A 288,358-nucleotide genomic window follows, 5' to 3' on the forward strand; every position below is an offset into this window, starting at 1 on the left:
TAAATGTCTGAGTGAAAGTGATGAAGAATTAAATACTATTGTGTGGAATTTCCTAATCAAAAAATCAACACGTGATCAAATATTAAAACATTATCTAAAGATTCATGTGAAATATATAGATGTAAACATTATTCCCCATCTTATAAACAAATTTAATTATTCATATCAAGAAATCACGTTTAATGATTATCATATTTCTGACTTAAGCATATCTTGAGCACGATAAATATGTGTATCAACAATCCAGACTGTGAGTACCAATGTCGTTTCCTAAAAACATATGACAATTGCGAATATCAATGTTCTTCTTTTTCTATAAAAGAACAATGTGTATTAATGTGTATTGATCGTTGGAAACCACCACGAGAACTTTTGTGTTATGGGTGTTTTCAAAATAAAAGCAAAATAGAAGAACACGATTGTATTACTTCGGACTATAATATGTTATGTTATAATGCATGGCGTACAATGGTAAGCGGACAAACTTTTGATGATTTATATGAAGAATTTGCAAGAGTGCATTGTGATACTGAAATTGATGATTGGGAATTTACATGGACATTATATAACATTTTATTAGACAAAGATAACATTCAGTTAATTACAGAGTTATTCTTAGTAAAAGATTTACATTATAATATGCATAAGAAATAGTAATAATGGAAAATAAAAACTCTTCTGGTAATCAATTACAAAATAATAATAATAAAAACAATGTGTATAAATTAACAAAAGCAAGTGATAAAAGACTTTCAGCAATAAATTGGCCAGTATGTAATTGTGTATATACCAATATAAATATAAATTGTATTAAACAATATATCAAGGAATGTATCTGTATGTAAACTATATATATATATATATATATATATATATATATATATATATATATATATATATATATATATTATTGAAATTTGTAAATAAAATTTTTTCTCATTTTATATTACATGTTTTATTTATTTCCTTACACATCTTATATATTTTACTTCAACGCGAAAATTTTTTTCAATACACTTACAGTGTAAAAGTAAACTATGTTTCAAATATGACTTACAATTTATACGTAGGGAAAAAACTTTCTGCATGTTAGGATTCGCGTTTGTAAGTATATAAATCATACTATAATATTACTGAGTTTCTGTTTTATATTCTCCTATGCCATTGCAAAGTCGGTTAATTTTAATAATGGATCGCTTTTTATTAATTTAACCTCTCGTAATAAATTACTCGAACACTTACAGTGTGATTATTTTATTCGTTCGTGTTATTTAAAATAACACTCGTTTTTAAAATTAGAAAGTCGTAATTTTAATAATGGTTCGCTTCCATAAGAAGCTCAGAGGAATTACATTCCGAAATATTAAAAAAGCTCCTAATAAATTACTCGAACACTTCGTGTGATTATTTTATTCGTTCGTGTTATTTTATTTTATTGGTTCATTTGCTTTTTTTTTTGTTCAATCACTTCATTAGAAGTTCCGTGTTAATTTATTTTATTGGTTCGATTTCTATGAAATCTCAGAACACTTGTAGTTTGAACCTACAAATAATTTCGAAAATACTAACTAAGTTCGTTTTTAAAATTAGAAAGTCGTAAGAGCAGATACGCTGCGAAACTTGTAAATAATTCGTCTGTTACACAAACTCGTTTCTACGAAAACTCTCAAGAATAAAATCTCATAAAGAGAAACTTGTTTCGAAAATACTAAAAAAATTGAGAACTTGTAAATTAGTTGAACACTTCGTGTGAACATACTAAAGATGTTCCGAAATATTAATTATTTATTCGTTCATTTTTTAAAATTAGAAAGTCTTAAAAGCAGCTACCCTGCAAAACTGTAAATAAATCGTTTGTTACACAAACTTGTAAATACTCATCAAACTTTTTAAATACTTCAAAGTATTAGTAAAAATCAAGAAAAATATAAACTTTTCTTATTCCACCTATATTTGTTACACAAACTTTGAGGAACTGTTTTCAAAAATCGCAAGCTTGTCAATGTAAAATACTCATCAAACTTTTAAATACTTCAAAGTATTAGTAAAAATCAAATACTAATTTAAACGATTTTCCAAAAAGTACACGATAGAAAGCATAAATGAGTTTCACCTTGTAAAATGTCAATAATACCTTTTATTTAGGACAGTTTTAATATTAAATAAAAATCAAGAAATGAAATTCGTATAAATTTATTTGGATATAAAGATATATACAAACAATCAAACAAACAAACAAGAATAGAAAATAATAATATATATATACAAACATAATAATAATAACACACACAGCTATGAAAATAATATATATATATATATATATATATATATATATATATATATATATATATATATATACAAATTATATTATATACAAAAAAAAAGAAATCAGTTTGTACTGTTTCTATCTTTTTCTAATAAGATGTTTACTAGTCCCTCAATATATTTCGGGTTCTTTAATAAGTTGTCATAATTTTCATTAAATAAATGTTCATTTCTTTTGTTAGCAGGATGTGACTTCATATATTTTTTATACACTTTGTGTCGCACATTTTTGTTGCTCATAATTTTCCATGCTTCTGCTTCAAGAGTCAATATATCTGCTAGAAGGCACCGATGCCCCAACTGATTGAAATAATTTAGGTTGCAAGCCATGCAAAGTAAAACTGTATTTGGCTCCCACTTTAAAATACTATCCTTAACACATGTTTCACTTATAAAGTCATCACTACATTTGCACTGACACTGTTTCCTCTGCACACGCAAATCCAGTGGTTCCTTTTGTGGTGAAAATGGATAGTCCAACTGTGAAACACTTGGTGATGGCGTATTGGGTTTGCACTCTTCTATCTCACTCAATAACATACAAATTTCTTCCTCCTCTTCCTCATTAAATAAATCGGGAGATGTTGGTCTTCCTTCTTCTTCTTCTTCTTCTTCTGCAAGTGTCCACTTTATGGATGGAACTTGAAACTTCTGGTTTGTTGTTTCTGCTACTGGTACAGGTAAGGTTATTCTTGATCCAACAGGGGATGTTGGGATTAATACTGGATCTTCTCTTAAATCGATGATTTCTTCCTCTATAATAACATCAGGGGAAGCTGGAGAAAAATAGCACGTTTCTTCCTCTATAAACAAATCCGGAGATTCTCTATTGGATTTGAACTTTTTCCTTGGAGATTCTACATAGTCAAATGTAGAATCCCAATCTACTTCGTTGCAAAGTTGAATTTCTCGTTGTACTATACTGGTAGACGAATCCATGATGATACTATGCTAGTCTTCTCATCATACCCAGTATATAAAGAAAAACTTTATCGATAACATCATATCACGTGGTACTTTAAACATTTTTCAAACAGTCCTACCACACCAATTAAAATATTTTCACATATACTTTTTCCAATTCTCTATGGAATTTTTATAAATATAGAAATAGCAAACATGTTCTCATATAATCTTTTAAAATATCAACATTTGGTATTTTCACTTTGGTAAAATCATTCCCCACATTTTACAACGGTATTCATAAGGCGTACTATTTAATCATCTGTCATCTATGTGCAGATTTAGATACATCACGTGTAAATAAATAGTTTACATGCTTTTAAAATAAAATCTGTTATTTACAACTTCTATTATTATTCATGTAAACAAGACATTGACCCTACATACACCGGCATATTGTCCACGTAAAATAACGGATGCCACAAACTATCTTTGTATTTGCATTCATTCATTCATTAATATAACAATCTTCTATTGCAATCGTATTTAACATCCCTTCAACATAATCATCATTCAATAGGTGAATGTTCTTTTGCATTCGCGTTCAATAACCTCATATGTTCTACCATTAATAATGTAAAACTTTCTTTGTATTCATTATTAACAAACTATCATAAAACTTGTTTTTTTATTAGTCTGTCTCCAACCTGTGATGTTTATCTTCCTAGTCACCAATTTTTCTTTTATGTTTTCACCGACATCGCCAAAGTTATTGCTATTAGTTTGTCCCCAATTTCTAATGTTCTACGTGTGCAATCTTTCTTTTATGTTTTCACCAACAATGTCTTTTGTTCATCTACCACGACACCAAAGTTATTTCTATTGGTCTGTCTGTCTCCAACCTGTGATGCTTATCTCCTACGTCCGCAATCTTCCTTTTGTTCACCTACCGCGGCGCCAAAGTTATTTCTATTAGTTTGTCCCCAATTTCTAATGTTCTACGTGTGCAATCTTTCTTTTATGTTTTCACCAACAATGTCTTTTGTTCATCTACCACGACACCAAAGTTATTTCTATTGGTCTGTCTGTCTCCAACCTGTGATGCTTATCTCCCACGTCCGCAATCTTCCTTTTGTTCACCTACCGCGGCGCCAAAGTTATTTCTATTAGTCTGGCGGTATTCTGTAATGGTTACCAAACGTGTCAACGGTCTTCCTTTGTATTAAAATTCAAGTTTTAGCAAGCACACATCATCACTCTTACCCAACCGGGTTTCCAAAAGCGCGGGAAAAGTTCAGTTCATGTCTTAAGTTCATCAGCAACAGACGTACGAAAACCACGCTCTGTATATGTACCGGCATTACATATCATACCAAAGTATACATATTTTATACACGACGTCTTTCAGACGGAGAATCCACAATGTGTCCCGCATGAATAAATATTTCCCTCCCTTCATACAACGTTCATTTTCTGGTGTTAAGGGTCCCATATTCAATCCCCGTGCAATACAACATTCATCTCTGTTGCTAAAAGTTCCATATTCAATCCCCGTGCAATGCAACGTTCATCTCTGTTGCTAAAAGTCCCATATTCAATCCCCGTACAATGCAACGCTCATCTCTGTTGCTAAAGGTCCCATATTCAATCCCCGTGCAATACAACATTCATCTCTTGTGTTAAGGGTACCAGGCTCATTTTCAGTACAATACGTTGTTCACCAATAGTGGTAAGGGTCCCGGGTTCAATTCCAGTGCGTATCACACATTATAAGTGTTCTCACCTTCTTATTTTTAACAATCACCATCTCCTTTAGCCTAACAGGTGGGACTCAAATATTTCATTTTCTTTTTTATTCTATCACATATTGTTCAACATGTTATACATGTGAACGAATAAAATATTCTCTCAAAATGACGTATCAACAGATTTAATTCAAATTTCCATTATTATTATTATTTTTAAAAATACCCAGTATAAAGTCTCTAAAAAGAGGACACGACCTTTTACATGTCACCACAACTAAAAACAGAAATATAACAACTTTCCAAATCCATGTCATCAACCCATAATGACCTACCAAACCGTTTGACAACATCCATTAAAGAAACATGTTAGAACATCATTATTACGTAAAGTACCGCTAACATTCCAGCTTTCGGGTGTAGAAGTTCGTCAATCACTACTAATCTCTGCCCTGAAGAAGGCTGTTTCATTCAGTATGTTGGTGACAACGCAGATCATAATGTTGCAACAATTGATGGCATGAATACATTTCATTCAATGGGAATCATCCGAATTGTTGCTCTCCATGATAAGGTTAATGATTCTCTAGATAATGTACCAAGATTGAAAGAGATCCCAAGTGCCTCAGAAATAACTAAAACAACACAAATACCAATCAAGGTTTACGAAAACCGGGGTGTTCGAAGACTTGAAAACATTATTGTGGAACAGCTTGATTGTAGCCCAACACTTATCTCTAGTCTTCGAAATGCGGATGTCTTGTGGTTTTATGCTAAATATAAGGAAGTACTGCGCATTTTTGGGTGGAGTGGAGACATGGAGTTGTTGACACAACAGGAAGACCACTACAAATCACGTGTCATGTTTTTGCCATTTGTAAACAGTCCTGCAAGCGACTACAACACAATTTACAGCACTTTACAATATGTTCTCGAAGATAGTCTCAAGTATGGGCACAATACTTGTGTAATAACCTTTGACCAGCCCCTTTATATTAAAGCAAGAGAAATCGTTGCTTCATCCGGTAAAAATTCTGGGATATCCAAAATAGTGGTCAGACTAGATTTTTATATGTGCATGTCCTTTCTTGGATCAATTGGTTTCATCATGGCTGGCAGTGGACTCAAAGAAGTGTTGAGTACTATTTACGCTTCTCATTCTATTGACAAAATGTTGATGGGCCATGCTTACTCTCGAGCTGTCAGAGGTCATACAATTCTGCTAATAGCTCTGTCTAAAATAATTTTCAATGAACTGTCATCCAGTGAGGAACAACAATTTATGGAAGCCTACCTACAAGACCTATATGAAACAACATCTTCATTTTCAACAGTAGAAGAGCTACGATTCCTCAGTGATATTAATAGTAAGTATTAAGATAAGTGTTTCCAACTAAAAGAGAGAGGTCCAACTGCACAATTATGGGTCCAGTATTTAGATATGGTGTTAATCCTCAAAGAGTTCATTAGGGCAGAGAGGATGGGTGATTGGAAGGCATATTTGTCTGCAGTGAAGAGGATGATTCCGTATTTCCACCCCGCAGGACATTTTTTGTACAAGACATGGTAAAGTTGGAGAACTTAATGAATGGAGACACCTATAGAAAATTTACTGCAGACTTTTTCACTGTTAAGCAATCAGACAAATTTTTTTAGTGGAACTCCAACAGATATGGTAATTGAACAGTCACTCATGATATCTTTAAAGATGCGAGGAGACTTTGTGCATGGAAGAAGTACAAAAGAGAGTGTTTTAACTAAGTTTGTTGTTGGTTTGTTAAGTGCGAGAGTTTTCTGAAGGACTAGAAAACTTTTGTGGGATTTCGTTTGCAAGTGAACAACAGCATGTAGATGCAGGAGAATCTCGAATCAAACGGGACCAAGAAGATGTTAGGAAAGTATCAGAGTGGTTCAGTGCCCACAACCCTTTCCCAAATGTACAAGTGGTCATTTCTGTAGCAACAGGGGTTACAGGTAATGTGGAGAAGATAAACTGCTACGATGCACTGAACATTGGAGCAACCATGATGGAAAGAAAAGCTGGTAACAATTTTCATGACATAAAATATTCTCGTACTGATAGAGTTTTTTCTCTTCAAACAGTGAACAGTCACCTTACGCTACATGATGTTACTGTGCCTGTCGATCCACTGCTGTTCTTTTAACGATTCAGCATAATCAAAAGATCAGATGATGACCTTCGAGCATGTTTAAATTTCGAACTGGCTCCTTACCCAATGGCTCTTTTTGATGCAACTGGAATGAGAAAAACGAAGAAAGCATCCTTATTCAACATCTTCAACCCGATCGATGTTCATCCTGATCTCGGAAACGCAAACTACGTCGTTGATGGAGGGTTCCTTCTTCACCGAGTGGTGTGGCGTCAAAACGATTCTTTCATAGATATTTGTGATAAATATGTGGCATATGTGGAAAAACACTCCGGTCAAAACAGTCATCGTATTTGATGGATATGGTAATCCTCAGAAAAATGTAAAAGGCGTGAAGCAATTTTGACGGTGCTCGAAAGCAGCATCAACTACAATTATATTTGGTGGAAACATGGTTGCGACTACGAGCCAAGAAAACTCTTGCCAATGCAAACAACAAAAGTAGGTTGATTGGTTTGCTCACTGATAAATTCAAGGCTGCCAATGTTGATGTCAAACAAGCAGAGAATGATGCTGATGTCCTCATTGTAGAAACCGCACTCACGATATCAAAAGTTAATTCTAATTCTATAGTTATTGTTGGTGAGGATATTGATTTGTTAGTAATCATGACAGCTCGAACTCCGCTGAATTTAGAAATTTTTCTCTTGAAGCCAGGAAAAGGAAAGACAGAGCGGAAGATTTACTCATCAAGGAGTTTAGAAGGTGTATGCAAAAATCACATTTTATTTCTACATGCTTTTTCAGGCTGTGATGGAACATCTGTCATTTTTCAGAAGGGGAAATCAGCTTGTTTGAAATTATTACAAAATCATCAAGATTTAAAACATGTCGTAGAAATTTTTAATCGAAGTAATGTTTCCCATGCAGAAATAACTGAAAATGACATACAGTTGTTTCGGGTTTATACGGTGCATCTGCAAATGACATTTCACTAAATGATTACCGTTATCATTATATCACCAAATCAGTGAAGAGAAATAAGTCTGTCGATTTAAAAGCCCTACCACCGACTTCAGCTGCAGCACAACAAGATTTGTTTCGGGTTTATTACCACGTACAAACATGGCTCGGAAATCAACTAAATCCTGAAGAGTGGGGTTGGGTTAAGAAAGACAATTTGTTAGTACCAATTCGATTAACGCAGCCACGTGCTCCACCGTAACTTTTAAAAATGATTTTCTGTTTATGTTCTAAAGGATGCGGCAGTGGATGTCGAAAGCTGGGTCTATTCTGCTCTCTTGCTTGTGCAAATTGTCACGGACAATCCTGCTTGAATGTCACTCCAACGGAAGGAATCTCTGAACGTGAAATATTCATGGACGCCGAAGAAATAGAGGTGACAAACGAGATGGACCTGCTATAATTACAATTATTATTTATCAATCAGCAAAGGGACTCAACAAGTAAACCATTTCAGGTAAGTTGAATAGTTTCCATTTCTTATTCATTATTACTCTGAATTTTACATTTCTCATTCTACAGACGATAAGAATCTATCGCCGAACGTTGTAAATCCTCATTTTTATATCTCTATCTGGGGTGTGTATGACTTACGGATTCTAATGCGATATTGAATCTTATATCCAATTTTTTTTTTAAATTAAAAAAGAATAGAATTATATTGTCTTTATAAGACTCGGTCTATTAAATAAAACAACATACCTTCCTTACATTTCAAAACACACAAAAAAATGCAGCTACAGGTACCGTTGGAAAGTTTTATAATGCTCTACAACCATTGTTTGAAGATATATTTTGAAATATTTTATAATTACTGAGTTATTTGCATTTACACTTAAAACCAGATACTCAAAAACTAGTTTTTTTGTTATTGTATCTCGAAAGAAATTAACGATACAGACAGCACGTTTCATTCCGTACATTTGGTAATTAATTATCTTCAATCTGAAACAAAAACGACGGTTTTACCACTATTCTGCGGGAAGTTATAACCATTCCCACAAAACACTACAAATTCTGGTGTCGGCCATTTTGATGACGTCATATTTCCGAAACTTGACCCGATATTCTTTGGGACTTCCTGTGAAACATTTATGAGCGAATGTGCTAAGCGTTCCCGGTAAATTTTGTTTTTTTAATCAGAATATTTAGGTTAACATGCAAATAAGCTGAATTTGATTGTATTTTAAATTGCGTTTTCCTCCCCCACTTCCACCCCCCGAAAAAAGGGGAAGCGTACAGCAGAAAGTCGGGGACTTTTGATATATCATTTAGAATGACCTAATGAACGTTTTTGTGAAGAAAAACCTTGGCTTCTAATTTTTCCGAAGAAAAATGCTAAAATTCCTGGACTAATGGCAGTCAAAGCAGAATGTAATCTATAGGCTATATACAAAATAAAAGTGACTACTTTTGTGACTTAATAACTCTTGAACCACCCAATCGATCACAATCAAATTTTCAACATAGATGAGTTCCAACCTGGGATTGTTTTTATTATTTCATTTTAACGGTACAATGTAAGGAATGGTGAGGGGGATTAATTTAAAAATGATCGAAAATTACCGATATTAATGTCGAATCCATAGTTTTAAGTGTCGTTGAGATGAACAGTGACTCTTCCGATGTCGTTTAAATCCAAATTCAGCTCTGCAAATTGGAGGAAGGAATGGGTATATATATTATCTACTTTTTTGTTCTTCATTTCGCTGTATGTTTTTGAACTTCTCCAATGAACCATCCTCGTTTACTTCATTTTCCGTTTTAATGTCTAAAATGTACTGTTTATTCTTGGTGTCATCCGACTCCTCAATGTATTCTTTCCACCTTCTTCAAACCCAATTCACTCATTAAACACTCATTTCTATCTTTAGTTTATATGTTGTCATAGTAGTTGTCCCTTGCTGCCCTTCTACAGTATTCGCATGAAATTTACTCTCATATATAATATTCAAATTTCTCTATCTTTTAAAATTCTTTTTGGTCACCTTCGTTTCTAGTGTATATTTCCGTCCTTGTAGATTCCCCTTCTTAATTCGCAGATAAATTTCTATACATCCCCTTATCCAGTCTCATGGAAACCAATTGTTGCTGGTTAAGCTATGAAAAACTTATGTTCCTGCAGCAGATACTACTTTGACTAACCAAGAAGCGTAACTTTAAAAATAAATAAATAAATAAATAAAATCCTTCTTTCAAAGTGACATACGTCAGGCGGACATTCTATTCACGTTAACCTAATGTTTAAGAACAGGCATAACTTTAATTTGTTCTGTCTATATTTTTACTTCTTCCACATAGATCTAAATACTTTCAGCATTGATGCATTTATCTCGTACTCAGAATATTTGGGGGACGCGTCCCCTCTTTAGACCGCCAGAGACGCCCGTGAAGTCAATAGACGTTGATACTAGCACCAATTATTATCTTAACAATCGATATAACTGTTTGATGGATTTGTAGAGCGATGCTAATGTTCCAAATTAATATGCGATGTTGCCACATAGTGAAATGTTAATTCCCCATACCAGCTGAGGGAGGCCCCGGAGAGCATTCCATCATATAAGATTTTCCCTTTATTTTGACCTGCAGAATAGTGTTCTGTAGTTTGTAAGCGCCATTTTTAGGACATACGATATACTATATATAAAAATAACCGATAGTAGTGTTGAATCCATAATTTTCGAGGTCGCTGAGACAAACAGTGACACCTCCGATGCTGTTTAAATCTTCTAAGTCCAGCTCCCATTAGTGCTCTTAAAGGGGATGGTGACTTAAAAATAATTGAAAATGATCGATATTAGTGTCGAATTCATAGTTGATTGGTGACAGTATTTTTGCCCTATATGTCCAAAATGAAACTTATTCTCCTTGTGCAAAGAACGGGCTTTCTGGTAGCGAACAATAAATGAGAAATTGTAAAATTTAAATTTCCTATAATTCAAATACATTCTTGCGTCTACTGTGTTATCTAGTAGGATATTGAATAACTCTGATTCAGCAGGAAGGAAATTAACTATAGTATTGAACAGGGTGGATTGATTTAAATCATTCTGATTTAAATCACGATTTTAATCAAGATTTAAATCACTTGATTTTTTAAATAAAAATCGTTGATTTAAATCAAATTCCGAAATGAATTAATTTAAAGTGAAAGTAATAAAATCCCGTTTCTCTTCTGTTGTTTCGATTATGGAAGATAATAATCATAATACAATGAGACTCAATGTATGTAAGCACAGTATGAAAACGAGTATCATGTAGAAAAATCTATCAAGGAAAATCCCGTTTAATCGGGTTACGGGTGAACCCTGCTTCCTTCTCTTTGTAACACAGGGTTTTAAAATTTCTATTCCAACGGGGAAATCACCATGGACATTTAAGATGAAGACTCTTTTGTGTCCACGTCTATTTGTTTGTTTCCAGATAATAGGGGTGTATTTAGAGGGGTCCGATCCTCTCTCCGAAACAAACAAACAAACAAACAAAAAAAAGATTTTAAAATTTTGGGCGAAATTTATGTACTAAATACATAGTAGTTCCTCGGGATCGTAATACCAGAAATTTTGGATGCGTTAAAATATGGAATAATACTTATGATAAAATGGATACTTGACCCCATTGCAGAACATGCCGCGATCTGCGATGTGATCGCAGAAAATTTGCCGCGCCTGTGCAGGAAAAATTGTGAGAGGAAATAAAATAGCCAACAGAAGAATATAAAAACGTGCCTGCTATGTATAGATGTCTTAAATGCACGGACAACTAGCATTTGAACTGTTTTTCACGTCACATAAAGCATATTTTTAACAATCACAAGTGTTGTTTCTTCTGGAACTGATCATCTTGATTTTTTGATTTTGGAATTCCTGCAGGAAATTCATGTTATTATTCAGTTCAAAATCTCTTATCGTCGCGAATTGTGTCGAGGAATTTGAAGCTTTAAAATATATAAAACGATAATTATGCCTGTTGTGCTGTATGGTTATGAAACATGGTCGCTTACGCTGAGGAAAGAATGCAGATTGAAAGTGTTTGAGAATAAAATCCTGAAACGAATATTCGGAACCAAAAGGAACGGAAATGAGGAATGGCGAAAACTTCACGATGAGGAACTGCATAATTTATACCATTCACCAAACATTGTTAGGGTCATCAAATCTTGGAGGCTCAGGTGGGCAGGACATGTAGCGAGAATGGAAGAAAGTAGGAACACTTTCAAAGTTTTAACTGGAAGTCCAATCGGAAAACGACCATTAGGAAGACCTAGGCACAAATGGGAGGGCAATATTAAGATGGATCTCGCAGAAATAAAAATACAAAATAGAAACTGGATTCAGTTAACTAAGGATAGAAGTCAGGAGAGATTTTGTTAAGGCATTGAACCTCCGGGTTCCATAGGTCATAGAGTGAGTTAGTTAATTTTAGGCGAAATTTATGTACTTTATATGTATTTCGTGCTGCTAGCTAGTTCCAATTGTTTAAAAATATGCCCCTGCCAAATATCAGTAACTTTCGTGAAAAGAAAAATGTCATGTTGATATACATTGCTGTACTTTTTCCTTAATGCTTAAGAAACATTGCTTGGGATTGAAATAGGTTAACGATTGGGAATTAATTCAAAGTTAAAACCCAATACTTTCACTTAAATGACATAATTAACATTTAATACTAATTCTTAATGTTTTTACTTCAGTTCGCGACTTGTATTATACAAAGAAAAAGATTTGATTTAAATCAAAAAAATCGATTTAAATCAAAAAAAATCAACAAAAATGATTTTTTTGAAAAAAATCATGATTTTTTTCCACCCTGGTATTGAAGTTGACTGTGAAGAGTTTCTCTGCATAGCAAGTACTGAGGTTATATGATAAGATCTGTTGTTTAAAGTGAAATGTGGATCACTATTCGAGTTTTATCCAATGCTTGATATACACCCTAATGATTGAACCCGCGAACACGCATAAAAAGCACGAGTGTTGGCCACCTAGCTACGAATGGATATGCCACACAACAATTCAAATTGAATAATAAAAGCAAAAAAATGATACTACTTACACATTTTGTTTATTTTATACTATTTATTTTGAGACGAGATCGGGACTGAGACCACTTTTGTCAAACGAGACGAAACCGGAACTGCAGCCTCGTGTGTATACCATCCCTACCCGAACTCCTTCAAATTCAACGATTCTTTAAAAGAGCTTTAGACTTAAAAAAAAAAAAAAAATAAAAAAATAATAATAATAATAATAATAATAATAATAATAATTTAGAAAGTTTTAATGATTTTTAATGATCAATTTTATATCAATTTGCGATCATTATTAGCGAATCATTCATATAGGTAATGAGAGTAATCAATAAATCACCATAAATCATCACCAGGGCTGTTGTTCACACAGGCGGTGTCAGATACAACTATATGTAAAATTTGAATGGCTGATGCCATGAATGATAAGAATGGTACCATGTTTTATTAAGCTTATTTCTACTGTATCTGCCAGATAAAAAGGAAAGACAGCCATATCTTTGAAGTTTTCTAGGGTACACAGGCAGTAGAGCCTACAAACAATGAAAGCAAATATTATCTACTTTAAATGCACTAGCTCATTCGTAACACTTGAGCAAGTGACAAAAGAGCGTTGCTTTTTTATAATAAGAAAAAAGAATGAAAAACCAACTGACATAGTTTTCTTGAATCATTCATCGTAAAGGGAAATTCAAAGGATTTAAGAACACAAAAGAAACCTTTAACTTGATGATAGAACATCTATTTCACTCCCGTCAGTAACAAAAATGCTGCAGGCGTGTAAAATTTTTCTTCTATTTTCATGTATTGAAGCAACAACTTGCCACATGGAAGGAGTTCCCCACCCCTTCCGCATTATGAAACCTTTTGCTGTGATTTAGCTTTTTCCGTTTCCCGACTATCCACTACCGATTTCTTCACACAACTGGATACTTGAGATGCAGTTTACAGAGGTCACATGGATCACAAGCACTTTGGAAAGAGACACCTGTGAAAAAGGGGGAAAGGGTAATCGGGTTAATGATCCCTAAAGGATACCGCAGTGACTAAGTGCTAAAGGTATAACATCTGGTGATATTCGTCCTTTGTTCAATGGCAGAAAATTTCATGTGAATTTTATAGTGTACAACGCGGTGTTTGAGCTTTATTCTACCTTTCTTTTGCGTTTTCATTACATGGGTTCCTCCATTATAATTCACTGTACAACATTGTTGTTATTCATCTCAATGGGAGTAAAACGAAGATGTTGAGGACTCATGCTTGGTTTAGAGGTTAGACGCTTGCCTTCGGCGCGCGTAGCCCTAGGTTCGATTCCCACGTGATACGTAAAAAAGCGGTTCTGATTCCACAATAATAAGTAGGTTCACGTCTCCTTCAGCCACCACGGCGTAAGAGTGGGACGTTAAACTCAAACAAACCAAAAACAAAAATAGGTTAAGCTTTCATTTCATGTCGAGTTTTCTTCAATTATGAGTTTTATTTTTAAAAGTAGTGTACTTAACCCTAGTTTTAAACACAACTTACGAGTAACGAGTAAGTTCTATGTTTAATTCTATGTCTAAAATCCGTCGATCGAGTTTTTCATTGTTGCAATGTTTTGAAATATTTTCCATAAAACTTATTCTACCCGTGCGAATAGCGGGCATCATAGGCGCCGACTTCGGGGGAAGGGGGCAGGACACTTTTGCCCCCACCAAAAAATTAAAGGTGGGTCCTCGCCCCCCAATATAATCCAGTTTAGGAAAAAGTAACAAAGAGGAGAAAGAATTTCTGTCGTGAACTTCGTCGTACCTTTAATTCAATATTAGGAACAGGCTTCTTATTCGATACAAAACGCCACTTCCAAAGTTGTGTTTAATAGAGCACTAAAGCTTCAACTAACACTATCGCAGCACTAATGTGACAAGGGACGATCAATGTGGTGCGCAAACTTGCAGTGAAGTTCCCAAATTTTGAACTTGAATTTGTTTTAGGCAAATTTGATTTAGGTCTTGAAATTCGCAGCGGAACGGATGGAGCGGACCGAGATCCTGTGGGGGAAGGGCTTTCATCTAGCATCTGATAGAAAACGTCTGAATATGATGATATATTTATTCATTGTTTGCCCCCCCGATCGGTGCAAATCCGTCTTCAACATTGAGCAGGACGGGTAATATATATATATATATATATATATATATATATATATATATATATATATATATATATATATATATATATATATATATATATATATATACAGGGTGGGCCATTTTAATCAATCCACGGAAATATCTGAAAAATTATAAAACATAGAAGAAATGTTTGAAGTACACGTTATATATTGCTAAGGGGGAAAACCAATTCCGCCAAAAGTACCCCTCCCCGCCCCCCGTAAATGGGGGTAACGGGGGGTAACTTTGAAATGTCAAATAGGAACATGGGTCGAGTAATACCTCATTCGAAAGGTCTTGGAAAACTAAGTAACATTGTACCAAAAGATGTTTCATATGGAGCACCAGTTTCAAAATGGCCGCCATGATATGGTTCCGAAACTCCAGTACCCGTAGTATGAAAACCATGAAAGGTAAATGAATGGAACAAAATTGAGATACGTTAATATTATAGGGCATATCGAATGATGTGGTCCCTGTGATCCCAGTGGCCTCTCTGAAGAGATCTTGGGGGCTAACTTCAAAATTTCAAATAGTAACATGAATCGAGTGATACCTCGTTCGATAACTCTTGCAAAATCAAACACCTTGCAGGAGAAAACGATTGAGGTGAAATGGCAGTGTTCTCAAAAGGCCGCCGAAACATAGTACCGTGCCAGAGAAAAGGTTTAGTACCCGTAGTATGAAAGGGATTGGAGATAAATCAACAGAAGAAAAACTGGAGTAGGTAACTGACGTAAGGCACATCGAGAGGTGTTGTCGGGGTGACTCCAAGGGTCAACTGAAAGGTATCCGGGGCCAACTTCAAAATTTCAAATAGCAACTTGAAGTGAGTAACATCACGTTACATAGACAAATGAATATTAAACAGCTTCTGTAAGAATATTTTCGACATGAGACACCGTTTTCAAAATGATCGCCAAGACATGGTGACTGTGTCTAAGAAAACGTCTAGTGCCCATAGTATGAATACGGTTAGAGTAGAGATGCAAAAAATCCGGGTTTTTTGAATCGATGGTTTTTTGCACATAAAAAGCCGGCTTTTTTGGGAAAAAAAACGAGAATTTTGGAAATTTTGGCTTTTTTCATTTTCATGATTTTTCTGTTTAAATAGCTTTCTTACAGTATAGTCTAAAGTTAAATGACCTAAATGCCATATTTCCATGACCTAAATGCCATATTTCGCTCTGGAATTCACCATCATGGTGGATGGAGCACATGGTTTATGAATTAAAGTAAACATAAAGTACGTAGTACTTGAGAGCAATTTTAGAAGTTATTTAACTTTTGAATTATCAACATTTTTTTCTTCTCTAGATCATTTCTTTTTAGTCATCCGTGTTTCATTTCTTAGGGCTTAGTACTCTAGCTTCTAGCACATAATTAAACTTATGTTTTTCAATATATATCTGTCAGAGCGTACTTCCACATTTCCGTTCTACTGTAGCTGTGCAATGATTTAACAATAATTTTCCGGACACAACTTTGAATACCATTTGATAGAAATAAATCAGTATCGAATTTAGAAAAATATTTGGGAGGTTTTTTTCTGAATAATGTTTTTTTTTTTTCAAAAAATTCCTAACTTTTATTTAAGAGGAACTTAAATTTATGAGTACAGGAATAACAAATATTTCATTTCGTTTCTATATTCAGCTATAATCTTCCAGATACAACCTTGAAGACCATTTTATACTGATAATCAGTGGCGGATTTAGAAAAGTATTTTGGGAGGGGCTTTTCTTATTAATGCTTAGCTTTTCTAAAAATTCCTAATATTTTATTTGAGGACAGCTTGAAGTTTATGAGTAAAGGCAAAACTAATATTTAGTTTGTTTTAGAAATTTCGGGGTAGAGGCTTCAATCCGAAAGACATCCCTACCCTAACCCTCTTCGCAAATCCATCACTGCTGGTAATTAGTAATAACAAAGATTTAAAAGCGATTAGAAAGGAAGTCGGCCAGGACTCACAGTACACGCACTATCTCTACATTCACAGATGGAATTAAGAAAAAACTTTTGTCAAAATGGTTGAATGCGGGGTTGAATCCCGGACTTCACGATAGAAGCGCGAAAGCTAATCACTCACTCATGTTTGTTGTGCAGTCGTGCTTAATTTAAATGTATTCTCTCTCTCTTTCTCTATGGCTACGAAAGCTCTCCATTGACTTCCGTCCTTATCCAATTCAATCCAGTTTCTACTCTGTATTCCTATTTCTGCTAGATCCATCTTAATATTGTCCTCCCATCTGGGCTTAGGTTTTCCTAATGGACGTTTCCCGATTGGATTTCCAGTTAAAACTTTGAAAGCGTTCCTACTTTCTTCCATTCTGGCTACATGACCTGCCCACCTGAGCCTCCTAGACTTGATGACTCTAACGATGTTTGGTAAACCGTATAAATTATGTAGTTCCTCCTTATGAAGTTTCCCCATTCCCGTTCCTCTTGGGTCCAAATATTCGTCTCAGAATTTTATTCTCAAATAATTTCAGTCTGCGTTCTTCCCACACCGTAAGCGACCATATTTCACAACCATAAAGCATAAAAGGCATGATTATAATTTTATATATTTTAATCTTTAAATTCCTTGACAGAATTCGCGACGACAAAATATTTTGAACTGAATAATAACACGAATTTCCTGATTTTAGTCGACATTTAAATTCTTTTGTGTATATGATTTTGGTCTGGTAATACTGATTCAAGATATTTGAAAGTACCCACTGTGTCGAAAGTATTAATTGATATTTTAACGCATTCATATTTTTTGCCGTATTACGATCCTTGTGAACTTCCTTGTATTTAGATTTCTCTGCATTTACTCATGTCCTTGCTAGCGTTTAATAAGGCCTCTGCATTTCTTTCGATTGTTCTCCTATCAGATTTACATCATCAGCATACACAATAACCTGGTGAATACCATTCAACTCTAGGCCCTGGTTCCTATCTTTGATTTTTCTTATAGCGTACTCCGGAACAAAGCTAAATAATAACGGCGATAACGCATATTTTTGTTTTAGGTCAATCTCGACGTGGAAGCTCGCATTTTTCTACTCGGACTTTACTCTGGGATTCTTTTAAACAATTAATAAATCTAGTTTTTTCGGTATTCCAAATTCTGTAAGAATGTTGTACAATGTTTCTCTCCTAACCGAGTTGTAAGCCTTTCTAAAATCAATAGACAGTTGATGTACTGGGTAATATATTCCCATTTCTTTTCGAGTATTTGTCGAATGGTAAATATCTGGTCGATTTCGACTAAATGAAATGAAAAAAATGAAATCTTTGAGTTTTACGTCCCACGGTTATGCCGGTTAGGTTAAAGGAGACGGTGATGATGAGTAATGAATGAAATGAAGAAAGTGGAGGAAACGGAAGAACCCCGAGGAAACCCACGCACACGGTGTTTGTCCACCACAAAGTTCACTTGGCGGGAGCTGGGATCGAACCCGGGACCCCAAGCACTAGATGTGACCGCTCTACCACTGAGCCACCGCGGCCCCGATTTCGATTAAATCCACACTGATAATCTCCAATAATTGTATCTGCGTATGGGGTCAGTCTTATTAATAGAATGTTAAGAGAAATGCCTCGATAATTATTACAATCAATTTTGTCGTCTTTCTTGTGAATTGGAACAGTGATTGATTCTCCCACTCTTTTTTAATGTATTCCATAGTTTTTCTTTTTTGTAAAAAAAAAAAAAAAAGTTTCGTAACGATATGTTGAATTTTCTTGTTAAAAATTCAGAAACCTTAAGGACTGGGTAAACCGTGATAGTGGTTATATATTCTAAAGCCTAGGAAACCATATGCTCATACTTTCCCGATTTTGAAGAAGCTTAGGGAACAGTCAGTGCATTACAGAATTTGGAGCTTTACCGATTTTGTAGATCCGAAGCACCTGATAGGTGGTAACAGATTATTACGTATGTGATCAATCAGTGAAAAATTTGTTCGAAATATTCATACAATGTATATGAAAGTTAAAACTTAACTGAACAATTTTAAGAATGTACAGAACCACCCGAAACGAGGCTCTTGATGAGCATATTTCTCTCATGTTTTTCTTTATTTTGCTTCAAAAAGAGGGTGTGTGATATTTTGAAGTAAAAATACTACATACAATTTTGGTAGTTATTTGTGTATTATTTTTTTAAAGTACTTATTGTATATAAGAGGTTAAAATACTATTACATATATTGGTTAATCCTTTGGAATGTAAATATGTTAAGAATTTAAAAAAAAATCTTTTTGAAATTCATGGTTTATTTTCGAGGTTTCATATTATTATCTGCATCAGCCACTAATTAAATGATTTTTTTTTTTTTTTTTGTAGAGAAGCGAAACAAAGTCTGCTTTATCAGTTTAAAGCAAAATTTTCAAAAAAGCCCAAAATTTCCCAAGCAAAAAAGCGAAGCAGAAAAAACCAAGTTTTTTTTTTTCAAAAAAGCCGGTTTTTTTCCGAGCTCTTGCATCTCTAGGTTAGAGATAAATGAAAATAACGAAAATTAAATAGGAAAACCACGGAGGCGTTCCATGGCTCGAGAATGATACAACACAGATAAAAATGGTTGAGTAAAGTTGCCATAATGTATAGAGGGAAATCCAAGTACTGCAAAATAATCTCTCCCTGCGCTCTGTATGTGAGTGGGGTGGAAAGTAACTGTGAAAGTTCAAATGAGAACTCTACTTTAATTCGCAAATTAAGGCTACGCCACAAATAGGTATGATGTGGTTGAAACATTTGTTTGTAAGGATGACGCTGTAGTGACTAAAAAAAGGTGAAATTTTATTTGAATGGTAACGCATATCTGTATGGCTGAGTATGATTTGATGCGAAAACAGAAGGAATGGTATACGAAAGAAGTTGTCGAATAATGCAGTTGCTAACACTTACAAACGTGTGAATTTGCTAATCTCCGTCGCCACAGAAACTTTTATGCAATGCCTGCTGGTTATTCGGAAAGCATTTCGGGGATATACGTACACACCGTTTCGTCCGTCAAGCTCACAATATGACATGAGTGCTAATAGTTAATCAAAATGTAACTGTGGCCATCCGCATTAACTCAGTGCACCAATTCTCTATCCATGAAGTCTGCCTTCCAATCAGCATTGGGTAGGTCAAGCGTACGCCCGAACCGTTGTCCGGTCGGACATTGAAATTTTGAAGTTAGCCCACAAGACCTTTCACGCAGGCCACTGGGATCACAGGGATCACATCATTCGATATGCCCTGTGATATTTACGTATTTCAATTTTGTTCCATTCATTTACCTTCCATGGTTTTCATACTACGGGTACTGGAGTTTCGGAACCACATCATGGCGGCCATTTTGAAACTGGTGCTCCATATGAAACATCTTTTGGTACAGCGTTACTTAGTTTTCCAAGACCTTTCGAACGAGGTATTACTCGACCCGTGTTCCCATTTGACATTTCAAAATTACCCCCTGTTACCCCTATTTGCGGGAGGGAGGGGAGGGGTACTTTTGGCGGAATTGGTTTACCCCCTTAGCAATATATAACGTGTACTTCAAACATTTCTTCTATGTTTTATAATTTTTCAGATATTTCCGTGGATTGATTAAAATGGCCCACCCTATATATATATATATATATATATATATATATATATATATATATAAGCAATGTTCAAAATATTTATGAAATTCAAAAACAATGTTGTGGAGGATCAGGGGAGCAGAGTTGTCTTCAGTGGCGTATAGGGTGCTATCGGGCTCAAGATCACCCCGTAATAAATATGTTGGTTTTTCGCATTCCACTTAGAACAATAATCAATAATCCTTCTTAGCATTTCTAAGAATTTCATTGACTTTCCATTTTTTTATGCTCTTTGTTCAGAAATAATACTGTATTTGCCAAATTTCATATAATGTAAGAATTACGTCCTCTGTTTCTTTCTTTGTTCCTTTCTAATTTTCTGTTTCTTTTTCTTGATGTTACTATCTTTAGTTTCGCCTATCATACTTTATCGACCGTTGTTTCAAGTCGGCCGTCATCAGTAACACCTAAACTAAGAGGAGTTGATAAGCGAAACTGGTGTTCCATACCAACTTGAGTGGATATCAACATGACGGAACTTTAGTTATTATAACAAAGGAAAAATTATATCGTTTTGTTGTTTTAAAAAGAAGGAAATGTTTGAATTAAAGAAAATCAAAACGGGAGAATAATTAACCTGGAAAATTAGGTGGGCCAAGAATATACTTCCTTTTTCTTCTATGGATAGAATAAAAGGTGAGATTCACTCCTAAGTTTTTGTATTATAGCATATAGGATTTATCGGTCTGCAATTCTTGCCATTGAAATTTCAATTCATGCATAAATTAAAATACATTTAATTCTCAAACTCAGGTGGGCAATTGCCACTTCCTTCCCTGTGTTGGGCGTAGCCCTTCGAAACAAAATCCTAAAGGCCCCACTGGTTGTCTGCAACATTGCGAGGTGGGCAGATTTGAGACTTATTCTAGGGAAGGGAGATGAAATCCATATTACGGTAAAGGGCCGCAGTGGCTCAGTGGTAGAGCGTTCACCTCTGATGCATCGGGTCCCGGGTTCAAACCCTGCTCCCGCGACGTGCACTTTGTATGGACAAACACCATGTGCGTGGGTTTATTCGTTGTTCTCCCGTTTCCTCCCACTTTCTTCGTTCCAAAATTTCATTCATTTCTCATTATCACAGTCTCCTTTAGCACAGCCAGCATAACCATGGTACATAAAACTCAAAGATTTTCATATTACGGTAGATGAATCTCATTTCTGAGATGAACACGTTGTAGAGTATATTATATATTAGGCGATGTAGATGAAGTAGTAGAAGTACACATCCGTATTACAAATCACTGCCGTGAACGCATTCTGAAATATTAATACATGAATATTTATAATTGGTATGTTTCCAATTAGGCATCAACAATGATCCACGTTAAAATTTTGGACACTTGTTTTATAATAATATAAATAATGACTTCCCCAAAACTATGAAGAAAGAAAATTATGTATGACGCAACAATACTCTTATTTGAGCAAAATGATGATAATCTCAACATCATTACAGGAACCGTTACAGAAATCTGACACGTGTCATATACACTTTAGTTAACAGATGTAACCTTAAGATTACGGAGAAAAATATTCCAGCAATTAAATTATTTTCTTTACTTACGAAGAATGAGTAGATGCCTAGGCTGATACTACAAATAGATGAAATGCGCGTTTACTGAAAAGATGGGTTCTACTGACGTAGGGTAGTCTATATACTCTTCGTGTGCTAGGGCCTAGGAGAGAGGAGGAGATAAGATTTCACATCAGGTTACGTCACGCACAGTCGCACACCCTCATTTTCATTAAGAATGGGAAAGCCAAAAGAAATCAATTTCATCTCACTTTCCTTTGAGGGAGTCGGACACAAATCATCACACTTATCTGCAAAAAGCACTTTTCAAAACGGATTATTGGGGGAGCCTCCAGTTCCAATGTTGGGGGACATGTCTCCCAATTTCCCCGGGATTTTTGCCCGTACCTACAGCTGAGACAATTTTACAGAATGAGGAGAGGGGCATATTTTCCTCTGGCATTTATTGCAATTTGTGCCCAAGTAGCGGATGTGGAATTAATACATATTGATGAAACTACTAAACGCACTACAGCACCAAGTTCAGTTTGAAATACTACAGAATACGATTCTTTCTAATATATATATATATATATATATATATATATATATATATATATATATATATATATATATATATATATATATATATATATATATATATATATATATATATATATATATATATACCGGTAAAGGCTAAGAGAAATAAATTCCATCATACATTCCTTTATGGCAGACGGACACAAATCATAACACTTATCCCAAAAAGCACTTTTCACGTCAGATTATTGGGGGGACTGTCCCCCAGGTCCAAGATTGGGGGACATGTCCCTCTCATCCTCCCGGGATTTCCGCCAGTGGCTCCCCAATATTTTCTTCAAGTCGGCGCCTATGAGTGTTACATTCCGTTATTTTCATCTTTTTATTAAGTCATCTGGGGCATGATGTGTGTATGTTTGTTATAAGTTATTATTAATGTCTGTATAACATGAATTATGATATATTCTTATTAACACTCCTAAAGGCAATATTTAGATGCATGTAGCAAATTCCTTAGTGTGTCGAATTTTCAACAGCTTCTCTCTCCTTACTATGTTCTAAGAAATATGGGTATATTTTATAGGTTTTAAAATATATCACCAATAAAAGCGTCAACCAGAATAGCTATAGCGAGAATTCCATTGCAATCAGTACAATAATTTCCAACTTACAAAGGTGTATACACAATTTTAAATCAACCTTTTATCTTATCGGTGTCATTATGAGGTTTCACTGTATATTATTATTTTATGTTATTCTTTTTTTCACGACGTAGCATTCATATATCACATAGCTAGAAAATTGGGATTATAATTCTCTAGTTGATTAGACCACGTAATACATTCGTTTAATTTATCTTTTAATGTCTTTATTACTGATATTGAACAATAAAGCACATTTTACTTATTTTTGCATAAAGCGTGATATTTGATATGCTTCTTAGTAGATGTAGCAAATGTGTTCCCCAGGGATATTGTTATTTCAAGAATTTCAAACCAAAGTATTTTAAAATCAATATTTTGCATATTTCTGTAAACTTAAAGTATGCAACTGAATTAAATTATGTACCGCTGTATTTTCTAGTTTTCTTGTATTGCTGATAAAACATTCTAGTCTTGGATTTGTGTGTCGTAATATGCATCTCTATTACAGTACACAAATGGCATGTCTGTTACAGCATAAATATTCATGAGCCAAGTGAGTTTATATCATAAGTTTTGTAAAAGGAGCTTCAATTCTTCCCAGATTCTGTATGAAATAAATAAACTCTTTCTTGTAATCTTTGGTGACTTTGCCATTGCACCCTCGGTATTCATATCTCCCTCACGTAAGAAATCCGTCTGGCTATTCGAGGCCGCGGTGGCTCAGTGCTAGAGTGTTTGGTTTAGTGTATGGGGTCCCGGGTTCAAACCCTGCTCCCACTAAGTGAAATTTGTGGTGGACAAACACCGTATGCGTGGGTTTCCTCGTGAATCTCCCATTTCCTTCTACTTTCTTCAGTTTGCCATTTCATTTATTTCTCATCATCACCCTCTCCTTTAGCCTAGCCGAAATAACCTTAGGACGTAAGATTTCATTTCATTTTTCCGGCTGGCTATTGGCCCTCTAATCCCCCTTTTCCTCGCTAATAATACTTCTGTGTAATTGGCAATCGCAGAAAATAAACTTCCACAGATTCTAAACATTTCATCTCAGTCTCTACTGCGAAGGCACGGAAAATTCTGGAGTGCTAGATGTTAATAGAACGACGTCATAATTCTATCTTTTTAATCGATTAAATTTGGAAGTGGTAAAAACAAAGTAATATAGAAATCAAAGAATCGGAACAAAACTCTCCCAAAAGACAGAATCTACTGCCATGATGGCTTGTAGTTAGGGATGGAAATGGTGAGTCCGAGCGAGTTTTCTTTCAATTCCACTCGAGAGCTCGGCTTGGAAAATTTATCCAACTCGACTCGAGTTAAATCCTGTGTAGTTTGAAGTACACTGGATGGGCGGATATATGAAGGGGAAAAGGATCACACGCGTGCATTTTCTTTGTTCAAGGGAAGGATACAAGGAGGAGTTCGGACCTTCAGCACCGAGGTCACATTCGACCTTTAGGTTGGGCAAGGATTAAGAAAGAAAGTGGCTCTAGCCTAAAAGAGTAACTATCATCCCAGCATTCACCTGGAGGGACTGAATAAATCAGGAACCCCCTCAGTCAGGATGTCCTACCGGAGCATGGGTTCTTGCCAACCTCGACCTACTAAATAACGCGTGGCAGGCAGAGTGATCTCTACTCCACTGGCTGAGTGATTACACACGACTTCAATATTCATGGCAGTACCGTTACTACTCACAAACAAGAGGAAGGGGCAAATACAAAACAAAATTAAATTAAAACAGGGTGAATTTTACTATACATATGTTTATTAAAACGTTGATATTTAGTTATGATTAATAACCGAAAATATAAAAAAAGAAATATCTGTCTACTGAGCAATGAGCATTACTATCTAAACAGAGGTGACCTAATAGATTAAAGAATTTGTCTTCAGAACAACAACTGGTAGTTAAATGTTAACTCGTACTGTTTTCCAGCGTTGGATAAAGGGAAAATGTCTGCCTATTAAACGGTTTATTCGTTTCACAATAAATGAAATTTCAACGTTGAATCAACGTATGTATTACTAAGGTTGGTGGTGGCGCCAGTGCCGTGAACATTGAAGTGGGACGTGATCCTTCATCTTTCATATGCCCGTCCATAGGCGCCGATTGAAGAAAATATTGGGGGGACCAAAACAATGAATAAATATATAATCATATTCAGCCGTTTTCTACCAACTGCTGGATAAAGGCCCCCTTCCCTCCAGATCTTGGTCTGCTGCATCCGCTCCACTGCTAAATTCATGACCTAAGTCAAATTTGTGTAAACACATTAAAACAAATTCAAGTTCAAATTCTGAGAACTTCATTACACCACATTGATCTTCACTTCTCATATCAGTATTACCATAGTGTTGGTTGAAGCTTCAGTGCTCTATTAACTGTTTTAGGATTTTTGGTAACTTTTGTTACCATGGCGTACTATGGTCTTTGACCTCTTATTTAGGTTCTATAACAGGTACTTGAGTCGTTTTCTATTAGTCAAGTCAAGGATAGACCAAAGAATACCCCAGATGCGTTTTGGAACCGGATGGTCAACTTGGCTGCGCCAAGTGGGGGCGGAAGGGCGTGACTTTTTACTTTTTCTTAAAGCAAATTTCAACAATTTTTCACGCCTGTAGTTTTCACGATATCAGATTGGAATTGTATGTACCATTGGATATTTCTCAAAATTTTCTGAGATCTCTACGTAAAGCCGAGTCCGGGCACGAGGGGCACGAATGTTCCGAGGGGCTGAGTTTTTTCAGAAAAAAAAATCAGTTTTCCCGATTTTTCCGGTTCAGGAATACCATACGTACATGTGTTCGCACCGTTGGAAAGGGTTTGTTATACTAAAGAAAATAACGCTTAAGCCATGACTCTAGGCTAAATAGTAATGACGCAGTAAATTTTTATAATAAATTTATACGTATGTGTGTGTATAAAGAGAGAGCCTAAATTCAGACTTTCAACAATTTTTCTGCCCTTTGTTTTTAAGATACAATATTGGAATTTTGCACACGTATTATGTGCATAACAATTTATTTTTTTAAAAAAAAATTCAGATCCCTACGTCAACCCAGGCCTAGGCCACAGGGGCAAAATCTTTGGGTTGAATTTGCAAAAATACTTCCGAGTTTTTCCCTAATTATCTGGTTTAGGTGTATGATACGGACATGTGAGTGACACCGTTGGAAAGGGCTTATTATACTGAAGAAAATGGCGTTTGAACCATGACTCTAGGCTAAATAGGAATGACGCAGTACATTTTTAAAATATTTTATACCTAGGTATATATGGAGGAAGTTCGGGTATTATGGAATACCATTTTTGTTTCGCTTGTAACTCAGTTAATAATTGCACATTGAAACAAAAAGGAAAACAAGTATACGCCTTACATATTTGGCTTTATTTATGCATATCTTGATAAAGAAGTTTCGTTACAGGGGTGGGTAAAATTTATAATTTGTAAAGAAACCACTTTGGAGGGTAATATGAAATAGTCGAGCATGGAATACAAATACTATACAGAAAAGAAATGTGTTTTCTGTTGAACATATAATGAATACAGTGACAATATATGAAAATTCTGAATGCCAAGCCATAACTGATTGTGATTACTTGCAAAAGTCATAAATATGATACTCTGCTTCAGTATCGGCACAGTCATTGTGTGCTCACATTAAACATGATGAACGCTGGAACCAAGCTCACCCCTTGTATCATCAGAAAATCTGCAGTAACAAAAATACAAATGAAAATCTTTGAGTTTTACGTCCGACGCTTATGCCGGTTAGGCTAAAGGAGACGGTGATGATGTGAGATGAATGAAATGGTGGAATGAAGAAAGTGGGAGGAAACGGGAGAACCCCGAAAAAACCCACGCACACGGTGTTTGTCTACCACAAAGTTCACTTGGCGGGGGCTGGGATCGAACCCGGGATCCCAAGCATCAGAGGTGAACGCTCTACCACTGAGCCATCGTGGCCCCAATAAAAAAATACAGTTAGCATTGTTGTCATCATAAATGTATGTTTAATTGCCCAATACCGATAGATATTTTAGTACTCAGAATACGATACGGAATACGGAATACCATGCTTTTCTTGCGGGTATTCCATATTGCCCTCCACGCCACCTTGGAAACGAAAGAGCTGTTAAACGCATTCGAAGGCGTATAGGATAATGGCGCTTATCAAACTACATCTGTATATCCAACGTCATAGTAAATAAAGAATTGTTGTTCTATTACATTCAATAAAAAATACAGGTTGTAAACCACTCATCTGTAAAAGTATTCCTAAATAAGAAAGCAGATTTTCACGTCTACCAATACAACGAATGTCACAATCACATGGAGACTGACTGTAGAGCATCATGGGGACGTGAGGTAGTAGTTTCTTTCCTCTCCGCTTGGAAGCAATACATCACAGGCGAGATAATGAGGTATTCCATATTATCCGACTATTCCATAATACCCGAACTTCCTCTATTTATATACATATATGAAAAGATGGGTCACCTTCAGACTTTCAAAAATTTCTCCCGACCTCAGTTTTTAAGATACAACAACGAAATTTTGCGCACGTATTATGTATATAACAAGATTTTTTAAAAAAGATTCAGGTCTCTACGTGAACCCAAGCCCGGGCCAGAGAGGCACAAAAATTTCGATTTTTTCGGAAAATCTCATGTTTTTGTTTTAATTTTCTTATTTCTGGTGTATAATACGGACAAGAGAGTGGTACCGTTGGAAAGTATGGGCTATCCTGTGAAAAACGAGGTATAAATCACGATCCTACGATAAATAGTAAGGATGCAGTAGCTGTTTGAGTGAAAGTCTAAAATTTACCTCAAAAAGTGGACATCCTAAAAGAGTTACACGCCGATTTGAAAACGGTGCTTTTTATCGAATAAGAAGGCTGTTCCTAATATTGAATTAAAGGAACGACGTAATTTACGACAGAAATTCTTGCTCCTCTTTGGTAATTCTTCCTCAACTGGATTATATTGGGGGCGGGGCGAGGACCCCACCTTTAAATATTGGGGGGCCAAAAGTGTTCTGCCTCCCCAAAGTCGGCGCCTATGTGCCCGTCTCTTCCATCTTTCATCTTTCGTGGTTCAGAACACTTCAAACTACCCCGTCTTTCATTCACTTTGTCTACTAATGGCGTGGTGTGGTAACGCTACGTTAACCCTATTCTTTAATTGAGCGCTATACCACTGTAGAGCTCAGATGTTTGGTCCAATTTGAAATATTGAAACATTTTAGACCGAAAGCCTATACTTTCCAGTAACATTGCTCTCTTATGTCTCATCACTTTTTCATATCTTTAATCGCTATCTAGATGGCCTGTGCAACCAGACTTATGGGACACCGTTTATTTATACAGTACACTCACATCCTATATAATATACTGTATATACGGGGATAATCTGTTCAGATGGACGTTTGTTGCTCATGAAAGTAATCATACTTCAGATGTTTTTAATAATATTGAAAACAAATCTTTCACAAAACCTGTAACACATTGTTGGAAATCCCTGAGAAATTGAATCGTTGCAGAATGTTAAGCAGCAAGCAGGAGTGCAGCTGCACTGCAACAGAAAAAAAAAAATTCCTTGTCCACTTTGTTGAAATGATCTGAATATTTTTTTACAGAAACGTAGCGTTCAGAAAACAATGCTTTGAATAAGTAAATTTCTCCACCAAAAAAACGGGAACAGTAACTAAAAAATTGAAGTTGGGGTACACATGCATTCAATTGGTGCTATTAGGTTTAAAATGAATGAAAATAAAAGTTTTATATAATTTCAAACTTAGTTTTAAATTCTATATAAGAAGTGCTCTCAAGGTACTCGTATTAGTAACCCCTGAATCAAAAGACCAGCCTAAAAAATAACTATATGCATGTGAGGGAAATGGATGACAATAAAGTGTAACAGTTTCAAAAGTTTCAATTCTGTAAAAATTCTCCAAAGAACCCTGTTATAGTGTTTCTGAGGTCAACTTGAAAATTTTAAGTGATAACTGTTACAAAAAGTAGTGTTTTCTAATTCTCGAAGTTAAAAAAGTTACTTCGGAGTCTGAGGGAGAAGCCCCGAGAGGAGCTTTGGGGACGCAACCCACATGCGTAGAAACATGGAATATGAGGGCCTATACCTACGCTTGGTTCGTCGGTGTCCGGGTCAGAGCTCCTTGCGGCGGATTATCAGGGTTCTACGGTAATAGATTTTCACACTATTCTTCCGAGTTCATCCGCAGGTTAGTAAGCACTGTGTTAGCTATTTCTCGAATTACTGTTAAAGAATCCTATTTACAAAATTTTAGCTTGATTTTGCTACATGCAGCAATGTTCATGAGACGATATTTGAGATTGTCTCGTGTTGTCTCAGGGTAATGTAGTCTCGTCTCGTTTTCGGGATGTGACGAGATGTGAGAATTGCCCTTTCTCGGGAGCAACACTAAAATTATTCTACATTACTGCTTATTTTTTCATAGCTTTCATTTTCGAAACAAAGAAATCTATGATCTCTAAATGAGCTAAAAGGAGCCGCACGGGTGAACGAAGTATCAAACTCGATTCAACTCGAAAATCGACCTAAAAACTGTGACTAGAATACAGAAAATTTCTCTGCCTCGGCTGAAAAGTCGACTCGTGCCCATTCCTACTTGTAGTAATCTGACAGTTTTCTAAGGCTATTCGTGGTATTTCTTGTGCCTTAACCGGCCTCTGAGGCCGCGATTGTGCACCATTTTGTGTAAAAGTAAACAAATCACTATTTTGGCAGGATATTCTTAAATATTCACGAATATAACCAGAACTAGGAATTCAGAATACATGTGTGTGTGGTTTTGTTCGGAAAGTACGTCCGTGCTGAGGATAATGACGTATAATACACAACCCACATGACTACACCAGCAAATCAATTTGTAGTTGTAACTATATTTTCGGAATGTGCATTTTCAGTTCCCCGAAAAGTATTGAAACCCTTGCAAAATAGTCCAAATTGTTTGAAATTTCAGTTTTCCTGAAATTATTTGTCTTTCCTCAAGAGAGTAACACATAAATAGGTGATTATATTACGATAATTATCGAACGATCCATGGACCCTCGGAAACGGACACTTTTCTTGTAAATATACGCTGATAGAAGAATTCTTAAGGGAATATTACACATGGCTTTACGCTTCTCTTTAAGTCCAATTCCACTTTGGAACTCTTAAGTAACAAGAGAATTTGGCCGTAGAAATAACAATGGAAATGAAGATAGTTTCGAAAGTAAACTGTGTAATTGAATTTCCTTATCTTGTGTTCCATTCTATTATTTTTATATCTGCTCCTTTAAAGAATTATAAATGGATGACGATAAAACTCTATATTATGAGAATTCAACTAGACAATTATACATTATGATTCATTTTAGAAACAAAGTCAATCTCAAAAGTCGAGATGTGACTACGTGAGATAGCTTAGTGCCGCAACGTAGAATAGTGGTAAAAGTAATTGTTCCGGTCTCTATTCTCGGTAGCATACTAAGCCATGAATGAAGAACAGACAAAACGGACCATATCTTTACAGAAACATTATATTATGTAGCTTCGTTTATGAACAAGAACGTCAGATTGCACCTAATAAAATAATCGAAAACTTATTTGTTATACTTTGCGCAATTTTATCACTGCAAGACGCTATATACCCAGGAATACTTCCTTTTATTTGCCACCTAAGCAAAAATCTACGGTACTCACCAGCTCGTTTCATTGATTGGCATATTATTTGCATAGCCTGTTGTAATGGCAGACAAAAGGAGTTGTAAAGCAATAAATCACCTCTAGTTTTCACGTGTCAGTACCTCACTAATATTCTTTCCCTCTTGGGAATTCACTTTACCTGTAGTTTCAACTTATACACGATATACCATAACAAGTAAGTGGAAATGATGTGTTTGTTATGATTTTCAGTAATATTTTTGTTATTTTTTTATTTTCAAAATTTAATACCTACCATGTTCCATATTTAGTCAGTTATAAACACGCAATAATCTCTGAGTTGCATCATGTAAATAGATAGAAGGCATACTAGCTGAGAGTAAGCGAAAACTTGCATTGACGCACTGTAGTGTCCATAAATCATGTCTATTTACTGTATAATTGAAGTATCTTTTCTTCTTCACAGAGAGAATGAAAATACTGTAAAGCATATCGAGAATGTAGATTACACTTTATAACTAGCGCGAGCCAGAAAACATATTTGTAACAAGTTGGCTATTTTTGTCTCATGGTAGCTAGCTACCTCAGCCTTTTAAAACGGGAGTAATAACAGTGTATAGAAAAATAGTCGGAAACGATGTTTCATTTAGTCGTCCGTTTTAGACCCCTTGCATATTTTAGTTCATTCCAAGATGGGTCTAAACGCGCCGGAAACGATCCGAATAGACCACTTGGATATGAAGCGTTTCTATCTATCTGAACTTACAACAAATGGCTACAGCGAATCAAATGGCATACTTTGACTCAATAGTGTGTGGGCAGCGCGTTGACTTCCAATAGTATTTATTGTTTTTTTTTTTTTTTTTTTTTTTCGAAACAAAGATTTGATAACTCATAATGTAAGGGTTTCCCAATTGCCTTAAAACACGAGAGCAACACCGTAATAGTCATAATAAATTAAACTGTGAAGGAAAGAAATCTCGAAGAATCAATTACGAGAAGATAACTTACAACTTAGAAGCTGAAACAGAACAATCTTATATAGAAAAATGGTCACGTGATGAAAAAGCAGTTGGAGACAGAAATAGTTTGTACTGTTAATATATTAAAGTATTAGCAGAGAGTGGTGGGTCTGGTGTAACCAAACATACTAAACCTAAGAACATCAACATATTGTAATATAGTAATCAAAAATAGAAAATTTTCATCATGAGTTTAAAATACTTTTGTATCTGTATGTACATAAAACCATTTGCTAACTTTTATTTTGAACAGAATGATTGGTTACAGGATTTTCCGATTGCAAATCAGTAAACAATGCTCGACCAGTAAATACACATCCTGCTTTGACCTCTACTGATACACAAATTTGTGTGCAAGTAAACCTCAGTATGATGAAGCCGTAGTTACTCTGTTATTGTATACGTAAAATCTCTAATTCTATAGCTTTATACTCTGCAGTTTTTACATACATTTTTGAACAAGTTAAAATTGCTCTTTCTAATTGTGTACTGTTAGTCTACTAATCTCGACTGTGTCCAGCAGAATACGTCCTTACAAGTACACATGCATGCACAAAGGCATCACTTTCTAGTAGCAGAACCCTGGCAGGACTGGACTAAATCATCTGGAAACCCGGGGCTAGAAAAAAATAGTGAGCCCTGTAGACTTTGCTTAATACATTTCTGTGAAAGTGCAATAGGAAAGTTAAGAGAATAATATTTTTGGTCATATTTTATCTTATGATGATTGTATCTTGTATGATTCGTTTTAGACAGCCAGTTGAGACTTTGATCAAATTGGGGGGCCCCATCCGCCTTTAGGCTCAGGGCTACAGCCCCCTAAGCCCTCCTTAATCCGGCCTTGATCCGTGGGTAGAAAATGAAATGAAATCCTTGAGTTTTATGTCCCACGGTTATGCCGGATAGGCTAAAGGAGACGGTGATGGTGAGAAATGAATGAAATGGTAAAATGAAGAAATTGGGAGGAAATAGGAAAATCCTTAGGAAACCCACGTACACGGTGTATGTCCACCACAAAGTTCATTTGGCGCGAGCTGGGATCGACCAGGAACCCCAAGCACCAGAGGTGAACGCTCTACCACTAAGCCAAGCGGCCACTAATCCCTGGGTAGGTTTAACAATATTTTTATTTAATTATGCTATATCAATTCCTGTTGTTCATAGAACTTTCGTGTGGCCTTAAACTTAAAGTAATTTGACAATAATTGAATTTTAAAAAAAACGCAAAATAACTATAGAAGAATATACTCTAAACACAAACTGCACAAAACATAAATTTAGATGAGAAATTAGAGTAAATACTGGCATATTAAGAAACATTAGAAATTTTTAAAGTTGGAAAATTAAGTGCATTAAAAATGTTTACTTTGCATTGGAATGATCATATTTTTTTAATAATATAAACAATAACACACAGTGGCGTATTTAGGAGGGTCTTCCGGGCTTAAACCCTCGGAAATCTTACTTACTATAGTAAAGTAAATTAAATATCTTGCAAAATTTTCACATTTACAGGCAAATCCCCCCCGAAAGTTAGCAAAGCCCCTCCCGAAACGAAATCTTAAATACGCCACTGTAAACACATATTGCAATTCTCCACTCATTCAATCTAATGATTGTAATCCTTCTCTCTTTGAATTATAGAATCTGTAAATCCGAGAATGTTAACACAAATAAAGAGCTAGTTGTTATTAATGATCCTATTAGCTATGGTGATTACTGAGGGAGTAATCAAAATTCGTATTACAAAATTGTCAATTAAACAAACACTCATTTTGGAACAGGTTGGCCCATTTTGTAAGTGCGCATTCATGGTATGGCTTCCACATATAAGGGCACGGGTTCAATGAGATGACATATATCTTTTATGTTTAACTTGAACCAAACATACTAGTGCCCCTTCGTTATTTGATATACATTTAGACTTTATGCCTAACTTACCATCCATCCAACTGGAAGCTTCCAAATATCTAATTCATAATTGGGTTGTAGCCAGGGAAGTGTAGGGTAAATGACAAAGTATAAATAAATCATTATGTGTACCTCTAAGAAGCCTGCGGTGATTGGAGCGCGGTGACTAGAAACTGTTTGCTACTAGATGGATTTAAAATACTTTTTCCCAAGTTAAATTTTTTCCTTACCAAAAGCGTAAGAGTAGTGAACTTTGAATGCATTCTACAGGTATCTCTTTACTGTTCCATAAGTTAAGACTAATCTAATTCGCTTCCGTGTATCCCGACTTTATTTTTTTTATTTTTTTATTTTTTTTTAGTTCTTGTGAAAGCTGGTAGATCAATTTTCAAGATGTAATATATACACTTTCAATTTTTCCCCAAACTTTTCGCTGGTCTAGTAATTAACACACGTCCTTGGTTCATTAGATCATGGGTTCGATTCGTGATGAAAGAGTACCTACATTTTAAAGTATTATGGTCGTTCACATTCCATATTTCACTGTACATCTACGTCTTATATAGCCTTGGTGCATAAAAGAGATGCTAAACTTCAATAATCATCATAGTCTTTCCCCCACATACTTATAACCGGTTTGAGTTTTATGAAAGTTGAACCACATTTAGTTTGCAACATCATACTTGAAAAAGGACTTTGACCATATTTCGTGAAAATAGTGGAACTTCCAAAATGATTTTTTCTACGGAGGCTACTGAATCCTTCCACACTTGATAATAGATGAAACGGGAGAATCCAGAGAAAACCGATGCACACGGTGTATTTATATCCCAAATCTGACTTGGCACTAGCCACCATCGAACCAGGAAACGCCACCATAAACGGTCTACAACTTTATCAATAAGATATTTATAAACTATACCGAAAATATGTCCCAAATTGTAAGTGCTACATCAAGTGTTTAATGTTTTACGTTTCTATTTTAATGTTTTTGTGTATTTATATTTTTATTTATTAAGTATTCCGAATTACTTGGAATTAAGATGTGTTTTATTTACTTGGATGACTGTACTTTTAGTGATCTTGGTATAATGGTAGAGTTGGAAACCAGTATAATATTTCTCATTAAAAAAAAAATCCCAAATGAGATGGAAGAAATATAATGGATATATGTAGTTTGATACTATAATGCTACCACAAGCTCTTATGTCATGATTATTGCTATTCTCGTTGCTATAGTGGCTAGCACTCACGACTTTGGTACGTGGGGTCCCGAGTTTGATTCCCGGTTGAAAAAGAACAGAAATTGTAGTTCGGATTCCACCTCAAACTTTAGATTCAAGTGTCTAATAGCCTTACTGCTGAAAAGAAACACTAAACTTCAAATCACCATCAGATGAGCATAATTTATAAAGTTTCAGTAAACACTTTAATAAAAGTATGTTGGTAGCACTGATCGTCCTACTTAGACCCCTCCGTCCCATTTAAACCCCTATCGTCCGGCTTAGACCCATTTTTGGTCCTCAATAGACCCATTCGTCCCGTATAGACCCCTTGTGTATTTTCGTGCATTGCAAAAGGGGTCTAAACTGAACGAAAACGTCCGGAATAGACCCATTGCAGCTACCTATCTATCTATCTATCTATCTATCTATCTATCTATCTATCTATCTATCTATCTATCTATCTATCTATCTATCTATCTATCTATCTATCTATCTGTGTGTGTGTGTGTGTGTGTGTGTCTTGATATTTTTCTATTTTCGCCAATTTGTGTGTATAAGTTATGCATGGTTAAATAACAATACTACTCGCATTCATATTATGTATGTACGATATATTCTTGTTGTTTATGTTGATATCAAATTTTATATCTGGTGTAATTATCTCCCAATCTCATTTATGATTAGAAATGATTAGAAGCCAGGCACAGGCTTACTTAGTTTCTTTAGGTCATTCTCTTTTTCTCTCAAATTTCTCACTAGACCTTAAATCAAATTCATGACTTATTTCAACTTATTTCGACTTATTTCAACTTATTTCACTTTATCCACGGTTTCTAGATTATTCCACATATTATTTTTTTTACGCAACCTTAATCGTAGATATTTAAATTCAGATCAAATCAAACTATATAAATCTTAAATGTAATACTTTTGGAAATGTCATTAGTTATAAAATATCAGCTGATCAACGTTAATCGTATGTTTATTATCCAATGTCACGTAACTAAGTATTTTCAAACGTAAGGTTGTAAATTAACCAATTTTGTGTGGTGCATAATTATAAGAGTTCATTATGTAAGGATAAACAATCATAAATTTCATGTAGGACTGGTTATGGATATCGGTTTCATTAGTTCGTTCATGTGTGTTAGTTTACTTATAATAACTCATTCAAGGTATAGGTCAAGAAAGAAAACAGAAATGTAATTTACTTAACTTAAATTGATGTTGGTGCTAAGGCCTTATGCCTTATTCATATCTGTTATCATAAAATTCCAGATTCAGTGTTAGTTTTCGTCATATTTTTTTTTATTTAAACATATTTTTTGTTTGGTTTTACTCATTAAAGCTTTTGTTATATTGTTAACTAAAATTCGTGAACTTTTTCTTTCATGAACAAATTGTATCCCTAACCTCAGGAATAATATTGGTTTTCAAGGGTTTGTTAGGCTAAACTAATACGCAATGTAGGCAATTTTCCAATTCTATCTACCATGGACTGAATTGAATTGATTTTCATGACTTTCAATCAAAATTTTAAATTCAATGTGCTTATTTCTTTCAACATTATTATTATTATTATTATTATTATTATTATTATTATTATTATTATTATTATTATTATTATTATTATTATTATTATTATTATTATTATTATTATTCTCTAATTGTCATTGGAAAGTGAAAATCAGTCTTCATCGAGTCATAAAACCATCTTAGTTTAAAGAATGGAGACTTCAACGGTGGGGCACGTGAAGAACTGTGGGACCCGGAATACGAACACAACACCACACTCATTTTTCTTAAGTTCTGCAAAACTTGGCGGCCTGAACAGAAAAACCTCTCTTTATATTTTTAAATTTTCACAGAGCTATAGAACAGTCTGGTTTGTCAAGGCTTCTTAATCAAAATATAAGCTCCTTCAGTGGCTCTCTTCTGAGTAGTGGTCATGTTTCTTCTAACTAAACTATTGAAAATCGTACAGATCGACGCATTCAAAAATGCTTTTAATGCAATAGAAAACTATTGGTGATCACAAAACTGTGAACATTTGAGTATAACTATACTACTACTACTACTACTACTACTACTACTACTACTACTACTACTACTAATAATAATAATAATAATAATAATAATAATAATAATAATAATAATAATAATAATAATAATAATAATAATAATATAACCTGACGAGCGAACTAGTGCAGACGGCCAGATGTAAAACTACAATGTAAAGAGAATATTATCAACCGATTCGCATCTAAATAATCCATCATAGCTCTTACTGCACTATTTGTAATAAAGGATTCCACGCATATGTTCAAATTGTTCAAGGTACCACATGTTGCGTTGGGAGAAGTATTAAAGCTTCAAGTGGGGAGTCTGAAAATAGAAGGTTCCTTTTAATTGCAGTGAAATTCAGCTAATTTTCTCTGAATTACGTATTAAAAGAAAAGCTACAAAAATATATTCTTAGGACATAATGAGACTCTTACTGATATTATGTTGTTATAAAATTAATCCTACTTTTAAACTGGTTGATGCGAGCGTATATTTGAAGAAAAAAATGGACCCCTTCCAATGTTCTACTGTTAACCTATTGCTCGAAGATAGCAATGATACAAGGTGACAATTGATCGGAAATTACACTGTCGCTTCTTACACCAATTTATGAAGAAAATAGCTGCAAATATTAAATACAGTGTGCAGCAAAACAAACAGTACTGAAATTTACGTACGGAATGCGCGCAAGTGCAGTGTGGTATGAGCTGTGACAACCCCACCTAGATTTGAGAGATCTCAAATCTAGGTGGTGTTGGTAGTGTGCAGTTGGTGCGAATACAATGTTGCTCACAACAGAAGAGAAGGTGTTTATTGTCGAGCATCATTTCCACTTATACGGTGTGGGGCAGCATCTCACTGCAGGAAACGTGCGCGCACGTCTATTTTGCTCTGGAGCTATGGCATATGAAGATAAAGATTTCATCAGCAACATAATGGTTCAGTGATGAAAGCCACGTGTATCTTGATCACTGCGTCAATCGACAGTTGATTATTGAACCATTCTTGCATGATGTTTTTTTTTTTTCGCAACAAAAATCTATCGGTAAAACAAGGTAAAATAACAATGGATGCAGGAAGACGGAGCTACTGTCCACCACTTGTCCTTCTGCCCACGAGAGTTTAGATATAGTTTGATTTCCCGTGAAACGGATTTTCCATATCCTTCCTACTTTCCTGACTTCAAGCTCCAGATGCCTAGATATGGTGTATGCTGAAGGAAGCAATTTTCCGAACAGATAACCCCCTGCCACAATACTAGAGTTAAGAGAGAAGATTTGGTCATTTGATTTGTCGTTCCAGCAACGCGTGTTCATTAACATGTTCGTCGATCTGCAGGACCGCTATGAAAAATGTGTGTGACATAAAGGTCTTAAATTTACAATGTGTTGAGTAACATTTAGTTGACATCCATTTGACATTTCTTGAGTTTCATTATGCTGTACAACAAATAAATACATAAATAAGTAAATAAATAAATAAATGTCAACGGTGTGAGTTCAGTACTGTTTGCTTTGCCGCATACTGTAGTACGGAAGTTGAATTGTGTTACTACTACTACTACTACTACTACTACTACTACTACTACTACTACTACTACTACTACTACTACTAATAATAATAATAATAATAATAATAATAATAATAATAATAATAATATATTGTTGTAAATAGAGAATGTAATGTTCGTTATAAAACCATATTCCTTTATTTATACTATATACAGCATGTGTAGAAATTTGGTGACCAAATTCCAGGAAGTAATATGCTATATGAAATGAAAGAAAAATATAATAAACATCGGTCGGAAAATGCCTCCTTTCAGAGTTGGAAATCGCTGGAAATGGGAACATATGCTTTAAAACGCCCTATCTTCCAAACTATGTGACCTGTTGCAAACGATTCATAAAATTAAACACAAATAATGTTATTCTCTTCCAAATATTCATGTTTCGGAGTCATCCGGACCGTAATTGGTGTAACTCCAGTCCGTAATTGGTGTAACTCAACTTCATTTATACAATTCTTTTCAGTGTCTCCGCACGATTGTCAGGCATTAATACATGTTTTTTCAAAAGTCCCCAACTATCCCTTTTAAAATCTGTACGGATGTATTTATATTGAATTCGACGTAGGAAATATAGAATAGGGCTAGGAGTAATTTTTTTGGGTGATGGTTCGCAGAATGCTGCCATCTTGAATTTCATTTTTTTTTAAAATTCAAACAATAGGTGGGTCATGTGATATGTAGGCTTAGGCTAGAATTTGTTCAGGATGTCAAATCTGAAATCGCATTGCATGCATCTTTATTTGTTGAGAAACTATGGACAACAATTGATGTTTACCTGATACACAATGTGCAAATTTGAACAGTGTGTTAACGGATAAGATGGAATATATTCTTGGAATGCTGAATTGATTAAAAATATCCCTTTCCCTATTATTTATTTGTTCGATAAAAAAGTCACTATATATTGTCATTTTTGCTCTACGGGGAACAATATTAGAACTAAAAGTAGTAGTAGTAGTAATTACGATTTCGATACACATATGCAAGTGAAGATAGTGTTCTATTTTGAGATGGGAAATTGATTTCAGAAAATAGTTTTTCATTATATGTTACTGTTTTGTTGTATGGCGATCAACGTTGAAACCAGAAGTCTTAAATTTCTACCACTTCTAGTTTGTAGAAAGAGATAACGTATGAAACGGAAATACTATTGAGACGCAGATTCGATTCCAAGAAACAGCTTCTCGATATTGCTTACAATTTTTGATCTGATACTCGTTGACAGACGGACATCATCGTGCTCAGCATAGTTTGAAAGAGTAACAATTCCAATAACAATTGAAATGAAGGTTTCCAAACAATGAAATGAAATCTTTCAATTTCCGTCTCACAGTTATGCCAGCTAGGATAAAGGAGACGTTGATGATGAAGAATGAATTCAATGGTGGAATGAATATAGTGAGAGGAGACGGGAAAACCCCGAGAAAACCCGCTAACACGGTGTTGGCACACCACAAAACCCAATTGGCGCGATCTGGGATCAAACCACGAACCCCACACACCAGAGGTGAACGTTCTGCCCCTGAGCCGCCATGCTCCGATGAAGGCTTTCATTGTAACGTCCCACGATTATAGCCTTTATACTAAGAAGAAGGGTGATTAAAGTAAGGAAATGATGATGGAATAATTAGTGGAATGAGAGTGTGGAAAGGAACAGGACTGCCCTGAAAAATCTACGAATACAATGTTGTTCATCACAAGCTTACATGGCCGTGATCAAACCAGGAACCTCACAGTCCACCTCTAAGCAACAATGCCCCCAGCAGCAATTCAAATACAAATGCATTTTATGCGGTAGAGGTTTTAATGTTAAAGTTAAGATTTATAATGTAAGCAAGCACAACATAAGTAGTTTTGTTTGTGAGTCATCTTTTAGTTATTAACTGCGCAGAACAAACTATGAGTGCTTTCAAGAAAACCCACTTTCTGCGGTTAATATACTTCTATTGTATAATTCGAAACTAATACTTGCGCGCGCGCACACACACACACACATAAAATCGAATGAATGGTTCATTTTATTTCCATGTTGCTTCCAATGTTCTTTTCAAAGTTGACGTACACTCCATGTCAAAGTGCGTATGCTGTATGCCACATGGGAGTCACTCAATGATGAATTACACGTCACGGGATGCATGACTGATGATCACTATGAAGTTAAATATTCTTGCATACATGAGATGGAAAGTTCCTTTAAAGCAGCTGTATGACGAGTAAGTTTATTTTACTGTTTTTCGTTGTACACTCTGTCACTCATTATTACCAACAAGTGACCTACTAGACAGTTGTTGTTCTGATGTTACCTGCAGTCAACACAACACCTAACACTAAACACGTCGGAGGGTCTGCATTCTTACGATGCGTGAATGACAACCTATTCATCCATCATAAATCACTGGATGGATATCTATGTGCAAATAAAAGTGCTTTAAGTGTCACTGGAACTTACAGAAACATTCATAAAAAGAATTGCATGTAAAATAATAGAAAAAAAAATCGAGTGCGATTTATTACACCTCAAACATGACAAATAGTCTTTCTGCAGATTAAAATATAGTGATGTAACAGAAAAGAAAAGTGGTGTTAATTCAGACTACAGTACATGCATTTCTTTGATAGTACGTAATTTTTACATGACTATATACTGTATGTTCTCTCACTTTATCTTCTTTTTCCCTTTCATTTTTTTTGTGCTTTTGAAGAAAAAAAAGAAACACAAGTGCCACGTTAGCATTCCTCTGCCTGACGGATTTGCAAATGAATGATCGAGGGAAAAAATAATGGAATAAGAATGTGGACGAAAAAGGACAATTCTGATACAAGCACCTGTCCGATTGTGCAATAAAAGCTCACTTGGCCTGGAATGGAACCAGGTCTATTTCCATCCAGGAAAAGGAAACTAATACAGCAGATATAACCACAAACACACATATGTCCTTTATGGTGCGAGCGTTCCCGGGTTCAATTCCTGGTGGGAGCACTCGGTCGAAGAAGTAAAAAGCTTTTTCAGACCAGCCATCTTGTATGAGGCTTTTCTGTGTTTTCCTTATTCACACCAGGCAAATGCCGTAGTTGAACCTAACTTATAGGTCCTAGGTCTCTTCCTTCCTTCCCTTTCCCCAGATAGTTTGCTCGCCAAGGGACGTCATCCCTCATACGTGAGGGGCTAAATGGCCACAGATGTCGAAGGCCCACAAATCTAAATCCTAAATCCCCCCCGTACATATGGCATATATGCATCCTGGTGGCAGCTCACGTGGTTAGGATTCCACGATAAACTATTCGTCGAAGTTTCATGTAGTCTCGCTGCTGAAAGAAACGCTAAACTCTATTATTTAAAAAATGGTTCGATGACAGAGTGGTCACTTTTTGCATATGGAGTCCCTGGATCGATCCCAGCTCCCGTCAAATGTTCTCTGTGGTGGACAAAAGTGTGCATGGGTTTCCTCGTTTCCTCCCACTTTCGTTATTCTATCATTATCATCAATCTCATCATCACCGTCTCTAGTAACCTTGGTGCATAATCGTGGGATGTTAGATTTTAAAACAAAAGAACAGATCAGCGTGTTCATCATATTTTGGCATCTAACTCTGTACGAAGCTTTTTCTTTTCCTTCTTTTTTTTTTTAATTTTCGACTCGGTTGGTCGAATTTGAAGAGTGACAATATATGCGAAAATGTAGTAAGTACTTCTAGCTGATTGTAAGAATTATTGTATGTTTGCAACCTGCATTACATCATGGTTGCGCAGGTTTGCATAACATCTAAGGATAAACACCGGGGAATGAAGTAAAAACATCTTCCGTCTCTTTCCATAGATGCTCTGAATTAAGTGTAGGTACCTTCAGCTGGTTACTATTTCGTTCAGGTTCTGAACTATGACTCGACAGTTACGAGTTATACGATAGTTTACAGCTAGTATGTCAGAAATAAATATTTTATTAATGTAGGAAAATGTACGAATTGATGTAAATAGCAGAATCAGCAGCGGTTGGGCAAAATGGAGAGGAGCATCAGGAGTATTAAGTGACCGTAGAGTATCAATACGCTTAAAGAAAAAAAAGTTTATGAAATAGTAGTGATCCCTGTTATACTACACGGAGCTGAATGTTCGATTACGAAGAAGAGTAAGAAACAGAAGTTGTGTGTTGCAGAAATGAAGATGTTACGGTGGATATGTAGAGTGACGCGGAAGGTTAGAATTAAAAATTAAGTGATCCGGGAAACAGTAAAGGTGAGACCACTAGTAGAACAACTGCAAGAAAGTAGACTGAGATTGTGTGGGCATGTAAGAAAAGACTTTCTGAATACGTAGTTTACTGAGTGAATGATGTGAAACAGAATAGGAAGCGAGCGTGCGGCTGACTAAAGAAGAAGTGGAAATTGTATAAAGAACGCTATGGTGCAGCGTGGTGTCACAGTGGACATGACAGAAGATAGAAACAGGTGGAGGACAGCGATCCAAAAAGCAGAACCCAGCAAACTGAAATAAAAGTGTAGAAGAATATAAAGATTAATTATAGAAGAAAATGAGGTTGGAGTGCTTACATAAGATGTCTATACAATATTATTTATTTATTTATTTATTTTGGAAAATTCAGACGAACGTCGAATTCAGACAAATTCTATAATTTCTTCCAAAACCCAAAACGTTGTCCACAGTAACACTTGTGCGCATTTGGTAGTTAGGCATAGTTATAATTGCCACAGTTGTGGATTGCCACACTTAAATGTTGATGTCAGGAAGAGCAAGTCGAAACATCATTAAACGAACTTACTTTGCTTTACAAGTTTCATCAGGGAACAAATACTATTGAAACACACACACAAATACATATGTCAGTCAGGCATTGGACGAATTACTTATTCAATTGTAGTAAAGAAAAAAAAACATATGTGTTATGATGGATCTCACATTATTTGACTATAGCTAAGAAAGCGACAGGAGCGAATGTTTAAGATTCTATGTTGTTTTGTTAGGGCAATGATCGGTTTCCGGACAGAATGTTAACATGCGTATGCAGATTAATGATATCCCATGTTGCAGTTGTTTTAGGTTGGCCGTACAAGAACACAATCCTAACCAACCCAAACCACCATTGCATCAGAAGAAGGTTATACTATGTGATTGCTGGACTTCTCACGATGTCGTGTAATTAGAACTGTTGCCACGATAAGGCAATTGCATACTCTTGAACTATATGGAGAAACATTGGAAATCGTCAAGCCACTCATTGTGAATCGTGGATGTATTATCCTGATTCAGAACAACACGGTTGTAAGACAACCGTGGCACCATTCCCTCTTGGTTAGAAAACGCTAATACATCCCCCATATTCCAAGACATTTTATTCGTTAGACAAGGGTGATAAAGATTCTGAACCCTCGACAAGGTTGTACACTGAATGGACGACTCCTATGTTTCACGTTCCGAAGTTCTAGTGTCGTAAGGTGCCGAGTCTGTTCGAGCATTAGAGACAAATTGTTACTGTTAATGGAGTCAATTTCCGATTTCCTATGCATCTCTTACCTCGCAATTGTTTCACTCCCTGTGATGTATATTTTATTTTCGGTAGGAATTTCTAGCTAATTCCTTGGAATGACATAACCTATTTGATGTGCTACCATAAAGCCAATGCATAAACTACCTTTAGACTGGTCTAAAAAGCATGAGCCAATTTGGGTATATATGTGTATAGGGTAATGCTGTGACAATGTATATGCTTTTGAAGTGACGGAAAAAAAGCTTTCTTGCAGGAACAAGTATAACTTGCAAGTTGTTTACACGTAGAATCCACATATTTGGTGAGGAAATGGTTCCTTACATGGTATGATTATGGACACTATGACGTGAACTTCTGCAGTATCATTCGATGTACCTGGTTTCGTTTCTTGATACCAATAGATTCCTTTGAATTTCGACTATTTTTTTTCTTAATGGTACTGTCAGAATTTAACCCAGTCTGAGTTGAGGTGGTTCAACTAAACACATATAGATCTTGTATTCTTTCCACCAACCATCAGTACAATCTAAGCGCGTTGTTACTTTGTTAATTAGGTTGCTTGCCGCTCATGAATGAAAGGAAAACAACTGATTTGAAATTTGACAGGAATAAACAGACTACTTATTGTTAAATACAGGACAAAAATAAAGAGCTTAAAACTCGTTAGCGCTCAGAAACATTTTCTAAAACATATTGTTGTAATAAGCTAATATGTGTTTCACAGATATGGGAATGAGCACAAATGAGTAGATGTTTACCTGCCAACAAATGTGAGAAAAATGCAAATATGTGTTAATGTTTAGCTGTTACAAATATTGGTAATGGACAGAGAATTGTGCTATATCGAATATATTGTAAATTTGTTTTTTAGTTTATGTAAGGTAGAAAAATACTGTACATGGGAATTTGGACTTTTCTTTACCTTTTATTATAAAAATATTTACTTAAATATAAATGCATATAACAATTAGTTTGTTTAATACTTTGGGTAAGATTATGGAAAGGAATCTAATGATTAAGTGTTTTAGGGCTTTTGTAGGTGACTTTTTTTAGTGACTGGGTGTTGTGAGAGGAGTGAAATTTGTGTTAGTAGTTTTTTTTTGTGTGTGTGTGTGTGTGTGACCGGGCGTTGTGAGAGAGGAAAGAAACTCAATTACTCTGTGTTTTAAGGTTTAAGGATAGGTACTTTTTAATTGACTAAACGTTGTGACAGGGTAAGGTAAACCCAATGGCCGGGTTCCTTAGGGCTTTTGGATGGTTTGATTAACCTGGATAGATTGATGCTTAATGATGCGTGCCTTTTTCTTTTATTTTGGAGTGTTGGCTATCCAACCCCGCCATGACCGGTCCCAAGCCCGTGCTGAGAAAGGGGGAGGGACACCCGTGTTTATCCGATCTCGCATCTGGTTCCGGGAGCGGTAGGCTCACGGGGGAGACAGTGTGGCCCTGTTGCCTATGCCCGCTATAGGTACCTTAACTGCCATATGGCAACGGGTGCATTGCAGGGCCAACAACTTACCGTTGGAGGTGAGCCCTAGGGTATCCTCCGAAAAGGGCCACTAACTCGTGCCATTGGATCTGGGATAGTACGTGTGACCCCATCACGTCCTCAGTGGGGTAGGTAGTCCTTGGTTGCCGTACCTACCGGCGGGGGTGAGCCTTCGGTTATCCCCGAAATGGGCAACTAGGCCGTGCCCTTGGGTCCGGGAGATAAGGCTGCGTGGTACCCCAACACACTAAAAAGAGTGGGTAGCTGGTGTGTCCAAGAGTCTGGGCGGATCCAGCGCCCTACCGGGAGGATCATGTAGGTACTGCCCTCAAAGACAGTGTAATGCATTCTCTTGGGTCCCAGAGGGAAAACTTAGTATCCTAACGCATACTCGTACCTCAGGAGCGCTGAGGAAATGGGTCACTTCTTCGTCCCAGTTGTGTGGGCTGGGTGCAGGAGCCACGATCCTACCAGGGGAGCCGCTTCACCCAAATGGTCATTGCCTTTAAAGCTAGAGAGTCTACATCAACCATTGGGTCTGGTAATGTACGGTTGACCTCTCACGTAAGAAGAGGTAGTTCTGTATTGTTTGAACGACCCTACCGAAGGAAGGGTGTGGGTGTCTCTTCTAATGGCGGCTTACACGTACCATTGGGATTCGGACAAGTAGCTTAGCTACAACGTGTACGTGGTACCTAAACACGTTAAAGATATGTAGTCTCGTATTGCTTGGCGGACCCACCAGGGGAGACATGGCTCCCAAATGACAATGTCTGCCTTGAGCAAACGGTCTACATCAGTCATTGGCTCCGGGAACGTACGGTGTACCTCTACCGTAACTAGAGGAAGTCGCTTGGATGATCCTACCGGGGGGAGGAGTGTCGGATTCCTGCCTGCTGGGGTACCAAACGGAGCTGGGGGACGGGCCAATCCCGGGAATCTGGGTAACGGTTCTTATCCCGCCAAAGGGAGGAAACTCTGTATAACATGGGCCGGCACCAAACTCAAATGGTGACTTAACATGTACCATTGGGTCCGGATGAGATACGGGAGTATCTCGACGTGGGGGTGGTACCTCTACACGGCAAGACAGTTGCCAGTTGAACGATACAGGTAGGCAGGGCCGGGATTGAACAAGCCCCCTCGGGCATTACCTGGGGCTCCGGATTTGGGTTGGACTCTGGCGGGCTGTGGTCATACCTTGGGATTCGGTAGCTTGTAGGAGCCAATCCCAGGAATCTGGGTAACGGTGAACACGAGCGGGAGGTGAGCTTGCCTTATAACACTCGGGCGCCATGCCTGCAAAGCATGGTAGGACTGACTCGCTAGCAGTCTGCCTCAACCAGTAGGTCAACTGGTAGGCACTCAGGACTTGGTCCGGCCGCGCAGTGGGCGTATCCCACTCCCTCAGAGAATGGGGGTTACATCGCTTCGGCGAGTCAGAATTAGGGGACAAATTCTGACTGTGCACTACGTGCACGTGGAACAATAGCGTATGAACTATGGGCGGAGTGCGGCACATTTTCGCGGAACCCGTCCATCAAATAGACCGAACGGTCGCCGGCATGCTATCAATGCATGCAACTAAGCGTGGCACTAGTAGTCAACTAGCACCAACGTGTTGGCTATCCTTGGTGATCTTTGTTTGCCGATTGCTGGCGAATGTGGGCGACTCCTCTTTGGGTTTGTTGTCTGCGTTGTTTTTGTTTACTATTAACACGTGTAATACACACATGGTTATCGCATGTTATGAAGCACATGCAGAACCTTACAATATTTACGTAAGAATCATATACACAAAAAAATAAAACAAAAAGAGAGAATACATAATAATGTAAATTATATCCAATATAGGAAAATTTAAACAAAGTCAAATCAATATTATGAAGTAGAAACATTCAGACAAACGACTTGCCCTTAGTTTGTGCAGTTATAATGAATCTTATAATAAACTAGCTGAACCTTCGCCATATACATAGCATATCATTCACATATGACCATGGATTTCCTTGTCATTCCTCATAACATTTGTACATGTTCCTTTACAGACAGGTGAAAGACGATTTGATAAAAATCGGCAAGATATACCATAAAAGGGAGATTTTTTTTTTCGATTATATTTTCAATATCTCGCACCGTTTTCAAGATTTGAGCCTACTTCCGGTTATAGTTTCTAATTCACGTATGATAAATGTTTTCTTCCATCTTGCATGCAGTATGTAATAAGCAAACACAATATATACGCAATTAATTATAATGTCAATGAAATGTGGTGTTTATTGAAAAAAAAAAACACTTAAAACAGTAAAGATTAAACTTAGATTGGAGAAATAGTGATCATTCATTTTTCATTAGATATGCAACCCACATATATTATTTTATGTTGTTGGGATGTATAACTAGTAGGATGTGATGCTTTTTTAATTCAACATTTCTGGTGTACCCCTAAAAAATGTAATAAAGAAATAACGGTCACGTTTTCTAAATATTTCATTAGAACTAGACAATCTACACAGAATTTGGAATCGGCCAGTGAAAACGGCACGTTTCTAGACCTTGCGGTTTTTGAGATCTTGTTGTTGAAAGGATTTGGGACAAATATATAAACCTAACATTTTAATATACTGTACTAGCTGAACCTGCGCTCTCTACACACCGCATCATTCACATATAAGCACGAATCTCCTTGTTATTTCTCACATCTGTACATGTCCCTTTGCAGACACAAGTGAAAGACGTCTTGATAAAAATCGGCAAGATATACCATAAAGGGGAGATATTTTTCGATCACTTTTTCACTATCTCGCACCGTTTGCAAGTTTTGAGCCTACTTCCGGTTGGAGTTTTTAATTCATATATGATCAGTATTTTCTTTCTTCTTGCGTGCAGTATGTAATAAGCAAATACATAAACTAACTTACTCTATGGCCTATGGAACCCGGAGGTTTAGTGTCGCGTTCACAAAAGCTTTCCACTGACTTCTATCCTTAGCCAATTGGATCCAGTTTCTACTTTGTATTCCTATTTCTGCGAGATCCATCTTAATATTGTCCTCCCATCTGTGCCAAGGTCTGCCTAATGGTCGTTTTCCGGCTGGTCTTCCAGTTAAGATTTTGAAAGCGTTCCTTCTTTCTTCCATTCTGGTTACATGACCTGTCCACCTGAGCCTCCTAGATTTGTTGACTCTAACAATGTTGGGTAAACTGTATAAATTATGTAGTTCCTCGTTGTGAAGTTTCCGCCATTCCCTATTCCCCTTTCTCTTGAGTCCGAATATTCGTCTCAGGATCTTGTTCTCAAACACTTTCAATCTATGTTCTCCCTTTTGAGTAAGCGACCATATTTCGCAACCGTACAGAACAACAGGCATGATTATGGTTATATATATTTTAAAATAAGCTAATACATTACACATAAATTCAGTTATAATATCAGTGATATATAGTGTTCATTGGGCAAAATACTCCAAAAATAGAGATTCAACTTCGACTGGAGAAATGAATATCCTTCGTTTTCCATTACAATTTGGACATGAAACAAACGCCTGAGAGATATGCAACTCATATACACAATTATGTGGTGTTGTAATGTATAATGGGTAGGATATGATGCTTATTTTTGTTTTAATTTCAACGCTTCCAGTGTACCCCTAAATATGTAATAAAGAAATATTGTCATGTTTTATTTATTTATTTATTTATTTATTTTTTAATATTCCGTTAGAACTGGACAATCTACGCAAAATTTGCAATGGATCAGTGAAAACGTCATATTTCTAGAACCTGTAGTTTCCGAGATCTCACTGTCGAAAGGATTGGCCATAAACATAAATGTCCGCAAACGTATAATTAAAAAAAAAAAAAAAAAAAAAACTCCAAAGATTGCAGCACAATTCATTGCATTTATTTTGGAGAAGGCTTATTAAAATGCAAAGGCTTTGAACAATTTTGGAGAAGGCGTGCTGAGCATGTTTACTTTTAATATAAGCCATACAGCACATGAAATTTGGCTGCACACTTTCAATAATAAATGAATAATATCTCGAAGGATTTTCTTTCATCTAGCCATTTGTGCCTACTGCCATCAAATGCGAACAATGGAAAATAAGCGAATGCTAAAAAATTACTATTGATATGAAATATGTTATGTTTATACAAAAATAGACACTCGTTGTGTTGGAATTAAAAAAAATCATGTGATACAAGTGCAATAAAAATGCAAGATTACAATATATTAACTTACTTCTTTCTCAACTGTCCATTGTTCATTGCTCATAGAATTTGACATGTGCTAACAAGCAAGCAATTGAAACTCACGCGACGAAAGCAACACATTACGATGAATGTGACGAGATCCTATCTGTGTGCTGTAAAATAAAAAAAATGTCTTTCAATAATTTCGTATCTAATTTAGAGCATGAATAACAACTACTAACAAATGAGGACACTGATGGGTAAGATCATAATTTTAGTGATGATGTTGGTCCTGTATTTTTTGTTATTTGCTTTACCATCGTATTTTGTTAAACATCTTATGGTAAAGTTTAATGCACCATACGCCTATGTTTCTAAAGAAAAATGCTGAATTGCATTTCAGGATGACTGTCATTTTTGCAAAGTAGTTGAAATTTTCCTTGGTCTCAAAAAACATATACGCGGCTGTAACGTTACCATATATGTGTAAACTTACAATTTTTAAAGCAAGTTCCACACCCTTAGATTAATACTTTGCTATAGCTGGCTTTATAGATTTGGATCACTGGAAAATACTTCAGCGGAAAATCTTGAAAAAAAAAAAAAAAAAATCTTGCATTTTGTTGTAATAATGTTATAGTTCTTTAAGTAATGTGTTATTCCTAAATTCCTAATCATATAATGAACTGTTTTGGAAGCTGCTTACAATATCGCAAGTTAAAAAAAAAATAATCAGAAGAAAAATGAAATTTCACCAACAAGCGATGAACTTAATATTTCTCAGTATTGTTTTCTCATTTCTTAAAGGAAGTGCAGAGAGCAATACAAGCAACGTTGATGTTGTATCTTCATAATTCTCTCGCTCATAAAACTGTTCCAGAGAACGCGAAAGTACCCCATAAATACCGAAAGCACAGAAGTTCACGGGAAATTTCTCCAGCCTAAATTTAAGGTCTAGAAAAAAAAACTCAATTTTGCTTCATTTCCGTAGCATATTTTCTTATCGTGTCTACTTTATATATATTTACTACGTTGTAAGTTTAATACTTTCATAATTGTAGTAGTAAGTTTAATACTTCGACAATCCTATGGGAAAAACATAGAGAGGAAAACAAGATTTACCAAAAGGAATTATCTCACCTGTTAACACTATGTCAGAGTAATAAAAGAACAGCCGCAAATTACCCAAATTAAGTACATAATTCTCCGCAAAAATGTAATTCGTACACGCAAGAGTTTGTATTGAATAACAAAATAGAAAAACAAAGATGGTTGAATTATTTGCTCAATGTGTTTAGTTTGAACACCTCGATATTGTCTTATTTAAAAAAAAAATGCAACTAACTAAAATATACTAGAAAAAACGTTTCATCGATTCTTTGATGCCAAAACCGAAAGAAAGATAATTTAGTAAATCAGTTCTATGTCTGTTAAATATCTACTCAACTATTGCATATCAATCTCGGCGTTCAGTAAAAACTACTGTACATTTTATTGATGACAATAATAATAATAATAATAATAATAATAATAATAATAATAATAATAATAATAATAATAATAATAATAATAACAATTATAATAAATTGTTGTTAGAGTTTAAAATTAATTGTGCTTATCATATTAGACTAACATGTACTTTAATAATGCTGTTTAGATATTATCTTTACCAGCGATTTGTTTTAATGCGACTGAAAAGTCATTAGTTGCAAAATAGATAGTATGTTTCATCTGTGTGTTAACTATACAAACATACATAGATAACTTCGACCTTACAACATGTATTTACTAAAGAAAAAATGCTTCCCGTATTTTACTGTTGATGATATTTTACATCTCCTTCCTCTGTGTTCCTCATTCATGAAATGAGTGAGATTTCCGTATGTTCTGAACTAATTCACTCTCCATTTACAAATTCATGAAAATGAGTGATATCTCCATATGTTCTGAACTAAAAATACATAATTTATCTCAATAGGTTTAACATGTGATATTGAAAATTTTCCCTCATCTTACCTTCAAGATACAATATCGAAACAAAAATAAATATGAACAGGTTTCCCGTTTGATGATCTGAAAGGTCACCAAAAGTCATTGCGATCCAGAAAATAGGTTTTGTCTGAAGATGTAGTTTTCAAAAGCATTTTTGACCTCCTCATCTCCATATTGATTAACACTTTATTATTATTATTATTATTATTATTATTATTATTATTATTATTATTATTATTATTATTATTATTATTATTATTATTATTATTAGTAGTAGTAGTAGTAGTAGTAGTAGTAGTAGTAGAAGTAGTAGTATTGTAAACTTTAGCCTTATAAGAACCCTTATGCCTTGGCAGATACATTCACTTTCTCAACATAGTCTCCATTAAGAACTACACACTTGCGCCACCGATGATGCAACTTCTCTATGCCCACTGCGAACCACTTTTTTTGGGATTCGGTTGCTCCCACGTCCGGGCAACGTCTTGTAGTTTCTGGAAGTCGAGAAAGGATGTCTACGCAGAGGTTTCTTCAATGTATTGAATAGATACTAAACAGAAAGGGTCAAGTTAGGAGAATCAGGTGAATGTGGCAGCCTGAAACCCAAGCTCACAAAAGGCAATCGTGGTCGCCCGACTCGTGTGGGGACAAGCATTTTTCGTGTTGCAGGAGCAAACATTTTGCCCATTTTTCGTGTAGTTTTCTCTTAACTGCACGGCGCAAGTTCCGAAGCGCTGTAAATGGTGGTCCTGGGTTCCAGCCAGTCAATGAGGATGATTCCATCCTTGCAACAGAAGACTGTGTCCATGCGTTTCCCTACGGAGGGCTGTGTACGAAACTTCTTTGGCGTGGGGCTGCCTTTATACTTCTACGGCATTGATTGGCTTTGGTCTCTGGCTCATGGTAGTGCAGCCAAGTCTCGTCGCCAGTAACGAGTTTGGACATGAAACCTTCTGGATCCTGATTGTAACGTCGCAGAAGAATACTGCCCGCGTCCTTGCGTTGTTGTCTTTCTGGTGTATTCAGGGATTTGGGAACCCACCTGGCAGACAGACACCTTACCCATCTTAAAGTATTCGTGCACTATGCGATGCAGAATGATTCTGGCAAGTCCCATGGTTGTCTCCAGTTCCGTGAGTGCGAAGAACCTGTTATCATCAATAAGCGGTTCCACTCTTAAAATGTTCAGTGGTGTTGTCACAATCACTTTCCTTTCAGAACTGGTTCCCTTCTCCGTTGATGTGTGACCACATTTCAGCCATCCACTCAGTTGTATACGGTTTGCGTGAAAATGCACACTTTCCACATACTACCACCAATCACCTGTAAATTTACACAGTTTGTACACCTTCTTTCCACGGAGACGACGATGTCTAGCACTCTCCTTGTTGATCAGCTTCCATATTGTCCGCTCACGTACTTACAACTCTTGGTGAAATATGTCGCAGCTTCCAGGAATTACACTTCTTTGTATTGTTCTTCCATCTGAAGGCAGACCTAAGTACTACTTCCTCTCAACAGTAATGACGAGCTCAATAGTGGGTCCTGAAAGAAGAAGAAAAATAATAAAGTGTAAATCAATATGGGACGCCCTCGTATTAGAAACATTGAAGTCATGCAGGTGAAAAACATTCGTTCCATGAACCAAGAACCTCCATGTATCAAAAGTAATTGTTTTGTGCCTCGCAATTGAAAACAAGCATGCGATCACAGTGACGTTTCTCACCACTCTTTCCATCAACATTAAACAATAATAATAATAATAATAACAATATTTAATGATAAAAACAAGTGTCACAGTCTAGGGTTACGCTTTAGATGAAAGGAAACAGTTTGCTTGATTAGATTCGAGACGAGACAGAGCCACCAATTACATTTAGTTATAAATCAATTCACAAGAGCTACTATATGTTAAGGCAAGTGAATGATGGTGGAAAAAATGGTGGATTGAGAAAGTGGGAGGAAACAGGAGTACCCCGAGAAAACCCTCAGACACGATGTTATCCACCACAAATTCACTTTGCCGGAGATCAGACCAGAGACCCCACGCAACAGAAATAAGCGCTTTACCACTGATTCACCATGTCCTCCAAGGCTTCAATATTAATCTCGATAAGTCAAAAGCGGTAAGGTAAAGCAAGAGAAGGATTTCTGATATGGATTATGCGTGCCGAGAAAAAAGATTCGAGTTTTATCATTCTATTCAAAATGATTGATGACAACTTACGATTTACGATTGCAGTACTGATTGTCAAAGTGAAATGACGGTAATAGGTAGCGAGAAGCTGTGTTTTGATATTGATATAGTACAACAAGAGTAAGTCCCACCTACGATTTCATTGCTCTATTGTAGCCGGATGTGGTAAAACTCTACTACCACTTCTGGTTCGAATATTGATCTGTATGGTTAAAGATAGCAAAAAAGGCTTTCGATATGTATTTATCGTCTCAAGAATAAGTTTAATCTTAATTTTTATTCATCTGTTGCAACAACAAATTATAGATCTACTACTTGTAGTTTCAATATTGAATTCGTGTAATTTGGAAGCCCACCGTAGTTAAACATATTTCACAAAACTGACTTGTTTAAATTGGTTGATAATGTTTAGTAAATTGAGTGAATTTATTTATGTATTTTGTTTAAACTCAAGGACATTATACACTTACGACCTACATAAGAGAAAATTAAACAATGTAATATCGGAAAAAGTGTGGGAAAACACAGTTTCAAGGCGTAACCATCTAAGATAGCAAATATTATAAAGTAAGATAAATGCATTGATTTGGAGTGATTAAAAAAAAAAAAAAAAAATCAAACTACGTTTCAGAAACTTTAGATTTAAGGTAAATTTCGGAAAACCCAATTCCGAAACTCCATTGGTTTCGTGTTTACGTAAACATGTTTTGTAAGCCAGAAGATAAGAGGGAGAGAATTTTGTGTGTACCAATTATGTTGCCTTCAGTCTCAGTATTATTAGGTGAAGAATGGGCATTTCGGCTAGTGTGCGATTTGGCTCATTCACTAGGTAGTTTGAAAGAAACAGAAACGGAGAAATATGTGGATACAAACATTATATATATATATATATATATATATATATATATATATATATATATATATATATATATATATATATATATATATATATATATATACTGTTTTTGCTATGGAATCAAGATGTAATAGTCACTGCAGAATGAGATAAAAATTGTATATATTTCTCAAGGAATTTGAACCTCAGAGAGACATTGTTGCCTGAATTTCAAACACAACATCTAATGAGAGTTTATGGCTGTTGGATTGTAAGGACGAACCCGGCAAAATCCCTCGGACGATACGTGCTCAGCAGAGTAGATTCGGGAGGAGAGTACAGAAGCTTCGGAGAGAACCAGGCCACACCTTTGGTGACTGAAACCTTTCTGAAGTCTCGGTCTGCTTGGAAACACCGTGATGAGAACCGAGCGCCCATACACACACACACACATATATATACATATATACACAAACGCACCGCCCTACACACACACACGCACTCTATTTCTCTCCCTACACACTACTCCCCAAGTAACAATAGGCCAAACCCCTGGTATTGATCGTATAGTGTAGGGGTGGAAAAGTAGGGAGGAAGTAGCAAGAGGGTTGGTAGGATGTTGAGTGGAGCAAAGGGGTGGTCGGAAGAAGGGCTGCTACCATGGGAATTAGAGTAGTGAAGTAGAGTCAGGTGTTTCCAGCAAGAAACTTTGAGTTGAGATGTGAACAGAGATGCTCGTGAACAACGAACAGAAATAGATAGAACTCACCATTTCTTCTGGGGTCGGCAATGGTACAGCAACACGGGAGTACTTTTTCGTCTTTCATTTCCTTCTCTTTTTTTTCTATCTAATAATATCCACAGTCCATTTTTTGGTTGCTACTTGTAGAGCAGGTAACAGCGTAGGTAAGCCACTTGACTCATTACGTCAAATGGCCTTAAGCAAATAAAGGTGTTTCATTAAAAAAAGAAACGTTGCGAAGCAACATCAAATGAACATTCATATTGCAAAAACAATAAAGTAATTAATTAGTTTTTTTATATGTATAGAGAACAGATACGAGTGACACGTTAATTTGTACATTTTTTTTAGCAGACGACCTTCCAAAATCACACAAAATTACATTTAATTAGCCATGACTATTCTGACTTTATCATCCAATATTATTTGCTGTCATTTTGTTAGTACATATCATTCAGTGTTCGATTGATTGATGCACATACATATTTCGCTTAAGCATGTTTCAATTCGGCACAATTTTGATTAGAAATAGAGAGAGTTGAATAGTAAATATTTTAACTAGAAAATAACATCTTTGTTTCATATTTGAAAATTTTTGTGTCAAATTTATAATCATGTTCTGATCATATCGTTGTTTCATTTTAATACTAGGATTATTTGGAAAAAAATCGAATTTTTGGACATTAGAATTGATAATTGTATGGTATATCTAAATATTAATTGAACAGAAATAAATTGGAAAAAGATAAGTACATTGAACGAGAGAAAGGACCAATCCATAAATCGGTTCATCATACGAGGTGTGTTCAAAAAATCGAACTTTTACTGGTCTTGCTTTACTGCTCTTCTACGAACTTTCAACTACTGTCCTCTTCACAGTACTCCCTGTATTGTTAATACGCCTCCAATTGGCCATTGGAATGCTTGCTGATTTTTCTTTCCTCTAAGCTGCCCTATATTATTGTCATCGTATTTTTCTGAATTTACTGTATGAACTTAGTACAGAGTTCTTTCAAAGTGGTTTTGAGACTGGGAAATACGAAAATACCTGCTGGGGCCAAGTCCGCATAATAGGCTGTATGGGGCACAACGGGAGTGCGATGTTTCGCCAGGTAGAAACTTGCAGCTTTTTTCACCCAGGATTTGATGGAAAGGTTCTACATTTATACCAACGTCTTTACTAACCTCACAAACAATTACATTACTTTTTTTTTTACTAATTACAGCGCGCACAATCGTAACACTTCGTCATCTGTTGACGTGAAAAATCGTTCAGTCCTTAGGACATTCCACAACCGAAGTTCTGTTCTCGAAAACATTTTAAACTAATCAATGATAGAATTGCAGTTACTTCAAGCAGACATCGTTTTTTTGCTTGGTTAAGAGTTTGTGTGAAGGTTTTCCCCAGTTTGATGCAAAATTTCACACAGACGTGGTGTTCTTCTAATTCCTTCATTTATACTTTTCCAGTAATCTGGCGAGCAGCTTACCCGCGACGTCACTCAATCGGTTGCTACTCGACAAATAACATACAAATTGGATCCTAGTAAAATACGATCTTTTATCAAGATATGGCGTTATGTGTGCATGGTAGCAAAAGCACGCCAGATTCTGTCTTTGGCCTGTTGTTTAATGTTTTGTCTTCTTTTTAACATACCTTGTATCTTATGTTTTCTTTTTCTTGTTATTGTTGTTGTCGTTTTTTTGAAATTTGTTATTCCTTATTAGCACTGAAGCTGTACGAAATACAGACCTATAGTTTAAGGTGGAATTCAAATCACTATAATGCGATCAACGCTTTTTAAGCGGGAATCGTACGCAGGATCGCATGAACCAAAAGGAGGTGCGATACCTACTAGATCAGCTAGGAGGGCATAACTTATATGGTATCTTTAATTAACTTTCCAGCTAGTCGAAGTATTTTTACAAATGATATATAGCCCTAGCTTAATACTTGGGTAACAAAATGTTTTTAGAAACTAGCCAGCATAAATAATTGAATGGCATGCATAACCATACAGACGTCAATTAATACATACATTTTTGGCAAGAATACACAAATATATCGGGGAAATATGTTCGGGGAGAAATAAATACAAGATAGTTATACTATACGTTCACCGTGGTTATGGACTAATAATAATAATAATAATAATAATAATAATAATAATAATAATAATAATAATAATAATAATAATAATAATAATAATAATAAAAATTTACAATGACAGACCATTTAGTGTAAGAGTAAGTAATGCGATCTGATGATATTTGTACACAGGTCTCATGTACGTACATACGAGGTTACAAGCATGTCTGGGTTTAAGCCACACGTCACATTTTGACATTCCAAGGTTGCGCCTAGCGCCATTTCATAAATCACCAGCCGTCAACCCAGTAAAACATTTAGAAGCGTTAAACTCATCCATTTAGTGTTAAAAATAAACAGAAGAAGGAATAAAAAAAAGTATTTTTGAAAAACAGACATGGAAAATTGTTCTATTGTGTTTATAAAACTAAAGTATTTTTCAAAGTAGAGACGAGGCTGTAGAATTAATACGAAACGCATGATTAATCAGCACTTCAGTGTCGTGTTCTTGTTCCGGGTAATTGACATTGATTTGGCAACGGTTCCAATCCATACGGTAGAGCACACGAACGCTTCCCCCTTGCCCCCAGCTTCACATCATGTGTGGTTTTGTATCGTCGAACAGCTTTTAGTTCGTCTATGAATGATTCATGCCCTGTGTGAGAAGCACCAGAATACACTTGTTAATCTGGATAATAATGCTAATCGCTTCACGCAAAGAGCAAAGACTTTCCTGTTAGAATGAAACAAAAATACTTCAAAGATTTTTTTTTTTTTTTGTAATTTTGTTACAACTTACTATTATATTCACCTTTCATTAAAGAAGACAATAGCATCAGACACTTGACGACGTTTTGTACTTAAAGGAGTGATTCAATATGATATATATAATTAATGAACCATACCGACAAATTTTAAAATGCAATTCCTTGCATTAAAAAATGCAGGAGAAAAACACATAGTTTCAGGGCTAGGGTAGTCTAAAAACGTGGATAAACGAATTCCAACACTCTTTATTTCGAGCATAGGGAACTGTGGATTGGCGGTCCATACTGACGTAAAAGAGAGTTACATATATGCTATCAAAAAATGCATAGTTCAGTGATGTGCAATGGATTCTCCACTGAACATAATTCCTAGAGATTCTGCAATAAAACTCCCAGATATGCACAGACTTGAAGGTGAGTCAGTGGAGATTGTTGACATAACTAAATATGTTCATTTGGTAAAAGATTTCTCCATGACATTACTCTTAAAGCATAGCCTGTCTTTCTGACATTTATTTTCTCAAATAATATTCGAAAGTTCAACGTGCATCTTTTAAGTCATTTTTAGAGTATAGTATTCGCACAATATGTTTCTGCTTTCCTAGTGACGGCATTGTCACTCTATAACAAAAAATTTTGGAAAAAAAAAAAAAACTGGAATTTTTGAGCTTTTAAATCCAGATCTCTTGCTACTTTCCTTACTTCTGCCTTAGTGATATAATCCATACACCATCCGAAAGCCTACACTATAACTCTTCAAACTATTTTTTTTTTTAAGATATGCGTCCCACGGTTAGGTCGGCTAGGCTAAAGGAGGCGGTGATCATGAGAAGTGAATGAAATAATGAAATGAAGAAAGTGGGAGGAAACGTAATAACCCCGAGAAAGTCCTCTTACATGGTGTTTGTCCACTACTAAGCTCACTTGTTTCAAACTGGGATCGAACCAAGGATCCCATTCACCGGAGGTGAACGCTCTACCACTGAACCACTGCGGCCCATAACTCTTCGAACGATGTATTATTTATTATCGATACATCAACTACAAGTTGTATTCCGATTTTTGAAGGGTAGGTACCCCTGAATCTCGGAAACCAAGGTGAATAAACAATATACTCATATGCACTTTTCTACTTAGACTGACCTCTCCTATCACTTTCCAAAATAACTACACTTTCTCATCGGGCACTGACTATATATACATAGGTACTATAATAGGAAAGAGTAGAAATCTTCGCCTAGGTCATAACATTGTAGCTATTAACGTGAAACTTTTTCACGATACTTACTCTTTAATTACAAAAGCAAAAATATAAGAACATATTTGTAAAAGAAAAAGAAAGAAAAACAGCATAAGGGTGGTAAAGAGGAATTCATTTCTTCCCTAAGAACAGTGTATCTCACGGATCTCTGAAGCTAGGGAAATGGAATTGGGCATATAAACTCTCGATTAAAAATAACTTCACATTTGTTTCAGCATTTTTTTAAGATTCCACTCTTAAGGTTGAAACTAGGACAAATCTAATATACTTGAATTCCCTCTTGTTTAAACAGAAAGTTCCGTACGTGGGGATACACTTAGTTTTTCATTTTAATTTTAATTATAGTAATTTAAATTTATATGATATCAAGAAGGAAATATTGTGTAAATATCGTTGTTAATGCTATGTTACAGTTCGCTTTTATGTTGATTTTTTTTTTTTTTTTTGTATGATGATATGAAGATTTGTACATCCAATATTTATTTTTACCTTAGTTGTAATGCGGGTTAATTAGCTTTAATTGTATTTAACTGTGTGTGTACTGATGGACGATTAGTCACAAATCTATTGCTCTTGGTAGAGAAAAATATATGAAATGAAATGAAATATTTTCGTTTTACGTCCCACGATTATGTCGGCTAGGTTGAAGGAGACAGTAATGATAACTGATGGAATGAAGAAAGTGAGAAGAAACAGGAGAAGCCCGAGAAAACTCTCAAAGACGATCTTCGTCCACCACGCATTTCACTTGGTCAGCTGGGATCGAACCAAGTAAGACTTGCACCAGAAGTGAACGCTCTTCCACTGTGCCACTGTAGCCCTGTTGGTAGAGAAAGTATATGGTGTATGGTGTACGTAATTTGTGTATACTGACAAGTAAAGGTTCCAAATGGATGAATCGAGTTGAGGGATGAGACATAGTGCCTCTGATAGAGGATTGAAAGTATGTGTATGTGCAAAGTTATAGCGGTTGAGCACCATAAGATACGGAGGAGGGGGAGTCAAAGTTGGTGGGAGAAGTGCTATGCTATGTTATAGAAATACATCAAATAAGCTGTTAAATCGTAAAAAAAATGAAAGATAGACAATATAAACGGTAGTAGTTTCACATATTGGCAAAAGAAGAATTAGCAAAGTAGATCACAAACCTCCGCCGCCATCTTGAAATACGCCATTTTGAAATATGTGACATTTAAAAAAATAGAAAGGTAGTCATTCAATATATCAATTAGGGCCAAAATGTTCTCAAAATGTCAATTATGAACTTCAATTATTATTATTATCTGTACTTATTTGGAAGATTTAACATCATCTTTATATTTATTTACGAAAATCTAGGAGACTGATACTTGTAAGTCGAAAGTTTGGTTCGTAATTGATTCGCCTTCTATTATTGTGACAATGTTAGTTCGCGAATTCAGAACTTGCAATGATGATTCATCCTCGGACACAATAATCGTACCCTGTGCTAGCATTGTCACAATAATCGAAGGCTTCATATTTCAAACAAACCAATCAAATAAAATGCGACAGGGTAGACACTCGAGGAAGCCACCTCACCGATAACTCATTTTTCGATACAACTTCATTGCCGTATTCGACTGCAGTAGTCCACTTTTCATTTAGATATCACATGCTACGCTCGTTCCAAGTTGTTATTATTGCTTATGAAGGTGGACAAACAAAGTTGAGTGAAAAATATAGCAAGTGGTTAAAAATATTGTCGTTTACGTACAGTACGTAATAATTGCATTCTAATCTATCAGATTTTATTGTGTTATGGTCTATATTAGTAAGTATGCCATTTAACAAAATTCAACATATAAATTCAACATTGTTTTCGACCAAAAGCATAAGAACAAAACAAAACAAAAACAAAAAGTCAAGCGGAAGCGGTTCTTCCAGATCGGAACAGTTCTCTTCGGCACTATAAGAAGCAAATGGGAAGTAATGTCATAAATAATATTGCAATAATATACAACGTGGATATCAAATTTCACTTTTAGTTTTATTGGCTTTTATGTATGTTTAACTTACTTATGTTTTCATGATAATCCAAACTTTCAACATACGAGAATCAGTCTCCTAGGTTTTCGTAAATAACTATAAAGCTTATCTTAAATCTTCCAAATAAGTACAGATAATAATCATTAAAGTTCATAATTGATTTTCTGAGAACATTCTGGCCCTAATTGATATATCACATGTCTACCTTTATGTTTCGAAAGATATCACATATTTCAAAATGGCAGATTTCAAGATGGCGGCGGCAGTTCACGATTTACTCCGCCAATTCTTCTTTTGATAATATGTGAAACTACCACCGTTTGCATTGTATATCTTTCATTATTTTTACGATTTAACAGTTTACTTGATGAATTTCTATAAGATAGCATTGTCCTTCTCCCACCAACTTTGACCCCCTCCCCCTCCGTTTCTTATGGCGCTCAGCCACTATAACTTTGCACATACACATATTTTCGCACCCTCTATCCGGTGCACTGTGTCTCATCTCACAACTCGATTCATTCATTTGGACCCTTTACTTGTGAGTAATGATTTCTGAAAAGTGATAGGTTAAGATAAGGTAACATGATATATACAATGTATATACCATATACTTTTGTTCGTATGGGGAATGACAAGGATATTTAGCTGGATATCTGAAATTTAGTATATATAATTTTAATTAAAAATAAGGGAACTCACATTTCAGCACTTCTCAAAATTCCCCTCTTAAGGAAAAAAAGGGGACAACTTTAATAATATTAAAATTTCCCTTTCACAGTGTCCAATGTAGGGAATCGCTTCAGTTGTAGAGGTGAAATTTGGCATATAAACAACTAAATAAAAATAATGGTGCACGAGTTTCAGTTTTTTTTTTTTTTTTTTAATGCATGTCCTATGGAGATAAAAAAGGGTTGTATCTATAATACAAATTTCACTTTATTTGATGAAAACGTGCCTGATTTGAGGATTTGCTTAAGTTAAAATTGTCTGTAGATAATTTCTTACATAAAGCGGAACAATACACATTTCAGCGTCTGCGAAAATTCCGTTTCTAAAGGGGGGAAAGAGGGACAACTTATAATATATGCACATTTAACTTCGAGAATTTGCTTAATTGGAATTGTGAGGATCGGCACAAAAAATATTAAATAACAATAAGGAAGTTTGCTTTTGAGTGTTTTGGAGAATTTCCCTCCTGATTAGAAAGACGAAAGAATATGTGGTGGTGTACAAAAGAATGAAAGCGACCCATTCGTGGACGTCCATAACATACTAATATATCTACGAAAATGAAATTTCGATAAAAGAAAAAAAAAATAAAACTATTTTGTTATGAGAACAATGAATAAGGATGCTAAATTTTGAAATACCTAAGATAAGGAAGTTAAAGGGGAATCATAATGTTTTGCCCACATGATTCCCTGAAGCTAAGGAAATACAACGCGACATATGCATTTCTCATTAAAAGTAAGCGGATACTTTTTTTTTTTTAATTCATGTTTTAAGGGAGTATATATATATGAAGTTATGATGTCGCAGAGCATCCACAGTGGAAACAACACTCGGCGCCCCCATACAAAGTAAGCATATACTTTTCTCCAGCTGCAGCAATCAAAGGTTTAGATTCATTAGGGGCTGCAAATACGCATACACACTCTCGCAGATCTTTTCCGCTCTGCGAAGTTTTGAAAGATTTATCCTTTCCTTGCCAATAGTGTGATGAACTGGTATCGCAACCACTTATGGTATACATAAGAAAATGTTCTTTCATTTCACCTGGACTGGACTGTAATACTGCTGCTACAGTTTTAGTGCTCAACTTTTGCAATGGCTTGTTTCATGAATGAAATATCCACATGTTGACCTGCTAATGTCAGGAGAAGAACAAGTAAGTGAACATCCTGCCCAATAACAAATAAATGTTCAGTTCTGGAAACGGACAATTCAACAGCAGTCTTTACTATAAACGTATCTGCGTCAGCTGGTGCTGTGAGTACAGAGAATCCAGATGTGGAAACATGGCGAGAAAACTGGACAATGAAGTGACTCTTATTGCAATTGCTAACAAGGAACTTTTCTTGAGGCGTTACCAGTGGTGTTGAAGCTGTGAATGTGATATCTGCTGATCGAGTGGATCGCGATCATCGTTTTTCTTAACTTTTCTGGTGGTTTGCTGGCTATAACCGTCGAATATAATAATTGTTTGCCACCCATAATGTCGATTAAGGTAAGCCTGCAAAAATATTACGAAACATTCCTTCATGAGGACATATAACTCGATGCAAAATATATCCACCATCTTTGACAGCAACACCTTGTTCGGGATGATTGTCACTTCCTGGATTTGCCTCATCGATGGAATCAAAAACTTCCAACATTACCGACTTCTTCGTTTTATATATATATATATATATAATCAAACATACACATGATCTTAATGCCAATTCGCAGGAGAAGTAATCTTCCAAATCGTCACATTTAACGACTCCAACTATTCGATGAATCAGTATGTAGTGTTTACAGGTACAGTCACGTCATGTATCCCCACACACTTGTCACTTCTGCGAAGAGACTTACCCTACCGCGTCGCTTTAGTTTTGCATCTTTGAAATTGCTTCCAATATTACTTCGTACTGCTATTATCCCAATCTGGAAAGCCGCATCACAGCTGATTGTATCATCACTTGTAATGCTGGTAGCGATCGACACAAGTTCATTGCGTTCAGGTAAAGGATTATAGCTTCAAAGCCAGTAGACTAACTTCTTAATATCGGCATCATCACGAGTTTTCCTTCAATGTTTAAGTTTTACGTGCTGCTTATCCGATTTGTATTTGACATCACAAAAGTTTTCGACGCTGTCGCTAATTCCAGTTGTAGCTGGGATACTCAAAATCCATTTAGTCACATTCTCTGACATTCTGCGACCGTGAGGCAGAATTCCAATATTCTTAACTGACTGCATGAGACATTGCTCTAAAGTCAAGTCAGACCATAATACCACTCCAGAACATATCGGTTCTTCTGATGGTCAAATACCCACTATCACAGTATTTCCCGTACTTACCAGTGGACATTTTGCTTCGGAGAGCACACATTTCTGAAGGTACAAGTGGCATGACTTTGCATAATTTAAATATCCTGTAGCGTGGAAGTAGACAAGCATGCCATTAACACACTGAAGATGTAACGCCCACTTTCCACTTTTTCATCATGTATGAATGCTCGCTAAAGTTGAATTCGACGAAAATACTGAATCCATAAGTAGGCCGTTCGCATGACCTTCTGTACTGAATCTAGAAAATGAATGAATCTCTCGTACAACATCATCAGGTGAGGTTCATTCTCAATATTCTCGCCTTTTATGCTGACCCTGAGTAGTTCGTCTTGAAGTTTTCTAATCGCTGAGTCCGAGTCCGGGTCCAACAGCGTGAACTGGCTTTGAGTTTTAAAACGTTAATGGATAATGGTAGATTTGTCAGCAAATGAGCCCACACTGCTCGTGAATACATGGATAGTAAAAAGACGAAAGTTGTAATTTAAATATATCAATGAGATAGGTCCATTTATCATTTTTAGGCAGACAAAATCACAAACCGTTTCCAAATTTCTGTACTAACATTTTCAAATTCAGTAAATAATTATATGTTATAAAATCGTTGTTCCTTTCAATACCTTGCTGCTAGTTCACAACTTTGTAGAGTAAAAGTGTACATGGTGTAATAACTGACGTCTGTTAAGGTTAATTGAATAAGTTTTTATTACGTGCGCTGGAATAAAATCTACCATACTGGAATCTACCATATTCGTTTCGAAGAGCCGTTTCACGTTTCTGGCGGCTGTCATTTTCGAAGATGGTGCCCGAAGCTCCACTCGGATTCTCCAGGACTTTTAATATGTTGATTGGACTGACTACTATTACCCACACCACTTCCTATTTTTATCTCTTTCTGACGATTTTCTAGAGATTTGTGAACGGAATAATGGAAACGTCGTTTTACGGCATCAGCGGCGGACATTTGCTAGCATGGTGGATGAAGTTCCACTAGAATTTACCAGGACTTTTAGTATGTTGAGTGGACCACTATTCCACACATTCGTACCAAGTTTTTATCTATGTATGACGATTTTCTGTATTGAATGCGAAAGTAGTTTTACAGCATCGGCGGTGACCATTTTTCAATATGGCGGCTGAAGCTCCACTCGGGTTTCTCGGGACTTTTACTATATTGGTTGGACCACTATTCTAAACATCTCTGCCAAGTTTTGTCTCTTTATGAATTCTTTCCACATTTTTGTCTAATTTGCCTACACTAGAATGGTGGAAACTTTGATATGAATTTTGCTACACACTTAGTATACCTATCTCAACTTAGTGCATACGTTTTCCCCTATTTTGCAGTGGATTGTGCTGACAATTCATTGCTGTTTTTATTACAAATATTGAACAACAGCTTTCTATTGTCAATATAAATCACTAGCAAAATGAATCTACAGTATTATTGCACGTAGGATGATGAGATTTACCTGTGGTTATTATGCAAGCCAAGTTTTAAAATTCTTTTTCCCTGAGGTTTTGAATTATAATTTTACCTAGGAGCTGTAACGTATATCCTGTTTCTAAATATATATTTATATTAGTACTACAATTATTTTGGAAGGATATTAACACGTTACACGCGCACCTGCCTCCGCAAAGACAACTTAAACGTGCACGCTGGAAGGAAGGAGAATTTAATTCCCCCACTAAAAAATAAATTATGGTTATGTTGGTATAGTTCAAGTAACTGAACAAAAGTGGGAACTTATTAAATCCAATAGCTACTAGTAAAAATACTCTCATAGCACGCCAGGTAAACTAAGCTCTACATTAGTCAAATAATAGAGTTAAATCGGATATTATCAACTTTATATCTGTAAACTCGAACAATATAATTAATTGCCAAATTTTGAGAATACAAAAAATAACACAAAATGAATTTAATTTAGATCACAAAATTGAGAACTCAACTATAAAACTCATTATCATTCAAATATCGACCAGCGATAGCAGGATAGAAACAACCACAATGTTAAATGGCGTACTAACTTGCCAAGAGAAATTCTAGAAAATAATTTACTTACAGTAGGTATTCCAGTTATAAACCAAAGCTTTTTCAGCAATAAACTCACATATTCACAATTTATCAAATACACTATCAACACTTAATTTAATTTAGAAGCCGATTAGGTTGAAACATATTCAATTTTGACACCAAATATAATCGTTTTCCTTCCTATTTGATAGCTGCCTGTGATCTGACGATCCCAGGTAGCGCTGCACTTGAACAAAATTATCATTCCAAAAAGTACCACCAGAGGTCATTGAGAACCATAGCTTTTCTTGAAATGATTTAAATCTCAGTTAGGATACTATGATTATTACAAATCGGTGGAAAACTTGCTAACTTCGTTTTAATAACAGAAAAATCGAGGATAATTACAATTTACGATTATTATTTTAGAAAATTCAAAACCTTGACTATAAATGACATATTATAGAGCATAATCAGAAATGAACACCTACTTCTAGAGAGAAACACATGTTGGGTGTACTCATAAAACGTTTGTTATCGGTTCACATTCTAAACGGAATCACGATAATTGTGTTGTCTCGACTCGCCTCTCTGCACACACAAAACACTTGGCTCACGGAATCTTAATCTCAAACTACGTACTTATGTCTGATATAAACTTTTACCCAGGGCAACATGAACGTTAAAACTGTTGGGTTGCTTACCTGGAGGTTCAACCATGTATCTATATCGCCAGAGAGGCACAATAATCAGCATTAGAAGTTTATGCTTATGACGGACAAACTATACTGTGAATTATAAAATGAATAAAAACATTGTTTTATTCAATATTTCATTAGAAATATGCCATTTGATGTTTATCCACGAGTCTGAATGGAAGGATTTGTGAAGAACATATAATAGTTAGTTGTTTATATATATATATATATATATATATATATATATATATATATATATATATATATATATATATATATAGATAGATAGATAGATAGATAGATAGATATAGATAGATATAGATATAGATATAGATATATAGATATATTATGAATGTTCATTATTTTCTTCGAAACGTAACTCAGCATTTTGTTTTGTGTACTTAAAATAATATGTAGTCACTCCACTGTCGGGCATGCAACCTTTGCAGTACTATTAATTTGATATTAATTTCTTACGATATGTAGGAAGCTAATGTACTACATTTACATAAATAAACGACTGTCACAATGCTGCCAGCTTTATTCTTGTTTCTACACAATAAATCACTCTAACTGCCTAAAATCCATTGAATAACTGTATATATGGTATTGCGTTATGTAGTGGTAGCAATATATTTCTAAAGCTAGCCTTTTCAGACTCCATTTCGCGTCTGACAATATTAAGGCAGTATCTTTCAAGGTGACCATCCCATCCTCCACCTCCCTACATCAATTCCCGAACTTCCTCTACAACTTTCCAGCAGAAGATCTATAGGGAAGATGTCACATCAACAAATAGCATATATAGCGATGATATCAGCTGCAGTTTAGGCAGGACGCAATAGAGAAACAGCCTCTTCATCGAGGGTGGCAACTCGCAACCACAATCGTGGAACGGTGACATTTTATGAGTAGAGGGAATACCAATCAAAAGCATGGTTGTAGGTTTGAAAAGCATGCTCAAACAAGCTCATTACATGAAGCTGAGGCCGCATTCCTCTCTGTATACTCCCCCCATGGTCCATTAAGCTCTCTTGGGATGGATTTATTGCAGATTTGATGTAACTTGAAAAAAAAAAGTCATGAGGGAAGCAATTTGCTCAGCGTTTTACGAATAATTTATTAATATAAGGTTTGGTTAAGTAGACTATGGTATATGATATTACCACTTTGGTAATGTCGATTTACCTAGTAGCAGGAAAGAAGGGAGAAACAATTGTTAGTGGCTCACCACAAATCAGAAGTGACCTAAAATGAACCACAGGGAGTTGAGATGAAAATGGTCATATAATATATCGCCATCGCAGGTTTCCAGTTACTTTTTGATGGGCGTTTTATTGACCTCGTAACGGATGACATGAACGTACCCAGCGTTATAAAATCACAACCGTTAAATTTAGCGAAAACAATTATAATTGTTCAGTTATTTCGTTACTTGAACAATTCTAAATGAATTTAGATTGCGAAGAAACATGTTTACCAATACTTCTCGTGCCGTTATGCTACTGAGAATTCCGTAATAAATTTAATTTAAAATTGATTGTTCAACTCAAAGACTAATAATAACATTTATAAAACATAATTGTATCTTTGTATAATCTTAAAGTTTCGTATATAGTAAAGATAAACTATCAATGCATCAAATGAGGAAAATATTAATACCGCAATTGGTAGGCAGTATGAAAACTTATAACTTCAGCAATAAGAAAAGCTTATTTCGGGTTGTAGAGACGTAAGTTTCTCGATTTACGACCCTGCCAATGCTACTAGATCACTTAAATGATAAATGAGGAGTAGAGAGTTTGATTAATTGAACATATAGTACAATTACAAACTAAACCAACTTTAGTTTTCAACAACAAACCTGTAAAAAGGACCACGTGTGGATTATGATAGTGTCAAATGTCATCACTGTCGCAAAGAATTAGCCACTTGTCGTTGCTACCAGGATATATACAGGAAGATTGGTTAGTTCTTTCTTCGAGTATTGCCATTCGTAAGTCTTGGTCTTCGAGAGTGAAGAATATGGTTTTGTTTATGTTCAAACTATATGGGATTAGCAATGTACACTTAGTTCTGCAAAACTTGCTGCTGTCTGTCTTTCTTTCTTTAAAGGAAGTTATGGATTTTCATAAATGTGGTTATAGATTTTCATAAATGTGGATCTGATTGATTCAAGTGACAACATATTTGCCTCTCATTTGGTGTTTATCTTTTGTTTATCTACCTAACCATCCAGATTAGAATTTTAGTGGGAGACAAGTCGAATTAAGTCAAATATACTTCCTGGATGTACGAAAAAAAATAACAGGTTAGTTTTAAAACATGATTATGAGTAATATACTATGAACGTATCTAATATATAACATTACTTTTTGTTTCACAGAACCTAAATTTGTAGCACCTGCGTGTACAGCGGGGGACACTTCTAAATGGTACAGCCATATGGAGATTTACGACTAAGGTGTACCATTTAGAAGTGTCCCCCGCTGTACAATTAGCATGGAAATGCATTGTAACATTACTAGTATAGTTGCACAACTCAGATTAAATTCCAACATCAATATAACAAGGGAGGATAATTATATTTTAATGAAACATTTCTGACAACTTATTTGCAGACTTTGTAAGGCATTATTCTTTAATACTTATTGCATTACAATTCCCTTTAGCTAGTGTAATTACGTCTAATTAGTTGAGGATAACAATCAGTGAAATGCAACAACAAATTATCACATTCTTTTTCTGAAGTTTCAATGCATATACATCACATTTGCAAAAGTATGAAAATCGACAAGTATATTTTATTATTATTATTATTATTATTATTATTATTATTATTATTATTATTATTATTATTATTATTATTATTATTTGCAGAATATCTTGTCATTTACTTGCTTTCCAAGTGTTGTCCGGTGATTGTAAAATGATTTGAAGAACTAGACTTAACATTCCCATGTTAACGTTACATGCTAAGTAAAAATAAATTAACAATATCGAGAGATGCAACATCCATGTCTTCTATCTAAGAGGCGTAGGTTAGCACTTTGCTTCTTTATAAAGGTACAAAAATAGCCAAAGCTTTGTTGAAAATTTACACAAGTGCTTAGACTTTAAAACCTCTGTTGATGCAATTGTTGAGGGGTCCTCCCGTTTCCTTAGCTTTGATTAGAAGCTAGTTTCTTTTTTGAGTGGGTTCTATGTCTCTGAAATGCGGTTAGCTAATTAAAGTTTTCTCCGTTCGTGGAGAGGAACTGAAAGAACTTCGTCCCCAGGCTCCTGAAAGAAAATAACAAGAGAGCAAGATATAAAGTAAGTGTTGGTGAGGGTGTGTGTACGTGTATGCATGTGTGTGTGAGTGGAAGTCCGACCATTGGACTTCTTCTGCACCACTCATCTTTTGGAGCCATCACTCTCAAACTAAAGGAAAGAGCGTCCTGTCAGTCCCTCCTTCTTCCCAAGACCTTAAGAGTTACTTTTCTCTCTTGAAGCCTGGGATGCCCGGAATGTCTCAGGAATTCAAGAAAAAGGGAATGTGCCTTTCTTCTCCTGTTTCCTTAGTTTCCTTTACTTTTCCCTTCAACCATTCTTCTTCTCTTGTCTTCCTTTACCTTCTTCTGATCTTTCTTTGGCGCTATTTACTCTTTTTCTTTCTTTTCATTTCTGTTTGGTTTCATTCTCTATGTGTTATTAACTGCAACCCAAAGAAATTCAATTTTCATTCATTGAAAGCCGTAAGCAAAGTTGTGTTGAACGCTATTTTATTTATAAACACTCACACACACACACACACACATGTACGAAATAAACCCACTCTTCTCTGATCAAAACTATGGGAATTCCTTGCCATTGTTTAGCGATCTAGCTTTACTCAACCATCTTAGCAGAGTATCTTAGTTTACTAAGCTTACAAAGACTTATTTTTTGTTTGTTTTGAATGGAGCATATACCGCTACAAGGTACAGGGAGAAAAATCCTTTGATAATATGAAGTTGCGATAAGTAAGCTAATATAATCACACTGCATTCCACACAAATTGTTTTACAGAAGCGTTGCAGAAATTAATTCTTTACCTGCTTTCCTGCAAGTTTTCATCAAAATAAGGCTTCTTCAAGTTACGAAACAACACACAAGAGTAAAACAAAATTCATAAAAAAAAAAAAAATCAAGTTTCTCTTTTCCAATAAAGGACAAAATAATTTTGTAAAGGAATCGCAATTGACAATACGTATACAGACAATTATATCGGGTCATTAAAGTTTGAAAATATTTCAGTCATAAATTTTATTTTCTTAAACATATCGTTATTACTAATTTATCTTTCAGAGATAAAGCTACTTTCTGAAATTTGAGAGTACGAGGTAACTAAATATTCAGAGAACGACGTCTGCATTTTTATGATGAAATTACAATTACACGGCAGGGTTTCCAGCTGTAGAAGAAGGAAATATATATCTATCGTCCAACGCTATTTCCATGACATGTGCGGGTACACTACTAGTGGATTTAGGATAACGTACAGTCCCGACATATGGATATTTTATTTTCCCGCCTTATACGCTTCCCTAATTTGCTCATTCTGTTTCCCTGCTTTTCACTGATTGTAGAAACGCACTTCTACGTCATGCATCGCCTAATCAGATACACCTATATACAGGGTGTTTCAGAACAACACCGACAAGGTTTGGGACGTGGTTCCTGATACCAAAATAAGACGAAAAGTATAGACCAACCTGGGTGCACAAATGCTTCCTTTCAGAGATATAGACTTCCGGGAACATGAAAAAATGAACTTTAAAGGTCCATAGCTCCAAAACTATGACACACACCGTAGTCGGGTCAAGACTTTACTTAGGAACTAATATGTGCTCTATCTAAAAATACTTGTTTCAGAATCCTAAGGTTCTCACGCAACAATTGTTGACAGGCAGTTTGGTTACGGGCATTTAATCTGAAATATTCACTAACTACATCTACAAAAAAAAAAAAAAAAAAAAAAAATGTTCCAGAAGTACTGCAATATTCTGATGCATGCACTTTCGGATAGAGCTTATATTAGCTCCTTAGTGAAGTCTTGACCCGACTACGGTAGGCCCCATAGTTTTGGAGCTATGGACTTTTAAAGTTATTTTTTCACGTTTTCGGCAACCTATAACTCCGAAAGGAAGCATTTGTGCACCCAGGTTGGTCTATATATTTTGTCTTATATTCGTGTCAGGAATCACCTTCCAAACGTTGTCGGTATTGTTTCGGAACACCCTGTATACAATACACCTTCTACACTGGATTCTCGAAAGTTAGAGACAATTCAAATAAACATAGATAATCCTTGAAAGAGTGTGTGCTGGAAATTGCGCCTGGTATATCTCTTTCATTATTATTTTCAGACCTTCCCTATAGCGCAACAGTGAAATGATGAAGAGGGGCAATGGGTCGTGGGTCAAATGGGTTCATATTTATAAGTAGATCAGTCGGTCGTGGATCAACAGGACGTCACCCACTGTGACATAACACCAAACACAATCCAGTCTGACTCACCGACCCACTCTGACAACCGACTCACTACGACCAACCGGCCTACTGTGTTCAGTACATTGTAAAGAGGACATTCTGAACACGGGATTGTTCTACGTTTTTTTTTTTTTTTCCAAGATTTCCAGTTTTCTTCCTTTTTTCATTTGTCTCTATTTACTTACCAAGATGAGTATGCCTAAGTGCAAAACAGAACTGTAGACACTTTTGGATATTAATATTTGTAATTGCAGTAATAGCAGTATGACTTACTACTTGGTTCAGTGGTGGAGCGTTCACCTCTGGTGCACGGGGCTCTTGGTTCAATCCCAGCTCGCGAAAAGTGAACCTTGTAATGGACAAACACCATGTGCATTTGCTTTCTTGGGATACTCCCGTTTCTTTCTTCTACTATTGCATTCATTTATCATCATCGCCCTCTCCTTTTATCCTAGTCAGCATTACCGTGGGACGTAAAACTCAATGGTTTCATTTCATTTTTATTACTAACTACTTCGAACATAAACGTACCGAATATGCAAATATAAACCAGATGAGAATGCTCCAAGAGCATTGCCAGAACGAACTTAAAAAGAATGGAAAGATGGAGCGGGGAGGATAACTGTCATTGTTTCTAGATGTAAAAGTAAATCTCTTACCCTCACCTTCTTCTCTTTCTCGAAAAAAAAATCATCTCTCTATGACTGACAGTTCTCGAGATATGGCTGGTTAAATATATAGAAATTCGAACTTTTTGGCCAATATGTGGGGAACGATGGCCAGTTGGCCAGTAGACAGTTAATCAGTGGTCACCGGTTACTATTTGGTATTAAAATGTAACCATCCTCTCAGGTATTGATCAACATCAATATCATCTCTCTACGACTTATGGTTCCCGAGCTGTTTCTCGTTACATATCTAGAAATTGTCCATTTTTGGCCAATATAATTAGAACGGTAAATCTTATTGAGATGTTATTGGTGTTAATCAATGCCTAAGAGTATGGTAAACATTTTGAGATGGTGGCCACTTCCAACTGGCCATTAACCAAACCAGTGGCCAGTTGGACAGTGGCTATGGGTTATTATTTGGTACCAACATATTCACCATCCTTTTAGATATGAATCAACAACAATATGATCTTTCTATGCCTTACGGTTCCCGAGATATGGCTACTTAAATCTCGGGAAGTCGGCAATTTTTGGCTAATATCTCGAGAACGGTAAGAGTAAAAATTTGATCACTTTATCTGATAGTTGTTGATGCTCTATCGAATCCAGGGTTCAAAATTGAAAAAAAAATCGCAAATAACAGACAGGCGGACAGACAGACACACAGACATAGAGAATTCATTAACGAAATTTTTAAGTTCGTTGATAACAGCTAATGTGTCTGTGACATTTCTCGGGTATTCCCATTTTCTCCCAAATTCTCATTCCACCTATTCTACCATTGCCATTCACTTGCTCTAATCATCTGCTTCAAGTAGTCTAACAGGCGTAATCATGGGACGTTAAATTGAAAGGTCTAAAGAGTGCCCCTTTCAACAAATGCATTATATCAGACATAAACCTTCAGCTTAATGTGGAATTCAAAACAGCAAAACTTGCTTAAATTTCATTTTTTCAGCAGGAATTGATCCCAAAACCCCGTACACCGAAGGCAAGCACGTAATGAATAAACAGCAGGTAAGTGAGGCCCTCTTGAGTTTAGCAACATCCATTAGATGTAAATGAACTGTTCATGAGCAATTTATCTTTCAAGAACATCCACCATAACGGACAAATCAAAAGAGAGAGAAAAGCAAAACTTTCCAAGAAGCAACCACAATGAGGGGGACATATTTGTATGCATTAAACAGAAAGACCCAACAAACAGTGGTGGCAACCCTATACATTTATTTTTTTCAAATGGCACTACGTCAGTAGGGATGCGCACGAGACGAGTCGAGACAGGATTTTCTTGACAAAATTCGAGTCGAGACACGCCTCTTCCAATAGAAAAATATACGTTTTTCGAGTCGAGACATCAGTTTTACAGCACATTTTCGAGACGAGACAGCCATAAATCTTGTCTCGTGCGCATCCCTATACGTCAGTTTATTAAATATTTCAAATCAACATGTCAAACGTAAACTAAAAATATCACTTTTATTATTCAGTGTTGCAAACTAAGGAAGTTACAGTATCACAAACATCCAAAATTCGTAAACCTCTAACGTACACCCAGCCACAAAAGTATCTCCCCCTAAGTGATCTAATTCCATTACTTGGGGTCCAGGTAATTTGCAGTTGTGAGAACGCCTAGACAGATGGAACCCAACCTGCACGTAACTTTTCGCGGCACTGACAACAGTTGGTAGACCTGATCCAGGTGTTTATTCAGGTAAAATTGTAAAGTAGGTTACTAACGAAACAGTCCTCGATTCTAAGACGAATCTGTATGGTTCCGAACGTGTTTTCCAAAGAACACAATATTTTAATCTCAATATTGCTGTGTATGTAATGTATTATTTCTTTATATACTGTATGTTTGCAACAATATAAATACTGACCATGCATTTATCAGGAAATGCTTGAAAGTAGCTGAAAATATCAAATATAGAACAACTGCTGGAAATAAGTTTGTAAATGATTGCCTCCATTGAGAGACCTTCTCCAATTCTCCCCATTCCAACATCATTTTCTTTCTGGAGAAGAGAAGATATTTCTTGTCACACTGAATATGTATTGAAATTGAAATTAAAACATTTGAAAAAGTTTTAACCTGGTAGGGGTTCGAGCCCGGGTTCGCCGAACAGAAGTTCGATACTCTAGCCACTCACCTACCTCGTTACTGCACCTTTTAGCTATACTTTTAGCTAGTTAAAATCGTTGCATGTAAGACTATACAAATATTATAATAAGAAGACGTTCCTTATGAATGCCACAATGACTTGCTCGAGATGTCCTTCTTTAACTCAAAAAACAAGTTATATAGACCTTCGTCAATGAGCAAAATATCACGAAACGTTCTTCAAGTTGAAACTGCCTCATTGATTTTAACTGCTTTCGATTTATATTACTACTATTCTTCTTCATCCTAACTTCTAATTTTCAAAGAGGAAAAGCCGGCAGCATTTACGCCGATGCCAAGAGTTTCAGTATTCGCGCGCTAACCTAGCCAGCTGTTTGAAGTTGGTCATGCAAAATGTACAGAAATATTTGAGCAAGAGAACATAACCTAACCAACCTCTGCGCGGCTTCTAGCCAGTTCTTACTACTACTACTATTGCTATTATTATTATTATTATTATTATTATTATTATTATTATTATTATTATTATTATTATTATTATTAGTTTTACTATGGATACGTATAGTAAAGCTGCAAACTTATTTTAAAGGAAAAAAGTGTTATGGACATTCAAAAAAAATCCTTGGGCAGGGTTCGAACCCACGAAAAAAACTATTTTCATTACTAGATTGTTGCCCTAGTACACTCGGCCATTAAGGCTAACATCAATTTGCCTTAATCCCGCTATATGTAGGTCATGACTCTTGATGCCCTATCTGTATCGGCCAATAAGATCGGAGGATATCTGATTTTTTTGGAATCCGCGAAAATGCAAGCCGGCAGACAGGCACGTAGTCAGGATTTCGTAATAGCGGTTATCTGTGATGAAATATTGAGGTTATCACACCAGGGGCTGAGTCATTCTAAACTATTTTACTGGTAAAATATTTTGGTTCGTGTAGCCAGGATTTTGTAATGAGAGGGCGTGATATGAAATATTGTGGTTACCCACAAAAGGCTCGATCAATCTAAACTATTTTACTGACAACGTACTCATGTTTGTTTGTTAGGACAATAAAATGAGGATATGTTAGTAAGTATTTTAGTAACAAACTATGAAGAAATCTCGAGTAAAAGGATATGAAACATTTGAAAAAGATATAGTCTTCTGAGGTCTTTCGAACTCGGTTCTTCTTGTATTTTCTTTTTTTTTCTTGTCTTCGTTTAATGCCGTAAAGGATAGTAACGAGTTATCTTTTGGCAGTGAAAACATCCTGTTGCGAAATGGATTAGTGCCGCCACGATACTGAAAATTTCTTTAACAAGTGTCACTGGAACCTATGTTGCCAGGCTCATATTATTGGGGATTATTGCTATTTCTTAAGTTCTACCTAAGACTCTATCTGATCGTCATTTGAAGTCCATAGGATTAACATGGAGCTAGATGCAATTCAGAATGCGCCGTTACAATAATATCCATTTTTAACTTGACTCCCCCTTGTTTCCCCCACACAAAGCTCCCCATAAGAAAGAGTAACCAAACGCTTGCTCTAGCTTTATATTTTTAACACTGTTTCTTTTTTTCTCGTTTCTTTTTTCATCTTTCCTTAATGTTTTTTTTTTCATTTCTGGTCTCGAAGGGGGCTACGGACCCCCGAACTCACCCCTTGGCTACGTGCCTGCGGCAGACAATATTTTCGCATTCTTTGAATTGCATCAACACGTGTAGAAAAAGGAAGTTCTATTTTTCGCTTGTGGTAGATTGGCAAATTATGAAACTCGTATGGCAGAGACACGGGTTCGAATCCTGTCGTGGCAGCGCCGTAACATAGATTTTTTTTTTCTGGAGAGGAGGCACGCATTAATACACGTATTTGCGCAAACCTAGAAAAGATCGTTTTCCTAATTATTGGGCTCCCTCTTTCCACACTTATCTTACTCTTTATGGGTCCCCGGAGGTCTGAGGGGTCGTTAGTTATGCCTTTCGACCGGTTCCATACACTACAAATTAATTAAGGGGACAATATTGACAAATCTGACAATAATATGCGAATATATATTATTTCTAGGGCCCCTAATAGTAGACATTTTTTACTCAAATGGGCCCACGAGTCATTTTTGTTTTATTCACCTTTTCTTTGCTGTTCTGTTTATGCAATGTAGTGAACCTGTTTGATGCTTCACTTATTGTATTGTATTAATTTTCATCCTTTTTTCATACAAATTGTTCACAACGTGAAGGTATGAGTTGGACACGTCATAAGAACACTGAATGTGTACATGTGTATACATTTAAATCTACATGCAATATTAGAATAGTGCGAATTTATGTAAAAAAAAGTACAATTTTTCATTATTCTAATTTACATACATCGATATAAAACAACATAACAGTTAATAAAATCTTACATTATAGATATACAATATATATATATATATATATATTAGGGATGGCCAATTCCGGAATTTTTAGTTTCCGGAATCCGGAAAAAAATCGGAAAATTCCGGAATTCGGAAAAAAATCCGGAATTCAGAAAAAAATCCGGAATTCGGAAAAAATCCGGATTTCGGAAAAATTTCGGATTTCGGAAAAAAATCCGGAATTCAGAAAAATTCCGGAATTCGGAAAAAATCCGGAATTCGGAAAAAGATCCGGAATTCGGAAAAAAATCCGGATTTCGGAAAAATTCCGGAATTCGGAAAAAAATATTTTTTCTTTTTGTAATCCTAAGAATTTTGTTCAAATGCAAACGAATAAATTTCCGTTTTGTAATCCTAAGAATGTATGATGCAAGTTAAGCTGAAACTTACATCCTAAAGTATACACTACTCAATCTTCCCATGGTTAATGAGATGTAGTCCAAAAGTACAATGTACTCCTAATATTTAATTTTTGTTTTACTGTGATATTGTCCAGAGGTAAGACATATATCACACTGAGATAAACAACTTGACATAATGAAGATGTTATCATACGTAGTTTTCCAGAAAATAGTGAGAAACGATTTTTTATGAAGTTAAAATATGCGTCGCTTGTTGCCAGTGTGATGCAATTGATAACTTTTATGCTGGAATAGTCTTATTATTATTATTATTATTATTATTATTATTATTATTATTATTATTATTATTAATAATAATAATAATAATAATAATAATAATAATAATAATAATAATAATAATAATAATAATAATAATCGTTTATGGACTGTAAAAGAAAAATATGAACCGTTAAGTAGTAGATTTTATCTGTTGTTTTTTGATATCTTCTAACAGTAATAACAAATTGCTTGTAAATACGCAATGATTATCAAGGACAATGGCATATTAATGTAAGGACTACTCTGCAGACTAGAAATAAACAATAAACAATAACAGATACACAATAGTCCCCCCCCAAAAACAAGTAACTAACTTGGGCACGTCAGAATGTTCGCGAGAATATAGGGACGCATTGAGACTAGCAAAAAACGTGGTGTTATTATTACTCAAAGTGTCGTACGATGGAGGCTTTGACGTTAATGTTAATGGCACCAATGAGCACTTACTTGCTCTAACGGTTAACCTCATTTTTGAGATGATTCTTAGAAGTGGGCGTGTTGCCATGCAGTTGGAGTACTAACGATTTGTGTCACTATCGAACACTAACGTAGCACTAGCGACGTTTAAAGTCGAAATTGGAGTCTGACATAAGTGGCTTGTCAACTTCACGGATATTATATTTTCCTTGAATGCGATAATTTTGCGCCCAGGAAATTTGCGCCCTACCACAAAAATAGGAAAAAATGCGCTCGCAATATATTTGCACTGGGATGTTTGCGCCCTGCCCCAAAAAGAGGGGAAAATGCGCCGGCTATATATTTACACTGGGATGTTAGCGCCCTACAATTCAACTTATTATTGTATTGTGTAAAGTAACTTCCACTCGCACTTGAACTAGGCTTGCCTCTCATCGTCTCAGTGAGTTACTCCATCCGTCATAATATTCCGAACAAATGAAAAAAATACAATTTTAGTTCACTAAAGGGCAATCCATACAAATACAATTTTTCATTATACTACAAAATTTACAATAAAAGTATAAATGACTGATATTAATTTAAGTATAATTTAATCTACAAAAGGATGTTTGGCTCTACCCAGATATCTCTGTTCACAATCCTTGCGAGTTGTTTGGCTTTTCAGGACACAAAATATAGAAAAGAAAATGTAAAGTGAATGTAAAATCAGTTCAGTAATATTATCAAGAAAACTATGTACAGTGTGTTTACTTGCTGGAATTACACTTCAAACACACAATTGCGTTCAGTCGTTCTTTCAGGAAAAATGTTCCGGGGGGCACATTTAGTATTCCGGAGGGGGGTCACTGCTGGTACTATTCTATTTATTATTATAGTATAGACGTATTATTTTGGTCTCCTCCGAGGGGGCACTCTGAGAGCTCTGGGGAGGCCAGTGTTCCCCCAAAATCATCTCTGGAAGAAGCAGTGATTGCGTTGATCCGTTGTGTTCTTTTGTCTTATATTGAAGTTTATTCTCCCCTTATATAGCTACAATGAAAATAAATCACAAATGGCATGGTTGTGGGGGGAGGATTGTTTATGCTGTAATGTCAGCCCCTCCGAGGAAATGCGTAAGCTCCAATAGGTTCTTTTATTTCGCAGGGCTCAAACTTCCCGGTGGAGGTACATCGCAGGCGCAATTTTCCCTGTTCTTGAGGTAGGGCGCAAATTTCCCAGACGCAAAATTCTCGACACCGTTCGAATGACCTCGGAAGACGATATATTTTTCAATACTTTTTTTTATATTCTTTTACTCGAGATTTCTTCATAGCTTCTTATTAAAATACTTACTAATATATCCTCATTTTATTGTCCTAACCAATCAATATGGGTATGGTGTCAGTAAAATATTTAGATTGATCGAGCCTCTGGTGTGTAACCACAGTATTTCATATCATGCCCCCATTAGAAATCTTGGCTAAACGAACCAATATATGTTGCCAATAAAATAGTTTAGAATGATTGAGCCCCTGGTAAATAACCACAGTATTTCGTGACAGACCCCCCCCCCCTTCCTATTACCATATTCTAGCTACGTGCCTGACTCAGCTAATTCTCTACATTCTTTACCAAGCACACATTTTCTAAAGCGGAAAATGCTCTCTAAATACCTAAGCTCATTATTTTCAGCAGATGCACAAACTGGGTAACATTCTATCTACATGAATGTTATATATGTCGATTACTGGAAACCGCTTCTCGCTATCTATTACCATATTTACTATATAATGACTAACGTTAAAACCGAAAATGGTTGGTTTGTACCGCTTCCGGTTTGAATATTACATTCATCAGGGAACTCGATTCTTAACTATTGACTCTGTACATCATGGCCAAAATTGATTGGTAATCCATCAGATAGTTCTTGAGACTGTTTGTTTCACTGACGGACAGAATGAATATATGGCTATAGAGTTTTGATAAACTAAATTCGTTAATGAGTGATGATGGAACAAATATAACAAAGGGAACCAAGAGTACCACCGGGAAAATTTTCGAACACAAAATTAGCCATCGAAAACCCACATGTCCTGGGTTAGAATACCATAGATGAAAACTCTACGACTGAGTCATCAATCACCCGCTTATTAGTTTTGTTAACTATTATATTAATATAAATTAATGAATGCCTGCTTATGTTAATTATTGAACAATTACATTGTATACTTCGTAAAGTCAAAAATTATAAATTTGTATTTACTGTACATACAGTGAGCGCAGAAAGTGTTCGGACACCTATGCTATTGAAACGAGAATGCCTGCGAAAAAGAAACAGAAAATTTAAGAAGTGTAATAACACACACAATATGAATAATGAAAACTAAGCTTTATGAATATATCAATAAAGAACCACAAAGACAAGTTTAATGGTCAGAAAGTAAATAAATTCCGTAGAAAATGTATAGAGTAGACGCAAAAAGTGATCGTACACCTGACGTACGAATACGAAACAAAGATACCACAACTGGGGTTCACTAGTATTCACCTGAGTATACACCTCTGTATAGCATGACGAGTAACAGAATGAGTTTAGTTGTGAATAGGAGTGAAAAAACTGCACGGTGGGCTGTCGAAATGGGAAGCAACCGAACAGAAACAAATGAGGAGACAAGAAAAGTAATTATTAAATTGCATAAGAAGGGTAAGTCTTTGAGAAAGATAGCAAACCTCAGGGGCAGATCCAGAGGGGGGCGATCGGGGCCATGGCCCCCCTCCACAAGAGGAAACTTTCTTATTGTATATATAAATAAACCCATCCATAACAAGTTTGGAGCTCTTAAAAGTAGCAGTATTACTGCCGACCGCCCCTTCCCCAGAAGTCCGTCCTGGATCCGCCCCTGTATAGAGTAGCCACAATCGAGTATTTTCCGCTGTATGTTTGGAGTCGTTGTCTTGCTGAACAATACATTGTTTTCAAGAACCATCTTCTGCGCACTAGTATGGAGATATTCCTTTAATATGTTAATATACACTTTCTGGATCATCACTCCATCGATAAGGTGGAGACGACCCACTCCTGAGGCACTCATACAACCCCAGACGAGCATGGACCCTCCTCCGTGTCTTACTTTAGGGACGAGATTTTGAGGATTCATCTCTGTATTCACCTTGCTCCATACCATACGCCTCCCATTGGACTCGATAAAATTAAATTTACTTTCGTCCGAAAATATGACCCTATTCCAGAAAGAAGCCTGATCCCTTATCTTTATACTCTTTTTCAAACTTTAGTCTCTTTATACGATTTGTCTTGTTCACCCAGAACATTTTCCTGGCTATCCGACCATGATACCCTGCAAATATTCCGCACTGTACTGGTTGATACCGCGTGTTTCCAGATCCGTTGCCAATTGCACAGCACTACTTTTTGGAACCTTTTTTCTTTCCCTAATAATGTAACGTTTAACTTGTTCACTCAACACTCTTGGTCTTCCAGTTCTTTTTATTATTATTATTTTTTTAGTATTTTTTTATGGTTTCGCACAGTGATAGAAACATTATACATCGCAATTATTGTTTGTACTGTTGAACGAGGCCTGTCTGCAAGGTTTGCCAGGGGCGGATCCAGGACGGACTTCTGGGAGGGGGGACGGTCGGCGGTAATACTGCTACTTTTAAGAGCTCCAAACTTGTTATGGATGGGTTTATTCATATATAAAATAAGAGTTTCCTCTTGTGGGGGGGGGATCGCCCCGATCGCCCCCTCTGGATAAGCCCCTGACTCTATAAAACCTTGAAACAGCTTCGCACACCTCCCCAATCCCCAGACATGAACCCCATAGAACATCTATGATCTGTTCTGGAGACAAGAATCAGAAGGCACAGCTTGTCTACTAAAGAAGGCCTACGAAAAGCTATTCAAGAAGAATGGGACATAATCAGTCCCGAAGCTACAGAACTACGAACTACTACAGGTGAAATCAATGCCACGAAGACTACAGACAATCATTAACGCACAGGGTAATCCCACAAAATATTAAATAACGTAATATACTTTACAAGCATTAATTCAAGCATAAGTGTACGGTGACTTTTTGCGTTTACAAAAAAGGAATTCTCTCTTTTCTTCTGAACAAAACAGTGATTGTGTTTGTTTGGCCTTTCTCTTGTATATAGAAATAAAATGTATGAATGTGTAGTCTTAATTCTGGTTATAGTATATATATATTTTCCACCTCCCGTTCTCATGCTAGCTGTTTTCAATATAAAGTATGCACGGTGTACGAACACTTTCTGCGCTCACTGTAGGTATGTTGACAATAAGCGAATGTTATTAGAATATTTGTTGAGATTTCTTTTCCTTCACTGCCTTTCGCCTGGTTAAAAAGTAGTTTGCAGTGCTTTGGAGCAGCTGCAGGTGGGAACGCGATAATGTTTGAGACATACCGGCGACTTTTTTGTGTGTGAAAATAAGACCTTTCTCATAAAGTAGTAAATAACTGCAGTAGCAATTGTCTACGTAAATGATAAATACATATCCAACTACAAGAAATTAGTACAGTATATATAGCCTATTCATTATTGTGTTTCTCTTTTAACAGCTACTAGCTAAGGATGGCCAATTCCAGAATTTTTACTTTCCGGAATCCGGAAAGTAAAATCGGAAAAATTCCGGATCTCGGAAAAAATCCGATTTTTTTTAAATTCCGGATTTTTTCCGAATGTCGGAATTTTTCCGAAATCCGGATTTTTTCTGAATTCCGGAATTTTTCCCAATTCCAGAATTTTTCCGAATTCCGGAAAGTAAATTTTCCGATTCCGGAAAACAAAATTTCCGGAATCCGGATTCCGGAAAATTTTGGCCATCCCTAATATATATATATATATATATATATATATATATATATATATATATATATATATATATTGTTACACAGTTGTGCCTCGAAGTCCTAGGCCGGACTCCAAATTATAGGGCGAGACGCCCGCGCGTTTCAAATTGTGTATGCAGTAAGGGAAAGAGAAATAGGGAGAACGGAGTCAGGTGAGGTCCAGATTGAATTATCAACCTGATGCCTCATTGACACCAAACCACACGCATGTAATAGTGGTATGACCCTGGCTTTGATTTTACTCAGGTCACAGAGCCGGGTCCTAGATGTAATATTTAGGGAATACCACGCAAGTGATAAATACATGCAATCTATTGTGTAGTTAGAGTTAGGTATAAAATAAAACTATAAAAATAAATGTAAAATAGGAATTTCAATCCCGGCGTGATAGAGAAAAATCATAGAAAAACCTAGAAGTCTTAACCACTATTGAGCATGCGCGTGAAGAAGTCTCTCCCATGCTCGATGAGGCTCGTGACGTCGCCTTCGAGCTACGTCAGAAAAGGCAGAAATGCGTGGGACGAAGCGCCTTTATAAACGAGGCTTGTCTGCCGCACCGGTTGATTCTACGGACGGACGACTAACAGTGAACTTCGCTCTCGTTCGGGACACTCTTCATAAAAATCAGGTATGTGCTAATTTTTTCTAAGTTCCCCCTCCACACGGGATGAGCACTTTGAGATTGTTTAGTGATCAATATGAGTTTCATTTTCAAGTCCCATCAATCTGAGACCACATTCCCTCTTCGAGACTTAACATTTCTTCCTTTCGGGCCAATGCAAGTTGCGATGTACAAAGTTCACACTTTACTATTTTCGATAACTCGCGGTTTAGCATAAAAAACTTCTAGCACCCATTGAGTATTATGGGGTTGTGCTCCCACTTGAATAATGTAGAAAAACTTCCAAGTTGTAACTCCAAGTAACCGATTTTGTTAAATTCATCTGTATTCTTATTTTATTTTTTTTAATAAAAAGTAAAGTGAAATGGTCTCTTTGATTCAGTCAAGCTATCCCACCTAGTTAGATTCAACTCACAGTCTTCAAGTGTTACCTGGGTTTCGATTCCTAGTACCAAGCTCTACCACTGTTAGTGCACTTTCTCATCATCTTCGAACCAGTAGGCTAAAGACGTTTTCGAAACCGAGGCTATTAGGGAGTTGGACTCCGAACCAACTTCCTCGTACTGGGTGGAGAGTGAAGAAGTAATCTCAATTACGATTTCACAAAGGAAAGTGTACACAATTGCTACGCCAATCTCAGAACAACAAAAACATCATCATAACATTTTATGGTGTTCGGTGTTCGCCGGGTAACCAACTGTGTGTTCTTGAATCTCTAAACAACTCTCTGGTGCTCATTCACTTTATAGGGGAACCAACTATCTCAGTTGTCCAAAAACGCGATTTTTGCAAATCGGGAGTGATTTTTTTTTATCGAAAGAGTTTTCAATAGATAAAAGTGAAACGTATACGCGAAGTTTTCTTTTGACTAGTCAAGTGGTGAATCGGTACTATGTAAAGTCAGTAAAAGTTCGGTGGCGTACTTGACCTAGGCGGTGTTCAGCCTTTGGCTCTGATATACAAATATTTTTTGTCGCTCTAAATAGTGCATTTCACTTGTAGTGAAGTGGCGACGAAAATTTTTTATTCTCAACTTCTCTCGCTTTAAGTTGTCATAAGTCAGCAGAAAAAGTTGCTAGGTTCAGCAGAACAAGACTCGGTTTACCTCACGACGTTTTCTTGTGTAGTAAGGGAAATGGAAAAATCGGGACGCGAGTGTTAAAAAATGAATTCAGCTCTTGTCTCATGTACTTGCAAAACTTTAAGTCTGCTTATGCTTCTGCTCGCTTTGGTGAGGTCACAGTCAGTTTTATCTCTGGTCAACAGAACCTCCCGTTTTACGGGATGAAAGTTCGACTAGTTTGTCCGGCGATAAGTGGCTAATACCTTTACCACTTATTTGGGGAGGATCACAGGCAGTTTATCTCTAGACAGTAGAACCGCCCGTATTACGGGATGAAAGTTCGACTAGTCTGTCCGGCGATAAGTGTCTAAAATCCTTTCCCATGCAAAGCTTGGGGGTCACAGGTATCTTATTCTCTAGGTCCAGCAGGGCCCCTCTGTAATAGGGGTGCAAGCCCGACGGCTGCCTGGGAATAACTGCCTAAAACTCACCTTTATGCAAATGCAATATTGGAAATGAAAATGCAGGTACATGATCGAATGGTTGGATGATCGTAATTCCCCTTGTGAATTTAAATAATAATAATAATAATAATAATAATAATAATAATAATAATAATAATAATAATAATAATAATAATAATAATAATAATAATAACAATAAAACATTGGAAGCGAATCAGTACGTGTACATCATTTCATAATTAGGTTCGATGCTATTCAAAATAAAACTTATGATTATACCCGTCACAAGATTTAAAACTATAAGTCGGGAGACTTTCAAAATTTGGTGGCCCCCTTCATAAGCGGCCCTGTCTAATAGGTGGAAAAAGCACTGCTCCACAACAGCGTATGGCGCACAAGAACTTTAGGATATAATATATGAACGTGACAGTAGTTAAAATTTTAAGTGAAATAAATTGTGAAAATAAACAAACATAAGGGTAATCTTTAAAAATTAAAAGTTAATCGAATAGCATTTTGTTTGGGTGCACATATTTATAATGTTCACAGATACTTCCTCAACACTCGTCTTTCATTCTGCCTTAAAAACTAAAAGCAAATCACCTCTTATCGGGTGACGGAAGTGAGTCCAGCTGTTAACAAGGACTCAGGATGTTGTTGCGTGTAGATTCTATACACACCAACATTTATAACGGGAAAATAGATAAGTAAGAAACTAGGGAAATGACGTCACAACGAAATGAATACTAATAATAAGGTTGCCTCATAAATCATTACGATTGGGATAAACCATAGTCTCAGATAAACAATTGATTCTTAGCGATCCCTGGTTCGAGCCCCTAATGGATCATTCCTTTTATCCTATATCTAAATTATCGCTCCTCACGAGCGCAAGTTTGTATTTGAATTGGTTGTGTAAAAGTAGGTTAGAATCTAATACTTTCAATGGACACTTAGTGGATCACATATCATCACTACCTACACTAGAGGTCCTGAGTTCGGGCCCCGAAATATTTAATTCAAACTTAATATCGTTGTAAACATGGTCTCAATTACCGGAAATTATTGGCAGTTACGCAACTGTATCTTACGTTGAAAGGAAACAGATAAGTCGGAGATCGAGTCCCGACTCACGCACTTTTTGTATGAGTGACACACACTAAGCAACGATTTTGTTTCTCCTTAGGGAATCACTTACAAAAATCACAGGTAATGCAAGCCGCACTTCGTATAATCACTGTTACCTTGTAACTTAGGTCACTCTCGTTCATTATGATCTCTTGTTTTTCTCAATTAATTCAGTAGTAATAAAATCAGTATGGGATACTCCCAGGATATGAACTGTGATTTCGTTGCACTCGAGTTAGCACTCAACTATGTAACACTCACTAGTAAAACCAATTGGTAGCCTGACGGGAAGAAATTGAAATGCATGCTTCCAAAATAACACACTAACCAGTCAAGGAGTTAGTACTTACCCTGTACCAAGAAACCTCCCCTATTGTCTCTGGAGACGTGAGTCTTCCCTTCTCCTTCTTTTACGTTCTCCGAGCAACAGATGATACGAATACTCCAACAAGCTGAAAAAATATGAACCACAAAGTTAAGATCTTATTTAAACTCGTTGATTATCATACTTAATAAATTAACACAGTGCAATACTCAGCATCATACTTAATATTTAGAAATTAAATAAAGGTACCTTTTCTCTAAATCCAGTCATGCCTTAACTACCAAGTTCGTCAAAATTCGACTAATACGTACCCGGGATACTACACTCAACTTCAGGTTCCCGCGTCCAGCCTATAATACTATGTGTGTGTGGGAGAATTTTTCGTTTCAGGTTTTTCCTTACAGAAGTCGAAGTAGCAGAACCTGCCCAGAAATAAGTGGTAAGGGTGAAAGCAGTGAAAGGACCTACTCCTTGGAAATAACTGAGTATTCATTTTCCTTTTTATATTTTTGTTAAAAGATAGTTATTTTTAATCACTTGATTGTCAATTCACTTTGACAAGGGAATTTGACATTTTTCTTTATTATTCTTACTAAGCTACCTACAAAGGGTTGCAAATATAATGAACAAATCACAATGTGCCCAAGATAAGACGGCCTCCTCTGAGGGACTCATTTCTCTTAATTAACCTTATAGAATTAAAAACCTTACAGTATTATTTTAAGAAACCTATAACGATTGAGACAACAAATTATTAGAGATTTAGCGAGACACTACAATTGTGAAAAAATACTATGCACGTTAACTGAGCATTTCTCAAGTGCTGGATTGCCCTATTGTGAGATACGTCTTGTCTTGAACACTATGAGTACATAGGGTGTAATAAAGTGTAAAACTAGAAATGCAGTCCCCTTATGAAATCTTGCATGTTTAACGTTATATCAGTTCTCCTTGATTGTGTTTTAGTTCAATTAGTTGCCAGAAACTTTTATTAGTCTGCTTTAGATAAGTTGCAATTATTGTTTTTAGTTAAATTCATTAACAAATTTTGATGATACTCTCGAACTAATTTTCTTAACTAGCATATTTGCAATGGTATAATTAAATTTACTTAAATCTTGTTGAATCTAAACTCTGATCATTAGTTCTGTGGTTTACGCAGTAACCTAGAATAAAATCTCACCATAAAGAAAAGGTAGATAATATTAACATTCCAAGGTATAAAAGATTGTATACAATAGACTTCTTGTACTCATGCATGAAAATCTGAACGACTGACCACTTCTTGTCTTCTAAATCAGAAAAACAATGCAAATATACTTATCTGACAATGCTGAGATGTCACTGGTCTGAAGCTGGCTTCTGTAACAGTATACTAGATGAATTCTCTCAGATGCGATGCAAACCCCCTTTTTTCCCCTCTCTCCCTCCAAACATGCGTCAGCTGAGCTGATAATTTACCAAGCCACTTGTCAGTATACCAAGCTGTATAATTAGCTCACTTCCGCCACGCTGGCTAAATTCAAACTTCCTTTTAATACTCTAGTTCTCAACCTGACTACAGCTGAAACAAAAGATACGGCAAATGTATGTCAATATGGCCATTACGTCCTGACGTGTCATAACACACTAGGTATTGACCCATCTTGTAAAGTACCTTGGATTTACTCACCATATGATTCATCACCCATTAATCATAACAGTAAGTGGAAAGAATATTTAACAATGCAGTTTCCTCCATCATTATCATTCCACTCACAACGAAACAAGCCGAGTTAGGTACATCAATCAATTTGAGAAGAACTTGTCTTACCGTGACATTGTTCGATCTTCATCCACAGTCACAGCTTGAACACAAGAGGCATCCTAACAATAATGTGTGGTCAGCGCACATACACTCAATTCTAGACTTCTGGTTTATTTGTTCAATGATACAAAATTGATTCTTGTAATATTACTACAATCACATAAAATAGTTAAACAGGTTCTATACCTAGATGCTGACGATGTGTGGTCAGCACCTTCAGGACATCTGGAGGAAAAACATTCTGTATTCGAATCTCATCTTCGAATAGCCTCATTTTTGGGTAACCCCTGCAGGTTCCATTGATTACTATATCTTTCTTAGATTTGATGTGTGGTCAGCCCCGTTGAATAAATATATATAATAAACAATAAAAAAAAAGGAATTCGGTGGACTTCCTATGTAAACAAGTACTTCGCATAAGACAAGGATATTATGTAACGCATTAATGATTATGTAGTCTAATAGTCTCTCTGATTGCAGAGCCATATCCATTGCCTACCCAGTGTGATGTCTAGAGTAAGCCCCCCCCCCTGGTATCTGGAGGTACCCAAGGATCCAGATTGCAGCCTGTCAGCCCCCTCCAGGGCTGATCCAGAGGGATGATATGGTAACCGATTACTGTTATTGATCGATCCATCACTGTTTAGTAATGGGCAACAGTGATCCAAAATCTGAATTTCCATCCGGATCCAGAACTTTCTTTGTGCTACAAAATTTTATAAAATCCTGCAGTGACAAGGAAATCTCGTTTATCTATGGACAGACTTCCATTGACTTACCTCAGTTCTTTGCTTACAGGTGAAAAAACTCTTCTCGTAGCAGTACAAACACAAAATTTGGACAAGTGATAAGACTCAAAAAAAAAAAAACTCCTTTCACATCAGCGTTGTGAAAAATCACAAGAAGATTGTAAACATTATCAAGAGACTTTAAATATTTTTCAAGATATGAAACAACTCAATTTCCTTGTATTAACCACGATCCAACGTACCAAAAACCATGGACAGTTATTGTCTGAATGTAAAAACGAAACAAAAATTGAATGTCTATTGTTTGGTCAAGTAAAAGCATAAGTTTGTTTTTAAACATGTAACGAAGTATATATGTGAGTATGGTAATCGAGTTTACACATTTTCATTCCACCATGTTACAGACCGTAAGTTGTGGAACCATCTGTATAGCTATCTTTTGGCAAACATCGAAGCGAAAAAGACAAGGAAGTACTTTATTAAATTATCCATTGCACGTTGAATTTAACTGTTGCTCAACAACAGGTCCCCGTGACGTCATCATGTAGAATTACTCTCCGTATAATTAAATCACTTACACTAGGCATTTAAGATTTAAAAAACAGAAAAGTTCACCACAACGGAAACCGAGGCCGGTTATCAGTCAAGGCTAGTAGAATTAAAAGAAAGAACGGGACACACTTCCGGTGTGTTTTAAAAATATATCAACCATAGCTTATGTTGTGGTTAACTTTTGCGTTTACAATCTATCCTATAAATCAACAAGATCCACTAACATGATGAAACATGATGTAACTTGACTTCGTAAAATTCCCTTTATAACCGCAAAGAAACCCCTTTCGATTTCGGTGTGTATATTAAAAAGGAAAAGGAGACATAAAATATGTTAATATTAGCAATAATAATAAGAATAGGAATACTAACAATACTAACCTATAAACCCCCCCTAACATTCCCCCATTATAATAAAGACATGTTATGTAGTCCCCTGTAAAAACATGTACTCTGGTATAGCAAATGTAACTGCATCCCTGATTATTAGACTTTGTACCTGTTATTACCATAGGCCATTAGGGCATAAGCTAACACACGAACCATAGGGTCAGTATGTTAACCATTCCGTTTCCCCCCTTTGCTAACACAACCTCTCATGGATTCATGAAAGGAAGTCTAGAGTTGTTATATGTAATCCTTAGGTGTGCTGAAATGCGCTAATCGATTGTAATGTCTGTACGTTACCAGTATACGTAAATATCATTGTGTCTAGCGTAATGCATACCACACAGGATGAGAGAAACCAAATCGAGGTCAAAATAGCAATCAAGCTGAGTAGAAGTTTAGAAAAACACATGTACATACTATGATTACCCTGTATAGAACAGCGCTATACAGTAAGTTTGAAATATATTACATTTTTATTGCATTATCAATAAAAAGAGCAATAACTAATAATGTGAGATGCATTTTTGATAACAATAGGATGAGTTTCATATAAAATGCGTATAGACGCATTTCTAACATTTATTAAGCATTCAGCAACTGTTGTAATCGCTAGTCGTTAATTACTCAAGTTATTTTACATATGCGATTTAATCATTTAGTATGCAATCGCTGCTATGTTACAAGTAAATATATTACCAGATATGTAATGGAGTATTCAAATATCTTCAAAGGTTTACTCAAGGGAGTACTCCAATACTTTCAATACATTACAGGTTATAAAATCTTCATTTGATTCTGGAAAGTAGAGTTTAGCCTATGATTTATAAAGTATAACTGGTATATAGAAACAACATAAGAAATGTTGTTCACAAACTGTAAAGCACAACCCCGCAATAATTAAAAAAAAAAAAAGGAAAATTCAGGCAACACAATTGAGTATACTAGTCTACGTCATTACATGTTATCCCATTTGGCTTATACTATAAACAATGAGAACTACTCTTGTAATTTTGTCGTTCATCACAGTCAAACTTTAAAGCGCTTCACGCTATTTTTTTTTTGTTTGAGTGTATTTAATGTTGAATTTCTTCAGTTATAATTGAGTACAAGTTAGTAGCCTGAGACAAGCACATTTAACACGCATAACTCAAATCGTACTCAGTACAGTAAAATACAATTGTAATTAGCAAATCAGTGGACTCACAAAATCTTAAGTTTCTTTATAATACTAGAAGTTGTACTCATAATCGGTTCGAAGTCATGCTTAATAATATGGGTAGGAATTGGTTTAACAAAACAGAGATACTATTGTGAGTTCACACGAAACCTTTTGATAATTATCAGCTAGAAGGCTTCCCAGATTGTAAGGTTTCATCCTACATATTTTAATCTACTAGTTTATTAATGGAATTGAGTAACATTTATACGTACTATAGTCAGTTATGACACATGAAATCTTACAATCACGCTCTCTTGCAGTTAGTCGTGCATAATCTCCAAATCCCTCAAGAAAATTTGGTTTTTAGTTTCCTAGCGCCTGACGTAAGGCCAGTTCTATATTAACCCTTTAACTCCCAGCAACTTGCCTTGGACAACCGTTTCTGTAACCGAATAAAAATGCCAGAAAGATAACTTTTGACATTTTTTTTTTGTTTATTTTTTTTTTACCGAGGTCGGCGGATAACTGTTACACAGTTGTGCCTCGAAGTCCTAAGCCGGACTCAAATTATAGGGCGAGATGCCCGCGCTTTTCAAATTGTGTGTGCAGTAAAGCAAAAGAGAGATAGGGAGACCGGAGTCAGTTGAGGGTCAGATTGAATTAGTGACCTGATGCCTCATTGACACCAATCCACACGCATGTATTAGTGGTATGACCCTAGCTATGATTTACTCAGATCACAGAGCTGGGTCCTAGATGTAATATTTAGGGAATACCACGCAAGTGATAAATACATGCAAACTATTGTGTAGTTAGAGTTAGGTATAAAATAAAACTATAAAAATAAATGTAAAATAGGAATTTCAATCCCGGCGTGATAGAGAAAAATCATAGAAAAAAAAACCTAGAAGTCTTAACCACTATTGAGCATGCGCGTGAAGAAGTCTCTCCCATGCTCGATGAGGCTCGTGACGTAGCGTTCGAGCTACGTCAGAAAAGGCAGAAATGCGTGGGACGAAGCGCCTTTATAAACGAGGCTTGTCTGCCGCACCGGTTGATTCTACGGACGGACGGCTAACAGTGAACTTCGCTCTGGTTAGGGACGGTCTTCAAAAAAAATCAGGTATGTGCTAATTTCTTCTAAGTTCCCCCTCCACACTGGAAGAGCACTTTGAGATTGTTTAGTGATCAATATGAGTTTTATTTTCAAGTCCCATCAATCTGAGACCACATTCCCTCTTCGGGACTTAACATTTCTTCCTTTCGGGCCAATGCAAGTTGCGATGTACAAAGTTCACACTTTACTATTTTCAATAACTCGCGGTTTAGCATAAAAACCTTCTAGCACCCATTGAGTTTTATAGGGTTGTGCTCCCACTTGAATAATGTAGAAAAACTTCCAAGTTGTAACTCCAAGTAACCGATTTTGTTAAATTGATCTGTATTCTTATTTTATTTTTTTTAATAAAAAGTAAAGTGAAACGGTCTCTTTGATTCAGTCAAGCTATCCCACCTAGTTAGATTCAACTCACAGTCTTCAAGTGTTACCTGGGTTTCGATTTCTAGTACCAAGCTCTACCACTGTTAGTGCACTTTCTCATCATCTTCGAACCAGTAGGCTAAAGACGTTTTCAAAACCGAGGCTATTAGGGAGTTGGACTCCGAACCAACTTCGTCGTACTGGGTGGAGAGTGAAGAAGTGATCTCAATTACGATTTCACAAAGGAAAGTGTACACAATTGCTACGCCAATCTCTGAACAAAAACAAAAACAAAACATCATCATAACATTTTATGGTGGAGGCGCCGGGAGCGCCCCCTCCAGGGAATTTGACATTTTTCTTTATTATTCTTACTAAGCTATCTACAAAGGGTTGCAAATATAATGGATAAATCACCATGTGCCCAAGATAAGACGGCCTCCTCTGAGGGACTCATTTATCTTAATTAACCTTATAGAATTAAAAACCCTACAGTATTATTTTAATAAACCTATAACGATTGAGACAACAAATTATTAGAGATTTAGCGAGACACTACAATTGTGAAAAAATAATATGCACGTTAACTGAGCATTTCTCAAGTGCTGGATTGCCCTATTGTGAGATACGTCTTGTCTTGAACACTATGAGTACATAAGGTGTAATAAAGTGTAAAGCTAGAAATGCAGTTCAATTATGAAATTTTGCATGTTTAAAGTTATATCAGTTCTCCTTGATTGTGTTTTAGTTCAATTAGTTGCCAGAAAACTTTTATTAGTCTGCTTTAGATAAGTTACAATTATTGTTTTTAGTTAAATTCATTAACAAAATTTTGATGTTACTCTGGAACTAATTTTCTTAACTAGCATATTTGCAATGGTATAATTAAATTTATTTAAATCTTGTTGAATCTAAACTCTGATCATTAGTTCTGTGGTTTACGCAGTAACCTAGAATAAAATCTCACCATAAAGAAAAGGTAGATAATATTAACATTCCAAGGTATAAAAGATTGTATACAATAGACTTCTTGTACTCATGCATGAAAATCTGAACGACTGACCACTTCTTGTCTTCTAAATCAGAAAAACAATGCAAATATACTTATCTGACAATGCTGAGATGTCACTGGTCTGAAGCTGGCTTCTGTAACAGTATACTAGATGAATTCTCTCAGTTGCGATGCAAAACCCCCTTTTTCCCCTCTCTCCCTCCAAACATTCGTCAGCTGAGCTGATAATTTACCAAGCTCTACCACTGTTAGTGCACTTTCTCATCATCTTCAAACCAGTAGGCTAAAGACGTTTTTTCAAAACCGAGGCTATTAGGGAGTTGGACTCCGAACCAACTTCGTCGTACTGGGTGGAGAGTGAAGAAGTAATCTCAATTACAATTTCACAAAGGAAAGTGTACACAATTGCTACGCCAATCTCTGAACCAAAACATCATCATAACATTTTATGGTGTTCGGTGTTCGCCGGGTAACCAACTGTGTGTTCTTGAATCACTAAACAAGTCTCTGGTGCTCATTCACTTTATAGGGGAACCTACTATCTCGGTTGTCCTAAAACGCGATTTTAGCAAATCGGGAGTGATTTTTTTTTACCGAAGAGCTTTCAATAGATAAAAGTGAAAAGTGTACGCGAAAGTTTTCTTTTGACTAGTCAAGTGGTGTATCAGTAACATGTAGAGTCAGTAAAGTTCAGTGGCGTACTTAGCCTGGGCGGCGTTCAGCCTTTGACTCTGATATACAAATATAATTTTTTGCCGCTCTAAACAGTGCATTTCACATGTAGTGAAGTGGCGACGAAAATTTTTTATTCTCAACTTCTCTCGCTTTAAGTTGTTATAAGTCAGCGGAATAGTTGCTAGGTTCCGCAGAGCAAGACTCAGTTCACCTCACGACGTTTCTTGTGTAGTAAGGGAAATGGAAATCGGGACGCGAGTGTTAATACAGAATTCAGCTCTTGTCTCATGTACTTGCAAAACTTTAAGTCTGCTTATGCTTCTGCTCGCTTTGGTAAGGTCACAGTCAGTTTATCCCTGGTCAACAGAGCCTCCCGTTTTACGGGATGAAAGTTCGACTAGTTTGTCCGGCGATAAGTGGCTAATACCTTTACCACTTATTTGGGGAGGATCACAGGCAGTTTATCTCTAAGACAGCAGAACCGCCCGTATTACGGGATGAAAGTTCGACTAGTCTGTCTGGCGATAAGTGTCTAAAATCCTTTCCCATGCAAAGCTTGGGGGTCACAGGTATCTTATTCTCCAGGTCCAGCAGGGCCCCTCTGTACTAGGGGTGCAAGCCCGACGGCTGCCTGGGAATAACTGCCTAAAACTCACCTTTATGCAAATGCAATACCTAAAATTAAAATGCAAGTACATGAACCAATGGTTGGATGATCGAAGTCCCCCTTGTGAATTTAAAAGCAAAAGGTTTTGTAGTTAAAAAAAAAAGAGGTTTAAAAAAAAAAGTTAAAGAATAGAAGTAAAAAGTAAAACTTCTCATAAGTGAACAAATAGGTATTATCTGTTAAAAACAGCTGTCTAGTCACTTTCCGTTTCCCGTTATAAAAAAAAAGTAAAGCAAAATTTATAAAGAAAGGGAAGTTGAGTATATCAAGTTCAAAGGAAGTTAAATAAAGATATTGAACTAATAATAAGTCGCAAAATACGTAAGAAATTTTGCCGTAGCATTTCCGAGGGAAGTAGCTATCAGTGATTAAATTCTTACCATATCAGAGGAAATAGGTTGATTACCCACTGCCCTGGTTTGAGAGGCCACTGACTTGCGAAAAACAGATTTATTGTCAAAATGAGTTTCGCACAGAAAATAAAAGAAAAGCTATTAGATTTAGGGCAATCCCATTGTCCTAAGACGCCCACGGGCAAGCACCGTTATATTTTAGATCGGTGGAATAATTACTATTGTATTGAGTGCAATAAAATAAAAGTACACGGGCATTCTCCTCCTGAATTTGGCCGTTGGAAAAAGAATCCATTACCGAGATACTTGGATACGTGGAGTCAGCCAAGATATCGTGAACCAACGACCGCTAGTCCGCAAACCCCAGACGCACCAGCGAGTGGCTGCGATCTAACGCCGCTGGCCGCGTCTAGCCCTATCCCGACTAGAAATGATATAGCAATACAAAGTGCTGGTTCAAGTGAAAAACCAATGCCAGCTCCTAGGACGATATATGTAAATTCAGATACGGACGAGACCCCACCTGGGGTAGATCCGAAAACTCTAGTGAATGATGTAAATTTAAAAGATGAACTAGAGATAGCCGAACTAATAACTGCAGGTCAGGAATGGCCTCAGGCAACAATTGAGATAGAAACAACAGCAGGTGTACTACCTGATGTCCCCTCGAACCAAAGTCCTTTAGATAATAATAAGTTAGCTGATAAGGAAAATAGAATAAGTGACTTAGTGTTAAGTTCAGAAAATAAAGACATTGGTGTATCAAAAAGACCAGATAGCCCAGTAGCGCTATATTTTCCTATAAAATACGAACCGTCAGAGCCTAGAACGCCATTAGAAATGCAAAGACCCACCTTTCAATCTTTTTATGCTGGTAGTAGTGATGAAACGGTTTATGCCGAGATCGGTCCTAGAACCATGTATGCTAATCTAGATACTGAATCACGAATTTCAGCGAGTAAAGAGCCAATTTATGAAAATATTGGTCACGAACCCAAGGCTTCCACGAATAAAGAGCCAATTTATGCAAATATAGGAACCGAACCTAGGGAAACAAAAATTGAGAACCCTGACGAAAATAATGAGAATGAATCGCGCTCTCTGACACAATCTAACGATAAAGCGTTAATAGATCAGATTAAGCATTCATTACAACCAGAACTGTCCCCAGCAGTAGGAAACTTAATTCGACCTTTAACTAAACAACTTCGGAACAAGAAAGTACAGGTCACAGTTGTTCGTCGCCAAGGTGACGAAGAAGAGAAATTAGGTATTTTATTTCAAGCGGACCCCTCAGTCCCCTTTGAAGATTTACTACCTGAGGAAAATGTAGTTGGAAATTTTGATATGGAAATACAGACTGACGATTTTCAAAAGAAAGATGTTAGTGTTCAGACCGAATATAAGTTTCCTAAAATGATCCGAATTGATACAGACCGTGAACTTAAGGTTCTTCGGACAACAGCTACCCAAACCAATCCTGTCATGTTTGAAGATAACCTTACTCTCCAAGAGAAACTGCAATATTTGGACAGTATAGATAACGTACTCAGTGTAGTCAGTAAAGTTAGGTGGTCAAACGGAGATGTTAGTAGTGCAGATTCAGATGGGGGCGAATCGTTGAAAGACGATTGGTTAGGTTACGAACTAGAAAAATTACAAAACGAAGAAATAGCGAAATTACAAGACGACAACCCGGAGTCTTCTCCTGCGTCATCCCTGGAGGCTGAGTCAAAACCTTCGTGGAACTCCGAAGAAGAACTCCGATATGACCATTGGGATCCTCCCACGGTCTCTACTCCCCGATCAACGAACCAAGACCCTCCCAAAGAGGACGCTGACCAGAGAAATGACCTCGTCGCCCCTGCTCCAGTTGAGAGGAGGTTAGGCGAAGAGACGAAAAGTGGTGATGCTTTTCCCTCAGTTTGCTCCGACCACCAGAAGCAAATTGAGAAAGAAGAAAAAGAAAATAGCGATTCCTGGTCTGAGAGTAGAATAAACGAAAACGTTGGCAAAATCTTTGATTACGCGGAATTTGGTGCGTCTGTAATTTGTTTAGATGAAGTAGAAAATAGAGACGATCCCTCAACCTCTCCAACCCAAAGAGAGTCTAACAAACTAACTGATACTGTTAAGAATAGTGGTTTACAACCTTCAGCTAGTACTAGTTCTAAATTTAGCTCCTATAATGAACCTAGTGCATCACCTGCGACTAAAGAAATGAAAAAGTACCAACAAGAGGAAAAGTTAAATCCCTTACAGATAGTGTTCATTTCGCCACCTAGTAGTGTATTTACACCCATGGCCCCCATGGAGAAATTAGAGTTTAGCGAAGGGGAAAAGACAGAAAAATCAGCATTTAGCGAACAAGATAGATCTTATACCTCAGAATTTAGTTCAGAACAAACCTCCGAGTTAGAAAATAGAAGCGTAACTAATACCGACTATAGGTCCGTCTCTGAAAATTTCAACACCTCGGTTTCTTTAGACAGGTCCTTAGATCTGAAAGATGAGCCCGTTGCACATTCATCCAGTGAAAATAAGACCTCTGATAAGCAAAAATCAAGTTTTTCGCCTTTTTTAAAAGTAGATCCTGAGGATAAGCCTCGTATAAATTTAAAACCTGAGCAAGAAATTAAAACTAGTCCGGTTACCGAGCCAGTTATGCCATATAGTTTTGAAAAACCTAAATTTACGGCTACAGTAATAACAGGCAAAGTTAGCAACCCTCCTCCCGAGGGTGACAATCAAAATTCTACTATTGGTGCTAAACCACAAGCCTTTAAGATTTATCCAAATGTTGAAATTCCCTCCTTCTCTGGTAATAGACACGAGTGTGTGGAACTTTTCCTGCAAGAATATGAATTAGTGGCTAGCATATACGAATGGTCAACCCTAGAAATAGTAAATTATCTTCCTTACTGTCTGAAAGGGGAAGCTTTCTCTTTTTATTTAGTAGACCTAGCAAACATTTTGCCTTTAAACTATAGCGAGATGAAGGAAAAACTTAAAAGGGCTTTCCCTAGTATTGAGTATACTGCAAGATTAGAATATGACGTTGATACAAGGAAACAACAACCCAATGAAAGTACTTTAGCGTTCATTTATAAGTTAATAAAGGATTTGAAATTCTTGCGAGGTTGGGTTAATGAAAGTGAATTGATGAGTAAACTTAGAATGAGTTTGTTGCCAGACGTCCTAAATAAGCTGATGCTTGAAGTGGATGATTGCGATAATCTCGAACAGTGCCTACAATATCTTAGAAAATTTCACACAGCGCAAAGATTAGTTAGTCAAAGGAATGGTTATGACATAATATGGGAAAATGACCGCTTGGACTGGTCTAGCATTAAAGAACAGCACCAACCAGGATTTGTACAGATTAGTTCTTGTTACACAGACGAAGTAGTAGCAGAACCGGGTTACAAATTGTATAGGAACAATCACCAAAATACCTATGGCCTTGGCCATGGGCAGGCACAGCTTTGTACAGTTAAGATAAAAATAGGAGACCGCTGGGCGCAAGCTCTTATCGATTCTGGCTCTGAAATTTCGATAGCTTCAAAAACCCTCTTACCTCCAAAATTTCCACTAACGGAAAGACTGAAGGGTTATGTGAAGCTTCGCGGCGTCGGTGCCCACCCCACAGATTACATTCCTGTGGTGAGAATAGCGTGTTGTTTCAAGGATCACTTGAAAACAACCAAACGAAGATTCCTAGACGTAGCTATAGTTGACCCACAGTTTTGCGCCTATGACGTTATTTTGGGGATAGATTTTCTGCACAAGTATGTCACCACCATTCATTCCAAATACATGGAATTAGCAGATAAAGACGGGAATCATGTTGAAGACCTATGGTTCACAGTCCCAAAAAGTACATATGGAAATCGTCATGGTGTGATTCATACCTTAGATTTAAAACATGTTAAACGATACCCACCATCAGTAGGAAAAAGATCGTTTAATGATTCCCAATCAAGACAGAACGGTAATGCTGGACAAACGGCTTACCCTGTCCCCCCTCATGGAAACAAACCAATTTATAGGAAACGGAACCTCTCATATAAGAGAAAGGATCCGTCTCCAGAATTGGTCACCGGAAATCACATAAATCCTGTTGTTAGCGTACCCGATAAGAGACAAAAACTTCATACTGAAGAAATTACGTCCCGCGTATTCGTGTGTTCCAGGGAAACTACAAAATTTCCCTCGGAGCCTACGAATAAAACGAATGGGAAAGTCAATAGACGTAGGAATGCAAGACGTAAACGAACTAAGAAAAGCAAGGTATCTTCCAGTGCTCCTGAGCTGGAACTTACCAATTCGCCTGACTTAGAGACAGAGGAAAAGAACCTATCCAACTTTGACCCTCAGCCAGGCCCTAGTGGAACTTCTGCAGTTAGTTCCACAGATAGTTCGGATACAGAGATTATACCGAGAAAGAAAGAGAATGCGTCTTATGCGACAAGATATAACACAAAGAACCAACACTCTGTAAAGCCACCCCTGGCCTCCCAGGCGCCTCGTGAGCCTGTAGAGGAAAAATCAGACAGTGGTCAGTTAGAGTCATTAGAAAAACAATTGATAACGCAAGGAAGTGAAAATAATCCAGCAACTCTCCCTGACCTAGAGAGTTCTGCCCAGGATCATAGTCCGAAAAAGGTTGTGCCAAACCCCTTGGGGTTAGGCGACGAACTTTTTGATATCTATCCGTACACTACCTACAAAGTATACCTTCCAGCAAATGTCCGAGTGCCGTCCAAGGCTTCATATGACATAGAAATTACCGCCCCAACCGGAAACGTGCAGATTTGGGAATTTTTACCGTCCAAAGGTATTCGATATTGGCACTCCTGTTTAATCCCGAGAGGTCCAGTTTTTACTGAGAATGAAAATATTACTCTGACTATTTTTAATAGTTCAGATCGAACCAGATCTTTGTCTAAAAATCTTTATTTAGGGAAACTTGTACCCCAGGCCGAGTCCTTAAATGATGAAACGGAGACTAACGTACAGGCCGTTAATCAGATCATACACCTTACTAACAAAGATGAAACAGATGACGTGGAAGTCCCTGAACAACCCCAGAAAGTCCCCCAAACCAAGGAAGAATTAGCTCAAGTACTAAATATTGGCCCAAACTTAAACCCCGAAGAAAGAAACCAATTACCTGACTTATTGATGGAATTTAGGGACGTTGTAGCCTGGGACAAGTCTCGTCTGACTGCGGCTACCGATAAATTTATGTGTCCCCTAGAGGTCATTACAGATATACCTGTTTCTCATCCACCCTATAGAGAAACACCAAAACAGAGAGAGATAGTCGCGGCAGAGATTCAGAGAATGTTAGATAGCAATATTATCCGAGAAAGTCAAAGCCCATATTCTGCACCAATTGTGATAGTAACTAAAAAAGATGGCTCCCCGCGTATATGTGTCGACCTCAGAAAACTGAACTTAATATTAAGGCCCAATTATACGCCAGTGCCGCGTATAGATGATATATTAGCATTTCTGAATGGTACCAAATACATAAATACGCTCGATTTGCAAAATGGTTATAACCAATTATTAATCCGTCCGTGTGATATAGAGAAGACTGCATTCATCTGCAGCCGTGGAAAATTCGAATTTTTGAGACTACCATTCGGACTAAGCACGGCCCCGGCTCTTTTTCAAAATATGATGAACGTTATCTTTGGTGACATTATGTGGAAGTATGTAATTTGTTATTTAGATGATTTGGTTTGTCCTAGTCCTTCTTTCTCAGATTTAATAGAAAGAACGAGAATTATTTTATCTCGACTCCGGGAGGCCAACCTAAAACTCAACCCTAAGAAATGTTACTTTGGTTACGAAGAAGCCTCTGTGCTTGGTCACATCGTCGGTAGACGAGGAATTTGTGTAGATCCCGCAAAAACGGAAGCTATAGCAAAGGTACCATACCCTACTACAGTCAAAGAAATACGTAGTTTTATTGGACTTTGTTCATTCTACAGAGCTTTTGTCCAAGGGTTTTCTACTATTGCCAAACCACTCATTTCATTGACTAAAAAGAATGCCAAATTCGAGTTTGGAGAAACTGAGAAACAAGCCTGGGATACTTTGAAATCTTGTCTTATATCTGCTCCGGTCCTTGCCCACTTTGACCCGAATCAGGACGCCATAGTCTATTCGGATGCCTGTCGAGACGGAATAGGCGGATACGTTGCACAAATTAAAGAAGATAACAAAGAACACCCAATAGCCTATTTTTCAAAATCTTTGTCCCCAGCGGAGCTCAACTACTCTACGGTTGAGCTTGAAGCGCTAGGAGTTACTAAGACAATTTTGCATTTCCACTTCCTATTGGCTGACCGTCCCTTTATTGTGCGAACAGATGCTCATGGTATATGTTACCTAAGAAACAATAAGATGCTAAATTCTCGCTTTATGCGTTGGGCAATTCGTTTACAACCCTATCTATTCACAATCGAACACATCAAGGGCCGCAATAACGTGACCGCCGACTTTTTGTCAAGATGTCCGCTAAAGGATGAGTTACCCTCCAAATTTGGTCAAGAAGAAGATTGTGCAGAAGTGTGCAACCTAGTATTATGTCCCAAAATAGATATCAAAACGATGCAAAAAGAGGACGATAAAATTAGAGAATTAATACAAAAGAAAAAAGATAACCCTACTGATCGTGCTCTAAAACCCTATGTTGTGGTTGACGATGTGTTATATCGAGTCATGAACAAAGATAAGAAACTAGTGATACCAGAAAAGGCGATCCCCGACATTTTACAAGAGGCCCATTCGTCTCCGCTGTGTGGAGGCCATACGGGATTTTCTCGCACTTACTCTAAAGTGAACGAACGTTACTATTTTCCGAACATGGGGAAAATAGTTAAGGACTACGTACGCTCTTGTGACGAATGTCAGAGGGTGAACATCCCTAGAGAAAAGAAACAAGGTTTTCTTCACCCTTTGCCGGTAGAAGAGGAATTGTTTTCCCGCTGGAGTTTAGATATTTTTGGCCCGCTACATAGTAGCGCAGGCTACAGCTATATCCTGGTTATGATAGAATATCTCAGCCATTTCGCAATATTAGTACCGCTACGGAATATTAAAGCCCCGACGGTGGCTAGGGCCATGTTGGACGAGTTAATCACGCGTTTTGGCCCTCCTAAAGAGGTACTGACGGATAGAGGAAGTAATTTTTTATCAACGATAATGGCCGAATTGAATGACTTATTTGACATTAAACATGTTCGAACCGCAGCATTTAAACCGTCAACGAACGGGCTGTGTGAGCAATTCAACTCTGTCATTGCAAGTTTCCTTACTAAGTACACGGCTAAACAGCCTACTAAGTGGGCGGAATACGTCCGCTTGTGTGCGTATACTTATAATATATCAACCTCCCCTATTAGGAAATATTCCCCATATGAGATTGTCTTTGGTCAAAAGGCCAGATTTCCCACTCAATTGGACACCCCGTATCAATTCACGAAAATACAGGAACATCAGAAACAACTAAAGTTAATCCGTAAACTAGCCCAGAAGGCTATGACACATGCACAGCAGCAGACTAAATTACGCGTTGATCGCACTAGACAACCTATTAAATTAAAGGTTGGTGACTTAGTATTATGTAGAGATTATTTGCCTAAGAAGGATATTTCTCCAAAGTTAACACCCAAGTATATGGGACCGTATTACTTAAGGAGTATCTCTCCCACAAATGCTTGTAAAATTGAACTCGTAGCAAATCCTAACCACACTCAGATTGTAACTATTGAAAGATTAAAGAAGTATTTTCCCCGAGACAACTTACGCGAGCCGGAAGACTCTAGCGATAGTGAGGACGATGAATGTTAAGCGTAATATATAGGTCGCTCAGGAGACCTGGTCGCCTCAATTGAGACGGATTTAAAAAAACAAAAAAAAAGAAGAAGAAAAAGAAAGACTAGACGTATAATAACTAGTGCGTGTATAGAATGTCTCATATAGCAGAGCTTGTCTCATAAGGCTTATAAACCTCTAAAAAGTGGAGTACATGTAGTCACACATGACCTCTGGCATACCGGAACACTTGCGTACAGGGCTATAGATAGAGCCAATCTACGTTGTGAAATTAAAAAAAAAAAAAAAAAACTATTGTCGTAAACTCTTCATCAGGCAGAAACTAAGGGTTACTTCCTGGGATCCATTTCCCCTTTCCTCTTCCATGTTGTAACAGGCATTAGATACCCATGGCCTACTATGGGGATAGGCACTCATCTTAGTCGGCGGCGCTAAACTTGAATAGAGGAGCAAATAAGTCATTTTTGGAATCAGGGCCCTATCATAGCTACTATACCGCGGTAAAAGTTTGACGCGTCACAAGAAAGGTTATGTCGAGTTGATACTTAAAAGAATCCTTCGCCAACATATTGGGGCAATTATGGTATTTTTTTCTCTCTTTGTGTGAATGTTGCCGGCAACGAATGAGTTACCCTTCTTTCTCTTCTATACGACTCCCAATATGCTGTCGAACACGGGAAAATATAAGAGACACCGGTGTCGTCGTAGCTGAAAGAGAAAATGTTGTCAGTGATCACAAACAGTTGTATGCACAAGTGTACCTGAATGGTCTACTAAACTCCTCATTCACCTTATCGGATTCCATCCGCTGCCGCCGCCTGATTATTTTACTTCCTTGTTGTTTCGAAAAGTGAAACTAGCCGCTCTCCCTCCTCGTGTCTAGGAATGCGTTAACCTGGAAAATGAAAGCAATGTCAATATCGCTTGTTTTTGTAGCAAACTTATTCTTAATTATGATACACGCGTTAAGGTCACGTGTCACTTGTTTTAAAAAAAAAAGGAACTTTGATTCTCCCCACTAGTAAGCTATATAGGCGTTTTAATTATGCCCGTTGTTCCTTTCCAGGATCTCATCTGACTACTGTGAGTAACGATGGCAATGGCACAAGGGCACCCTGACGAACATCACTTACCCCTTGGTAATGTGAACTCTGTTGCCACCGCTTATTTCCTCTCTGTCGCTGGGTTCACTCTGGACCCCAATCTGTTTATTCCTACTGAAGTTTCTTTTCTCATAACCAACGAAGCCCCCATGGACGGCCCTGTCGTCCATGATATGGATAACTATCTCCTTGCTTCCCCTTTCTCTTCTGTCACTGATCTATCCTATGCTAACCAACTTCGTGTTGCTATACACGAAGCAGCCACCCAAACCCCCTTTAACGCTGGACATCATCATTTGGAAGACGTCCTGGGGAGATGGATGACTCATGTCCCTTATGGGACAGTCATTTTTACATTCGGGAAGACCGCCACCGAGCTTCTCCAAGTCAAGCTCCCAAGGCGCCCATTTGTGGACCTGGCGGTGGTGTGTCCCAACCCGTGGCATCATTGGCTTGCCCATCCGGCGTTGGGGCTCGAATTCTCCTGCCCAGTGGCGACTCACCATGGGATTGATCGAACCCGGTGTAGCCACGGCATTTTGGAGAGTATGTATAACAGTTATCTGAATTGGAATCTGCCCTCCCCGAATCCCAGTAACTGGGACCCGGACTCGGGGGCTTCTGATGTCTAATCCTCCCCAGTCTGACGTATCATCCGCACCCGGAACCATTTGCACACCAGATGGGTACAACCCCACTGTTTGATAACAGCTCGGAGGCAGGGCGCCATAGCAGCCCCTTTGTTACGCGGCCCCGTGGAAAACTCAGTACATGACCCAGAGGGAATGTACCACATGGACGCAGGTGTTAACCCCGGAGTCTTGTCCGTGGAGGGGTGGACGTACCCACTGGTACTCCGATGGGGATGGCCAGCCTCCTTCCGCCCCTTTCTTCTCCCCACATGGCTGTTCCCCTCTCCCTCTCCCTCTCCCTCTTTCCTCCTGTCTTCAAATTTTTGTTTTTGTTTACGTTACGGCCCTCCGCTTTGCCAGAGGCACTCTTCCATCTCTCTTTTGACATACGCTTCTGTTTAGCTCCCATCTTTGCGTACTCCACACGTGCCTGCCCTGTTTTGATGGCTTCGAGCTTCGTTCTCCATTCTCTCTTTTTATATAGCCTATATATATATATATTTTTTTTTCCCGTAGTTGCGGCGGAAAGTGTAGTGACTAAAATTAAAAAAAAAAAAATATATATATATATATATATAAAACAAAAAAAAAATTATCAAAAAAAATGGAGAAATACGCCTTCATCTCCGTTATGCTTGCTGCTGCTGTGAACCTCGAAATCATATAGGTGTTTTGTTTTGTTTTCTGCGACCCTTTTTGGGTGAACACAAGTGACATTATGCTGCTGTAAAATTGCAAATTTCTTAGCGATGGCCACTCTCTGACCAACTACTGCAATGTACTAGCATACTGCGCATATTGTACATAATGCGCTTACAATTATACGTGTACCGATCATTTTTTTTTTAATAGTGTAAATAGCTACCTGTGTACTATATTTCGCTACCTTTAGCAGTAAGATTACATTACCTTTAATTAGGTTAAGTCATGTTGAATTATGGTAAAGTATTAACAGTGTTGTTTATTTGAGTATAACGTTTTCAATTATAAGAACAAACAAAGGAGGATTTATATATTTTAAGAACGATTAATTATTTATCGTCACATTGTTATCAGATAGCAGTAGCTATGAGTCAGCAGAAAGATTAATTCATTGTCAAATGAATTGGTAATCATACTATCATTAAACATAAGAATACTTAGCATTAAGGTTACTATATGTATCTCATAAGGACGTTGGGAGTAGTTTAAGTCCCCCCAATGCACACCACAGACTTATCACCATGCGGTTATTACCCATATAGGGACCATATTACGAACGCAAGCTAATCAACTCTAATTTTCTATTGTGCAACAGTCCCTGGAGTTGGGTTCTCACTATTGAAAACACTTATGCACTTAAAGCAGACTTACCACCACACCTCACCTTTAGATGGGAATACTCGGTACCTAGTACCTCGAATAGTGCTTCGGTTTCCCTCAAACGAAATTTGAGTAGTGTTTCTGCTCTCATTCAAGGAAACTGCCTTCTCTTTGGATTAACCTCACTTTGGGGTTGAATCACAAACCCTCGTGCACATATGTACCCTGTCTGAAACTCTGGGATACCAACTACAAATCGTCCCTTACTGGTAGCGTTATGCAATCATCTGCAACCGTTCCTGGTGTTGGGTTTTCACCACTGGATGAGGATGTTCCCCTCCGGAGTACCTCGAATAGTGCTTCGTTTTCCCTCAAAGGAAATTTGCAATCATCTGCAACAGTTCCTGGTTGTGGGTTTTCCCCCATGGAACGCAAATAAACCGGGTGTTTATTCGTTTTAGCCGCAATGATAGACGTCACTCTTACGTCGCCGTCTCCACCATAGCTCTGGGACGGGCTTTGCTTCAACATTTTAACCTCATGAGCAAGCACGCATCTACTCTGATTGTCACTGCCACCATCTCGCGAAATGATAATTCCTTAAGGAAGAGATCCATTCATTTCATGGTACTTGCGCACGGCCCTCAATAAATTAACCGGCAGTTGATTCGATAATTCTTCTCCATTGGTGTGAGAAGATACGGCAGAGACGTAACGACTACATTTCTAGCGAAGCAACAAGGGCACGGTACGATCTCTCTTTAGATGAGGTTTCATGGCACACATCGAATCCAACCACCACCAGACCCCCTAAAGGAAACTCTCCGGCCCCAAGAGCTCCGCCGATTTTACAGTCCGTTTGAAGGACAACCTTGGTCGTGATAGTATCACTCCTTTGACAATTAAATTGCGAGCAAGTAGAACTTGGGTAGGCCCTGAAAAAATTCACACAACATTGCTCTTGATTGATCGGTATCGATCGAGCTTATTATTTCTAACGACTCTAAAGGTGAGTTGTGCATTTGTTGCGGTTATGACCGTTTCTCAAATCCTTCCCATAAGTCCAGGTCTGTGCCCTTAACAGACACATAACGCGGTTAATATCCCGCAGAATATTATAAGTTACTATATATAAATCACGCTAGCACTCGTATAAAAATATTATTAACAATAATAATAACAATCATGATAATAATAACTCCCGGATGGAAAATCGATGAAGGACAACCATTACTTGCATATCAGGTCGTATTGAAATCAATACTCGAGTAATAGGATCCTTCATACTTTACATGGCACATATTAAGGACACTCTAGCTCTGTCCACTTGTTTATAATGAATCTAGTATAACTTACTTAAATCTATTTAGAATAACACTTATGAGTATACCCGTTAAATGAGTTAGAACTACAAGTCATGCGACTTTAAAAATTTGGTGGCCCCCTCCACAAGCGGCCCTGTTGCATAAGTGGATAATACTGCTTCACAACCACGCATGGGGAACAAGACTGTTAGGATATAATGTGACGGTAATTATAACTTTCAGCGACATAATGTCAAAATAAACAAACAAAAGTGTACTCCGTGAAACTTAAAAGTTAATCGAATATCATTGTGCTTTACGAATTGTTGTTTAAATTGTTCGCGGATACTTTTATTTTAAATTGTTCAAAACCCGTCTCTCAGTCAGCGTTAAAACTAAAAAGGAAATCAATTCTTATCAGGTGACGGAAGTGCATCCGACTCAGAATGATGGTTGCGCGAAAAGTCACCAGCAAAGAACCCGCCAGCCTTTACAGCAGGAAAATAGATAAATAAAGAGAAAATAGGGAAATGACATTACAATGAAATGAATAATAATAATAATGTTGCCCATTAAATCATCACGATCAGGATACTCCATAGTCTTTGTTAAGCACTTGCTTCTTGACGATTCCTGGTTCGATCCCCTCCGCTGGATCAATTCTTTTATCCTATATCTAAATTCTCGCTCTGCATGAGCGCAAGTTTGTATTTGAATTTGGTTATGTGAAAAGTAGGATAGAATAAAATACTGTCAATAGGCACTTAGTTTATCACACATCATCACTATCTACACTAGGGGTCCTGAATTCGAGATCCGGAATAGTCCTGTCAAAACTTAATATCGTTGTAAACTTGGTTTCAATTACCGGAAATTATTGGCAGTTACGCAACTGTATCTCACGTTGAAAGGAAACAGTCGGAGATCGAGTCCCGACTCACGCACTTTCTGTATGAGTGACACCCACTAAACAACGTTTTGTTTCACCTTAGGGAATCACTTACTAAAATCACAAATAAAGCAACACGCACTTCTGATAATCACTGTTACATTGTAAATTTGGTCAATCTCTTTCATTGTGGTTTTTCACTTAATTCCGTAATAATAACAATCGGTATGGGATACTCCCAGGATATGAATTGTGATTTCATTGCACTCGAGTTAGTACTCAACTAAGTTAACACTCACTAGTAAAACCAATTGGTAGCTTGATGTGAAGAACTTGAAATGCATGTTTCAAAAATAACACACTAACAAGTCAAGGAGATAGTACTTACCCTGTAACAAGAAAACCTCCCCTTAGTGTCTTTGGAGACGTACGTCTTCTCTTCTCCTTCCTCTGTGTTTTCCGAGCAACAGATGGTATGTATATTCCAACAAGCTGAAAAATATGAACCACAAAGTTAAGATCTTATTTAAACTCGTTGATTATCGTACTTAATAAATTAACACAGTGCATCATACTTAATATTTAGAAATTAAATAAAGGTACCTTTTCTCTAAATCCAGTCATGCCTTAACTACCACGTTCGTCAAAATTCGACTAATACGTACCCGGGATACTACACTCAACTTCAGGTTCCCGCGTCCAGCCTATAATACTATGTGTGTGTGGGAGAATTTTTCGTTTCAGGTTTTTCCATACAGAAGTCGAAGTAGCAGAACCTGCCCAGAAATAAGTGGTAAGGGTGAAAGCAGTGAAAGGACCCACTCCTTGGAAATAACTGAGTATTCATTTTCCTTTTTATATTTTTGTTAAAAGATAGTTATTTTTAATCACTTGATTGTCAATTCACTTTGACAAGGGAATTTGACATTTTTCTTTATTATTCTTACTAAGCTATCTACAAAGGGTTGCAAATATAATGGATAAATCACCATGTGCCCAAGATAAGACGGCCTCCTCTGAGGGACTCATTTATCTTAATTAACCTTATAGAATTAAAAACCCTACAGTATTATTTTAATAAACCTATAACGATTGAGACAACAAATTATTAGAGATTTAGCGAGACACTACAATTGTGAAAAAATAATATGCACGTTAACTGAGCATTTCTCAAGTGCTGGATTGCCCTATTGTGAGATACGTCTTGTCTTGAACACTATGAGTACATAAGGTGTAATAAAGTGTAAAGCTAGAAATGCAGTTCAATTATGAAATTTTGCATGTTTAAAGTTATATCAGTTCTCCTTGATTGTGTTTTAGTTCAATTAGTTGCCAGAAAACTTTTATTAGTCTGCTTTAGATAAGTTACAATTATTGTTTTTAGTTAAATTCATAAACAAAATTTTGATGTTACTCTGGAACTAATTTTCTTAACTAGCATATTTGCAATGGTATAATTAAATTTATTTAAATCTTGTTGAATCTAAACTCTGATCATTAGTTCTGTGGTTTACGCAGTAACCTAGAATAAAATCTCACCATAAAGAAAAGGTAGATAATATTAACATTCCAAGGTATAAAAGATTGTATACAATAGACTTCTTGTACTCATGCATGAAAATCTGAACGACTGACCACTTCTTGTCTTCTAAATCAGAAAAACAATGCAAATATACTTATCTGACAATGCTGAGATGTCACTGGTCTGAAGCTGGCTTCTGTAACAGTATACTAGATGAATTCTCTCAGTTGCGATGCAAAACCCCCTTTTTCCCCTCTCTCCCTCCAAACATTCGTCAGCTGAGCTGATAATTTACCAAGCTCTACCACTGTTAGTGCACTTTCTCATCATCTTCAAACCAGTAGGCTAAAGACGTTTTTTTCAAAACCGAGGCTATTAGGGAGTTGGACTCCGAACCAACTTCGTCGTACTGGGTGGAGAGTGAAGAAGTAATCTCAATTACAATTTCACAAAGGAAAGTGTACACAATTGCTACGCCAATCTCTGAACCAAAACATCATCATAACAATATATATATATATATATATACTTTAAACATTATTTACTACACGCGAGATATTCTTCTACAGAATAGAAACAGTGCTCGAGTAGGTAGTACTTGACTGCTATATTGAAACCAGATGTTTTGTTTTTTTAAAGTAGAATGAAGCTTGTTATAAATATTCACAGCCATAGGAAATGTACTATTCTTATATACTTTTAAACGCGAGGACTCTACATGAAGATCAGACGCTTGTCTTGTATTATGCATATGAATATCTGAGTTTAACCGGAAGCTGCTTGTATCTATCTGTATATCTTTTCTTACAAATTTTAGAAGTTCATATATATATAAACATGGAAGAGGTAAGATTTCAAGAAATTTAAATAGAGGGTTACAAGAAGTTCGAGGTTTACTTCCGGTCATAAACCTTAAAGCTCTCTTTTGTAAAACGAATATGGCATTTAGCAGTGCAGTAGATCCCCAGAATATAATACCATATTTCAATTTAGAATGAAAAAGTCCAAAATAAGTTGTGAGCAGAACATGCTGACTGACACTATTTCGCAAAAGCTTTAACATGTAATAGGTCTGAGGCAATTTACTAGATAATTTTTGAATGTGAATTTTCCAATCTAATGTATCTGATACCCAAAGACCAAGAAATTTGATATCCGAGACGTAATTCAACGTTTTGCTGTTAATTGTTACACAAGGGCGTTTTCTTATCTCGTTTTTTACTACGTGAAAGCGCATGCACGAAGACTTTGTTGTGTTTAGTATTAGTTTTTTTTTCTATCCATCCAGTCACTGACGGTAGACATGGCGGAATCTACTGCATTACATAACTCAACGTAAGTTTCTTCAGTTACTAATATATTTGTATCGTCAGCATACAGAACAGTTTTAGCAGAGTCTAAACATTGTGGCAAATCATTTATACATATTAAAAATAGAATAGGGCCTAAGATGGAACCTTGAGGATCTCAAAAATTTTAACTCTTTGGTATCTGAATAACATTTGCTTACTCCCTGAGTATCTCGAGTTTGACAGTTAGTTTTAACAGTTTGCCGGCTGTTGGATATATACGATTTAAACCACTCATAAGCATTTCCCCTAATACCATAATTTTGCGATTTTTTAAAGTAAAATTTGATTATTAATTGTATCGAAAGCTTTGCTAAGATCAAGAAATATACCGGTTGTATATTTCTGAGCGTTTATTGAATTTAAAGCAGAATAGAGAAAGGAGTATAGAGCAGTTTCAGTAGACTTATTTGATCTAAAGCCATTTTGAGCAGGAGATATTAAGTTAAAATTATTTAGAAAGCTAACTAGTCTTATATACATAAGTTTTCAAAAAGTTTAGAGAATGTAGACAGACATGATATTGGTCTATAGTTCGATGTAAGATCCTTCTTGCCACTTTTATATAAGGGCTTAACAACTGCTAGCTTCAATGCCTCAGGAAAAACGCCACTACTAAATAATGAGTTATTTACTATGAAGCATAAGATATCAGCAATTTCATAAGAACATTGCTTTTGAATTTTATCAGGAACTTCATCATGTCCTGAAGAACTCTTATTTGTCATTTTCAGTGTAGTATTTAAGATTTCCTGACTAGTTACTGGGTGCAAAAACAATGATTTTTCGAAAATATCGTTATGTCTACTAACGTATCGTTTGCTAGATTGTTTATTGTTCACGTTACTAGTGATAAGCTTTTCCACTTCATTCGTGAAGTAATCGTTAAAAGCATTTGCAATTTCAGTCGGATTTTTAATAATTTTATTTTGACAAGAAACGCTAGTTATCTTAGATAAGGGTTTTCGTTCCCCAGATTCTTTCCGAATAATTTGCCATGTAGCTTTCATTTTATTGGAAGCTTTCCCAATGTAAGTATTATTCTCTAACATTTTTGCCTGTTTTATGACCTTATGTAAAACTCGTCTGTACATTTTGTGGTATCGTTTAAACACGGGAGTACGTCACCTTCGGGATAGTTGATGTAAATAGCGCATTTTTTCTAGAGAAACCTTTATTCCAAAAGTCATCCACTTCGATTTTATGTTCGTATCGTATATGGAGTAAGACAATTTTGTCTTAAAATGGGCCCCATTCGAACGGCGTGGAGGTTCCCTGGGGGGCAGTAGCTTTTTCAAGTTACGGCTATGCGTTATGGCAATTATTTGTTTCTTAATTGGAAGGTACCGTCTACGTAATTGATTTTGTAATTCGGTTACTTCTTTATTATTATTATTATTATTATTATTATTATTATTATTATTATTATTATTATTATTATTATTATTATTATTATTATTATTGCAAAGTCGAGACTTGGCTACATCTTTTATATTTCATGAATTTCCTGATTGGATGTCAAGACTTTTTTTTTTTTTTTGAAAAATCAACACACTCCATTTTAGGGGGTTTGGAGGAGGGAAATATTATCCTGTTGCTTTTTATTTGTTTACTTACACGCTACATCAAGCCTGGATACTACATTTCACCTTTCCATATCTACTGGAAGTACCCTAAAGATTGTGATGATCATAAGAGAATAAGTGAATAAGCAATGAGATCAATGAACTTTGCGTAGTAACAACATTTAAAGTATCAAGTTGTCAGAAAATTCATGACGTATTTCGGTAAAATATGACAAATAATGATTTGTGGATATACTAGAGTTATTCGGATCATGTAATAGTTTGTCATGAATAGCTAACATGTTGAGCGCTTTGTGCAGTAATATTGCTCTTTGTTTGTTTTGTTTTACAGATTTGATCAGAAATGACGTGTGTCAATGAAAACTTGACCTCCACCGACCGCCACCCACTCTGACCCATGATCCACAACAGGCCTTGGCCCACTCTGAGCCACTACCCACTATGACCCACTCCGACACACCACACACCATGAACCATTGACCCACCAAAACAAATCGTCATCAACTCTGATACATGATCCACTTCCTCTTTTCTACCAACTAAACAGTTTATACTTGTAATAGAACCAGATTGTCAAAATTCTAACTACTCGGATTTTGAATCTCTACGGTCAATCAATCAAGCACCGCTCTGTTTCAATACTGATGGAACTGATCTTTACGATACAAAATGATAAAGTGTTTGTCATGGGCAAAATTACGATGAATTGCAATTAAATTATAATGGACTAATTATTTCCTTGTTGAATAATCCATACTTTTTTCAGTGGAAAAACGGATGAAATTTGAAAGTCCCTAATCAAGGTACGTAGACGCTTCCCAAACATACGGAAGCTTACATTACAAATGTTATGTCTATTTTTCTCATAACTTTATGGGTTGATTGCCCTGTGCTCTAAGCGCTCCATATAATAAAAGAGCTTCAGCAATTATTATAAAGTGCATGGTAAGCACATATGGATATATGATGCGAAGCACTGTATTTTTTGTTGAGTTCAGTTGATTTTGAGTTTAACGTCCTTTTCAGCAGCGAGGCTAAAAGAAACATGGACCTACCTTATGCCGTAAACGTCGCCAACACCTAGTGGCCCACTTGTTGGTAAACGTCGATCGTCAATATAGAGACGAGTCGAAGGATTACCGCTAGTGTCCCACTGCCGGCAGTAGCAGCGAGGACTTCGTTTTGGTCCGCGCTTATTCTATTCGTCGCGGAGAATCGCGAAGGGACCAACACGAACCATCGCCAGTCATGTGCATGCTGTTATTATTATATATTATTTTTTTTCCTGACGAATTGTTTCTAAAGTGAGATCCGGGGGCCAAGAATAACCTCTGCTTAACATCATGAAGTGAAAAATCTTGAGTGAGATAATTGTATGAATTTAGATGGCAACTGTCGTCGGTCATTTTATCTTATCCCAAACAGTTATCGTCTCCTATTTACGGTTAAAAGAGCACTCTGCTTGACCAAATTAAAAAGAACTCAACGATTTATCCCTTTACAAGCGACGTCTACTTCATCGCCTCCGTGGCGAAATGGGAAGAATACCCGCCCAGCAATCATAAGGCAGGTGGTTCAAGCCCCCTCCGTGGTACTTTTTTAAGTGTGTTTAGACTCACCTTAATATAAACAAATCACACATATAGGCGATAAAATATATTTTGGGAGAGTAATCCTGTGGTTCATTAGCGTTTGTCGCGTCAGAAGATGCTGTCTACAATGCAGTGAGCAGAGAGGGTCGGCGGGTCAGAATGTGTCATACCGAGTGATGGGTCACGGTAGGTGGTGTGTCACAGTGGGTCACGGTGGATGATGGGTCGCAGTGGGTCACACGCTGTTGACCCACTGACCCACTCAGAAAACAAGATCAATTTGACCCACTGACTCACTCCAACTCTGGATTTGACACCACATAGAAAATGTAAGACCAAAAATTTCATGTTAACCATATTTTATTGTTTTACTTCAGGCAAGGGAAAAACGCGCGATTAGTGTTTGTGATTTTTACTGTCCTCCATGTTCCTGTGGTTTTGTCCCTGTTCTTAAAGAGTTAGTATTAAAACTGTTAAAGTCAATAAAACGTGTCAAAATAGGAAACAAGGTACTGAGGGAGGTTTGTTAAATTAATTAACTTAAAAAAATAATCCAGTACCCTAAAACACAAGATTTCAATCAATATAAGTGTCTGTCAAATGCCGTGCCGTGAAAAATCAGGGCCCGAGGCGAGAGCATACGGCAGCGCGTCCCTACATATGAGTTGTCAAATTAAAGTTGACTTCTCTGGACTACCCTTTCTGCACAATACTTAACTATTTTATCATGACTAAAATCAGAAAATTTCAGCATTATTACACTGGAATCGTAAAAGTGTGTAACTACTGAATTCACTGCAGCTCCATTTTTTCCTTCTCCCAGAACAGTGATGTCTTAGAGTGCCCTCCCTGCTGGTCTAGTGACTAGCACGTGCGCCTTTGCTGTACGGGGTCCCGGGTTCGATTCCCGGTGGGAGAGCCTTTGTGATTTTAACTGTCCTCGATATTTCTGTGTTCGTGTCCCTGTTGCTCTATCGCTCTAGATAATTGGAGAAAGCAAGTTGAAAATGAGTGAAGCAAGTTAAATTAGTAATAAGTAGTTAAAAATAGTGGCTTAAGTGTTAGTTTCATAATGTTGGGGACGCGAGTTCTGTTCCGGTTGTGGGAATTGAGTAAATTTTATAATCTACATAACTGATACTACTGATGTATACTAACATGAAAAATATTCAATTTCTCTGGGTCTAAGAGTTGAGACAACTTCCTTTACAGGTGAAATGCCAACAAGACAAAATTACGTCATCAGTATCAACCTTCGTAACTGTCTGGTAAGTTGTGTGTTTGGATAAGAATTGATGAACACATAAGGGCTAAACACGTCCTTACTGCTGTAGTATGGACCAAAAATGAGTTCCAAGGAATTGTTTCTAGCTGTACACAAATTGCAAAAAGTGATCGAACTTACAACACTAGTCACGGGAGTGGTCCTATTTAAAATGTCACCTCACCTTTCTGCCTAGAAGAAGGGCGAAACAAAATGCATTACTGTTATCAGCTAACAAATTATTATTCCATTTCTTGTTCTCATTTCTTGTTCTCATATTCCATTTATTGTTCTCATAAAATTATAATTCTATATGTAAATCCATAAACGTAATAATATTATTGCGTTCATGTGTAAACCTAAAAAACATCTGACATACTTATATCTGTTCTGTTCCTATGAATACTTTCGACTATGTTACTTTTCCTTTCCTTCTGTGGCAATAATAATAATAATAATAATAATAATAATAATAATAATAATAATAATAATAATAATAATAATAATAATAATAAAGGAATGACATACAACACCAATTACATAAACATTATCTTCCCATTCAGAAAAACAATAACTGCCACGACGGGATTTGAACCCAGGTAGCTGCAATGGGAGTTTCCTCCTTTCACATTTTTCTTTAAACAAATCGCCCCAACCGGAGTATTGTTCGCCACTGACACCTCATATTCTTTCGACGTATTCCAAACACTACAGGAACACGGACACAGAAATACTGAGGACAGTTAAAATTCCGACTTTGCTCTTCAGATGAATTCGAACCCCTAGTGTGTTGCGCCTCATGATCAGCAGCCTCATGATATGTGGCCTCATTTTGCCACAAATTCCTCATATGAACATAAGAAGATAAACTAGTAGTTATGGAACATAAACATAGAACTGTCTATTTCTATACGTTGATAAAATTCAAATAGTTTGAAAATAATTTATATTGTCTTTTCTTCTTTGGAAATTAGAAGTTATGGTAAAGACGAAATGTAATGTTCCTATGAATACTTTCGACTATGTTACTTTTCCTTTCCTTCTGTGGCAATAATAATAATAATAATAATAATAATAATAATAATAATAATAATAATAATAATAATAATAATAATAATAATAATAGGAATGACATACAACACCAATTACATAAACATTATCTTCCCATTCAGAAAAACAATAACTGCCACGACGGGATTTGAACCCAGGTAGCTGCAATGGGAGTTTCCTCCTTTCACATTTTTCTTTAAACAAATCGCCCCAACCGGAGTATTGTTCGCCACTGACACCTCATATTCTTTCGACGTATTCCAAACACTACAGGAACACGGACACAGAAATACTGAGGACAGTTAAAATTCCGACTTTGCTCTTCAGATGAATTCGAACCCCTAGTGTGTTGCGCCTCATGATCAGCAGCCTCATGATATGAGGCCTCATTTTGCCACAAATTCCTCATATGAACATAAGAAGATAAACTAGTAGTTATGGAACATAAACATAGAACTGTCTATTTCTATACGTTGATAAAATTCAAATAGTTTGAAAATAATTTATATTGTCTTTTCTTCTTTGGAAATTAGAAGTTATGGTAAAGACGAAATGTAATGTAAATCGGGACCATCCCTACAACCGATGGAAAGCGCGGTGACTTAGATTTTTTTTTTCTGGGGGGACAAGCATCAATGAGCTTTTATGGGTCCCCTAGAAAAAGTTGTTCTTCTAAATCTTGGGCCCCCTCTTTCCAACTTTTTCTTAATTTTTATGGTCCCCCCGGAGCCTATGGGCCCTCCCGCAGGAGAAGGTCTGCGGTTCCGTTAGTTACTCCCTGGACCCATTTCATACGTGACAAAATTATTAAGGGGACAATATTGATAAATCTCAAAGCCATACGAATAAATATTATTTCTAGAGCCCCTAATAGTAGACATTTTTTTTTACTGAAATGGATCCACGACTCATTTTTGTTCTTTTTACTTTTTGTGTGTTGTTTTGTTTATGTAATGTAACGACCCTATTCGATGCTTCATTTCTAATTTAATGTTCCTATCGTATATGGAGTAAGAAAAATTTGTCTGGAAATGGGCCTCCTCGAACAGCAGGGAGCTACTCTGGGGGGGCAGTTGCCCGCTGCACCCCACAAGTTATGGTTCTGCGGATTGTGTAGCCTCAACTTGAAGAACGTTTTGTGATATTTTCCTCTTTGAGGAACGTCTGTCTAACTTGTTTTTGAGTTAAACAAGGAAAGTTCGAGTAAGTCATTAAGACACACACAAACTGCTTATATTTTCTTGTTTATGTTTTCATTTATATTTTGCTTATATGTGTTTGTTTTTGTTATATTTGAATATCTTGTTTATATTTTTTATGCAACGACTTTAACTGGGTTTTAGTTTGGGTAGAAGTTTAAATGGCGTGGCAGGTGAGTGGTTAGTGCATTGAACTTCTATTTGGTGGACCAGGGTTCAAATCCCGGCCAGGGAGAAACTTTTTCCAGAGTTTCTGTTTCAATTGCAGTTTCAATGCATACTCAGAGCAACTAGCAAGATCTCTCCTCCAGAAAGAAAAATATGTTGGAATGAGGAGAATTGGAGAATGTCTCTCAATGGATTCAATCATTGACAAAGTTATTTCCAGCAGTAGTTCTAGATGTTATATGGAACATCTTTTATACCCCAATTATTAGGCGCTTCCTATAGGATTACAATGGTTAAATTTGAGATGGTTGTAGGTTTTCGGGACTAACCGAGAGGAATATTTCCAAAAATTGAATATTTTTAATTTTTAGTGGGTCTAAATGGGCGATGAAGAAATTCCCCATATTATTTAAATAAGCGTATTTTCGAGCTATAATCTGCTATTTTAGGTACTTGGAATTGGAATAAAAACTTGAAATTCGGTATGTTTGTACGTTTCCCACATGATTATTTAACAAAATCACAAAAATAAAAATTTCCAAATTTAGAGTGGCTTTATGGGGAAGGGAAAAATCTGTCCTATGTTATTTGTGTGAGACATCATCTACACCCCAAAATATTTCGGCACTTCCTATAGGGGTACAATGATGAAATTTGGAATTATTGTAGCCTTCCGGGACTAAGTTACAAGAAATTGCCAAATCTGAGTATTTTTACTTTTTAGGGAGTCTAAGGGAGAAATGAAAAATTTCCATGTTACTTAAAACCCCTTTGTTGGAATACAAAATCGTATCTTTTAGGTAGTTGAAATACGAAAAGAAACTTGAAATTCGGTAGAATTGTGGGTTTAAATAGTGCGAGGCCATAGGCCGAGCAAAGACGGGGGCTGGGAGCGGAGCTCCCAGTTAGGCAAAGGCTAGTCTTAACTATATATAGCCTACAACTACATGAACTGACATAAAATAAAGGAGTACTTCCGGTTGACGTGGAAAATTGAAATTTGGCATTATTGTAGCTTTCCAAAATTAACCCACAGGAAAATTGCCAAAAATGAATATATATATATATTTTTTAATTTTATTTTAGGGGGTCTAAAGGGAAGATGAAGAAATTCCCTACGTTATTTAAAAAGGACCTTTTTTGAACCTATAATCTCATGTTTTAAGTACTTGGAATTGGAGTTAAAACTCGAAATTCGGTATGCTAGTTCGAAATTCGATATCTTTAAGTACCTAAATAAATCACTAAAAGAAAAAATAATAATAATAATAATTACAGCTTTAGAGTTGTTTTATGGGGAACTGAAAGATCTTTTCCATGTTATTTATATGGGACACCTTTTACGCCCCAAAATTATTGGTCATTTCCTGAAGGGCTACAATGATTAAATTTGACATGGTTGTAGGTTTCTGGGACTAACCAACAGCAAATTGCCATAAGTGAATATTTGTTTTATTTTATTTTTAGGGTCTAAAGGAGTGATGAAGAAATCCCCCATGCTATTTAAATGGGTCTTTTTTGGATCTATAATATCATATTTTAGGCATTTGAAATTGGAACAGTAACTTAAAATTTAGTATGCTTGTATGTTCTCGTTACTATTATCTAAGTAAATTGCAAAAAAAAAAAAATAAAAATAAAATAAATAAACAAAAAATAACTTTTGGTTGGTTTTATGGAGAACTGAAAATTTGTTTCCATGTTAATTATATGGGACATAATCTACATCCCAAAATATGTAAGCAGTTCCGACAAGCTAAATGCTAGTTTTTATAATAAAATTGGTGAAGAGCTTATCTCAGACTAGGTATTGACTGAAAACAAAAATTAAAAAAAAAAAACATTCAAATATACATCAAATTTTAAATCTGAGTGAAAAGTTACCCTCTCTCTTATAGTTCCTCAGTGTGGAAACATGTTCTGTAAGTAATTCTGGGTTAGCATAGTGTTCACCAAACCGCAAATACGTCAACACACACACACACAAAAAAAAAAAAGAAAAAAAATGACCTACTACAATCGGGGAAATGGGTCACAGATCAGTCAGTACTGCTTATTGTTTCGACGTCTATCAAAAATTAAAAAAAAATATATCGTGAAATGTTCCTTGATGGGTGACGTCATATGTTCTCGACGGTACACTAGTTTCCAGACGAACTCTTGAACTGAATTAAGAACGCTTGAAGCTCTTCCTACTAAAGATGAAACATGTTTCTGTCCAAAATATCCCTCCTCCCTCTCTCTCTCTCTCTCTCTCTGTATATATATATATATATATATATATATATATATATATATATATATATATATATACTATATTCTAAATTGAAAACAATAATATCATCTTTATTTAGCATCCTGACTACCTTCATAATTATAATTATCGCTTGATGAATTAACGTATTGGACATTTGATGATTATAATTATTCCTAGAATTACTGTTTTAAAGTTGCACCAACAATGTAAGCACAATGCAAGCGCATATGCCACTTCTAGTTTATAACAATTGTGTTTGCAAACTACTACAACCTCAAGAGAAGAGCTGTGTTAATAAGTCAAACGCAGTTGAACACAACAAACATACCATGATATATAAGTTCGATCGATAATAATAATAATAATAATAATAATAGAACGCTGGCTTTAGTATCAAGATACCCATAAGCTTGTGTGGCACATATACCAGACAAAATGTTAATGCAATCATCTTTACTTTCACAGGAAAAATAACAACTAGCAAATCAAATACATCTGTATAGAATAATAATGCTGTTTGGAAATACAATATTATATCTATGTAAACAATGTCCTAATAAGAGCACAATATTTTGATAATACACTGTTTTCGTTCTATTGCTTGAGCAGTGGTGATAATTTCATAGCGGTTCTATTGAAACATTTCGATTAACAGTTACTGATTACTATACGAACGAACAATGCAGTTTTATGGTGGAAACTTATTACATATACAAAGTATGAATGAAATGTGGCGAAAACAGCTGAATTATTGCGTGGCAACAAGATTGGCCACTGAGATCGCTCAATTTGATACACACATTATTCAAGAGATCTGTAAACTTTTGTACCTACGCCAGCTAAACCAGCGAGTAAGCAGATTAAAAGAAACGGTCCAACCGATTTATGTGGTAATTAACTCATGATTATATATATTTTTTAATGAAAATATCGTCACATAAAATTTCAAGCTTTCGCTCCACGGTTATATATTGTATGCTAAAGAAAACGGAATATTAATGAATGTTAATTAATACGAATTAATGGCTTGTATGAGAGTATAGCAAGGAAACAACTGCACCGTGAGAAAACGCACGAAAATAATGTTGTCCCCCCCACAAACTCATATGTTCTGAGATCGAACCAGGGACTCATCGCCCTAGACAAGAGCGCTCTAGCACTGAGCCACCGTTTCTCCAAAATGTCACAGAAGCAAGAGTGTAAGAGTGTAGTCATGAGACATGTGTCATTATGATACAAATTTAATTAAAAATATTGTATACATTTCGAACAAAATTATACATTTTATCAAGATCACGCAGTGAGACTTATAAGATTGTGTTGCTAGGACATACTTTAATCCGTACTTTCGTTGCCCAGCCCAAAATCTCTTGAACAAATGTGATATATATATTTTTTTTAAATATACATGTTTCCAATAGATAACAAGAGTGATTGAAACTCAGCCCATTTTATTTTAAGAGTCAATTCATTACCAAATTCACGTGCAACAATAACTTTAACGGGGACTATATATAGATGATATCGCATGTATGCAAGCGAATATTTGATTTTATTTATTTATTTTACAATAGACTGCTAGAGTGATTATTTTGTCCAAATTTACTAATGAAGTAAATACATTAAAGTATTAACAGATAATGGCGAATTTAAGGCTGGTTATCTATATCCCAAATCCTATCCACACGGCGTTTCTTTATACAGGGTTTACAACTTCAATCAGTTATAATTATTAGTTGGGACCACATACAGACTTGGTCTATATGTTATTGTACAGCAAAACACTTCAAGTTTGACTCACGTAATGAATAGTTGTGGATTTGACCACACACGGCGCCACCTGTCAGTCGTTGAAAATGGAGACTTTCACTGGTGCGGAAAGAGATAACTGCGTGTTTTGGTTTGAAGAAACAAAGTCACCAGAACAAAATTATACATTTTATCAAGATCACGCAGTGAAACTTATAAGATTGTTTTGCTAGGACGTACGTTAATCCCTACTTTCGTTGCCCTGCCCAAAATATCTTGAACAAATGTGATATTTTTTTTTTAATTATATGTTTCCAGTAGATAACAAGAGTGATTAAAACTCAGCCCATTTTATTTTAAGGGAGTCAATTCATTACCAAATTCACGTGCAACAATAACTTTAACGGTGACTATAGATAGATGATATCGCATGTATGCAACCGAATATTTTATTTATTTATTTATTTACTTTACAATAAACTGCTAGAGTGCTTACTTTGTCCAAATTTACTAATGAAGTCAATATATTAAAGTATTAACCGATAACGGCGAATTTAAGGCTGGCTATCTATATCCTAAATCCCATACACAGGGCGTTTCTTTATAGGGTTTACAACTTCAATTAGTTATAATTATTAGTTGGAACCACATACAGACTTGGTCTATATGTTATTATACAGCAAAACACTTCAAGTTTGACTTACGTAGTGAATAGTTGCGGAGTTGACCACACGCGGCGCCACCTGCCAGTCGTTGAAAATGGAGACTTTCACTGGTGCGGAAAGAGATAAGTGCGTGTTTTGGTTTGAAGAAACAAAGTCAGCAACGAGCAGGGGCGGATCCAGGACCGACTTCTGGGGGGGGCGGTGGGTTGTCAAATTGCTACTTTTAAGGGATCCAAACTTTGGGATGGGTTTTATTTATATATATAAAATAAGAAAGTTTCCTCTTCTGGGGGGGCGATCGCCCCGATCGCCCCCCCCCCTGGATCCGCCCCTGGCAACGAGTGTACAACGTAAGTTTCGCGCACAATACGGTAAAGCACCAACCAGCAGGCCAACAGTGTTCAAATGACACAAGAAATTTGTTGAATCTGGTTGTTCTGTGCAACAGACAAAGGCTCCAGGACGCTCACCCGTGATTGAGATGTGTAAGCAGTTAGGGAGAGTTTTGTCCGCAGTCCTCGAAACTCTACACAACCTGCATCACAAGAATCTGGTATCCCTCAGACTACTGTTTGGTGTGTATTGCGTAGACGTTTGTCCATGGAGCCATACAAACTGTCCTTGGTTCAAGCACTGAGTGAAGCGGATAAGCACACCCAGTGGCGTATTTACGATTTCTTTTTGGTGGTGGTGGAGGGGGGGGGCTTTTTTAACATTATTCCTGGAAATATGAAAATTCTGCAAGATATTTCATTTATTTAAAATAGTAAATAAAATTGCGGGGGCTCAATCCCGGAAACCCCCTTAAATACACCACTGAACATACCCGGCATGAATTATGTGTTACCATATTGGATTGCATTAGTGGTGATGAGTAATTCTTGAACAATGTGGTACCCAGTGACGAATCAACTTTTCACCTTTCTAGCCGAGTCAACACACACAATTGTCGTATTTGGGGCACGGGAAATCCACATGCGCATGTGGAGCTGGTTTGTGACAACCCCAAAGGGAACATGTTTTGCGCTGTTTCCGGAGCAAAGGGTGTATGGACCATTCTTCTTTGCTAAGAGCACCATCACCGGAATCACCTATCTTGATATGCTCTAGAACTTCCTTGTTCCACAGTTAGATGATTATGACCACGATTGCCGCTTATGGTGGCAACAAGATGGCGCCCCGCCTCACTACCTGATAGACGTAAAGGGAATTTATAGATCAGGGTTTCCCAGAGAAGTGGATAAGTCGTGGTGGGTCAATTGCCTGGCCGCCATGGTCTCCAGATTAGACCTGCACGCCACTTGACTTCTTTCTTTGAGGATTTGTGAAAGATAGGGTGTACACCCCTTCCTTGTACACCCCTAACGGTTACTGTCTATACCCTATACATGTGTTTTGCGTCACCGTCTCCCCTCTCTTTACGAGAGTTTATTGTAAACTGCTACTTTTATCATTACTACTACTACTACTACTACTACTACTACTACTACTACTACTACTACTACTACTACTACTAATAATAATAATAATAATAATAATAATAATAATAATAATAATAATAATAATAATAAATTTATGCTCCTTTTTTGGTACCCTATGAAATCAAGCTAATTTCGCATGTCATATACATGTAGGGACACAGCATCATGGTCAGGGAATCACATCCACATTTACCAGTAATAATACTAGTATAACTAGAATAACAAATTATGTATTGTTTGACCATCTTAATGAAGCAGCTGCAAATTAGAAAGAAAAAAAATGTTGCCTACAAGAAACACTAAAGCAAGGCACTTCTATTTGAATAAATAGTTCCCCCAATTTTCGATGCGCCCAAAACCAAATAAAGTTGTCTCTTTAGATTATCATAAAATAGTTTGTTTGCAAAGAAAAAAAAAGAGAGAGAAACTTGCTTTTGGCAACAGTGGCCAATAATAGGTAACACAACGCTCACATGCTCATGGAGAAGACAAAGGCTGTTCGATGCATTTGAGTTTAAGCAAAGGAAGAATTAAAAATAAAACAATAAAAAAAAAGTACCTCAGACAGATAGTAGATGCTGGATGATGGAACTTCCGCTGAACGTTCAGCTGCACCTCACACGTCGTGAATTTTTAAGAGCGTCTCCTTATTTAAGCAGCAGGAAGAGTTGACTTAATCTCAATCAGATACTTCCTGTTAGACAACACAAAAGTTATTATCCAAGAGCATATTAAATATTTTCGCTTCCACGTAGTTATAGTCACGGAGATTGAGCAGCTTATAATGTTAGAATCACAAATACGGGTCATTTTACACCAGAATTAAATAAATAAGTAAACAAATAAACTAACAATACATTTCAAATGACTAATTTATCTACTCAAAGTATGCACAATAATAATACAGAGTGTTCAAAAAGTCTTATTGCAATCACAATTTCTCACTATTTTCAAACACAATAATACAGAACATAGTAGTCCCTTTAAGAACGTTCCACAATTCTTCAAGATTAAAGAAGAGTTTAACAAGCGTTAAATTTGACCAACAGAAATTATACATTTAATGCAATTAATTCGTCTACTTGTAAGTACAATATTGACAACGTGAATAATAAGCACGATGTTTGGAATTCTAATTGTAATAAAATAACAGGAAGACTCATGCAATTTCGTAAATTTAAAACTTGTATGACGATGACAAGTTAGTGATATGCTATTGACAAATACAGTACAACCTGTCAACTTGGCCACCTCTCTATGTTGGCCACCTACGCATCTTGGATTGGTTCGTCTTGAACCTGAATATTTCCTTAAGACATACGTTATTTCTTACTCTCTAAGTTGTCCACCTCTCTATCTTCGAAGTTGTCCGCATTGAAGCAATGTTTATCCTATGTTGATAATGGTAAATCTACCTGGGTATATTGGCCACGCGAATACGTTTTGTTATTTTTCTTAACTCTTTCGTATTCCCGTATGAGAGCCAAATGTTCTGTATTTGTTACTGGAGACAGAGAAGCATAGATTACCACGATTTGTTCTTGGGGATCAGTGGCCAGAACACTACCCTGACAAAGGGGTGGTGAAGGAAGATGTGAATAAGAAAAAGCACTTACAGGAATTAAGGAAATGTTTGTACGTATGTGTTTACCCTGTCTGTTTTGGTAAAACCATTATCTATATCGGCTCCTTTCATCAGTGGGGAGCTTTAGTAATTCCGGAAAGTTCTCAAGGTTAAAGCTAACCATCTCGTTTGTCATTTGTTGGCACCTGACTACTTGTCGAAAGGTAGATGAGGTTTTCAGATATGAATTCCCTTAACATTTTCCCGAAACATCTTTCACTCAAAGGAGAACACTAGTAGCTCATTGACAAGAGGTAGTTACTACAATATTAGAATGTGCATATGTGTAAAAAAGAATGAAAGATATACGTCTAGAACGAACCACCATGACTAAATTTATTAACTGATTTGCTACTTTTCGAAAGGTATCTACAGAAAATATTTGTCACTGCAGAAAAACGACATATAAACTGTGTATAAATTATTGAATTTATAAGTTTGCTTTTCTTGTTTTCAATCCGAATAACTCAGTGTGCTACAATACAAATTTCAATAAACTGCGTACATAGGTTTCGATTTTATGCTTGTTTGTGTGATTGTGTTTTTCATCCGAATAATTCAGTGTACCAGACTAGTTTTCAGGAAGAAAAAGAGGCATATATTAAATATACTGTACTATTTTTTTCTAGTACTCTGTATTGTTATGATTACTCTATATACATTATTTAAAAGTAGCTGTCGTAGTATTGCTTATTAAAAATTTACAATCAAGTAATACTAGAAATCCTATCCTAAAACTACACCAATCACATTTTCTCTAAATTGGCCACCTGTCTAAGTTGGCCAATTTTCAATGGAATCGATGGTGACCAACATAGACAGGTTTCACTGTATATGAATTATAAGGTAACCTAGAGAATTCGCAAGCTTTTTCACCCACCACCTTCCAACCTCGATATGTCACCTAAGACGTACTTGGAAGATCAAAAATACTCCCCATCAGCATCGACCACCTTCTTCCAACGTTCTGCACTGAGAAAAAAAATGTATGTGGCGTAAATAAAATTGTATGTTACATTTGTAAATCCTGTAGTTTTTGGACTTATCGCACAGCAAAGATATAACTGAAAACGCATGTTTTATAATACTTTATGTACAAATGTTATGTCTATACGTACCTCGGAAGCTGAATCCATATCAAAAGTCATTAGTCGCTATGCTGTACTGTTCTTGCTCTATGAAAAACCGGAAATAATAATGATGTATACCGGATAAATGTTGAAACCGGAAATAATAATGATGTATACCGGATTAATTAGATAGTTAATGGAAGAGGTAGAACCTACACCCGGGAAGGTAAATCGATTGAAAAAAAATACTTCACGATATTTCTATCATATTGCTCTACGAAATAAGCATTGAAACCGGAAATAGTAGTAAATATCAACCACTTCCGTTTTTGGTAAAGGGTTTGAGATAGTCATAGACTTTTGCTTGAGACACTGAATCGTTTGCAGAAAACTGCTTCTCGTTATCCGTTACTATTTTTGTGCTATGGTTATAAACATTGAAATTGGAAAAGGCTGATTTGAACTACTTCTGATTTTAATAGAGAGTGAACGGAGAACATGGGACCTATCCTTGGGACGTTGAATCAACTACACTAAAAGCATGTTGATATCTCTTATCGTTTTCTTGGTCAAGTATATGTTGACAGACGGACAGATGGACAAAGCCTCCTTCCTATAAGACGTCCAACACTTTTACATAGCATAATTTGGAAATCTAAAAATGTTTATCTCGAAAACTACAAGTAAGAATTTCAAATGAAATGAAATTTTTGAGTTTTACGTCCCATGGTTATGCCGGCTAGGGTAAAAGAGACGATGATGATGAGAAATGGGTGAAATGAAGAAAGTGGGAGGAAACGGAAGAACTCCGAGGAAACCCACGCACACGGTTTCTGTCCACCACAAAGTCCACTTGGCAGGGCCTCGGATCGATCCCGGGATCCCACGTACCAGAGGCGAACTCTGTACTACTGAGCCACCGCGGGCCACGTAACAATTTACACTCATCAATATGATTTTGTTCAGCTGAAAAAGATTTATCAATTGACATATATCTCATTTTTGTAGACATTAAGCTCTAATAATATTGTATAATTTATTTATTGTCATTTTGACCCATTTTTAAATTTATTTATTGTATTTATATTTTATTTATGTTTATATTTTAATAAAAAACTTTTGAAACTAAATATGCTTTTGGGGATCTTATGTACTAAAATAGGATTTTGTCCCACTGTGTGACATAATCAACTTCGTATTGTTATACTCTTAGTTATTCTGGCTTTTCTAACTAATATCAAACAATTTTATTATTCATTAAAAATTAGAGACTGTAAGTGTCTCTAGTGTCGAAGATAGAACAGAATAGTTTAATAATATAAATTACCAGGCGTCTAGAAGTGTTGATTATGGAAGTCTAATACTGCCAGATCCCAAACACGTATACTATAGTACACAGGCGCGGATCCGGGGGGAGGGGGCTATAGGGGCTGTAGTCCTTTGACGCTCAGGTATACACTGGATAAAATGGGCTTCAATCCTGCTTTACACTGGATAAAGCTGCAAACTATGGTTTAGCACCTCTATTGATCATATCCTGGATCCGCCACTGATAGTACATATATAAAATAAATTATTCACGATCCTCGAATTTTAGCATATTGGCAGTAAGTTTTTCATTAAGTCTTCTTTTTAAATTAATCCCCACTTTTATCTCAATTTATGTGAGTAACTTGAAGACAGTGAAGAATACGAATTTTTTTTTTTTTTTTTTTATGTAAGCCGAATAGTATGTACAAATCTGTAGTAGAATATGCGTGTAGTATCTAAATTTCGATGGCTAAGAATTACGAAGGCACAAATTGTTCACCCAATATTTATGATCTATAAGAAAAGGATTATAGATGTAGATTTATGTAGATAGTAGATAGATACTACCTGGCTCACTTTCTTATTTAACCCTTTAACTGCCACAATGTATTAGCAAAAACAAAGTATTATACCCCTGGGACCAAAATGTAATTTTGATTTTTTTTATTTCATTTGTTCCGATTCTGGGTACTGCATCTGAATAATCTTCGAAATAAAAAAAAAAGCGTGAGACATACATAAGTGTCTCGCGGCACAAATTATATATATATATATAACAGTTAAAACAGTGAGGCATAGCGTTTTTGCCTCATGGCGGTTAAAGGTTAATAACACCCTGTAGATACTGCTCGGCTCGCTTCCTTATTTAATAACATTTTGTAGATACAATCTGGCTCACTTTCTTATTTCATGATTTTTGTTAAAACTACTTGGCTCACTTTCTTATTTCATGATTTTTGCGAATACTACCAGGCTCACTTTCTCATTTGATAACATTTTGTAGATACTACCTGTCTTGTCTTCTTATTTAATATGATTTATAGACACTGCCTGGCTCACTGTCTTGTTTAATATTTTTGTAGATATTATCTGGCTCCATTTCTTATTTAATAGCATTTTCTGCATATTATCTGGATCATTTTATTATATAATAGTGTTTTGCAGATATTACTTGGCTCACTTTATTATTGAATAGTATTTTGTAGATACTGCCTGGCTCACTTTCTTATTTAATAGTAATCTGTACATACTATATGGTTCACCTTATTATTTAATAGTATTTTAGATAGTATTTGCCCCACTTTATTATTACATAGTATGCTTAGATACTAATTGTTCCACTTTATTATTCAATATTTTTTTTGTAGATACTACCTGCCCACTTTCTTATTTAATAGCATTTTGCACATACTACCTGGGCCACTTTTTATTTAATGTAGCATTCTGTACATATACCTGACTCACTTTCTTTTTAATAACATTTTGTACATACTACCTGATTCATTTTATGATTTAACAACATTATGTAGATACTGCCTGGTCCACTTTCTTACTCATATAATAGTGTTTTTTTTTTATACTACCTTTCGCACTTTATTATTTAATAGTATGTGGTAGATACTATCCTGCACTCTTTATTACTTAATAGTATTTTGTATATACTACCAGCCCAATTTCTTATTTAATCACATTTTGGAAATACTACCTAGATCACTTTCTTAATTTCTCATTTAATGGTATTGTGTAGATACCACCTAGTTCATTTTCTTATTTAATAATCTTTTGAAAATGCTACCTGGCTCATCTTATTTAATAGCTTTTTTTTGATACTACCTTGCTCCTTTTCCATATTCTAAATGTTTTTTTTTTTTTATCGCTTCTTTAAGTCATTCGCTAAATAAAAATAAAAATGGGGGTGAGCTTGGCAAATATGTCATTAAGAACTTAGTTCTGTTGTTCACAAATCATATCACTATTTAGCAATACACTTTTGTTTAAATATTATTCAGTTGTTATCAGTTGCTTACCAACAAGTGGGTAAACTTACTGGCAAACCTTGGCTGCGAGTTCGTTCACAGTTTTCCAAAAAGGAAAGTGTTCCACCAACAAGCAGATCGACCTTCATATACATATTAGACTACATATAATTTTATATAATACATCAATTACATATTAAAAAGTCGAAATATGACTGAAGGATTGAAACTCAAGAGCTCCTTAAATCTAGTCGAAATGTATCTACAATTAAGAATTCGTGAAGATGCCTACTGAAAAAGAGATCATGATATTGAGAACGACCGGGCAAATCGAGGATGTTTGTTTCAAACATTCATTTTTCAACTGCTGTTTTCATTTTTGTAACTCATTCGAACCCGACTAGTTATGCCTATTTTTCTTTTTTTTCTTTTTTTTATGTCTCTTTCTTTCTTTACTTTTTGTTTCTTCTTTTTCTGCTATGTCACTGTCAATCAGACCATGAACGTGGAAACGTGGAGATAAATCTCGGGGCAGTGATTACGAGTTTGTAGGTTGTTTTTCAATTATTATTATTATTATTATTATTATTATTATTATTATTATTATTATTATTATTATTATTATTATTTCGAGATAGCGGACATACGCATACTACGAACGATTTATAAAACAAATGCTGCATTTTTTACAAGACTCCTAACAGAAGCCTCAAACTGAGTTGAATGTATTATATAGGCTGATAAAGTTCGATATAGATGAAATGCAAAGGGCATGATGCATGAAAGACGCAGCTTCGAAACGTGAGTACAATCATTGAGACATTGGCATTGGATATGACTATTAGAAAAATAGTTGTCTTTTGAAAACTCAAATGGCACTGAAAGTGAATCGATTTTGGGAAGACGACATGATATTACTATCTGTTGCATGTGTAAGTTGTTTTACTCAGTTAAACAATACCATGAGCTAGGATTTGGTGCAATGGGGTTCTGATAAACGTCCCAAAATGAGTGCAAAAAGATGCATCTTATATGCATACAAATAAGATTACTCCACTGAAAATACACTGTCCGCAATCGTGAAGAGTTCTTGCTGGTCGTCACATAAAAAACAACCTGCTCTGAAACAGTAGACTGTGTATGTGAATGAACTCTGCAACTTTGCCTATATCGAATTTATCAGTGTATGTATGTTGATGTTGGTATTTTAAGAGATAAAAAAGTTAATTTTTTGCCTTCATTTAGTCCCAAAATAAAACTGACTTATTAATTTGGAAGAAGTTATTTCTATTTAGTGTTTCGTTTGAAAAAATAAGAAGGAAATAAACTACACTTCGTTTTTCAAATATATATATATATATATATATATATATATATATATATATATATATATATATATATATATATATATATATATATATATATATATAGCATTTGGATGTTTTCTACATCAATATATATTTAAACTTCCTCGTGAATATGTGGCCAGCATTGGAGAAAAGGCGGACGGCAATGATTAATTGTTAAGTATACTGTAGTGCCAAGCGTATACTACCAACATCTATTAAAATATGGCGTTTTCTTGTATAATTCAACAACACAACGCATTCAACCTAGTCCATTAGAAACATCTGTGATTTTATGCTCGTAGTTATTTAAGATAAGGCAAAAAAAAAAAACAATAATTTACTTTTAATATGGCTTGTTTTATGAAGCATCACATGCAGTGCTGCAATTGTTTGGTAATTTAGAAATGCTCTCCCTCACTTCAGAGTGCTGAAATCGTTCATAAATGATAGTTTTCTTCTTCTTCTTTTTCTTCTTTTAAGCGAAACTAAGTGATTCAGCTAGCGAGTTACCCGTTCAGATTAGATTTTGCAAGAATATTTTTGTCTGTGACGTCAGATAAAAGATGGGATTGTATGTACATACATATATTAGAGACGCAGTTTTCGTTCTTCCTTTTCAATTCCCCGTGGTGGAGTGCACACCTAGAGATGTTGTTTACGAAGTACATGAGAGGTTAAGCTTTGAAATTCTTTAAAACCTATTTATTATAATTATAAATTTCAATAACATGCGTTTAGTAGCCAAGTTAAGCCATCGATATCTTGATCTAAATTTTGGTTGAAAGCTTCATATTCTTATGGAATGGTGGAACAAAACAACAGGTATTACAATTTATTTAAACAAAAAAATGTGAATAAATATGTTTTAACTCGAAGGGAATTAAGTAATTCAACTAGACTTGGATACTTCAATGGCTTAATAGCATAGACGCATCTCACTTTCAAGTTACTATCTTTGTGATTTATTTCTCACGGGCTCTTGTAATAACTTTTATAAATTCTATCATCTTGTAGTCCTACTAAATATTTATCGTTCTATCATATTTATCACAGTCGTCATAAGTTAAGTGTATCTTTACTCAAAACTAAATAAAACTGTGTGTGCATTATATATATATATATATATATATATATATATATATATATATATATATATATATATATATATATATATATATATATATATATATATAAATTCTTACAATTTTGATTCCAGCTTACATCAATTCCACATACAAAATCACTAATTTAGATATATACCTTAATTAACTGCAATGTCCACATTAACTAAGCTACGGATAGCTAAAGTTTGTCTACAGTTTAATTAAGGATCTTGACTTATATTACTCTACAGTTTAATTAAGGAAGATAGCTTATATTCATATTGGAAATTAAATAGCGGTCTTAAGTAAATAATCATGAATAGGTTTTTATATCTAAATCCTGCAACCACTATTGAGTAAATGTCATTGTGCATGTCATGTAATCCAGTGTTAAATGATTAGTATATACACATATGGAGGTATCCATTGTGCATGTCATGTAATCCAGTGTTAAATGATTAGTGTATACACATACGGAGGTATCCATTGTGCAATCCAATGCATTTAAATAATCTACCACGTGTTGCATACCTTTGGAAAGGCAATTTAGTAATTTTTCAAACGTCTATACAGTTTTTTACAATACCACTATACATGTATATAATATCTTTATATATGATTGAACATCTAGTATTATGCACTGTACCAAAGGAAAGTAGCTACAAAAACTATAATTAGTGAATTTCAATTTGCTTCTGGTAGCGCTTAGCTTGTCATCAATGACTAACAGTTTCGATTACGTGAAGTTACAGAAGATAATCAAATATTCAAGTTTTTGACAAATTGTTCAGAGTAGGATACGTAGCGTGCCGCAGCACACATTTTAAAGAAAACGCATTTTGAATCACTGTCCAAAATATGCCTCGAATATGTATTCATATATCTGTGTATTGAAAATATATAATATACATTTGCGACTTGGCACATTTACGCCATATATACGCACATTTTAAATGTATCCGAGGGAAAGTCAATAAGTATTTACCATATTTGTTTTATTATTTGTTACCACAACGGTATAACGTTCTTATTCGTATCATTTTTCAACATAGTCATCCTGCTTTTCGCCTAGTTATCCTGGGCGGCGATATGTGGACGCGCATTGTCATGCAACATAAGAACACTTTCCGACAATCGACCTCTGTGTTTATTACGAATTGCAGGCTTCAAGTTACTTACCAATATATCACTGTATAATTTACTGTTTATTGTTGATCCCTTCTTTCAAGTAATCTTCTATGATTGGCCCTTGTGAATCCCAAAACATCACTGCAGAAGGTTGACTTCTGAATTTCTTCTTGACGGGACACCCGAGGTGCTTCCATTCCATGCTCTAGCGCTTGCTCTCTGGTTCAAAGTGATGGCCCTACGTTTCATTTCCAGTGAAGATACGCCTGAGAAACGCTTCTCCTTCGTTAGCATAACGGTTTAGTAGGTGCTGACTGATTCTCAGACTGTTTCGCTTATGCTCTTCATCCTTTTTTTTTTTTTTTTGGTTGTTCGGCAACTCATCCCTCACAGACTTTTTGAAAGTTGGACCTGTTATGCATGATGTCATGTGCAGAACCATGATTAATCTACATACGGGTTGCCACTTCTTTAACAGCCACTCGCCTGTCATTCAGAATCAAGGCACGTACTTGTTCAATAATATCATCAGTTGTTGCTGTAGCTGGACGCCCTGCACTTTCCTCATTTTTCACGGTTGTTCCAGAACTTTTGAACTGTCCAATCTACTGGTAAACACTTCACTGTTTCAACACATTGTCCCGGTATTGTCCTGAAAGTCTTCTATGAATTTCCGCTCTAGAAACAAATTCAGACCACACAATAATGGAAGACAGAACGATGTTCTTATTTGGTTCCTAGGAGAAAGTGGCGCGGCCATCGGTCGCGTGGTGGCTCAGTGGTGGAGCGTTCATCTCAGGTGCTTGGGGTCCCTGGTTCGATCCTAGCTCGCGCCGAATGGACTTTGTGGTGGACAAACACCGTGCTCGTGGTTTTTTTTCTGGAGTTCTTCCGTTTCCTCCCACTTTCTTCATTCCACCATTTTACTCAACTCTCATCATCACCGTCACCGGCATAACTGTGGGACGTAAAACCTAAAGATTTCATTGGTGCGGCCATCTTTACTTCGCAACAACTCAAAAAGGCTTGATGTAATGACGCTACAACCTACCACAGGTAAAGCCAACGGGAACACCTGCGTTTGGTGAGCACACAATGCAGTAGACCCAACCTGAAAAGAAGTAGAACAATGTTGAAGTTAATTATTGACTTATCCTTGTATAGGCAAGTGACCTTCATCGTTCATTAATATATAGACATCTTCCCTCATGATACCACATACACATAAGTTCGTCATTCTAATTCTAAATGACAAGCTTTATAGGTTGATTGAACTTTGACTATCTCTCATAAGAGAAACATGTAAGTTAGCTTTTCTCGTGATGCCCTCTTACTATTACTCTAATAAACTTTGTAGTTACATTTCAGTACGATGCTTGACACACATAGATGCAAAAAGCAAACTTAAAAAAAAAAAATCATATTTAGTGAACAGGCAGTGAGAGAGAAATCATGTTTGTTAGAATTGCATTAGTACCCTCCAAGACTGGACTAACCCAGCTGGAGGCCCTTGGCTAAAATATATATATATATATATATATATATATATATATATATATATATATATATATATATATATATATATATAGGGTACAGCGGGGTAATTTGAATAATTTCAGACATTTCCTCATATATCTCGGAAACTGTAATTGGTATTCAAATATAAAATTGTGAACAAAAACTTTGATCCTTACTATTACTTAACAATTTTTCTTAAGATAGTATCTGAGGTACATCATTGTGAAATTTGGGTATTCAATTTCCCCGCCGAAATTTCGAAAAACGTAAATGTGAGGGGCAATTTGAATAACGAGTGGGGTAATATGAATAACCAACAAAATAAACAAGTCTTATAGAAATAATGTATAAACTATTTAATAGTTAGATTGCAATTTCTACGGTAGTTGAAATATGCTAGTTTTGAATGAAAAGAAGTAGGCCTACATAAATTGTAAATATGCGTCACCTATAGCTATCTTTTTGAATGTAGGCCTACACTAAAAAAAATGTTCAGAACACTGTCTAAGGCAAAGAGCCGTAATTGGTTAATTCGTCTTCCATCATTCGTATTTAACGACAACGACAACGACAACAGATAAACTGTTTTCGACCTTCTGCACCGACACAGACTTCGTTGAACTATGTCTTACAATGCTGGCAACGAATCCAGTCTCCCTTTTTAGCAGAACGTTCTGAATAGTAATTAAGAAGGCAAAAACAGCAATTCCTTGTTTGACTTTCATTGCCTGCAGCTATCTTTAGATTTAGGCCTACATTTTCGTCACTGGAAGGGGTAGAGGAAGGGGGAGAGGTCAGTTTCTTTCGAGCATTCATTTGTTTTTTTCTTGGCAGGTTCTGTATTAGCACTCTTCTTTCATGTAGTGTCTTTGGATTTTGTTGCACCCGATGCTTGCGTCTTTCCTCGGAGGTGTTTTATTCTCATTGCTCGAATATTTTCAGAAGTTGAGAGGTATGATTTCCCTGCGACACGACGTCTCTTCTGCACACAAACATTTTCTGGGCTGGGAAGCACTTGTTGTATGAGTTCATCTATATGCTTCGTTGGGACAAAGTTTTGAGAGCCATGACCGGAAGAAGAAGGCGCGTTGTTAAGATCTTCTTCCCGAGAAGACTGCTCCTCAAAACGTATAATAATGCCATACGTTTCCGAAGGGGCAAATCCAAATTCGTCAATAGCTTGTGGACTAAACGGGTAGATACCAGTACATGAAAACCCATTAACTGCCAGTCCAACAGAAGCTGTCCACTTCTAGGCTTCAGTGAACAAAATGCAGAACTGAGATTTACTAATCACTGACCTCGGGTTTTAGTAAATCCAGATAGTTGCCTCTTGGTGGTAATTGGCTTTAAGAGTCTTAAAAACAGAGCGATCGAGTGGTTATAATATGTGTGTTGTGTGTGAAGGTAGGTAAAGCATTTCGATGTCATGACTTTGGTAGAACTCTAAGGACAAAAGTTGTGAGATTTATGGTTTTGAAGTCCGGATTTAGGCGTACGCCTTGAATATTACTACAGGAAGTATAAAAGACCTTCTGGCATTGCAGCATGCTATCACCGTTACATTTTCCCCTCGCTCAACAGATGTTAAACTTACCACCTCTTTTCTACCCTTTTCTGCAAAAATTTTAGGGGTCTGTTATTTAGAGGAAGATTACTTTCCTCCATATTATAAATACGGTTACGATGGTTTATGGAGATCATACTTGTTCATTAATTTTCCCAGTAAGTCAAAATAAGAATTCGCAGTTTCCTTGTTAACACTAGAAGCTTTTGCTTTTGACAAACAAATATAAAATAGTAGACCTATAGTTCTAATTTCACTGGTATTCAAATTGCCCCGTTTTGAATTATCCAAATTGCCCCGCAGTCGACGAATATTCCATTCAGAACGTGGTATGAAAACTGCTGATTAGTTGACGCCAGTGTACAGTATATCAATGCCCCACATACTACTGATACGATTATAATCCAGAGCGGTTTCATTTTATCCAGTTAATAATAAGGAAAGCTTAAGGAAACAACGTTGAAAATTATAACGACCTAAAAATACACACATTCGTACTTACCTTGCAGCAAACAAAAAATCGTATAAGCCTTCAGAACCGAAGGAATAGTTTGTATTTCTGAGAGCGACTTCTGCAAACCACCACCTACAAATCCACCACAGGTTCACTAACATGCAGAGCCGCGTTTCCACTCCAGCTGGCAAAATGCTTAACATTATTCAAATTCCCCGCCTATTCGAATTACCCCGCTGTACCCTATATATATATATATATATGTGTGTGTGTGTGTGTGGCCCCTGCTCACTTCGCCTAACACATTTCTGTGAAAGTTCAATAGGAAAGTTAAGGGAATTTGTTTTATAATTTTGGTAATATTTTATTTTATGATGGTGATCGTCTCTTGTATGATTCTTTTTAGACAGCCAGCTGAGATTTTGATCAGAGTGGAGGCATCCGCCCACCCAAAAGCTCTGGGCTAACCCCTCCCCCCTAAGTAGCCCGCCTTTATCCGGCCCTGGTAGCCTCACACATACTCCACATGTGTATGACGACGTTTCGTCTCCAGGTCCTACCAGTTTACCTCAGGTCAGATTAGATCAGTCCGGGTCATGTGTATATCCGGATCATGCTGGGTCTGTCTGGGTAATCGGGTCATGTGTCTATCCTGGTCACTCTGAGTCATGGCTCTGTCCAGGTCACCTTGTCATACACATGTAGAGTATGTCTGCCTCTAAGTGTCTTGGGTCATGGGCCACGAATTTAATGACACATTCCATCACTGGTGAGATGAGTTTCGTAATAGGTCAGCAACGAGTATATGGTTCTCGAAGTGTCCCCAGCTTCATAAAATGAAGTCGAGATGTCTAAAGTAGACACAACACACGTCATTAATAGGAGATAAAGGGAATTCTAGCTTTTTGTTATTTTGAAATGGAGATCAACTAAGAATAAACTCTGCTAAAGACAATGTAGAGTATCACGAGATTCCAAATAATTTTGTTATAGGCAACAAATATTATTTTGCTAATGTGCAAGTTCCATATAAGCTATGGAATATTATAAATTTTAAACAGAAATCAGTCACCGTTAAAGACACTGTTACTAAACGGGGTGACAAACATCTTGGCATTTGAAGGCGGCGCTCCAAGTTTCCTTTAAATGCTGCTAGCAAATTAGAGGCCAGCGCTATTGCCACGTTTATTTCCTACACGTCCACGTTTATCCTCTGCCACCTGATCGCGCTGTAGTTCGTCTGCTTAGCGATTGTCACACTCCTTAGCACTCGGCAACGTCGCATCAGAGCTTGCCTTTTATTCGTTTAGCTGAAATACCAAGATGTTTGTTACAGGCTTTAGTGAGAAATTTGACGGATTTACTTCATCAACCCACTTGACCGAAATCAACGCTACCTATTGCAACAAACATAACTACATATGCAGATAGTGATCAAAAAAAAAAAAAAATGGAAACACCTGAACGAAATTGCAACTTACCAGATTAATATGGTGTCGGGCCACATTTCGCATTAAGAATAGCCTTGATGCGACGTGAGATGGAGGCATAGAGGTCGTGAATGGTAGCAAGTGAAATTTTACACCATTCCTCGTGCAGGGCATCGGCCAGTTCTGTGAGAGAGGATGGAGGTGGAAATCGTCGCCGGAGTCGTGTTTCCAAGACGGACCACAGATTTTCAATTATGTTGAGATCTGGGGATTGGGCGGGCCAGGGGAGGTGTTAAACTTCATCCCGATGTTCCTCAAACCACGCTGCAACAACGCCAGCTGTGTGAATGGGTGCATTATCATCCTGGAAGATGGCATCATTGTCCGGGAACAACATCCGGACAATGGGATGCAAGTGGTCTCCTAAAATTGCGACACAATCGTTGGCAGTGATTCGTCCGCTAAGGGTTACCACAGGACCCAATGAAAACCATGATATGGCGGCCCAAAGCATCACCGAGCCGCCGCCATGTTTCACAGTTGGGCGGAAATACTGCAGATCATAAGCTTCTTTGGGCGTTCTCCACACATAAACATGACCCGTGGTTGGGAATAGGGTGAAGGATGACTCATCCGACCATATCACACGTTTCCAGTCCTCAACGGTCCAAGTTGCATGGTCGGGGCACCATTTGCGGCGTGCGAAAGCGTTATGATCCCTGATGAGCGGTTTGGCCCGTTAACACGACCCCCTAAGTTGATGTCATGTAATTCGCGGCGGACTGTGATTGTCGAAACAGGGTGGAGGAGGTACTGATTGAGTTCCTCCGTCACTTGCTCTGCAGTGGCACGACGGTTCTGCGTGACAATGCGCTTTAATACCCGGCGTGACCTGTCACTCATGATTTTCTTCCACCCACTTTTCCGCTTCCCCGATGTGGTTTTCCCGTGTGTTGTGTATGCCGTCATCCCTTCGACACTGTCCCACGCGACACACCTAACACAGTAGTCACTGTCGTCACACTCACTCCACATAACCGCGCACCAACAATTTGCCCTCTTTGAAAATCTGAGAGGTCTCCCATTTTACACTACCTCCGTCTGCTGCAGCCACTGGACACTGCTGTTCCACTGCGCCTGACGTAGTATGGAGACCGTCCTAACACACCACCACCAGCGGTCCGCCGCTGCGCTGCCGCAACACCACTGCCAACCCATGCATCTGACGTGTTGCGAACTACAGGTGTTTCCATTTTTCTGATCACCATCTGTATATATATATATATATATATATATATATATATATATATATATATATATATATATATATATATATCACTTTCATCAAGAGTTATGTAGTGAAGTAACGCACGCACTTATATATTAACAACACAATCTTATATATCCCACTACATAATGTTAATAAATTGGAAAGGTAATCCGCGGTGGCTCTTGAGGGAAGTCGCATCAAAAAATAAAATATTGCTACAGCCTAAGTGGAGATATTTTCAGAATGTTGTGTAACATAATTTGTACATTAGTAAGTTTTCTTCTTTCACATTGAAAAAACAAAACTAAACATTTACCGAGTAATTCCCTCAAGAGCCGCCCCTAAATATAATATAAATCAACATAAAGGTGAGAAACAACAACTGTAAAAAAGATGTAGATTTACACAGGATAGGATCGATGACAACTTTTCATTCTTTTCCACTCTGCGGCACTGAATCTTTGGGCTTCTTTTCACCCACACAAACTAGTTGATCATTCTTTAGACTACATAAATGAAGTAAGTATCCGATTTGTTACAAAGATTTCATCTTACTTCATTTCGTTAACTATGTGTACTCCATTTGTCACACACACACACACACATATATGTTTATAAATACCACTTGACCTTTCTAGCGAAGTGTGTTGTCAGACGCAAACGTTTTTATATTCACAAACATTAGACGTAACATATACACACATATGGACATAGGAAATAAACTTTAACCAGCAACTTGTAACTTACAATCTTCTTTACACTATCGTTTAGAGCATAAACTGCTTTCAGGATATTTGAATATATATATATATATATATATATATATATATATATATATATATATATATATATATATATATATATATATATATATATATATATATATATATATATGAGTTACTGAGGAGATTAATTTCGGGAATAACATTTTGTGTATGCAAGAATTGTGCTCTCGAATTGTTAACAAAATGGGCGCTGTGAGGGACTGATATATGTAAGAGAGTGTGTGACACCGGGAATACATGCTCACGTAGCTGCGATATATGTCAATTGGGATTACCGTCGCGGTGCACCAGCAGAATTACATCGACGCTCACTGTCCCTTCTGGCCTTAGTGGGCAAATGAGTGGAGAGGGAGCTGGCATTTCTCTGTATCTAGTGGACATAGAGACAGAGATAATTATCGTCCTTCCTAGGAAATAGTTTCCAAGATGGACGAGCTAGTCAAGGGACACTTTCCTCTTGTGACATATGAGCTGTCAGCGACGAGCACGGGCATGCATCCCTTACGCAAGTGGAACAACTGACTTTCGTGTAATGGGCAGACTGGACGACAGGCTAGTTTAAAATTAAAAAAGAGAGATAAAAAGAAAGAAAGAAAATAAATGTCAAGAAATGTAATATATACCAAAAGCAAGCTTCCATTAAAATATTCAGACGAAAATTATGAATTTCCATAGTCTGAATTATACAATTCATCTAATTGAAAATGTCGGTCAACGACGTTTGTGTGAAATTTAAAAAAAAATTGACAGGATCGCTAATTAGTGAGTAGTGGGTGGTATCGTGTGTCTTATTTTGTGTGCGTGTAGAGAGGTGCTAAAGGACACGCAGTCGCTCTTGCTTAAATATATATCTATATATATATATATATAAGATAGATAGATAAAGAGAACCAAGAAAGTTTTGTCGCTTTTTTACACACCACCTTATCGATATGTCACCTAAGACGTATCTGGAAGATCAAAAATAGTCCACATCAGCATCGACGACTTCTGCCAACGTTCATTACAGTTCGCAGAGAAGGAATCACTCACAATTATATTATTTTCGGCCGTTGTATTGCTAGAGTCGCCTAGTAATGAACATGGTGGATCCTGCGTCTTTGAAATAATAGCATGGTGGATCATCATTGCACACAAAACTAAAATATTATAACGTACTTGTATCATCGTTGGAATAAATAATAAGCGTATCTAAAAAAATGTGATATTTTGATAACATTGGTACCTTATATGGTTCGATGTGATCTACCATCGTTCTGACTTCTCATCAACTCGAGATTTCAGAAATGAAACCTACATCGCCTATGGTGTATATTCTTGCAACCAGGCGCGGATCCAAGGAAGGAATATAGGGGCTGTAGCACCCCCCCCCCTTGACGCTCAGGTATACACTGGATAAAATGAGCTTCAATCCTGCTTTACACTGGATAAAGCGGTAAACTAATGGTTTAGCCCCTCCCTTGATCATATCCTGGATCCGACATTGCTTGCAACGATTGGTAGATTTCGTAAAATCTGGTAAAGTATCAGCGTTAACTGAAAATCTCAATTTTTGAGATATACCTATTGATTGTGCTAACTACAATATATATATATATATATATATATATATATATATATATATATATATTGCTAATTTTATAATGGCATTAAACACAAACATATCACTAACAAGGCAGAGTACCTCGGTATAACACGCCGATTGTGGTAAGATTGCACAGACATAGAGAACGTCGAAAAAAAGGTAATCAATAAGTATTTATTTTTATATCGGCTAATAAACGCATTGAAAGAGTCAAATATGGGCATAAACATGGGGTCAAAATGAGGTTATGTAAAATATAGCGAGAACGAAAAGAGATGTCGGGAAAGGTTAAATGTACGAAATGCTACCCATAAATGACGCAAGACAGTGAGGTAGAACGCACTCATGCGAAGAAAGCAGAACAACCGGAAATGAACCAATCAGGTGTACAACTTTGCCAAAATGTGCTACGGAAATGAGCAAAGAGGATGGCAAGGAGGAGGAAAAAAAGAAACAAAAACGGAAAATACGTGTTTCTGTTTTGGATACATACGTCGTCCGTATACTTAAGAGACACATATTTAATTCATCTCAATGCACAAAGATGGGAGAACTCGCAAGAAGGATGCTAACGTCGTTCGTATAAGCAGCCAGTAGGTACTGCACAGTGGGTTGTATATATCGCGTAATGGGAACAACGATGAGATGCATGTTGGAAACGCAAATGTGTGTAGTCAGTAGTAACACACACAAACATTTAACAGCAGAATGTAATGGCAGGTGGTCCACATATATAAGATAAACATCAACTGTAATATTAATAACACGTATGATTATTATCAGTCTTATATGACTACGAAAATGCGCACATATGTACGTGCAACATAAACATGGGTGTATTCTGGAAACAACACGCTAACTCCTGATAAGTAGCACAAAAATGGTATTTCAGGAAGAAATCGTCCAAACAAAAAAACAAAAAAAAAAAAAAAAAAAAAAGTGTTGGCACGACGAAAAATTAAGATGGATGGGTTTTAGCTCTCTGCTTCCCAGATTAATGATGTCAGCTGATGAAAACATCACTCCACTAGATTTGGAAAGTAATCTGATCATCTTGAAAGATACCCAGAAAGAAACCACGCGTATTAGAATAGACGTATGCATCATGGAGACGATAGTTGATTATACACAAGGGATTGAAGTGTCAGAATATTGTCTCTGCTGTACAGATTGATGTTGAATTGCTGAAGTCAACCGCATCAGATACTTTGCATAGAAAGTTCTTCCATATTCTGAAACCATACACGTCCAGAGGTTGTCAACCCAGTTGTGTGCGTAGGTGTCATCATAATGTTGCAATGTCTATCCAGTGGCATTATTGTTGTCAAGTTGGCTCGCTCATAACCCGTCCACGAGTCGACTAATAGTACTGTTTGCTCATTGACCTATGAAAAAAAAAAACGATAGGAACCACATTTTACATAATGATCTGTTTTGTCACTTTCCCAGATGATGATGTTCAAACGTATAAGTTTTCTGGGCGGAACATTGTTTGTTGATTCTGTGGCTCAAACCTACAATGAAGCTCTTTTAAAAATATGAGCATGGGCGACTGCAACTTCCAACTGGCAGTTGTAACAGTCTCTATTGTGTAACTATGTGTGGTGGCGGGTGGAGATTGCATTGTTGCAGTGATATGCTTCTCGCTTGGCAAAGCCAGACAGTGCTCAGAGTGAAATTCCAAAGTAAAGCAGTTCTGATCTGTGTTACATACGCTATCCTCGCCATGAGCACTAATGAACGAACGTACATTTTGGGCAAAGGCGGTAGTGCCTTCGGGCACTTGTGTGGCCTTCGGTATAATACTATGTCTTACAATTTTGTAACTTTGCATGCAACGATACTGTGATGTGTATTAAAGCTCCATAACCATTTTTTTCGAAGCTTTGAAATTAGCAGTAGCTGTTGTTTGATTTGCTATCAACGGCCAACGTTGCAAGCCTGTGTCATGAACACTTAGATGCCGCTGTTTTGCTGTCGTAAATTTCGCATACGCAGGCCTATCATGGCTAGTTTTTAGCATTTGGTTCCATCTTCTGTGATAAGTTTCTGCCATCTGTATAGGTCCGTCATGTATTTGACACCCGAGAAGTGTTTATGTACAGCTTTCCAGTACATTTTTATTTTATTTTTTTCCAGTTTCCAAAACGATACAGCCTTTCGCTTATATTTCACGTCCAGAGTGTCACTGCTGTGTACCCTTGTTGTCTGTAAGTTGGAGGTCGTTGGGCCATCCCACTCATAATTCTCATCTTAAATGGGCATACTTGGGATGTCTGATATGTTGATCCATAATAAGTCATCTTCAATGTCAACATACATGCTCACATTCGTCTTGTAACTTTCCAGAATGTCCTTGAGCTCCATTTCCGTTACGTTCGTGGTGTCCCAACACATTATACTGCCTCCACCAGCATATCCACCACACTCAAAGAATTCGCATAGACCATCTTGCGGCCACAAACGTTGCGCGCTCAGTTGGATCTCACCCCAATTTGTTACACATGCACAAATACGCACAGACACACATCAACAGTTGCACAACAGTTAAATACCACTTCAGCTACTACACCGTCCAATATTCACCACTAACTCCCATAAGCAGTGAACGTGGTCTTCCTTGTCTTGTTGAGGATAGTACTTCATGTGTATTCTCCCATCTTCGTGCATTGAGATGAATCTGCGTCTCTTTCGCATACGGATGACGTATGTATCCAAAGCAAAAGCACGTATTTTTCGTTTTCGTTTCTTCTTACTCCTTGTTCCTTGCCGCCACCTTCGCTAATTTTCGTAGCATAACATGTGCTGTACATTGCTGTACGTTGCTGTACATGTGATCGGTTCATCTCCAGATGTTCTACCTGCTTTCTTGGCATGCGTGCGTTCTACCTCATTGCCTTACATCGACTATGGTTAGTATTTCCTACATTTAACCTTTTCCGATATATCTTCTCGTCTTCGCTATATTCCACAAAATCTCATTCCGACCGCATGTTTATGTCCCTCTTTGACCCTTTCAATGCGCTTGTTGGCCAATATAAAATAACACGTGTCGCTTATTTTGTTCGATGCCACTTATGTCTGTGCAACCTTATCACAATCGGTGCGTTACACTGGCGCACCCTGCCTTGTAAGCACAAAGTGAGCTAATGTAAATTTACTTCGGTATAGGAGTTATGTTATCCCTTGTGTATTTCACTATAACAATATTCTTAATTTTATTTTATTTTGAGATAGTTTACTGAACTGAATGAGTACATTCAATTCAGTTCATTCTATCCTTAAATTATATAGGTATATGATATTGGATTTTTCCGGTTATAAGGATAGCTAATTTCGCATTACGAGTACTTTAGCCAAAGATACAAAATTCAGGAACAGGCTAAATTAACTTTTCAGAAGATATATTTCAACTAACTTCATAAACTTAATAGTACATTAGTCATTTAATTTTTATTTCTTACCTCAGAGAATATAATGTTATAGGCCCTTTAGTTTGTGTGTATACGATACATCTTTTTCATACATGCCACTTCTATGTTAAAAATAAATGATGTAGTCATATTTCTCAACGTGCATTATAATTATGCATAACTATTTTTATTTAATATTTAAACTTCAGAGTTCAGCTTTCTTATGAATTAACATGATACAAATATGTACTTTGCAATGACAGAATACCACGATCCTTAATCAACTGTTGACGAGAGGTACTCCTACTTTTCCAGGATATTTTTATTTGTTTGTTTGTTTAAGTTTTATCACTAAGCTACTCTTGTTACTATTACCGTCAAAATATGACACCATATTGCATGCTAACCTGTGTAATGAGATAATGATATAATAAATAATAATAATAATAATAATAATAATAATAATAATAATAATAATAATAATAATAATAATAATAATAATAATAATAATAATAATAATAATGTAATTCATTCTTATAGAAGTAACTAGTGTAAAATATGCACTAACTAAAAAGTGCATATGTCATATAAGTAAATATTTAAACTAAAGTAAATCGGACTGAAGAATTTTAAATCTGGGTAGTTGAAATAAAACTAGAAGAGGTATATTAATTACATTGAACCTGAATTATAGACAACCGTAAAACAATACTCAGTTTCGAGTATCATATATACTTCTATATTGAGAAGTTAGTGTATCGACATATCTAGAACTTTAATATACATACACAAGGCTAATAACCTGGAATCATTTCGTCTATCTTCTTATAAAAGTTATTTTCATATTTCATAAGAAATATATGGTAGTGTCACTTCTTCTCTGTGTATGCATATTCAAACTCTCTCCATGAGTGTGTGCATAACCATAGTGTCCAAGCTTCTAGTGCATAGGGTATTTTTGCAATCCACTTTGATTTCCATATGGTCGTTGCTGGGAATAGTTTTCTGAAGGGAGTTTAGAAAGTAAGGAATAATCTTGAGAGTACAGGAGACGTGATGTTGAATATTTGGAAAAGGGGAAAACCGAAAACTTGAAACACAGTGATACTTGAGTGATGGGGAGGGCCAATCACATTATCCCACCCACTCTGGAGTTGTGTGTTTCTCTGGGCGGCTCAGATAACGAAAATGGAAACAGTGCTCAGTCAGACGTTGGGTGATAGCAGCCAGTTTAACCTACAACTATTTCCCAAAGCATTCCCGTTCGCAGAAGTTCGTTCACTTTTAAGCTTAAAGCTGAGCTTTCTCTATTCCTTGTACATTCATTTGTCCGAAAGATAAAGCATTATTTTTGCTATTTGTAGGACATAAGCTTTCGAACTACTATATAATACAAATTAAAATTGTGCTCAAATAAAATCTCTTATTATTTATGTTACACGTTTTGCTTGACTTTGATGTTTGCCCAAACTCAATGAACGTGTTTACGTACACTCATGTCCCAAATTATTGTTGCATATCTATAACTGTCTTCTTGTAAGAATATAATTTGATAATGATTTTGCAGGGTACTTTTAATACTGATACTATGTGTATAATCTGGAAATGTGTATTTGTGGTAAATTTCATAGGAAAAGAATTATAAATACGAAAACTAGAATGAGTAAAACAAAATGTTGCTAAATGGACAAGAAAGTTTTATTTTCGTTTTATTGTTCTTATTTACTACTCTTTTGACATGAAATTTGCCACAGACATGCCTTTGCCGATTATACACATACTAACATTATAGTAAATACCGAGCGAATTCGTTATCAAATTATATTCCTACATCATATTTATAGACATGCGACAATAATTTTGGACATGAGTGTACATTGAAGGATTTCATTATTGACAACAAATTCACAAGTAGCAATACTTTCTTTTTTTAGCGTCAGGTAGACAACCGATAACGTGCGTAGAGACATTTATTGACTAATAGGAATTAGTATAACATACTCAGCTGTTTGCTGTTCATGATAAGGAACTTGCCCCGTGCCCTTCGTGTTTCTACCGCCAACATTACAAACAAATTAAGGAAACATTTTGTGGCAATCTAATATATTGTGACCCACATAATAATAATAAAAAATATCTTTCATAATGAGCAATTATTAGGTGCTCCGTAATCTAGTGGTTAGAGAGGTGAACTCACTTCTGCGTGGTCCCGAGTTCAATTCTAAATTTCCGTCCAAATTTTCAGCGTCAACCCAGTGTTGTGAGGCAAACCGGGGAGCTACGTGAATAAAGGACATGATGGCCACTAAGTCCGGAGAGCTAATGATACGCTTGTTAGAGATAGAGTGAAGCAACACACTGATCATATTTTTGTCGCTAGGCTCAACGTAGTTTGGCCTCTCGCTAACATATGGCGTTGGAGAGGCTCAGGACCACAAAAAAATGAAGTCACGCCATTGGTTACTTAATCAGGGTCTGCAAATAAAAGCACAGTTTAAAAACAACCTTATAGATTTGAAGGCTTACATTTAACAGAAGCAGATATTAAAAATATCCAACTCTACATCAAGGATCTATTGAAATAATAATAATAATAATAATAATAATAATAATAATAATAATAATAATAATAATAATAATAATAATAATAATAATAATAATAATAATAATAATGTTTATTTCTGTGCCATGAACAGCCTAACGGCAAAAATACAGCACTTTATCAGACAAGATAAATACATATTACATGCAATGTAAGCTACATACTAAAACAATAAAACATAATGATAAAATAAAGTAAAATAATATCGGATTAATAATTCCTTGTCAAATTAACACAATTTCTTTTACTCTCAAAATAGTCGTCTCTTTTTGTCAAACTTTAAAATTCATGCTTTTATACTGATAAAAATAAATTAAACTAAATTAAAAGAATTTGTCAATCTTCTTAAAATTGCAGATTCCGGATTCAAAGGAACTAATGTTGATCTATTTTTGTATTATACATTGGTACCCTTATATATATATTATGGAAGCAATATTCACTATGATAGCTATTGTCTAGTAGTTTCTTAATAACGTATCTTTCAATAAGTTTTCTCCTGTCGCTCAATGCCTGCAATCCCCAAAATTGACACCAGTATTCATAACTACGTGAGTAGTAATCTTTATTCATTTTATGGCAGAGTAACCTAATAAAACATTTTTGTACTCACTCAATTTTGTTTGCCAATGTTATACCTATACTATTCCAAATAACTACACCAAACTCTAATTTTGATTTTGCAAGCATCTTGTATAAATGTACATATGAACTGGCATTCCTAAACTCAGGCCATTGTTTGAAAATAAACCCTATTAATCTTCTACTCCCTTGAATTGTATCGTTTATATGATATGTAAATTTCATATTTTCTGTCAAACACTATACCCAAATCTTTAATCTGCTCGGCTTTAAGCAACGTTGCTCCATTAATTACATATTTGCTCACGTAGCATTGTTTTTTTTTTGTTTTTTTTTTAGTATATGATATGTATTCAGTTTTCTCGCAATTTATTTTCAATAAGTTGCTTTTACACCATGTACTAACAGTGTCTAGATCTTTCTGTAATAAGCAGTTATCAGAATCACTATTTACTATTCTAAATAATTTTAAATCATCGGCATACAACAAAATATTTGAGTATTTAATTTACTCGGGCAAAGCATTAATAAACATTGAAAAAAGAAAGGGTCCCAAAGGAGATCTCTGAGGTATGCCATTCTTTATAATAATAATAATAATAATAATAATAATAATAATAATAATAATAATAATAATAATAATAATAATAATAATAATAATAATAAAGACTGACAATCATTTCAATTTTGATTGCAATGGTCTACCCATTTTGATGAAATTTTTCTTCCCTTAATGTTGTCTAATACATATGTACAGGGTGTTTCAAAACACATCGACAACGTATGGGAGGTGATTCCTGACACCAAGATAATACAAAAAGTATAGACCGACATGGGTGCACAAGTGCTTTCTTTCGGAGTTATAGGCTGCCAAAACACACACACAAATGAAATTTAAAGGTCCATAGCTCCAAAACTATGGGACCTACCGTAGTCGGATCAAGACTTACTTAGGAACTAGTATGTGCACCATCCAAATCTTCAAGTTTCAGAATACTACAGTACTTCGGCAACAATTTGTATAAAAGTTGTTGGTGAGTACTTCAAATTACATGCTCGTAGCCAAACTCCGTCTACAAAAATTGTTGTGTGATTTCATGTATGTGGAGTCTATCACAGTTTACGGGGTAGTGTAACTACGTGATGCAAAAAAAAAAAAAAAAAAGACAGAAAAAAACAGACGGTTTCCCTCCCCTGTCCGTCGTGCTACCTCTCACATACATGAAATACATATCGGCGTAAAGCTTCGTCCTTCAGGAACACATTAATTCCAAAATTGTTTTCCTACCTTAATTAGGGGGTGAGTTATTGAGGTTCAAATTGAGTCACATTACGGGCGACAGCTCAATGGCCATAACTCTGTAACGATGCATTTCACGACATATGATCTAATGAACTCTTTTGCTTGTCTACCCATAAAGAATTCACCTCTGAAATTTTGCCGTACCTTTTTGTTACACCCTATATATATAAGGTAAACGCGATATATATAAGGTAAACGCGCCTCAATTCGACAGGCACCCCCGAATTCGACGTACATGTGCTTAAATGTTCTGAAATAATCGTACGATGTCATCCCTGTGATCGTGAATAGAAGTGGCAACATTATGGGAGTGTCTTTTCTCGTGTCAAAAGTGCGGTAACAGTAGATGAGTCATACGCATGGAGAAAAGAAGGACGTTGTTGTGTGTGTGATACACTCTTCGAGAAAAAAACACATAATCTTAAGAAAATGATAAGACGGCAGGTTATTTTCGTAAGACTTTTATTAAAGTTAGGTTTGCTTCAAGCAAATAGTGGTACTTTAATGTTGTAAAGGAGTTTCAATCAGTGCGTTTTGCTTTCTTCTGTGAGGACAAAGGTTGTGATGTAACATGAACGGGGAGTTGTCGAAAACACGAGCCTTTATTTGTAACGTGAACCGGATTTCGACAAGGTTGTCGAATTCATACTTAGTAGTGCAAATATAATTTTAATTGAATATCTAAACGTACAAGTATGTTCAAAATTTTTCATAAAGCTATTTGTTGCATAATTCTCCGATAGTTGTAACCTCAGTTCGATATGGAATGTCGAAATCAGGTTCCTGCATCTCGAATTGAGGATCATCGAAGTAACTACTCAGTTCAGAAAACTTAAGTTGTGTTCTTTTGTCCGTCTGATAATTTCTGCATAATAATAAAACAATATTTGAAGCTGAGAAGAGATTACTACTACTAATAATGCCGACTTAATGTTTTACATGGATATAATTGGAGGTGTCGAATTCAGATACCGCAACTGTCGAAACCAGGTGAAGTGTGTCGAATTCGGCTTCCATTGGCGAGTTCCAGTTTCATAAAAAAATTTAACAATAGCATTTGAGCCTTGAAGTGACTTTTAGTATTAGTAGAGACTATACATTTCAAGGAAAAAAAAATGGGCCAACACCAACCAATATTATGGCCACAATAGGCAATTGATTTTGAAAAAGGTCCTTAACCTGTCGAAATCCGGCGCGTTTACCTTATATATATATATATATATATATATATATATATATATATATATATATATATATATATATATATATATATATATGTGTGTGTGTGTGTGTATGTGTGTGTTTGTGGTTGTGGTTGTGGTTGTTGTCATTACTTGACTATTGAACTTCCTAAGGGATAAGCGGTTAGTGTTTACCTATTTGGCGTGGAAGACCATGGTCCCGTTTTGGCGGGTATATATATGGTTCGAATTTCACGTTAATCCGTAGGTCGACGTCTCATATAACATTGATGTTGAAATAGACGCTATATTATATATATATATATATATATATATATATATATATATATATATATATATATATATATATATAGAGAGAGAGAGAGAGAGAGAGAGAGAGAGAGAAATTTAGATAAGCATATTGTATTTAGTACATGTAAATGCATTTTCTGATTTTGAGTACCTCTCTTTTGAAAGTAATGCGAAAAAGCTAATATTTTAAATAAAATTATACTGTAAGTACATTTAATTCAAATACGGCTAGCTAACTTATTATTTTTTGACCAGTCAATTTGTCGTCGATGACTGAATTGAGACGGGTACAGACTGAATTGGTACGAGAAGAGACGAGAATGCGGAAGTTGCAGTTTCGTTTTATTTCAGAAATGTCGATCTTGTTATTGGGTCTCATCGCAATTATCTCAATATTGTTTTTGCTAGATCTGCAGACGCTTGCAAAACATTAACATATTTTCTGAACATTTGCTTGTAAAACTCAAAATGTATACTAAAGCTCAAACTTTAAGTAGTAATAAAGCTCTTTATATACCGTATAGGGGCAGCCAATAAGTGATGGGAACACTCAAAAAGTTCCCGGAATTTCGTTGTACTCTTAATTGACATAACGTAAATAATTAGCTTCGGAACGTGCTCCTGCAATTCCTGGCAACACTGATGAAAGTCTTATATTGATCCCTCCGCATTCGTTTTGATCTCTTACACTGAGACGAAACGGGTACCTTTAACCCTTATCCGGGCAAGACATTTTTGTAACGTAAACGAGCAACCGGGGCCTGTGAGGCCCAGTATATATTTTAAGTGCAGAATACACAAAATCAATGCCTATTGTCACTTACTGTTTAGACTAGTCTAGAATGTACCGGTATATATTTTGTCAAGTAGCGAAAATTCGTGTCACGCTTTTGTAAGCCGCCAAGCAGAATAGTAAATCCGGTCCAGGCATTTTTGTAACGTAAACGGGCAACCGGGGCCTGTCAGGCCCAGTATATATTTTAAGTGCAGAACACTCAAAATTCAATGTATGTTGCCGCATACTGTTCCGACTAAAGGTTACAATAGTCACGTGTTCAATATATAATTATGTGACAATTTGATCTAATATTTGACAGGAATTTCACTAAAGTTATACGGGGCCTCCTAGGCCCCGATTGCCCGGTTACGTCAGGAAAATATTTTCAAATTAAAAAAAAAAAAACACCAGCTTTACCAACTATATATGTTCATGATTGTAACTTCGACGAAAGATAGAAGAATTCAGTATTTTATGTCTTCGAAATATGCATGGTTATTGAGAAATTTTAGAAAAATGAAGCTACTGGGCCTGGGAGGCCCCGGTTGCCCGGATAAGGGTTAAGAGCTAGTTCTAGCTTCAAAAAGAGCCAAAAATCCGATGGTGCTAAACAGATGTTAAGGCTAACAAAGTTTCTGAACAAGATTCCCCTAATTGAACATGAAATTGATGATTCCGCTTTACTCGAATTTCGACATTTCGTCAACTAATTACCACCTACTCCTCCGTTCAGCTGCAATACTCATACCGTGCCTACTATGACATGTTCACACTTGTCAAATTCATAAGTAGACAACCTAAGGACTCTACTCTACAAGATTCATTATGATTTCATCCCAAATGCCAAAACTACAGCCACACTCCGATAACTTTATCACTGCTCCTCGTATATACTCGTATTATACACAAATTTTGTTTTGTTGCATGCATTTAGTTGGTGAATTCAGTGTGTCGAGAAGATGGGAAGGGGAATTTCCTGAAACAGTTGATTATGAAAAAAATGGGGAGAAAATTTGCAAAACTGCAGTTAATTCTTATAGGGTTTTAACGAATTTGCAGAAGCCGAAGCCAGGTCCTTTAGTATGTTTCGAATTTTGATTAATTTTACCTTATGAAGCTAATATCAGCTTTAGTTAATAATAGTATTCTTAATTCTTTATTTGCGTGAGACGCACATGCAAGACACATATGTAAGTGCACAAAGTTTTAAAGTTAACGGAATAAAAAGTAAGTGCACTATTTATAACAGGATTTTACTAGGCAGACAAATTTAATAAAGAATTATATCAAAAATGCCGTTTACCCGTCTGATTATGTTTTTTTTTCCTAGTTTACATTTCACTCCCTTTTACCGCACTCTATTTATTGTAAATAATTATATAGAGTAACATTTAGAGTCAACATTTGCATAGTCTTAAATTTTAGAGATTCTATTCCGTTTCCCTTTTAGTTCCTCTTTAATGGATCTCCAATGGATTAGTGAATTTGACATGTCTGGCGTAGAGAGTTAAATCTGGCGTCATTTTACGGGAAAAGAATAAAGATCTGTAGAGGCATTTTGTGATAAAAGGCTTAGTTCCTCTGTTATTTGGGCTTGTCATGTTTTTTTTTTTATCCCGTTCTTTCTTTTGTTTCTACTGAAAGATTTCTCTCTGCAATGAGTTGCTCGTGGTCATTGATACAGAAAATGATTTCCAAAATAAAACTCTAGAGTATCTAATACCTTTAGAACGGTGTTCTTGCCTCGGTTGTATTATCAAAGGCAACCAAACCACCTGAATCAATTTCCAATACCGTTGTTCACCGGCTAAAATATTGCCTTTATTGTTTTTGGCATAACTTTTTTATATCTTCCATTTTTTTTAAAAGAACTTATACAAACATAGGATATAAGCAATATTTTATTATTTTACCAAATGTTCATAAAAATAATTTATATACTAGTCACAAAACCTTTTAATAATAATTTTAAATTACTACAATACAAATATATAATTGTGATAAGCGTACATAAAAATTACTGTTCTACTAACCGGATTTCAACAAAAAAAAAAAGTACGAACTGTTGGTACGAGCTCCTTTGTTGCGTGTAGTGCCAGGTTTGATATCCGGTGGGAGAACATGACATGCGATATTGACCTGCCACATTTCGACAACTGCGAAGGTACATGAATTAAAAAAAAAAAGCATTCTAGTCTGGAAAGCTATAAACATTGTGTTGAAGCCCATACACTGACCACATACCACCCCGATGATCATGTACCATCTGATAGGCCATAGTTCCTCATAGTCTGTGTATTATAAAGTTCAAATTTTAAGAAAATTCATATACCATGCATATGCTGGAACATACGGGTCAGCACTTGTTAAAATTATAGTTCACATTCCATTTTAATGACACTTACATTCATGCTATCAATAGAGGACAATACCTATAAAAATAATAACGTACGAGAGTCGCTTTAAAACAATTCTCAAACACTATTACTCTAATGCACATCATGCTGGTAAATAACAAAAATAAATAAATAATAAAAGCAAGAAAATAAGGAAAAATGTCGCGGCAAGTAGATGTATTTTGCACGGTAGAAGAGAGCAGTGGTGATTTCAAATTTTCCACATAGGGACTTTGAGTACACTGATAGTGAAAGTTGTACTGCAAAAATACTTATAAACCTCATTAAGCACGACTAAAGATATACTTGGCGGAAAATTTTCTCGCTAGGATGGGGTAATTTTTTCCCGAACCACTCCTTTGAAGTCATCACCGAAAGGAAGTGACTTCAAGTTGCGTATGAGTATTACCGCCTAACTCTTGATTGTAATCTCCAAGTGATAGACAAATTGAGAAATCTGAAAGAAACCACACTTACCATTAAAAAAAAGTTTGTTGTTTTTTAATGTTTTTAAAGATGTAAGTGAATTTAAGAAATGCGATAATGAAACACGTTGCATGATCTAGATGAATATAGTTCATTCTTATTAGGGTTTCACTCGAGAGAGAAAAAAAAAGTAAACGAATTATTGCGAGGAGGTTCAAAACGAGACAGTCTCAACTTTTGTCTCGTTTACATCCATAATTCTGATGCCAATCTTCTGAGTGAAAATTAAACATGAAATCATGCATATTTGTTTAACAATACAATGACAAAGTAGTATTTCATTAGTGCCACAGTACAGGAATGTCAGATCAGTAAATTTCAGAATTGTTACAAGAGACGTGTTGATATTACATTAGGCACTGCAATATTCCAACGGATTTGAAAAGAAAACAAAATAAACAACAAACAAACATAAATAAATCAGTTGACTATAATGCTCTGAAGAAGATAAGCATCTTCATATAGAAACACAGCATTTTCCTAGGTGCCGTAAGATGTGATTTAGGTATAAATTATGTAATTCCGTCGTGCGGATTACAAAATATTGCGTGTAGTTGTAATCCTGAAAAATTCATGTTCCTCTTTAACATGAAAATACTTCTTAGCTTGCAACTGTTAGTCATAATAAAAGAAGGACACATACCATATAGCATATAACACACACCCATGTGTGTATATACACAGGCAACATTTTTAATAAATCACTTGTGAAGATGATTTTTCAGAGTGGGATTCTGACGCTTAGGATTAATAGAAGAGCATACAAAATATTTATTACATGTATAACTTTCTGTTTGCTTTGATATGGATAATATAATCAGTTAGAAATACTATTAATACCAATGAAAACGCTTGTAACTATATAGAAGACAAATGGGACATTTACTGTCCTTGGGCTTTAAAATGAGTTCGTCCGCGGAGAATTAAGAAGATATAATATGATGGGTCCTGCTTACTTATTTCACGGTTAAACCAGACGAAGACGTTTAAAAAAAATGCAACACAAAGGGCATTAATGCAAAGAAAAACAAATTATATTTATATTCTGTAGACTAGACACTACTATGTCGAGAGCTTTTGCACAGAACCCCACGTTCGTAGATTACAAAGAGGACTGTACTAAAAATTGTTTGCTGCCACTTGTCATTAAAACATATTGCTTCCTCAATACCAAAATATATCAGTATAGAAATATAGTTGAATCACATCCTTACTGGTCAGAATAGAACAAAGAGAACATGAAGAGGTCAATAATTTCAAATATTTGGGAAGTATTTTGACGAGAGACGCTTATTGCACCAAATAAATTAGGTCAAGAATTTTCATAGCCAAATAGGCATTCTACAAGAAAATATCGCTTTTAACTAGCAGGCTCAATACTGGACTAAGGAAGAAGTTTGTCAACTGCTATACATTGAGTATCGGACTGTATTTTTTTACAGAGACTTGGGAATTACAGAAGTTAGAGAAGAATTATTTAGAGAGTTTCGAAATGTGGTATTGGATGAAGATGGCAAAGATAAAATGGACATAAAGAATAACAAAGGGAGATATTTTGAAACATATAAGAGGGAAGGATCCAGCATCCCTGTACAAGGCCAATTGAATTGGGCACATCTTGCGAATACATTTTCTTCTTCATACTATCATAAAAGGAAAGATGGAAGGAAATCGAGGAATAGGAAGAAAAAGAACACTACTCATAGGTGATTTTAAAATAGAAGAAAATATTGGGATTTAAAAGCGGAAGCTGAAGATCAAGAAACGTGGAAGAAACGTTATCACCCCCTCCCCCCCAAAAAAAAACTCGATAATGCCAGGACCTGCTAAAAGGGAGAATACTAATACTAATACTAATACTACTAATAAGGAATAGCTTTAAAAAAATAAAATGTAAGTGAACTTGCTGTGCTGAAACATTGCACAAATAAACAAAGGTTGATTTTTCATAAGAATATTCAATAAATTTGTCTATTCACGCATTTATGTTTAAGAACGAAAACGGCTGTCCAAATTAACCTCTCTCTCTCTCTCTCTCTCTCTCTCTCTATATATATATATATATATATATATATATATATATATATATATATATATATATATATATATACGAGGTGCTATCCAGAATTTTTGGGACTGGTGCTGCCATCTGGAAAATAATAGTAGTAGAGCTTTGCACCGATAGGTGGATCCGAGAATAGAACAGCGCGAGCGTATCATATTCTGTGCGAATCTCGGAAAAGGTGCTACGGATACCTTTGCAATGATTTAACAAGTGTTTGGGGAACACAGCATGAGCCATACGCGTGTCTTTGATTAGCATGCTCGGTTCAGGGCCGGCCGTACAGACATCAAAGACGATGCCCACACTGGAAGGCCTGTTAGCCGCACAACGCCAGACATTGTTGCCAAACTTTAACAATTGGTTCTTGAGGATCGACGTCGAACCATTCAAGTTCTTGCTGATGAAGCGGGAATTGGTTACGGGACATGCCAACGAATTTTGACTGTTGGCACAAATTTTGCGACGACACGATTCATGCCCAATTATACAGTCAATACAAAATCTTATCTTTTAGATAGTTGAAATAGGGTCCGAATTTGGAGACCTTTTTCCTTATCGCATTTTCGTTACTTTTCATTAAATAATTATTTAGCTAAACCTTATGAGCTGAATGCTGAACTGACTAATGTTCGTTTGAAAACATACCAGAGATATTATTACATTACACACACACACACACACACACATATATATATATATATATATATATATATATATATATATATATATTGACAACCCAGTCACTCAGTGCCTAATTGGGGATGCAATTTGAGTGATACTTAGCGCCTTCCACTCACCATCTAGAATGAGTGGGAATGATCTTATATTCATGGGCGAGAGGTTTACTTAATTTTCATATACCAACTGGGGATTAACACAAATAAGAAAACAGTAACTTCATTCAATTAACGACAACTATATTTCTCATAGATAAAATTTATGACTGTAAGTGTTGTGATGTATTAATTACGGATAATCGGAATATTTGCCAGACGAGTATCGCTTTGATCGAGTATTGAGCCTTTGAGCCCTGAATAGGAGTAACACATACCTGATGGTTCTGATGATGCTCCAATGATGACCTAGGTGATGGATGTAGTTCCTCCAAGTTGATACTCCCAATTAGTGGTTGATGTAGACGAGCATGAGTTATGGAATACTCCCAAATGCTATCGATGACTCGATGTTCTCCGTGGATAGAATAATGTATTCTATGATGACTGTCCGTTGACTGTCATTTGACTGTCCCGCTGTCTTTGACTAAACTCTCAAAGACTTGATCATGTAGACTACTAAGGACTAATTCTCGCTGATTCTAAAAGCTGTTTCAAGACTCTCGAAGACTGTGTCGAACTGACTGTCCACTGCTGTCCCAAACTGACTCTCTCAACAACTGTCCAAGACTGACTGTCCCAACAACTGTCCCAAACTGACTGTCTCAACAACGGTCCCAAACTGTCTGTCCTGAAGACCTCTCGTCTCCCAGTTTTGTTCAACCTGGTCCTACTCCTGTCGTCTGCTGGATGGCACGTGCGACCCCCTTTCACTTGGAAAAACAAATTCTTTCCATGTGTCAAGACTCAAAAACTGCAACTCTCGACACACTCTGATTTCTCGATTCTAAGCAATTTCCTCATATCCGTGAATGTGTGAAATGTTCACAAAAGCTTACAATCTCTCTTTTCATAATGTACAGTATTTGTCCTATGCAAGAATTGACGCATTGTCTGCATTACCTTCCTGCATTGCCAGACTCTCAACGAAACATTTTTATTTACATTCTATTTACATCATTACGCTGACTATTGAATAATAATATTCCGCAGCTTGCATTATACTTAATTCGTAACACTTAATCACCTTAACCTTAATATTTTATAAAACGCGATCCGTGCAACATAAACATTGATTAAAAATAAAATTAAAATTATACATAATTATTGACTTGAAAAACGAATCCTGCCACATGTCCCCCCTTAAAATCTTGGTTGCTACGCAATCCAAGTTAGACCTCGTAAGAGGGCGTTATTTTATTGAACTCCCTGTAGATATACAATATAAAAATGAATAATGAAACATAAATATGAGCTTGAAATTGAGTAGGACATGTGTAAATATGTAAAATAATAATGTAAACAATAATTGATTTTCCTTCACCTAAAACATTAATGTTATAAATATATTTTTAACCTTTAATCATTTTTCTTAATTAATAAAATTACATGAAGCAAAACTTCGAAATCTGTATTCACAAAAGTATATGCTCACGACATCTAGTGAGCTGTTAGAGAATTATTTGATGATCATCACATTAACACAAGTACTCTGTGCAAACTTATATATATTTACATTTGTAGATACTCTGCATTGCTATAACTCCTCGCAATGAAGCTTTTAGGTGTCTTATTTCAGAAATTTTCCATTACTTTTGCTGTCCATACGTGCCAACTCACGCATTTATTGCCCGTATTAGTAACGGATGATGATTGTTCATTTCCATTGTCATGTACTTCAAAATCTAGAAGACAAAACTTTTTAACACATTATTAAAACATATACACTGATATTATGATCGTAGCACTAAAAAAAGATTGAAAATATAATCGTTTTATTTTCTTCATAAAAACTGAACACTGAAATTTTAATGTTGGGGAAATAAAATTTTGCTGTAGGGCGTTTGCTACGCTGCAATAGTTCCTGGCTAGCAACTGCTGTTTCAGCACTATTCAATCAAGGTTAAGATTATTTCCGCTCCAACGAATCTGTTTGCGCGTCGGTTTGGTTCGGTGAACACTGGCTGTTAATGCGCACTACGAAATTTTAGTTATTTTGCCAAAAATATTGTGTTTTTACAACACAATGACATCACAAGTTGTGTCGGAGTTTTTACTTCCCATGTCGAATGTCTAACGGGTATACCAAAATTGTTCCATTTCGTGACATGTACATGCGTGATTTTATACACTCCACTAGTGTTACTCATATTCAGAATTCGTGCTACTACTTGATTCTGCTATACTCGACTGGCTTTTCCTTTATTATTCAAATATTAAAATGTGGTGTAAAATATTATTAAGTGATAAATATAACTTAGTGAATATACATAATTACTTAAAGGACATAAACAATGGATTATATAATGGACTACACAATGGATTAATATTTATGTTGGTGAGTACAAAAAATTTTACATATTCAAAACACGGATATATACTTGAACACTATGTCTACCTACCTATATTTAACCTACAAATATTATTATTATTATTCCTAACGCTCGATAACTGTATACAAAAAATTGATTGAGATTCAGGGAAATTGATGGAATCTCACATTTCCTTGAGATCCGATGAGGCCTTGGTTGTTAAAAACGGCTGCCTGCCTAGCCGTCTATCCCAATCAAAATTTGGCTACAGCTAACACATTTACTCTTACACTATCTACATGTTTTTTTTAAATCTGACTCTTTAAAAATTTTCAAAAATTTCGATTCTTCTCTATACTCAAATTAAATTCAATAACTTTCGTGACGTTGTTTTTTTTTCAAAATTGTAGACGTAACTATTGATCTATTTCGATAGATTTATAATCATAGACTTCGTATTTATTTTATTATTATTTATTTATTCGGTCATTGCCTAACTACTTTGTCCTGGGTGGCCATTCCCACAACAATATCATTAGGTCAAAAATGTTTATTATTATTTATTATTAATTATTACTATATTACTCATCTATTCATTTATTAGATTACTAATCTCTATACTTATTATTATTCTTATACTATATTAAATTATTATGCCGACAGGGCCTATCTTGTGAGAAGGAATACCTCGAAGTGAGTATTATAACTGCTTCACTTGTCCAACTCGAAACGTACTTAACTGTTCAGGGCTACTCTCTGCAGGAAAACAACATCTGCTTGTCCCCGAAAACATTTTATTTACATTCTACTTACATACCAGAGATATTATTACACTACACACACACACACACACACACACACATATATATATATATATATATATATATATATATATAAAAGCAACAATAATTCCATAATTTTAAAGAGTTCCGACAAATACTCCCATTTTAAGCAGTATAGTAATATTCAAATACGTTTTTCATATCTCAGGAACAATTTGATATACCAAAATGCGTTAAAGGGTGTCATGATCTTATATTTACTGAACATCATCTGTGTGACTGAATGTAATACTTATCTAAGCACTTCTTTTCCTAATAAAGAACTTTGAAAGAAGCTCAACTTTTATTATTCCCTAAGTTTCTTCCTACTTATTCGAAATGGATCATATCAGGGTATTATTAATAAGGTACTTTGGATTTGCATTGCATCATCTCTCTCACTTTTGTTATTATTGTCATGGAAGCCTACAATCTTTTGATGTTTGTGATACAGTAACTCACTTAATTTTGAACACCGAATATTGTTGATTTTCGTTTAACATGTACGTAGATTTAAAATGTGATAATCTGACTTAGTAGCATTTGAGGAAACAAAAATTTCTTGGGTTTTCAAACCCATTAACACAGATGCATTGTAGAGTATGCCAAACAGTGTTCTGCTGATATTTACATCCTCGAAAATGTTAGGGTTTTCTATTTATTAATTTGAAAGTTACATGAGTTTCTCGGGATAAAATTATCTTGAAACACTTGTATATGCAATTTGTTTCCAAATGTCCGTAAAACATTTTCACTAACGAAAGTGTTCCCCATTTCATTACACTACTTTTTACAGCTACAGTAGATCATTCAAGTCTTGTTTTTTATAAATTGCAAATGGTGTTTACTTTAACAATATGAGGAATTATGGTGGGATTAATTGAATTATGTTTAAACTTGAGAAAAGAATAAAAACAATAAGGGAAGACAAAACCTATCACCTAATTCTAAATATTTTCAATAATAACTGATGTTGAAAACAAAAACGAATAGCCGAGCTTCTACCATTTTGGCTAGAGTATATTAAGATCCACTGTGTTCAATAGTCTACAACGGACTCGAACCCATGTTCACCACCACCAAGACTTAAGTAAGTATTGTGTGTCACGCTACATACAAGCTTATTAGACAAAGCATGTCTAGTCCTGCTCCCGAGTTTTATGTCTACCTAGGATCGATCCCTGCGTATATGATATGGACTTGTTGTGCGTAGCTTTTCTGCAAACGGAAGATAAAATTGAAAAAGAACCTAACGACCAAAGAATCGTTTTCGAAATTGACACAGCATGACGTATCTGTGCAAGGGCGTCGTTAGTATGGGAGCATATTCATATTATTGTTCGAGCTCCTCCGTGGCTAAGCGGTTAGCGTACGCGCCTTTGGCGCGGGAGACCCGTATTCGATTCCCGGCTGGAGCTCATGTGGTTCGGATTCCACGTTAATCAGTAGGTCAACGTCTCATATAGCCTCGCTGCTGAAAAGGGACGTTAAACTCAAAATCAACATCAATCATATTATTGTTCGTTGAAGTGCCAGTTATGACTTGAAGGCTAAAATTTATTGTTATTCTGGTTGTTATTGTTATTATACTTATAAGCGTACTTTTGCACTCGCACGTCGCAATTACTCCATAATATATTGTAATTTCCGTAATTTCTCCAGCATTGTATTTTATTTTGTTTATTAATGAACACTAATTTGTTTACAAGTCGTCGAATAAATTAATTTCGGCGTGCAGTTAGGTGTAAGGAACTTGCAGGAAGAAGCCACTTCGTTCCAACGATCAACCCTGAACTTAGTAATTTTGGGTTATTGCTCAAGGTGGCAAGATAGGGTAGGGGTAATATGCTTAACTTACGAGAAATACAGCTAGTCAACATACCGCTCAAATCTTAAGCAAAAGCCTTTTTTTCTTTCCTTTTCAAAGCGTTTGTGAAAAATTGAATAACGATTTAACATACTAAACAGGCATTCCTTAAGAATGTGCAACCAAACAGTTGTATCAGAATATAGTCGATTTACAAATGCTGTTTGGAATAGGGCAAATAATCTTTACCAGGACAGATCGAAACACGTCATTGATCTAAAGTATCTACCTTTCATGTTTTTTGTTCTTAGAAATAATTACTATACTGTTTATATATATACTAATTTGGAAAAGAGCTACCAGTGGAATATCGCTGTCGTGGTCGACATCCAACTGGAAAATTTCGGTTTAGTTCTCCACCAGGTAGTATCTTTTCCGCATAAGCTAAAGGCAGTAAACATAAATTCATCTGAGTTTGTAGAACTTACAAGACATCTTTGGCGAGAATCCGAGTAAACGTGTTTTTATTTTTATCACACTCTCTAATGATCAGTAGTTGTCATGTTTATATTTGTATTTTTCTGTCTTACGCGACGTTTCTAATCACGTATTTGCATCTTTCTCTTATTATATCTTTTCAGTTATATTTATCTTCGTCTCTTACTTATTGCTTCTCTCTCTCCCTTACACACACAAATTTATGCGTGAAAAAAAAAAAAACTTTTAATGACCTGATGACTAGCTCCAACCCAAACAGAAGCTTTCTGGTCCAAAACTTGACACGAATGACCTATTCGACTCTCTCTGAAAAATCTTGTTAACTTGAAATCTCGGTGTCGTCTTTTTCGTGCTCTGGGCATAACATCTCCAGTCCTCATACCTCTGAACGAAATACTGTTTAAACGTAAGGCAATAAGTAAAGTCAATTCTTTCCCTTCCGGGTTACCGATTCTCAATCGAATCACTGGGTGAACACGGGTTCGAATCCTCGACCCAGTGGCGGTCCATAATCTAGTCCACATCACTAGATCTAGTTCTCATCTAGTCCACGCAATTACCCGTTTCAGCTCGGGCGTGCTTATTATATATGTGTGACTAGAACGTTGTATCCCCAATATGTAAAATCAAGAGTGATTGCTCGGAACAGATAAATCTTCAGTGATGACGATATGTCCCCTTTTTCTGTTTATTTCAAGAGCAGATTTTACTTATATTCGTTTCCATCTTATAATTTATCACAACATTCTATAACTCAATGTGTTCTATTTACGTTTAAAATAAGATACATACAATACGTCTATACGGAAAATCCACTTTTTCTTTTGTATATTTGTATCCTTTCATAATGATACAGTTTGGACTTCTAATATTACCTTTTCCTGATAGACATTTAACAGGGAAATAGCACTTAGTATTATTATTATTATTATTATTATTATTATTATTATTATTATTATTATTATTATTTGTTAAATTTGTATTAGTAATCTCGAATGGACAGTATGACCTACGCCGCCTACTGGGCATATTATAATGGTGCTTGGGTGCTTGGAGTCGCTATTTCGATCCCAGCTCGCGCCGTGTGGACTTTGTGGTGGATAAACACCGTGCTCGTGGGTTTTCTCGGGGTTCTTCCGTTTCCTCCTACTTTCTTCATTCGACCATTTCATTCATTTGTCATCATCATCGTCTCTTTTAGACTAACCGGCATAACCGTGGGACTTAAAACTTCATTTCATTTCTTTATCAGACACGATTATGGGATACGAAGATGTCATTTGGGTGGCTTAGCTGAACGGAATTTGCTGTCGCGATTTTATTGATGCGAAGTGTACCATATAACAAATATATCGTAATGATAATAAAGTCGCAGTGAACCGATGAACATAACTCGCACCAATTACACTGCTCAACTGTGAAAATATTTTGGAGGTAAAAATAACCAATTCTTACTAATTTTAGGGTGCTGATTACGAATATGAAGTTTTTAAAGATTGGTTCGGGTTTCAAAGAAGGTGCCTTCCATTTCACCTCAGGCAAAAAAATATAAAATTGTACCATCACCATCTCAGATAATGTTGAAACTTTTTTAATAGCAACTAGACATGTTTTTAAGAGACCCATATTTTTTTGTTTTGTCGAAAAAAAATTTCCCGCCAAGTAATGGGCCATCAAAGACGGGGAGTACAATTTATGTATTGTAGAAGACATGGAAAATGGTCAACTTTGGAGCCTCACCATTCGGCTATGGAGACAGGTAGAGTTATAATTCTTGTTGTGGTATGTACATAGGGATATAAATAAACTATATTTTATTATAGTTTGGTTTGCGCATGCGTATCTTTTTGTACATAAATTAACAAATGAACGTCAATTTATCTGAAAAGTTGAAGTTTGCGAATTTTTTTCGAGCACTTCCGGTTCGAATTTTAAAATTCTGTTTTCGCGGTTGGTAAGACCTGGTTACCCGCTTTCCGAAAAAAGATTGTATCGCTTGTGTGTGCAACCGTTTAGTCGCAAAAAATTCGAGAAATTGTAAAATTTTCAAAAATCGCTATTTTTGGGCGCCATTTTCTCGAAAACACCATCTTTTAAAATTATGAAATTTTGTCAGATTGTTCAACTTTACATGAATAATAAACACACCAAATACCATTCTCGACCAATGCTTCATGAATTAACTGCAGCCTTTTAAAGTTATCGAAGTTTCGTTAACTTTGATGTCACAGTTAGCAACACTGCAAACAATAAAAGTGCAATGATTTGATGATGATTGTGGTTCACATTCATTAAATGAAGAATAAAATGTTTTCTTGACTGTTCTTTTCCATCATTTTGATCAAGAAGGCTGTCTGAAATAGTAAAATGAGCCTCCCCCTACTCCTCCGTTTTCTTAAACCGAAATAATCTGAGGTGGAAATTACGATTACGAAACGCACAAATTTCAAGTTCACTTACTTAAAATGGTCTTCGGAAACAAAATTTCACTTATTTTATTATTATTATTATTATTATTATTATTATTATTATTATTATTATTATTATTTTACATGGACCAATCATTTGCTTGGTTGGTGTCTTCGCTAAGAGCATGTAACCGTGCAGGTGCTCCAATAGGTGTTGGCTCACTCACAACTCGTCCAGGAGTGGATCAAGGAGAATATTTTTTTATATATATATAAATAAAACCGATTTCAGAGTTTGGAGCTCTTAAAAGTACCTCTAAGTAGCAGTATTACCCCCCCCCCTTCCTGAAGTCCGTCCTGGATCCGCCCCTGCGTAGCTCATTGTCGATAGTCACAAATGCTGAAGGTCCATGTAGAAACATAAACAGCACTTCAACTTCAGGTAATTCATGATTTACTCATAATATTTCTGCTACACACCACTGGTTATCATACATATATGTATGTAACAAGAGTTCCTTTTTGCAGATTTCATAAATCTACACTTTGAATTGCAGAAATTCGATTTTGGGGGAAGCATGAAGTTAGTTCATGGTGACCCATTACTGCCATAAAAACTTTGCCATTTTCCGAAAGCCAAAGATGACTTCGTTGAATACCAGTTACCGGTCGCATACTTTCCCTTTTTTTATTCCGAAAGTCGTCGAATTCAGTTCCAGGCAACAAAACGACAGTAACACCCGGAGTTTGTACTTGCACTATACTCATGAATTCTTCTGTGGTTTTAGTGGGGGTGCGGTGGCTCAGTGGTAGAGCGTTCACTTCCGGTGCTTGGGATCCCTGGTTCGATCCTAGCTCGCGCCGTGTGGGCTTTGTGGTGGACAAACACTGTGCTCGTGGGTTTTCTCGGGGTTATCCCGTTTCCTCCCACTTTCTGCATTCCACCATTTCATTCATTTCTTATAATCACAGTCTTCTTTAGCCTAACCGGCATAAGCGTGGGACGCAAAACTTAAATTTCATTTCATTTTCTTCTTCTGCGGTTTTAATACTGTGTATCTGTTTTTGCTTAAGGTTATGCCGCGTTGCCACATTCTTTACACCTCCCCCCTCAATACCGTCGCAGAAACCGGTTTCATGGCCGGTTTCACTGCAAAACCACTGCTTTATCGGACCTGTCTGCATATCGAACATCTGAAAGCGATTTTTAAAGTGGGATGCAACACCATCAGAAATCACTGACACGGTTTGGGAAATTGTAGACACTAATTTCACGTATTCAAACCTTTTTCTATAAAATATATTTTCGCTTTTCTTCGAGTATTTTTAGAATCTTGTCTATGGCTATGAGTACATGAGCCGAATCGTGTGTTTTATCGTCGTTTATTACAACAAAACTGTCAGTTGTTTCATATTCCGGTGATAACTCTGAATTTCACTTTGCAGAATAACAGTCCAGTTTTCAGCGAAGTCCACATGAAGTAAAATAGAATTTGTATCTTAAAATTTTATACGGTGCTTTCCGGTAGCAATTAATTCTCTTTGGATTTTCTTCATGTAGTCATGAATTACAATTCTTACAGTTAAACCAGCAATGTACGATACGAAAACAGAAAGTGGCACAGTTTTTTAACGAGATTATTGTTTTCCATATGGCATATGTAACACTTTCATTTTCATCAGGATCAACAATTAAAGACTCCACACTTATTCCACTCCAGGACATTCACCACATTCTTGAAGAAGACAGTTGTCATTTTCTACGGATCATACTACTAAAGGAAATAGGTCACTCATGACAGCTTCAATACAGGCTGCACCTTTGATTTGTAGCAACGCAGTAGCAGCTAACTTAAAATTTGCAGAATACACACACACACACATACACAATTCCCTCGCAGGCTGCAAACTGACCCACTTTAGTCGAATACTGTAAAATTCCGAGTGATCCATTCTTATGTTGGGATTGTTCTGTTTAAAAAGTCAGTAAATTTATTTGAAACGCGTAAGAAAACTTTTTTTTTTTTTTTTTTTGTTTTTTAACTTTTTGTCCTCTTTCGATCACTGTGGTGACATCGCACTTAATCGAGACTTTGTCTGCAGCATTCCAAATCATCACTGAGCTAATAGTTCAGGCTTTTTGTAGATCATCAGAATTTATTGGATGGCCATTTCAAGTAAACTTAAAATTTGTGTGTTTCGTAATCGTAATTTCCACCTCAGATTATTTCGGTTTAAGAAAACGGAGGAGTAGGGGGAGGCTCATTTTACTATTTCAGAGAGACTTTTTGATCAAAATGATGTAAAAAAACAGTCAAGAAAACCTTTTATTCTTCATTTAATGAATGTGAACCACAAACATAATCAAATCATTGCACTTTTATTGTTTGCAGTGTTGCTAACTGTGACATCAAAGTTAACGAAACTTCGATAACTTTAAAAGGCTGCAGTTAATTCATGAAGCATTGGTCGAGAATAGTATTTGGTGTGTTTATTATTCATGTAAAGTTGAACAATCTGACAAAATTTCAGAATTTTAAAAGATGGTGTTTTCGAGAAAATGGCGCCCAAAAATGGCGATTTTTGAAGATTTTACAATTTCTCGAATTTTTTGCGACTAAACGGTTGCACACACAAGCGATACAATTTTTTTTTTCGGAAAGCGGGTAACCAGGTCTTACCAACCGCGAAAACAGAATTTTAAAATTCGAACCGGAAGTGCTCGAAAAAAATTCGCAAACTTCGACTTTTCAGATAAATTGACGTTCATTTGTTAATTTATGTACAAAAAGATACGCATGCGCAAACCAAACTATAATAAAATATAGTTTATTTATATCCCTATGTACATACCACAACAAGAATAATAACTCTACCTGTTTCCATAGCCGAATGGTGAGGCTCCAAAGTTGACCATTTTCCATGTCTTCTACAATTCATAAATTGTACTCCCCGTTTTTGATGGCCCATTACTTGGCGGGAAAATTTTTTTTCGACAAAACAAAAAATATGGGTCTCTTAAAAACATGTCTAGTTGCTATAAAAAAGTTTCAACGATATCTGAGATGGTGATGGTACATGCTCTGCCTGAATTGAAATGGAAGGCACCAGAAATATGTTATCACCGGATGTGCTCCGGTGGGCAAATTAAGAGTTCGTAGCAACAGCAGCTATCTGCTCATTTCAATGAACCTCCATTATTTAACGGTTAATTTCATTTTATCCTCAGGGATGTACGTAAGGGGTGGATTCTGTGATTCTTGACCCCCGAAATGCCGACCTTTTTTTTCTTTTTTTTCTTTTTTTTTTTTTTTGTAAATTTAGTCTAATTTCAGGTGGAATTTTAAACTTTTAATATAAGTTAGCCTCAAATTGTATTTTGACCCCATAAAAGCTTAGGATCTCTCCCGAAATAAATTCTTGCGTGCATCCCTGGCTATCCTTATTGCTCGCATTTAATCGCTGACAAAGAAATATCAACCGCATCACGGTTTAGTTTGTATTGAAGAGTTTGCCAGAGAAAATGTGTTGTGGAAGGTTACTTTGTAGTTACAATTCGCCATACCGGAAGTGGCGGTGGTGAGGTGTTGGGTGAGCGTGTGCTATTATTATTATTATTATTATTATTATTATTATTATTATTATTATTATTATTATTATTATTATTATTATTAATCGTTCTATGATTGTACTGAGCAGAAACATGTCGCTTTAATGAGTTTACAGTGCAGAGCAAATTGTTGTTTTAAACGAAGTGAAACGAGAAGTGGAATTTCACGCTTATCAAGAAGAAAGCCTATCACTTGTACTTTGGCTGTAAAGTACAGAGAAATGGACAAGAACTGGGTATCATATATTTATTGTAATACTTGTTCCACAAACTTGCAGGACTGGCTACATGGATAAAGGTCATGCATGCCATTTGCAGTTCCAATGATATGGAGAGAGCCGACAGATCATACTTCAAACTGATGTTTTTGCATAGTTCCTTTAGTAACAGATCTATCCCAAAAATAGAAAAATAGGTTACTACTTTTTGAAATATTCCTTGAGATGTTCGTCACTGTGCCACATTCTGTAGAACTAAACGTTCCACAATCTTCAGTACCTTATTCTAGTGTTTCATCCTATGAAGAGCAAATGACGGACAAAGTCGACCCAGCTCGTCAACTTCTGCTGCAGATTCATCGTCTTCCACCCATACTGACTACACGAAACTAACATATCATTATATATTCGCCATATGATACTCAACCTGTATTAAGTTACCTGGGGTTGTCAAAAAGTGATACAGAACTACTGGTATCCAGACTCAAGCAGTGGGGAGCTTATACGGAAGATCTAAAATTGCCGGTGTTTTAAACACGTTAGAATCCCCTGGAACAGTATTTTCAGTGGAAAGTGACATAGCATAGTGTGTTGCAAAAATGTAACTGGTCTTATGAGTAAACTTAACGTAGACGATAATCCCGGCTATTCATACACGCATCAAAGCTATTCTTCAAACATTTTCTGCGTAAACTTCCACAAATTGCTGAAACTAAAATCAGGTATCGAATCCTTATTGGCCCTCAAATTCGCTAACTCCTCAATGATACCGAATTTAATGCTGTGTTAGAATATAAGGAGATGATTGCATGGGAACCTTTCCGAAAAGTGGTGACGAATGTTTTGGGGAACGAGCGATCTCAGAACTGTAAGGAAGTAGTGGAGCAGCTAAAATCTTCTACCAAGCAATGGGGTGTAATGTGTCACTAAAAATGCATATGTTGCACTCCCACATAGATTTCTTCCCAGAAAATTGCGGAGCAGTCATTGATGAACATGGGGAACATTTCTACCAAGTTATATATATGATCGATAAACGATATCAGGGCCACTGGATCCAGTTTGGGCTTGCCGATTGTTGTTGGACAATCGCTAGAGATGTTCCAGAACCACAATACAAGGGTTTCAGAACCACAATACAAGGGTAATAGCCATGCAAGCTATGTTTTATCACTTTCATTTTATATAGGTTTAATTTATCATTGACACTTTTATATTCTTTGGAACATACGCTGTACCAAGGACACACATAATCAATTATCATACCCTATAACCTATTTGTCAAGTGTCTTTTTGTCTCATATGTAGAAGGTCTAACGTTATAACAAAAGGCATTTTCCTCTCTCTTTACGTACAAACATTACTTTATATATTGTTATCTTATATCTCAATCTCACTTTTCCCTATACAAAATTTGGTATTGTCAAGTATGATTGAGAAATACCTTTCCCTCATAATTATTGTAGGTATTGACATGATACTTGGCACACACATTGTGTATGAACCGCTGTACTTTCAAGGTATATTGCATTTTGGTTCCTGCAGTTGGGACTGTACGAGGGGGCACTACATAAAAAAAAATATTTTTTGGGACGGAAAATTACCAATTTTACCCCAATTTTCAATTTTCTCGTACATCACACACACATAAATATTCTTGCAGTACCATTTTAAAGCGTGTTCAACGAACTTAAAATGTTCGTTACTGAATTCTCTATGTCTGTGTGTCTGTCTGTCTATCTGTCTGTCTGTCTGTTATTTTTTTTTTCAATTTTGAACCCTGCATTCGATAGAGCATCAAAAACTATCAGAGAAAGTGATTACATTTTTCACGTCATTCTTACCGTTCTTGAGATATTGGCCAAAAAATGGCCTACTTCCAAAGATTTATGGAGCCATATCTCAGGAACCGTAAGTCATAGAGAGATTATATTGGTGTTGATCAATATCTGAAAGGATGGAAAATATTTTGGTACAAAATAGTAATTGGTGGCCACTGGTTTGGCCAATGGCCACAAATTAATATCGGTACCAAAATGTTTACTATCCTCTCAGGTATTGATTAGCACCAATATCATCTCTCTATGATTTACCGTTTCCGTGATATTGGCCAAAAATGGCCAATTTCTAGATATTTAACAAGCATAGCTCGGAAATCAGAAGTTGTAGAGAGATGATACTGATGTTGATCAATACCTAAGAGGATGGTAAATATTTTGGTACCAAATAGTAACTGGTGGTAGCACCAAATAGTAATAGTAGTAATAGTAACTGGTTTATTGTCTAACTGGCCATAGGTTTAGCCAGTGGCTAGTTGACAGTGGCGATCAGTCAATATCGGTAAGAAAATGTTATATTAGGGATTGACTGACACCAATATCATCTCTCTGTGGCTTACCGTTCCTGTAATATAATTTCTCGTTTGATTGGCCAAAAGATAGTTCCAATTTCAGGAGATTTAAAGAGCCAAATCTCGGGAACCGTAAGTCACACAGAGATCATATTCTGGTTGATCAATATCTAAGAGAATGGTGAACATTTTGGTACCAAATAGTAACAGGTGGCCACTCATTAGCTGTATATTGGCCAACTGGTCACCGTTCCCCAGACATTGGCCAAACTTTTCGAATTTCTAGATATTTAAGCAACAATATCTCGAGAACTGTAAGTCATAGATAAATCATATTTTGCTAATTTTTGCGAGAAAGAGAAGGTGCAGATAAAAAAAAATGATTCTACATCTAGGAGCAATGGCAGTTACCCTTCCAGCTTCATCTCTCCATTCTTTTTAAGTTCGTTCTGATAATGCTCTTGGAGCATTCTGTGGTAAAAAAAAATCACAGTCAAAAAAAAAGTGATATATTTTAAATATTATTCATACAGGTGGAAAAACTAGAGATTAATTTATTTCTCTATGCTCATTGAATTAGAAGAGACCAGAAGTCTCCACCTAACAGTAAAAATTCTAAAAATTGTCCTATGCTACGTGACTTCTGTAGGTGAGTAGGTCACAACAGAAATAGGTTAAGAGGAATTTAACCACAGTTACACGATTCATATAAAAGACTGCCGTAAATTTGCTTCGGGGCTCAGTTGGTACAGTGGAGAAGCAAGGTAGTTGTTTTAAAGAGGTCTTCATCGTACAGAACATTGAGATGGATCTCTCCTGCCCATCAAAGGTTGGAACTTCTGGTCTCTTCTGCCGAATAATTCTGTAAGTGACGATCCTTCTACTTATCCCATAATTTGGAGAAATGTTGAATTGTAATGTTCAATAGGAAATGTTAAGAACTCTTACCATGTAATAGGAAATGTCTCCCATCTAATTCATAAATATTCAATTAACTTGCTTTCACTTTTTATTAGTTATTAAATTTTGTAACTACATTTAATTTGTCATTATATTTCAATAAATCATTTAAATGTACTAGCAACCCTTTTAACAATCATTTAAATTTGTTTCCATTATAATTAAAGGTGTATCTTATTAGCTGTGACAGGCATTTTGGTTAGCCAATGCTCTTAACAAGATATTTCAATTATATTTACTAATTACGTTATGGCTAACAAAGTTAAATATCTCACCAAAGAAGAAAATTACACCACAATTCTCAACTGGTTTATTTTGAAAAGAATGACATATAAGTCATGATATTCAAATAAATAGTATTGTTTGGATTTTTTTTAATATAAAATTTAGTATTATCAAACACAACTGAGAAATATGTTTCCCTCACAACTATTGTAGATATTACAATGAAACTTGGCACATGAATTGCGAATAAACTAGGGCAGTTTTAAAGGTATATTATATTTGTGTACCTTTATCCGAGGCAGTACCAGAGAGTGCTAGATTTGAATATATATATATATATATATATATATATATATATATATATATATATATATATATATATATATATATATATATATATGGGAAATTCATAATTTTACCTTAAAATCCCCCCTCTTATATATCAAGTACATATGCGCATAGTACCATTTGGGAGCTTGGTTTACCCTGAAGCAAATTACATATGAACCACGGTACTAGGATGAATAAAATTGAAGCAATAGCTATTTAAGTGAAAGACCACATAGAAAATTCAAGAATCTAAATGTGTCAACACTACATAACGCATATTTCTGTCGATTACACTTAAACTCTTAGCAATTCAACATTTTTATTTTCAGTTTCGTATTCAGCATCCTCATTTGCATAAGAAAATGTACTTTTCTTTTCCGAAGCATGAAAAAAAAATGTTGCTCAGTGTTAGTAGTGCCTATGCCAGAAATGGAATTACAGGTTTACATGTAAGAGACAACTCTTTTCATCCTTCAGTTGTGTCTATCTACGAAATTAAACTCAATAATGAGGCAAAATATACGATATCACCTTTTAGCAAATTGTATATGTAGGTTGCTTATGTTGAGGATCTTAGGTGATATGGGCGTATCTGGCCAGATATCAGCATCAACATTTTCAACTATCATATTTTTGTTTGTCTAGAATTTATCATCTACTTTTAGCAACGAGGCTATGGTCAGACGTAAAGCACACCTTAATATGGTTTCCAAAACTCACCCACACAAATAAAACTGGCTGAACTATATAACAGCTCTAGTGAAAAAATAAAGTACGATGAGTATATCATGCAAATGACAATTTAAATTATACTTTGAGCACAACATTTCACAATTGAATCGCTCATGTGCAATGTTAAAAGGGAATATGTGCAATGTATTTTAATATAACATACACTATACCATCTGAGCAATGATCGATTAAATTATGGCCCACAATCTTGAAATTATAGTGATAAATATAAATGAATAGTACTAAAATTGACTAATTTTAGTTGCAACGTGAGGAAAATGACATTAGCTTAGCGAAGTCGTAGTGACAAAGAAAACAAAGTGTAGTCCTAAGAAAATGTGAAATTAAATAAGTCTAGTTAAAATATGAAAACATGGAATTAAAGAAGCATAAGAAAATAATGTAAGCATAATCGAAACTTGCAGGTAATAAATTAGTTCTCTATTCGTAACATGTAAACAAAACATTAACTTATTCTGATTGTAATGTAAAGGCATCAAATCATTGCACACGTATTGCAAACATATATTTTCTTACTAAGTATTAAATCTGCGCAAAAAAAAAAAAAAAAAAAAACTTTCTGATTGCCTTGTCATTTAATGTTGTCATGATAAAAATACTCTACTACTATATATATGTAAAATGAAATATTTAGATATCAGCATTCTGTATATCACGTTCAGATATACGGATCAAGAAATAATACGAATCAAGGTTATTGTGGCATGAAGGCACGTCTTCTCCAGTGGCGTAAGTAAAGGTTTGGAGGCCCCCCGTAGACAGTGTGAAGTGGGGCCCCTTCTCTACTTCTGACTTCACAATTTGGGGTCCCCTGATAGCTTGGGCCCACCCGCAATGCGGGGTCTGCGGGGCCCTTATTTACGCCCCTGGTCTTCACCCAAACATGTTAATTTTTGTCTTTCTTTGTCTTTCTTTATTTTTCAAAGTAATCCCGAAAAAATAATATGATGATCTTGGAATACGAAGGCCTTCTGATACAAAGAATATACATATACCATTCATCTTAGCAAATTTGTTAGGGGTGGTGCAGTAAGAATAGAAGGGTCGTTAGATTCCGTAAACTGTATTATCACCAAAGGCATTCATCTTGTGGATCGATATGATTTTTGGTACTTCTGACTGGTTATCAACTGTTACAGATCACTTCGATATTTTTGATCAAATTTCATCAATGGCTTTTGAGAATTTAATATCATAAGTGGAACAGGAATAAAACATCTTACTCATGTTTATTTGAACCGCTGAGCATACAGGTACACAATTGGGTATATATTACTTTTGTTTATTTTTTTCGTGTTTTGTTTATTGATTTTGTTCAAGGAATAGCCAATCGTTGTTGACTTGCACAAATTCATCAGGCGTCATGAGAAGAAGGGGTGAGCTCAATTTATTGCGAAGTATGCATGTATCCAACTGCACATTTTTTTTTTTCATTAAGTACTGTCCCTTATTTTCTCTATTTTTTTTATATGTTTTGTTATTTTTTCCTCCTCACTGTCAGTGAAAATTTAAAAGAATGTATTTTGTCACTGCAGACCTATGTAAATAAAAGTCCAGATCAGGCAGATTATTGTTGCTAGGTTGATTTTCATTTCTCAATGCATTATTCAACCACAAAATTTAATATAAAATGTTGTTCTAAATTTGATATCAATAAACCGACATTCATTTTCGGCACTTTTAGATGGAATGATCGCTGACAAACACAAGTTCAATGGCAGTCAACTAAATTATAAGAAGATGAGCCATTCACTTTGTTCTCTACACTGTACGCCTAAACGAAGAACCAACATATGGACTGTTATGTTTGACCAAATGCTATTATGTATAACCGTGTATCGGCGAGTCTTTGGTCAATGGTGTGCAGCCAGCTTTCCTATAAATCTTTCGAAACCCTTTCTTCTTCGGAAATATTTATGCTATTAAGTTTACAGATTTCGTTCTGATCTATTGTAACATAACTATGTTTTTTTTTTCTCCTCTTCCATCACGAACAACCATTTCTTGTGTTTCTACAATGGAATGTGAGTACACCAGATGGCACTGAAAAGAGTGGGTAGATTCAGTCAGAGAATTATCTTTCGTTTTGATCATTGTAACACTTCGATCACATTTAAACCTTTTGCGTTGCACCTCTGTTTATTAGGAAAAAATGAGCATAAATAGTGAAAAGGAACGGCTTGAGATGTTTTTTACGTCTTCTGCAGATAAGGAGCAAGCTTTGTTGATAGGAGGAAAACGAATAGATCCAGGCGCGTTTCTTTCTGACAGGTATCTTATAAACCTCATCTAACAAGGTTCGTTTTCCATCCCACTACCAACTAAGCTTGTCTGTAGTTTTGAGGAAAGGGGATAATTTACGTACTAGTGGCAGGCCGCGCGGCAGAAGGCATGGTCGTATTTTAACCTCCCAACTCTCGCGCACCATGAGAGGAATATTACAAAAGAAAACTCCCGAAACAGCTTCAAGGCAGAAATATGAAAGAACGATTTCCTCCCAACTCTCGTTTTGTCGACTGGGGGTTTGGTTGGGGGAATAAATGCAGAGTTAGGAAGGGAGAACTGAAAGAAAGTTTCTTATCTCATAAAGTTAAAAAAAATGAGAGAGAGAGAGAGAGAGAGAGAGAGAGAGAGAAACAGTTTTTCAAGTTTTGAGAGATGTATACGCATTTGCCAAGAGGAAATGCTTGCTGAATGCCTGACCCATAAACTAAGTTACGTCCTGCATTGATTTGATGCATGTAGCCCTGCTGCGTATTAAAGAAAAAAAAAAACAACTTTAGAGCTGGGTACAGGTAGAAAGAGTACAAATATATATAAAAATATACATAAAAATATGCATTCATGTAGGCATCTCGATGCCACATATAATTATGAATTGGTGTTAAATATGACAGCAGGAGGAAATATTTATAGCTACTATTAACTTGCATAATCTGATGATTAAGTGGAAACGACACGTCCCTTGTCCAGTACGTTCTAACAGTTTCTTACGTTACATACTTGGACCCTTCAACGTCCACTAACTAGTTAGAGTCACATTTGCACAGTGAATATTTACTTTATTACGGTATAACTATTCGAATAAAACCAACTATATTATGCTAGCAATCATTATCAATCTACTAATTGAGAAATAAAGGATATAAAGATCAAACAAAATACGGATTCTGAAGAGCACTGGGGTTACAGTTGGATAAAAACAAATGAAACACATGGAAAATTTTTAAAAAAGTAAACTCAATTGATCCAAATACACTTTAAATTTGAAATAAACAATATGCATGTCTACATCAGTCATTTTGTACTGAATACTCCATGACGTCACAGTTTCTTGATCGCCTTCTCAGTGAAAGGAGAAGGAGCTGGCAGATAACTTAACGTTGAGTAAAAAGAAAATCAGGGTGACAGGCAAACAAGAACGTAGTCGATGGCTTTTCAAGCATACCCCTCGTGGACAAAAACACGTGCTGTATTTTTTAATTGTATTATTATTATTATTATTATTATTATTTAGATTGTAAAATCGTGCTTGCACGTTCTGCATTGGCTAGTTGGGAATGACAGCTTTAACCAATTGCCTCCCTCCATCTCTTTATATTGACTAATGGGCTCAAAGGTAAGCTTAATTTTAATAATGAACTATAACTTCGCACATTTCTTCTTTCAGTTATGTTCACATGCTGTTCAGTTATAGACATTCAAAATGAGCGCTGGTTTTGTTTCATCAAATTATGAACTATATTATTAGTATTATTATTTTCAAACACACTAACAAAATTCATAAACATGTTAATCACACATTCCGATTTTAGGTATGGCGAATAACGTCGGATATATCACCTCCTCTACTGCGTTGGCAGCATGACAGGTGGCACCATCTTGCTGAAAGCGCAACTCCTGAATGTCCATTCGATCGAAATGAGGCCACAAAAACTCTCTTATCATTCGGTACCTCGTTTCGCCCTAGAACTGAGCGAAGGGTCGTCTGACAGTTGCTGCATAATCGCATAATCTTTTCCGTTTTGATATATATATATATATATATATATATATATATATATATATATATATATATAAAAGTTTTCACAATTAGCACACATTACTTTACAGCAGTGTTGGGTAAGTTACTTGTAAAATTGTAACGCGTTACAAGTTACTTTACTTTCTCTTAAAATGTAACGCGTTAGTAACGCGTTACTTGCCTCAAAAAAGTAACTGTTACTTTACTTCGAAAGTAACGCGTTACTAACACGTTACTTTTAGGTTCGAAACATTGAATATGTGGGAAAAAATATTATTACTTCAGTTTTCCGTACTGCTATTACTACCGCTATTATTATTATTATTATTATTATTATTATTATTATTATTATTATTATTATTATTATTATTATTATTATTATTATTATTATTATTATTACACGTTCTGAATCGATTTATGTAAATGCAAGGACAAATTTTTACTTGACAACTATATGAACATTTTAATGTAATGTAACATTGACTAAAATGCCATACTGCGTTACTCGTAGGGATGGGCACGAGTGAATTCGAGCAAGTTTACTTTGAAACTCGATTCGACTAGAAACAGACATCTTTGAGTTCGACCCGAGAACTCAGCTTGAAAAATTTCCTCCAACTCGACTCGAATTCGGGTCGAGTTTCGAGTCGAGTCGAGTCAAATCTGGTGTATAGTTTCGACTACTCTCTTCAAGCATCTTACATAGACAATATAATAATAATAATAATAATAATAATAATAATAATAATAATAATAATAATAATAATAATAATAATAATAATTATTATTATTATTATTATTATTATTATTATTATTATTATTATTATTATTATTATTATTATTATAACAACACTGTGTATAAACATGAAAGATAGGCGGTTTATATATGAATTCTAAAAAAAGTAGTTGATTGCCAACCTCAGTAGTCGTGAAGTCTAGGAGTAAAGGACATTGTTCACGAGCTTCTGAACTTGGGTTGAGGGTCTAGGTTGAGTATTCGGGCTCGAGCCAAACGTTGTTAAAAGTTATAGGGCACCGGCCAAATATCTTCAAAACTGCAGGGCCCCGGTTTAGAATTGTCAACGACTCGAGCAGATCGGCTCACAGCTCATTCACTATCGACTCAAACCGAGAAGTGAGCTGAGCCAAGAACTCACCCAACCGAGTCGGCTAGAGCCCTTCGCTCAGTTGAGTCGAACCGAGCAGATGGCTTATCCCAACCAAGCCAGCTCGAGCCGATGGTTCACCCCAAGCGAGCCGGCTCGAGCCATCGGCTTAGTTAACCCGAGCCGAGCTAAGCTTTTTATAAAGAATCTCTTGTAGTCTCGCTACCGAGACGTGACGAGATGCGAGCAGTGTCTCCTCTCGTGAGCGACACTAAAAGTATTCCATATTACTGCTTAGCTTACATTTCTCATGGCTTTCGCTTTCCAGTGTAATCAGCCCATGATTTCAAAACGGGTTAAAACGAGCGAGCCACTTATCAAACTCGACCCGACTCGAAACTCGACGCCAAAAATAGTGAATCGTTTCGGAACTCGACTCGAGAATATTACTTTTGACTCGACTCGAAACTCAACTTGGATTCGAATCGAGTTTTAGCTTGACTCGTGCCCATCCCTATGCGTTAGAAAAAATGGTTGCTTATTATTATTCTGCTAAACTAATTATATAATAAAAACAATGTTGCTATGTAAAATTAAAAATACAGAATATAGAGAAACATTACACTACAACTTATGAAATGAGAACACATGAACTGGGGGTGAATCAAAATTGCCAATAACTCTAAAATCGATACATGCTTTTTAAAGCTAGTTGTTCGAAACTCTATAATCAACGGGACTTTAGGATATGCAAACTGATCTAAAAGAACCCTAATATTACATACCATCAACATTACATCAATAAAGTAGGCCTGCTCATCAGAACACCGTTTATTCATATTAAACCCTTACTGAATGTCGTTCATTATGACACCCTAATTGTTGATAAATATTTCCCGCCGGGGCACCACTTTACTTGTAAATTCTGTTCAGCAGTGGCGTACTTACGATTTTCTTTCGGTGGGGCTTTGCCTGAAAATGTGAAAATTCTGCAAGATATTTTATATACTTTACTATAGTAAGTAAGATTTCGGGGGGGGGGGCGCTTAAGCCCGGAAGCCCAACACCTAAATACACCACTGCAGTTCACCATCATCTTCAGCTTTTAAGAAAAAGTCTTCTTTCAAATGTTCGAACGCTAAAATATTTTCGTTCTCCATCTTTATAAAAGCAACACCATTCAAAGTAAAATAGACTACCAGTACCATTGCACTCGTAGTTCACTCACTGAATGTATTGATTTGGAGCTGTCAAAATCTAAGACAAAATCTTCCAGGTGCTTGCAATCAGTACACGTGATTTCCCTGAGGCTGTCCTCATCTTCCAAAAGCAGCAAGTGGCACTATATTTTGTTATGTAAATAAACAAATCAAATTGTATCTATGAATGTATTTGCAAGCCTACCAACGTAAAGTTCGTAAGGCGAAACGGGAAAATGCACATCGAGATTTCCCGTTCCGCCTTGCATTAAGATGAAAAGTGATAACTGGTTTTACATGCTAATTTCATTGCTAGAGGTCATAAGGCGAAACGGGAAAAGGCGAACTTTCAACAGTGCAGGAATTGTCGGTCACTGACATCGTTCATGCACTATTGTTCCATTCTGAGAAATTCACTTACAGGAAAGAAACATTTGTTTCCGAAAAAAATATACATGTATTGTAGTTACTCATCCGAAATGTAACGCGAAAAAGTAACGCAAACTAGGTACGTTACTTAAAAATTTGTAACGCGTTACCGTTACAGTTACTTTTGAAAAAATGTAACGCGTTACTAGGAAACGTTACTTAAAAAGTAACGCGTTACAAGTAACGCGTTACTTGCGTTACGTTACTTCCCAAGACTGCTTTACAGTAAACTGCTCCATGGCTAGACACAAACTGAAGAAATGCAAGAAATGAGAGAAATACAGACTAGGGCGACAATCGAAATGTTTGTGTGTAGAGCAACAATACAAAACAATGCCGGCAACTAGTGATGACGCAAGAGTCTTGGTCCTGCAGTTTGTGCAAGAGTCTTGCATGCAAGACCAAGACCAAGACCAGAAATCCTGACGCAAGACCAAGACTCTTGCACAAGAGTCTTGCACAAGTATTGGTTTAGTGGTAAAGTATTCACCTATGGTGCATGGGGTCCCTGGTTCGATCCCAGCTTGCGCCATGTGAGCTTTTTTTGGGCAAACACTGTGCGTGTTTTTTTTTTCCTCGGAGGTTTCCTGTTTCTCCTACTTTCTTCATTCGACAATTTCATTCATTTCTCATCACTACCATCTCCCTTAGCCTCCATGCATGATCATGAGACGTTAAACTAGATATTTCATTTCATTTCAAAACATATGAGTGGTGTTTTCCTTGCAAAACTAAAGATAAATGTAATATTGAACATCGGCAATTCCGTACACCATAGGTGCTGATTACATGGGTATGGAATTGGCTCCGAGGCTCAAGCATCCATTGGAAATTTTTCATGTGTGCTTATAAAAGTAATATCGAAATAGCGCTTGCATGACATTGACACAAACTTAATGCATGTGACTTCATATCAAATGCTTATACATTGTAATAATTTATCAATATAACTTTTAATTTCCTTAGGTATACGCTACATCGATGATTGAATGATATAAAGTTATGCAACAATAAGTAATCCATATTTACAAGTTAGAGTGATTTCGTGCAGTTATTTTAAATAACTTGGAGTTTGATACCGTTATTTGTATTTCCATACAGGTCAAAGTAATATAAATTGAGTTTACACAAAATACATAGACAGTTGAGACGTTTTCAGTTTCCACTCAAATTATTCTAAAATATTAAGAGGTTTGATTATAACCAATATTATTTTACTTTTTTTGCTCTCTCTCTCTCTCTTTTGGCCAATATTGTTGAACATATCATCATCATCATCATCATCATCATAGCTATTCTGCCATTAATGGCAGGTCACTTGCTGCAACTGAGAGGCTTCGATGTATGGTGGTCCTCAGCTAATCTCTTCGCCTTGACGCAGCAATTTTCTGTTTTAATACCTTATTTCAACTACAGTCTCATTCATCCCGTCCCTCTCTTTCATTCACCATATCCTGTAGCACTTCCCTCATAATACAGTTCATCCTCAGCCAATGTCCCAACCAGTTCATCTTCCTCCTCTTAATTATATATAAAAAAATTTTTCTTTTCTCCCTTATTGCTACTATTTCCAATACCTTATTCGTTTTCCGCTCAACCAAGCTAATTCTCTCCTTCTCTCTCCACGCACACATTTCAAAAACTTCCATTTTTTTTTTCATCGCTTTTCCGTAATGTCCATGTGTTTGCCCCATAGAGTGCATATTGGAATCAGTAAAACTAAATCTCAATATTTAATTGAGAGTTTGTTCAATACAGAGATTAACTAATCGTGATTGAAAAGGAAAGAAAAATCTAACGCTTTTAAAGTGTAAAAATAATTTTGCAATTCAAGGTATTTCAGTAATCTGTGGCGTCTAGATTTTCTTTGATGCACCTCTGAGATAGCCTTCCCAGTTTGGGAACCAGTGGAGTACTGGAACTGTTAGTATATATATATATATATATATATATATATATATATATATATATATATATATATATATATATATATGTGTGTGTGTGTGTGTGTGTGTGTGTGTGAAACGTTGTGATTTATCTCATAAGTAGTGAAGCGTGGACACCCATTGAAAACATAAATAAATAAAGGTCATCGCCTATGTTGTACACTATCTTCATACTTACACGAAGGTAAACTATGTTACATTTAGAAACATATATTGCATTTCCGTTACTATTGGCGTATAGTGAAATGTATTATTCATTATGTGCAAATTAAAAATTGCAAATGAAAAGCATAAGATTTCATAAAAGCAAGATTTGCAAGATTCTTGCAAGGAAGACCAAGACCAAGACCAAGACTGAATGTAAACGACCAAGACTGAATTTACACGACCAAAACCAAAAGCAAGACTGAATGTGCAAGACTAAGACCAAGACCAAGGGTTCCAGTGCAAGACTAAGAACAAGACTACATGTGCAAGACGAAGACCGAGACTAAGACCATCCGTGTCTTGGTCTTGCATTTGCTCATCACTATTGGCAACCAAGAAACAAAAGTTTGCCAGACGATTCAAAACCGGCCCACTTTTTGAATAACCCTTCATTTGCGTGTCTAAAAATACACATTTCAGCGGTAAGATCTAGAACACATTCTCCTAAATTTCATATTTCATCACAAGTTCATTTTCTCCTGTATGGTCACGATACAATAACAACCAAATAATATGTCTAATCATTTTTCCCTTTCTACATGTCTCGCTTCCTTTCGCTAGAAAATTGCCAAGTATCGGAAACAAAAGAAATGTGAGAACTTTCTCGTTGCTATATAATTAGCGTGTGCGCCTCTGACGCGTGAAAACCAGGTTCGTCCCTGGTACTAATTCTTGCGGTTCAAGTACCACATTAAACCGCAGAACTACGTCCATGTCTCATATAGCCTCAGTGCTAAACAAAATGGTAAATTCCAAATCAACCAACCGAATTATTGATTATCCACCAAAATATACGGGTTAATTTTAACCAAGTGTGGTGGTTAAGTTAAGCAATTGAAGCGTATTTGAGTAGTTTTCTTACAACTTAAAATAAATTTTGATAATCTTCTGAAACTATGACTTTTTTATCTAAAAGAGTCTCTAAAACTTTTTTTCTTATTTTTAACTTTATTTTAACAACAGACAAATATGCACCGAGGCTAAGGGAGTCGTTGACAATAAGATAAATAATAATGATGAAATGAAAAAGTTGCGAGGGAACGGAACATCCCTGAGAAAACCCACTTACACAGTGTGGGCCCAACACAAAGCTTATTTGGCCGCCGTTGGCATCGAACTAGAGGTAAACACTACTACGCACCAGAGATGAGTGTTATGCCAGTTTTTTTTTCTTCGTTAAAATTTGACTCAATCGGAAAATTTGTCTCCTTGGTCACCAGGTTCTATTTTTTTTAATTAACGGCAAGGAATCGAACATGCGAAATTTCAGGACAATTAAACATTGTTCACAAGTTGAATTCGCCTCGTGATAGTCAGGCTAACATATTAAACCACTCGACTACACCCACCAGCTCATAGCCTCTAGATAAAAGATTTAAAGTTCTCATGACAAAACAAAGGTCACGACTTCCACTTGAACTCTGCTATAGCAGGGCCAACAGGACATGGTCTCTGTCGTTTCTTACCAAATGCAGAGCGAAATTGCAGCCTCTACTTGCGTGCTAGTGTTACCAACCACGATTATTCTGTCTTACACCATTACATAAATTGCCACTATAATTAAAAAAAAAAAAAAACTTGACACATGAACATTGGCAAGCCGCTCCGAGATGCCAGAGACTTTTCTTGCTGGCTTTTCTATGGGCAATACCTATTGAAATTTCATTAGCATGCTGTAATAATAATATATGCTTACTTTGTGTCGTAGACCATAGTTCCATAGGTAACCGTAACATTTCAGTTGACCATAATGACATATTTTTTTTCGTTTATTTAATTAAATATATGTTTTAAGATGAATGGAAGTATGTTCAGCGCAAAGCGATTTGCAGATAGATTCGTATTAGGAATAGAAAAGCAATATCACTTGTAAGATGCATTACAAATTCGAATGATAACCTAAGTAAACTACGTAATATATAAAGAAACAAAATAAAAGACATCTTAATGAACGAAGAACGAACAAGTGCAAGCATTTTAGCTCAAAGCTAGGAAAATCGATAAAGTTAAGGCACTTATACAGGGTTAAAAAAAGTCCCTTGTCATAGCCAAAATTTATGAGTGTAGATACGAAAAAAATGTAAAAAAAAAAGAAAGAAAAGCAAGAAATCAAAGTTGCTGGGTATTACAGGATTCCAATATAAAGTGTTCGAATTCTTCAAATCGGATCAAGCAAGAACAATGTGTAGTTTTGGCTCTACATTGGTGATCGCACCGGAGAGTTTCAAGTATCATTGACCTACACACATGACTTATACTTTCTTTCATGCAATCCACGGTTCTGGATCTTATTAATGCACAATTTATTTTAAATAGCCCTAGAACTAAATCTAGTGGTGTCAGGTCAGGTGACCTGAATGGCCATTCTATAGGATCCCTACGACCAATCCATTACACAGGAAGCATCTTGTTTAACAATTGTTCTACTATACGACCATAATGTGATGGTGATCCATCGTGCTGGAAATAAAATAATCTTGTCGATACCATGCCACACATATAGGTCTGCTGTGTGATCTTAATATTATTTAGATATTGACCTAAGGTTAACCTATTAGGCAGGAAAACGGAGCCAAATAAAACATTATCGTGTATCCCGCTCCACATACCCGCTCGAGGATCAGTTTGACGCAGGGCTTCCTAAATCATGTGGAGGTTATCAATAGACCAGCACGCAATGTCGTATATGTTGACTGTGCTGTTAAGACGGAAAGCAGTCCCATCAGCTAAACAGAATGTCAACCTCTACAGTACAGGATCGGCCTGGTTGAATTAGACAGTTTTGAATATATGCCATTTTTTTATTGGGAAACGTACATAAGAAATGTGGCAATTCTTACAAGATAGATCGGTTAGGTTACAAGAATGGGGTCAGAAACACTTAGGTAATCGACTTTCAACATAGTGGTCTTCCTGTGTATTATCTAGGGCAATACAGGCTTGCAGACGCACAATAACATTTTCACATGCCTTTCTGCACATACTCACCGTACTGACAAGTGAGTAATCACTTCACACAGATGTCGCTCACTGTCAATAGGATTAACTTATATATTGTTTTTAAAGTGATCCCAAAGAAAAAAAAAAGTCACCTTATGACTTTTCCGTGTTGACGGTTCTGGTCTAAAAGTCACCTTTTCAACTATATCCATACTCATCGCGCAGAAAATTGGACTTCTTGGTTCTTAACTGCGGGGCTGCCTGCAGCATTGAATCGTGCCATCAGTATATAAATAAGTTGGTGGGAGATGTTTTTGGATGGTGCCAGTGATATTCTGCTGTTGCTTACTGTTGACTTATTCCAAGTGTATGAAGGAGTACAATTTCAACTTTTCCCTGCATCGAGTACATTTCCTACATTTTGTGCATTAAGTGCATTGAAAAGTTAACATATTTTTCTACATTATGAAGGCTATTTACAAGTCCTGGATATGAATCTTTTAAACTCTGAAATGGACTTTCGATAAGGATCATAAAGGTAAAATATGTCGAAAACAAGCAGCAGTAGACTTTGTTCCCTTGTGCACTAAACGCGCCATATAATGGAAAGGAAGATGATAATCGAAAGCTGTGTGAACGTCATCTGCCAGAGGACAGGTGGCAGTTGTAGTGAATCTGGACATGACATGGTTGTATCTGTCATAATGCAATTAAAAGAGGCAATATGTCATTATATCGTAATCCAAAGGTCATTCTGCCTAGATACGAGAACGCGCGAAAAGCTTTCCATGCAGCTTTTTGGTTAATTGTGATTTCTGCTGTAATGGCAAGTTTACGATACACCTAGTGAACAACAAACGAGTGTTTTGGATCCATTATACCACCAAGATATTCCCTCTCTTTAAGTCAGAAACATATATTTTTGTTTTAATTTGTCATTCCCCAGGACATGGTATCCAGTCACACATAAAATCACAATGACGCGCATGGAGTGGAAGAAATATGAATTGAAATCCACGCTATATCTTTTACATACATTTCTTGGAAACCCCTTGATGTATATCCCACGGCTGGGTTCCTGTGTTGAAGCGAATGCTTTACCATCGACAGCCGAGCATACGCGAAGGTCTTTATACAATTTTTCAAGAGGAAATCAATATATTTAATCAAATATGCTCAATGCAGTCCTCTTCAGTGGAAACTGAGCCACAGGAGAGCTGGCACATCGAGCACGACGATGTGGCACCACAGCATTTCTTACGTCAATAAGGGGGCTACTTTTTTTTTTTTTTTTTTTACCATAAACCTTAGTCAACCATGTGTACTAGAATAATGACTCCAACATAGACAATTACTAATTATGATCCCTATTCTCCCATTGTTTTGTGAAGAACAAATGAAAATAAAAGTGGAGGAGGAACAGTTTGGGTTCAGGAGAGGTAAGAGCACAAGAGATGTATTTGGATTATTAAAAGTTGTCAATAAAAGGATTATAGAAAAAAAATGTGTGCGTTCTATTTATTGATCTAGAAAAAGCTTTTGACCGAGTGAATTGGGAATTCTTATTGAGAGTTCTAAAGAAGGTTAGATTCGAATGGAAAAATCGAAGACTTAGAAGAAATTTATATATATGAACCAGCAAGTAAGTGTTAGAATCGGGGAGGGAATGACAGAGGGGAGTGCAGTTAAAAGAGGGATTTGAGAGAAATGATGCCTCTCGCTTACATTGTTTTTAATATACACCTGTATATCTAAAGAGATGGTGAAAAAGACTATATAATGAAGACGGCATTTCGGTAGGAGGTAGAATGGTATACGGTTTGCAGATGATATGGCGTTTGTTACAGATTCTGAAAACAAAAAAATCAATAAGATGTTTGAAAACATAAGGAAGGGCTGTTAAAAATGTGGGATTAAAATAAATGTTAGTAACACAAACGTTAACGAAGCGGTCGGTGTCAAATATAGAAGTAGGAGGGGAGAAATAGAACAGATGAATAGTTTTTGATACCAGAGTAGTATGATTAGTGATGGTATGAAATGCGACCTTGAAGGGGAAAAAATAATAGGTGGAACCTTGAATAAAGAGTTGAGAATAGAACTCATGAAATGTTTCAAGTGGAGTATTGCAGTGTATTAAAAAAAATATATATATACATATATATATATATGAACGTTACGAAAAAGTGATGAAAAAAGCGACCTGAAACTTTTAAAGTGCGGGTATGGGGAAGAATGTAGATAATTAGCTGATGGAGCAGAAAACGAATAAGAGGGTGTTAGAAATGGTGGGGGAGAAAAGAACAATTTTAGGTATTGCTGAAAACGGGAAAATAAACTTGTTTGGATATTAGATAAGAATAAACTGTATAGTGAAGGATGTTCTAGAGTGTACGGTGGGATGAAAGAAAGGGAAGGAGCGAAAGAAGTTGCAATTGATGAACGGTATCAAAAATAAAAAAAAAGTAGCACGTGGAGACGAAGAGGTTAGCTGAGGGCCGTGGAACATGAACATATCTTAGTTGCGACTAGCAACCTACCAATAACGGAAGAATATATGCGATACTATCATAGACGGTAGAAATTTGATACATAAATTGTGAATTTTGATTTATTTTAGTTTAACGTCCTATGATTTTTGCCCTTTAGAATAAGGGAGACGGATTATTAATGAAAATGAATGATTAAGCAATTATTTTTGTGCCCTCCCTCCCGAAATCGAACTGAGAACCACGTGCATCAAAAGTGCACGTGCTAGTCACTAGACTAGCTAGGAGAGCTAGTAGTGAATAATACTTCATTGTGTTTATCATGTATGGTTTGGACAGAGAATTAGAAGATACCATTTTTAATGTCGATTTGATTTTTTGGGGATTTTTGTAACTTTTTTTTTTTCATTTCGCTGTACAAATCAAGTTGATGAAAACATGACTACATAGCATAATCCACTTTGGAAAGAACGAGAATAAAGTTGAGAAAGTGAAGAAAATGTTTGACATTTTGAAACAACTTACACAATTCTGACTATTCAGATTTTTATTGACTTTATTCCCTCAAACACTCATCAATCTTTTATGTTTCTGCATAGTTTCTTTCATTCCATTATTCACGTTTTCAGACATCTCATCTCCCTTCAGAACAGCAATCTTTTATCTCCCGGTCTTCAAACGTAATGAAAATCCAATATCATCGAAGATGAAGCCAAGAGAAGTCAATATTTTCGATCTGTTATTTACCCATACCTCCTAGTTTAATGAAGATATAGGAAGTCAATATTGAACATCTAGTGTTATACATTCCTTTAAAAGACAACGATTCCACTCATTTTATTAAGTTGAAACTAACTTCACTATAACATTATGTTTATGCGCTCCTTATAAAAGAATAGAAAGACGCGATTTTTTTTTCTTTCTTTTTTTTTCACAGTAGCAAAGATAAGTTAGTACGATTTCAGAAATTCAGTTACAACATTGAGAGAAAATGAAGGTAACCTGTATTCATGGCACCATCCACGCCCAAGATTTTCTAGTTGCGTGTCAGTGATCTCTCGATACATATAAGTCTGAAATTTCGTATAAAATAAGAGAGATCCATACGCTCTGCAAGCGGTTCTTACTGCTTTCGAAAAATTCAAAGAAAAGAATTGTCGAAGTTTCACCGGAATATCCAAGTGCTCTTGTAGTTGCCGCGTTTCGGCTACCTTAAGATAAAACACTGTATGAATGTAACATGGAATTTCGTACTCAGTCAGAGCAAACCGATGGAGAAGGAAAACAAAAATCAAAAATATAATTTGAAAGACGTGGAAAAAATATATGTATATATACACACATGTATATGTATACTATTGTGACGAAATTGTACTATAACTACAGACGAGTTGGTTAAAGCCAAAGTGGAGTAAATTACTTTTAACCACTTCAGTATATCGACCATATTATAAGTTACGTATAGTTGATGGAGACCCGAACCACACTTACTACCATCAATATCTTCATTAAAAGAAGAAAGAAAGAAAAATGCTATATATGTTTCCAGAACATAGCAACAATTCCGCCATTTCTAGAGACAATATTTTGTCTGAAAAAAAAATAAAAAAAGAAAAAAAAAGAAATATGAAAAACACCGCTCTAGCATAGTGTAGTTGAGTAAACAAACTGCTTAAATGTTTGGACAGCACTATGTATTTACTTAATTTAGTTAGTTAGTAATTGTACGATGTTAAGCATCGCTTCTCACTAATCAGTATTCACGCGTGTGAAGTTACACCAACCACCAACACTAAAACCACCGGAACATATATCAAAATAATGGGCTACTTATGGGCTAATTAGTTGTTCTAATCCCAATTTTTGGGGTACTAACGTTCAACGGGAAATCGGAGTCAAAATGGGCAAGTCTAGCTTGACACCAAGCTAAGTCTAGCTTGACACCAAGCTAGAACCCCCCATATGGTTACAATGGTCCGATCGAAAAAAAAAAATCAAGCGCCAGAATTATAAGCTATTTATGGGCTAATTAGTTGCACTAATCTCAATATTTGGGCTCCTACTGTTTAGCGGGAAATCGAATTCAAAATGTGCGAGTCTAGCTTGACATCAAGCTAGAACCCCATATGGTTACAATGGTCCGATCGAAAATTTTCAAACGCCAGAGTTATGGGCTATTTATGGGCTAATTAGTTGCTCTAATCCCGATGAATGAAATGGTGGAATGAATAAAGTGGAAGGAAACGGGAGAATCCCGATGAAATCCAACCACACGGTGTTTGTCAACCACAGAGACCACTTGGCGCGATCTGGGATCAAACCAGGGATCACACACACAAGAGGTAAACGCTCTACCGCTGTGCTACTGCGGCCCCCAGCAACGGCGAAGAGGCATTTTCTTTAACCAAAATAAAAAATAATATGATTTTTCACTATATAAATTCTATATATACACCATACTTACTTCCAAACGTAATGAACATAAACACGTGAAAAGAGAATTCATGGATTTACTAGTATATATATATATATATATATATATATATATATATATATATATATATATATATATATATATATATATATATATATATATATATATATATTACATTTGCGGAGAATGCAAATAAATTAATTTTTAGTTAATAGACGTTGATGTCTTCTCACTGCAACTTTGAAGTTATCATCCCACGTTATCTAGAAATCAATACCAATCTTACACGAGATTTCCTGCTAACGATAGAACATAAATCAACATTAGAGCGAATATTTAGTACACAAATTACCCATAATACTTAGGGATGCATTCGAGTAGAGTCGAGTCGAGATTTAAGCCGGTCTCGACTCGTCTCGAGAAAATGTTGTCTCGACTCGTGTCTCGACTCGAAAATATGTTTCTGTCTCGACTCGTGTCTCGACTCGACAGTCTCTGTCTCGACTCGACTCGAATTCGAGTCGAGACGTCTCGAAATTCGAGTCGAGACAAAATGTACGAGTTAAAATATACGCACACATCAGCCAGACCATCATGACTACCTACCTAATTGTCAGTATGTCGACTTTTGGCATGGATAAAAACGGCGACACGTCTTGGCATACACGCAATGATCCTTGATAGGTCGCTGGAGAGAGCTGGCACCACATGTGCTCACTCAGGTCACCTAATTCCCGTAAATTCCGGGAAGGGGGCGATGTGTTCTGACGCCACGTTCAATCTCATCCCACAAGGGACATCACTCAAATGTCCGGCTCCAATTTCAATGAAACTTTTTTTGCTGATAGAAGGCATGTATGCATCATTACTTGTGATGACAAATTTTTGCCATGGTGCATGTTTTCTATTTTTTTTAAATAACTTTTAAGAGTTGTGATGTGGTTATTAGAGATTACTACAGAAGTCCCTTACTACCCTTTGTAAACAGAGCGTTAATGAAGAAAAGTGAAGAAAAACCATGTGGGTACATATAAGTCCTGGGGGGAAGTCGTATGGTAGATATGACCTTGATGGCAGCCATCTTGAAATCCGCCATTTTGAATTAAGGTCAAGTTTTCAAAATGGGAATAGGGTAATATGATACATAATTTCGGGCTAGAATTTAATTAGAAAAATAATGGTGAGGTTAGTTTTAAGATACACCCATTTGGGGGGAGGTTACAGGCATATTAATTGTTTTTACTTACTGTGTGCGTAAGTCCCTGCTTACTTTCGTTTCAATACCTGTAAATCGATCGCAACGGCAGAGCCCGGTTTCGCACTAGTGTTTAGAAATCTTTAAACTCACTTGAGGCAATATTTGTGGATTATTGTATTATATTTTGCCTTTAATTAAATTTGAACCCACTTCATGATCTTGTGTAAAGTATCACTAAAAGAGAATTTCTGTTTTTATGGAGAACGTAAGCATGGCAATTATAAAAGGTGAGTAAGGTGCGTATGTATTTATAAGAAAGTTTATTTTACGAGTCTTTTGTGGTTCCGCCAACCTATTCTTTAGTTTTTTTTTTTTCAAAATACTCATATCTCATAAATAAAAGAGCTATTATAAAATCTCTTACCACTATTCTTTAATACATATAAAATTTTATTTATTGTAAAAGCACTGGCGAGATATTTCTTATCGCCCACTAAAATTATGGTGGAGCTCCTTCGTGGCTAACGGTTAGCATACTTACCTTTGGCATGGGAAACCTGGGCTTGATACCCGGTGGGAGTTCATGTGGTTCGGATTCCACGTTAATCAGTAGGTCCACGTCTCGCATAGCCTCGCTGCTGAACGGGACGTTAAACTCAGAATCAATTCAACTCAAAATTATGGTTTTGACTTTATTATGATGTTATTAGTTTAAACGCCCAACTGCCCAGTAATTATAAACATTGACTACATTATAAAATTGTAATTTGTGACGACTAAAATGTCAGAAATTAAAGATTATTCTTTGGGTTTTGGAACATTTTGAAAAACGTGAAAAACTGGTACTGCACCGATACAACACACCTTTTGGATTTGTCATAACATGTCTTACATAGCTTTGGTTCGATTCTCAACACGGACTGCAACTACCCGTTAAATTGTGCATCCGAAAGGCACTCTTTGTTAAACCTCGCTTATCACCGCTCATCTTAATAATATATATAACTTCACAGCGAAGTAAATGTTGCATTTCTCTCTTTCATCCTAACACAAAAAAAAACTAACCACAGCTGTGACACGAAGGAGCTATTTCGAAAAGAAACAAGCTGTGCTTCATAGAGATGTGTACCAAATGATAGAAGTATAACGTATTGTTTTCTTTCCTGTTTATTGATATCAGTTGGTGTTCTTAATGAGATTACTCACTAGTTTAGAAAGAGTATATATGGAATTTGGACATATGTTGTACGTATTTTCCTGAGAAATTGATGAGACCAGAAAAGTTATAAGGACAGATAGAATAGGTTTAAGCGCATCTACGTGACTTTATCAAATATTTATTCTCCATAATGGTACCACGCGGAAAACTTGGTATAGACCTACTTTTATCTTGGCCTCCCTCTGTTAGCTGTTTCGTATCATATATATCGGATGGTTTTGATATTTCTTCTGATCATTAAACCAACAATGGTACCTGTGTGCGTGCAGAAATGCAAAATCACAAGGTAACTTCCTATTTGTTTTGGAAACAACAAACCCATTTCACGTGTGCGAGAGAAATTGAGCACAGCGAGATCGGGTGTTTACTCACGGTCAGTTCGCAGCAGGAGTACATGGTAAAAGATTTGGCTATCTCAAAAACACTCGCAAAACCTTACAAATACAAAAGACTGCGCTTCAAAGAAAGTTTAGACACAGATGTTTCAATTTTCTTTTAGCATCTTTCTTCAGCAAAAGAGTCGGTTCATTGTATTCGAAAAAGGGAAGGGAGAAAGGGTGAATTTATATTTTATGTGGAGGGTAACGTTGTAAGTAGTATACACAATACATACCGCTTCCGACTCTGTACTGAAGCACTTCCTTTAGCGGTATATCACTAGATCTATCCTGACCCTCATCCCACCTCAAGTTGTAAAGTAGAAAGGGACAGAAGTATTCAACATGACTGCGCACTTGAGTTTCAGTTCACAATACGAAAACCAGTGAGCAAGTAAACAGTCTTTTGTAGGATCGTGTTTTACTTCTTGAATTTATTTTTGAACATTTCTGTGAATTCAACAACAGAACGCAGTAGAAATACGGACTAGTTTTTCTCCAACCATTACTTTCGCTCCAACCCAGGGATACCACATTTATGATTTCGTACTAGATTTAGTGATTTTACTATTGAACTAGTGATCTAGTACGTACTTTGGGTAAATAGGCACATTCTAGTGATTTTTTTGCATTTTTTTTTCTGATGCAGACAAATGAGAAGGAAATGGTTCTTAAAATAAAAGGAAGAAGTATATTGCAGTTCAAAACAAATGTAGAAACCTTAAATTATTTTTTCTTTTCCCTCTGACTGAATGAAACCCCTGCTGTGTAACGACCAGAGGTAAACAACGGCTATCTTTGGTCCGCTACCTCCTTTTGTTAGCCGACATGAGATGGGTTACTTTTTTTTTCTGGAAGAAAGTGAACAAATAATTATCCAGTACATTTACGTTTTGTCAGGCACACAGGCGCAGTCTATACTTGTTTCCTAACGAATTTTAGCAACATAACATAAATGAAACATATGTACCAGAAAATAGAGGCAGTACAAACGGAAATTTTCATCTGTGACACATTTGATGAGAAATATAGTTAGATGTCACGTGCAAACACTCTAAACATGTCTTATCCTGTAATTCTATTCGTATGTTTATGTAGGTGAGACTGAGAAATCAAGAAACAATAATAACTGATTTTCTTCCAGGGGAAAAATCTAAATGTGAAGGGGTGTTACACTGGGACTTTAATTGCGTCCTTTGCACAAGATTAACAAGTAATAGAATTTTTTAAATTTATTTTAGGTCTTGGGGAGAGGATGCGAACCCTCGTAAGGACCTCTGCAAGGAAACATGAATACTATCCGCCACTGTTTGTTACATTACACAAAATAGTTATATATATATATATATATATATATATATATATATATATATATATATATATATATAGTTTTAGTCAGGGTTTTCATTCTGCAGGAAAGGGGGGATAGTAATACCTGACGAACATTTTCTATTCTCAGAGTGTTGCAATGATAGCATTTCCTCCATTATAACTAGGCCAAGCTAGTTGCATTATATGTAAGGATTAAGTTAGCCTAAAAAGCTTAAATTTCTATGGCTGTTTTACTCTGTACCCATGTTTCTCATTTTTGGTCTACGGGACTCTGTGTCCGGAAATTTTCGATGGCTTCCAAGTTGGAAAATAAGTGTATCAAAGGCATATATATTATATCTATGGTTATATGAGGCATGGATCTACAGTTTAAAGTGGGATACCGGTAACAACTTCATGAGCTTCCACCGTTAATCGAACCAGAGTCTCCCGCGATCAAGGCGTATGTGTTAACCATACATCCACGAGGAAATTCACAAAAGCACACACACATATATATTGTTGAGTTGATTTTGACTTTACCGTCTCTTTCAGCAGCGAGGATATATGAAATGTAGACCTACTGATTAACGTGGAATCCGAACTACATGAGCTCGCGCCGGGAATTGAACCCGAGTCTTCTACGGCAAAGACGCGTACACTAGCCGCGGAGTTCAAACACACACACACAGAATCAGAGTCCTCACACACCAAGGGTGAGAGCTGTGCCACTGAGTCACAGCGGCCACGGGGCTAGGTCGAGTCCACTTTACGTTCATAGTTTCTTAGTACATAAATGTTACGATTATGAAATAGATTTTCCTTAATGAGCTGCATAAAAACAAAAGCTTTCGAAATGCATTAAACAATTAGCTCGATTTGAGTGTGAACTTAAAGTTATATCAGAGTGTAAATACGGATACGCACCAAAGCTCTAAAACTTAATACACTATTTCTCCTATATAGTCAGCATGTATCAAGCAATCGTTCAGCTTTCATTTGAGAGGATGGAAATCGAAGGCCCCTGAACAACTATGTTACTAATGTGCGGAATGTATTTATCTTACAGTGAACTGCTTTGATGCCAAGTGGCCTAACTCCAAAATTGAAATTTTCCAGAAGTGAAAGTTAAAGTTCAATATCCCATGAACAATCCATATTTCTTTTATGTTGGGAACCAAAACCATAACTACTGTATGTAGTTCAATGTTTTATAACTTAGTGTTTACAAAAATCTTTTTAAAAAATACCTATTCATAGAAGTGAATGGTACTTATCTGTACTAGTTCTTGGCATCCAAGCAGTCCATTTATTGTAATACTAACTTAATATACCCATTCTTCGCATGGGGGCTGTATTTGGAAGTCAACACCTGTGGAAGTATCACCATTCATTTCAGTGACCGCGAAAACTATGGATTTGACACTAGTATCAATCAATATGGGCTATTTATACATGTCTCGGTATTCCTCACCCGCTGACACCCGGCCCGCATACAGTAGTAGCTGAATTTGCAATTCATCGCTGATGGAAGTGTCACCATTGATCTCAGCGACCGTGAAAACTATGGATTTGACACTAATGTCGATCAATTTGGATTACTTTTACTACACGTCTCGCTAAACGCCCCACCCATGGTTCCAATTTTGACAAAAACGCTTCGCCTTAGACTGGGACCTGGACCAAGGTATCCGTGACCAAAATTTGGTAACTCTCGGTCAACTTGTCTGGTCCCCAGGTCGTTCCCAGTAAACGTCCCCCGCCGAGACCCCACTGCTTCGAAATTAAAAAAAAAAAACGCTTCGTCTTGATCTGGGGCCTGGACTAAGGTACCCGTGACCAAATTTTGGGAACTCTCGGTCCACTCGTCTGGTTCCCAGGTCGCACACAGACAGACAGACAAACACACAAACAAACTCTTTATTTTATTTATATTAGATAAGATATACTATGTAAAATAGTCTCGTATCATAATCACATATTATGTGATTTACAACAAATGTTACATTATATATTATCCGTAGCTCGTGATATGCTGCAACATATTAAAGCTTCAGAATAGTTGGGCAAGCGAATAATCCAGAAGTTACGTAACCCTATTGCGTTCATGGGAACGAAAACACAATAATTATAACTATGCTAATTTACTATAGACTACCAACTGCTCATTCAGAGAATTTATGAAGTTCACTTTATCACAATAGTTTTATACAAACTAGATTTAGACTACGGATAATAGTTTTATACAAACTAGATAATCAATTATTATTATTATCATTATATTTGCAGTACAACCAAATGCAACGACATTAACTATTAGTTCTAATTAACTGAATTGAGCTGAAAATTAAATCTTGATCTTTAAAGATTAACTATTAATCTTATGCGTTCTGTACCTTCCTGAAGGAATAAAAGCTGGAATTGGTTTAAAGGCTGTTTCTGAGTGAATACTTTCTTCAAAATAATATTAAAAATTATAGAAAGATTTTCGAGACATTCGAGTCGAGTCGAGATTTTTAAGAGCTGTCTCGACTCGACTCGTGTCTCGACTCGAAAATTCGAGTCGAGAAATAAGTTTGTCTCGACTCGTCTCGAATTTTACAAAGTGTGTCTCGACTCGAATCTCGACTCGAATTCGAGACATGTCTCGACTCGAGCGCATCCCTAATAATACTGACATTTGAATTATTTTGGTCGTAATATTTTAGAACCCCAGGTTTATAGCTAGTAGTTAAGCCAAATCCCACAATTTGATGAAAAATTTATGTTAAACGGTAGCACCCCAAACTCGGATATTAAGCACAAATTATCCCATAAATAGCCCATAATTCTGGTGTTTGAATTTTTATGATTCGAGCTTTCCAACCTTACGGGGGGGATTCTAGCTTGATGTCAAGCTAGAATATCCGACTTTGATCCCAATTTCCCGCTAAACCGTAGGAGCCCAAAAAATCGGGATTAGAGCAACTAATTAGCCCATAAATAACCCATAATTCTGGCGTTTTTTTTTGTTTTTGATGGGAGCATTTCTACCGTATCGGGAGTTCTAGCTTAATGTCGAGCTAGATTTGCTCATTTTGAATTCGACTTCCCGCTAAATAGTAGGAGCCAAAAATTAGGATTAGACGTACTAATTAGCCCTTACATAGCCCATAATTCTGCAGTTTGAATTTTTAAAATCGGACCCTTGTAACTGTAACCGTATGGAGGTTTTACTTGATGTCTAACTAGACTCGACCACTTTGATTCCGATTTTCCGCTAAACAGTAGAAGGCGAGGAATTGGGATTAGAGCAACTAGTTAGCCCATAAATAGCCCATAATTCTGGCGTTTGATTTTTTTTTTCGATCGGACCATTGTAACCGTATGGAAAGTTCAAGTTTGATTTCAAGCTAGACTCGCCATTTTTTTTTTCAGAAAAAAATGAAATGAAATCTTTAAGTTTCAGGTCCCACGGTTATGCCGGTTAGGCTAAAGGAGACGGTGATGATGAGTAATGAATGAAATGGTGGAATGAAGAAAGTGGGAGGAAACGGGAGAACCCCGAGGAAACACACGCACACGGTGTTTGTCTACCACAAAGTTCAACTGGAAGGGGCTGGGATCGAACCCGGGACCCCAAGCACCAGAGGTGAACGGTCTACCACGAGCCACCACGGCCCCCATTTTTATTCCGATTCCCCGCTAAACAGTACGAACCCAGCAATTGGGATTAGATCAACTAATTAACCCATAAACAGCACATAATTCTGGCATTTGAATTTTTCGATCGGACCGTTGCTACCATATGGGGGTTCTAGCTTGATGCTAAGCTAGACTCGCCCGTTTTGAATCCGATTTCCTGCTAAAGAGTAGGAGCCCAAAAAATTTGGATTAGAGCAACTAATTAGCCCATAAATAGTCCATAATTCTGGCGTTTGAATTTTTCCGATCGGACCATTGTAACTGTAACAGTTTGGGGGGGGATCTACTTTGATGTCAATCTAGACTCGACCATTTTGATTCCGTTTTCCCGCTAAGCAGTAGGAGCCCAATAATTGAGATTAGAACAACTAATTTGCCCGTAAATAGCCCATAATGCTGGCCTTTGATTTTTTTTAATTGGACCCTTGTAACATTATGGGGTTTTTAGCTTGATGTCAAGCTAGACTCGACATTTTGATTCCGATTACCTGCTAAACAGTAGGAGCCCAAAAATTGGGATTAGAGCAGCTAATTAGCCCATAAATAGCCCACATTTCTGGCGTTTGAATCTTTTTGATCGTAACATTGTAACCATATGGGAGTTCTAGCTTAATGTCAAGCTAGATTCGTCCATTTTGATTCCGATTTCCCGCTAAACGTTAGGAGCCAAAAAAAAATGGGATTAGAACAACTAATTAGCCCATTGTTTTGAGATATGTTCCGGTGGTTTTAGTTTTGGTGGTTGGTCTAACTTGACACGCATTCAGTATTCCTATATTTAACTTCAGTATTGAAGAGACAATAAGAGCATATATTATATGTGCGCATGAGTAGGTCAAAGATCGAGGTCATGTTGGTTGTGTTTTTTTGATTGGAAATGCATTGTGCATCATTGATTTCTATCACGTGGTCAGATAGTAAACAAACAATTGTACCAGGACATTTTAGCATGGTTGAGGGATGTTGTGTGCAGGAAGAGGCCTGAATTGTGGGGAAGACAGATTTGAATGGTGCACTTTGCCTATGTACCTACTCACAATTCGCTCCTTATTCGCAGTTATCTGGCAATATATATAATGCAACAAAAAGGTACTGCAAAATTTCAGTGGCGGTTTCCTTATTAGGAGACAAGAAAAAAAAACATATGACCATATGTCCCGAAATGCATCGTTATAGAGTTACGGCCATTGAACAGCAAGACTGTGTGAAATAGTCACATTCTGGATGCGCCCAATGTGACTCAATTTAAACCATAAAAGCTCAGCTCCTGGCTTTTTTGCGTTTTATCATATTCACAGTAGATTTGCAGGTACACGGGGTGGCAACAGACTTTATGAACACGAAATGTGAACCCCCGCCGTTTTGGATGAGGTCAATATAGCGACTTAAAACATTCGACAAACTATTTCCCTTGTCAAGGCCTTTCCAACGATATATTACTCGATCCCCTTAGACATTTGAAATTTTTAAGTTGACCCCATTCATCCTTATATGGTGGTATTTGGGATGGATATTTTATAGCTCAACATTCAAGCCTCTCACAATAATGTCGAACATATGTCAACGAACTTTATGGACACCCTGTATACATATATAGTGATTTTTTTTCTGTCAGTACGCAACGGTAAGTCGTACCGGCACACTTTTAATGAGAACGGAATATTTTCTCTTCTGAACTGAACTGAACTGTAAACCAGTACACAAACTTTGTTGGAACTCCACTTTTGTATTTTCTCTGCAGAAAAGCCTTTATTCAATTCTTATTTTAATGTATCCAATTAATTGTTTTTATTCATTATTAGGAGGAAGATTACGTAAGTGAAGACATATCCTAGATTTTTTTTTCGCAGAATTTATCAATTAATTTAGTAGAGGTTTCTAGATCATTTTGGTAACATGACCAGTACTCTGAAGAACATTATAGGAATAATGTACTGTATGTGTATTGAAATTCAGTGTTTATGGAACTCTTGATGCCTTTTAAAAACAAACAAAAGAAGCTTAGTTTCGTTCGTTTACAGAGAGAGAGAGAGAGAAAAAAAGCAAGAAACAAATCACTAAGAAATATTATTAGGTGCTGGACATTATTATTATTATTATTATTATTATTATTATTATTATTAATAATAATAATAATAATAATAATAATAATAATAATAATAATAATAATAATACCCTGTTGTTTTAACTATTATGAGTCAGAGGTTCAGCGTACCGGCTCCTTTATTTTTAGAAAGTGTGTGTGTGTGTGTCTGTAGGTGTGTGTGTGTGTTTATGCTATATGGTTTTGCTTTGTTTCCTAATAAGTAGAGTTGTGCGCTGATGGCGATAGAAATTTTAGTTCATGTGCGGATGTTGGATCGGACAAAATGCGGATATTTCTGAAAGAATAATAGTAAAATGAGATTCTGAATGTTAACTCGGGACAAACAACCGCGAGAACAAAATTGAATTTTGTCATTAAATAAAAAAAAATCCCTTTAACCCTCAGGATAAACATGAAGTACTAATCTGATTTTACGACAGTTTAAATGAGGTGGCATTTCTTCTGTCTGTACTGTCTTTTATCTACATTTTAACTATATTTTCGTGATCAAAAAAAAAAAAAAAAATTAATTGACTTATGTGGTATTACCAGCTTTAAAATTTTGTTTAGCAGTACCTAAGAACACTAAACATGCAAAAACCTGACACTGTGATGTTTCGTTTCACTGACGTTCCGTGTATTCGTTGCACTGACGTGTATACGCAGCACCTTGCTGTAATATAATATCACTATTATGCCCCACTTTTGAATTGTATTTACTATTCTCAGAAGTCAATAGTGCTCCGCAATTGGCAACCCTGTGTCTCGAAAACGAGTCTACCCACAAGAAGTATAACATCTTGTCTGAGACATCCTGTATACATTGCGGATGCAGATTTTTTTTTTAATATACAGCCTGCTAACAAGGGAGGGTCACGCAGCGGCTTCCCTGAGATCCGAACGAGAAAATTATGTTTGCATTTCATATGTCATAACTAGACGAATCCCAAAGTTATTCGTGCCACCGGGCGGAATGTCGTGAGTTACAACATATTTTGTAATGTAAAAGATACAAAGCTGGCAGAATAGTTTGAGCAGAGTCATTTGTTCGGAAACTGTTGGGTAAATGGGAAACTCGACCAACACGTATCCCATCATTTTCTAAGACACACTTTTTCGGATAAAAAAAATTGCCCCAGGGTTCCCCGCAGGTTCACAGACGGGGTCCAAAACAAAATTTTCAAATGACAAGGGAGGTTAAGTAGCAGATCATTTGAGAGTTGTTTTAAAATGAAAGAAAATGGAGCTAGTCTCGACTCTCTACGACAACCCTGTGCAAAACGGGTCAAAATGTAAACAAAAATTTAATTGAAAACTCCATGGTTATCCCTATAAATCGGAAACGGTGAGACAAATGGGAAAATATTAAAGGAAGTGTGGGATTATTTTCAAAGTACAAAAATTTAAGTTAAAACGTGTTGTCCCAGAGTCCCCACAGGGTCCCAGGTGGGGTCGAACTAAAAAGTTTCAAATGGCAAGAGGAGATAAGTAGCTCATGGTTTGTAAGCTCTTGTCAAATGAAAGTAGATGGAGCAAGTCTCGACTTTCTACGACAACCATTGTCCAAGATTGCCGGTCAAAATGAAAACAAAAGCTTAATTGAAAATCTATGGCCAGTTTGAATCCAAAATGGCCGCTTAAAGCCTTTGTCATTCATAACAGTACAAATCTAAATCTCTGTGTTTCTTTAGTATGTATTTAGAAACAATAGGAAAACTAAAGAACAAGTAAATTTCGATTCACTTCAATTATTATTTCATTTGGTAACAGCACATATATGTTATGTTTTCAATGCACGTTCGTAACGGTTCTCTCGATATCATTTACGTGAATAAAACGAACATGCGATGAACACAACTCTGACTTCCTATTCATACTGCTAAACAAAAGTTGAATACCTTCGGGTATTTTTCTAATTTTGTCATATGTAATTCATGTATAGAGAACTTTCTGCACCAGTAAGGTTGGGGGCCCTATTGTAACGTATTCGTGATGGTTACATTTGTATGTCATTCGTTAGTTTGATCGCAATATTTGAAGCAATACCAAATATACAAAAACATTCATTTACAAATTTGGCGAGCAGTACCAAACCACGTGTAAGTCATTTCAGTACATCAAGCTGCGTCAAACGTTGTTGGCCTTGTCACAGTATTTCAAGAAATAACATATTTATACACACTCATTTTTCACGCTGGCAACCATATTGGATTACAGATGATACTCTTTGATATTTTGTGGATATATACTATTAACCATAAACGTAAATACCGCATTTTCCTTCTCCAACACCAGTGGTTTGAGCTGAACATGCGTTCGATACATAGTGCGGCATTTTGAACTCAGGATGTCGCGTTTTTAAACATTTCGCACATTTTCGTCACCTACTAGTCAACATTAATACCAAATTTGTTTTTCCTAGCTTCAGCAGTTTGGTATGCCTATCCTTTCGATATAGGTTTGAGCGGCCATCTTGGATTCAAGGTGACCATATATTTTCAATTAAGCTTTTGTTTACATTTTGACCCGCAATTTTGGACAGGGTTGTCGTAGAAAGTCGAGATGTGCTCAATCTTTCATTTAACAAGACCTTTCAAATGATGTGCTACTTAACCTCTCTTGCCAGTTGAAACTTTTTAGTTCTACCCCACCTGGGACCATGTTGGGGCCGTGGGACAAGACGTTTTAACTTGAATCGTTGTACTTAAAAAAAATGCCACACTTCCTTTCCTGTTTTCGCATTTGTATCTCTGTTTCCGATTTACCGGGGTAACCATGGACTTTTGATTTTTTTTTTTTGTTACATTTTGACCCGTCGCCGTTTTCCACAGGGTTGTCGTAGAGAGTCGAGACTAGCTCCGGTTTCTTTCATTTTAACCCTTTATGACCCGAATTAAATATTAATTTGAATTTTAATATATTTTGTTCGTATTTCGGTTCTAAATGCGTACAAGTAACCATTAAATCGATCGATTTGATGATTATCATCATGGGCCACGTGTTTACGGCCCGTCAGGCAGAAACGAGTTAACATAATAATTGTAATGTATTTTTAGTTCGGATGTCTTTATAATCATAAATTTTACTGTCTTAGGGATATAATTAGAAGCAATTGTTAATACTATGATCATGATTTATTGTTTGTACCTTTACATAGAATTTCTGATTTTTCTTGTTCATACTCTCATCAATACATTGGTACTGATCTGGCAACCTGAGTTTTTTGGAAATTTGCATTCAATGATGTAATTAATGGTCTAAGTTTGTATAATTTGTCTTTGTTATCAGATGGAATAGCCAAATTGTCGTTCAAGTGCATATTGGACAGTATTTGTTTGTATCTTTCTCTTGTCATTGTCTGAGACACAATCGGCACTGTTAGATCTTGGTCGATACTCCAATAATGACACGTTTGCGGTAACCTGTGATAGCCAAACAAAAACTGTAAACCAATAAAACCATACATTTCTTCTTCTGTGATTGGTTTCACTTTCCTGTTGTGTTGTTGAATGTACAAGTTGCTTTGAAAAACAAAATTATTAACAATTTCGATTGGAAAAATGTTCAGAAAAACGTCTGTTGGAGAAGAATCCGGCAAAAAGTAGTTACGAACTACACCCCGAGATAACGCAAAATATTGGAACAGTCGTTACACTATCCTGTTTTTGAAAGTTTCTTACTGTCTTTGCACTTGCCACATCATCATCACCAGCATCATCGCTATTTTAACCTTCTGTAGATGGAACTGTCGGAGGGAACGCTGAAGAACCTGGATTGTCTGATACAGTTTCCAAGGAATTGACAGTTTCCTCATCTACCTCATCACTGCTACTGTCTTCAAATGGAGTGTCTATTTCAAGATCTGATGGAATTATATACCTCTATAATCGGAAACACACTTAATTGTTTGCATACTTCCACAAAACATACAAACACCAAATTTTGCATACTTGATCGTCATGGGATGTGAGTAATGGGAAAATTCCGATATCACGAAAAAGGCGACATTTTCCATGTAAATGAAGTGTCGAAATTTTTCGTCGTTTCGAAATGCTGGTTTTTAGAGTAGTTCCGCACACCATAGAAACGTCATATTTTGTCAGGCAGTGAAGCTAGGAACATAGTTTATGATAGAAAAAAGAGCATTAAAATTCGTTTTCGTTTCGCGGCGCAAATCGAAAAAATGTGAAATTTGTAATGGCTGTATGTAGGACGTTGAAATTTCGAGGTGATGTTTATTCTGATGCGTAGTTTGCGAATCCGCCCTTAAACTTGAAAGAAATAGTCATGTTCGGTGTAAGAAAGTACTAGGAGTGTTATAAGGGGGCGTCTAATTCTACACAACTTGTAGATATGGTGGAATCACGAAATTGCGTTCAAGTGTGTAGATTACTGCGCATGTGAGGGGAAAAATCCGACATGTTGGAAAAGTCGCCATCTTCGATTCAAAATGTCGGCTCAAATATTTGTAACCATGAAAATTGTAAGTTGTGCTCTTGGTAGGTAAGCCAGGTTTCGCTATGTTATTAAGGACGTAGTTCAGTTTAAGTGAAGAAACAAATCATTGGAGAAGTCGCCATCTTGAATGCAAAATTGCCATATTTTTGAATTGCCTTCATTTGGACTCTTATTTGGTATATTGAGGAGAATAAAACAAACACAATTCAACGTAGTAAGTTAGCTCCGCGGTAAAGTGTCTGCTTTCTGAGTAGTAGGTCTGGGTTCGATTCCCCGCCGAATCTTGTTTTATCTTACGTTTTTTTTTCTTATCACGTTGCTTCGTTTTATCAAAATAGTTTCTGTTTTCATTGCGTGGACAAAATATTTTCGTTATTACAGACATAGAGGAAAAGAATATATTTATACACTAACTGCTGATATCGTCCCGAAACTAGGCAGTTGTCTCGTGTGAAGCTTCGAGACGATACTCAACTATTTAGAAAGAAACATATGTAGCTTTAGAGATGGGGCAACACCAGTGTTTCTTTCAGAAACAATGTTCCTGAGGATCACAGTTAGTATTCCCAGGGGCACTGCTCATAGTATTCTATTTATTATTCTATTATACACGTATTATTTGGTCTCCTGCGGGGGCACTCTAAGAGCCCCAAGGAGGCAGTGTACCCCCCAAAAACATTTTGGAAAAAAACATTGAGCATCATTTGCACGATATAGTATGATAGCGGTTCAAAAGTTTGTAACCATGAAAATTGTAAGTTGTTCTGACGATAGGACAGTCATGTTTTGGTATACTCTTAAGGATGAAGGACAGTTTCAATGGAGAAACAAATCATTGGAGAAGTCGCCATCTTGAATGCAAAGTTGCCATGTTGTTGAATTGGCTTGATCTGCCTTGTTATGAGCTATGTTAAGCATAATAGAAAAAACATAAATCAACATACGAGCTTGGCTCAGAGGTAACGTGTAAGGTTTCTAATTAGCAGGTCCGGGTTCTATTCCCGACTAAACGGTTTTTGTATTTTTTCTTATCTCTATTTCTTCGTATTAGCAAAGTACTTTCTGTTCGTATTGCGGGAACAAAATATTTTCATTATTACATACGTAGAGGCAACTTTTGAGATGGTCCCGAAACGAGGCAGTATGTTCGTGTAAATTTTTGGTGACGATACTCAAGCATTCAAAATCAAACATATGTAGCTTTGGAAATGGAACATCACCAGTGTCCCTTTCGGAAGCAATTTTCGGGGGGGAGTATTAGCCCGGAGGCACTGCTAATAACATTCTATTTGTTATTGTATTATAAACGTATTATTTTGATCTTGTCAGGGGCGCTCTGAGGAGGCAGTGTCCCCCAAAAAGAGTCTGAAAGAAACATTGGCATTTTCACGATATAGTGTCCATACAAGACAGCAATACATTTTGTCTCGCGACAACAGTTTCTGCTTCAAACCGAAATGATTGCAAAATATCTCTCTCCCCTTTTATGTCCCTCGTTAAGATACATGCGTATAGCAAATCTGAAGTGAATACCACAAGTGAAAAGTATAAAATATTAATTTTAAGAAAATACACAAACACACAGGGACGTACGGAAGGGGTGAGTCCTGGGGGTCCAGACCACCCCCGAAATTCCAACTTTTGTGTAAATTTAGCCTAATTTTAGGGACAAGTTTAGGAATTTAAATATAAAATACCCTGATATTGAGATTGGACCGCCCCCCCGAAATAAATTCTAGCGTATGCTACTGCACACACACACACAAAAATGGGCACCTCTTGAAAATTTTCTCGTCGGCAGCGTACATAGTTATAATATATAAGATATGTGTAAACGTGCCCCTTTCGATTTAATAGTTTTAGTTGCGGGTCCGGTTGGAATGAAATGCCGTGTATAATAAAGTCGAGCTTATTTTCAATCACCTATGCTATAAAAATAAACTTTCAAAGAAAGAAAAAAGTAAGAGAAAAATTTGTTACGAATCGAACCCAGGTCTCCTGCGCAGTAGGTTCACGTCGTTCCCCTTCACTACTCAATTCCTTACATTTTTAATTTCCTACTTACTGCTCACAAAGTACTGGTACGTAGCGGACCGGCTTTTGTGGAATTACACCTCTAAAATCGGAATTGTAATCGGGCTATATATGCGTTTTTTAGTATGATTAAGGAAATGATGTGTTGTTATTTAATTGTAATAATAAATGGCAAAGAGAAATTCTAATACACTGTTCTACTACAATGTAGAAAGTGGTGTTGTTTAAAATGCTAGAAAGAAATTTTTTGAAAGCCTCCAATAATATTCAAATTCTAAATTACCTAGTAAATAATCGTCTTCATTGAAAATGCAAGAGTAAAAACACAGGAAAACTGTATGCAATTGCCCAGTATGTATAAATATTTCAAGAAGTCGTGCTGCCCAATAAGTACTTTTGTTCCAAAGGACACCATTGTAATACAGTGTACTACGTTACAGCGCAAAAACTGTGTTCAATCAAATGTTATGAACTAATGTTTAAAAGGCCTTAACAAAATTCATATTTGTAAACTACCTACAAATTGTAGTCTTCGTTGAAAATACAAGACGAGAGATACAGGTAGACTGCAAGAAATTGTCCAGTAAACATGAAATATTTCAAAAAGTGTTGCTGCAGGTAATATGTACTACTATGCCGAACGATTCCATTATAAGGGACTTTTCTACATTACAGTGCAAAAGTAGTGTTCTCTCAAATGTTACCAACAAATGTTTAAAAAGCCTCTACCAATATTCATATTTGTAAATCACCTACAAATTGTAGTCTTCATTGAAAATACAAGAATAAATGTGCAGGAAGCCTCAAATATTTCCCACTCTTATATCTCAGATATGAACTACTTTTCCTGCAGGTAATATGTACAATTAACAACAACGATACTATTATAACACACTGTACTAAATTACACTGCAAAACATAGTATTAAAAAAATGCTACGAATAAATATTTAAAAGGCTGCAAAAATTGACATTTGTAAACAGTGGGTGTTATCAGAAATTGCAAGGTTTAATAGGTAGGCTATTGGAAGACAGTGTACGCTATTTACGTTTCAGAAATTAAATTCTGTAATTGTCTCTAACATGTATAGATGTGCGCAAAGTGTATATAATAAGCCATGTACATGATTGCCAGAGTAGAAGTAGTAATAGAGTTCTTTCTAAAAAATTGTGTGTTTGCTTTTCAAAGTTGCATGGAAGGAATAATACTGGCTGAATTGATGTATGTGTTGGTAACAGTTGTCTGCTGTAAAGGGAAGTGAATTCCTCAAGGAATAGTTTTCTAGAACTTGACACCTCATTGCAAAGCCATGACCGGGGGTCTGGGGGCGGAGCCCCCAGCGAGCTTTAGCGAGTATCCTCTAGAAGAATAACTTCTAATTCCTTATCGTCGAGTATTCTAGACATTATTCCTACAAAGGAACCGAAAAAAATAGTTACGCAATATCCGCACATTGTAATATTTTCCAACATTAAAAAAAGAAAAAAAACTAAAGGCAACGCGACACCAGGTGATACAAGGGGGTTGCATACCCGTCCTGGCATATTCGAGGCAACGAAATGAGGAATATCAAGTATTTACAAAACTTTTTTCTTATTTAGATATTACCGAAAACAAATTTCACTGCAAATAGAGCACACTATTTATAGCCCAAAAAGGTAAATCCTGATGCCGCCTCTGCCTACAAGCCTGACGGGACTTCTGGGTCCACCTGTAATTTTACCCCATAATACGCGCAGTAATACAAAAACTGTTAAAATTTATATTTGTATTATTTATACTATACCTGATCAAGTAACAAAAAAATCCACGAACGTCTGAAGCTCCAAATACTACACAAAAACTAGACTAAATCAGAACACACTCGACTACGACTCACAAATAAACAGCATGCTTCAAACGCGTGAAATTGTATTTGTCACACATACACAGCAACGCTCATAAACAGTTTGTACCATCTTGTGAGCGTTCCTTGAAGTGTTTGAAGAAAGACTTGTTAGTCCCGACGGGTTGCTGGCAACACAAGGGCTATTACGTAATAGGAAACGTAACCTTGAAACACCGGGACTTACAAGTCCCGACAGTCGATAAAGGGTTAAAACAACTCTCAAACGATCTGCTACTTAACCTCCCTTGTCATTTGAACGAAGATACCGCGCCAGTACACAAATACACACACGTTTCTTAAGCAACCGCACTGAGGATTCTCAGAGGACGCTTGCTAATGAGTTTTATTACCCTTGTAGAGGAAAAAATATGCATTTTCCACTAAACACAAGAGTTTAGCCGATTACTTGGTTCCTAACGCATGTTTTCAGAAGGTTCTGAGATTCTGAAAAAAAATGAGAAACACTTACAGGGTGATGACATGTATTTAAGAAAATTAACATACCCGCATTATCTTTTGCAGTACCGGTATACGAATATATTAACACATCCCCCAGCAATAATATTATTTAACAGAAATGAATTTCTCCTTCATTCCTCCCTGTAATTCAAGCACGTACTAAATAGAGTATTTGCATACCGTTGTGAGATTCAATTTTTATAACCTCTTTGTAACGGACACCTCTCAATAACGGACAAAAATTCATGTCCCATTGGTGTCCGTTATTCAGAGGTTTCACTGTATTTGTTTGTATTTTGTGCATATGATGGATTGTAGAAAGAATGTCGCTGTCTTTAGTGGTACTGCCGTAGTAGTTAATGTAATCCCTATTGGAAAGCTAAATTGCCTTACATTTTACCTCATATTCATAAAATTTTCTCTTTCTTCTTAATATATATATATATATATATATATATATATATATATATATATATATATATATATATATTCTATCTCCGTGCCCCGCGGGATTTTTTTTTCTCAAACTAGCATCACTAATGAGTGACATTGACACCAATTGATGTATAATCCATTTCAATTTTAAATTGATGTTTTACAGCCACCATGCAAAGATCCGACTTTATTGTCCTTTTGATGTTTTTTATCTGTATCTCAGTCGGTACAATATTTATATGAAGTTATTTGGAAAACTTTTCATCATAACATTTTCTCTAATAAATATTCACATTTAAAACACAAAATTCATTATCCACTTTGGCAGCCTCTTCACCTGGTGCCTCCTGCGGGCGCGTAGTTCGCAAGATTCAAGATCCGGGCCTGGCACGACTAATCCATCTGTTTTTCAGGAGCTGATTGAGAAGCTCACGGACATTGAGATGAAGCATATCCAGGTAACTTTCGCAAGGTACAGTCAGACCTTCAAAAACAGGTCCATAAAATTTCTGTTTTGATATGGCACAAAAAGAATTACAATTGAGTGTATCACATTCCACTTTAGTGTAGTGTGCGGATTTTCCGATCCCCACATTTGCATATGGTATCTGTTGGCCTCTCCATGCAGATGTGAGCTTGCTTTATCACTCACAATGATCTTGGACAACAGGTTATAATCATTTTTGAATAATTCTGAAGATCCAAACAGAACTGTAGTGGCTTAGGTTTGTCTTCACTTCTGCAACAAGTGCAGTTTATACAGATGAAACTCCATACGTTTGCATAGCACCTTGCTAACCGTGCTTCTTGAGATTTATAGTTCTTGACTAGCTCTGCACACAGATTTTTTTTTTGGGGGGGGGCTTTCCACAAAGGTTTCTCTCACGCGATTAACATTTTGCTGCAGCACTAGTGGTCAGGCGGAATACAATTTTCGATTTTCACAGATGAATTCTTCTACGAAATCGTTGTACCAGTTCAAAGTTAACTTGACCGAAAATGGCTTCACATAAAATTTGCTACTGGACGCACGTAGCACAGACATAGGACTCCTGGTTGGGTGAAATTCCAAAACACACTATTTGTGATGCTGTTTGGCGAGTGCCATTTTGAATTTGCTGCCCTCTAGTGGAACAAGGAGCGAATGTTAGAACATGTAGGGAAGAAAGAAAAATGTTTTGCGTTAATGCATTCCTGACACTTTATTTACAAACATATTGCAAAAAACTTTCCATTCTACAACCAATCGAAATCACAGAATGCTTTTGTATATACAGTTTATATTTATATGTAGGCGCAGACCTCTACTAGTAAGATTCTCACTCCGTTGACGAAACATCATGGATGAGTATATTAGCATAAAATTACAAGTATAATTTCGGAGCTCACACATAAATACAAATTTAATTTGACAATTTTAGAATAGCTTCACGTTGCTCATTTACTACGAAATAAGCAATACATGGATTCAAAATAGTTTATGCATGGCAATTCCATTGAAATAATAATAATAATAATAATAATAATAATAATAATAATAATAATAATAATAATAATAATAATAATAATAATAATAATAATAATAATAATAATACAAAATATAAATGTTTTTTTTCTCTTAACAATCAGACTAAGTTTAACACTTTTTTAATACTATTTTTTCATTTTAATTATTCTAAAACAAGAGTTGTTGAAGAAACACACATATTTTACATATATCATAGGCACACATTTTTAAATAGCGTTTTATATATTGTGTATGCGATTTTTTGATTTGCTGTTTCATTCAATGTGTATGCATGCAAACTTACCTGTATATATTCGACAACATTTAGATGAAAATTCAGAGAACAAAAACAGATACTTTCTTAACATTATACTTTCAAATACTTTTAAAAAAAGTGACGAAGAAAATTTTTCGCTATTCCCCCTTTTTTTATATTTCCTTCTTTGATGATATTCAAAGTATATATATATATGTATTTGAAATTATAATTCAATGCTGAAGTAAGTATACTCGTCATACACTTGCGCATTACATTTTGAAAGCCATTATTTGGCATTTTATTTTTTTAATTCTTTCTTTTAACAATAGCACAAATACATGCATTTATACTCTCATACATTTGATCCTTATCCTGTGTTTAGAACTTCTTGAGTTTCATGTCATGGTTGTTTCATTTTTATTTATTATTATTTATTTTTTTTATATATACACTTTCTATGTTGTCCTTCTGAAATATCGCAGCTTGGAGTAACATCATATGTTCTGACGAGAAAGCGAGCATAAGTAATGTGAAGTGATGGAAACGATTTCTTGCACGCATGCACTCGATTCTACTGTAGATAACAACAGAGTAGATATGTCAATGCACATTATTGCTAGTTAACTTGACAAGTTTATCACATGTCCTGAGAGCTATTAAATATAGGGGAATGAAAAAAAAAAAAAAAAGAGAAACATATCCATAAATGCACTAGATTATTTTTCAGTTTGTTAGTGCGGCTTCTTTGTGACTTATCAAGTCCCGAGTTTTCTGTTTCGTATTTGAATGTTATTTCCCTTTCCGTTCCAACTTGGCTTTGGTTTTAGGAAGGAATGAAGATGATGACTCAAAGTTATCATGCCATTTATCTCAAGAACACCATCCGCCCTGCTCCAGACTCGGCGCTTTCCTTTTCTCTTCCGCACTTAGATTGTCTGCGCCATTCTCTAAGGTCCAGTGTTGGAGGTTACATGCCAACGTATTCTTCTCTTTTCTATAAATATGATTAGTTACTACACATTATTTTTTTTTTACAAGTAATAATAATTACAGGAAAATAATGACTTACTTAAAACTGGACACACACAGACATACATACACACAAAGACAAACCACTTTGGTTAGATTTTCTTTCGGGAGGGGGGGGGGTAAAATTAACACAATTTTGTTTCATTCGAACAAACGAGTTCTTTTAAATGTACATACATCACACTCACATGTACAGGCAGCGACAAAAGTCATCTACGTCTGGTAAAATGTATTTTGGAAATAACTGTGGTATGGCTAGAACGTACAGAAAATTACATTATTTTTTTTTTTTAATTTGCTGAAAACTGTACTTAAACTGTCCTTCCTTTCTGAAGATGCTTACGAAACCAATTTCATCAAACGGAAAGAACATTTATCTCTGACTGTACATTGACACATCATGCCTTTTCTGTTGCATTTTTCATGTACGACGGACTTCAGCTAGCATCTTTGTATTGACATTTTAATACAGTCCAACAACTCACCACGGTGGATTAATGGCACAGCACTTACTTCTGGTATATGGGGTGCCTGTTTCGGTCTCCGGCCAAGTAAGTTTGTGGTGGACAACATCATGTCCGTGTGTTTTCTCGGGGTACTCCAGTTTCCTCCCACTTGTTCATTCCATCAATTCTTCCATTATCATTCACTTGCTTTAATGATCGTCTCTCGTAGCCCAAAGAGCGTTATTGTAGGACGTTAAACTAAAAACATTCATTTCATTTTCGTTTTTACTTATTTCATTATTTATTTTATTTTATTATGTTTTATTTACTTGAATTTGAAGTTTATATTATCCCGGCATGTTGTATGTTACAGTGTCATAAGTTCCTAACAGAAGTTTCTAACTCATATCATCTTCATCAAAGGATGTAGCCGTATAAAGCCGTGAAAAGTGTCGTTACATGGATTCCTGTGATATTTATAAGGAAAGTACTTCATATCCAAATATAACTTTGGCTATAAAATCAACATCAAATTCCTTCAGAATTTCAAAGTTATTGGTGAAAGTTTGAAAACCAAAAAAAAAAAAAAAAAATGTTCATATCTAGGAAACGACCTAAGTTACGAGGATGAAACAAAGTATGAATATATTTTGCTTGAAGGACCTAACGAAGAACTAGAAACAATATACTTCTCGCTTTCAAATTTCTAGTGAAAAGTGCGTCGAAAATATTCAAATTGAAATATTTTTGATTTACGTTTGTGTGACCACCTTCTAATTTTCACCATAGAAGCAGCACCAACCCACGTATATAATATCTTAACCATGGTTTGATACTCACGGTGCAACTTGATGTAAAATAAAGAAAGCCAAAGTCGGCCACGCCTGGAAGATATGGAACCCTGTTACACCATAAATGTTTCCACCGATACGAGTGCTGTTAGAAGTGAAAGATAGGGATGGGCAAAACCGGCTTTATAGAAATCAGAAATTGGTTTGTGGAAAAACTGAAATCCGAAAATACGACGTTTGGGTTTTCTCCAAAAACGGTTCCATTTTTCACTGAACGCTGGAAAAAAACGGGGAAAACAAACTTCAATCAACAAATGAAAAGGACGCCGTTGAACGCAGGTAAACTGGGCTCTAGGGGAATGCGCGCAGCAGTGAGAGGATTGTATGTCTGTTACTTTGCCAAAACCATAAAGTGATTGAAGTAGTGTGTGAACGAAGAGAAGAAAAAAAATGTGGTAAGTACCCTTTCTTATAGCTAAAAATAGTTGATGAAGTGCACATAAGTCGTGTTTAATAAGTAGCTATTAAAGTTATTATTCTGAAACTGGGCAAGAAAGGTGAAGACAGATTATGCCATGAACAGATATGAGTCAAGTGCAGTTGGAGGCACGTGGGTTGTAGACAAGGGATTAGACATCTTGAACCTCTGAATGGGACAGATGCCTAAAAAAGTGCGGTGCAAGATGCCTATAACATTTGAGTTGCATGCTGTAGTACAAAATGCCCAGGGCAACAGAAAATGCAAAATAAATATGTGGATACCTGCAGATTGATACAAATGTTAAAGCTAATAGAACAGTTGCTTTTCTTATTCGATATATACGATTGTACTGCTGTCATAGTGACTAAATAGCCCCTTTTTGTCTCTGCAGATAATTCCATGGATATATCAACGAATGTCTCAACGAGCGAAATAGCCGCAAGAAAGCTAAAAATTCGCAGTAGAACGAATACGGACAGGAGGGATAAATGCGTTTCAGGAATCACAATTCTACCAAATTCCGTCGATGTCGATGAAACCGTCTTCAGATGAACGCACGTGTAGAACACATTATTGGTTTTAAAAGGTCTCCAACGAACCAAGTTACGTCTGGCGAAAAAGGTGAAACAATTTCTGTCATCATATGCTGCGCAGAAGATGTCTTTCTGCCTCTTACATGAATTTTTAAAGGTAAGAACTAAAAGCAAGAGTGGGCGGACTCTATGTCCAATGGTGCAACCATAATAACGAATCAGAAATCTGCGTACATTAATTCTTACATTTTCATGACCTATTTACAGCAGCACTTCATTCCACGTAGACCTGCGCAGACCGGGAAAGTATTACTTATTTTTGACGGACACGCTTCCCACTGTACAAACCCAAATATGCTTAAAAATACTCCCCTCTACTGATGCTGAATTTTAGCCGCAGCCAGGACCTTCTCGCCTTCCTCAACACGGAAGAAGAACTACAAACACTTAGGTCTACGAAGACATCGCCTTACCAGCTTTCACGTGAAGACACACCAACCAGCTCTGCTTCTTCTGACCGATCTTTGGCCCCCGCAAGTATATTTCAATGATATTTGTCCTGTATCAGTTCTCGTACCAAGAAACGTCCGATGTAAATGACAGGCGCATGTATTGAATTTGGATGTTCCAAACACGTCTGCAAAACAATTTTCTACCAAAACCACCAACACTAAGGAAAGAAGCAAAAATAATTATGCCGCACAATTGGATAACTATTGCAGTGTTTATGGGTTCTATTGTTTTGATCCAGATAGTCCTAAAGTGGATTGGATAAGGTGAATTGCCTGTCAGAAATGGTTTCATACTATATATTCTCAAGATACTGCTAAGTGCTCTAGTTGTTTTTAATCGCACAGGCTAAGGAAATCTTAGATCCTATAGTTTTTGCTTACAGGTTATCGAGCAGATAAGGTTGTGTTCATGTCACACTGTGTTCCAAAATAATACACCACATTACGTTTACAAGCGCCTGTTAGTACGTTATAGTTTTTTGAACATTTCTAGTACCAAATGGTTTGATACTCCTGACATCGTATTCATTGTCCAAATGTTTATTGTACTTTCTGGTTGCCTTAAGGTTTACTTAACCTATTATAACTGTATCAAAATTACTTTGTTTTCGTAGTAAAGGTATGATTTCCTTTATGCTCAATGTTTTCTCGTACAGTATGTTAACTGTTGTATTATTTGCACGCATTCCATAAAGTTTATTTGTGTACACTAGACTAAGCCACTGCCAGTACTGTATTAGTACATAATTTATTAGACATCACAATAAACAAAAGTCCTTCTATTTCCCAATCTTACGGTAAGAGCCATGCCAAAAAGTGCGGCATCTTACCCACCAAAAATAGACATCATACACCGACAGTGCGATAAAGATGCATATTTGGAGATGTGTACTTATCTGTCCCTGTATCACTTATCGTTTATATTTCTTTCACGACCGTTACACACAGTCTAGCGGAAGGACTGAACTACTTATTCTGTAAGTTTCAGTCTTCAACTCGTATTTTTTCCTGTGTGCTATTGTCTTACGATTAAAAACTGTGGAATTTTTCCCCACCCGCTGCATATAGAGAAAACCGAAACCCAAAAAGAAAGGTTTTTGTGCCCACCACTAGTCAAAGATGGTCGAGTTTGAATTTCTGACTAGTTATGAATGGTTCTGCATGGCAGTATAGCTGAAATAATCGTACCTCTCCAGAAACCGCGTGAGTGCGCTAGTGCCGCTGATAATCAAACTTCATTTAACTACTGTTATGTTTTAGTTCAAGCTGCGCACTGGCAATTCGAATAGTTCTAGTGCTGCGATTCTTGGGCTGGAAAGGCAACAGCGAGTTTCGGATCTGTTATGAAGTCCTTCGAGAAAAAGTCATTTTACCCTATAAGTTCAGAGTCCCAGCCTCTTCGCGAGAAGAGCTCATAACCATAGGCGCCGACTTTGGGGGGGCAGGACACTTTTGCCCCCCAATATTTCAAGGTGGGGTCCTCGCCCCTCCCCCCAATATATTCCAGTTGAGGAAAAATTAACAAAGAGGAGTAAGAATTTCTGTTGTAAACTTCGTCGTGCCTTGAATTCAATATTAGGAACAGCCTTCTTATTCGATAGAAAACGTCACTTTCAAAGTTGTGTTTAATAGATCACTGAAGCTTCAACCGACACTATCGCAGCACTGATATGACAAGGGACGATCAATGTGGTGCGCAAACTTGCAGTGAAGTTCCCAAATTTTGAACTGGAATTTGTTTTAGGCAAATTTGATTTAGGTCTTGAAATTCGCAGCGGAACGGATGGAGCGGACCGAGATCCTGTGGGGGAGGGGCATTCATCAAGCAGTTGATAAAAAAAGTCTGAATATGATGATATATTTATTCATTGTTAGCCCCCCTCCCCCATCGGCGCAAATCTGTCTTCAACATTGGGAGGACGGTTAATTATATATATATATATATATATATATATATATATATATATATATATATATATATATATATATAACCGATGTTCAAAATATTTATGAAGTTCAAAAACAATGCTCTGGACGATCAGGGGAACAGAGTTGTCTTCAGTGGCGTATAGGGTGCTATCGGGCTCAAGCTCGCCCCATAATAAATTTGTTAGTTTTCGCATTCCACTTAGAACAATAATCAATAATCCTTCTTAGCATTTCTAAGAATTTCATTGACTTCCCATTTTCTTATGCTCTTTGTTCAGAAATAATACTGTATTTGCCAAATTTCATATAATGTAAGAATTGCGTTCTCTTTTTCTTTTTTTTTCGTCCTTTCTACTTTTCTGTTTCTTTCTCTTGATGTTCTTTCTTTCGTTTCGCCTATCATACTTTCGACCGTTGTCAGTTGTAATTCAAGTCGGCCGTCATCAGTAACACCAAAACTAAGAGGAATTGATAAGCGAAACTGATGTTCCACACCAACTTGCGCGGATATCAACATAACGGGGCTTTAATTATTATAGTAAAGGAAAAATTATATCGTTTTGTTATTTCACAAACAAGGAAATGTTTGAATTAAAGAAAATCAAAACGGGGGAATTATTAGCCCGGAAAATTAGGTAGGCCAAGAGTATACTTCCTTTTTCTTCTATGGATAGAATAAAAGGTGAGATTCACTCCTAAATTTTTGTATTATACCATATAGGATTTATCGGTCTGCAATTCTTGCCATTAAAATTTCAATTTATGCATAAATTAAAATTCATTTAATTCTCAAACTCAGGTGGGCAATTGCCCACTTCCTGCCCTGTGATGGGCATAGCCCCTCGAAACAAAATGCTAAAGGTGCCACTGGTTGTCTTCAACATTGCGAGGTGGGCAGAATTGAGACTTACTCTAGGGAAGGGAGATGAAACCTTATTACGGGGCAGCAGTGGCTCAGTGGTAGAGCGTTCGCCTCTGGTGGGTGGGGTCTCGGGTTCAAACCCTGCTCCCACGAAGTGAACTTTGTAGTGGACAAACACCATGTGCGTGGGTTTATTCGGGGCTCTCCCGTTTCCTCCCACTTTCTTAGTTCCACCATTTCATTCATTTCTCATTATCACAGTCTCCTTTAGCCCAGCCAGCATAACCGTGGGACATAAAACTCAAAGATTTTCATATTGCTGTAGATGAATCTGATTTCTGAGGTGAACATGTTGTAGAGTATATTATATATTAGGCGATGTAGATAAAGTAGTAGTAGTACATATCCGTATTACAAATCACTGCCGTCAACACATTCTGAAATCTGAATACATGCATATTTATAATTGGTATGTTTCCAACTAGGCATCAACAATAATCCACGTTAAAATTTTAGACACATGTTTTATAATAATATAAATAATGACTTCCCCAAAACTATGAAAAAAGAAAATTATGTATAACGCAACAATACTCTTATTTGAGCAAAATGATGATAATATCAATAGCATTACAGGAATCGTTACAGAAAACTGACGCATGTCATATACTCTTGCGTAACTCTAGGCATGTTTTTAAAAGTACAGTATTTGCTGCAATCAGATCTTTTGAACTCGTTTTGAGACATTTTTTAAAATTTTTCATCAGGACTTCTGGCTAGCAACACAGGAGTTACCTGGTTGGGGGTCTGTGAACACCCCGCGCGAGTACTTAAAGTTACAGATGTAACCTTAAGTTTACGGAGAAAAATATTCCAGCAATTAAATTATTTTCTTTGCTTACGAAGCATGAGTAGATGCCTAGGCCTATACTACAAATAGATGAAATGCGCGTTTGCTGAAAAAAATGGGTTCTACTGACAAAGGGTAGTCTATATACTCTTCGTGTGCTAGGGCCTAGGAGAAAGGAGGAGATAAGATTTCACATCAGGTTACGTCCCGCACAGTCGCACACCTTCATTTTCATTAAAAATGGAACAGCCAAGAGAAATCAATTTCATCTCACTTTCTTTTGAGTCAGTTGGACACAAATCATCACACTTATATGCAAAAAGCACTTTTCAAATCGGATTATTGGGGAAACCTCCAGTTCCAATGTTGGGGGGATATGTCTCCCAATTTCCCCGGGATTTGTGCCCGTACCAACAGCTGAGACAATTTTCCAGAATGAGGAGAGGGGCATATTCTCCTCTGGCATTTATTGCAATTTGTGCCCAAGTAGTGGATCTGGAATTAATACATATTGATGAGACTACTAAACGCACTAGGGATGCTTACGAGACGAGACGAGACGAGGCAGAATTTTCCTGACAAAATTCGAGTCGAGACAAAGCCCTTCTAATAGAAAAATATACATTTTTCGAGTCGAGTGAAAGCCCTTCTAATAGAAAAATACACATTTTTCGAGTCAAGACATCAGTGTTACAGCACATTTTCGAGTCGAGACAGCCCCAAATTTTGTCTCGTGCGCATCCCTACACTACAGCATGAGTTCAGTTTGAACTACTACAGAACACGATTCTTTCTAATAATAATAATAATAATAATAATAATAATAATAATAATAATAATAATAATAAAATAAATAAATAAATAAAATAAAATGAAATAAAATAAAATAAAATAAATAAATGTACCGATAAAAGCCAATAGAAATCAATTACATCTCACATTCCTTTATGGCAGTTGGACACAAATCATAACACTTATCCCAAAAAGCCCTTTTCACGTCAGACTATTGGGGGACTGTCTCCCCAGGTCCAAGATTGGGGGACATGTCCCTCTCATCCCCCCAATATTTTCTTCAAGTCGGCGCCTATGCTCATAACAAATGAAATGAAATGAAATTTTTGAGTTTTACGTCCCACGGTTATGCCGGTTAGGCTAAAGGAGACGGTGATTATGAGAGATGAATGAAATGGTGGAATGAAGAAACTGGGAGGAAACGGGAGAACCCCGAGAAAACCCACGCACACGGTGTTTGTCCACCACAAAATTTACTTGGCGGGAGCAGGGTTTGAACCCGAGACCCCTAGCACCAGAGGTGAACGCTCTACCACTGAGCCACCGCGGCCCTTACTCATAGCAATTGAAAAAGCTATTGTGGGAACGAAACTTCACAATATTGTTGACCATCTGGTTCTAATCTTTGTTGTAATATATATACTCGACACGGAAAAAGGTGAAATAATGAGTATGAATGAAAATCGTGCCCTGGACCAGGAAAAAAATGCCTGAATTTAAGCCGTTTACTATTTATACTAAGACTGGTTATATTGTAGGTGTGTTGCGGCCAATGCATAAATGCCAAAAGGGATATAGAGATTCTCGTTGCCCAAAGTGATAGTTATTGTGTGAATCGCAGCTTTCGGGATACAACTGAATATTTGGAAGAAAGAAGATTTGCAGTTTTAATGCCTACACTGAAAAGTAAACGCAGGCAATTGACTACGATTGAGGCGAACTCTTCCAGATAAGTTACAAAAATTCGCTGGGTTGGTGAGGCCGTTCATAGTATTCTTGGATAATTATCGTCTTCTACGTCACAAACTGTACAACAAGTTGCTTCCTCAAATTGGATTGTTATGCCGGATGGCTTCTTATTTATACAAAACTTTTGGTAATCCGACGATGGCCTCGACGAGGAAGTTCAACAGATGGAACGACAGCACATTTCAGAGAATACATGAGAATTAGAAGTAGAAGAGCACGATTGGGACAGGCTGAAATGATGAACGATAGCTCATTTCGTGGCTAAGCGGTTAGCATACGCGCCTTCTTTGTGGAAGACCTGGGTTCGATTTCAGACGGGATCACGTGTGGCTCGGATTCTACGTTAATCAGTAGATTCACGTCTCATACAGCCTCTTTGCTGAAAGGGACGTTAAATTCAAAATCAACTCAATTTATGCAATGATAAATGAAGATAACAGCACCAATCTCCATTTTCTGAAAGCAAAATATTCTCGCCGTTAAATTTTAGGTACGATCTCGACATAACGAAGACATACAAATGTTATATTGATTTTGTTCCAGATACAATAGGGTATTCGATTCTAAAGCCGTATAAATGTGAATATGCACATGAGAATCGAACAGTTTGATGTTGTTCATATAACGTTAGAAACATTTATTAATTTTCACGTGTTCGATACTTTGCTAAGATTGTTCAGAATACAGAGATTTTAAGTAACTTGTGTGTTGCTGGTCTTGTCACTCCACACACAAAGTGATTAAGATGGGAGGTGCCACATACTGTGTCTTTCATTTTCCTTGTAATGTTTTCTAATACAGGAAAGATATTGCAAAAAAAAAAAAAAAAAAGCATTTGGAATATTTTGTATTATCATCATCTTCTGCATTATAATATTTTGTATATGCATTATTATATGAGTATACATTATATGCATGGTTAATCAAAAAAGTTGTTTTCTGTAAATCGCGATTTAAAATATTGGTATTCTACTAAGGCAGAATGAAAATCAATGGCACTAGTGTTCTTATGCTGCTTATGGAAGAGGTGCGATTATGAGACTTTAAGTGTCATGCAGAACCATTAATGACGATTCATAAATCGAAACTCGACAGTATTTCTGCCTGTCAAAACATTTATAGCGTAAATGAGTTGCATATCTTCCAGGTTTGAACAACTATAGTTTTCCTCTTTTACACCAAGTTGTACCGCCAGTACCAAACCATGGTCAAGGTATATTATAGGTGCTGCTTCTATGGAGGAAATTAGAAGATGGTCACTCAAACATAAAGCAAAAATATCTGAATTCTAATATTTTCGACACTCTTTTCGCTAGGAATTTGAAAAGAAAAATGCATTGTTTCTAGTTTTTGTTAAGGCCCTTCAAGCAACGTATGCTCATATTTTGTTTCATTCTCGTAACTTAAGTCTTTTCCAAGATATGAACAATTTTTGATTTTCAAATTTTCAACAATAACTTCGAAATTCGAAGGAATTTGATGTTGGTTTTCTTGCCAAAGTTATCTTTGGATATGAGGTACCTTTGGTATAAATATCACACTAAACCGTGTAATGACACTTTTTACTGCCTTATCCCGCTACATCCTTTAGTTAATTGTAGACTTTGACCTGTTTAGTACGCATTTGAACAATTTTGTTGTGAAAAAAGTTATTCTTGAGCTTATTAAAATTTCCTTTCAAAAGTATCGTTGCCATATATATATATATATATATATATATATATATATATATATATATATATATATATATATATATATATATATATATATATATTCTTTTTTATTTTTTTTTGGACAACCCCTTACCCTGCCCCAACGGACTTAAAGTTTTTTTTTAAGTGTTTGGTTAGGCAACACGCACAACACCAATGACAGAAAAGCTACTTGTGGTCGTTTTTAAAGTTACCTGATGGCTATAATACAATTATTTTATTAAAAGAAACTTGTAGCAATGCAAGTAAATAATTTTAAAATGTTTATGAGTCAAAGTACAGCCATATTAGCTCAGTTGTTGGAATTAATGTCCAGATTTATTTTCGAATGCCACGTTAACGACGATTATAGGCATAGCCCTTGATATAACACGATTTTCTTTTTGCAACTCTTTGTGCAACTCTGTACGCAAAATAACCCAAAACTCACCACGTGGAGGTGGTTGCATATCGAGTTCCGCCCACCCACTCACCCAGTAAGCATACGTTGACATTTGACGTTAGGTCACGTAGTTCTTCTTGGTCTCGAAGCAGGACATTCTTGTTCTAGATTTCAGTTTGGATTTAACGTAGATATCTCTTGCGTTTTGGCCGCACTTTTTGGACGCTGCCTCGGACACCAGCTTCACTGTGCGTTCCACAGCTTGACTATGACAAGGGAATGTTGTTGTTAGAGTAACTGAAGTTCGGATGTTTTCTTCAAGCTGCTGACCCGTTATGTTTCGTGTGATTGGCGGCTCTGTTAGCCATTTAGGCCAATTAATCATGTCGTAGTAATTCTCAGCTGTAAAGTTTAATTTCGGAACAATGAAGTAACGTGGGCGCCTTGATCTCGGAGTCTTCTGCCTGCGGCACTTTGTTATCCTTATCCAGCCTAACGTTCGAACATGCGTATTTTCATCTGCTGTCATCACTATCAGCAGGTTTTTATGCTGAGCGTAATATCCGTTTGTTTGTAGAAATGAACTGTGTAGTAGATTTGCTGGCAGTAAACGTGATAGTTTAACTATGCTAAACAGATGCATGGCGCCCATTTCGCACTAAGGATTTCGCCATATTGTAAAACAAACTGGAGCGTATATTTTAACAATGTACTGGCAAAGTAGACACAAACCTGAACTGGGTTTGTCAGTAGTGATGTAATGGCGAAGCATCCCACAGGCAAATGTAAGCCATCGTGAATGTGATAATGGTCCTGGTTATCTGTTTGCTAGATCGGTAGTACACATTCCTGTAGCAACAGCCTTACAAATTTCAAAGAGATAACCCTGGTCGCTGCTTAAACAGTCTGTTTTTTTTTTTTTTTTTCATTCATTTCAGACATCCATTTACGGAAATGGGTGTAAATGAGGCGATCGGTGAACGTTCACAATCCTTTATTTTTTTTTTCGGATGGGGCCGGAAAAAGCGCTGGGTCCGGTCGTCCCACCATTCCATTTTGGTAACCAGGTATCGAAATGGCAACTCGTTGGTATGAGGAAGGCAAATGAGATGTTGCAGTTCCTTTCCTAGGGATCTTTATTTTATATCTGACTTGTCACGCCGTTATCCAATCCTGTCTTCGTGGCTTTACCATCGCTGCCAACTGCCTCAAGACTTGACACGGTTCGGTCACGGTTCTTGGTATTGGTTCTTCTCTAAAAGCTCCAAAATAGAGTCTGCAATATCCTTGCCAGTGCCTGACTTAAGTGTGACATGACCCAAGTATTCTGAACCGGGCTCCGATAGAACTGTGATATGCTTTTCTGTAACATCTCGTCTTCGTAGTTTTATGATGCATACAAAATTTATATGTATATATTTTGCATATCAACTTTTTGCCCATTTGCATATAGGGAAACCATCTAATATGTGTATCAATATTTTAATTTTATATATGTATATTCAATAAAGAGTTAGTTGTGGAACCATTACTCGATATTTAGGTAGTTTCACATATGTGTAATTTTGTTTATATTTTGCAATTGGGGAAGGATTTATATATGTTATTCTTTTATTAATCATATATCTCTACGGCAATATGAATAGATATAATAATAGAAAGTTACTGTATTTATTAATTATTACATTGAATTTTATTGAAACGTATAGGGCGTCATACTCTCTCAGAAAACCACAGCGTAAGAGCTGAGTTTTTTTTTTTTTTTTTTTTTTTTTTTTTTAAGAGAAGTTTTAAAGACAGTCGTTGTGTTCTAAGGCAGCTGTACTCTTGTTCTCGAAGATATGGAGCAGAGTTACTATCTGGAATGAGCAACTTATAGGTACTTGTTTCTGCATTCCGAGTACAAAGGCAACGTAGAAGAACATAACTGAAAGTATTACTATAGGAGGATACTACGGTAGAAGGAGTCACCGTGTCGCAGATACCTATTGTCGGAAAAGTTCTAGAAAAGGTCGTAGCTACATGCGAAAACACGGAAGACAATGAAATGTGATTTCTGAAGAAAATGACCAGTTTTCACAACTAGATAGGCGATAGCGTCGTTTGACAACGATTTTAACCGCCAACTAAAGCTAGCCTATACTTTTGTACGACACGGCTGTTTTGTATGAAACATGAGAGAGGGAACTATTACTCATAGAAGCATTCACCCCTGTAATGTAAATAAGCTCCCACAAATAATTCCTTGTATTTGTAAATAATAATAATAATAATAATAATAATAATAATAATAATAATAATAATAATAATAATAATAATAATAATAATAATAATAATAATAATAATAATAATGAAATTGTCGTATACGTAGTATACAGCGTAGGTTAGGCTGTATCTTGTTGTATATTCATATTTCAAATGAAAAGTCTTATTTCAAAACAGTGGTAGTAAGCTCCAGCAGTCTCCATGAGGAGGAAGCATGCTACAAGGAATAGCGGAAACAGTTCCGAGCCTAGTATAGGGTTTCTCGGTAGAAAAGCAGACAAAACATGTACAAATTTTATTGAAATTTAGTGAAATACACAATGACAGCTTTTCATCACTTTACCATGTGTGTAAATATGTATATAGTTCATTTTAGTAATTTGTTATAAGCAACCTGCTGGTTAGTTTACTATTAAACAGCAAAAACTCTCAAAATTTCCAAAGAAAAGCAGACACTCATACAAGTGGGAACCTTCGGTACACCCACACCAGGAAACAGCACTGAGTGGAACAAGGAAGTTACGTGCTGGAACCAAAATTTTGAAGTGTATCTGCTGTGTTTTTATATTAATTTCTGCGTTATATTCAAAAGTTGTGTACCATGCTATGTACCATTAGAAAGTTCAAACTTGTGGGAAGACAGTGGAAGTGTCAAATTTTAAATCAAACCCCACATAGCAATGTCATTAATTAAAAGAGAATTGTGTCTGTTGTAATTAGGTCACACAGGGCAAGGACCAATAGTTGCAAAACCCCTCTCACTTAACCTTCACCGCCATAAGAAAGGACCAAGATTTGAGGTGAACCCAAAGTTTCAAACAACAACGGTGCGTCTTACATACAAGGACTGGGAAGGAGTGAGAAGAGGCGACTTTTAGACGTGTAGCGGTGAACTTCGAGTTCTGTTCAAGCAAGTTGTGCTTTCGGAACAGCCATTATGAGCTGTATGTATATTCGAGATACGGCTAGAAACATTAACTTCTTTTGATTTTATTTACCTTTCTGTGTCAGTGTCGGTGACCACAAAGTCAAGACATTTCCACATGACACAACTACCAAAGTTTTAGTGCAACGATAGTATTTTTTTTTTTTTTTTTCGTTGAGAACTATAAAGTTTCTACGATTACGATAAACATGCCAGATCGTTACAATTAGGTTCGACACCTTTACGTCTTTGCGTCAGTTTACATAAGAAGAAAAGTGTCATCTTCCCTTGCGTTATAAGGGTAATGAAGTTAATTAGTCGTAATTTAGCCAACTAACCCCATTGGTCGCAGTTAGGGTAACATGCGACCAATGAAATACAGCACAAATCAAGATGTCGGCAGAAGTACAAAGTGTGGGGAATTAAAACAAAATCCCACAACAATAGTCTCTTGCTGCAAGAAGGACCTGTTATCAGAGTAAGAGGACTACGAAGTAGAGAGAGAGAGTTTTCGAGAGCGCCGTGACAGCTGACTGCAATCAAGAGGCATCCGTTTCGTCAAACGGAAGAGACGAGATATCCGTGGGAGCAACAGATCATGGAAACATTGCAGGAACAGTAAGGACCAAAACCAAGGACAAAACCCAGGATCTGCAACCGTATTTGGTAAAATTTTGAAATTTTAATGTGCACGAACATTTTCGCGAACGAAAGAAAGGAAAGGCCTATCGAAATAAAAATTTGATATATTTTTTTTTCTTCTGTAAAGAGTCAAGTGTATATAATTATTGCGTGCGTGAGTGCACTAAAGTTCATTTATTCCAATGGAATTGCTGTCATGTTTCTCAACAGGAAGTCCTCTAAGGTGGGTACAGTATCATGTTTTCTTTCCAGCTGTTTGGAGCTGATGCAAGCCAACAAGGCATGATAACCTCTAACAGATGTGCTGACGTGTGAGTGATAATATTGGTAATACCTGAAGTTAAAACCACATAGCGCCCTGAAATCTAGAGTCTGTATTAATCTTTCAAATTTAATGTAAATTTATTTTGTTCAGTTAATCATTTTATCAGTTTTGCTCTGCCGACTATATTTGCTCTACAGATGGAGCTAATTGTTTAATTAATTAATCTGATTGGCATAATATTTAAATTAATCACTTACTTTGCATATGCTTTGGCCTTCAGCCATCTGTAACTCTTCTACTCCTCTTTAGAGCTAGCAGTGTCTTCTCATCATTTATTACATAGTTTGCGGTTAAATTTTTCTTGCAAAAGAGTTGCATATTTTTTTTTCCGTCGAAGTAGATATTTGTAATCGCCTGGCCTAGGTGAGCCTTTTCTTTCTGGATCTTCTCACCCAGTTTGTCTTTTTCTCTTTGTAGCTTACATCTGCCAACAACAAGATTTTTGTCATCTGGCGTTATGAGACTCGCGTCCTGAAGTACGGCAGAAGCGATCAAAGCAACCTGTCTGCCTGAAGCTCCAGTTCTAAACGCTGCCTCCGCTGTATTTTGAAGACAGATGCGCTTTAGGCTGTGATTCTTTCTTGGTCGCGCCTCGAAGTCAGATCCCGACGTGCTTTCCGATTCAACAGCTTCGCTGGATTCCCCTGACGACACCAAGATCTTTGACCTGTGCCTATGCCTAATCCCAGTAGTTGATGGACTTGCTTCAACTCTTCCAGCGTCTTTCTTAATTGTCTGCCCCTTAAATCTACTCACTTTACGAGAAAACATCGTTGACAGAGATTTGCTTGTTCGGACGTCAATATTATCAATGCTAATTTTCCGTGATGTCCTCTGGTCCAAGAGAAACTTGAATTCTCGTTTTGAAATCTTGCGTGTCATCTCACAGTTGCAGCTTCGGCGGTTTTACATTTGCAAGACGCAATATCAAAAAGAGGCTTTTCCGCGTGTGCAACAAAACTTGCACGAAGTGTTGCTTCTTGTCCTTGTCGACTGAAATGTTTTTTCCTTGGTGCGACACTTATTATAAAATGTTTCCAGATGTCAAAAACTCTCTTTTCTGAAACTACAGGAATGCTTACTTTACGCCAAATATGTACAACTCGTTGTCCAACTAGTTTACAAATGTCAGTCGTTGGTAATTTAGTTACACTTCGTCACCACTTAAACTACTTCGAAACCAATGATAATGTCTCAAAACGTCAGAGTACGTGGGTAACTGCAGTTCACTCGTTTCAGTTGGAGTGCAAGATAAGCCTCATTTCACACTTTCCCGCGTTGGTATGCTATGAGACTTTTTCTTCATCGTGCTTTCCATTGCTTCCGAACTTGAAAAAACAAAGTACACACAATATATCTGAATCGTATCGCACTAAGAAGACTGTAACTTTAGGTACAATGCACAAACTCTTTTTCTTTACACAAACAGTAGCGAACTAAAACCGTTAAAGCTTAAGCTGCAATAAACTGGCCTGTGGGATTGGTTGGCCGATGTACACAATATTTATACCACCGCCGAACTTCGGGCGAGAATATTCTAGAAACGTCGGCGTAGGTTCTGGAGCCAACGAGGCGAGCGGGAGGTGCGCGAATCTTCTGGACGGAGCCGGACGTTGTGACGACGCTCGAAGACTCTGGCCAAAGTAAGCAACTACGAAGTTGTGTAGCCTGCCTCTAGATGGAATTTGCTGTCGGTGTACATAACAAGCGAAGAGTTGCCAAAACAAATCGTGTTATATCAAGACATACTGCATGCCTATAATCATCGTTAACGTGTCATTCCAAACAAAATCTGGACATTAATTCCAACAACTGAGCTAAAATGGCTGTACTTTGACTCATAAGCATTTTAAAATTATTCACTGGCATTGCTACAAGTTTCGTTTAACAAAATAATTGTATTATAGCCATCAGGTAACTCTAGAAACGACCACAAGTAGCTTTTCTGTCATTGATGTTGTGCGTGTTACCTAACCAAACACTTAAAAAAAAAATAAGTCCGTTGGGGCAGGGTAAGGGGTTGTCCAAAAAAATCAAAAATAAAATTAGGTCGGTGCCACTAATGGCACATTTTCCTCACTAGCCGTCATCGAATTTCCAACAAAAGTGCAAAACGCTCCATTCTAAAAAAAAAAGCATAGGATGAGACGGTTGTTAACAATATTCAAAATACAGTGCGTACTCATATAAAGAAGGGTGATAATGTGAACCACATTTTTTTTAATATTTAAAAACAAGCTTTTAACAAAACTTTAATACAATATATCACAAACCACTATTGACCACATCAGCCATTTTGAGCAATTGTAAGAATATGACGAAAAACAATAAAAACAAGTCACTTCGTAGAAAAAAATATTCGTTCTGGTAATATGAGCATCTAGCAATAAATAATTTAAAATATATGATTTAGAAACTGATATATATATATATATATATATATATATATATATATATATATATATATATATATATATATATATATATATATATATATATATATATATATAACATTTGTCACAAAAAATGAAAAAAAATACAGAGGATATGACATTTTCTATAGGCCTATAATGTCTATTTGCAACAGGCACAAACATTACATCCTTCTTCTCGCATTCAGTGCAGTTGTTGCAGTTGTTGGCTCGTTCTCGCTACGTTTTGCACATGACGCATTGCATTCTCAATTTTCTTCGGTTACCTGACGAAAATATATCCTCATAGAACAGACAAACTGTTCCGTTACCGGCATTTTCTACCCCAATTTGTATTTCTAAGACAGATTCCTGAGGACCGACATTTCATTCACATGATTCTTTCTATGAATCTTTGAGAAGTTTCCTTTTCACTGTCTACTTTTATATAGGGTGTTGATCATTTTTCGTTATCCTTCAGTTTTATTTAAATATAACTCAACCTGAATTGTTTGTTATTTCTTCAGCAGCATGTACAGTTTTGGAGTGCATGTTACAACCCTTTTCATATTTAAATTAAATCACTCATAACGAAACTTTGGAACATGCGAAATTGCTTACCTTAAAATTATATATATAACCCTCCACAATAATGCCAGGATGAATTTAGATGAATAAACACTGTGATTAAAATCACAACATGTATCTTTTAAAGTTGTTTTCAGAATGAGAAGAACAGAACAACACGTTCACTTACAAACTATTAACTGCACCTGAACAAGAAGGTTCTGGCGTCAGAAGCTGTTACTGAACTAGTTCAAATCATCACTGCCAAGTTAAGCTGGGGTTCACTTTGTGAAAATATAGTGAGGGTATTCATAATGCATGAAGGACTCATAACTCCTACCTTTAACTACCTTTAACTCTAATAAAGATTTTCTAATAAGCTCAATGAAGGAATTTCCTTTTTTAAACTACAATAGTCGAGTTAGCTAGTTTAATTATTCTATTTAAATATAACTTTGAGGTAAGATTTAGTTCCAAAAGTGGGGCAATATATACGTCATTGGCTCAGGCTCATTAGAGCGTTTCAAAAATATAGCAGATGAAAAGATAAGATAAAATTTGACTTTCCCTCTAGTCTAGGTAGCGTATGCTCCTTTGGCGTATGTGGTCCCTCTTTCCTGCTTTAAGGTTGGAGAGCATGGAAAAAATGAATGCATTGTTGTAGTTCTGACTCCAAGGGACTAAACTTCAAAAACAAATAAACAGTGTAAAACATGAACTGCAAACAGCAAACTGAAATTGACGGATTACATTATGCCATGTTAAAAGACAATACCCGCGACCATTCAAACAGTACGGAAGCTTGTTCTTAAAAACTCCTTGTTTAACGTTGTCAAACGTCATTTATATTTCTGATGTAGAAGACTCAGGTTTGATTCCCGGTTAAGTCCATATGGTTCAGATCCCTCAGTAAATGGTAGATCCACATCTCACATAGCATCGCTGCTGAAAGGGACACTAAACTCAAATCCAACCTAATTTAACTCAACCCAATCCAATTAAGTAACATTTCCCTGTGGTGCTATCTTCGGACCTACATCGGCGCCATAAAAAGAGAAAAAAAAACAATTGAGAAAGATGCAGAACGGTTTGAGAGAAAACGTGACAAATAACCTAAGAAATTATTTTCAACTGTTTCTTAAATATGCAATTTCTATCATTTATATCCAGGATTACCATTAACAATTGCAAAGTTCCATAAGCTTTATAAGCGCTGCAGGATTAAATATTGTATTAATTTTTAAAATTTATTCATCCAACAGAAGGCGTTTACATATTGTATTAGCTTAAGGACAAGTGCACTTTCATTTATAAAATATTATACTTTTCTGGCCCAATTTATGCTCAAGGGTAAACACAGCAGACAAAAGCATATGCAATTAATCTTCTAGAGGATTTCGTACTCCCCGCATCATGTAACTAGCTGTTATCGTACCTTTAAGTAACAGAGGATTTCATTAAATGCTGTCCAGCACTGTTCAGAATTCAAAGGTATTTCTACGCAATATACATCACCACAATATGACTATCGATCGATAGAAGCTCAGAGCTATTTTAATAGAGGTTTGTCCCTTGTGGCAATGATTATTTTTGTTATTAATTTCGAAATGTAACATTATGAGAGAAAAAAAAAGTTGAAGAGAGAAGAAGTAACGATATAACGATATACATATAAATACAAATTTCAACAGCCAAAGTTGTAAGCAATAAGCGAGAGCCAATTTTGCATTATTTTTATTTTTTTTAGAAAAAAAAAAGAAATAAATTGCACATCAACTAGTATCTGTTGATTATAATTGACTGTGTGAGTTTTTGTATTTAAATTATTTGATCTTCTGCCTTATATGGAGAGAATTTCTCAGGTTCAAATACATATAAACACATGTATAAAATGCATATATACTGGTGGAAACGTATTGAAGAACACCGTATACATTGTCCAATCTGAGTGAAACCTCAAACCATACAATGCATGTCTGCATTAGGATGTTGATTTTAGTTTTAAATTCTTAGCATGCACTCCAAAGTTCAGATTTTATCCTACTTTGAAGATTGTATGACCAGTATTACCACTATTACCATTATGACCACTATGAATACTGAAGTTATAAATGCAACTCTGTCTGCCTCTGCACAGTCCGAACGGCGCTAACGAACGACTGTTGTGCAATCAAGTAACTTCGAGTATGGGTGTATACAGTAATAGGGCTGCAAGCGGGCAGCCGGAAATTTCATAGAACTATCGTTTGCTTGAGTTCTGATGTGTCAGTGATCTATTGATCTTGTACACAGTGGGAGGTAGATACTTTTCATTAAAGACTTACTCCCGCGACGCACCAGTGACAGACTAGATGGAGGGATCATTCTGGGCGTAATAACTGATAAGACGGCGACCGCCTGTGCCATCATTTCTGCCATCGCTCTCAATAGGGACACACAAACATTAAAAATTAGTGGCCATTCGTAGCCGGGAGGTGCACATGTATGTGCTTTCTGTGCACATGATCCATGGTTGATTACATATGACAGCGCTTGCACCTAATATAAATAAGAATAATGGTTTGATTAACACTTTAAACATAGGTTTCGTCTCATATAATCTAAGGACTGATAACAGAGATAAAAACTCCAATTAACCAACCAGTCAACTAACTAAACTAGGATAGATAAACCAGAAATAATTCCGTCGGCTGATATTCGACTACATTTTCGCAGCGCAAGTCTTTACCAATACGCTCATATTACACACTTTTAATTAAACAGTTTGTGAAAAACTTGCAAAGAAATGCTCAGGAACAATTAGGCAACGAAATCAAAATTTTAGGAAGTATATCGTAGATTTCCAATAAGTTATATGAAAAGTTGCTTCTTTATTGATGACAATTTGCGTGATAAAATAAGTGTAATTCAATACGTATCAATCAATCCCTTAGGCCGAAATATAGAGAAATTATTTTCGAATATTATTTTGTAAGCTAACAAAACAGATGTATTCAACCGTGACAACATGTTTTGTAAACATGTAAGTTTTGATATATTATTTTACAAAACACTACAGTGAGGATTGTAACTTTGTGATTGTGTGTCAGGCTTATTGAAAATGAGCTTAAACAGAGTAATGCATTGCGCTATTATCTTTTGTGAATTCTTCAGTAAATCAAGGATATCAATAGCAATGTTTTCCCTTGTAGGATGATCTTTTTTTTTCATGAATCAATATACCTTATTGTATTTGTTCTTTTGTTTCAGTTGATTAAATGCTAATGATCTTGCATTATGGGCTCACAGTATGGATGGAGTATGGCATCACAGTTATATAATGAGTCAAAGTTTTGATAATTCCAGTCTTTGTTTAGATAGTATTTCCGGAAAGTGGATGTACATGAACGTAAAACATGGAGGATAATTGAGACTATCGCTTGTAGTATATTAACGAAGCATTAGCTACCAAGTTCTCACTGAATATGACAACAGTCATCACTTCTTGAGAATATAAAAGCGTCACGACTTCAATGTACCTAGCAAAGATGATTTTCGAATTGAGTAGACTGTTTCTGTAGAATCCAGTCAGGCAACACATTATCCATCTCTTCATTCATGCGCTTGAATTCACAGTCAAGTTGATATAATGTAATAGCAATTGTGCAAAGAGTTCTTCGAGATGGAGATTTGACTGGATTCCGGATTACAAATAATCTCTTCTACATCAGTTGACGTGAAATTTGTGTCGTGCGGGTTATTATTATGCTCAGAACCATAATATTAAGTTTTCGATACTTTGAGTCTGGATACGAAACTGCTCAAATTACCAACAGTATTTGTGAATGTACAGTAGAACATTTAGTAGATTTTAAAAATAGAAATGAGTGCTCGAATAAAATCCTTTTGTAAAGGGAGATTGTTCGCATTAATCTTAAGCTTTCCGACTAGAGACAATTCCGAGTTGTCACTGAGATCAATGACCACTTTCAGCAACGTCTTGCCTTGGAGTGAGTAAATAGGACCATCCCGTCAGGATTCTGCCGCCTACAGTCGGACAATTTGTCCATGCCGACCAGATGCCGCGGTCAGATTACCGGCGCCGGACGCCGGCATCTTTCAGTGCGATTTTCGACCGCGACAAAAGTTGCCTTGCCGAGCAGTCAGCAAACAACCGCCGCCGTCGGAAAGTTGTTTTGCCGAGCAGTCGGCAAACAGCCATAAAGGCGCAGTAAATGCGCCGGCGCCGCCGTTGAAAGGAGGCCGACTTTAAGAGTAGGCAGAGGGTCGGAAAGAGGCCTTTCCGACTGTTTTGCTGACTCTGACGATCGGCAACAGTCGGTAAAGGGCATTTTATTTTACGATTTTCGACCGCTTGCCGCCTCGGCAAAAGGTCGGCAACTTTGAACAAGTAGATCGTCGTGCCACCGCCTACGGCTGCCTCCGGCGGCCCGCCATCGTCGACTGCGGCAAGCCCTCTTTCCGACCGCGACTTCCTGATGGGGCGTACCGTAACGAACGGTGATCGGTATTTGTCGTCGAGAGAAAGTTATATCACTTTTGCTCTATATTCTGGTTATTTGAGGAATCGCTATGTATAGTGCTTTCAAAACTAGAATCAAATTGACAACTCAAAAACATTTGCTGATTTGTTTTGAAGAAAGGAATCTACGTCACATAGTTATTGTGGTCACTCAGCGAGGGTCAAATCATAAATGTAATTTTAGCAACAGTGGGTGGAGGGTTTTCTCCCGCTAGTAAACAAGTGTTTTTAGAAGGAAAGAAGCTATTTTAGTCTTTCGTTTATTTGTGCGTAGAGTGACTAAAACACACACACACACACAACCCCCTTCTTCCCAACATGCACAAACTGGGACGACAAACGTATCATTTTATCCATCCATACACACCAATATTTAGAGATTTTGCTTTTCGTTAAAACTCACAGAACAGTTCCAGCTGATGACTCACAAGGATGCGCACAAAGAGGCAACAGCGTACCCCGTGCTTTTCCAAATGCCAATTTGTTTCTAGTTTTGAAAACACTATAGTTATTAGATAATCGAGGCCCAGTTTAGTTCGGAAAGTCAACTAGGTATCTGACATACCAGTTTTTGCCTAAACTTGGCAAACGTACTAGCATTCCAATCTATGCTGCCCATCAATATGGAGAATTTTATGTTTGTCAGTACATCTGGTGCTGACAGGTACCAGATTATGAAGGGCAAGGCACTAGAATGATTTTTTGATATGGATTCAGTGTCCGAAATATGTTATGTACACGTCCTTATTCTTTTCTTGAAACCAGTATTGGCAGTAAACTGCTACGTCTTTTTGTTTGTTTGTTTGTTTGTTTGTTTTGTATTGCTTATCATAGAGCACCAAACGCTTTAAAAAAGCGAAAAATGAACGTAAGGCAAAAAACGCATTGTTTCAAAGTTACGAGATGCAGAAATTGGGAAAATTATGACTTTGATGCTGGCGAACCTCGAAAACTATGAGATATATCGAAGACAGTTAAAGAAATATTAGAGAAACTAGTACACTGTATATTTAAACAATCATGTTTCAGAGTTGGGACGTATCGGCAAAACGGATTTTATAGAGTGAGCTGCAGTATAGGTTCCGCTCTTCCACCTCTCTAAACTCATGTGAACTCCACTTTCATTGAAATGTGCATCCTAGAGGGGAAGGAGAGTTGAAATATATTCCAAGAACCCATTCTTCCCGTGCGGAAGACGGAAATTTCAGCTAGTGGTTAATAAATTTTAAAGAAATGCCATGCCACACAAAGTAAGCGATCACATTATATCAAAATGTATTTATTTAGAAACATGAAATTGACTAAGTTTGTTTAGAGATTATAAACTGGAAAACTTGTAGGTAAAATATATAAGCACGTGTAAGACACAAAAGATTGCGAGAGGGTTAGCATCATTGGAGTTCAATGTTTATAGTGATTTAATCCTCCTCTGAAAGTCCGTTATCTGATCAAAATGATCCCGAAAATCACGGGGCTATTAATCAATTTTTATGCCCCAAAACTGTCTTGGAACTCGTCGGCCGTTTAAGAGCCACCTCTCGGAATCTCTTTACCGCAAATTATTTATGGCAATATATGACTGGATTTAATTGTAGCATCACAACGCTTCGCTCAGAGATGCACCATGTTTTCCAGTAAGAAAGTACGAACTAAAAAAATAATAAAAAAAAAGATGCGGCACTCCTTCGAGTTTGCATTGAACAAGAGTTAACACATTTCGTGGCCCGTGCTATGAATAACATTAAAATACTAAGTCATTACAAGGATTTCACTGTTTTTATATATATAAATATCTGCTGGGAGAAAAGAATTATTCAAGTCGTGATAAGCGAGTCACGATTCGTGTGGTGTAAAATACAAATATTTTCTGCAGATGAATTGCGGAGATAAGAAGATCCAAACTCTCCCACTGAAATCATCTTCTGTCTTGTATATTTGTTGCACAAATATTTCGATTTTTTTTTTAATATTGTGTGCATAACCTGGATTATATATATATATATATATACAAAACCAGAGTTGAAACCTTTAGTAAAGTCCGGTATTGAAAATAGAAAATAACTTCAAAAGAATCGCACAACCAGTTCTAGCTGTATGATTAGCGAAACCCATTCAAATGGATACACCACGATGGATGCAACTTTCAGAAAGTACCTGGAAAACCCATTGCCTCTTACATATACATAAATGCGACAACGAAAAAATATGCGCCAAGTAGAAAATATAAACCAAGTAGAAGTACAGGTGAACAAAAAATATACTTCGAGAAATTGGAACTTCCAATGCTTTAAAAATAAATAAATGAATAAGTAAGTAAAAGCTTCGTTGCAGTTTCCCATTTATAAGACAATTTGCGTAACTTGTTTAAATTCTGTGTTACTAATAAATTCAGCATCAAGAATAGAAGACCGGGTTCAATTTCCCACGGGAGCTCATGTGGTTCGGATTTCACGTTAATCAGTAGATCCACGTCTCATATATATCTTCGCTGTTGAACGAAACGTTTAGTTCAAAATAACTTAACTCAAAACTAGGAGAATTTGACTGTACTTTCCACCTCAATGGAAACATGTATGAAGTTAGTTGATTTTAGAATTTAGAATTCTGGGCTTTCGGCATCTATGGCCACTTAGTCTGTCACGTATGAGGGATGATATCCCTCGGCACACTATCCGGGGAAAGGGAAGGAAAAATGGACTTGAAAAGGAAGGAAGCGGCCTAGGACCTATAAGTTAGGTACCACCCTGGCATTTGCCTGGTGTGAATGAGGAAAATCCAGGAAAACCTCATTCAGGATGGCTGGCCTGAAAAAGCGTCTTACACTGATTTCGACCGTGTGCCACCACCGGGAATCGGACCCAGGACCACTAGCACCAAATGTGAGAGTGTTAGCGACTACGCTACTCGGGGCCACAACTAGTTGGTTTGTCCTAACTTACTGGTGAAGAAACACTAAAAGCGTATGTAAAAATTCTTACTGTTGACGTACTTCCCAACATTTGAAAGATACACAAATAGATATACACTTTTTTTAGTAATTAAATATTTTCAATATTTTCTGTACATAATGACACATTATGTCTTAGCTGCAGGTATTTCATAAATACATGTGTGTGACTTGTTACTAACGTTGTAACATAACATGCTGTTTTAGTACTAATTAATTGTTTCGTACAAGATGATCTGCATAACTGAAGATCACTACTAATCCTAAACCTGATTTGAATTAATGCAAGGTTTAATCATATACGAGGTGTGTTCAAAAGACAGTGAACAATTTTATTAGAAACAATTTAATAAGCTTACATGGAATTTGTAATATTCTCCAAAGTACTGTCCTTGACTAGCAATGCACTTATCCCAACGTTGAATCCATGACTGGAAACATTTCTGGAAGACTTCATTTCGAAAGGCGTTCAGCTGCTCTGGCGTGGTCCTCTCAATGTCCGGAATGGTGTCAAAACTTTTCCCTTTAAGCACGGTTTTAATTTCGGGGAAGAGCCAGAAGTTGCATGGTGGTATATCCGGAGAATATTTTGGATGTGGACAAACACCAATATTTTTATCGACCAAAAACTCTGTTCGTTAGTCGAAAGTCGAGGAACGAATTTCGAACCCACTGTTTTATTTGCAAATTGGCTGTTAAAATCCGTTGGATGGTTCCGTATGAAATGCTAAGATCTTCAGTAAGCTCTCGAGTGGTTGTTCTCCTGTTTAAATCTACAGGTTTTGCCACTTTTTGCACGTTTTCCTCTCTTTTTGATGTTAATGAATATCCCGAAAGTTGCTCGTCTTCTACGGACTCATTTCCGCTTCTAAACCAATCCTATTTATAAACAGTCTTCAGAGTTACAGCATTATCACTGTACACCAATTTAAGCATTTCATGAGTTTCTTTGGCGTTTGTTTGCAACTTGAAACATAACTTAATGTTCACGCGTTGTTCGAAGTACATTCGAAGTACATGATGCGCGTCAGACTTGGTAAACAGAATCTTATTCTACTGGATCTGGACGCTGGTTGATAAGTCAGAACGTGTTCCACCTTGACACTGAGTGTCTCAACGAATCAAGCTATCGGACAAATTACATCGAATAGTTGTAGTGTCAGCAGTTGTTGCTAAATAATTCATTTATCGTTTTTTTTTTTTACCACACCTTGTACACAACAAATTGTCTAATAACTGTACTTAAACCGAAGTTATGAAGTTCATTAAACATATTTAAATTAATAACTATTAAATTAATAAGTAGCTTGATTCATGTAGTTCCTGGTGCAATTAATGACACAATATCGTGAGCGAATTGGGGAGCTGGCTCAATTAAGAAGCAGTGGGCTTGAATCTAGATAGCGAGGTCTAACTCGATATGCTGATCGTACACAAAACCTAAAATATAAACTTTCTGGTCGGGAAAATATAATGCTTGCATGTATGCTATTGTGTGGATTATTAAATAGTAGTTCCTGTGTATTTTGAAAGATTAATTTATTTACAAAATTTTGTGTTACATTGTCATCGTATAATGAATATTTTAAGGTTATATGAACACATTTAAAACAGGCTAAGGCGCTTGTTTAACAATATTTGGTAGTTCATGTACTTTTATTTTCCTATACAGTAGTAAATAGATGGCTGTTATGTCTCTAGAAACACTTGTTTAGCTGTATTTAGCTTTCCTTTTATCCTATCCAACATATTATTTGAACTTCTTTTTCTTTTAATTCTAAGACGTAATGCAATATTACACTGTACCAGTCATGAGGCAATGGTGGCTCATAGATAGAGACATCAACTTTTATGAGCGGGATCCAGCTCGATGCGGGTTCGATCCTAGCTCCAGCAAAGTGGGTATTGTGATGGACAAGCACCATATGTGTGGGTTCCCTCGAAATTATGTTGTTTTCTCTCACTTTTATCATTCAATTACTTCACACATTGTCATGATCACCGTCTTCCTTAGCATCAGAATATAATCAGGAGACGCTTGACTAGAAACAAAAGTCGTTTCCAACTGACCAGCGTATGACGTAGGAGCACACATTTACGATCGGAGATAGGTCAGAAGCAAACTCGTTGAACATGTGGAGGAAAACACGAGAAAGGAGAATCGAATAAGCAAGTGTATGTTTAGTTGTGGATCCTCGAATAGTACCTCTGCTTAATTACTGATATTTTCGGTAGCCTGTGGGGCCGCGGTGGCTCAGTGGCAGAGCGTTCACCTCTGGTGCTTGGGGTCCCGGGTTCGATCCCAACCCCCGCCAAGTGAACTTTGTGGTGGACAAACACCGCGTGCGTGGGTTTTCTCGGGGTTCTGCCGTTTCCTCCCACTTTCTTCATTCCACCATTTCATTCATTACTCATCATCACCTTCCCCTTTAGCCTAACCGGCATAACCGTGGGACGTAAAACTCAAAGATTTCATTTCATTTTTTCGGTAGCCTGTTTCTACTGCTGACAGTGGAGGTTTAATATTTACTCTTTGTTCTCTCAATGAAGTTAGCTGAAAATGGAGCTACTAAACATTAAGAGCCTGGCTTAATAAAAATAATACATTTTTCTTTTTTCTTTTGCTTTTTTATTCATCAGTGAAAGGAGATAATGAAATGCAAGTCGCCACAATCATAGATAATGCTATTCTACAACAGAAAATATGAACCTGAAGAGTGTTCAGTGTTGCCATCCATAGAAATTACAGTGTTGGCAGAAAAACAATTTCCCTAAAATCTAAGTTAAGACAGCAAGTAGAGGAACAAACTCAACTCTATTTGGTTACGTATCATATTGTTTTGGTTTCGTGTGAACTCCTTTTTAAATAATAGTTGTATTTAGTTTGTAATAAGCAAAATAGTTTTAACATACAGCTATTAAAACTAAACAATAATGTTAATTAAGAAGTAGTTAACAAGAAACCAAAACAACGTGATACGTAATCATATGCAGTTGAGTTTATTCCTCTACTCGGTGTCTTAACTTAGATTTTAGGGAAATTGTTTTTCTGGCAACACTGTAACTTATATGGATTGAAACACTGAACATTCTTCAGGTTCATATTTTCTGTTGTAGAATATAATTATCTATAATTGTGGTAATTGCATTTTATTATCTCCTTTCACTGATGAATAATAGAACAAAATAAAATGGTAAATTTCGTATTATTTTTAGTAAGGCAGGCTCTTAAAGTCACAAAGTGCGTAGTAGGAAATGACTGCACTAGACATATCAATCAATATACACAACTCGAGAAAAACTAAAACCGTTGTTATGGTAGCAGCAAACAAAGGAACCAGTCAGAAGCTAATGAGCAACACATTATGTTAGCTCTACATGTGATTCATCCCCGTGTCCGTCAACGTTTCATTCATATCGATGTGTAAGGGTCTGGAGTTGTAAATCACTCTTGAAGAGAATTCAGATCATTATTTTAAGATAATTCATCTAAGATTTTAGCTTCCCACGTCACCAATACATGAGGATTAACGTCGGGTGACCGTGTTGATCATTTCAAAGATTTGATTGTATAAATCCACTCCTATAAAACACATGATCCAACCAACAGTTTTTCCAAGTGCATTTTTCTTTATTTGACCTATCGGACTACTAACAATCGACGTCAAATTTATATGCATTTATCTTCTTTTTCTATGGAAGAACAATTGCACTAACGTCTTTCGTAAGTGCCATAGATTTACTGCTTTCTTCAGTTTTACAGCTCTTCAATAATCATAACTTAATCTCGCCATTGGTTCTTCTAGATCTCAGACTCATACTATGTTTAAATAATATATATAGGTACATTACTAATGCGGTTATATTGTTAGTGTACGGTTCTCGGCACCATAGACTATGGTTCGATTTCTGGCAGTAGCTCATGTGGTTCTTCGGATCCAATCTTAAAGCTTTTGGTTTTCGTCTCACATAGCCATGCTCCTGAAAGGGACGGTTAACTTTAATTCAACCACACACACACACACACACACACACACACACATATATATATATATATATATATATATATAGAGAGAGTATATATATATATATATATATATATATATATATATATATATATATATATATATATATATATATATATATAGGGTGTTTCAAAAAAACACTGCTAACGTTTGGGAGGCGATTCCTGACGCCTAGATAAGGCAAAAAGTATAGACCAACCTGGGTGCACAATTGCTTCCTTTAGGAGTTAGAGGCTGCCTAAAACATGAAAAAAAAAGAATGTTTAAGGTCTACAGCTCCAATGCTATGGGACCTACCGTAGTCGGGTCAAGATTTCACTTAGGAATTAGTATGTGTCCTATCCAAATATCCACGTTTCAGAATCCTGCGGTACTTCCGGAACAATTTTTATAGAGGTAGTTGCTGAATACTTCAAATTATATGCCCGTAGCCAAACTCACTCTATAAAAAAATATGCGTGAGTATCTTAGGATTCTCAAACATGTATTTTTGGATAGGGTACATAATAGTTCCTAAGTCAAATGTTCATCCGACCACGGCAGGTCCCATAGTTTTGGAGCTATGGACCTCTAAATTTCATTTTTTCATGTTTTCGGCAGCCTGTAACTCCGAAAGGAAGCATTTGTGCACCCAGGTTAGTCTATAATTGTTGTCTTATCTTGGAGTCAGGAATCACTTTCCAAACGTTGTCGGTGTTGCTTTGAAACACCCTATATATATATATATATATATATATATATATATATATATATATATATATATATATATATATATATATATATATATATATATATATATCTTGTTCATATGTCTGGCAAGTATCATAATGAACAGTTACAGCATACAAATGAGTCTCATAAATTTCCATATCTCAATCAACTGTCATAGAGCTCACATATTCCAAACGAACGTTTAATAGACTAAGGTTACGTTGGATAATAGAAAAGATAAGCAATGTAATGCCATTGTTGAGTCCTACAACATTAAAAACGGAACATATGTAGTGGTGTTTCTTTTCAAATTTCTCAGAGCTACGTTTGTACAGTTGTAAAGATAAGATGAGTGCAGAGAACTTCACGCTGAAAATAAATGTTATCCAGTCGCGTAACACAGTTTATATTAATACGGTGTCATGTGTTCTATTATCCTGCCACTGTGAAGACCAGATTTCATTTTGATTTTGATTTTTTTTCTTTCTTTTGTTTGCAGTTGAAGTGGAAGGAGGAAAAAATCGCCTTAGATTTCGTTCTTTTGCTCTGCGCTCATCAAGTTCCTCATCTCGGGAGTAGTTGTACCTTGCGTCCATCCATCAGCCTCAGAAGAACAAATGCGTGAGGGAGTCCGCTTGCTAGTTGATCGACCCAACTCAAGCTGATGGCAATGCTGGACGTACTGAAACGGAAAGGTCATTTGGATAACGACCTAGCTAGGGACAGCCAGAGGCTAGGGAATGAGTGACACACTTCGCTCCATGAGTGGAAAAAAGACATTTTTTCCTATTCTTTTCTTCATCTCACTCTTATCCCGACAAGAATAAGTAGAAAAAGGCTTTGACATTCTTTTTCTCGACGACGCACTAGAAATCAACTTTCAAAAAATGACAGGAGTATCAAGATGAGACGGGCAAAGGCAGAATACCAGAGATAAGACGAAAACATCAAGATAGAAAATATTTTACCATATGTACTCAAGTGTAGCTGGCACTAACTTAATGAAACGCATTTGTCACTTCATAAAAGCACAACAAAATGCTACTATTATAGACAACTCTTACACCATACTTTAACCCTCGGACTATCAACGGGGGGAGGGGGTATTTTGGGCCCACTTCAATATATATATATACTATTTTAAGTTGGTGAGCACAAAGTTCCACCGTTGGTAAGACATGTAACTGACAGTTAGAATTGCCACTCCTAGATGGAAGCATAATAAATAGCTCTTCGTCTCATCCTGTGGCACTGTTCACTTCAGTTCCTGTAGATTTTTGTGAGTTTCTAATTAGTTTGTTTTGTGAGATATATTTAATCTTAACAGGTGGACACAAAATACCTCTCCCCTTTGGTAGTCCACGTTACAAAAAAGTACCTAGGTAGTGCTAGGGCTAAGGAAAAAGTGAGTATTTATTAAACTTAGAAGACAAAAGTATGATGCAGGCAATCACGGGTACTACTTGGGGACTACGAGCAAATACCATTATTAATACCTACAAAGTATTCTTACGACCAGTCCTGACCTACGGATTCACTGCATGGATTGCCGCACTCCAGCGTCATTATGAAAAACTGAAAATACTAGAACGACATGCCATACGAATAGCCTACAAAATAAAACTTCCTAGTCCTACTCAAGATCTTTACGACATTATGCCTTTTCCACGTCTTCTGTTCCATCTTGAAGCTTTACGGACGAAGTATATTACTAACCGATTCGAGTCCCGGCATCCGTTACTCCTCACCACAATGCAAGCAGACATCCCGTTCAATCCACCTCGCCAATTACAGGATACACCTTTGTCGCTACTCTTTGCAATTTACCGCTATACCCTACCTCCTGATCATCCGGATTTAGACGCAGTTGCAGCTTTTTCATCATCCGTCGTTCCTCATTACATAGCCTCTTCATCCTCTGCACAATAACAACTTCATGTCTTACCAGGGCACCGTTAGTCTTCATCACGTCCAAAGTTGGACAGAACATAACATTCATCTGGAACACTATCACGTATGTGTTGTGTTGAGACAGTGCACTTCATGTTCCTCTTTTCATTTACTTTTTCTACTTTTCTTTTTTTCTTTTTTACCATGATAAAATAGAACCTGAATAAAATGATGATTAACTCCCCGTGTAACCAAATTGCACTTAGACCATCTATTGCACTTGTATTAGCAACACCAATACGTATTGTAACCTATGCCAAAGAGAGGGCGTAACCCTCTAATGGCTGGGAGTAGGAACTTATATTATAAGGATAAAACAATTAGATGAATAAAGTCTTCAATATTACCCTATTCCCGTAACAACAACAAAAAAAAAAAAAAAAAAAAAAAAAAAAAGATGCAGGCAAAAGAAAAAAAAATACAAAAATTAATACTGTTTTAATGTGATTAAACTCTGTATTTTTAAGTTTCCAATTGTAATATTAGATCGTTTCCAATTACTATAAATAAATATAGAATCAATATAATAAAAATAATTGATGCAAATGTCCTAATGCATTTATGGATCTATGTACGGATGAAAGTAGAGGGAACGCGGGTGAACGCCGCCTACCAGCTCGAAAAAAAAAAATGTACTGCATCCTCCAGTTCCTAAAATATTACAATGGCCAAAGATAGGCAGGGGAAACGGCGTGACGTCATGCCACTACCTACCTTCCCCCTACCTTTTCAGATCCACTTTTACCCCTGGATCTATGGTATACTATTTTGCTACTTTGAACAATGACAAGTTGCCATTGGATAGATTGATTTGTTTTCAAGTTAAGATTTTCAATTTACTTAGAAGCAATACTTGTATTTAGTGTCATTAAGCTTAAGCGTTCAAATACCTAAGTTTATATTGTTTCATTGTTTCATGGGGGCCGCGGTGGCTCAGTGGTAGAGCGTTCACCTCTGGTGCTAGGGGTCTCGGGTTCAAACCCTGCTCCCGCCAAGTGAACTTTGTGGTGGACAAACACCGTGTGCGTGGGTTTTCTCGGGGTTCTCCCGTTTCCTCCCACTTTCTTCATTCCACCATTTCATTCATTTCTCATAATCACCGTCTCCTTTAGCCTAACCGGCATAACCGTGGGACGTTAAACTCAAAGATTTCATTTTATATATTGTTTCATGATTTTTTGGATAAAAAATCATAATATAGAAAATGCTTATTTCTATGTAATTACCTCAAGGTGCGCTATTTACAGAGCACACAGTTCTAATATGAGCGTGAATCTCCATCCCACATTTCGCTATAGTTGTGCAAGTCCCTTTACTGAGACAAGTAAAGGACACGAAGACTCTCCAAGGGAGTGAATTGCTGTAGACAAAAATATATATACAGTATTTTAACATATAGAATGTTGAGGTGAGTTTGTGGCAAACTTGGATAAATGATAGATGATACAAAATGCAAGTGCTTTTTTCTTATAATTTCATATCCAAGTAGGCCTCATTGTGGGTCCACAAGCCTTCGAAGTTGCCAGCTTGCAATATGTTTTATCATTCAGATTAAAGCAAAGGGCCTGAAATGCCCATCAACCCGCTATTCGTAGCTCCTTTACTGGTTGCCTTTCACAAGGGTATCAACCTAGTTGCAATATTAAACTAATAGAGTCCAAAAGACGCCTAAAATGTGAATATAAAAAATACATTTTTTTTTTTCGAAAATTTGAATGAGAGCTGACAAATCTACACAAATTTTGGAACCGACCAGCGAAAACAGCACGTTTCTAGCAGTTGTGGATTTCGAAATCCCATTGTCGATCCTATGGTGAATACTAGAGTGGGCCGAATTTTAACTTTTTTCGAAAATCGGTTCGGCGAAGCGGTTAAACGGTGTCTTTTAGAGGGCAAAGTGTGCCTGATTTTTTTTTTTCAGTATTTTTAGTCAACGCCTTCATGTGCCGCATCGAGGTTTTATGGAAATCATATGCAACCCACACTACACGGTACAATATTTCACGTTTTTGGCTGTGTAAATTCTCGTTTTATTAGATTCTGCCTTAGGGCAGCTTGAACTATACCTAATTTACCTTCCCAAAGCTCACTTAGTTCTTCGCAGTCCAGTTCTTCGCTTAAATTGACCAAATTTCAACGCTTAAGGCAAGAAGGTTTGTTCTTTTATTTCTATGTGCAAAAAATTGATCTATTTTTTGTTTCGACTAAGAGTACAGTTTCTTTACTTATTTATTTATGGATTTATTTATCTTTTGTTGCAATGCAATTCATTATCAGCATTCACGATCATTTTATCTTTGTCCAAAATAACCCAGAACTCATCACGAGGAAGTGACTGCACTTCGAGTTCCTCCCACCTTTACTTCCACCCTCCCGCTCTGTCTAATTTTCTGCCATGGCCTTACATGTTTGCGTCCTCGTATACATGCTTTACTTTTCTAGATGGCATAGTATTATTTCCATCCGAATGTTGGCATCCCCTTGTTAGAAACCAGGATATGAATCCGTCGTCACTTGCCGGCCCATGGATTTTTATACTGGTGTGGGCTAACGGCAACAATTTACGTAGTAGTTAATTACAACTTAGCCAAAAGAAACAAATTCACATAGATTATTGATTATTTCTTGAATTCAAATCTCAATAATAGGGAATAATTACTTCTAAGCTGCTCAAGCAACATAAGACAAGAACATATGCACTAATATTTCCAAAAGCAGGATATAAATGTTAAGTAGTTATGCGACGATAAAGAAATTGTTGTGAAAAATAATGAAGACTGACATATTCTAGGATTACAGTTTTCCTGTGGACAGAAGTGGATCTAGATATGCAACAATAAGAAAGTAGGGCACACGAAGTTGGATTCTGAGGAATTGTCCAGCATTATTTTTAATTTAATTTAAATACGGGTGAAATTTTGATAAAGATGCGATAAATCGACGAACGGTATAATTATATTCAACTTTCTAAATTAGGTGTTAACAGTTCTTTGAAGAGAAAATGTTAGGAAATCTTACAGATTCTGAAGAGACGAGAAAAAGAAAAAGGTTTGAATACAAGATAGTACCAAAGTACACAACCAATTTCACATATACTTACCATCAAGTTTCGAAGGGAAGCAAACAAAGCAAATTAATAATAAAAAATAATAAGTACATGGATGTTTTGAAAGAGTAGGAAAATATGAATACGTTAAGAAGAAAAAAGTAGAATATGAAAGCAATGCAAATTTCTAAGAAACAAGAAGGTATACTCCGTATCTAAAATATTATGACAGCTAACACCATGCAGCTAGGCCACCCGATGTACACCTTCTTGTCACACGTTCGTGTCTGGTAAAGATATACATATCCTTCTTTCCTCTCTCTCATACTAACAAGGAGAAGGCAGACTTTGATAAGTGAACTTCGAGGCCATTTTTTGCGAGGTGGCAGTGCACATTTAAAGAGTTAATATTACAAACTGGGAGAGCGCAATGGCAAAAATAAGGGAGAAAAACCTTTTTCAAAGTGTTATACTCGCCACATATACTGTTAGACGCGCAAATTTTTCAAGTGACGTGTGCAACTCATATGCAAAGGGTCCCGGGTTCGTTTCCCGTTTGAGTCAATTTTTGTTTTCTGCTTAAACTAATAAAGTAACCATTTGTAACTATAAATAAAATATTAATTCGCCATATGTTTATCTATATTATAAAAGAGAACGCACAAATCCTTTGTTAGCTCATCACGCTAATACGGCTGAACCAATTTCTTTTATTTTTGGGGGATTATTAGGATTTGGACCCTAGATGGTTTTTATCATATCACTTTAATTTTCAATTACCAGTGTCTTGAGATAATTGACCATTCAAGTGTCCATAACGTACAAATCCTTTGTTATTAGTTCATCATAGGTAAAAATAAACATATTTATATGCAACCCGCATAACCGTGTCACTCGGCGGGTTAACATAAATGACAGGCGCTATAATGTTAACATTTACTGCAATTTGAAAGCGAAAAAGTAAAAATTATCTAAGTAACAAAGTTTATTGCGTTCCGGGGTGACCGCAGCGAAGCGGGGTGAACGCTGCTAGTAATGAATAAAACAATAGAAATTTTAAAATCACTTGTAAAATCTTTCAATGTTCCATGTTAACTAGCAAGAAAATTTAATCTATTCCGTAAATATATTGATATCACGAGTTGTATTACGGCTACGACAGTAAACGGTGCCGATTTCTCTGTAAATTTGAGGGGGGGGACATTCATAAAAAAATACAAACAACAATAATGTAACAATAAAAATACATAAAAATGCATATTCATAAAATTGCATGGTGCCTACATGAGCTTGGGGGGATGGGCCCCCTGGGCCCCCATGATCGACGCCCTTGACGACAATTGTTCTGTAAAAAATGTTCTTGATGCTTCGTGTATACATCTGTTGACAGTGTGCGATTTACAGAGGAGTTGAGGGGGGGATCCCCTTTGCTAATACTGGATGTTGCTATAACCAAAGCAGATTTCCTCCTCATTCTAATTCGCACAGTGTCAACAGATAGGTAGACACGAAGCGTCAAGAACACTTTTTACATAACGACTGCAGTAACAATAATATTTACGGAAGAGATTAAATTTTGTTCCTAGTTAACATGAACATCAAAAGAATTTACAAGTGATTGAAAATTTTTATTGTTTTATTCATTATAAACATATGGTGAGTTAATATTTTACTTATAGTTACAAACGCCTACTTTATTGGTTGAAGCAAAAAGCAAAAAAAAAAAAAAAAAAAAAAAGACAAACGTGAATCGAACCCGGGAACCTTTGCACTTGAGTCGCTGATTCTTCTCACTCCGCCACGCCCTCACTTGATAAGTTTACGCGTCGTACGATATATGGGTCGAGTATAAAACTTTAAGACGTTTTATCTCGGTTATTTTTGGCTATTGTGCTCTCCTAGTTTGTAATACTAAATCTTTAAATGTGCACTACCATCTCGCAAAAAATGGCCTCGAAGTTCACTTACCAAATTGTGCCTTCTCCTTGTAAGATAAGCTAAGAACATGAGCGCAATTCTAATCTCAAACTGCACATACATTAGTATCGATAAAATGAAAGAATTAAGCTCAGACGAAACAGGATTCTTAAGTGATTTAGGGAGAGATTTAAATATACACATTCAAAAATTAAAGCCAATGGATGATTATTACACAGAGGTTTAGAAAGGAGAAAGTCACACACACAGAGAGAGAGAGAGAGAAAGAGAAAGAAAGAAAGAAGAAAAGAAGAGAAAAGGAGAACAAATAAAATATGTAGAATTTAAACGTAGTAAGAAATAACATTATAAATTTCAATTTCCAGAAAGCCAACAGAAATATAAAAGTAATGTATGTTTTTAATTTGTTTAATGAATATTCAAATATATAGAGGTCAGGATCCTTGAAACATTCATTAAATCACTTTCAATAAGAATAGCATCCTCAATTTCCAGTAGAACTGTATATCTCCGAGGCAAATCTAGGATAACGTCAAAAGTTTAAGACATATGCTTTGTTTTGAGCGTGGTTCGGTTGCAAATTCGGTAATGTTCATTGGACGTACTGGTCCAAAATACATTCTAGTAACCCCAGCAGGTAGTAAACATTGTACAGCTTAATCAGCAGAACTTCGTCTAAAACAATAAATAATATAGGGCAGAGTGAAAACGGTCGGCCAATTATTCGAATGACGGTTATCGTTAATGTATCCGCTCAACATATAAAAGTAAATGTCTATCACAGAAGTTGAGGCATCCCAGGTTGGATTCTGGAAAGATAAAGCCTCTAAAATTGAAGGAGCCACAATTATGTCACCATGAAGATTGAATTATCTGGCAGATGTAATTGCTGTGAGGATTGAGTCGTATTGAGCAGTTGTTCAGTATGTTGTGCGGATGCCAGTTATTTCTAGATAAGAGTAGAAATCTTGTACTTATTTATGTGTTTCGGCGTTATATTCATAACTAATATCCATTTTGTAAATTGAAATTCTTATTTCTATGTTTTCCTCAATTATTTTAACTTTTTCGGGTCGTAGTGCATGTTTTATCTGTATTTTTCTTGTTTTTGAGGGTGTTTGTCTCGATGTTACACCAGAACTTGCATCTATCAGCCGGATATCAGGGATTAAAAATTTTAGAGTTTCTTCATATTTCCGACGCTGTGGAAGTGCAGGTAAATATATATATATATATATTGTTTTCATCGGAGTTCAGTAAACAATGGGTCGAACACGATGCCGAATAATGTTTTGCATCTACTCATAACAACATATGTCAGGCTAGCTTTTTGTTACCAACGTATATTACAGCTCTGTCAAGTGTGATGACTTTAAATTGTCTGATCGATCACGGAGGCAGAGGCGATAGAGGCGAATGATCTTCAAACAATGCCGGTAGGCAGAGGATAATGAGGAATATTTAATTGATGTGACCATCTTTCATTTTTACGTGTTTAGTTTTCGAAAATGTGTTAAAAAAACTACACGCATACCTCCTACTGTGGTTTTTGAATCTTTCATAGGGACTTCGCAATCCTCGTTCCACGAGCCCGTAGTTAGTTGGCACTACTTTGTCTCTAGGTCGTCGAATAAATAAATTTCGATGTGCACTTTGGTGTAAATAACCCTACAGGAGGATATCGGGTCGTTCCAGAGATCAACTCTGAAACAAGTAATATTCGGCTTGTAGTTTCAGGTGGCACGATAGTGTAGGTATATACGTAATGGACTTACCAAGAGAACAACTATCCAATTTAGGTTCAAATCCTGTTCACGCCAAGTTTTATTTATTTATTTTTTTTTTTTCAAAATGATTCTGAAGAATTGACTTCTCATACTAGACAAGCAATACTGAAAAATGTGGAAGCAAACACCTTTATCATGATAGAGACGATTTACGAATGTTATTTGGGAAAGGGAAAGAGAATTACCAGGATATTCGGAACACCTCATTGATCTACAGCATGCATTTCCGTGTTATCGTTCTCAGAAAGAAACACTACATTATTTGTTAAACAGCGTTTGGTAAGAGTAATCGGTGGAGCAGTGGTATCGTGCTAGACTTTCATATTTTAAATCTCGGTTCGATTCCACATCATGTAGTATCATTTTTTTGCAAAAATAATGGCTGCAAATAGAGATGCATCTTCTCCTGAATAACTTCAAGACGTCACTGGCAAGAATCCGAGTAGACAGTGTGTGCGATCTTCATCATACACTGTAATGATAAGTATGTTTCATATTTGTGTTTGTCTCTCCCTTTCTCTGTGTCTGTCTTCCTTTACGTTTCCCTATTCTGTTTTGCATCCTTCTCTTGATTGATCGATTGATTTTGAGTTTTACGGCCCGTTCAGCAGCGAGGCTATATGAGACGTGGACCTACTGATTAAGTGGAATCCGAACAACGTGAGCTCCCGCCGGGAATCGAACCCGGGTCTCCTGCGCCATGCATCCTTCTCTTCTCTCCCTCCCCTCTCTCTATCACGCACATACACTCTTTATGTGCATTTGGGTGTTCCAGAGTTAGAATGGAGCAAGAGCCCGATCAACCCGGTTTGGATAATCTAATTAACTGGGAACATCAGCGTCGGGTTTTTCGTGCTCTGAGGATAACATCTCTAGTCCTGATCATCTCTGAAAGAAATATTGATTAAACGCAAGGGAATAAGTAAAATATATATATCCTCTGGTTTACCGGATCTCAATTGAATCATCGGGTCACTACGGGTTCGAATCCTCGACCCAGTGGTAGTCCATAAGTTACCGGCTGATGCGATGACCCGTTTGAGCTCTAGGTGTTCATTCTATCTGTGCAAATTACAACAATATATCCGCAATAGATGAAATCGAACTTTTGGAACACTGGATCGCACTGGTTGTTCGGAACACATAAATATTCGGAGTAAACTAGAAAATGGCCCCCTCTTCCGTTTTTTGAAAACAAGATTGTGTATATACTAGTTCGACACAAAATTTGTTTCAATTTTATAGTTCAATTTGTTTATTCACGTGTGAAATTTGAAACATGTAAGGTCTGCTACATCTATAAAGAACACTAAATTATCCTTTTAAACATTTGTAACTTTTCATTGCTATTCAGTTTGAACATTTAATAAAGGGTATTTCTCATAGAAATTTAGCAGTAAAATAGGACTCATTCTATTTTTATTTCTTTTTTTCTTTTCTTTTTGTTCAATTTACACTAGTACTCTCGGATTGAAGATATGACCTACGCTACCTATTGGGTTTATTATAATGCATTTTGGATCAGTACGTCCATGAACACTACTGAATTTGCAACCAAACCACGCAGAAACAAAGCATATGTCTTAAACTTTTGACGCTATCATAGATGTGTCTCCGAGATATACAGTTCTACTGAAAATTGAGGATGCTACTATTTTTGAAAGTGATTTAATGAATGTTTCACGGATCCTGGCCTCCATATTTCGAATAGTCATGAAAAAATACAAAAACATACCTTTTTCTATATTACTGTTGGCTTTCTGGAAATTGAAATTTATAATGTTAGATTATTTCTTATTACGTTTAAATTGTACGTTTTATTTGTTATCCTTTTTCTTCTTCTTCTTCTTCTTCTATCTCATTCTCTCTCTCTCTCTCTCTGTGTGTGTGTGTGTATTTTTCTCTTTTCTGAACCTCTGTGTAATAGGCATCCATTGGTTTTAAGTTGTAAATGTGTGTGTGTTGAAGTGTCTCTCTACATCAGCTTAAGAACCTTGTTTCGTCTCGGTTTAATTCTTTCATTTATCAATACTATTACATGTGTAGTTCGAAATTAGAATTGTGCTCGGGTTGTTAGCTGATTTTAATATGGGAGAGAGAGGAGGTATATTTACCAGACATGATTATAGGATAAGAAGGTGTACATTGGGTGGCCTAGCTGCACGTCGTTAGCTGTCGCATTATTTTAGATGCGGCCTGCACAGTAGTGACAGCGAAAAATAAGAATATAAATATATTAAGTAAACGGCATAAGGTTTCAGAAAAGCGAACAGAATATATTGAGAACTCACTTGAAAGAAGATTTGAAAGCTCAAAAGTAAAATAAGCTAAGCAACTGCTGTGAGCGTATTAGAATACTCTGAACCAAACTGGAAAATCAAAATGTGAGATGAGGAATGGAGAGACAAGAGAAGCAAATGATTTACCAGTTAAGTGTATTAATATAGGAACGAATGGAGTAACTAAATGCACACTCCGACATTGTATATATATACAGGGTGAACGGTAACTACGTGAACAAACTTAGACGGATGATGGTACATCTAAAAATAAGCAAATAAGTCCTAGTGAACATGGAGGAAATTTCATCCGGTTTGGAAGTGACAGATTGTCGAAAGAGTGGGAACATGAACTTGTTGTTTAGAAAATAAAATGGCGATCACCACGGCAACGAAAAGGATGTTACGTCACACTATTTTAGTCTATAGAGTAGGTATGACTTTCTAAGTGACGTTTTTAATCGCACTCTCTGCGATGTATTGTTTTTAAGCTGTTGGACTCTGAAGTTCAAGTTCCCACGGTTTCGACACTCTGTCACTTCTAAATATAAGCATATATATTTAATTTCATATATATATATATATATATATATATATATATATATATATATATAAGCAATTTCAGAGAAGCTGTGACACTTTTGACATACTAATGAATCGAGCACAAACTGATGAAGAACTACAAAGCCGGTTTTCCCATATTGAATGCACAACCTAAGCATCAAATATTAAATAGTGTGGTGGACGAAACAACAAATGATGAAATTTATAAGGGATAGTTTTTTTTTTTTTTTTTTAAGGAGAGTTAAGGAAACGAGAAATGTTTTGACTTGAAAGAGTAGGAAAGAGCAAAATAAATAAATGTAGTTTAATAATCTAGAAAGTACATCTGACCAGATACGCTATATTTTGTTAGGAGTACTAAATAACACTGGAAGGGAAGGACCATATTTTTGTCAGTGTATTATTTGCGAATCACTAAATAAGAGTTAAAGTAGTCAGATAAATGACAAAGGAATGTGTATCTGGAAGAGTATGGATAAATTAATGATTATAGTTTAATGAGAGCACCAACATCAATGCTATTTGTTCTCGTTACGAACTGGAAGAGTAGGTCGACACAGGTGTTAATTTTCACCAACCTTATTTAATATGTGTTTGTAAAAGACAGTGATGAAGGGTCTGTATAGAGTAAATAGTATTTTGGAACAGGTTGAAAAATTAGTAAGAAATGTTTGGCTCTTAAGGCGGAATCTGAACTGGAAATTAGTAGAATGTAAACTTGTAGAATGTAGAATGTAACTTTGGTAAAAGAGTTTGAAGAATATGGAATTGATTTAGGGAATAGGAATTACATTTCGAGCTTTCGATATCTTTGACCACTTTAGTCCGTTACGTATGAGAGATGACGCACCTCGGCAATCACACTATCCGAGGAAATGGAAAAGGAAGAAAAGGAATGATGAAGGGAGAAAGCGACCTGGGGGCTATTATGTTAGGTACTACCGTAGCACATTACAGGCTAATGAGAAGACAGGACAAATCTCATTCAGGATAGCTGGCCTGAAAATGCATTTACATCTTTCGGACCAAGTTTTCCCAGAAAGAATGGAATACGGGACAATTCGCACCAAATAATATGGATTGAAAATAAACGTTAAGAAAAATAGGCATTGAACGGAAGTGATATGTGTCAAATATAAAAGTAGAATGAAATAATGTAGAACAGCTAACTAATTTTTGGTATATAGGTACTATTATAAAAAGAAACGGGAATTGAGAGCAATAATAAGAATAGTGAAAAAAAAATGTTCAGTAAGTAAAGTGTATTTTGTGGTTGTTTGCAGAAATTTAATGTTTGAAAAATAGTGTTAATTGAATGATCATATCATATAAAAAGGAAAATACAATGATATAAATAAAAATGTGTCTATTGTATTGTTTGGTAACTGTTTTTGTGTAATGGAAACTGAAAATGAATAATCTGCGAGGAAACTGACCTAGATCGGAGTATACACATAGAAATGTAGTAGTATCAGTTATAAGCATTACCCATTGCTCAGAGTAAAGGGATTGAACCTACGCTAAAGGTAGAGTGACAGACAGAAACTTATAGAGAGTCTTTTATAATACAATTTAAATACGAGGATAAACATATTAATGTCCTCTTACTGTTAGACACCGAAGCAATAGTATCAGCCGTCAACAAGACACATTTTCAGAAATAGTTGAGCCATAAAGCAATCATGACATACAATGAAAAAATAAAAAAAAAATGCGGATGGATCTGTAATTGAAATAATAGGTTATATTATCACTTGGCTGCCATGTGTATGGATTTCCATACACACAGCTCCTTCATGCAGCGCCTCGTGTATGGTTTTCCATACACACAAATATATATTGCACTTTTTCACGTTCGCTCTATAGGTGTGTATGTTATTACATACATATGGCGTAGAAGTCAAAATTTAATATCCACGCCGCGTGTATGCAAAACCATACACAAAGAAAATTATATATTTATGGGGTTAAAACAAAGGCGAAAACAAATTATTAGTGACGGATTGTTGCCCGTGGCGCACAGATGAGAAAAGTCAAAATATATAGTGGCGGTAAAAAAGTTTTCACATTGTCACTAGTCATCTTGGATGCAGCACTGTCATTACCTTTTATTGGTGAGCAGTGTTTAAAGAGACTGCTATCAGAATTGAGGGCATTAGGCAAGCTACACGCTACCGATGCAAGCTTGAAAATGCATGTTTGCAACAAAGTAGTTCAAAAGTCGTTTCTTGTTTATCGTTTGATTAAGTTTGATCTATTAACTTTATGATGATATTTCATTAATGAATTATCATATTTGAAATGAATAGTCAAATTTTCACCCTGCACTCATCGTTGTAATGACCGGAACAAGAACTACATCGAGAATGTTGATTGCTTCGGCGTATATTACTAATGGCTTTAGACAGGAAGGAGTAAAACGAATCATCGAACTCTTCTCTATTTCCGTGTTTGTTACCCTTTCTCACTGGACACCTTGAGCTACTTGGGCATCGTGTTAAATTGTGCCCGTCTTCTGCTTATATATATATGACACATTTTATTTTTGTTAGAATATATATTGAAACAAGCAACTCAGCAATTGAACTTTTCACTCTGCGCTCCAAGGACGCCTCCACTTTATTTAGCCTAAATGACTTTAAAAACCTCAAGGAAAGTGAGTTTTAGTATTGTAACACGTATCATCTTACAACGTTACTGTGAAATTTATAATAATAATAATAATAATAATAATAATAATAATAATAATAATAATAATAATAATAATAATAATAATAATAATAATAATATAATTTAGTTTTTAATATTCAATTTGCTAGTTCAAAATGGCTTTACGCACGGGATATAAACATTTTGCTTTGATGCTCTATTGACTGATTAATCAAACAATATGTTTCAGAATTGTGTTTTATTTACATAGAGAACAACATTATTAAACACTTGATGTTGTATTAGCTTTGTATGTTATTCATTGGTATATACATGCATACCCGTATTAGATGACTTAATAGTATTAGAGATAATTGACTTCCTTATAGGTTGTACTTGTGTCCTACGCTGAAGGCTTTGGTCTGAGAATGGGGTGATCGAGAAAAAAAAATAAGAACTCTGTTTCTGTTCACTTATTGGCTCATTCTTCACCAAATAATGATACTTTTTGTTCATGTTAGTGTTTCACTGTATTCAATCCGTCCAGTATATGGAACTTACCAGTATAGTAATCTAGCATTATGAATTAATTTATTTATTATGGAGAAATTATGAAATATGGTAATAATGTACTGAAGTCATCGTGTGCAGATCATAACAGTGACATCCGTAACTTTAGAAGGGGAAGTAAGAACAAGTAAAATATTATATATTCATATTCTATAATGAATATACTAGCATTGATAATCCAAGTGATTTTGTCACTTCTGCTCTCAACGTAAGTACAATAATCTAAAGCTCGCATTTTCGATTTCAAACAATATGTCTATTGGGTGCAGAAATTGTAGGACGGCGTATATTTCACTTAATTTTCGTTTCCATAATCTTCCTTTGCTTACTTATATTTGACATACTTCTTTTTTTAAATCTTCTTCTTTCAGAAACTTAAAAAACGTAATTACAGTTTTTTTTCATTATAATAGTTACAGGGGCCGCTGTGGTAGAACACTCACGTTTGGTGTGTGTGGTCCCTATTTTGACCCCACTTCAGACCAAATGGACATTGTAGTGGACAAACACAGTGTGCGGGGGTTTTCTCGGATTATCCCGTTTCCTTCCACTTTATTTATTCCACCAATTCATTCAACTCTTATCATCGTCTCCTTTTGCCCAGCCGGCGTAATCATGGGACGTAAAACTGAAAGATTTCATTTGTTTTTAATAATAGTTTTATGCCAGTAGAAAAAATAATTCAGCGAAGACAAACTAACAACAAATACAGGGGAAAGTATGCCATGTTTAACGTGCCGATTTAAAGAATAATGTATAGCAGCCAATCATTAAGATTTACAATATTCACATAAGACATCTGAATGCAGGCTGGAAATGCGAACGCATAATTGATTTTAAAAAAATAAAGTCCCATCGCATTTCTATCACCTTCTACGATGAACTTCGTAACATTGGAAGGTGGAGATATATTGCAATTCGATAAGGACAATCTATTGTGTCTTAGGTATATTCCTTTATGTGCCTGCTATAGTTCTAAGTTTATGTTTGCTACTTAAAAAAAGAAGAAGAGACCAATTGGGGAATCACTGCTCTAACAATTCCGCATTTTTCTCGATAAGACGAATAAAAAATGAAAGAAGAATAAGAGCAAAATCAAAGAACCTTGTCCTATATAAACTACACACTCTCGACTATAATGGGAGTTCAAACGATCTAACTAATCCCACTTGAATTTGATAATAAATGACCCTATCTTTGATGATGATAATTAATTATAATAATCCGAAAGAGGAACGTGATTTTTATACATTAAGTAATAAATGATACATTATTAATGGCATCGTTTCCCGCAAACATATTACAGTGGTTTTTCTGCATTATAATTTAGCGTTTTGTCTTCTTTATTTATGCGACTTCAGACAGATTTCGAATTGAAATCCTGAGTTGTTAATCACGACAACATGGCTTATCAGTAATTTATCCCTAATATATTAGGGACGGGGAAAAGAAGAGAGAGAGTATGTTTATACATAAAACTCTCTCTGTCATATATTCACACACACACATATATATATGCGTTAAAATACACATATGTTATAATAACAATACAGAAGTATGCCACTACAAGTCAGAGACCGTTCTTTCACAAGTGTTATTTGATGAGTTATTAATGGCTTTAGTCTATTCAATACTTTCTGATTTGTATTGAACACGTGGCGTACAAGTAGACAGTAACAATAGACTAGAAAGTTGATGATAAAACTGACAGAATCGATAACAATCGAAGATATATGAAAAGTAAGAGTCACTGAGATTGAATGGGTTAACAAGGAGGCGCGAGAAAATGGCCATGGCTGTTTCGCTCATCATTGTTGCATATTGTCACGCTCCTTAGTTGCTAACAACAATCATGTTGAGTCATGGTTGGTATGGTGTTGAGGTCAATGAAGTGTATCCGCTATTTCTTAAAAGATGGGAACCAAAATCAACGGAATAAATTCGCAGTGTTTTTAGGCAGCACTACAATAGCAGGTAACGCAACCCAAAGCGAATAGAAGAATGATGAGTTTCGGGTCAGAGTACCCTTGATGAGACTAGGATTGTACTGCAGAGAAGAACAAAACAGAGACCATTCTGCACAAGTGTTATCACAAAAAAACTGGCACTCTTTATTTTCAATTCATTCCATTGAAAACACTTTCACGTAATTTGTTTACGAAAGCTAGCTCATTGTAAACGTAAAGTTGATATCAGGCCAAATGTTCAGTTGAATTGGGCTGCGATTTGCAAAATCCATATTTAATATATGTGGAATAAAATGTAGGGTGGGCCAAGCCTCTAGACAAATACTTTAGGTTACTACTACTACTAATGCATTATTATTCTTATTATTAAGTGACTTGCTTAAAAAAAAAACTCGAAATTAGAATCAGAAAAACGTATCATACTAACACGCTAAGTATAATCATAGTGCAACAACACTATGTCCACCAGGTTTGACACCTCAGAAAATGCATCTGTTAAGTCATTATCACGCATAAATAGTAATAAATCACTTTTGTTACTAATTGCGCAAAGAATATCATTGCTCTATGCGGCCGGTAGTTGGGATTTGAGCTTTTCTTTGTTTAGCATCGGATAGGAACAGGATACAACTTTTAAGTCACTTTCCGAGAAGGGATGTTAAGGGATGTTAAGTGGAAAAGTTATTAGGGTTAACCTATAGGAAACGCGCGTAATACTTTCTAAAACGCGTGCTTTATTCATTTTCGCAGAACCACACGAAAACACAGGGGAAAAATAGTACAAAAAACACTAAGAAGATGCACGTCTAAACTGAGGGGTGGACACGCGGTTGATTTTGGATTTCTTCAGCAGAAGTAACGCAAGAGAGCAAGGCCAAGCGACAAAACAACTGAAAGTGCAGAATTAACAACCTCTACAGATAAAACGAATTTTGGCAACAAGCAAGCTTCGAACCTTTTCGTTCGGAAGGGATCGGCTGCAATCGTGTGATGAGGGCCTACGATTCTTGGCCCATGGCACCTAAATTCAAGATGGGTTTTCACGTTGTTCGAAACACGAGTCGATGCGAGATGATACTAAGTTCACACTGAAACATCTCAAGCTCTTTCTGCCTTAATTTTGTACTGACCACGTGAATAGCGTGCTATAAGCGTAAGTAGTACATGTAAAAACTGGTTTGAAGGAGTCAGAACTACTGCTTTTTGTTAAGATGGAAATTATAGCAACAATACTAGCAGAATAACTTAAGGTATCTACATTTTTCTATGTTACTACAAAAAACGATAGGAGAGCAGGCCCATCGGGCCCCTTATGACGGGTCGCCTCATATATTCAGAATAAGAGATATTTCTAAGTTCAAATTATATTTGATTGTTTGATTAAGACTATTAGTTTATTTTTAACAGCAGTTTGAACAAGTATCTCACTGTTTGAAACGGTTGTTCGAAATGCATCAGCAATTACTTCAGGTGAAGCAAATCTCGGACCACGCAGCTTATTTTTCATGTGCGGAAGAAAAGAAAGTCATTAGGTAATAAATCAGATGAATATGGACAACGAGTCATTAATTTAACACTTTTACTGAAAAAATTTAAAAAAAATGTTTGCTGAGTGGGAACTGGGTTGTGGTGGTGTAGAATGATGGGATACTTTGGGTTTATTTTTTTTAAGTAATTCATTGGTGACTTTGAAAAAAAAAAGTTGATTATCACAGCCGGCCAATCTTCTAAAAATATGGTTGGTACATGGCCGACGTAATCGAACCCTTAAGCAATGGTTTGCTTAAACATTACTCGAACGAACTCTTTTTTTTTTTCTGGTTTCATCTCACTATAAAACACTCAAACAGTGGATTGCTCTTTAGTTTTGGGCTCGTATGAATATATCCAAGCTTCCTCTCTTGTAATGACGTAGTATACCAAATTTTACTTACCTCATTCCAAGCCTGTTTTTGAGGTTCGGACAAATTGTGGAATCCAACAGCTTGAAATTTTCCGTACGTCCAGGTGACCACGCAAAATTGAATGTATTAGTTTCATGTCAAAGTTTTCCAGAATGCCTAACTTTCACTGGATATTATATGCTGATCTCCCTCAATCATTTCACGCACAGTATTAGCAGTACTGGCAACAACAGATATGAACGGACGATTTATATGAAATTCATCACTAAGAAATGTACAAGAACTCTGGAATTCAGAAAATGAATTGCACATAATCGTGCTAAACAGTGATTAATTTTCAAAGCCCATATGAAGTCGCTATATGCATTATTTCGGTTTCCCACTACATTTGAAATCATAAAAAAAAAATATAAGAAAACATTAGCCGACAGTGTTCACGAGAAATTTCCACTTATCTCACAATACTACTTCTTCAAACATATTTTAAAAAGCTGTTCAAACAAAGAAGTAAAGATAGTTTAAGCATTGAAAAGTCTTTTTTTTTTTAATTTTATAGTAGCGGAACACTTGCGTCATTTTTAATAGTAGCTTCCAGAATTATCTTTTTTCCTGTTACACATCAAACATTCTACCTAATCAATATATATAATAAAAGTAAGTGTGGTTTGTCCGTGCGTGCCACAAAGTCTACGAAACCAAGACCCGGAGCCCCATGGAAGTTACATGGTATTCTAACCCTGTATCTCCCATGCATGAAGAATGTTTCGGTTTGGACCAGCAGGGTCCTAGAGGGAAAAAACGCCCTAGCAACTGTGTTACTGTGGTTAAAAAAATGGGTTAAATTTTAACGACAATGTGTGCATTTCTTTATTTTCAATTTCAATGTTGCTTTTCTTTCTACACAAAACATTATTGATCGAATGTTCTAGAATTATCAACAGTCTTGGAAAATGTTACAGACTCCTATAGAAGTTTTCCAAAGGCTCTAGAATTTTCAGGATGCTCTAGAACCTTCTAGAATGGTCCATAATGCTCAGGTTCTTCTCAACCTATTTAATGTTCTGAAATAAAAATAGTGGGATTATGTCTAGATGATGGGAGTCAGACAGCAGAACCTACTTTAACCTAACCTAACCGAATCCGAGCTACTACTACTATTTGTGCTGCTACTAGCACTACTTACTACCACTACCAACTACCGCTGTTTGTACTACTACCACTACTACTACTACTAACAACAACAACAACAACTGCTTCTATTTGTTCTACTATTACTACTGCTATCACTATTACTATCAACTACTACTATTACTATTTGTACTACTACTACTACTTCTACTAAAAGCTGCCTCCCATATGTTAACACAATTATATCTGTGGCGCCCCTGAAGTTTATCTGTTCCAGGTTGAGTATCACCATGCGCTAACATAAGAAGAGTCTATAGAGAATAGCGACATTATTTCCACAAACAAACGTGTTTCAGAGTTACGGTAAGAATTACTTATTCAGAAGCATAATTAACTAAAATTATAGATTACTGAGAAACAACTTTTCTGGGAGGTACACCTTGTCTCAAAAAGGTTGAGCGCATTCTTTATTGGTGTTTTGAGGCAAAAATTTTCAAAGTCCAGCTTCGGGTATCTTCGGGAAAAAGTAAGCCAGGTTCGAACCTCCAAGCCAGCCTTTGCAAAAGGGTAAAAGTTTGCAGATGTGTTTTTCTTCTTTTAAATATAATAAGACTTGTTACCAAGTGTTTAAAAAAGCAACATTGATTGAAATACTAAATGATACAATATTTCGAAACGTTTTTATTAATGTGAGCACATGCTTGTTTGTCATTTAGCTCTCTATACGTAATGGAACATTTAAATACGTTAAAGAATCTTTCCATATGTAAAAGAATGCTCAAAATTAAGAAATAGAACATAATTATCGCCTGAGTACTAAAATAAAACTCAAAGTAGAACAGAAACTGCGTTTGTAATGGATATGAATGTCATAATTATCATGAGATCCGTTATACATCGCTAGAAGCTTAGTTCTAGAAGTCCTTGTGTTAGCTCATTGGTAAGCTGTCGGCTTTCAAATCATACGGTTGAGAGTTCGATTCTCGTCTGGGCAAATACTTTTTTTTAAAATTATATTTTCCGCAATGCATGAAAAATTATATAAAATAATTACATTAAAATACATAAGTTGTTTATATATAACATAATAATTGCAGAACATAGTAAGTATTATGTTTAAAATATAACATCTGAGATAATTTTCACAGTAGGTCGGTATTATATATGATAATGTTAAATACAAGTTAGGAAAATCGTTTAATAGCAATAAATAAGTTATGTAGTGTATTTATTTGCAGCTATTTGTCATACAGATTTAACTTCTCAATATTCTCATTACAGTATGTTATTTATATTTGTGAAATACAGTATATTCCTACGGATATAGAAAGTGTATAAACAGAGTATCCAAAGTCGTATCCTGCTTCAAGACACAACTTTTCCCGATCCCCTTAACGTCACGGGAAGAAACACAAATTCTCTTTAGAACGGAATGTCGTTACTTAGAGTCTCATTCGAATACGTTGAATATGCTTTTGTGTATTCATCTCTCTCTCTCTCTCTCTCTCTCTCTCTCTCTCTCTCTCTCTCTTTCGCTTTGTTTATGTGTGTATGTGTGTTGCGGAATATCCCAAGTTGAATACAACATTTGCAAAGTATATGAGCATCATTGTCATCGAATACCAGAAATTGAAAGTCGTGTTTCTTCAGGTTGGGTTTGCGTGTTCATGTTAGTTCACTGGTAGAGTACGGACTTGCCACTGAAGAGGTATTGAGTTCAAAGCCTACAGCTAATTATCATTCTTTTGTTAGTAGGATTGCACAGAAATCGGATACAAGGAGTGGTTTACTTCTAGAAATATTTTCAGAGGCGTTTAGGTAGCCCTGAAAAGGGCTTTTTTCGCGAGTTAAGGGGGGGACATTAATATTGTGTCCAAGACCCTTCTGAATTTATTACACGCCCCATTCTTCTGGGCATGGAATCTATTACATGGGTGACAAATCTATCTCCTTCCCCTACCTCCAGCCATGCTTCGGAAACAAGATGCCACAGGTCATCCTGAGTTCTTGGTGGATCTGCCTCAGGCCAACTTTCCCTTAGAGTACGCTTCACTTCTGCCCACATATTTTCCATGAGATTGAGGTCTGCTCCACGAGGCGGCCAGTCGATTAAATCAATCTCAGGGTGCCCTGCGAACCATTCATGAACCACATGGGAAGTATGTATTGGCGACTGGTATTGCTGGAACTGAATTACACCATCAGGCTGAAATACTCGTACAGATGGCACCATGATATTACTGATAATGTCTAAGTACTGAGCATTGTCCAGATGTCCTTCAATTCTATGAAGCTGTCCTGCTCCGCGACTGGAAATCCAACCCCAACATAAAATAGATACATGGCCACTGCGATTGCAAGCAGCCACATATCCATGGTCATATCGGGTGCCTCTCGGACGATACACAAAACGGCGTCCCTCTTTTGATGTTGTGAATATGGATTCATCTGAGAAAACTACGTTTTCCCAATTGAGACCCACATTGGCCTGTGCAAACGCGAGACGGTAAATTTTGTGGTCGTCTGAGAGTTTTTCCTTCACGGCAGCAACACGGCCACGTAACCCAGCATGACGAAGCCTTCGCAGAGCTGTATGCTTACTACCAGGAAAGAGAGAAGCTTCCCTTAGCTGTCCAGACGTCCTTAGTGGGTCTAACCGGGCTTCGTTTACTAATCTCGCATCTTGGGCTTCGGTTGACACATGCGGACGACCAGGAGATCGTAAATTACCAGTCTGACCTGTAGCACCATATTTCCGAATCCATCGCCTTCCTGTAGAGGCCGGGACACCTACTCGCCTGCTAGCTGCAGTTGCAGAATAACCTTCCAACTCCCATAAAGTAATTACTGCTGTACGTCTATCCATAGTTACCAATGTTCTGAGCTGTGAGAAGGAAGCAATAGGTAAAAGCTAGTACCTGGCGTGTGATTGGTTACTTGCACGACACGCCTATTGTGGGGAACAGCGTTGCCAGATCTAGCATAATGATGCTAGATCTAGCATAATTTGCATGTCTCTAGCATCTAGCATCTTGCTTTTAGCATCCTGCCCAAATCTAGCACAATTTCAGCAAGTTATCAAAAAGCCGTAAAACCTGGAGATGAGAAAGAAGTTGGTCGTGGGAAGAAAAAGAACGGCAGAAATGTATCCTATTCCATTGATTCATACACTCGGTAAACCATACAGGCAGTCTTATTTTCCGAAGTAAGTTCGGAACGGCTTTGGGCTTTTTTTTTGTGGCTCCACCCAGGGTTTTCTAATCCTTTAACTCCGAGGCATGGGCGGAGCTATGGGGGCCATTCTCCCCCCAACTTTTTGGCAACTTCACCATCTTTATTTCTGACTTCATGATCATATTTATTCCTGAAATGACAGCTCCGAGACCGACCAAAAATCTGCCCCCCCCCCCAGCAGATGATTCCCAACTCCGCTTATGCTGCGAAGTAATTTTCTTTCAAAATATGTAAACAAAAACTTTGCATTCATTTATACGATATATACGCCATTGAGTCTGACAACGACTGCAGTAATTTAGTTGAGTTAAAATTTTGGTGCGTGAAGTATTGAGTTCTATCCATGAATTCTTGCTCTCTGTGTATTTTAAGTTACGTTATCGTATCTCAACTTCCTTTTTTTAAAACTCCTGAATTAGTAATTATGAGGATCTAGCATAATTTGACCGAATCTAGCATAAGTTCGATCAGGTTTTGGAATAATTCCGAGCTGTGAGTCTGGCAACGCTGGTGGCGAACGACTTGATCAACGACTCGCGAAAGAAATCTGAAAATGGTGCGCCGTAATAATAATATTAAAAACAGTTTTTATAAAGAAATATTAATACATACGAAAAGCTGTTTAAAGAATGAATTGTTATACTGACTTTACACGTATAAAAACATATACCATATACCAAACAGATTGAGCGATATGATGATAGCTGTTTTGAGACGAACACTTTCGAAGTCCAACTTCGGGTATCTTCGGAAAACAGTAAACTAAAGCTGTTGGTTAGAACCTCCAAAGCCAACCTTAGTAATCGGGAAAAGATGTACAGATATGTTTTTCCTTCTGTTAAATATAATAAGACATGTTGAAATGGTATTAAGTGTAGAAAAAAGTAACATTGATTGAAATACTTAATGATACAATATTTCGAGACTATGTATTCACACTCTCGTTTCGTCATTGTGATTTCCATACGGAAAAGAGCATTTACGTATGAGCTCAGTTATATTTCAGAAGCAGATTCCGAAAAGCGGTCATGTTAGCTCAGTGGTACACCACCGAGTGTTTAAATCGTGAGTTCGATACCCGTTCAGGTGAGATTCTTTTATGATATTCTACTTTCCTCAATGCATGAAAATTATGTAAAATAGTTACATTACAATTCATCAGTTGTATATATATTTTCATACCATCAGTTGTATATATGAGTTGAATATATATATTCATATCATTTCACGACATAAGTAATTCTTATCTTTAAAATATAACATCTGAGGTATTCACAGAACGTCGGTGTGTTATGTGTGAATATTGAATACAAATTTAAAAAATCGTGTAATAGCAATAAATAAGTTATGTAATGTATTTATTTGCAGCTACTTTCATCGCAGATAATTTCTCAATATTCGCATTACAGCATTTAGGTCGAGCATATCGAAAATCGGATCGTGGTTCAAGACAAAAAAAACTAGCTAGCCCCAAACTGTCACGTAAGAAATTCACGAATCGCAAAAGTAAAGTGAAGAGATTGAGAGCGGTAATTCCTTAATCGCTCTCTCTCAACTCTCTCTTATCTGCATTTATACATATAAAAGTGTATGTATGTATGTTCCATCATAACTCATGTGTGCCTAGAGCAGGGTTTCTCAACCTGGGAGTCGCGGCCCCTAGGGGATCGCGAAGATAGGCGGAAGAGATAAATATAGTTAGAATCTAATACCAGAAATTATTTTTAAATATTATTTTTAATTTTGTTCTGATAGGCATACTTTTATTTTTTATACACACTGTAAAGAACAATAAAAAATAAGTCTACTGAACATTTTCAAAGGGTGTAGAATTCGTGTTACTATTCGGTTCAAAGTATCTTGTCGTCGTGAATTCTGTCGAGAAATTTGAAGCTTAAAATATACAAAACGATAATCATGCCTGTTGTTCTGTATGGTTGCGAAACATGGTCACTTACTCTGAGGGAAGAACATAGACTGAAAGTATTTGAGAACAAGATCCTTAGACGAATATTCGGACCCAAGAGGAACGGGAATGGGGAATGGCGGAAACTTCATAACGAGGAACTACATAATTTATACGGTTACCCAACATTGTTAGGGTCGTCAAGTCTAGGAGGCTTAGGTGGGCAGGTCATGTAGTTAGAATGGAAGAAAGTAGAAACGCTTTCAAAGTCTTGACAGGAAGACCAAACGGAAAACGACCATTAGGAAGACCTAGGCGCAGATGGGAGTAGAATATTAAGATGGATCTCGCTGAGATAAGAATACAAATTAGAAACTGGATCCAATTGGCTAAGGATAGAAGTCAGTGTAGAGCTTTTGTGAACGCGGCATTGAACCTCCGGGTTCCATAGGCCATAGAGTTAGTTAGTTAGTAGAGTTGTTTAAAAATGAATTTAAATCAAAGAGGTATGATATAAAACTAATGAGAACTGTATATAGAAATACTAGAAAAATACACATGAAACAAAACCTGCACATTGAAATACAATTAAAATTAAAACCTAATGAGATACCTAAGCATGGTGTAATTTCACTAGTGCAGCAATGCCCGGTTCAATCTTCATGACGAACATTATCAAGCCATTTTCAACTGATAAGCGATTTCTTATCTTTGTTTTAATGTTTACCATAAAAAAAAAAAACACTTTCGCACAAGTACGATATAGCAAATGGAATTATTACTTTTAAAGCAGCAATCACCAGACCAGGATATTCTTCTCTCCTCATCAGGCAGAACTTGTCCAAGTCTTCGTTACAGAAAACCAGTTGCAAAGACTTGTCGCATGATCATTCTATTATTTGGTCAAGAAGTTGTGGGCTTAGATCGGATACGTTAATGGCCTCTTCAATGAAGGAGTTTAACATCCATCTTGAACCATCACCTTCGTCGTTGGGAATATAGATATTACAGTTACTGTATCCACTGTCAGTGCCGGACGCCTAAAAAAGGGGCCACACATTTCGGAGGAAGTGTGTTACTCATGTTAGGAAAGTGCATGTGCACATGTGTAAAATAGAAGGAAAACGTAATAAAATGTGCTCAAAATTAAGGAAAGGTAGGGTTTATTTTGAAAATGTTATTGAGCTTCGTGCCAACCATGGTGGCGCTTCGTAGCTAGTCTGTCGACGTCACTCATATATACGGTGACATCGTACTATACTCTCGCCCCGGGCAATGATTTTCCATGGCACTGTTCACTATAATCCAAAAAAATGGATTCTACTATTATAGAAGTAGGTATGTTAAAAATCCCACACAAGCTTATTATAAAACAAATTATAAAAGGGTCGCTGGCAAGAGCGTGTGATAAAAGGGGATCGTGATAGGAATTAGATTGAGAACCACTGGCCTAGAGTAATTTTAACCACATTTCTTATAGTTTCAAAAAGAGTGCTGTCGGGTTACCTATGGTGAATGGGAGGGGGATACATATAAAAGATTGCTAGAAAATGATCGATATTAGATTCATAGTTTTCGGGGTCGCTTAGATAAATAGTGAGACTTTCAATTTCGCTTAACTCCGATTAAGCTCTCATTAGTAGGGATGGGCACGAACGACTTTTCTTTGAAACTCGACTCGACTCGAAACAGACATCTTTGAGGTCTACTCTTGGACTCGGCGCGAAAAATATCTTCCAACTCGACTCGGATTAGAGTCAAGTCGAACCAAAACGAGCCAAATCCTGTGTGTAGTCCTACCTAGACAATACATAGACAATAATTATTCTATCATCAATTATACTACTGTTACTACAAATAATAATAATTATTATTATTATTATTATTATTATTATTATTTTATTATTATTATTATTATTATGACAACACCGTGTACAAACATGAACGATAGATGGTTAATAAAGGAATACTAAAAGCTAGTTGACTGCCGACGTCGGTAGTCATGAAGTCTACAAGGCAAGGACATCGTTCATTACCCTAAGCTGTAAGCGTCGGTGGAGTACAGATGGTCAACTATTAACCTCTCGCCAGAAATTGGTGGCCCCGCAGCGACGATCCGTGATGGCCCAAGTTCAATTTTGAAAACTTTACTACCAGCGGCAGAGACGCGATGAAACGCCAACGAACCACAAAAATTACTCTCCCAAAATATGTTAAAATGCCTATATGTGTGATTTGTTTATATTTAGGTGAATCAAAAAAACACAAAACAAATACGCCGGGGTGGACGCGAACTATCAATATTACGATTACTAGGCACGTGTTCTTCTGACTTCCCCACGGAAACGATCATAAAAAGCTTGGTTGTTGAAGGATAAATCATTGACGTCTTAATTTGGCCAATCAGACAAACCCCTACATCTCGAGTTCTAGGAGGTGATACCGTGAACCGTTTCAGATTTATTGCTTTCTGGTAAAGTACTATCCATGCGCAAAATTTGAGCATAATAGCCGACATGCATCTTCGGTGCCTCTTATCTTTAGTACAATTTTAACCAGAGATGGTGTGGGTCAATGAAAATTTGATCCACGACCCACCATGACCCACTATCACCCACCACCCAAATGACCCATTGGCCCACTCTGACCCATCAACCATCGTGATCCACTCTGACCCACCACCAACTATGAACCACTCTGAACCATTGCGACCAACTCCGACCCACCAAAACCCATCGACATCAACTCTGACCGATGACCCACGTCCTCCTCTCCATTGACTAAAGAGATTACACTTGTAATAAAACAAGACTGTGAAATTATCACTTATCGGAGTTTGAATTTCTACCGTCATTGGCTCAAGCACCTCTTTGTTACAATACTGGTGAGTCTGACCTTTACGATATATAATGGCAAAGTGTTTCTCATTTTCCGAATTAAAATGAATTTAAATTTATCATATGTAATTATTTCTTTGTTGCCTTACAGACACATTCAGTAGAAAATAGGGTGAAATTTAAAAGTTTCGAATCAAGGAAAAGTAGACCAACGTAAAAAAAAAAAAATTGAAAATGCCCATGTAATTACGTTTAGAATACAAATTTTATGGCCATTTTCTCTAACTTTATGGCTTGATTGCCTTATGCTCGGAACGCTCCATATATTAAACACCAGCTTCAGCAATTATAAATAGAAAGCAGTGGGTATAAAATTCAAAAAGAACTTTAGTTTGCATTACTCAATTTTTTTCTCAACTAATATCAATCGTTTTCGATTATTTTTACAAATCAACCCACTATTAATTTCCACTATATAGAAAAGGCACCCCCGTCCCCCCGCTCATAAAAGACAATTTTAAAAAATGCCAGGGCATATTCTCTTTATTTTTAATAAAGAGTTGTATGCTGAATTTCAGCTCTCAGTTGAACGGCTTGTGAGATACCAAATTTTTCGCAAAAATTCGGACTTCAACTCCCCCTAAGGATATGTATTATAATGAAAGTGACACGCGTATGATAACTTCCCAGTTGGGATTGGAGCCTGATTATATACCAAACGTCAATTCATTTGACTTTGCAATTTGACCGTGATGATTACGCAGACATAGTTACTTTCAATTTTTTATGATACATATCCTTATTTCATATGTTACAGATGATTCAAAAATATTTTTTCAAGCAGTTAGCTCCTCTAGAATCTCACAGGCTGCATCCCAAAATCCAACTCCTACTATCCTATGACAATCCAAAAGTGACTGAACTTTTTTTATTAGGAACAAATGACAAAAGAAAAATGGAGATCTTGAAAGTAAAATGTAGAAAAGCTCGGTGCCGCCAATAACTGCATATTTCTCCGCCCCTTCATTCCGAACTTAAAAATAAAACTTAATTCGAATATGGTTAATTACTGAATTTATTACAGTTAAATTCCACTCACTACATGCTATAGCTACAACTATGTAACAAAAATAACAACTGTGAAACATGTTCTGAATTACTATTACATTTCTTACGCAATTATTAAACATATTAGAATAGTAAAAGAGGATTGTTCGTGAAATAGTATATTTGCTCATGATTTTTAACTTTTTCATACGGAAAAAATTAAAATATTATTCAAGTTTTAAAATTTGCACTCTGCAAATATGTTGCCCTCTAGGCAATGGGACTAATGTGGACTAATGGGAAATGCTACACTGTTAGCGGCGCTGAAAACTTACGATTCGATTCTAATATCGGTTGATTTCGATATCTTTATGTCGCTACGTAACCACCCTGGGTGCTAATGGGAGCTTAATTGGACTTGAATTGAAAGTAGAGCTATTCACCTAAGCGACCACGAAACTATGGATTCGATACTAATATCGAACCGTTTCTAGCATTTTTGATATGTATCCCGACAGTACTCTTTTTCCAGACTGTAAGAAATATAGTTAAAATTGCTCTAGATATATTAGAATTATGTTGAAACACACACATAAATCCACTTTTATATTCTGAATAAATAGAGAGTGAGCGAGCGAGCGAGCGAGAGAGAGGCGACTCAAGGCATCACCACTTCCACATTGCAAAAGCATATATCAGGAATTGAATTGAAAATCTATGTAAAGACTTTCTGCTGTGGCATGCTTCATAAGCACAATTCCAGTCTGCTCACGTGACCATTGGGGTTCATGAATTTTTTGTGCGAGCGTTCCGACTTTGGATTCTCTGTTTATACCCTCTGTTTATGCATCGAATAACTTTTCAAGAACATAAATGACATTCTGTATTATGAATGTTGAGAATTACTCTCTATATGACAAATAGCTGCAAATAAATACACTACATGATTTATTTATTGCTATTGAACGAGTTTCTTAACTTGTATTTACATCCTCATATATAATACCGACCTACTGTGAAAATTATCTCAGATGTTATATTTTAAACATAATACTTACTATGTTCTGCAATTATTATGTTATATATAAACAACTTATGTATTTTAATGTAATTATTTTATATAATTTTTCATGCATTGCGGAAAATGCAATTTTAAAAAAAGTATTGGCCCAGACGAGAATCGAACTCTCAACCATATGATTTGAAATCCGACAGCTTACCAATGAGCTAACACAAGGACTTCTAAAACTAAGCTTCTAGCAACGTATAACGGATCTCAAGATGATTATGACATTCATATCTATTACAAACGCAGTTTCTGTTCTACTTTGAGTTTTATTTTAGTACTCAGGCGGTAATTATGTTCTATTTCTTAATTTTGAGCATTCTTTTACATATGGAAAGATTCTTTAACGTATTTAAATGTTCCATTACGTATAGAGAACTAAATGACAAACAAGCATGTGCTCACATTAATAAAAACGTTTCGAAATATTGTATCATTTAGTATTTCAATCAATGTTGCTTTTTTAAACACTTGGTAACAAGTCTTATTATATTTAAAAGAAGAAAAACACATCTGCAAACTTTTTCCCTTTTGCAAAGGCTGGCTTGGAGGTTCGAACCTGGCTTACTTTTTCCCGAAGATACCCGAAGCTGGACTTTGAAAATTTTTGCCTCAAAACACCAATAAAGAATGCGCTCAACCTTTTTGAGACAAGGTGTACATTGACAGGAAGTTAAATACATGTGAGTTTCATCTTCAAATTACTTAATGCTGTTTGGCATCAGTGTGCTCAAATAGCACCAAAGAAAGTTAACAGGCAACGATGGATCGGAGTCTTAGTCATTGCATTTATTTACACATTTGTTTAAAAGAAGAAGATATAATGTCTACAGACATCGTTGAAAATGCAATGATGGATTCAGAATTATCACAAAGTACCTACAATGCACGTTCCTCGCAAAAAGAAAATACGTTTATAGGAAATGAATTACTCTCTATAAATTAGAAATTAAATATATGTCAGGGAAACTTTTAAAATATATGATCGAATCAAGGAAAAGTAAAATTGCCAAACAGTTAATTGTATGCCAGTGATATGTTTAAAACGTAACAAGTGAAAGTAAATTGCTAAAGGTAAAACTTAGTGATTAGTGCATTAAATGGAATTTAAGAGTGTTAAGTAATAATAACGTTAAACAGAATGCCGAAACGTAAAAGAGGAGGTAATCTTGCCATTGGTGACTAAAAAAAAGGACGCAGTAAGATCAATGAAGAAATGAAACAGATGATGAACACGAAGCACATTTAGCTTCACAACGGAAGAGAATGAATACATTAAGGAAAAGCTTAACATATGCACAACGAGTAGAAATTAAAGAAGAGATCGAGTGAGACACGCAGCAAGCAGACACGGAGAAACTACTGAAGAAACAAGGTTACAAAATGAACTAAGTAGAATTACAATGAGTGGAGTTCGTGAAAGACAACGATCGCAGGCGCATGAACAAAATATTAGTGTTCAAAATTATCTTCTATAAACATATTTCCCCCGTGCGAAGAACGGGCATTTCAGCTAGTATGTAATATGTGCAAGTACATATAACAAATACTTACTTCAAATACAAATAAATAACTACAAACACAAAACAAATATACAAAATACTACAAATAGAAATACTTACACATATTTTAAATCTGTGGATTGCCTCGGATACACATTAACCATGAATTATTGTTCTATTTGGTTACATCGAATAAATTATATCGAAAACAAAAGAAAATGAAGGCTTCTGCAACAGTAGTAACGCTAGTGAGACTAACGGAGCAACATATATCCTAAATATCTTAGTGTTGAACACTATGATCATTATATGACGTATTTTGAACAAGCAAAACAGAGCCAAAAGGGATTCAAATTTGACTTTCTTAAAAAAAGACATTATTTCGAAAAGCGCTTAGACAAGCGTCGCATCCAATTCAGCAGATGATCTTGAAAAGAGAGAAAGATGATAATACCGTTTGCAGCAATTTGATATCACAAACTCTTCTAGGCACATGGAAAATAATTGAAAATCAGTAAAACTTGAACCATACATAGAATGTAGTACTACAGCATGATACAGAACAACAGGAAGAAACACACGATTAGAAAAAAGAATTACATTTTTTTGCAGATGCAATAAACTTACACTGGAATCTGCGACTCATGATGCCTTCTGATATTACATAGCGTACTGGTCCTTAAAAGGGTGTGTGATGGCCACGGACAAGTGTGCTCTGCAATGTGCTCCCATGCCTCTAACCATGTTCGTAACCACCGGTTGTATTGTGAAATTTCATTATACCAGCAAAACTGTTGAAAATTGGTGGATGTGTGTGGTGTATCTGGACTAGAGATGCAAAAAAGCCGGCTTTTTTGAATCGATGTTTTTTTTTTACATAAAAAGCCGGCTTTTTTGGGAAAAAAACGAGAATTTTGGAAATTTTGGCTTTTTTCATTTTCATGATTTTTCTTTCTAAATAGCTTTCTTATAGTATATTCTATAGTTAGATAAGAATTCCATGACCTAAATGCCATATTTCGCTCTGAAATTCACCATCAAGATGGATGGAGCACATGTTTTACGAATTAAAGCTAACATGAAGAATGTAGTATTTGAGGATAATTTTAGAGGCTATTTAACTTTTGAGTTATCGACATTTTTTTCTTCTCTAGATCATTATAGTTTGTCATCCGTGTTTCATTTCCAAGAGCTTAGTACTCTAGCTTCTAGCGCAAAAGTTAAACTTATGTTTTTCTATATATCCGTCAAAGCGTACGTTTTTCAATATATCCGTCAAACCGTACTTCCACATTTCTGTTATACTGTAGCTGTGCAACGATTTAGCAATAATTTTCCGGATACAATCTTGAATACTAATTTACACAAATAATCAGCGGATTGAGATAAGTACTTTGGGAGGGGTTTCTCTGATTGTTTCGTTTTCTAAAATGTCCTAATTTTATTTGGGAGGAGCTTGAAGTTTATGAGTACAGGCATAATATTTCGTTTCGTTGATATATTTAGCGATAATCTTCTGAATACAACCTTGAAGATCATTTTATACTGAGAATCAGTGGCGGATTTACAAGAGTGTTTTGGGAGGGGTTTTTCTTACTAATGTTTAAGAAAACTAAACATTAGTAATTCTTCTAAACATTCGTAATTTTTATTTGACGGGAGCTTAAAGCTTATGAGTAAAGGCATAACTAATAGATATTTCCTTTGTTTTAGACATTGCGTAATTTTGGGGAACAGGCTTCAGTCCGAAAGACCACCCCTCTAACCTTCGCAAACCCGTCACTGCTGGTAATTAGTAATAATAACGATTTTAACGGTTTAAATAAAATTAACGATTAACAATAAGAAAGGAAGTCGGCCAACTCACAGTACACGCACTATTTCTACTTCACAGACGGAATGAAGAAAAGCTTTGTCAGAATGGTCGAATGCTGGGTTGAATCCCGAACTTCCCAATAAAAGCGCAAAAGCTCCACTCAGTCATGTTTGTTGTGCAGTTATATTTATCTTAACTTAAATATATTCCATAGTCCTTTTTCTTGGTGGTGGTGGGGTGGGAAGAGTTCCGTAATGATATGAAGGGTATGAGCCAAGAACATTGTAACCAACAAATTTTCAATTGCTGAGTTGTGCAGCAGATGGACAACAACGCATACCGCTTCGTTCAGTTCTTCATGTATAGTCTTATGTGAAAAATCAGCTTTCCGACTTTCAAAATGGATTGTGCAGCAGAAAATCTCTAATTTCTTAAAATAGTAAAATTGTGGGTTACCATGTTCTTGCCTCATACCCTTCATATATTGAATCTCTCTTGTTAAAAATTCAGAAAACTTGGGGACTGATTAAACCGTGGTGGTGGTTATATAAAACTATAGAATTTCAAGAATATACAGAACCAAAAGCTCTAGATGTGCAGCCTTTAAGTGTATCATATAAATCTAAGTATTTCTCTTATGTTTTATTTTAATTTTATTTTGTTCCAAAAAGAGGGTATGGAATATTTTGAAGTAAAAATACTACATAGAATTTTGCTAGTCATTTGTGTATTTTTTTAAAAGAAGTATTTACTTTTAGGGTTGGCTGGTTTACACCAGCTGTTTTTTTTTTTTTTTTTTTTTATAAACAACTGGTTTAAACCAAAAAAAAATAAAAAGAACGAAAAATGCGAATCGTGTGAACTTCATGGTAACGTTTCCACAAATCAAACAATCTGCATTAGTTTTATTTCCTTTTCACCTTTTAATCAAGGTGTCCCACGTTCAATTCTCGGTTGAACCACAAACCTTCTTTCATGCGTAAACAAAGTAGCGGTTCGGATGCAACTTTAAGCGAGTCTTCTCCTTGATAACCTCTGTATTACGTAAGGATGTTAAGCCTGAACATACGAAACGAAACCAAATTGTATATTTCTGCACGCCTGAATGCCTGTTATTTTATAAAGAAGGCAAGGTTGCTTAAATATATTGATAGAAATTGGCATAATTTATCGATTGCCTACGTAGCTTCCAACATTAGCTTGGATTGGACTTTCAATGATATGTACGTACTAAATTTGTAATTTAATACCTCAGTTTTAGCGTACTGATTACGATACGTTGACCTTTAAATTTTACATGCAAAGCAATAACAGGATTTTTCGGTTATTGATTTACATTTAGAATAATGACGGGATTTTCCCGATGGCTAGGGCGGGAGTTTCCCAATTTAGGAAATTTACTGACCGGACTTCTTTAAGCTTATGTGACCTCTTCCAGCATAACCACGTTGTTACATAATAACACCAAGGCGAAACAAACTTATTTCTGTCAATATGTAATATAAATACATAAAGCAAAATATCTAAACCTAAAAAACCTGGTTTAACCCCAAGAAAAGCCCAGTTTAAACTTCCCGCAAAAAACGGGTTTTTGGCATTTTAAAAAACAATCATGCTTCTTCCCAACCCTGCTTACTTTTCCATATAGGAGGATAAAAAAATTCTTATTATATGCATTGGTTAATCCAGTGGTGCCCACCCCCCCTTATGTGCATGACGCACCCCCCAATTGTCTATCCGTAGGGGTTCTTCCATGAAAAAAATATTTTTTTTGTCGATTAATTTTACCCCCCCCCTAATCAAACATATTTATATAGATTTTAACCCCCCAAATATTTCAATGACGCAGTTTGCGTCATCCCCCCCCCTTTGTGGGCACCCCTGGTTAATCGTTTGGAATTCATAATGTAAATATGTTGAGAAGTAAAATTGTTTGAAATATCTTTTCGAAATTCATGGTTTATTTTCGAGGTTTTATATTATTATCGGCATCAATCACTAATTAAATGACTCTTTGTGTTATAGAGAAGCGAAACAAAATCTGCTTTATCAATTTAAAGCAGAATTTTGAAAAAAAAAAATCCCAAGCAAAAAAGCGAAGCAGAAAAAAACGAGTTTTTTTTTTTCAAAAAAGCCGTTTTTTTTCGAGCCCTTGCATCTCTAATCTGGACGTACTGCAAAAAGTCTCCCCACAACATCTAATAAGTACTCGATGAGATTCAAGTTGGTGCAGTCAATTTGCCGAATATCCTCTTGTTCCAAGAGCTCCAGCACCTGCATTGTTCGATGCGGTCGCGCATTATCATCCACAAATATAAATTTGAGCCGACTCCATCTCTTGAAACGACGCACGCGGAGAAGGAGTACAGTGTCACAATATCATTGACCTGTAAGTTCACAGCTTTCAAAAGTTGGGAGATCATTATGACCATGCAACATTAAACCTCCCTTCACAAGGACACACGGACCAACAAAAAAGTTATATTCGACATTTTTAATGGGTTCCCTGCATGTTCCCACCTCTCACCAGATGAGTCTACATTCAAAGTTACTACTCAGGCTGAAGCTACTCTAATCCGAAAAGAAAACGTAATGGTACTCCTTCTCGATTGAGTCCTGATATTATTGGTATTGCCGCAAACTGTGCCACCGCTGTGCGGATGTCAACGAAACACAACATAATGGTTGTTGAGCAAATATACCACCTCCATGCAGTCAACGTACCACTGTAAACGGGTGAGATTGTGGGCCTTGATGTCCTGTTAAATGTGCTTGCAATTGCGCCCACTGTTTAAGGTCGCTACCTCTTTGCATGTAGCACAACGTAAGGGTCGTATGTTGTTGTAACTGACCCTGGTCAACAACCACATTTCCTTTATACAACATTGCATTTGCTTCGGATTGCTCTCCATGCACATGAAACAATGTGTGAAACAATACTGAACTACTGGTCCGCACTCGTCACACTTCGCCTTTTGCCTGTTTCTCTATGATTTTTCCTCATGTGAATTCATTCAAATGTTGTCTTCGGGTCATGTTGTAAGTAACACCACAACGATGCACCTTAACAGTTCTTTGACTGACACACACTATCTTCTCAACTTCGTTCAACTGCATCGTGTTGGGGGAGCAACAGTGCTACGGTCCACTGACGTCACACCATATTTCCTCTTGCTCTTTGAGTATATGTGAGAGATTTTTGGCAATATGCTGTCGGGTCTTTTTCATTTTTATCGACTTTGCAAAATTTTGTGTTATCTATCTCGCCCTTAAGTTTTTCACATCAGTGTGCATGTATTTTTCTATGGCATCACGAGAAAATAACTTCAAATTTTAGCTCTTTGATCTCAAATAGTTTAAGATTAACAATAGTTTACTCATATCTACAGTAGTAAGGGCGTCAGCTGAGGAAATTTCTATGCCTCTCGGTCCCTGGATCAGGGGTGTATAGGATCACAGTAATAATGGCCTGACTTGGCCGAAGTTTGGACTTTGACCCCGACCTTTATGACGTCATAGGTCAAAGATCAATGACCTTGGCCCGGGGTCAATGACCTAGGGGTACTTAGGACCACCCGCTCTAAATTTCGGTAGGAGCACCCCCTAAATTTTGGCAGGGGTACATAGGACCACCCCCCTTAAATTTTGGAAATTGCAAAATCTAAAAATTTGGTATGGTAGCCTAGGACCATAGTATGTACCTCTATCAGTATTGGGTGTCTATGTCGTTCCCTTTCATGGGTAAAAAAATTGCCAAAAAGTCAAATTTCGGGGGTTTTTGACCTAATTTATCCCCTTTGATGAGGTATTATTATCCTATATAGTTGTATGGGCGTATACAGGGGTTAATTCCCTTTCATAAGACATGGGTATGTTAATGCACCCCTTGAAAAAATTGGGAGGGGTACCTTGGCCCACCCCTTAAATTTTAGAAATTGCCCAATTTAAACATTGGGTATTATAGTACAGGACTCTAATATGTATTATGATAAATTTGGGTGGTCCACCTCGTTCCCTTTTAGGGGTACAAAATTGCCAAAAATATAAACGTAAGCAATACGTTGTACCACGTGTTTGGTTTTTGGTCCATTTTATCCCCCTTTGATGAGGTCCTATTACCTTATATAGTTATATGGTCATGTATAGGGGTCCATTACCTATCATAAGACATGGGTACATTGGTGCACCCCTTTAAAATTTTGGGAGGAGTACCTTGGCCCACCCCTTAAATTTTGGAAATTGCCCAATTTAAACATTTGGTATTATAGTACAGGACCTCAATATGTATCATGATAAATTTGGATGGTCCACCTCGTTCCCTTTTAGGGGTACAAAATTGCCAAAAATATAAATGTAAGAAATATGTTGTACCACGTGTTTGGTTTTTTGGTCCATTTTATCCCCTTGGATGAGATCCTATTACCTTATATGATTACAGGGATCTATTTCCTATCATAAGACATGGGTATATTGTTGCACCCTTCTTAAAATTTGGCAAGGGGTACACTGAAATTTAAGCATAGTACAATTTAAGCATAGTACAGGACTTCAATATGTTTCGGTGGTCCTATTGCCAAATTTTTTTTAGTACAACCACGTGTTTGGTTATTGACTCAATGTATCCTATTTGATAAGGTATGGACGGGTATCCCCTTTCAATTTGGTATAACCCCTCGGGTGTAGTACGGTCACGTGATCGATTATTTGGTTTTGATGCGCGACGGGGTCCCTGGTCAATGTTCTCTAGGAATTAGGTGGAAACTTTGATAGGAAAGATTCATGGCATTTAATTTTTTTTGCAACTTTCAAACTAAAAAAATCAAAACAAAAATTGAAACGAAAACTTTTAAACGAAAATCTTGAAACTAAAAAATTTTTAAAACTTTTCAAACAAAAAAAAATTTCAGTTTTCAAACAAAAATTTTGAAACGAAAAATTTTCAACCAAAAATTTTGAAACGAAATTGTTTTTCAAACTAAAGAATTTTGAAAACAAAAAAGTTTGAAGCAATATTTTTTTGAAACGAAAAAAAATTTCAAACTAAAAATTTGAAACAAAAATTTTGAAACAAAAAATTTTCAAACAAAATTTTTGAAACGAAAATTTCAAAACAAATTTCAAACGAAAAATTTTCAATTAGAATTTAAATCAAACAATGATCAACTTTGACGGTTAACCGTTAAACTGTATCCGGTTTTAACTATTCGATTAACAAATAAACGGTTTTCAACTATTCGATTAACAAATAAACGGTTTTCAACTATTCGATTAACAAATAAACGGTTTTCAACTATTCAATAAACAGATGAACGGATTTTTCCTTTTCACACCAGTGAGTGCAAGAATTTACAAACTAAAACAAAAAAAAATTGTACTCGCTTTAAATACGCATCATTTTTGAAACAAGGTGTTAGTGTTCATCATGGATACACAGTGGAAACATCCATTTACCTGTATTCTCGCAGGGCCTAGTGGGTATGGAAAAACGTATTTTGTGAAGCGATTACTGTCACATCTCCCAACCATGATCAATGCAAAATTTCGTAAGATATACTGGTATTATGCAGAATGGCAAGACGTGTATGCAACAATGCCGGTTCCAGTAGAATTTCACGAAGAACTTCCACGAATGAAAGATTTTCAGCCTCAAGATGGACCACATTTGATTATTATTGATGACCATATGCGAGAAGTGAATAGTGATACTGTTGATATGTTCACAAAAGGATCACATCATCGAAATATTAGTGTGATTTTTATAACACAAAATGTATTTCATCAAAGTAAAGCAAATAGAAATATGAGTTTAAATTGTTCGTATTTGGTGTTGTTTAAAAATCCACGTGACAAGTCACAAATCAAACATATGAGTTATCAAATCATGCTTGAGCATCCACTGTTTCTACAAGAAAGTTATGCAGACGCAACAAGAAATCCACATGGTTATTTACTGATGGATCTTAAACAAGATACACCCGATGAAATGCGATTTCGTACAAATATTTTTCCCGACGATTTGCATCATTATGTTTACGTACCAACAAAACATGTTTAAATTATTGTGCATGTGAAAAGAATGACTTAGTCTGTCACGATGTCTCCTACAGTGAAACACGCTGATCTGCTACGTGCTCTTCACAAAGCTAAACCAAGATTGCGTAAAGCTATTATTGCCAATGCAGACGCTTCATTAATTCATAGTATTTGTGAATGTTGTTATAATGTCTTAAAAGGCAATGTTCCACTGACAAGTGCGCAGAAGTCAAGATTAAAGCGTTACAAGAACACGCTCCGCTATCTCGTAGACAATACAAAATCATTGGATAAAAAGAAGAAACATTTAGCCGTACAACAAGGAGGATTCTTACCTGCATTACTTGCACCTCTTGTAGGAAGTGTGTTATCCAGTATTTTGTTTAAACAATAAACATCATGGAACATAGCAAGAAGATGGTTTTAGTGCCACCAGAAATGCTTCAACGAATGCATGCATCATCATCCCGTGTGAGTGAAAATCGAGAATCTAATTTCGATCGTGAAATGCAATCTATATTGAATACATCGTATCCAAGTGATGAAGAAAAATGGAATCAGTACAATAGAATATTACAGAAATATCTTTATGTGATACGTAAACAAGAAGAACCAATACCACTTACAATTACATCAATGAAACCTGATGGTGACGTCCCGAATGTTGACGATAGCACAAAACAAGAAATTTTAGCCGCAATACCACAAATGTATCGTAAGAAAGCCGAACTACTATTCCGTCGTTTAAAACAAGATGACGCAATTACATGGGATCATAAAGGAACAGTGTACATCAATGACAATAAACTACATGGATCCAATATTGTAGATTTAATGTGTGATGTGACTCGACCGAGGAAACATTCTAATCCTCAAGGCTGGGAATTGTTTTGCAACTACCTTGCATCGTCAAACACACCTCAAGAATTGATTGGTAATCCACGAAGATTAAACTATATTGTCAAGCATAATAGTACAACAGCATCTGAAGGATCTGCACCACCAAAACCGGCACCTGAATTATTTTCTTCCGGAGAAGAAGAAAATGATGATGATGATGATGTTTTAGAAGTCCGACCAAAAAGAAAACGTATCATTCCACAATGGTCAACGTACAAACCATGAACAAAAAGTTGAAATCCATTTATTACAATCCAGCACATCCTGCATCATTTTCTACTGCAAATAAATTATGGCAAGCCACAGGAAAATCTATACCTCTAGCCAAAATAAAACTTTGGTTAAACACACAACCTACCTACACGTTACATCGTCTTGTACGTCGTCGTTTCCGTAGAGATTTTTATCTTGTCAACAATATTGATGATCAATGGGAATGTGATTTAAATGATTTACAATCACTTCAAAACTATAATGACAATTACAGCTATATTCTTACAGTGATTGATGTGTTTAGTCGGTACGGGTGGGCTGTACCACTAAAATCAAAAAGTGCCGAGGATATAGTGAATGCATTTGAAATGATTTTCCAGGAAAGGAAACCAATTGTGCTACGTAGTGATCAAGGAACTGAATTTACCAACAAGACAGTACAAAAGTTTTTCAGGAAACACAACGTGCAACATGTTACAACAAAGGATCCAGATATTAAAGCCAGCATCGCAGAAAGATTTAATCAGACATTGAAACATCGTATGTGGAAATACTTTACCAAATATCAAACATACAATTACATCAAAGTATTGCCTTTACTTGTAAAAGCATACAATGAAAGTCGGCATTCCAGTATTAAAATGGCACCTGCAAACGTTTCTCAGGACAATTTACTGGAGGTGTGGCATAACTTATACGACAAAAAGCTACAACGTTCAAAACCAGATACGGATTTATCTGTTGGTGATACTGTTCGTATAAGTAAAACAAAACGTATCTTTGACAAGGGTTACCTCGAGAACTGGACTTGGGAAATATTCAGAGTAAAAGCCATTGTACCAAGAAACCCACCAGTGTATCGACTAGAGGATTTAAATCATCAACTCAACGATGGTGTTTTCTACAGAGAAGAATTACAACCAGTGCCGCTCCCTTCGACGTTCCTCATCGATAAAATATTACGTACAAGAACAAAAGGTCGCAGAAAGGAGTATCTCGTCCAGTGGAAAGGATATCCTTCCTCATTCAATTCGTGGATCCCTGCAACTTCATTGAAGAAGAAGAAGAATGGAACCTGATCAAGATTTTTACGTTACACTTCCCAGTAATAGTTCCATGGATTATTTTCCAGAAAATACATTGACTTCATATATTACGAAATTACAATGACGTGTAGAGTTTCGCCAGAAATGGGATGTGGCAATTGTAGAGATTCATTATCCACATTCTTTGCTGAACATTAACAGTGAAAACAATAAAATATATTACAAATCATCAAGTAGTAATGATCAGGAACCGTGGAAGGTTGTAACGATCCCTGTTCGCTATTATAACAATATACGGGATCTTATTCATGCAATTAATATACATCATAAAGAAACCAATTTATTTATATCCCACGATGCAACTAATAATATATGCCTCATAAGACATCCCAATAAGGAAATCCATACTTCTGTACAAATCTCACCAAGTGTTAGTTTAATGCTTGGATTTGAACCAAAAAGTGATTTAAAAGATATGCAAAAGGGACAATATACACCGGATGTACGATTAGGTTTACCATCACAAATGTACGTCTACTGTGACATTATTGAATCTGTCATTGTTGGAGATACAATGGTACCCTTGCTACGAATTGTCAACATGGATCCTGTGAATCATACTTTTGGAAGTCATGCAGTACAAATCTTTAATCCTGCACATTATGTTCCGGTGGAAAAAATGAATTTTGAGCAAATACAAATCGATATAAGGGATAGCACAGGCCATCGTATGCCATTCACCTTTGGAACGGTGTGTACAAAACTACATTTCCGTCGTCGTCGTCATGACTGATCCGTATTTGCAATACTACCAAAAACAAGCGTTATCCGGTATCGGCAACGTCTATGTGGGAAGTCCCTATCAAGCAGGACATGGCATTGGAAGTTTCCTTGGTGGCTTATTTCGTTCAGTGTTACCACTTGTGAAGCAAGGAGCTAAAACTGTGGGAAAAGAATTATTAAAATCAGGTGCCAATATGATTAATGATGTTGTGATCTCGAATCAACCGCTGGAAGAATCGTTTCATCAACGTATGCAAGAGGCAAAATCAAATTTACAAGAAAAAGCTAAAAATAAGTTGAAAACTATGCTGGGAAGTGGATATCATAAACGAAAATGGGATGACTGCTCTCAGTTTGAGGTTGACCTTCCAACGATCAACAACACCATCAATCCTACGAAGAGACGTAAATTATCACATAAGAAGAAGAAGAGATCATTGGCATCGTCACCAGATATTTTTGATTAATTCAACGATGGCTTTCTTACATCATCAATCCTGTGAATGGGTAAAAAGTGAATTGGACATTTTTTCAACATTACCCACGCAAACCAGTGTTCTGGACAATCGTATTATTGGCTACAAACCAATTAGTTCAATAGCTGAAAATTCACCAATAGAATTTGTAGTGAGTGGTAGCAGTGATGAATATATTGATTTGCCACAAACCTTATTGTACATCCAAGCACAAATTGTGAAACCAGATGGTTCATCCTTCACCGAAACGGATAAAGCAATAAGTGCACCTGTCAATGATTTTCTAAATGCTATGTTTAGTGAAGTACAAATCTACTTGAACAATAAACTGATCTCATTTCCGTCACATAATCATCCATATCGTTCGTACCTGGAAAAACTGCTCAATTATAGTGATGGAGCTAAAAATACACATTTACAAACAGCAATGCGGTTTCAAGATACGGCTGGTCATATGAACGCAACCACCAGGGAGAACAAAGGATTTCAACAACGCTATGAACTGACAAAACAAAGTATGAAATTCGATATGATTGGACATCTTCATTGTGACATTTTTAATCAAGATAAATTTTTAATTCATGGAGTGGAATTACGTGTGAAACTTATTCCTGCAAAACCAAACTTTTGTCTCATGGCAGGTGAAAGTGGTGTCAGTGCAAAAATCAATATTCTAGATGCATCGTTGCAGGTGAAAAAAGTCAACATTAGCCCTAGTGTCAAATTGGTACACAATAAAATTTTACAATCTGCACCGGCAAAGTATCCTCTGACAAGGGTTCAAATGAAATCATTTACCATCCCGAAGGATATACAATCCAAAACTATTGATAACCTGTTTATGGGAACATTGCCAAATCGTATTATTGTAGGATTTACATCGAATGAAGCATCCAGTGGAACTATTACCAGCAATCCATTTGAATTTCAACATC

This window comes from Thermobia domestica, chromosome 6 (assembly GCF_964235325.1).
Source record: "Thermobia domestica chromosome 6, izTheDome1.hap1.1, whole genome shotgun sequence".
NCBI classification, from domain to species: Eukaryota; Metazoa; Arthropoda; class Insecta; order Zygentoma; family Lepismatidae; genus Thermobia; species Thermobia domestica.